At 33.4% G+C, this 288,358-nt stretch overlaps 28 protein-coding genes, 2 long non-coding RNA genes, 1 other non-coding gene and 3 pseudogenes across 50 annotated transcripts; 24 read left to right on the forward strand and 10 right to left on the reverse strand.

Annotated features, from left to right (window-relative positions):
- Positions 1-27,617: 27,617 nt before the first annotated feature.
- Positions 27,618-35,234, reverse strand: LOC107626695 (uncharacterized). Of its 4 annotated transcripts, none has more exons than XM_088504681.1 (8): positions 35,160-35,234; positions 32,800-34,303; positions 31,717-31,905; positions 31,115-31,210; positions 30,868-31,030; positions 30,606-30,735; positions 28,759-30,525; positions 27,618-28,645 (listed from the first exon to the last, which is right to left on the reverse strand). In XM_088504681.1, exons 2-8 carry the CDS (start codon positions 34,181-34,183, stop codon positions 28,217-28,219), a joined length of 4,158 nt encoding a protein of 1,385 aa, XP_088360807.1. In that variant the 5' UTR covers positions 34,184-34,303; positions 35,160-35,234; the 3' UTR covers positions 27,618-28,216. The 4 variants fall into 4 exon arrangements, with proteins under 4 accessions (XP_088360807.1, XP_088360804.1, XP_088360806.1 ...); XM_088504678.1 differs by having other exon boundaries at positions 30,868-31,045; XM_088504680.1 differs by having other exon boundaries at positions 30,868-31,045; positions 32,800-34,186; positions 35,160-35,221.
- Positions 35,235-55,378: 20,144 nt separating this feature from the next.
- Positions 55,379-56,154, forward strand: LOC148572908 (uncharacterized). Its single transcript, XM_088505574.1, has 2 exons — positions 55,379-55,477; positions 55,603-56,154. The coding sequence occupies exons 1-2, from the start codon at positions 55,379-55,381 to the stop codon at positions 56,152-56,154; spliced, it is 651 nt and encodes a 216-aa protein (XP_088361700.1).
- Positions 56,155-56,473: 319 nt separating this feature from the next.
- Positions 56,474-57,070, reverse strand: LOC148572909 (uncharacterized). The gene is made up of 2 exons (XM_088503457.1): positions 57,020-57,070; positions 56,474-56,941 (listed from the first exon to the last, which is right to left on the reverse strand). Exons 1-2 carry the CDS (start codon positions 57,068-57,070, stop codon positions 56,474-56,476), a joined length of 519 nt encoding a protein of 172 aa, XP_088359583.1.
- A 19,111-nt stretch (positions 57,071-76,181) lies between these two features.
- Positions 76,182-84,887, reverse strand: LOC107626698 (uncharacterized). Of its 5 annotated transcripts, none has more exons than XM_088504684.1 (9): positions 84,565-84,887; positions 82,211-82,841; positions 81,338-82,117; positions 80,264-80,452; positions 79,664-79,759; positions 79,414-79,576; positions 79,160-79,289; positions 77,313-79,079; positions 76,182-77,199 (listed from the first exon to the last, which is right to left on the reverse strand). In XM_088504684.1, exons 2-9 carry the CDS (start codon positions 82,719-82,721, stop codon positions 76,771-76,773), a joined length of 4,065 nt encoding a protein of 1,354 aa, XP_088360810.1. In that variant the 5' UTR covers positions 82,722-82,841; positions 84,565-84,887; the 3' UTR covers positions 76,182-76,770. The 5 variants fall into 5 exon arrangements, with proteins under 5 accessions (XP_088360810.1, XP_088360812.1, XP_088360808.1 ...); XM_088504686.1 differs by having other exon boundaries at positions 82,211-82,468; positions 84,565-84,886; XM_088504682.1 differs by having other exon boundaries at positions 81,338-82,841.
- A 1,716-nt stretch (positions 84,888-86,603) lies between these two features.
- LOC107624269 (uncharacterized) lies at positions 86,604-92,270 on the forward strand. Of its 6 annotated transcripts, none has more exons than XR_015904977.1 (6): positions 86,604-86,846; positions 87,152-87,195; positions 87,420-87,540; positions 90,067-90,161; positions 90,347-90,445; positions 91,177-92,270. It is a non-coding gene; the product is annotated as an uncharacterized LOC107624269 (long non-coding RNA). The 6 variants fall into 6 exon arrangements; XR_015904978.1 differs by having other exon boundaries at positions 87,157-87,195; XR_015904980.1 differs by lacking the exon at positions 87,152-87,195 and having other exon boundaries at positions 91,177-92,019; positions 92,108-92,270.
- A 5,439-nt stretch (positions 92,271-97,709) lies between these two features.
- Positions 97,710-98,374, reverse strand: LOC148572910 (uncharacterized). The gene is made up of 3 exons (XR_015905060.1): positions 98,155-98,374; positions 97,992-98,044; positions 97,710-97,888 (listed from the first exon to the last, which is right to left on the reverse strand). It is a non-coding gene; the product is annotated as an uncharacterized LOC148572910 (long non-coding RNA).
- Positions 98,375-104,609: 6,235 nt separating this feature from the next.
- Positions 104,610-169,631, reverse strand: LOC107624276 (subtilisin-like protease SBT3). Its single transcript, XM_088505251.1, has 4 exons — positions 169,408-169,631; positions 107,899-108,647; positions 106,025-107,060; positions 104,610-105,392 (listed from the first exon to the last, which is right to left on the reverse strand). The coding sequence occupies exons 2-4, from the start codon at positions 108,542-108,544 to the stop codon at positions 104,792-104,794; spliced, it is 2,283 nt and encodes a 760-aa protein (XP_088361377.1). The 5' UTR covers positions 108,545-108,647; positions 169,408-169,631; the 3' UTR covers positions 104,610-104,791.
- LOC148572911 (uncharacterized) lies at positions 112,670-113,452 on the reverse strand. The gene has a single exon (XM_088505575.1). The coding sequence runs from the start codon at positions 113,450-113,452 to the stop codon at positions 112,670-112,672; it is 783 nt and encodes a 260-aa protein (XP_088361701.1).
- On the forward strand, positions 126,896-128,534 carry LOC148572912 (uncharacterized). The gene is made up of 3 exons (XM_088505428.1): positions 126,896-127,756; positions 127,946-128,092; positions 128,304-128,534. The coding sequence occupies exons 1-3, from the start codon at positions 126,896-126,898 to the stop codon at positions 128,532-128,534; spliced, it is 1,239 nt and encodes a 412-aa protein (XP_088361554.1).
- On the forward strand, positions 129,004-130,566 carry LOC148572913 (uncharacterized; annotated as a pseudogene).
- Positions 131,290-132,129, forward strand: LOC148572914 (uncharacterized). The gene is made up of 4 exons (XM_088504435.1): positions 131,290-131,378; positions 131,468-131,603; positions 131,788-131,848; positions 131,953-132,129. The coding sequence occupies exons 1-4, from the start codon at positions 131,290-131,292 to the stop codon at positions 132,108-132,110; spliced, it is 444 nt and encodes a 147-aa protein (XP_088360561.1). The 3' UTR covers positions 132,111-132,129.
- On the forward strand, positions 132,397-133,120 carry LOC148572915 (protein STRUBBELIG-like). Its single transcript, XM_088504478.1, has 3 exons — positions 132,397-132,451; positions 132,740-132,869; positions 133,048-133,120. Exons 1-3 carry the CDS (start codon positions 132,397-132,399, stop codon positions 133,118-133,120), a joined length of 258 nt encoding a protein of 85 aa, XP_088360604.1.
- On the forward strand, positions 140,644-142,282 carry LOC148572916 (uncharacterized). The gene is made up of 3 exons (XM_088505439.1): positions 140,644-141,504; positions 141,694-141,840; positions 142,052-142,282. The coding sequence occupies exons 1-3, from the start codon at positions 140,644-140,646 to the stop codon at positions 142,280-142,282; spliced, it is 1,239 nt and encodes a 412-aa protein (XP_088361565.1).
- Positions 142,752-144,315, forward strand: LOC148572917 (uncharacterized; annotated as a pseudogene).
- LOC148572918 (uncharacterized) lies at positions 145,039-145,878 on the forward strand. The gene is made up of 4 exons (XM_088504436.1): positions 145,039-145,127; positions 145,217-145,352; positions 145,537-145,597; positions 145,702-145,878. The coding sequence occupies exons 1-4, from the start codon at positions 145,039-145,041 to the stop codon at positions 145,857-145,859; spliced, it is 444 nt and encodes a 147-aa protein (XP_088360562.1). The 3' UTR covers positions 145,860-145,878.
- On the forward strand, positions 146,146-146,869 carry LOC148572919 (protein STRUBBELIG-like). The gene is made up of 3 exons (XM_088504480.1): positions 146,146-146,200; positions 146,489-146,618; positions 146,797-146,869. Exons 1-3 carry the CDS (start codon positions 146,146-146,148, stop codon positions 146,867-146,869), a joined length of 258 nt encoding a protein of 85 aa, XP_088360606.1.
- LOC148572920 (uncharacterized) lies at positions 161,314-162,952 on the forward strand. Its single transcript, XM_088505438.1, has 3 exons — positions 161,314-162,174; positions 162,364-162,510; positions 162,722-162,952. Exons 1-3 carry the CDS (start codon positions 161,314-161,316, stop codon positions 162,950-162,952), a joined length of 1,239 nt encoding a protein of 412 aa, XP_088361564.1.
- On the forward strand, positions 163,422-164,986 carry LOC148572921 (uncharacterized; annotated as a pseudogene).
- LOC148572922 (uncharacterized) lies at positions 165,710-166,549 on the forward strand. Its single transcript, XM_088504437.1, has 4 exons — positions 165,710-165,798; positions 165,888-166,023; positions 166,208-166,268; positions 166,373-166,549. Exons 1-4 carry the CDS (start codon positions 165,710-165,712, stop codon positions 166,528-166,530), a joined length of 444 nt encoding a protein of 147 aa, XP_088360563.1. The 3' UTR covers positions 166,531-166,549.
- LOC148572923 (protein STRUBBELIG-like) lies at positions 166,817-167,540 on the forward strand. The gene is made up of 3 exons (XM_088504479.1): positions 166,817-166,871; positions 167,160-167,289; positions 167,468-167,540. The coding sequence occupies exons 1-3, from the start codon at positions 166,817-166,819 to the stop codon at positions 167,538-167,540; spliced, it is 258 nt and encodes an 85-aa protein (XP_088360605.1).
- Positions 169,632-181,983: 12,352 nt separating the features above from the next.
- LOC107626699 (uncharacterized) lies at positions 181,984-183,618 on the forward strand. Its single transcript, XM_016329597.2, has 3 exons — positions 181,984-182,844; positions 183,032-183,178; positions 183,388-183,618. Exons 1-3 carry the CDS (start codon positions 181,984-181,986, stop codon positions 183,616-183,618), a joined length of 1,239 nt encoding a protein of 412 aa, XP_016185083.2.
- Positions 183,619-198,363: 14,745 nt separating this feature from the next.
- Positions 198,364-200,895, forward strand: LOC107624285 (uncharacterized). The gene is made up of 4 exons (XM_021115280.2): positions 198,364-198,509; positions 200,006-200,111; positions 200,209-200,316; positions 200,386-200,895. Exons 1-4 carry the CDS (start codon positions 198,364-198,366, stop codon positions 200,893-200,895), a joined length of 870 nt encoding a protein of 289 aa, XP_020970939.1.
- A 4,425-nt stretch (positions 200,896-205,320) lies between these two features.
- LOC148572924 (uncharacterized) lies at positions 205,321-205,918 on the reverse strand. The gene is made up of 2 exons (XM_088505101.1): positions 205,639-205,918; positions 205,321-205,478 (listed from the first exon to the last, which is right to left on the reverse strand). Exons 1-2 carry the CDS (start codon positions 205,916-205,918, stop codon positions 205,321-205,323), a joined length of 438 nt encoding a protein of 145 aa, XP_088361227.1.
- Positions 205,919-213,438: 7,520 nt separating this feature from the next.
- On the reverse strand, positions 213,439-214,465 carry LOC107628143 (uncharacterized). The gene has a single exon (XM_016330941.3). It carries the CDS (start codon positions 214,245-214,247, stop codon positions 213,630-213,632), a length of 618 nt encoding a protein of 205 aa, XP_016186427.1. The 5' UTR covers positions 214,248-214,465; the 3' UTR covers positions 213,439-213,629.
- Positions 214,466-220,337: 5,872 nt separating this feature from the next.
- LOC107626700 (uncharacterized) lies at positions 220,338-224,576 on the forward strand. The gene is made up of 7 exons (XM_021115291.2): positions 220,338-220,584; positions 221,072-221,257; positions 222,196-222,328; positions 223,050-223,167; positions 223,323-223,359; positions 223,871-224,138; positions 224,299-224,576. Exons 2-7 carry the CDS (start codon positions 221,072-221,074, stop codon positions 224,382-224,384), a joined length of 828 nt encoding a protein of 275 aa, XP_020970950.1. The 5' UTR covers positions 220,338-220,584; the 3' UTR covers positions 224,385-224,576.
- A 274-nt stretch (positions 224,577-224,850) lies between these two features.
- LOC107624325 (granule-bound starch synthase 1, chloroplastic/amyloplastic) lies at positions 224,851-231,841 on the reverse strand. 2 transcript variants are annotated; one of them, XM_016326837.3, is made up of 14 exons: positions 231,693-231,841; positions 230,280-230,656; positions 229,888-229,968; positions 229,691-229,789; positions 229,510-229,599; positions 229,041-229,104; positions 228,859-228,959; positions 228,656-228,765; positions 228,214-228,457; positions 227,937-228,113; positions 227,130-227,321; positions 226,925-227,011; positions 226,001-226,129; positions 224,851-225,161 (listed from the first exon to the last, which is right to left on the reverse strand). In XM_016326837.3, the coding sequence occupies exons 2-14, from the start codon at positions 230,628-230,630 to the stop codon at positions 225,045-225,047; spliced, it is 1,842 nt and encodes a 613-aa protein (XP_016182323.1). In that variant the 5' UTR covers positions 230,631-230,656; positions 231,693-231,841; the 3' UTR covers positions 224,851-225,044. The 2 variants fall into 2 exon arrangements, with proteins under 2 accessions (XP_016182323.1, XP_016182316.1); XM_016326830.3 differs by having other exon boundaries at positions 231,619-231,772.
- A 6,390-nt stretch (positions 231,842-238,231) lies between these two features.
- On the forward strand, positions 238,232-247,812 carry SETH5 (transducin family protein / WD-40 repeat family protein). 3 transcript variants are annotated; one of them, XM_016326847.3, is made up of 20 exons: positions 238,232-238,348; positions 238,441-239,881; positions 240,316-240,627; positions 240,754-240,993; positions 241,111-241,228; positions 241,289-241,446; positions 241,545-242,184; positions 242,398-242,462; positions 242,595-242,696; positions 242,797-242,939; positions 243,521-243,576; positions 243,686-244,341; positions 244,468-244,658; positions 244,756-245,053; positions 245,157-245,444; positions 245,553-245,662; positions 245,800-246,130; positions 246,519-246,926; positions 247,005-247,251; positions 247,464-247,812. In XM_016326847.3, the coding sequence occupies exons 2-20, from the start codon at positions 238,463-238,465 to the stop codon at positions 247,487-247,489; spliced, it is 5,808 nt and encodes a 1,935-aa protein (XP_016182333.1). In that variant the 5' UTR covers positions 238,232-238,348; positions 238,441-238,462; the 3' UTR covers positions 247,490-247,812. The 3 variants fall into 3 exon arrangements, with proteins under 3 accessions (XP_016182333.1, XP_088360813.1, XP_088360814.1); XM_088504687.1 differs by having other exon boundaries at positions 238,291-238,317; XM_088504688.1 differs by having other exon boundaries at positions 238,326-239,881; positions 247,005-247,270; positions 247,448-247,812.
- Positions 247,813-248,394: 582 nt separating this feature from the next.
- Positions 248,395-248,466, reverse strand: TRNAC-GCA (transfer RNA cysteine (anticodon GCA)). The gene has a single exon. It is a non-coding gene; the product is annotated as a tRNA-Cys (tRNA).
- Positions 248,467-249,980: 1,514 nt separating this feature from the next.
- On the forward strand, positions 249,981-252,751 carry LOC107624360 (pyruvate dehydrogenase E1 component subunit alpha-3, chloroplastic). The gene is made up of 3 exons (XM_016326861.3): positions 249,981-250,441; positions 250,984-251,764; positions 252,169-252,751. Exons 1-3 carry the CDS (start codon positions 250,208-250,210, stop codon positions 252,444-252,446), a joined length of 1,293 nt encoding a protein of 430 aa, XP_016182347.1. The 5' UTR covers positions 249,981-250,207; the 3' UTR covers positions 252,447-252,751.
- Positions 252,752-253,848: 1,097 nt separating this feature from the next.
- LOC107624379 (vacuolar-sorting protein BRO1-like) lies at positions 253,849-256,018 on the forward strand. Its single transcript, XM_088504694.1, has 2 exons — positions 253,849-255,009; positions 255,375-256,018. The coding sequence occupies exons 1-2, from the start codon at positions 254,314-254,316 to the stop codon at positions 255,675-255,677; spliced, it is 999 nt and encodes a 332-aa protein (XP_088360820.1). The 5' UTR covers positions 253,849-254,313; the 3' UTR covers positions 255,678-256,018.
- Positions 255,562-260,402, forward strand: LOC107621443 (uncharacterized). 2 transcript variants are annotated; one of them, XM_088504693.1, is made up of 4 exons: positions 255,562-255,688; positions 256,805-257,531; positions 257,637-258,647; positions 259,924-260,402. In XM_088504693.1, the coding sequence occupies exons 2-4, from the start codon at positions 256,818-256,820 to the stop codon at positions 260,251-260,253; spliced, it is 2,055 nt and encodes a 684-aa protein (XP_088360819.1). In that variant the 5' UTR covers positions 255,562-255,688; positions 256,805-256,817; the 3' UTR covers positions 260,254-260,402. The 2 variants fall into 2 exon arrangements, with proteins under 2 accessions (XP_088360819.1, XP_088360818.1); XM_088504692.1 differs by lacking the exon at positions 255,562-255,688 and having other exon boundaries at positions 256,664-257,531.
- On the forward strand, positions 260,185-264,483 carry LOC107624370 (uncharacterized). Of its 3 annotated transcripts, XM_088504690.1 has the most exons (4): positions 260,185-260,275; positions 261,427-262,159; positions 262,265-263,296; positions 263,901-264,372. In XM_088504690.1, the coding sequence occupies exons 2-4, from the start codon at positions 261,440-261,442 to the stop codon at positions 264,228-264,230; spliced, it is 2,082 nt and encodes a 693-aa protein (XP_088360816.1). In that variant the 5' UTR covers positions 260,185-260,275; positions 261,427-261,439; the 3' UTR covers positions 264,231-264,372. The 3 variants fall into 3 exon arrangements, with proteins under 3 accessions (XP_088360816.1, XP_016182357.2, XP_088360817.1); XM_016326871.3 differs by lacking the exon at positions 260,185-260,275 and having other exon boundaries at positions 261,296-262,159; positions 263,901-264,483; XM_088504691.1 differs by lacking the exons at positions 260,185-260,275; positions 263,901-264,372 and adding an exon at positions 263,416-263,614 and having other exon boundaries at positions 261,299-262,159.
- A 6,831-nt stretch (positions 264,484-271,314) lies between these two features.
- On the forward strand, positions 271,315-275,264 carry LOC107624399 (two-component response regulator-like APRR9). 2 transcript variants are annotated; one of them, XM_016326899.3, is made up of 9 exons: positions 271,315-271,484; positions 271,569-271,847; positions 272,502-272,663; positions 272,750-272,880; positions 272,988-273,134; positions 273,350-273,503; positions 273,593-274,010; positions 274,150-274,702; positions 274,872-275,264. In XM_016326899.3, the coding sequence occupies exons 2-9, from the start codon at positions 271,604-271,606 to the stop codon at positions 274,983-274,985; spliced, it is 1,923 nt and encodes a 640-aa protein (XP_016182385.1). In that variant the 5' UTR covers positions 271,315-271,484; positions 271,569-271,603; the 3' UTR covers positions 274,986-275,264. The 2 variants fall into 2 exon arrangements, with proteins under 2 accessions (XP_016182385.1, XP_016182402.1); XM_016326916.3 differs by having other exon boundaries at positions 271,318-271,484; positions 271,646-271,847.
- Positions 275,265-275,613: 349 nt separating this feature from the next.
- Positions 275,614-276,617, forward strand: LOC107624430 (NDR1/HIN1-like protein 12). The gene has a single exon (XM_016326924.3). It carries the CDS (start codon positions 275,754-275,756, stop codon positions 276,498-276,500), a length of 747 nt encoding a protein of 248 aa, XP_016182410.1. The 5' UTR covers positions 275,614-275,753; the 3' UTR covers positions 276,501-276,617.
- The last annotated feature ends 11,741 nt before the right edge of the window (positions 276,618-288,358 follow it).

Consider the following 288,358-nt stretch of genomic DNA (forward strand, 5'->3'; position numbering starts at 1 on the left):
TACTTTTCATGATTAATAAAAATGTATAAATAGTTATTCTATTAACATTTTTCAAATATGCACGCCTGAGTCGAAAAAAAAATATATTTTTTTGGCCATATATATAGAGTTTTTCCGCATGGAATTACGTAGGGACATTATTGGAACTGTCATATCTTTCAACAAGAATCTTGTTGAATTTTTTTACAACCTTATGGTATACGTGAGTTATAATAACAATAATATAACCTCTATGATTGTTAATTTTTACCATCACAATCAATCGCACTAAATAGTATACCAGAAAAAATGCATAAATATATATATATATCATCGCCGTTACTTGACCATATTGCATCAGCATATATGCCACCTTTTTTTCTTCATTGTCACCCATAAATACAACCAACCACCATTACCTATTATTGTCTCTCTTGCTCAATCATATATATATTCTTAGTATTTCGATTATTAGATATAATATATAGAGAAATTGAGCTGTCTATATATGACACCCATATATACCTTTCTACTATTAGAAGTTTGTAATTTGGCCACACTAATGTTTATGGTTAAGAAATAAATGCAACCATTGATTATGGACTACATTGTCAATCACTATAACCTGGAGTGTGTTTGGAAAGCTTTCAAAATAGAGAAAAAAAATCTATTTCAATTAAAAATTAATTTTAATTCTATTTTAAATTTAAATTTATATTTTGAAACAATTAATTACATTATAAAATAAATTATGTGTTTTTTATTATTTTATTCTTATGATTCCCTTATTTGTCTTTTTTTATGATGGAATTAAAATTTATTTGGTAGGGTCAATTTTAAAATTTTAATGTTTAATATATATAATAGAATTACAATCAATTCTATTTTAGTTTGATTTAATTTTAATTTTAATGTGAAAATTAAAAATTATATACTTTTATCGTATTTCAAACTAAAAAAAGAATTCACTTCTTGTGAGAATTATATTCTCGAAGTGTTTCAAACACATTTTTAGTTCTTCTGATTTAAAATAGGTATAAAAAAAATAACACACATATAAAATAATAAATTTCATAATGTTTAAAAATAACAGTACAATAATATTATATCTACAAGCTTTTTTAGTAACTAACTCTAAGTAAATTAATTTAATAATTAATGGTCCAAACAAAATTCACTCGTACAAACATGAACGTAAATTTTGCAATACAATTTCATGTTTTTTCATCTTTTTCTTATTACACTTTCTTCTTTTTTATTGTTGATGTGTTGTTTTTTATTCTTTCTTTTTTTTCTTCAAGTTGCTCTTGCTTCTATTTTTCTTTTCTTTTTCATTCTTTTAAAAAAAAAAGAGAAACAAAAAAATAATACTTATAACAAAATCTAATCAAACATCTCTAATAGTATGCCCCTTTTATTTATTTATCCGCTCCTAATTTTAATTTTTACTCTTTTGCTTTTTATTCTATTTCTTTTAATTATTTTTATCTACATCATCGTTGTCTTTTTCTCCTTCTTTTTCTTCTTCTTTTTCTTTTTTTCCTCCTTCTCACATGCCTTATTCTTTTTCTATGTTTTCTTTCTTTCTTTCTTTCTTTCTTTTTTCATTAAGACGTTTTAAAAATTTTATGAAAGAAGAACAATAATAAAATTTTCATTTTCTTGGTCCTTTTTCTCTTTTTTTCTATAAAACACATAAATTTTTTATAGTAAACATAGAAATATGATAACGATAAAAATAAAAACTTTTTAAAAATAATGTAACAATCATTTCTCCACTCTAATCTTTTATGGTTCTCTATCCTTTTTACTTTTATTTTTTTGTTTCCTTCAATATTTGAGCACTCAACATTTTTATAAAATTAAATAATGGATATAAAAAATTATATTTAAATAAATGAAATTGCGTATTTATGCTAATGCTTATTTGTACAACTAATTTAATTTATCTAAAACTAAAATATTTTTCATCATTTTCTTAATCTATATACATGATAAATTTTCAAAACTTGTTTATATTTAAGAGGGGGTGGTATACTACTGGTATAGTATCTATATGCGAATTAATAATAACAAATGTAATCTCATTTAATATGTGTAATTATTATTGTTGATTACCTCATGGTTTTCTTTGTTCTCTCTTCTTATTTTTAGCTTATTATTATACCTCATAGGTTGAACTACCGAATTAGGTGAACAATCCTAATCTTAATCTTTTTCCAGAGGTATTTGAAGACTACATGATAAAAAAAAAATTATTTAATTAAATATTAATGCTGGAAAATGTGAAATTTAAACTATTGCTTTTTAGATTTTAAATTCTTCAAATTGCAAATAAGTTATTTTATTTGATTTGAAATGGAAGCTTACAAAAGATCTTCGAGCTATGGTGCCATAAATTTATTCCTTGGCCAACATTATTTCTTATTTAAAAGTATTATACTATATATCGTACAGCTAATTTACAATATATTTTTTTAGAAACTACCTATATCATTTTTGTTTTATTAAAAGTAATTATTACTGATACAAAATACAGAAACAATAAAGTCTTATTTCACTAGGTGGGGTCGGTTACATGAAACAAATAACACTATTGAACTCTATCATGTATTATGTCAATAGAGAGACCGTTTACATGTAGATTTCGTTTGACCACCTCATAGATGATCTCCCTCTGCCTTTCATCCCTTGTCCATCTTCCATCTCATCCACCATTCTAACTAGGTGCTCAAGGGGTGACAAATGGGTAGGGTATGGTAGGGTTTGGAGTTAACCCTAACTCTACCCGCGAGTTGAAATTTTTACATAAATTCAACTCTATTCTATCAGCGGATTGAGAATATCTCAACCCTAACCCTACCCGTTCTTAATTCGTGGGTATCCAATCCTACCTGCGGGTTACAAAAAGATGCAACATTATTATATAACTTGATGATAATTTAAAATAGAACAGACTTTCATATAAAGAAAAATATTAAATTATTAATTAATAATCTTCTTTTAGTGGCTAATGATGTTTTGTATTTATTGAAAGGTCTTTAATTTAACATCCACTTGAAACATATTTTTATATAAGTATATAATATATACATATATAGAGTGTGAGTTGGCCGGGTAGGATTGAGACTCAACGCGCACCATGACCGACCCGCACCCTACCTTACTCGCTGCGGATTAGGTTGGCAACCCTATCCAACCGGATGAGATCGGGTTAGGTACCCGCGATTAGAGTGTATGTTATCACCACCTAAATATTCTATTAGTCTTCTTCTCATATGTCCAACTCTCTCTTATATTTTTCAAGATTTTTTTAAAAAGAAAATAATTTGTGCTGTTTTCTTTATTTCGAAAAAATGACGGTATATATATGAAATCCTTCTAGAGAATCATCATCTACATACATACTTGATTAGGTATTTGGATTTGGATCGGAGTGTTTAAACAAGGGTATACCGATCCGTATTGTACAGTAATATAATCATGCATATATATAAATTAGATAATGTATATGTCAACATATCTTGTTTATTTATATAATACTACATAATTGTATGCAATATTATTATTTTTTAAAAACCTTGGTACCTAACAAATTCCGACAAAGGTTTCATTTGGCAGTTATAGGCTGAGGAAGACATTGATTGGGATCAAACAAACCTAAGCATTATCTTAAACAAAATCTAGATTAAATTCCCTACTGTTTCAAGCATTTAGTGTTTATTTAATTGTATTTTGTATTGTACGTTTATACCAAACTTGATTAAAAATAAGATCATGTGAAACTCATCAAAAGTTGCCCTTTCAGATCTGTTATTTAAAAATACTTCCAAAACATGTGTTTGTTTAGATACTCTAATTTATGTTAGGAATTGAAAGGTCAGTCAACATTATTATACTAGGAAATGAATCCTCTCCAGTTTTTTTAACACTTGACAGAATTTAGTGTGATCTCTCACCTTTGATTTTATAAGTGAGACTAGAAATAAATAAGAGAGAGAGTAATGAATGGTTAGATTAAACACTGCATACTATTCAATTTTTTTCACTGGAGAGGATCCACTTCCATTATACTATAACAAATTATGGACAATTTCAACAGTAATACAGAAACATAAAATAATTTACTGACAGTTTATCATCACTAAAACTGCATTTATTTATAAAGATAGAGACACAGAGATATAAAATTATGTTTAAAAAATAAGTTATAAATAAAAATGTTGTGTTCAGCGAGACTGAATTAGTATATTTTGTGTTTATCTTGACAAAAAAGACACAGAGATACTAACAAAGGATATAACTTATTTTTTATTTTTTTATTATTCTTGTTAATTTTTTATAATTATATTTTTTATTATTATATTTTTCTTCTCAAATTCTTTAAAAAAAATAAGAATAAATTAGATTTTTATAATTTATTTTATTTTATTACTAAACAAAATATGAAAACATTATACTCTGTTTCTCTATTCTTTATATCTTATTTTCAGTATCTTATCTTATACTGTTCTCAGACACAAACACAACGTAATGTCTTTGATTTGACGCCGATAAAATAAGTAAAAATTTAATTTTGTTTTAGAAGTATGTTTACCGATGATCTGATCGTCAAAAAATTTTGGCGCCAAATTACATCAACTACATTTGTGACGTATATACAATAATTCTATCATCGCTAAATTTACCTGTCGGTTACAATTTAATATAAAAAATACGTTGTGTTATCAACGACTAAAATGTTGATAACAGAATTTAATTTAATTTTTATTTTTCAAAAACTTAAGTTAACATACCAATGGTCTACCCGTTAGTAACAATTTAATAATTGACCATTAACAATTAATATGACAAATATGTTATCAATACCTTAACCATTGATAATGGAAATTAATTAAATTTTTAAATTTTAGAGTTTAAATATAATACCAGAAGTCTGACCGTTGGTAATAGTAAATTAATTTAAAGTTAAATTTTGCTTATTTTTTTGTTTTACCGATGGCGTACATTAATGAAACGCATCGTTTTTGCTAACATTTAATATCTTTTTATGAAAATAATGTTCCACCTTTTTAATTTATACAAATATAAAAGAGAAAAAAAAAGATAAAGAGTTAATCGTGAACTTTTCATGTCACAGGCCATTTTAATTTGAGTGAATTATACCCAGTAAAAAAACAGTAATAGACATATCTAATTATCTATAAGTAAAAAAAAAGTGTAACAATGCAAAAATAATTATTTAATAGTTTTTTTAAAAGATTGATTCTATCAGGAATTTATTAATTTATTATGTACAAATAATGTTAATCTTTTTGTTTGACCAATTCATATGATAATTAATGGAAATTACTCACATAAAGATATTTTTATAAAAATAAATTATAATAGTAAAAAATGGTTAGATAGTTAAATATATTTTATTAAAGAAAAAATTTCACTTTTCTCTTTTACGAGATGTTAAAATGATATTTTTTTCTCCTCTATTTATAAAATGTACATTCCCTTCTCTTATAATTTTTAAAAAACCTTTTTTTTAATCCATTTTAATTTTTTGTGTTAACTAATTTTGACTTTATCTATTTTTTAAGAAAAAATAAATTATTTTTTTACAAAAATATCCTTTAACAAAAATTTTATTTTTTGTCATTAATTTTACTTACCAAAATACCCTTTAATAAATTATTTTTTTATTAATTAAATTATTTTTTATAAGATACCCTTCATGCAACTTTAAAATTAAAGTCATGCAACTTTAGTAGAATACTCTTGAAAATAATTTGAATAGTATAACTAAATTGTCAATACCAATTTTTATATATGTAAATAAATAATTTCACAACAATATATGATAGTAATATATGATAATAACTAGTAAAATATTCCACAACAATATATAAATGGAAAAGAAAAAGGAAAATAAAATAAAATAAAAGATTTAATTAGGTGGGATACGGTATATAAGGTCAAAAGGTTTTGTTTGATGTAAGGCATCTTATCTTAAAGATCTTACTTAGCTCTATTCTCTCATAAAGCAGATTTCACATGTCAAAAAGTTTATCAATGCAAGCTTACAAAGGTTGAGACGTTATTCCACTTTTTCCCAGTAGTTCCATAGTATAAAACAAATATTGCTTTTAATAACAATATTTTATGATTGACTACTATAATTAATTGAAGAACTTAATTTATATAATGGATTTTATTAGTATAAAGAAAATCTATAAACACATATATGGACGAGTTACTCAATCATTAACTAAATTTGATATTTCATTTGTAGTTATTAACAAAGTCAAATATATTAATTAAAGAGATAACAAAGATAACATTTGTTAAAGATAATTATCAACTAATTAAAAATCCGTTAAAATTAAAAATAAACCGTAATACATGAAATGCAATGGAATAATAAAAATTTTACAATGGCTTAAGAGAAGGCATTTTATTAAGCATCAGTTTAGATAACAGCTTATTAAACTCATTTTAAAAAAATAGTTTAAATAATAAATATTTATATTAAAAAAATAGTTTATAAATAAGTGATTTTGTGTTTAATTTTTTAGTTCTAAAATTACTTATTTTAAAAAAAATGTGATAAAAAAAATTTATTATGAAAAAAATTATTTTTTTAACTTTTTCATAAATACTTAAATAGCTTCTTAAAAAATTATAATTTAATTTAAAAATTACACTAAATATTAATAGTTTAATACTACTACTTTTCATAAGTCAAAAATTTAAAAAAATAATTCTTGAAATTTTTTAAACGGCCCCTAAAACTAGTAAGGTCTTTTGTTAGTGCACTCTTATTAAGGTCATCACTAGAAGATGGAAAAAAAAATATTAAATGAGTTAAATTTTTTTAGTCAATATCAGTTAATATATTTTATTCTTAAACTAAAAATTTTAATTTTAAATTTTATATATTAAATTTTAAATTTTAATTCTAAATTTCAAACTCTCTAAAAAAAGAGACCTAAAAATTAATTTTATAACAAAAAAATGACTAATTTTGACTAATTAAAAATTAATTTCTTATGCTTTTTTTATATTAAATTTCAGCTTATTTAATACATAAAAAATTAAATATTCTAATTTAAAAAATACAAAACATTTTTTCCCTTTTTTTTTCCGTTTTTTTTTCTTACTTTTGATGATTGTTAATTAAGTATCTTCAACAAAATCCCTAGACACCAAATAAAAAAATCTTTTAACAAAATCCCAAGTAATTGAGATATGTGGAAGTTTAAATGGGTTTAGTTATTTTGACATTATACGAAGACACATATTAATTAGCATATATACTAAGTCACTATTAGTTGTAGTTCAATTTCTCAAAAACGTCATCAATGGTGAAAGAAGTGTATTTAGTTAGGAAAAGTCCACAGGTCACAGCACTAATCATTTTCATCCTTCGCTAAATTCCCTGACCCTAATCATTAATTCTTAGCTGATAGACGATGGAGCAACCACTTTTAGTTACTAACCGGCACTAATATTGGTCATCATATTTGATATGTCCATATCTTTTAGCATGTTTTCTTATATATTTATTCTTGTTTAATTTTTTGTGGAAATTCAGATCCAATCGACTTTACGTGAAGTTGATACCTGAGAGCCGTTAGATGATTTGACTGATTTGACTAAATTTTCATCTAACGGCTCTCAGATATCAACTTCATGTAAAATCAACTTCACCTGAGTTTTCACCTTAATTTTTGCTTTCTCTTATGGCATCAATTCATTTTTTTTCATATTGAGTAATATTTTTTATTTTTTATTTGTTAGTTGTTGCATAGGAATTGGTCTTGCAACCTTCAGAATAGGAAAAAAAACAGAAAAGAAGCAAATTTATTAATTATCAATAAACTCACGGCATCTAATATAATAGACCACACGACAAATATTGATTATGTGTCACGGTTGAGTTGTGATCACATAATTAAGTTTCTGAATTTAATTAGTATATATCTAATTTTAATCAAAATCGTTACTATTACTCCACCAACACTTTTATATATCTTATAATATTAATGGTAAATTCTATATTTATGCTTCTATTCTATCTCATATTTTTTTAATTATATATATATATATATATATATATATATATATATATATATATATAAGTTTTAAATTAATTTAGATTGATCGAACGGTTAATTAAGTTCACACAGAAATTTATTAATTCTTAACCTGTTGAATTAAAAGATACAGTAAAAAATAAAAAAATATGTTCTTATTGCACTATAAATAATCTACGGATATTAACATATTGTAATTTATATCTCATATCTTGTTCAATTTTTTACCTTGAAAAATAATCTTAATTATTAAATTATAATTTTTTCATATCATCCTTGATTTTTTTCTGAGTCCCATCAACAGCTTTCCAAACCGTGTTAGTAGTTTATCAAATTACAGTAGAGAAACATGATTCCAACTAGGTATATTTGGGTTTGAACTTTGTGTAATCATTACATAGATGATATGATTTTGCATAAAAAAATTTATTTCAACCACTAATAGTTCTTATCAGCTATGCATGACAACAATATATGACAGATCACCAATATTCACAGAACCTAAAATATAATTTTTAATTTTATCTAAACCATGAAATATAATAATAACTATAATCAATTTCTACAAAAATAATACCCTTTGATATCTGAACTATAATTTTTTTTTCCTTGAATTATTTTAAATGGTTCATTTTCTCCCTTTCCTTTCTTTTCTTTTAATTTCTTTATGAATAATGTAAATCATACACTCTATAACTGAAAGTCATTTGTTGTTTTTTTTAGTGCAAAGAATTAAATACTTATGAAAGTATTAAATATGTATTTAAAGTCTATAATAAATTTAATTTTCATGCATTGACAGTATAAAATTTATTTATATAAATATTTAATCGTATATTGTCACAACAGTAAAAAAATTAATTTTCAAATTTACTATTTAAACAATCGTTTAAATTCATGAATATAATTAAAATATTGTATAAAACTCTTCACATGATCACTATATTAGAATTAAAATATTTTATAGTTTGTAGAAATGTTTGAAAATTTTAATATTGTCAATATATTTTTCTGTCAAATAAAAGCTTCTAGCTAGTTTTAAAACTCTAAGAAAAAACTAGTTAAAAAAATCCTTAAAATAAATTATTTGTATTAGAAAAAAAAAGTTAAGTCTCAATTATTATTTATGATTAAAATTATTTATTAACCAGTCACCTAATAAAATCTTTAAAGTTAGAAGACCCAATTAAGGACAACAGAAACGTGGTAAAAGCTTTAGGGCATTGCATTATTAATACTATAGTTAATTCAAGAAAGCAAATTCCTGTCCTACACAAGAAGTCCAATTAAGCAATAAGAAAGCATGCATAAAAATATGGTGCACCTAGCTTTAGGTATGGTGTGGGAACGAAATAGAATGACATAAACTCTTTACTTTCAATTTTGCAAAGGTAGAACAGATATCAATAATAATAATATTAATTAATTTTTGGGGACTTTTTATTATGTATCGAGTTAATAGTTAAATTACTCTTTAAAAAATAGTCTATTTTCTAAATTCGTCTTTAAAAAATTTTATCGATGAAATTAGTCCTTAAAAAATTACAAATGAATCATTTTTGTCGTAACATCACTCAATTAATAGTTTCTATCCACGATTGATGATATAAAATATTAACTGATAACATACATGACACCTGATATGTTTAATTGAATAATGTATAATTATATTTATGAAAATATATCAATTTATTCTATTTTTTCAATTATATAAACCCTAATCTATCTTAATATAATCTAATGACTTTAAATTGATAAATTTTCATAAATATATTTGTTTAACGTCTAATTAGATATACTAGATATTATATATGATGTGAGTTAACATTTTATATCATTAATTATTTATGAAAATTATTAATTGAGTGATCGAAAGACGAAAATAATTAATTTATAATATTTAAAAGATTAATTTAATTAATAAAAATTTTTAAAGACGAATTTAAAAAATAATAATTTTTTGAAAATTAATTTAACTATTAACCTATTATAAGCATCTTTAATTTAATTTTAACTAGATTTTTAATGTGAAAAGTAAAAGAAATTAAAAGGGTCATAATTGATCTCCGACAACCTAGAAGTGATAAAGCTAGACGACAAAAACAGCATCAACCACAAGTGGTTGTAGTGAAGATATGTTGCAATCGTAATTCTAATACCATTAATTTTGAGGAAGAATATGTGTAATACTGCCGCCAGCACTTAATTGCACTTTCGACCCTCTAAAAAAATTATTACTCCAATTGACAAATTGAAACCCCCTTTGCTGTTAGGGTAGTTAGTAATGTGACACAGTGCCCAAATGACAGTGAAAGAATGAAGAAAGAGAGAAAGTTTGTTAGAGTTTCCATAGCTTCCACACATTTATCATATTTCATGCACCTATCTTCATATACTTGAATGGGTTTCACTTAAAAGGGTTAATACTTAATAATAAAATAAATAAAACCATCTAAAACTTAAGCAAATTAAATTATCATATATAATTATTGTGTTACCTTTTTTCCATTTCATTATATGTAATGCAAGTCACCGATACCTATCTTGGAATTTCGTTTTAGTCTTTTTTTTTTCTGGTATTTGGTGTCATAAATAAGGTTTTTCCTGTTCACTTCTTAAAAAAGAAAAACTTAAATTAATAAGGGTTATATATATTGTTAATATATTTTTTTTACGTAAGAGTCTCTTTTAAATTTATATAAATTTTATATAAGGTTTTTTTGGTTATATTATACTATTTTTTTTTGGATCAACATATATAGATCAAAATCTAGATCTTTTAATTATAAAATTTTTGATTTTATGTTATAAAATTATTTTTTTTAAAATTTAAATTAATAAAAAAATATACGAATAGTGATATCTTTAATAAATATTAATATTTGTTAGATAATTAAAAATGAAACCGTCTAATTATACTTAGTGAAAAAAGTAGAGGAGGAACATTTTTTTTCCTTCTAGTTAGAAAAATATTTACTCTATGGTAATATTTTTTTTATATATTTTGTTGGGGGAGAATATTCCATAGATAAACTCCATATATATAATTGTATACGTTAGCTGTATTCATAAATAAATTCATCACACTTTTATCTCCACCAATCAAATATATACTGGAAAATTAAAAATCAATAACAATGAAAAAGACAAATCAATTCATCACATTTTTATCTCTATCAATCTAAAGTTTGATTCTTCTTGATCCTCAAACGAATCTTTTTAGTAAAAGAAAATAAAAAGTGTACAAATTTTATGCAAGTCTAAAAGAAGTTTTTATGTGAGAAGACATATTAAAAATATAACTATTTATATATTTTTTATATTAATTTAAATTTTTGAGATAAATGATTTTATGACATAGTTTAAAACTTTTATAACAAAAATATTAAAAGTTCAATCTTTGTTAATAGAAAAAAAAATTGTGTAAAGAAAAAAAAATCCCATAAAAAATTATACAAACTCAAAAAAAAATCTTGTATGAAAATATGTATTAGAGATATAACTATTTACTCATTTTTTCATATCTACTTAAAATTTCATTTCTTCAGGTATCTACTTAAAATTTTAGGACAAGTAGTTTTATATTTAGACTAACGTACATGACAAAATTAGAATCCTAAAAGTGCTATATTATATTATAGAATTAAATAAATGCTATGTATATAAATTAAGGTTTCCCATATATGATCAATAATAATGTATCCGCCAAAAGAGGAAAAAGAGAATTAATGAATATAAAACTCAGAGAAGGTAGTGGTGGTGGTGTATAGTGATTTTGTCAAGGTATTTTGCATGGGAAGCAACATTTCAATTTTGTGTTTCTTTTATGGTTGGGAAGGTCGTACTCAAGGTGAGATGTCAACATATAGCACAGAGCTGAGGGAGGATCGTTTTAATTGTCATTAAAATCCAACAATATTAGCCTTAATATATACTTACTATACATATGGTTTTCTTAATTAGATACCCAATTAGAAAGGTATATCCCATATTTTACTATAGGAAAATGCTATTTGTACACCAAAATCAACCACTAAAATCAGCCACTAATATATTTGTATATAAATATATGTGTGATTTAATTTATTTTTAATGTGTATTTATATTTCAACATATATTTTATATTAGTAGCTGATTTTAGTTGCTGATTTTGGTGTATACGTAGTATAACCCATATGTATGTATACACTATAGTGTTTATCAAGAAGGTTCAATAATAATAATAATAATAATAATAATAATAATAATAATAATAATAATAATAATAATAATAGGAACGACATTCATTAATAATCATTATGATCCCTAATAATAGGAACAGAATGAAATTCCTCAAGATTCCTTATCAATTATGTAATAATGCGACATATTGGATGTATTGAAGATAATATAATTTTCATTTAATTTGTTTTTCTATAAAACACATCTGAGTATGACTTAACCATTTGATTATTGGAGAGAGGAATTGGTGCATTTTTTTTCAATCCAACATGTGAAAAATTAAGTATTATTTTTTCATTTTGTAAAATTTAAATTAATGTTATTTTCAATCAACTACACTACTCCTGCGGCAGCTAGTTAGATAAACTGTTCTCGATAATAGATCTATTTTTAATTAATTAAAAAATAAATAGTTTGATTTCAATATAACAGTGACATGAAAGAGTCATTGGCTCGTACAAATTAGTAACTTAACCCTGTTCGTAGTAGTTTAAAAAGTATATACCAAAGTTTTAATTTAAAATATACAAATCATTCAATTTCCGATCAATTGGAATTCATAATGTTATCTCGTATTCTTATTCTCATGAAATTTCATCTTTGGCACCATCATCTAAAATGGGCAAATATAAGTGGTCTACTCCTTATAATTCAAAGAGCGTTGATGCAGCTACAATTGATACGATTGAAAAATCTGCCGTCGATAAAAAAATGCCGCTAGAATGATCTTGCTTTAACCACATGGCTCCTTGCCTCAATGAGTATGTAAACCAGATAAATGATAAATAATTAACTAATAATTAATAATTAATAAATAAATTAAATGAGAGTAAAAGAAATTATGAATTTAATATTTATAATTCAGAAAAAATCTCGGTGAGAATTTAATTTAGAAAATAAAATTGAGTGTAAAAATATATTCAATTTTGGAAAAAATGACAAATGTACCTCGGCGTTAAAATTTACTGTATTGAATTAAGTTTGTCTGGTACTGCAAGTGAGGAAAATTGAATATATAAAAATAATAAGAAAAATATTTAGAATAAAAGTCCGAGCACTTATCTTAAAGATTTTGGTCAAAATTTGGCCAAAGGGCTAAGAACTTGAGTTGAGCCATATTTGGGCCAAGGCCATGATATATAAGCCTTTTCATTAACCAATTTAGCTCATTCACTCTCATTTTAGCTTTGAGAGTGAGAAAGAGCATGTTGAGAGAGAAGAGAGAAAAGGGAGAAGAAAAATCCTAGCTCCATCATCTTCATTTGGTTATAACTTTTGTTCCGAAACTCCGATTAACGAAAAGTTTCGATTGACGAGTCGTTTACGACCACGCGAAATTTATCTCATCCTTTTCAATTCTATCGATTAGTTTGATGAGTAACTCGAAATTTCAACTCCAGTTTCTCATTCAAATCTAATTTCATGTTTTGAGCTTAGGTATTGAGGATTTTTGGTGATTTTGATGTTATATGAGTTCTCTAACTTGTATTCTTGGTGATTTTTCTCATTAAATTCAGTGGGTTAATGTAAAAAAGCCTAATCCCTTCATTATCTCTAATTTTAATTAATAATCCTAGATTGAGAAAATTGTAAATTTTGTTGTGAATAGCTTAATTGTTGAGAGCTTGGATGCTTGGTTGATATTGGTGTGAATTTAGACACTTGGGTTGATTGCGGAGCGCTTGGCAGAAGTTAGTGAATTGGTTATAGCTTGGATCCATCCGGAGCAAAAATCTAAGTGTTGAAAAATCGCCGTCATTAAGATACGGGTCTTAATTTTGAATAGGCACTGTGTAACACTATATGAACACCTAGGTTAATTACCCTAGGATAGCGTTAAATGATGTATGTTGATGATGAATTGTGATTTAATATGATTATGAGAATTGTGTGCTTGTTGAGCAATATATGGTCATGTGGATGAAATTGGATATGAATGTTGTGGTATGATTGAATATGATGCTTGAATTGTTGTGGAAATTGGGCCGGAGGCCGTGATAGGCCGTGAATATCAAGCCTTTTAGACCTGGTACCTTTCATGGTATCAGAGCCATCGACAACCATGGTTGAAGAACAAGCTGCACAATCAAATTTCTCTTCCTCTCCGATTTCGATGAAGCTTGACAAAAATAATTTTCTGCAATGAAAAGATCAGACTAAATCCACCATTGAAAGACATAATTTGCTGCATCACATCACAGGCAAAGGAATACCGATAAGATTCAAAGAAAATGGAGAAGTGAATCCAAAGTTTTCAGTGTGGAAAAGACAAGACGCCTTGCTGAAATCATGGCTTCTCGCATCAATGATAAAACCTTTCACAACTAGAATGGTAGGGTGTATATATGCATATGAGGTGTGGAAGCATTTAATGATCATTTCACCTCTCAAATCAAGGAAAAAATCATACGATTGAGGAACAAACTCAGCTGCATCAAAATTGGGAACTCAGTGAACGAGTATGTACTTGCTCTAAAGGGAACTATAGATGCACTAGCATCAGATGGAGAATCAATGAGAGAAAGCAATCATGTGAATGCGATATTGAACGGATTAACAGAAGAATATGGACCTCTAATCTCTACAGTGGTTGCAAGGCCAAGGAGCATCACAGTTGGTGAACTTGAGGCAGTGCTCTTAACACATGAGAGCATGCTGAAAAAGTTTAGGAAACCAGAGGCATTTATTCAAGCTAACATGGCACAACACGCACAGGAATTTAGAGGAGGTCATAGAGGAGGTGATTTTTGAAATCGAAGTGGCAGATCAAGTAGAGGAGGAAGATTTTTATACAATGATGGCAACATATTTGATTCGGGATAGTTTCACAACAAAAAAGATTTTCAGAGTGAAAGATTTATGAGTGATCAATTTCAAAATAGTGGAAGGTTTGATGGAATATTCTACAACAATCAATACAATGGAGGCCATCAAAATGGCTATCCTCAACAAAATTTAAGATTTGGTTTCTACAACAATGCAGCAAGGAATGGTGACAATTCAAGATAGAATGATAATCAAAGTTTTGTGCAAAGAAGCTATGGTGACAATTCAAGATTCATGCAAAATGGTGAAACTAATAATAGAAGAATGATAAACAATGAAAGATCTATTTGTCAAGTGTGTGACAAGGTTGGTCATATAGCCAAGAATTACTGGCACAGGTATGAGAGAAGCAACAACTTTAGACCGAGAGCTAGTTCACAATTGGATGTGCAAAAATCACAAAATCACAAAGTTCACAAATGTCTCAACCATCTCAAGCTCTACTTGCAACTCCATCCACCATTCATGACCCAAATTGGTACTTGGACTTAGGAGCAATGCACCATATGACCTCAGATCAGCAGAATCTAATGAAAGGAAAGGCTTATGAAGGACCAAACCAAGTGATAATTGGAAACGGCTCAGGTTTGCATATCAATGTTGTTGGAAAATCCAATTTTAAATCTGATTTGAGCAATGGAGAGTTTATCCTACAAAAGTTACTTCATGTGCCTGATATCACCAAAAATCTGCTGAGTGTCTATCAGTTCTGCTGTGATAATACAGTCTTTTTTTAATTTTATGCTGATAAATATTGTGTAAAATTCCAGAAAACCAGTGAAGTCGTTATACATGGAGAAGTTGAAAAAGAGATGTATAAATTTCTCAATTTCACACCCTCAATAAAGTCAACTGCATATGTCACAACATTGTGTAGAAAAGATAAGTTCTTGCTTTGGCATAATAGGCTAGGGCACCCAGTAAATAGTATAGTGTCTGTAGTACTACAATCCTGTAATGTTCAATTTGAATCAAATAAGTCAGTGTGTGAAGCATGCTGTATAGAAAAATCTCATCAGTTACCCTTTTCTGCATCAAATTTTGTTTATACTGAACCACTATAGTTAGTGTATTCTGACATTTGGGATTCTGCCCTCACCCCTGATAATAATGGAAACTATTATTTTGTTCTGTTCATTGATGCCTATTCAAAATTTACTTGGTTATACTTAATTAAAGCAAAGTCTCATCTCAAATCATTTTTTAACTCTTTTCAACAAATAGTTGAATTGCATTTGAATACTGAATTGAAAACACTCTAAACTGATAATGCTAATAAATATACAAGCTTATCTAAAGATTTGCAGATTCAGAGAATCATACACAGGTTTTCATCCCCTCACTTTCGTCAACAAAATGGAAACGTTGAAAGGAAGAACAGACATGTTGTTGAGAAAGGATTAGTAATGTTGGCAGGTGCTGGTATGTCTACAAACTATTAGGGAGAAACTTTTTTTGCAGTATTAAATCTGATCAATCAACTACCTACACCTATTCTTGACAACAAATCCCTTTTAGAGAAGCTTTTTGGAAGAAAACCGAATTACAATAGCCTCAAAGTGTTTGGCTGCCTTTGTTACTCTCATTTAAGATCCTACAACAAGCACAAGTTAGATTTTTGTTCAGCTCCTTTTGTGTTCATTGGCTACAGCTCGTTGCATAAAGGATACAAGTGTCTCACAAGCAGTGGCAAGGTGATCATAACCGAAAATGTCATATTTGATGAAGAAAGATTTCCATTCAAAGAGGGCAAGTTCCTAACTTGCTCAACCAAAGAAGACTCTTCAAATAGTGTCAATTCTATTACACCCACTATACCTCTCCTACCAAGGCTTCTGATCTAACCTCAACAATATCCTACACAACCAGCACAACCAGCCACTAAGCAACCTTTTTGTCCAAATAAGTCAAGCATGCCTCTCTCAAATTCACTTCAACAGCAAGCATCTCAAATGAATGAGTCAATGATGTCTTTTTCAAATTCACAAGCAGACCTCAATAGTAGCAAACCTCTCAACTACTATCATAAACTCTCATAGGCACTTCTACATCTCAGATATTATAGCCAGCTATGAACTTCTCTCAACCAAATCAGTCAAGGATGTCTATTTCAAATTCATAAGCAAGACCTCAGCAGCAACAAACCTTTTAACTAATATCACAAACTCTCATAGGTACTCATACATCTCAGACATTAAAACCAGCTATGAATTCCATATCACAACAACATTCACTATCACATCTATCCCTATCTGCTATATCAGTAAATGCACCTCATATACCTATAGCCTCCTCCAGTATTCCATTTCTAATTCCCATCTTAGATCTAGAGATTGTTTCGCCAGCAGTACCAAATGAAGTTTCAAGACACACAAGCACTACCAATACTCACCCAATGATGACCAGAAGCAAGCATGGGATTTTCAAGCCAAGGGCTATGCAAGTAGCAGTTGAGCTAAGAAATGTTAGGGAAGCTTTGGTTCATCCCGAATGGAGGCAAGCCATGAATGCTAAGTACGAAGCACTAATGAGAAACCAAACATGGAGATTGGTGCCACCGCCACCAAAAAAGAAAGTTATTGGAAGCAAATGGGTCTTCAGAGTGAAATACAATGCTGATGGTTCTCTACAAAAGCATAAAGCACAATTAGTGGCTCAGGGATTCTCTTAAAAACCAGGGTCTAATTACACTGAAACCTACAGTACAGTAGTAAAACCAACCTTAATGACAATCAGAGTGATTCTAACAGTAGCACTCGCAATGGAATGGAGTATTAGGCAGTTGGATGTTAACAATGCATTTTTGCATGGTGATTTGAGTGAAGATGTGTACATGAAATAACCACAAGGGTTTGAGATTGGTAATCACAACTTGGTATGCAAGCTCACAGAGGGTCTATATGGGTTAAAGCAAACACCTAAGGCTTGGTATCAAAAACTCTCCACTGCTCTGCATCATTTAGGATTCACTACCAAAAAATCTGATGTTTCAGTATTCTCAAAATTCTCAAATGGATCAAGAACCTTTATCCTGGTGTATGTGGATGATATCATCATTACGGGGAGTTCTAAAATTGAAATTGATCAAGTAATTCAGCGGCTCAACATTGGATTTGCTCTCAAAGATATAGGGCATTTGCACTATTTTTTGGGAATTCAAGTCTCAAAACTCAGTGGTGGTGGATTCCTCCTCACACAAGAAAAATATGTAAGAGACTTACCTGTCAAAGCAGGAATGGTTGGGTGTAAACCACACCAAACTCCTTTTCCTTCTTCCACAAATTTCTCTGTCTTTGGAGGTCCAAGCTTCGATAATTCCAAACTATATAGGTCAGTGGTGGGTAGCTTGCAGTATTTAACTATCACCAGACCTGAATTAGCATATGCAGTAAGCAAAGTGTCACAATTTCTTCAAAATCCTCTGATTGAGCACAATAAGCTAGTAAAAAGGATTTTGAGATATGTGTGATGCGTGAGCATTTTTTCCTTATTTTTCTATTATTTTAGATATGAATTTATTGAGTTTTATTTAGATTTTAGTATTTGAAGCCGATTTGGATGCTACTTTGAGTCGCATTGTGGTTTTATTGATTTCAGGCCAGGAAAGATTCGGGCGAGTTTGACAGAGTTTGTGTAGAAGAAAAAAGAAGAAAGTGGATACTGTCAGTCTTGACAGAGTTCAATTACTACTCGTTGTTTGATTGCTTAGATTAGGCGTTCTTAATTTTAATTTTTAGTTATTCTTGTTCTCTAAATTTTCGAAAAGTTAGGTTTATTTTATTTAAAATTTTTCTCTTAATTTCTGAAATTAAGTTTGTGTCCCCTTAGTTATTTTATTTTTTCTAGTTATTTTACTTATTGAGTTCGAATTTTATACTCCTTTTGCTTATTAGTTGTTTTATTTTCTTAATTATTCAGTTTATTCTCTTTATTTTATTTTTATTTTCCTATATCTTTTATTTTATTTTTATTTATTATTATTATTATTTTTATTTTATTTCTTTTGAAAAAAATATATATTTAAAAATAAAATAAAATAAAAATTTTTTCTGTTCTTTCTTCTTTATTTTTCTGTTTACCACATGGTGCGTTTAATTCTGTTTGGTATTTTGTGCTAAGGAAAAATAATGGAGAGAGATCACATGGGTTACTACTCACACCCAAGGAGTGATTCATATTATTGTGGATGGAGAAACTATCCGAATTTTGGTTGGCAAGATCAAGAGCAAAGAAATTTCAATGTCCCATATCCTATCCATCACGAGCCATTATCTCTAGACACATTTATGCAAAATTACCCAACCACACCTCCTAATTTTTCATATAAAAATTCTTCACCATTTGAGTATGGCTCAATACAAAATTCATTTCAAAATCCACAAAATTCATTTCATAACCCACAAAATCCATATCAATTCCCTCAAAATAATTTCACCGCAACCTATGCACCTCTACAATCTCATCAAAAACTCTCTCTGGCATTTGCACTAGAACAAATCTCCCAGACATTCGCCTTAACTGGCCAACTCATTGAGTTCTTAAGGAGAAAAGGCCAGAGAAAGGATTGAAAATATGGAAGCCTCAAGAAGAAATCTAGAAGTGCAAATGAGTCCAATGGCACAATATTCTACTGAAAAATATACCAATGTCTTTCCTAGGCTAGGGGAAGAATACAACGCCATAAGCTTGAGGAGTGGAGTAGTGTTTAGCAAGAAGGATAAATACCAAATTATGGGTAAAAATGAGAAATTGAAAGAGCAAGAAAAAGAGGTCCTTGTACCAAGTGAAACCTTGAAGAAGGAGGTTACAAGGGAGAAAAACAATTATGGAAATTTATACTCCAATGAAGTAGAGAGTGGCATAGAGGGTGAGTTCATTGAACCACCAATTCAAGAAGTTCTTGATGAAGGATACACTCCATGCATCACACAACACCAAAGTCTTGAAATCAGAGAGGTGAAGGCCAACAAGGAAAGCACTGAAAAGGGGGATTGTGACCAAGAAATAAAAGACAATATCCATGAAAAAGAGAAGGTTAGCAAAAAGTAATCCAACCCCTACCCCAACAAGCAAGGTGAATCAAGCTACTAATAATAAAAGAAAGCTTGTTAGGAGGAATTCCAATCCGAGGGCACTAATTTTCTCCTCTCCTTCCTTGGAGTCATTTCTTTTAACCAACTAAAAGAAGAAGAAGAAAATTCAAGAATAACCATCAAGTTATTGACGTTGAAAGAAGTGCTTGTTGGAAGGCAACCCAACCCTTAGTATCCTTTGATTTTGTGTTTATTTTGTTTTCCTTGGTTTATTTATGTTTGTGGTCATGCAAAGTGTATTTGAAGGAAGAACAGAACACCCGGGAAAGGAGTTCATTCGGGTGCTCTGGCGCTAAACGCCAGGCTGGGCTTTCAGCGCCAAAAATGGCACAAATTTCAAAAAACTCTCTGTTTGGGTGGTGTTAAACGCCAGGCTGGGCGTTTAGCGCCAGAAATGGCATGAAAAGTGGAGTTGCTTCTATTTGCTTGGCGCTAAATTCCAAGAGTGGCGTTTAGTGCCCAAGATGGCACAATTTACAAAAAGCACTATGTTTGGCCGGCACTAAATGCGGACCTGGGCGTTTAGAGCCGAGCCCTCGTCTCTAAAAAAAATTAAAATTATTTTACTTCTTCTTGCCTTATATCACTCCCTTCTTTCTTTTGCAATATTTTTTATTTTTACTCATCCGTTCGCTTTTTATGTTCTTCCCCATTTTCAGTTTTTCTTTGCTTGGGGACAAGCAAACTTTTAAGTTTGGTGTTGCAGAGCGAGCTCTCTATTTATATTATCATCAATGACACCAAAGGGAGGTGAATCATTTTCACAGAGGAGCACAGCCTGAGGAGTAAGATGGCCACCAGGATAACTGAGGTGGTTGAGTTTCTTTCATGCTATTTACCTATTTCAGTTCTTATATTACTTATCTCCTATTTTCTAGTGTTTATTAGTGTTTCTTTTGCATGATTCTATTTAGAGTCAATAGTTCTATTGATATTTAGTAGTTTTAATTATCTTTAAAAATTTTATGCTTATTTTGAAAAGAGATCTCATGTATTGCTCACTGAACTTGAAAAAAAAAAGAGAGAAGGAAAGAAGTAGTATAATGCATGAGACTTGAGTTATATATTCTGCATTGTCTTATTTACTTTGATGTGGTGGTATTATCTGTGATTTTGAATGCATGAATTGAATAGTGCATAATTGATATTGAATTTAAGAGTGTTGACTCTTGAGGTACAGGAATTTAGAGAAGTATTGTAGATTTTCTAAAATAAACAAGAAGTTAATCCTTAAAGCAAAACAAACAGCAAAAAGAAAAAAAAAGCAACGTCCAAAGCTCTGAGAATCAATGGCTAGGAAGGTCAAATATGATTAAAAGTTCAAAGAGTTGTTTTCCTATCCATATGCTTGTGGTGTGAATGTGTGAAGGAATTCTTGAGACATTGCACTAAGAGTTGAGACTAAGTGCAATTATAGAGTATGCCAAAGGCTCTGAGCACCACTGACTGGGAGAAATTAAAAGAAAAATTAGAACTCAAAGAGTTCTCCAATCAAGTTCTTGTGGTATTTTTGTGTCAAGTTAAGCTTGAGATAAAATATTTAGAGTCGCGGCTAGGCTCAAGGTGCAAAGCACCAAAGAAAAGATAAGAAAAAGTTGTGTTCAAAGATTAATCAAAGGTTAAAAAAGAAGAGAATTCATAATATTATTCGAGTTCTAGTTCTGAAGGACATTGACATTTTCTGAGTTTCAAAGAATTGTGAGATGTCGAAACTATTCAGGATCACAGTCTCATTTTCTGACCTTAAATGAACACTCAAGTTTTAGGCAATTTCTCTTCTCATTCTTATATTGTTTATAGTTGCTGGAGGACAAGCAACAATTCAAGATTGGTGTTGTGATGCGTGAGCATCTTTTTCTTATTTTCCTATTATTTTAGATATAAATTTATTGAGTTTTATTTAGATTTTAGTGTTTGAAGCTTATTTGGTTGCTACTTTGAATCGCATTGTGGTTTTATTGATTTCAGGAAAGATTCGGGCGAGTTTGACAGAATTCGTGCAGAAGAAAAAAGAAGAAAGTGGATGGTGTCAACCCTGACCTCCTCGCACTCCAACGAGCATAACTTGAGCTACAGAAGTCCAATTGATACAATTCCAGTGACATTAGAAAGAACTTTTAGATCTTTCCAACAATATATAATAGTCTATACTTTTCTTCTGGCATCACAGTGCTAAACACAACAACTTGGCGTTTAACGCTAGGAACCTCGTGGGGCGCTAAACGCCGAGCCTGGTGTTTAGTGCCAAGAAGACAACAACAAGTGAAAGCTTTCTGCCTCTAGGGGAGCTAAACGCTGATTCTGGCGTTTAACGCCAGTAGTGCGGATCCAAATTCAAGGAAAGGGTTTCATTAGCTAGATTTCGGTCGTAATTACTTTATTTTATTTCGTTTTAGTTATTTTCTATTCCCAAACACAATCTTTTGGGTTTTAGTAGTTATTATTCTATTTTATTTTTAAATCAAATTTGGTTAGATATAAAAGGGAAAAGATTTAGCCCTTCATGGGGGATCTCTTCTCTCATCATCTTCTCACTTCTGCACTTTCACATTGTCTATCTGAATCCTAGTTTTCTCTCTAAATCATGAGCCACTAAACCTCATCAGTTAAGGTTAGGAGCTATGTTTATTTCTATGGATTAAGACTATTATTGTTCTATTTTAATTAATGTGTTAATTCAGTTTCAAGGATTACTTTCATTCTTTATCTTATGAATCTGGGTAGATCGGAAGAATAACCCTTATTCTATATGCGTTCTTATGATTTTTGGAAGAGTTATCTCACTTGAATACCAGCTTGAAATTAAATTTCTCCTAAATTGCTAATTACTTGGACTTAATGGGATAGTGACATATAATCCTCTTATATCTGGGTAATTAGAATTTTTGCGGCCTATAAACTAGAATTATACCTAATCCTCTAATCGAAATTAAGTGACCAAGACATTGGCGGTTAACTAGGTTAGAGGAGACTAAATCACTAAGACATTAGTGTTTAGCCACTGATAGTTTTCCATGAAATGAATCTTGCATGATTAATTTAGTTGGTAAGAAAACTTAATCTGAAAGAATAAATATCTCCGATACCTTAACTGTTTTCTCATATATATTTCACACAAATTTCACTGTTTGCTTCCTTAAACTCTGAATTTCTATTTAATGCTATTTACAACCCTCAAAACACCACTTTCTGCTTGCATGACTAAATGAGTCATTCAACCATTGCTGCTCAATCCATCAATACTCGTGGAATTGACCCTCACTCATCTGAGGTATTACTTGGTACGACCCGGTATACTTGCCGGTTAGTTTGTGGACTTTGAATTCCGCACCAATGTTAGCGGCACAAGCAACTATGGCTTACAATTGCATAGAAGTAGTTCTATGGAGATCACTACCTATAGAGACTCGGACTGGGGTGGTGATTCTGATGATAAAAAGTCCCACAGGAGGATTCTGTGTTTTGTTAGGGAAAAATTTCATATCTCTGAGTGCTAAGAAGCAATCACTGATGGCAAGATCCAGCATTGAAGCTGAGTATAGAACAATAACAAATTTGGTGGCTGAACTAATTTGGATTAAAAACCTTATGATTGAGCTGAAATTCGACACCCCAACTCCTCCCTTGATATACAGTAATAATCTGAGCGCTGTCTTATTGGCAGCAAATCTAATTCTACATTCCAAGTCAAAGCACTTTGAAATTGACTTACACTTTGTTAGATATTATGTCACAAAGAAGACAGTGACAATTGGTCATATTCCAGTATCAATACAAATAGTTGATGTGTTGACCAAAGTCCTTCCAGCTGCAGCATTTCTAAATTTTTATGTGATGTTGAATGTAAACATAGATCACAGCAAGAATATTAAAGTACTAAGTTCAGCAGTAAAAAAGCAAAAGGAGAAATAGAAGAGTAAGAGAATAAGATGCATGAAGCAGCATTAGAGTGTAAAAAAGAAAATTTAAAAATAGCAAAACCAATAAGACAAAGTAAAATTAAAGTAGGGAGCATGATAGAGTATGAGTAACTAATAAAAATAGGCCAAATTAGCTGAACAGAGTTAGAAGGTAGTTAAAAGATTATTAGATTGTTAGTGTAGTTAAAAAATTATTAGCCTTCAGTTAGCTTTCAGTTATGAATATGCCATCTGTCACAAGTAATTCTACAAATAGTAAAATGTGGAACTCATTTAAGTGAGGTAACTATTTCACAATTTCAATAACAGAATTACTTCATTTCTCTTTTCTCTCTCTTTCTCACTTTCTCTTCTCAAACTTTTTAGACTCTTTTATTCTTCCATTTCTCTGCTTAGAGTCTGGTACTTTTTATATATGAGGAGTACTAGGGGACAGCAATTTTTGTGTTTTGTAACTATCAATTAGCCATCAATAATGTTTTTAATGGTGTGAGATTACATTCAATAGTGGGAGATCACTCACTTTTCTTTTGATGGTTAAGTGCTGGCCACAAAACACAAAAGTTGCTGAGCCCTAAACTTTCTCTTTATATATATATAAAAGAAAGTTAAAAAAAAAAAAAAGAAAGAAACATTGCTTTTGTTTCACTTTATACAAACAGGAGATAATCATCTCGTTTTGTTTATAGATCTATACATAATTCAGCTATCTGGAAGAAAAATATTATCAAAATTTGAGCATTGAGATGTCTATCTCATACTTTTTTGCATGTTCCTATGTAAGCTCGGTCACATTTAAATTAAATAAAATTGATTTTCAGTTCATTATATATATATATATATATATATATATATATATATATATATATATATATATATATATATATATATATATATATATATATATATATATATATATATATACTTGTTACTGTTGTTAGTTGTGAGTTTACACCGCCCAAAATAAATGAAAGTTTATTTTATTAGACATATAATTATTTGTTATTTTTTGAAAAAGTCTAGGGAACCAGCAGTTTTATTGAAATCTGTCCAGCACTTAACTAGCAAAAGTAAAGTGAGTAATCTCACACCCTTCGATGAAATCTCACACCATTAAAATCACCAATAATAACTAATTGATGGTTACAAATCACAAAACTTGCTAACCTCTAGCACTTCTCTTTTATAATTTACGTTTAAAATGTTCAAAATTTAATTTTGATAAATTTTTAAAAAAAAAATATAAGATAAATAAAAGAATTATACAAATATCAAATAAATTCAAAAAAACTTTTATTCGAAGAGACTTAAATTTTTTTAAAAAAATTCCATCATGATAGATTCTTTAATTTTAAGATTATGCTAAACTATGATATCATTTGCTTTTGAAATAAAACAACATAAAATAATAAATATATTTTTTATTATCTATGTATGTATCTATAGCCATTAATATTATTGATAGAAATTTAATTTGTTCATAAAACAGATCCAACGACCAACATTCCAATTTTCAAGTAGATTCCAAATGTATGTAGCTCATTCTGCTTATGTAAATTGCAAAACTTTTTTTTTATATATCCAGTGGTAGGAACTGAGTAGCACGCAAACTACTTATGATTATGACAATTAAAGTGTTATATTTTAGTTCTGCATGCATGCAGAATCCTTGGATGCATCTAATTAAAGATTGGTTCTTCTATAATTAATTTTTTAAAGTTGACACTGTCTTCTTGCTACCTCTATACTAAACCGAGTCATTTGCAAGAAATTGATTAAAAAATATAAGGGAAAAAAAAAAAAAGCAAAATGAGACACCTATAAGTTGGAATAATTTGTCGCTGATATAGTAAAGAAATCAAGGGTTGAGATATGGAAATAAAGCGACAAACTTTTGTTAATAAAATTAAATATGCATGGTACTGTTAATTAATAATATAACAAATAAGCTTTATTTTCTTTGTTAATCATTATGGATCCTTTCCTCAAAACAACATTCACTTTGTCACGGCAATTATCATCACGAGTCATCACTATATTCTTAAAAAAAGGTTTGTCACTTAAGAAATTTTATTTCTAAGATGGATAAAGTTATGAGAACATTTAATTTTAAAATAAAAAACCTTAATTAAGAGACTTTTTAACCAGAGATTTTATTATCATCATCACAAAAAGACAGATAGCGACGGTTTAAAAAACCGCCGTTAAATGAATAATGGCGGCGATTGATGCGACAAAAAAGAGAAATACTGCTAAATTTAAGGATTTTACGGTGATGAATTAAGTACCTATAAAGACAAATATCCTTTTTCTTCTACCTTCATTTTCATTTAAGAAAATACCTCACGTCTCCACCTCATTTTTGTCATGAGTCTCCGTTTAATTCAATAAAAAATTAAAAAATTCATGAATATTATTTTTAAAAATTAAAAAAATCAATACAAAATCATAATATAATTCAATACAATTCAATAAAATGTAACACAAGAGACGTGATGAGTATAATTTTTTTGATATTTTCAATTCATGAAGGTATATATATATCAAGTGAAAAAAAATGATTCAATCATGCATTAAAAAATGAGGCTGCTGTCCAAAAAAAAAGTTCCTAAAAGGCTGGACATAGAAGAAAAATAAAACCTATAAGATATGGTTTTGAATAAACAGCAATGCACCTTTAAATAATAAAAAAAAAAAAGCCATCGTGATGGTGCTTCTCACTGAACCCTTGTTTTTTTCTTAATTGTTGTCTGTTCGCTATGTCACCATCATTGTGGAGTGAAAATTAAATGCAAAAATCAGAATAAAAAGGAATAAAAGAAGAAAGCAACTATTTGTGGTCGATGATTATTAAGTAAAGTATAAAAATGTCTCAAAAGATTTATGTGCTAAGAAATTATTTTTGAAAATTAAAACAATAAAAGTATACTTAAAATTTTAAAATTAAGATCAAATAAATAAAAAAAAAAATTTTAAGAGCCAATCGATTTGTATATTTGATTCGAAGTTTTGTGAATATATTTAGACCAGGGATGACAAGAAACCTCATAATGCAAGGGCAAAAATTGAAATTCACCAAATTCTTCGGGGAATAGGAATCCATTTTTGTAAATAAATAGAGATAGATGCATGAAAAAAGTGTCATAGAGACTCGCTAAATCTTCATGAGATGAAATTACAATATAATTCTCGATTCTATTTATGTAAAAATTTAAAGTTAGAATTTTATTTAATTATTGGTTTTGTTTATATGAAATCTAAACAATATTTTTATAGAAGATGATAGAGACAATACATGAATAATCCTATATAATAGTATGTAATAAATAAATAATTGAATCTATCTTAAAAACCATTAAAATGGTTGTAGCTTCATTTTATAAAATATTTAGTAATATTCATTAAAATAAATTATACCTTTGAATTAGTATGTGATTTGAACTCCAGCATTCAATTCTCCCGAACATTAAACTAGTATATATCCAAACCTAATATCCCAGCCATTTAAAAAAATTAATTAAATAATGAAAATGTCATACAAGCAAACCTTTTGGGTATTGAGGTAACAAGAAAAGAAGGGTAAACTTTTCTTCCTCCTTTGGAAGTGAAACACTTCCGTTTAACATAAATGAAACACAAAACAATTTGTCAAAAACAATGTTGTGAATCCATGTTATGTACAGAGTCAGTTGACAGCAAACTACTACCTTAGATCCCTAAAATTCCCTGTAGCAGTTTTCCTTTAATATTTGGCACTGACACAAAAATGAGTACTCCGCCTCCAACCAGCTTGGTCTCCGTTCACGTTCATACATTGTTGGCGGACTAAAGTCTGCAGTCTTCGGCACAGCACGTCAATCTGCTGCACAAAATTGCATGAACCAACGCGTGTCTGACGTAACAATGTAGGCCTTATCCGCACTGGATGCTGGTCTGTCCTCCAAGGCTGTGCATATCTTTGTCTCGGGCTCATACAGCTCCGGCCGATCCAGTCTGCGAGCTTTCCATGGTGAGAGATCACAGAATTAGGAAGTCAGATAGCCCCATAAATCCCCCCCAAGATGGACAATAATGTGCATATAAGCCATGGTTACACATCTCTCTTTCCCCCATTTCCAGCAGAGTTCTGCTTCTTCTGTGCACCATACTGCCAGGAATCTCTGGATTTATCGCCCATATGGTCAAAATCGTCTAAAGAATTCTCCATTGGATATCTTGATGATCGATGATTCCCATTTCTGAAGCTTGCTGGTGCACCCATCTTTTCATCATCTTCACATGGTGCGCCCATCCTGGGATCCCCATACGCCTCCATTCCTCTAAACCTTTGTCCACCTGATCTCATGCCCCTCATATTTGAGGAAGCCTTACCAGGCAGTGGCGTGTAAGTAGGTCCCTTCGATACCATAAAGTCCTTCGGAAGGGAGTCCATCTCCATATAGCAATTTCGGGATTTTGCATCAGCAATCAACGCAGCCCAATCATCAGATTGTACCAGAGCATTTGCATTTCCCATGACCTGTCAATGATAACAAACACTTTTAATACCAACCAAAAAGTGTGCCAGTCATTAGGTAAACAAACATGAATTCATCATAAAAGATTAAGGACGCATTAGAAAGAGATACATACCCAAAGGGCCCTCCTTGCACGTGTAAGTGCAACATTCATCCGTCTAATATCTGCAACAAAGCCAACACCATGACTAGAAGCACGCACACACGACATTATAATGACATCTCGTTCTTGACCTTGGAAAGCATCTACAGTATTAATATATAGGTCCTTCCCTTCTTCTGAATTTAAGACTTCCTCAAATTCACGCTGGAGGCATTTCAGCTGCAGCTTGTAAGGAGTAATTATGCCAACACTAATCTTTCCCATACCCAAAGATTTCAAAGTTTTCTGAAGATGCTCATACAATCGGAGACAAAATTGTGCTTCATGTATGTTTTGATAAGAGACTGATCCACCCCTGTGAGACTCCCGTCCATGTTTGATATCATAGAATATATAAGGTCTAAGTAAAGGGTCCTTGTGGTATACCTCATCAGGCAATTTAACCACGCTTTCACTATCAGTAAGGCGCCCCTGATAGAAGTATCTAGAAGGGAAATCTCGAATTTGGGGATGCATTCTATACTGCACAGACAACAACATTGTCGGGCAACCGGCTTGTTGGAATCTCTCAAAAAGACTCCTACTGTACATCAATGTTCCAGCAGCCTTGCTAATAACTGTAGCAGGAAGCTGCTGAGGATCTCCGACCAGAACACATCGAGCTGCACCAAGAGAGAGGGGAGGCAGAACTCCCACCTCACTGGCTTGAGCTGCCTCGTCAATGACCACCATATCAAAGCCATGGGAAAGACGAGAGAACAACTTGCGACCACTGCTGGAAACTGTAGTGAAAACTATCTCTGCTTCATTGGCAAAACTGGCCTCCAAACTGGCACGGGCCTCATCCAAATTGAAAGCACTACCATGTCGGTACCTACTTTCCAAAAGCGCAAGGCGAGACATCTCAACTAAAACCTTGTCCCTTCCTTCAACTACAGCTGCAAGATTTTGCAGTAGAGCATCCCGACTCTGATCCCTGGCCATGAGAACATCAGGGTCTACACCAACAGATCCTTGGGAACGAACTGCAGCGGCAGTAGCATTAAGTTCTCTATGAAGACAATGTAACTGCTGAGTCAACTGAGCCTCGCGATTCTTTAACTGATGCATCCATCCAAGAACTTCATCCTCACTCTTGAGCAAAAGCTGTTCAGTTCTACGCTCAACAGAAACTGCTTGGGCAGCACGTGTCTGAGAATCAACCCCAACTCGAGCCACATCGGGTCGATATACTTTCATCTCACCATCAATAAATCCACGATCAAGGACACGAGCAAGAAGCTCATCAGTGGCAGCATTAGATGGAGCACAAACCAACATTCTAGGTTTGGGGACCAACTTGGGCAAAGTTCGCAAGAGATTCTGGTTCATGTTTTGAAGAACTTCATCAATAGATCCCATGGGTGCATTATCTGAACTGATCTCATTAGCTTGCTTGTAGCTTTCCGGGGCTACATGCTTAAGCAAGGAGGTGTAGTAATGCTGATACTGCACAAGGTGAATGACATTCAACATTCCCCATACAGTATGCGTCTTCCCTGTTCCTGGAGGTCCCTGAACAAGGGTAAAGGGCCACGGTTCTTGCCTTTTTGTTGTTCCACTACTTGTACCAGCAGCTGTATGCGTGGCAGCCCATTGGATTGCTGCCAACTGGGGTTCATTAAAGGTCCTACGAAGATGATCAACAAAGTTTGGTGTAAAGCATTCAGGCATGGCTGGGGTCTGCTGCTCATATTTAGGGAAGTGTTCAGGACTAGGCTGAAGGATAGCAGTTTGCATCTGTATAGTGAGAGAGAGAAATCATCAGTTAGAACTGTAATACCACAACACAATTAGAAACTGTGTGTTTCATCATATACCTGTGAATTTAAGCGACGAAATGCATGTAGGGCAACATACTCCCTCTGTGTGGTAGCAAGAGAGCCAAGTATTGTGAGGTACCAAATGCTTCCAATTTGAAGTTTTCTTATGATATGATCATCATCAACCCTACAAGAATGAACCATCTTTTATAAGTAATATTATGGAAATATTGAAGTACATAAATAAAATAAAATAAAATAAAATAAATGAAAACTCAATATTAGAATCTTTAATGGCAAGTTTAGAGTAACCAATTGCCTGATAGGATCATAAGAGTCCCCAACATAATAATGGAGAATCGCAACACGAGGATCACGGGTATCAATAGGTATGTGTCGCCTAACTGTTCCAACCACTCGTCCAGTGATTTCCGCTTCCCCATCATCCTGAGCTAAAGATGCACTGCTCTGCTTGGACCTGACTGCTTGACATGAAACTGTCAATTGAAGAACATTAAAGAATTATCGGAACAAAACAATCTTATATTAGATATTCCACAACAAACCTGATCCAGGCCTAGGAGATGATAGGACTGCAACATCTCCCTCCTTAAATGACCATTTGAAATCAGGTAATGGAAGTAGTTTCACATCATACCATCCTAAATAGAAGACAAAAAATAACAAAAGCGAAGTTAAGTAGTTAACCCATAGAGAACCAACCTATAGGATTCAATGCTTTAAGTTTCAGCAACAAAGCAAAAATCACACTCGTTATAAGGCTAAATATAAAAAATTACAAGCAATCAAGCACAAGAGGATATTAAATTTATTGAACATGAGACCATAGTCACACAGAACGCAACATGTTCCAGTCTAGGAACATGTATATGGTCCGCCACATATAAAATACGTTATGTGGGAAGTATACCCATGACGTTCTGGTACGGAGATGAATTGGGAATTAGTATGGGCAAACTAGTATGCGGTATGTCACCTAATTGGTGAATTCATTTAACTACGGCTGAGACAACGAAACTCTCAGCACACAGTAGGAAAATTTAAGTTTATATAAAGAAAGAGCTGTCTATACAGCATAACCAAATTGTTCACTAAAAGAAATAAAACATCAACATGAAACAAAACAAGCAAAGAATGGTATGAGTACCTCTTTCTCTTGATTCATTTGCTTTTACTCTCACCATAAAATGAGTATCCCTTGATACTGTCTCCATTGATTCTTCCCATGTACTGTATAATTGAGCCCGACATTCCTCAAAGAGTAAAGGTTCAAATACTCTGACATACTCTTCAACCGACTCAAACCGTCCAGGAACACATTGTAGCTCAGTTTCCTCTGGACCACAGGAACTTGAATCAGTTACCAATAAATGAATAATAAGAAAAATTTCTAAAGGAAATAAAGGATATCATACCAACTAATTATTTAGAGAGACAGAAAGACAGAAAGAGGAGGAGAGGGGGGGGGGGGATTAACCAAAGAAGAAATCACAGAGCAATTTACCAGCAACAAGTCCATTCAAGTTTTACATTTGTCAGTAATAGTATATACTACACCATAAAAGCCTTAGCAAAAAATTATTAGGAGCCGGCTACATGAAATCAGGATTTTAACACAAATGGATATGTTTAACCAAGCAATCCAATCAACAGCTGCATTATACTCTATTCTATCCATTTCTATCATCATTATTCTATCCATCTTATTTGCTCATGCTCTGATACCCACACCTTCAACATGATGATTCTCAACCTATCTTGCACGTCCATTTATAAGACACAAATAACACTCTGGAATCTTCACTAAGCTACTAAATGATTATTATAATAATAAATAATCATAAATAACAGACAGAATTAACGTTAAATTCCAAGTCGCCCTTCCACCTGTTATCTTCTCTTCTTTATAAAAGAAACAAGCCAACTTGAGAATCATAACGCAAAAGAGGCATATGATGGTGACTGGATTACACAAATAATTCATGTAAACCAGTGGAAGCTATCAAATCAATATCAAATTTCATTCCAAAAACAACTGTCATCACCTTTGCATATGTCTCCAGTGTTATGACTCTCACAGTGTGACAACTGGAGGAAGGGAGCAACAATACGAGAAAATCAGAAACAACATAAGGGCAAAACACAAAAGAAAATTTCTAATAGAAAGCAAAAAAGCTAATCAATCACTGTAAAGATTTGCAGTAGTAGTGACAATAAAACTATTTGATACCTGGGTGGTGCCAAAATTTTTCACTGGTAACCTCCCGTATAAGGCGTTCAACAGATGTGTCTTGGGGCTGGATGCTGACAGGAGTCTGCTTCTTCATAGGAGCATGTTTTTTGTTTCCCACCTTGACATCATTGGAGTTGGAGCTTTGACCAGTCTGTCCCAACTTCCTACTTGAACCAAGTACATTCTTCTGCTGTCTTGAATCTGTTGGTTGTTTCCATGAACCCTTTCTTGGAATGGGTGGTAAATTAACCTCTGCCGGAGGTTCCGTCTCACTGTTTAGCCTCCTAGACCTACCAAGTGGTCCAGAATTATCACCATTAGAATCAGATTTAGGTTCATGTAAGTCAGCATGGATGCCACCTTCAGCAAAAGATGTCTCAACCTGTTTCTGATCCTTAGCTGCTCCAACACGCTCAACCTGTGCAGGAACATTACGGACCTCCTTTATGGTACGAGTTATAATAGGCGATGAAAAATTCTGCCTTCTTGGTGTTGAAGATTTCATAGGACCTGCCTGCTTGACATCTTCCAAGTTAAGAAACATAGTCTGTCTATTTCGTTTCTTTCCCAACATTTCCTCTTTGCGCTGGTCAATCTTTCTCTTCCCAGGATTATTTGCACACCTAAGAGCATGACTAGCTTCAATACCTTTCACTTCTTTTTGCTTAGGAATCAAACTGGGCTCCTCTGGAGCATCATTAGAAGCTTCACTTTTTATACTGCCTTCTGAATTTGGGACAATGTTGCTCTTCTGTTCAGTAGAATTTGACTCTAGACCTACAGAGGCACGGCTACTCTTTTCATCAATTGTACTATCAGGACCTTTAGTATTACCAGACTTGCTTTCAGAAGTAATATTGCTAGACTTCCATTCAGAAGCCACTCCACCCCCATCCACCATTCCAGATGTTGTTTGCTCTTGTGACACTTGAATTTGTTGGAACAAATTATGAGATCCATTTACATCGGCAGAGACCTCGTCATCAGACCATTCCCCTTCTTCCCTCTCTGTGGATTGAGCAGCTGCTGAACTTAGTATCCGTGAATCCATAACTTTCAAATCGTCCTCTTTGCCAGACTTAGAACTAGCATTTGTATCTTGTTCTTCTGCTCCCTTCGATACAGCATCTACATCAGGGATACAAGAGGAGGATTTAGGCCGAACAAAAGGTTGAAATCCAGAGACAGATGATGCGTGTGAAAAAGCATGATTATTTATTATTCCTTGGGCAGCAGATGATGCTGCAAATAAATCAGAAGAGTTAGGATTTGTTGATGGCTGAGTCTTTTGGGGCTGGAGACAAATAATACCATCCCTCTCATCATTATCTTCTGCAGGTGGCTCATTGAGATCAAATAATGGCCTTCCTCTAGAACCCATCTCCTATGCATATGGATACAAACTAAATTCGGATTATATTCAAGTTGAACGGGCACTATACTTCTATTCTTTTTAACAGACAATGTCCATGACATACCCACAATGAGGAAATAAATGGATCTGCAAATCAAGCACAAAAAAAAATACTAGTCTATAAATGCCTTAATCAGACCAAACACATGATCATCAATTATAATCATCTCACAGTTAAGTACCATGTAGCAACATATACAAATGCATAGAACATTTAGAACACTTTAAGCACATATTATTTGGATGAAATACATAGAGGTCTCGCACCCTGCCTAAATGCAACTACACCATTATAACAACAAACACAATAACACCATAATTTACCAACCCAAACCGCTATAAGATACAATCAAATGTCAACCATTATCCAGTTATCCACCACACGCAAATTCCTGATTAAGATTTAAACAAATCAGAATATCAAGACACAAAACAAGCAAGAGGATAGAAATCCTAAACAGCACATCAAAAAACTATTAAGAAAAACAACTTTCAGCACTACTAAATCCTAACTGCATCGTAAAGCTAAACTTAACTCAATTTTCCAATCCCACTCTTCTCCAACAACAAATAACTCCCTTCAACTGCCAGAGAACATGAGACATAGCCCCAATCGAACGTAGCTGAATCAAATACAGATACTCCAAGAGCTCAATAGCAATCCTCAACTCCTATAATCCCGGATCAAAAAATCCTCTAAATTTATCTGGAAGCCATCAAAACACTGAGAGTGGCCTAACTTATACATCTAGGGTTTCAATACCAACCAACTCATCGAAAACCCTTCTATCAGAACCATTCCCTTACAAGTAGGATCTTATCCTCAAACTCACCCTCCATAACAAAGATCAAACCAGTTTGTTCATTCCCCCAATCAAAAACCACATCAGAAATAATGGCACAAATAAAAGTGGTCAACCCTCTCTATTCATTCACTTCTTACCAAGGTTGCGAGAGGAAGGGGCAGAGAGAAAGGGGCGAGGGTGGGTAACTCCGTACTGGGCAGATCTGATTCTCTCTTTTTTTTTTTTTTTCCTTAAATATATACCACTGAACCAAAAAAATCCGTCCGGTTCTGACGGTTCACCAATTAATCGACGGTTCGGACGGTTTATAAGTTGTTTTTTTGTAGAACGGTTCTCTTTATTAACCGAACTAGACATGTGACCGATTTTTAATTAAGCCGGTTAAACTGATTGGTCCGATTCGATTTTTAGATCATTGTTTTTTTTTTTTTTAGTTTGTCTAAAATTGTATGTACTTTACTTCTTATATCTATATTATGCTAATACAAAAATCCATTTATTCTTGATAAAGATTGAGATTATTGTATCTAAATTATTACAATTTTTCCTCCATCACTCTTAATTTTTTTAGTGAAACCTCATTTCGACCCATAATAATTTCACGAAATTTCTATCCTCCCTTTAACGAAAGCATAATCACATCATGATTCCTGACGATTAACTCTGTGAGACCTTCTGCCTTCTCCATTAATGTCTCTATTTAGAGTTAACGGATCTTGCCTATATGGACCGTTAAGTCAACAATTTAATGGACAAATTGCCCCCTCTTCTTCTTTTCTTTTCTCTTCTCCTCCTCAATGCGAACCAAAACACCACCAGGCCAACTCTCCTCTCTCCTTCTCCTCAACATCATTTTCGGCTACCATCATTACCATCCACTATCATTCTCTGTTCTCGCTATACCAACCCACTATTGTAACACCCCGTTACCCTAAGCCTTATCTCTAGCCGTAAAACGAAGGATACCAAAGTGTCACGACAGTTCTAAAGCTCATACAATAGTAAATATGAAAGGAAATACTAATACTAGAAGCTTGATGAAGAAATATAGCCCAAAGACATAGAACAAAGATACAATGCGTGAAACGTTCCTCACGATGACAAAACGCATAAAGGCACAAGATACATCATAGAACATAATACCATAAAGATCAATAAATATATATATATATATATATATATATATATATATATATATATATAAGTATGATAGTCAAAAGAACTCTAGTCGTAGACCGTGGAGTTTAGGCCGATTAGTTACAAATTGACAATACAGAGTTTTTAAGTTAAAATAATTTATACAACTTATCTCTTAAGTAAGCCTCTAAGGCAATAAAGTATAAAATATAAAAGATGAGAGAAAACTACAATAAAGGTAAACCAGAATAGAACAAAAGAGAAACCATTCTCCGCTCTGTCACCATGTCTGCAAACTCACCGAGGTGGGTTGCGACCTGTATCTGAAAAACAACAACAATATATGGTATGAGAACCGGAGGTTCTCAATATGGTAACAATGCCCAATATGTAAGATATAAGGTTTCGGGACGCCAAAGGCAATCCTAGAACTTCACATCGATACAGAATATTCAAGCTTAATGAAATAAATAACTTAAACCATAAACCATAAACAAGGTAATCTAAACTTAGGGGATTTTAACTAATACCAAATCACACCGCTGTCCCACAGCCTTCGCCAACTTACCCTCCACGCGATCCCATCGCCACCGCCTACCTAACCTCCTTAGCACCAAACAATCACAGATAATGCAAGCAAGTAGAACACAAGTAATATACATGTATAGCAAGTAGAACAACTAGCAAATAAGCAAAGCAATCAAAACACTTAGAAGATGCACATGATGAATGTCGGTCCTATTGGTTCGTGATATCACTTGTCAGTTCAAAATGCTAACCCGACACATCCCTGGGATGCCGCCTTTCTACCACGACCAGGGTTATAGTGCCATGCTCACTCTTTCTAGTGTCCAGCATTTTATCTTGTGCCTCGTGAGTTATAGTGCCCGGCACACTCTTTCGGGTTATAGTGCCTGAATTCACTCTGGCGGCAGAAAGATTATGTGAGCGGGAGACTGCTTCAGTCCTCACATCTCAACGTAGGCAAGAGACTACCTTGATCCCTACGCTGGCACCACTACCTCGACAAGCGGGAGACTGCCACAGACCTTGTTCGAGGTGCATAGCGACTTACCAAATCAATGCATGTCATGTGAGCGGGAGACTGCCACAGCCCTCACATCCGAATATAGACGGGAGACTGCCACAGTCCCTACGATGGAGAAGAATACATATCATAATCACATACTCAATCTCATCATCCAACCTCAATATCACAAATTCATCATCAACCCGGCTCTCCATCAGTTCACATGATAACTCCATCCAACTGACATACCAGACCTAAGTCATCGTCTACTAAACTCATGCATAATTTACCAATTTAAGTCACCAACCCATCTCTATTAGTCTTAGGGTCTAATTACTAGGTAGTAATCTCAAACAGTAGTTTAAAGAAGTTTAGAAAAATAGTGAACCCTTGAAAAATGAAGAAAAAATATTTTTTAACAAAATAGGGGCTGTGCGTACGCACACCCCTGCCGTGTGTACGCACGCATTGAAAAAGTGAGGGTCGCGTACGTGACTCCTCTCTCGCGTACGCGAGACTCCTAACCTGAGAGGAATCCTCACGTCGCGTGTTAAAACTCGCGTACGCATAGCCAAAATTCACAGGCTCGCATACGCAACACAGTGCCCACGTAGGCAAGATCCCCAGGCAGTGGAGAATGCCCGCGTTGCGTGCACATGTTCGCGTACGCATGCTGCATCAGACTCAGAAAAATTTTAATGCTGCAGAATTTCAGTTTTAAACACCATACTTTAAACGCTCATAACTTTCTCTACAAAACTCCATTTTTCTCAAACTTTATATCATTTTAAAGCTATTTAAACCATCTTCAATTTAAAATAAAATCCAACCAATTTCAAAAATCGAGGCTCAAGTTATGATCCGCCAAATTTCACTAAAAATATGTTTTTACCAAAAGAGACAATTCTCTAGTTTTCCAAAACTTCAACACCAAACCAACTCAAAACTTACTCCTCAATTATTTATCATTTACCTAACTATCAAAACCATTTAATACTCACCTCATCCAACTTCAAGTTCAACCTAAATTCACACCAAAGTTCCTCAATACCACCATTCAATATTTCCAACAATCATCAATGTTACATAGATAAAATCTTTCATCCAATTAGTCCCATTATCATCAATCAATTCATTTAATTCATCAAATCTCTTAAATCATTTGTTTTTAACATGAACCACAATAACCAATAATCAATATCATCATCAACATTCGTCTTCAACATCAACACCCACCACCATAACTCATCAAAGTCATCATACTCATCAATAATAATAATATCATTATTATTCTATTTCTGATTTTATTATTCATCATTTAATGAATCGATTCAATACATTTCTTATGTACCCATAGGTGCTATATTGGATTTGAATCATCCTACTGAGAGGTCTACTAGAGATCAGAAATTGCTGAAGAAAGAACAAGATGTTTCTTTTGTTCTTTCCGGGCGATCGGAAAGTAAAGAAATGGTTAATATATTCAAGATAATTATGTATTTACAAAATACTGTCTCAATTCATCCTATTTCATCATGTAGTGGTTCAGGTAAATCCATTATATGTAACAAAGAGAAGATGTGTACGAACGAGATATAAGTGAAAAGTTAGAAGAAAAAATGGAATAATATCTACAAATACTAATATATAATAAACAAATTACTAAAAATATAATCAAATTCGATTTATATTAATATTTCATTTTTTTTTTCGAATTTGAATTCATTTGTTTTTCGCGATTCTATGTTTTCAACCGCTAGAACTACTACTACCGGCTAAAAAAAAACTTTTTTTTTCTTCTTCTAGAAATTATTACAGGTCTCAGTTTATTCAACAACTCGATCAAATCAGATGGTTCTATTTCTCAATCTTTTCGACCTCGGTTCCGTAGGAGCAAGTCATAAAGATTGAGAAAAATCGGTCATTCACAACCACTGATGAAGGATTCCTCGAAAAGTTAAGGATTAGTATAGTAATCCTTTTGAAAATTCTAAATCGAATGGATTCGGTCTTATACATACGCGAGGAAGGTAATCAAAAAAGAAAGAAGATGAGTATATATATATATATATATCTTCACATGCAAACTCATTCAACCTCCATCCAAACCATCATCAAGCATAAAATGTACATACAAATAATCATACAACCACATCATTCAAACCTATCTTAAAGGCCACTAGCCTAAGTGTCCAGAAATATTACATATTATATAAAGGAAACCGAAATCATATCTTGGCCGATTATCCTACACGCACAAAATCACTTCACCACAAGCTTTCAAGCCTTCACTCAACACCAAACAACACCAAGAACACTCTATATCATGAAAAACAACAAGAATCAAAGCTATGAATTATGACATACAACTAAACACAAGGATTTAGTGATATCTTATCTTGTCCAATGAGTTTTGGGTTAAAACCCACTACTCACCCAAGCTAGATTACACTTAAACAATAAGAACACAAAGAAACTCAACAACCCAAAAGCCATTTTCAAAAATGACATAGGGCGGAGAAATGGAGCTTGAAAAAAGAGTTTTTTACCAACTTTGATCTGTTAGAAAGGAAGAGCTCGGCGAGAGCTTTGCGTGACCGCAAACCGTTCGTCAATCCGAGCACCGTATGTAGCTTAAGATATGGCCAAGAGAAGGAGATGATAAATAGTGTCAATGGTGGACACTTTTCTCTCTCAATCTCACGTTCTTCTCTCCCTCTTATGCTGAAAATGAGCTTTCTTGGCTCATTTATGACTTTATATATGTTGGGCTTGGGCCCGTTTCAATCGCGTAGCGTTTTTGGTCCGTTTGGCCTAACTTTGGACTAAAACTTTTAGAATTAGCGTCTGGTTTGCTATTCCAAATATTTTTCCTAAGATTTCTACTATTTTATTCTCTCTCACGCAGTACCAGATAGACTTAAGCCGGTACTGTCGGCTAATCTACTGGTACACATTTTTTATGCAAAATTTTTCTCAAAAGATACATTTTCCTACTCAAAAAAATCTATTGAATCCAAATCTCACCTTTATATTAAAAAAATATTTTTATATTTTCGAACCTATTCTGGACAATTAAATTATTATTTTATTCTAATTAACCGGTTTATTATTTTATTCTAAAATCCGATTCTTACAACTGTCACCTTCTTCTTCTTCTTCTTCGCTACACCAACCCACTGACACCTCTTTCAATTGAGTAATTTTTTCTATTTAAATATTTGAATTTGGTTTGGGATATGGTCTTATGAGTTGTCCTTTTCTGGATTTTGATGATTGAGTATAGATATTTACTTAAAGTATCGATTTTTATTTGAAAGAGTGATTTGGTGATTATGGGGTGCGTCGGTGTTTTAATTTGTTCAAGGTAAAGTTCTTTACTTGGAATGCAGACTTGGAATTTAGTGTGAAACCAAATAGAGACAAAGTTATCTACTTGGAATGTGGACATGGAATTTAGTATAAAACCAAATAGAGACCGAGACAAGCTAGTGAGAGAGGGATTGTGAGGATAAGGAGAAGAAAAAGGGAAGGGATATGACTTCGTGGTTTTGGTTCGATCAAAAAGAAGAAGAATGATGGCAGTTAAGTGGTACAGCAAAAATAGAAAATAGTGACGATGGTGGCAAAAAATGGTGGAGAGGAGAAAGAAAGAATGCAGAGAATGGTGGTAGATGCTGGTGATGATTAGAGGCTGGGTTGGAGTTATACTCCTCTTATTGACGGAGACTTTGATGGAAGGGTCAGAATGTCTAACGGAAGTAATGGATAAGGTTCGCGATGGAATTATGCTTTTGTTAAGGGGGGAAAGAGATTTTGTGAAATTGTTAGGGGTTGAGGTAAGATTTCACTCTAATTTTTTAGAATATTAAAATCCTAAATAGCTAATGGTTTATCACTCAAATGTATACCCATTTATCTCACCTGTTAGTTCAATGCAACAAAAATGTAAATTAGATCCACACTTCTCTTTTCATTTATTATCTCTCTAAAATCCAGAATTGTAGAGTTGTTGTTATGTTGTTAGTTGGTTGTGCATGGTGAATGATTTGCGTCTCTCGGTTTTTTCTCTGTTCAATCTACTCATCATACCCATTTTTTTTCCTTGCATCTTCCGCGATGCCTATATTTTCTTCGCAACCGCCCCTTATTCACCTTTTTACTCCGTGTCTCTTGGTATGTGCCATGATATGTTTGGTAATTTTGCTGTTTGTTGCAAATTATCATTGATTAATTTTTTCCTTTTCTTTATTTGGAGATTTTTTTGTCTGCATCATTTTCTATTATTAGACTCTTAGTTTTATGTCCTTTGTTTTAGGACTTTTCATGGCAAATTTACTTTGTGCATTCTTTTTCAACGGTTTAAATTTTAACATTTTATTTTTTATTGATAATTTTTTTCAACCTTGCCTCCTTTTCCTCTTTCTCTCACCAACAGTAGCCTTATTTTTTCCTCAAATGATAGCTTTTATTTTTGTCCTCAAGGAGCAATTAATTTAAAATAGAGTCCTATATTTTGCTAAAATTATGGTAATTTATTTTCATTTGTTAAGTCTTTACATTTTTTACCAGTGTTTATGTACATGTATTCTTATTAAACTGTGTATATATGTTCTTATTAATCTTCATATTTTATTGTTCATAGCAGCGAACAAAGCATAGAGCATCGTTGAAAGAAATTGCTTTCATGGACTTCTATATTTGTCATTATTTGATATTTTTTACAAAGCTAAATAATTTTTGTCCTTTTTTAGAGTAAATAAAAAGGAAATATGTTTTAATAGCTATGTTGAGTTCAGCTGTTTCTTAAACTTCATGTCTTCTTGCAGAAAGAAAAAATAGTCGGCCAAGGCAGAAGAATAATGAATCCTTGGTAGGTATATTTTTCCTTGGATCACAATTAGATTGGAGGAGACAGAAAGTGAATTGTAGAATTAGAGTTAAATTGAGACTTGGATACCTTAGAGAGTTTTACCAAATTTATGGTTTAGTTTATTCCTTTAAGTTTATATATGAGTGTTGGAGTTCTAGGATTGCCTCTGACTTTTTCGGGACCTTATATCTTATATATGTAGGCACCGTTACCATGTTGAGAACTTCTGGTTCTCACCCCATATATATGTTATTTTTTTAGATGTAGGTCAAGAGGCACCTCGCTGGGCGTCTGGAGTTCTTGTCACAGCGGAGTTGGGACTTTGTATTTTGGATTATTTTGATGTATATGTATATATATATATGTATTGTGTAGACTTCTCCCTTATTTTGTTTAGCTTTTGTGCCTCATAGAAGTCTTATGGAGAACTAGGTTTTCCTTTTGAGTATTTTGGGACTTGGATTGTATATGTATGTATATATATATATATATATATATATATATACTCTGACCGGCCTTTACTTCACAGGTCGAGTTCAGAGCTTGATATCTGTATTTTGGAACTCCGATCTGTATATTATGTTTTTAGCCTTCTTTGATCTTACCTATCCATTTTACGATTATCCATGCCAGTGTGATACGATTTTCTGTTTTTTGCTTTTGTTTAACTTATTCTCCAAGGCTTCTAGATATGAGTTCTTTCAATTATATTTATGTACGAATTTTACTTTTAGATGTCGTAATACCTTGCCATCTCTGCTTTACGACTTAAGCGTAAGGCTCTGTGTGGTAGGATGTTACATTATGGTATCAGAATAGTTCGTTCTCGTAGAGCCTGAAGAATGGTCTGACTATACTTTTGAGCATACTCTGGGTGTGTGTACATGCTATTTAGGATGTTTGCTTGACATATATAGCATGAATATTTATGAGCATACTTTTGGAGATTCGAAGCACTAGACTTGAGATATTAAGACTGATCACCTTAATATCAATTATTCAGTGTGGACAAGACCCAAAGGGCGTCTCGTGGATGCGAGCGAGGTGTTATGGAAATAACGAGGAGCTGTTCTTGCTTACTTTTCGTAAAGTGAATCGAAATTTTCGAGGGCGAGAATTTTTATTAGGGGGTAGGATGTAAACCCCGGATAATTAGTAACTAATTAACCAATAAATTAATTATTATTTAAAGAAATTAAAAATTATATTTTATAGTTTAATGAAGTAAAAGTAATTAGAAATGAGTTTTGACACTAATTTTAAATATTTTAGCCCAAAAACAGATCAATGAGCCGAACCGGTTGGACCAGGCCAAGGCCTAACCTATATAAACTCCCAAATGAAGCTTTCTTCCCCATTTTTCACCCTGGATACGCTGAAGAAGAGAAAAATCACGTTAAAAACCCCAACCTCACCTCCGAAAATTCAATTATCCATAACTTTCAATCCGGAGCTCCGATTGACGAGCCGTCAATGGCCACGCGTTCGTCTCGGAATTTTCTAGAAAACTCACCCAATAATTTGGTAAGAAATTTTATATTTCATTGTCAGTTCTTCCCTTTTATTTTTGTTATTTAGTTTTTAGAAATTGAGAGATTTTGTGATTTTGATGGTTTAGGGGTACTCTAGCGGTGGATAATCACTGGGTTCTCTCTAATTGATCCGTGGATAAGGTAAGAAACTATTTGACCCTTGTGAATCATTGAATTAGTGAATCCTATGATGATTATAGTGATATTGTGTGAATTTGATTGTGTTCTTGTTGATTTGGAATTCAATTAGGCGGTTTGGAACGAAATCTGGATGATTAAGCTTGAGAAATTGATGTTTGGAAGCTTGGAGCTTGTGAAAGGAGAGGTTTTTGAGGTGTTTCAAGCTTAAGAAGGAATCGACCAAGGTATGATTTTGGTTTCTCGTAGTTAATGTTTAATGTCACGTGAAAACTTAGGTTAGATGACCTTAAGATAGGAATGAATTGAATGAATTATTGATGGATTGTGAATATGGTTTATGATGTGTGTATAAAGGATCAATGAATTTGTATGTGTTGGATTATGACTTTGATGGGTATAAAATAATGACGATGGTTGATGTGTTGAGGATTGATGGTGAGTATGTAAAATTGAATTGAATAGATTGATTGAGAGATGTGAGTGTCAATTTTATAAGCGATTTGCTGTTGAAGTTGGTTAGGTTTTTTGAAAAAGATTTAATATTGGAATTGGTTTGATTTTGAAATAATTTGATACTATGAATGATTTGAATGACTGAGAGGTATTTGGTTTGGTGGTTAGGACCCTTGAAGGGTGGCAAAAGTCCACGTTTTAGAGAAGATGCAGCCAAAATTTTTATGAAAATAGGAGGTTTTTGTTTGAAGTGGTTGTTTAGAAAAATTTATATTTTTAAGGATTTTATAATTTGATTTTGAGTTATTAAGAAAAGAATTACGTTTTGAGTTTTCTTTATTTAGAAAAAAATGAATTGTGTTTTGAGTATGAATTGTTGATGAATGAAATGGGAGGTGTGATAATAAGGAATGAAGGATGATGAGAATTGATTTTTAAGTCTAATTTTAAATGAATATGAATGAGAATTATAATAATAATGAGATATGTGTGACCGGGTAACAGGCAGTGGCGTTGTCCACTTGCTCCGGGAAAGGGATGAGGAAGAAGAATGATGAGAACTGAGGTTGATCATGAAATTAAATGAATATGAATGAATTATAATGATAATGAGAATGAATTTCTGAATGTGACTTCGGGTAAGATGCAATGGTATTATCCACTTATTTCGGATAAGTCAATAAGTCGGGTAAGATGCAGAGGTGTTATCCACTTGCTCCGGAGAAGAGTTTGAGACTTCGGGTAAGATGCAAGGGTTGAGTTATGTTGCTGCTTGCTGCGGGTTGAGAACTGTAACACCACCTGGGTAAGAGGTAAGGATGAAGTTGTCTGCTGCTCCGGATACGTGGGTAAGATGCAAGGGTTGCAGCGTTGTCCCACTTGCTCCGTGTTGGGTGTTCTGTCCAGGGTTAGCTACCGAACATGTCGGGTTTGGCTTTATAACCGACAGATGAGACTCATCGGCCATAGGATAGGCATACATCATATGCATATGTGTGTTTTGGTTGATTGGCATTAATTGGGCTTGCCAATGTGATTATTATACTTACCTGCTATATTTGCTACCTGCTGTATCTGTATCCTACTTGTATTTGTTTTGTCTGTATTGTTTATTTGTGCACCGAAGATTTGGAGGAATGGAAGAGACGTAAAGTGAAGGATTGGATCACAATTAGATTGGAGGAGACAAAAAGTGAATTGTAAAATTAGAGTTAGATTGAGACTTGGAAACCTTAAAGAGTTTTACCAAATTTATGGTTAGTTTATTCCTTTAAGTTTATATATGAGTGTCGGAGTTCTAGGATTGCCTCTGGTTTTTCCGAGATCTTATATCTTATATATGTAGGCACTGTTACCATGTTGAGAACCTCTGGTTCTCACCCCATACATATGTTGTTGTTTTCAGATGCAGGTCAAGAGGCATCTCGCTAGGCGTCTGGAGTTCCTGTCACAACAGAGTTGAGACTTTGTATTTTTGATTATTTTGATATATATGTACATATATACGTATTGTGTAGACTTCTCCCTTATTTTGTTTAGCTTTTGTGCCTCATAGAGGTCTTATGGAGAACTAGGTTTCCCTTTTGAGTATTTTGGGACTTGGATTGTATATGTATGTTTATATATATATATACTCTGGTCGGCCTTTACTTCGCAGGTCGAGTTCGGAGCTTGATATCTATATTTTGGAACTCCAATCTGTATATTATGTTTTTAGCAATGTTATGAAAACCAGACCGGATCGACCGGTCTAACTGGTTCAACCACGAACCGGAGACATAAACGGTTTGGTCTGATGCCTAAAACCGGAAATTATAAAACCGGATGTAAACTGTTAAATCGGTCGAAAATTGGCCGGTCAAACCGGAATCAGAACCGCCCGATTTGAATAAAACGGCGCAGTTTTGCGCTTAAGGGGAGAAACAAAACGCGCTTCACCATCTCCTTCCTTATTCCTTCGAGCAGAACATGCTCGGCCTCAACCAGGGAAAAACCCTAGCCGCCACCACCGCCGCAGGGAGGAGCCGTGTTTGTGATGCGTGAGCATCTTTCCTATTTTTCCTAGTAAATTTGCATGTAATTTGTTGAGTTTAATTAAGAATTAATTATATTTTAGCCACTATGGATGCTATTTTGAGTTTTGTGCAATACTGTTTATTTTAGGTAGCATTCGGTTGGATTTGATGGAGTTTCTGCAGCACAAGAATCAAAGGAGATGGCAGCGAGGAGCGACGCGTACGTGTGACTGACGCGTACGCGTGATTTGAAGATTTGCAAAGCGACGTGTCCGTGTGACCGACGCGTCCGCGTGACTCGCGAAAAAGACCATCGATGCGTGCGCGTGACCGACGCGTACGCGTGACATGCGCAACGTGCAAAAAACGCAGAAAGACGCTGGGGCGATTTCTGGACTGTTTTGACCCAGTTTTCAGCCCAGAAAACACAGATTAGAAGCTGCAGAATGGACAAATCAAGTGGTCCCCACCCATCAGCTGAAGACTTGTTAATTAATTTGAATTTAAATTCAAATTTGATTTTTAAATAGGAAAAGATATTATTTTAATTTTAATTTTAATAAATTGATTTTTAAATTATTAGGATTAGTTATAAAAGGGGATTCAGATCCATCAGATTAAAAAGGCAGTACATTTTACCTGAAACCTTATTTTTCTCTTTACCATGAGCAACTAAACCTCCATTGTTAAGGTTAGGAGCTCTGTCTATTTGTATGGATTGATTTTATTATTTTTCTATTTTAATTTATGTATGGATTTATATTTAAGAATTGTTTTCGTTCTTTATTTTATGAATTTGGGTGGAACGGAAGTATGACCATCTTTCTAAATGCGTTCTTGTATAACTTGAAAAAGCTCTTTACTTGAACAACAGCTTAAAAACATATTCTCCTAAATTTCTAATTTATCTGGATTTAATAGGATGCGTGACATATAATCCTTTTATGTTTGGATAATTAGGATTTCTGTGGCATATAAACTAGAATTGATCATCACCCTCTAATTGGAGTTAATTGACCAAGGAATTGGCAGTTGATAAATTTTAGAGGAGACTAGGAAGGTCTAAGGAATTAGGGTCTAGTCACAAATAGTTTGCCATGAATTAGATCTTACATGATTAAAAGTAGTTAATAAGAAAAGTTAATCCAAAAAATAGATAACTCTGAAACCTTAACTGTTTTTCCATATATATTTCACAACTCATTTGCTGCTTGCTTTCTGAAATTCTTAATTTACTGTTTAATGCTTTTTGAACTTCCAAACACTATTTTCTGTTTGTCTAACTAATCCTATCAAACACTATTGTTACTTAATCCATCAATCCTCGTGGGATCGACCCTTACTCACGTAAGGTATTACTTAGTACGACCCGGTGTACTTGCCGGTAAGTTTGTGGGTTATAAATTCCGCATCAGTTTGCCGCCGTCCATCGCAGTCAGGGGCTTGTCTCCTCGAGTCTTCGTGCGTCACAGTCAGGGGAGTTCTCCAAGTCTTCGATCTTTTCACCGTTGTTTGTCGCTGTTGTTTGTCGCCATCTGTAGCAGTCAGGGGTTTGTCACCAAGGAGTCTCTCTTCGTACTGTTGGCGTTATAACCCCCTGTTTGCTGTCTTCTTCCTCGCTCGGCACCCATCCTCCATCGGATTCTTCCTGCTCGCTGTCGTCTTGTCGCCGTCACCCTCTCGAAGGTCAGTGGCTTTGGTGTGCCTTTGTTCTTCGTTTTTCGGTTTATTATGTGACTCTCTGTTCTAGAATCAACAAATCATTCAATGATGATAGGTTTTTGTGTTTTTGTTGAAATCATTGATTTTCTCTGGCTTTGGCTTTCTGTTGTGGCTTCTGGCTTCTAGCTTTTGGTGTGCTGTTGTGTGTTTTGTGGCTCCACTGTGCTACTGCTGCTGCGTTGTGTTTTTGTTGAAATCATAAACAATTAATAGCAAAATTTCCAATATACAATAGAAACCATAAACGATTTTCTATTCTGTTTTTGTTGCTGTAACTTGAATTTGTTGCTTTCCAGTCACATAATCATAACAGAATGCTCATTCAGTGCTTGGTTGATTGGCTTTGCTTTCTGATTATATTTGATGATAAATTTTAAATTGATAGGTTTAAATTTTAAATTTGCACTGCCTATATTACTGATTCATTGTCCCTTCAATGCTTTTATTGTTGTTAATGATTGTGATGAGCTTTGTTAAAATTGGGTTGAAAACTGTTGAATCTTTCTCCATTTTTCATTGTTCTTAACTTCTGTTCTTATTAAAAAATTTGTAATTGGTGATCTTTTGATTTATTATATGCTTCATGTTTTTAATTTCACTCTGCTTCTAGGCTTTGAAATCAGTTTATGATAACTGTGATGCAATTATTTAGTTGGATAACTAAAGTAATTATTGAGTTCAAGAGATTGAGTTTTTCTGTTCTCATTATTAGTAAGACATGGATAGTTTTTTCACTACTTTTACACATTTATTTGTGGGTTTGGTGTGGGATTTGGTACTGTGTGGCAATTAGCACTGGTCACTCTTGTTGTAGTTCCTTTGATAGCTGTCATTGGAGCCATTCACACAACCACTTTGGCCAAGCTCTCTGCTAAAAGCCAAGCAGCTTTTTCTCTGCTAGAAAACTATTTTTGTTTAGTATGTAGTTTACTTGCTTGTTAAAAAATCTAAAACTGAAGTTATGCATATTAATTAAAGACCATATGATATGGTATGGTATGTTATGTGACATTAATTAATTGAAGAAATTTTGTGTAGGACAAGTTTTGCTAGATAGGAATGATAAGAGTTTGAGTCTAAAATGGTTAAGGCAGCAAATAGGACTAGTGAGCCAAAAACTGGCTTTGTTTACGACAACAATTAGAGAAAACATACTTTTAGAAAGATCTGATGCTGACCAAGTTGAGATTGAATAAGCTGCAAGAGTAGCCAATGCTCATTCTTTCATTATGAAACTTCTAGAGGGTTATGAGACATAGTTTAGCCAATATAGAGTTTCAATTTCTATTCCGATTCATTGGAATTAGAATTGTTTAATATTTTGTATTATTGAAAATCTAGATGATGACTTGTAATCCTATGCTTAATTTTAGTTTTATTAGTATATTTTGATAAGATCATATTGCTTTGGTTGATGATATTTTTAGATTTGGAAGATATTTTAAAATTTATGTTAAACTATAATTATATTTTAAGATGTTTATTTATAATTTATTTATTATTTTATTTTGAAACGGTTTTTCCGGTTGAACCACGGTTGGACCGATTGGATCAGTAAACCAGTGAACCAGTGACTAGAGTGGTTCAATGACCGGTCCGATTCTCAGAACCTTGGTTTTTAGCATTCTTTTATCTTACCTATCCATTTTACGATTATCCATGCGAGTGTAATACGATTTTCTGTTTTTGCTTTTATTTAGCTTATTCTCCAAGACTCCTAGATATGAGTTCTTTCAATTATATTTATGTACATATTTTATTTATAGAGGTCGTAATACCTCGCCACTTTTAATTTACGACTTAAGCATAAGATTCTGTATAGTAGGGTATTACAATAAAAATGTGTGTGTGGTGCGAATTATTTGTATATAATCTAATAATTTTGTCTTTGAATGAATAAATGTTAGCTTCTTGGTTTGATGTAATGATTTTATTGAAGAGTTTAAGACACATCCAATTCTAGTTATGTCTCTAACTTGAGTCATTCTCTAATTTCTTCTTATAACCACCTTCATCTCTTTAAATTTAAATTGTAGACAAAAAAAACATATATAACTGCAAAGCAGATAGAAAGATGGACATATGAGGAGTACATTCTGTTTCTAGGAGCCCTAATGCTATATGGGCAAGAATGGCAATACATGGAAGGTAATATTTTACTCTTTATCAACACTTATTTTTTAAAATTTTTATTCTTATGACATTTTATCTATTGCATATTCAGTTTAGATTGTCAATTAATCTAGAAATGTATTCAGATACAATTTTAAAATTGATGTCACTGTTTTTTTATCTATTGATATTTGATATGGTAAAAATATTTTACTTCAATTATTATTTGTCTTTTGAAATTGAGTGGTTCAGACATTTATAAGTTTGGCAATTTGAATATTAACTATTTATGAAAGTGTACAAAGTTATGTTGTAATATCTATTATGTTATATACTCTTCCATATCTTTCATTAGCATCAATTTTCACAAATTTAGCGTACTCTACCTCAGCACTTGCACTATCATCTATCCTAATTCTACTCGCGAGTTGAAAATTTTTTTAAAATTCTATCATATTTTATTCGTAGGTTAAGAATCTCTCAATCCTAACCCTATCCGCATCCTAAAGTTCTAAATCCTACCCTATCTGACCCTACCCGTAGAAAAATAAAAAATTTTCAAGCAAATATAAAATTCAACCATTCCAAATTTCATACATATTAATAAAATAAAAAATAAAAAACTAAGTTCAAATTAAAAATAATAAAATCTTAAAGAAATCCAACATAAAATTACAAATAATTTGACCATCAACTAGCTTAGTGATTATTTCAAATTTTTCTAAGAGAAAGATTGTGAGTTCAACACTCACTTTTTTTTTTATTACATACATAACTTTTACATATATATTATATAATATATTAGGGGTGCAGATAGGATAGAGTAGGGTAAATCTTGAACCCGTACCCTACCCTGCCCGTAGACAAATTCACACCATACTCTACCTTATCCACAGCTAATCGATTAAACAACTCTACTCAAACAGATTGATTCGAGTTGAATATCCGCGGATAGAGTATATATTGCCAGCCCTAACCATTCATACTTTGCTTCTTTTGTTTTTTATTGCTTTTTCCTTTAGAAGGCCTTTTATTTGCTATTATGAGAGCAACAATGAGAAAGAATAACAAAAGTAAATAAATAAATAAATGAATTTAACTATATAAATATTGTTATAGTAGTCATGTAATTTAAGAATACGTGAAGATTTTGTCAAAGGTAGTAATGTTATTTTGGTTGTATATAATCATCTTTCATCTCTGAGGACATACACTTCCGAGGTTAGGTTTGTTTGTTTTTTTTTTTTCAATACATCACATTTGTTTTGTCAAGGTTAATATTTATATAGTCTGAATTAATGAAAACTCATGAAGGAATGATTGTACTTTTTGGATTTTAATTTTTATTCCTACAACTTATAAGAGTAAGCATATGCTTTAGTAATTAGTACTATTGCATATAAGTTTAGAATCACAGTATCCATTTAGTAGTTACTATGCCAATACTTAATAGTGATCTTGATCTCTCATCTTAAAAAAAGGGTCCCACATTTTGCCGAAAACATAGTAATTAGTTTTTTTATTTTTTGAATCTTTATGTTTTTTTTTTTGTTTTAACAATATTTATTACTGTACATGTATAATTGCTTAAATAATTGAACTCTATCAATCGTTATACAGATCTATCAATTCTATATATTACTAAGTTACGGCTCTGTGTTTTGTATTGCAACTTATTAGAAGCAACTGAAGGCTTACAGAATTCGGATTCGATTTCTAATTAAAATATTTTCTCATCTGATATTTTTTCTGTTTTTTGGTTGTTTAGTCTTTTTTTTTTTTTAAGTTAACCTGGTACGTATGATCCACAAAAGTTGTTAATTTTTTTGGATTATAGATATAATTAAATTTTTTTATCATTTTAAAAACTATTTATATCGAATATACATACGTTAGTTTACTAATTAAATTTGACAACACAATTACAAATTTGTTTCATTTAATAATTGTCAAAAAATTTTGCGCATCCATGTGAATACATTATTATAATAATTTAATAATTCAATTTATATCTATAATATCTTAATATTAGTTTTCAGATAGGTAACAGTTAATAGAGTTTGTAATTTTAGCCAATGAGTAATAGCTCAAATGGCATAGACTCTCAATACTCAATTAAGAGGTTGCGGATTCGAGTCTCCTATCTTTCTAAATTTGCCAATGAGTAATAGCTCAAATGGCATAGACTCCTCATACTCAATTAAGAGGTTGCGGGTTCGAGTCTCCTATCTTCCAAATTTTTAGCCAATGAGTAATAGCTCAAATGGCATAGACTCCCCATACTCAATTAAGAGGTTGCGGGTTCGAGTCTCCTATCTTTCTAAATTTTTGCCAATGAGTAATAGCTCAAATGGCATAGACTCCCCATACTCAATTAAGAGGTTGCGGGTTCGAGTCTCCTATCTTTCCAAATTTTTTGCCAATGAGTAATAGCTCAAATGGCATAGTCTCCCCATACTCAATTAAGAGGTTGCGGGTTCGAGTCTCCTATCTTTGGTAAAAAAAAAAATAGAGTTTGTAATTTTATTGTCGCTGTTAACTTTATATACATTAGTTAGTGACGTGTACTCCTAAAATCTCGGCGATTACCCTTTTACCGTAATCGACCAAATATTTCGGAACTAAAGGCAGACTCCAAACGTAATTTGGTCATAGTCACACACAAGTCAGGTATTATCTTCAGCCCGTTATTAACAACGGAGCTCGTCAGGAATATCGGAACAAACACAAGAACGTAAGCCCTCCACTCGTCTATAAAAACAAATCAAGCAACTCATATGGGACCAGGTCACAAAATACACTCTCATTTATTTATTCGTATTAGTTTCTTGAATACTCTTCTGACTTGAGCGTCGGAGTGTTTTTTGCAGGTGCTCCCGTCGCCGTGTTTCGCAGCGCCGAGGTTAGTCCCGAAGGCTGTCCCCCGGACGACGTATAGCTCACCCCAAAGCTAAGCGGTCTTGTTGGGAGCCATATACCTCGGCTGAATCAGAACGGAACATCTGGCGTCCACCGTGGGCCCAAGATTCAATCTAACCCCACAATTTCTTCTATATTGCACTTTGTGTATTGTGTTTCTCTTTTGTGTAGGGTTTCTCAACCTTCCGACATGGCCGATAACGAAGTTCACCAACTCACTCAGGCCGAGCTTGTGGCCTAGATAACCGAACTACAAGCAGAAGTTCGAAGACTCGCTGAACTGTCCACCAAAAACAGCGCCAGTAAACATGAGGAAAATAATTCCAAAGGCCCAACCCAAGGCAACACAGACCTGTTAAGTGTCAACCCGCCAAAGGAGAAGCTGACCTTAGACAACCCGTTTTCCGAGGAAATCACCAACTACCAGATGCCAAAGAATTTTACACTGCCTTCCTCGCTCGAGCCATATAAGGGGATTGGGCTTTCCCTACTTACCTCGACGGCGCTGCATTACTTTGGTTTTCAAAATTACCTGCAGGATCAATCTCTTCATTCGAAGAGCTGGCGAAGTCCTTTATCGACTATTTTGCAGCAGCACGGATATACGTGCACGGATCAGATTACCTCGGCACCATCCGCCAAGGCCCACAAGAAAGCTTGAAAGACTACATGACCAGATTTGCAGAAGCAACCATGGAGATACCAGATTTGGACCTTGATGTCCACCTGCATGCCCTGAAGGCCGGCCTCCGACCCGGAAAGTTCAGGGAAACAATCGCGGTCACTAAACCAAAGACGTTAGAGGAATTTTGGGAAAGGGCGGCCGGACAGATGGAAATTGAGGAGCTCTGTGAAGCCGAACGAACAGAAAGAAAACAACCTAGGAGGGAGGAAGACAATAAATGGTCAAACAACACTCCACCAAAAGGGATCATAAACTACATATCCGGAGGATTCGCCAGGGGAGGCGAAACAACCTCGGCGTGAAAACGGAGCTACCGCGCAATGCTGGCAATCGAAGGAGCAGCACCCCAGAACAACAAGAACGCTCCTGACCACGAAATCACTTTCAGTCAGGCAGATATATGCTCGGCCGCTCCAAATTTAGACGATCCAGTGGTAATCTCCATCCAAACAGGCGAACTATTGGTAAGAAAAGTCCTTTTAGACCCAGGTAGTAGTGCAAATGTCCTTTTTTACTCTACTTTTCTAAAAATGAAATTATCTGAAAAACTCATGCAACCCTCATCTGGAGAACTAGTAGGATTCTCTGGAGAAAGGGTCCCGATCAAAGGCTACGTATGGCTAAAGACGATGATAGGAAATGACTCATTATCACGAACCGTTGATATACAATATCTGATAGTTGATTGCCCAGGTCCTTACAATATTATTCTCGGAAGGCCTGCTCTGAACATGTTTAGGGCAGTAGTATCTACTTTTTATCTATGTGTTAAATTTCAGGCACAGGACGGCAAGATAACCACACTCCACTCAGACCGCCAACAAGCTCGGCAATGCTACATTGCAAATCTAAAGAAATCAGCCGCTGGACAGGAATTCCAACAAGAAGTCAAAGAAATTCACAACACGAACGAGGTACTATCCCTAGCAGAGCTTGACCTTAGAAGGGACACCCAAGAAAGGCCTCAACCAGCGGACGAGCTCCAGAAAGTTCTACTGACGTCAAAACCGGAGCAGGTCACATACATCGGCCAAGCACTCCAAGGACAAGAAAGATCAGAACTCATAAAAGTATTACAAGCCAACGCCGACCTATTTGCCTGGACCTCAGCAGACATGCCAAGCATAAACCCAAACGTCATTTGCCACAAACTCGCCCTCAACCTCCAAGTGTATAACCTAACAGTACACTGTGATTTCCTCATGGTGGTTCAACAAATCCGAGGAGAATTTCAGATAAAAGATCCCTTGCTAGAGCGGTATTGGCTCATAGCAAAGGATCTCATTTCAAAATTTAGTTCATTCACCATATTACATGTGCATAGAGAAAAGAACGTTAGAGCAGACATATTATCTAAACTTGCTGCCACTAGGGTGGATACACAAACATCAACATTATCACAACTTACACTTAAAAAGCCCAGCATTGAACTATTATCTATAACGAACATTAACCACCTCAACGATTGGAGAACACCTTTCCTTGAGTACATTAATGCAGGTATCATACCTAAAGACGAACTTAACCCGCAACACTTCAGACAAAAAGCAAGTCTCTACACAACACATAGCAGGGGAACTATACAAGCGTGGTATCTCACAACCATTGTTAAAATGCCTAAACAAAGATGAAGCAAAAGAAGTAATAGACGAAATTCATAAGGGCGTGTGTGGAAAACACATCGGGGGACGAGCTCTGGCCACGAAAATCATCCGAACAGGACACTATTGGCCGACCATGAAGAGGGATTTCATAACAAAAGTCAAGATATGCGACAACTGTCAAAAGCACGCCACCATCTCTATAAAGTTGGCCGAAGTATTACACAGTATGGAGGTAAGCTGGCCTTTCCACAGATGGGGATCGATATCCTCGGCCCATTTCCAGTAGCATCATTTCTAAAAAATTTTAGCATACAATATCATTTTAGCTCAGTCGAACACCCACAAACCAATGGGTAGGCCGAAGCTGCTAACCGAGTTATATTGCAGGCAATAAAGAAAAAGATCAATAACGCAAAAGGAGAATGGACGGAGCTAATCTCAGAAATATTATGGAGCTACAACACAACAGTACAATCCACCACGGGTGAAACACCCTTCAAAGTAGTTTATGGGTCGGAAGCATTAATCCCTGTCGAGGTCGGCATTTCCATATTGCGAACCGAGCTATACGACGAACAATACAATATAAACACGAGAAACGCCGAGCTTGATCTGGTTGAAGAAGACAGAGAAATCGCTGCCATCAGACAAAGAGCTAAGAAACAATTAGCAGAAAGAAAGCACAATAAGAGAGTCATGCCGAGGACATTCATCGAGGGTGATTTAGTCCTCGGACGAACAGAGGAAGCTAGACGACCTCCTTCACACGGAAAGCTCGCTGCAAACTGGGAGGGACCATTCCGAGTAGTCAAAGTACTCGAAATGGGGGATTACCAGCTCCAAACACTACAAGGCAGTCCAGTATCAGGAAACTGGAATATCTCATCCTTAAAGTTGTATAGATCGTAAATTGTAAATTTTGCGAATGAAGGTACTCTTTTTCCCCCTTAGAGGTTTTTTTCCCTAAACAAGGGTTTTACCTAAGGAGGGTTTTAACGAGGCCGGACGCCCAAAATATCTATCAAAGTCAATTGACCACGGTCGGTTCTTTACTTCCTATTTCTATCCTATTCTAACCTCGGTTAAACATAAACAAAAGTCACTTGAGTTCAAAACGAACACCAAACATTCACAACTACAGTCAAACTGACCACAACTCGGTCAGCACAAAAACAAAAGGAGTTTTCATTACAAGGACAAACATGTCCAAAACAAACAAGAAAGCAAATCAAGAAGGAGGCACATTCTCATCATGCTCCTCCACAGTACCATCCACCATCAGTTTTCCATCGATCACGATCTTAGTCATGTCAAGTCGGTCACAGTCAAAATCAGGAGCTAACAATGCAATCTGACTAACAGTCCGATCAAAGCCGGAAGAGAACATCTCCATCCCATCTTCCTCCAACTCATGAATCCTTGAAGTCAGTTTCCCTTTAGAAACATCACTTTCCTTAATTTCAGCCTGCAGCAACCGAATCTGATCCCTTAAATGAACCACCTCTTCTTCAGATTCCTTCATTTTAGCTGTGGCATTGACAATAACATCATCTTTTTCTTTGGATGACTTCCCTAGTTTAGCAACCCTCACCTTATATGACTTTTCTAGATCGGCAATCTTATCCACAGCCGCCTGTTGCTCGGCACCAATAAGCTCGGTAGTACGGCCAGCACACATCAAATGAGATGCGACAATCTACAGAATAAACACCAAAGTAAGAAACCAAGTGGCAAAAGGAAAACAAAAGAGGAACCAAAAGAGACATAAAGCAACCTGAATAAACTTCCCAAGTCCTTCCATACCAACCCGACGTGTCATGAGCATGTCACCAGGATACTGAGACACTTTGTCAGACAGCTCGGCAAAAGGAAATTGGTTGCTCCACAAGGAATGAGAACTAGTACCAGGAATGAAACCATGAAACTTCTTCTGACGATCAAATACAGGCTTATTGTCACCCATAGCCTCCTGATCGGCTTCCGATATAACCTCCAAAGAATTATCAGTCTCATCCCTTTTCCTCTTGTACGAAGATGCTGGTTAAGCAGTAGACTGAGCAGCCTGCCCACCATCCTCCTTCGGAGCCCATGAACCACCAACATTCTTCTCTTTTTCTTTTTTCAAAAATGACTGGAACTGAGAAGGATCAAGATGAGGGACTCGTCCACCTACAGATACACAACAAATATTAGAAAACTCAACAACATTAACACAAACAATAATGGGCAAAACATTACCTATATAAGCTTTCAAGCCCTCATTATCACCAGAATCATACAAATGCAAAAGCTTAGGGATAGACAAGCACACCCCGTCAGCAAAACACTCAATCAAGTAATCTAAAAAAGAATCTTCTTTCTCACTCCGCTCAGTAGCCTCAAGGACTTGAGTCGGTTCGGAACACCAATAAAGAGGAAATTTTTCGATAAGTTCATCATCCAAATAAAATGGATACTCAGCTTCCACAGAACAAATCTTAACAAAAAGGGATTTGAAGTTTTTAATAGAAGACCTGTAAAGCAGAAAAAGGGAGCGACCAGGGAAACTGCTAAGACAAACCCACAAACCCTTACGAACCCCCTTCGACTGAAATAAAGAAAAAAATAGCGATAAAGAACACTGAAAAGAAAGGAAGTCCATCAGACACTGAAAGGCACGAAGAAATGCCCAGGAATTTGGATGTAACTGCAAGGACGCACAGTTAAGCTGGGTCAACACATCACACTCGAAAGCGGAGAAAGAAAAATGAACATGCAACTCGATTAGACAGGGCGTGTACATATAAAAGTACTGCCAGTCACCCCTCCTCTCACAAACCCTATCTTCACCGGAACAGGGAAGGAGCTCAATCGACACACCAGAACCACCTTTCACAAACTTCAACCCATCCAGTTCTCGCATTGAGTCAACACTAGTATAGGACGAAGAACGGGTCCTAACATCATCATGCACCTAATGATAGGGGTCATCCTCCTTAACCTCAACAGCTTTCAGTTTTTCTTTCTCTTTTTCTCTCGCCATTACAGGGAAAAGAAACAAGGATAATCAAGAAAAGAAAACTAACCTTTAGAAGTCATGGTAGGTCAAACAAGAAGGAAGAATTCGAAAGAATAGGACGTCGAAAATGCAGCAGAAATTATTACAACCCACTGACTTAGTGGAAAAATAAGTACGATAACCGCCCCAAACCTTGAAAACCCAAACTCCAAAAAAGGGGTAATTAATGAAAGCACGATTCACAAAACACTTTCAAACTTCCCACCAATACTGCCCATATCTCTTCCACAACCCTTTTTATTTTTTAGAAATAAAATAAAAAGCCCAAGTCACAAATACCCAGGCCGAGAACAACCAAACAGTATCCACAATAAGCTTGCCCGTCACCCAAAACATGGAGACAAACAAGCTTGGGGCTATGACGTGTACCCCTAAAATCTCGGCGATTATCCTTTCACCGTAACCGACCAAATACTTCGGAACTAAGGGCAGACTCTAAACGTAACTTGGTCATAGTCACACACAAGTCAGGTATTATCTTCAACCCGTTACTAACAACGGAGCTCGCCAGGAATATCGAAACAAACACAAGAACATAAGCCCTCCACTCGTCTATAAAAACAAATCAAGCAACTCATATGGGACTAGGTCACAAAATACACTCTCATTTATTTATTAGTATTAGTTTCTTGAATACTCTTTTGACTTGAGCGTCGGAGTGCTTTTTGCAGGTGCTCCCGCCGTCGTGTTTCGCAACGTCGAGGTTAGTCCTGAAGGCTGTCCCCCGGACGATGTATAGCTCACCCCAAAGCTAAGCGGTCTCGTTGGGAGCCATATACCTCAGCTGAATCAGAACGGAACAGTTAGTGAAAAAATACAACTTTTAAATATTATTTTATATAACCAATCTTTATTTGCATTTGTATTTCAAAATATATGATATCTTCTTTGTTTATATAATTTGTTAAAGGGTGTTCATGCTTAGTCATGATTATTTTTATTTGAAATTTCAATTTATATATTTCTATTGTTTATTAATTATGTCTGTCAATTCTTTATTATAATATTAAGGGTATTATATACTATTTTGATAGAAACTTAAGTATTCGTGGGATGAGATTAGAATGTTATAATTTTTTTTTTCGTTCTTATAATGACTATTGATATATATATTTTTTAACAATATTATTGTTATATTTTTTTTATGGTCTTGTGCTTCTTATATATACAATACAATTTGTTTTACATTTACAAATTTAGAAAAGTATAAGTAGACAATGAAAATATTAAATAATGTGAACAATTGATATGTTGGACGATGTTCAATTCAATAGGTACATATAATTATGTTCATTATTTTTAATTGGATAGGTATTCTTTTTTATTCGGTTTACTCATATATAGTTAATAATGGATGGATGTTCGTTTAGAGAATAATTTGAGAATGGAGTATTTTTTACTTTATTAGATCAATTCTAGAACCCATTATTTATATTATTCACAAAAATTATTGTTTACCTAACAAAATCCTACGAATTTATAGTGGTTAATATTTCCCTCTCCATTTCTTCGTTTCGTTACATCGTCTTAGACTCTTAGGTAACCGTCTACGAGTAGTGAAATAAAGTATCATGTCCTCTATATTGATTCAACTTCTCGGTAAGTATAAAAATCTACAAGTTAAGATTTCTAAATTTCTGTTGCTTTTTTCCTCTTCTTTTTACGTACTTGGTTTAGTTTGTTCTTTCTCATTTCTTTTCAGTTAGTTCAGTACTTCAGTGTGATTTAATCAATTTTACACGATGACGCATAATGAATGGTTTAAAAATGTGAGTCCTTCGTTCTCAACTCTTACTACAATAAATTCAGATTGAGATCATCTTTAAAAAAACGTTGTCTATAATAAAAAAAATAATACCTTTAATCAAAAGCAATATTTTTTGACAAAACATAACGTTTTTTGGGAGATTGACTATTCGGCCGTTACTTTTGGTCTAAGACAATACTTTTTTGCATCAAAGAAAATCTTTTTTGTAGTAACATTTAAAAAATATTGTCTTTTTGACTAAAAAAACAACTTCATACAAGGATTGTTTTAGAGGACCCAAACATAACACATAAAAAATTACTTTATTGCAACACTTTTCATGAGTTATATTTTCTAATATATAAAGTAGCACTTTTATAAATTTTTTTAAGTTACTTTTTCATATACCTAAAGCAACACTTATATAAATTTTTTTGATTATTTTTCTGTGTTGCCTTTTTAGATATCTATAGCAACACTTATCTAAAATTATTTAGAATTGTCTTTTGAAAAGATATATAGAACACTTTAATAAAATTTAACTATTTAAACTAAATTTAATAGATAGAAAAAAAATAAACTAATAAACTAATATATTGCATATATATTAAATTAAAAAGTTATTTCAAATTCAACTAAATAAATTTTAAATACATATACAGTTGCCAATTCAAATCAAAATACACATAACTAAACAAAAAGATCTTTTATTATTAGTGTGTGCTATATATCCTTTAAATGTCATAAAAATTTAACAAAGATAAAAAATATATTGCTTTAGATATAAAAAAGAGAGAACCTAAGAAAAACTCAATAAGGTGTTGCTTTAGGTATTAGAAAAAGACAACTGCAAATAAACTTAGATAAGTGTTGCTTTAGGTCTATGAAAAAGGCAATTTAAAAAATTTTGGACAAGTGTTGTTTTAAGTATACGAAAAAACAACCAGAAAAAATTTATACAAGTGTTGCCTTAAATATATGAAAGGCAACTTAAAAAAAATTTGGACAAGTGTTGCTTTATGTATTAGAAAATACAACTCGTAAAAAGGGTTGCCATAAAGTCTTATCTAAAGCGTTGTCTTTGGGTGCTCTAAGGCAACCCTTTCGTAGAGTTTTTTTTTTTTTTTTTTTTTGTAGAAAAGGTAACATTTTTTGAAGGTTGCCATAAAAAGGGTTCCCTTTGATACACAAAAGCGTTGCCTTAGACCAAAGATAACGGCTGTATAGTCAACCCCCAAAAAGCGTTAGATTTTGTCGGAAACTGTTGCCTTTCATCAAAAGCAACACTTTTTCTTATTATAGGCAACGTTTTTAAAAGATTGTCTCAGCCTGAATTTGTTGTAGTGTCAACTTCTTGGAGATCATCAAGTTTATCCTATACACACAAATATATGATATGCTTATTTTTAGTGATAAAAATTCAACGAAAAATTCCAACAACCTATTATAACTAATAGGAGTAGCAATCTAACACCATTAAAATAACCAAAATATTATAGCCATAAACACAAAATAGCAACCAAATTAGACATAAGAACAAAATAACCATACTTGTGTTTCTAAAATAATTAGAGTTACAACCATAAGCATAAAATAGCCTCAAAGAGGAAAAAATATAGACTAATTTACAATGATAGTCTTGCATTATTGTCACTTTTTTATGCATCTTAACCTTCCTTTCATTTTTAATTATTTCTATTATTATTCTTATAAAGGAGGAAGAAGAAAAGTCATTGATATATCAAGTGTGATCCTTCTCCCAACTAAAACAGCCATAAATATCAACTATGACAGCCATAAAACAACAATCAAAACAGCATATTATGCATGAAACAGCAACCAAAACAGCCATAAAATAGCAATAGAAATATTACAGCCATAAAACAACAACAAAGACAAGAAAATTATAAACTAACTTAAAATGACAGCTTGTATTTCTACATCAAGTATTTTTTCTTTTAGTCCATTCCGAGTTACAACAAACATTTCAGCTTGATTTGGTTTCTCTTTGTTCTCTTTTTTTCTCACATTACAGACTAAAATGGCAATTATAAAGTTATAACATACTAAAATTAGGTAAAAATCACGAGTAGAGAATTTTAACATAAATGTGACCATACCAAATCAACACGCACTCTTGCAAAATTGATTGGCCCCATTTTTGCTTCCATTGTTGCTTCTTGCGATTTTTAGAATTTATAACACATGTTTAACATAAACAATAATGAAATAAAATATAAAAATTGAAAGAGTTATACTTAGTCATATCAAATAATAATAATTAAAATCCTCTAACTCACTTTGACAGTCGGAATACTCCAATATACGATTAGTTTTTGAAATTGTACTTCTGAAATTTTTAAAGGACAATTCACCAACATATATATCCTCAATATTTCCAGAATATGGTTTAAAGTGTTTCTTCTTGATTCTTGTCTTGTAACACTTCCATACTCTTTGAACACCAGTCATTACCCATAGCTGTGAGAATTTTAGAAGAATGAACTTTGACTACAAACACATTGATTTCATCATATCATATGAATAAAAAAATTATAAATATAAGGCATAAACATAAAGATAAATGAAGCTTACATTAATATACTTCCATATGCGCTTTTTGATTTGCTTAGGCACATCTTTCTAATTAGTGTACATCAAGATAATAAAATCATTATTCCTTCTCATTGTTCCAATAAAATTGGTTAAATCTTTCACTCTTTGAGGAGTTGGCCCCACTGATGCTCCACGATCAAAAGTTACTTTCTTCCTTTCTTCCCAAATTCTTGCATAAATCTTTAGGCATCTTGTTTTTTCATGAGTCTTTCTAACCTTTGAAGTATCTAAATTAAAAAATTAACAAGTTATACGAATCTATCTATCTATTCTTAATATATAAAAGTAGATGGATAAGTTTACCCACATTACTTGTAAGACATTTCTTTCCTTCTACTAATACCATGTTAGCAATATCGCTTACTTAGCAAAATTTTAGAATCAACCACTTAATTCTTGCCAAATCAACTATTATTTCCAAATCAACAAAAAAATAAAATATACAAATAAAAAATTAAAAAATACAATACAATAAATTTGTAACTTACAAATATATTGAATTCATATTCCTATATTTATTATATCTTACCGTTATAAACAATACAATAAATTTATAACTCCAACAATTAATTTGTTAATTTTAATAAATAACTCACTAAAGATAATAAACATCCATATTACAAATGTCATAATAATATTATTAATTATAATAAATTTTACGTTACAATTATTCAAATTTCATACTATTTAAACTATTTATATAAGTCTCTTATCATTATTCCTTTAAATAACATCAAATTTAGCACAAGAAATTTATTTTCGAACTACACATCTCAAACTTACTCAATAGAGCATCATTCTTTTAGAACAGAATGATTAGAAATCGAATATCTATCCAAGATCTAATGGCCATTCAATGAGAATCTGATGATCAGGTATGACAAAAAAAACTCACAACATGCATCATACATTCATACTTACTCAAATACCATATACCTAATGATAACATAAATTGAATATTGGAATAGGAAAAGATCTTCCCAATTTTAACAACTATAAACGAAATTGATGACAAATTTGGATGGAACTATGTTGAATGTGAAAAGTGTCAGAAGAAAGCATATAAAAAAAAGAAACAACGACATTTATGGCACATGTAATCAAATACCATAATATCCAACAATAAAGTAACTCTATATACTTTTCATAATCTCATCTATCAAATTATTAGTTACTAACCCAATATTTATTTTAGGTTTAGAATTCAATTAAAGGTTTCAGGTCAAAGTGTTACAACAACTTTTGTACTATTTGATGACGAAGCAAAAAATTGTTGGGCATAACTGCTTCAAACTAGGGGTGGCAACGGGGCGGGTAGGGGTGGGTTTTTGTTCTACCCGATCCCGTCCCACTCTACAATAACCCACATAAAACCCGCCCCACTCCTACTCGCGGGTAGTAAAAGGTTGAACCCTAACCCGCCCCTGCGGGTACCTGCTCCGCCTCTACCCGCCCCTATAATTATTAAAATCTAATAAATTAAATTAAATTTTAAAATTTATATAACAATCATCACATACATAACATAAATTAAAGTAAAATTTTAAATATATACAATATTATCAATTATTTTACTAATTATTTTACATATATTACACATATTATATATTAAAATTATATATTATATATATACCAGGGCGAGTAGGGGCGGGTAACACCTAAACCCAAACCCGGCCCCGCCCCACCCCGCCTAAGAACCTGCCCCGCTAAAAACCCACCCCGCACCGTGGCGGGTAATTATCCGCCCTGAGCGGGTAGGGGCGGGGTGGGTACCCGTGGGTTTGAGTGTTATTGCTATCCCTACTTCAAACCACCAACTAAAACAAATGTAAAAATCAAACCATCAAATAAAAATGTCACTCTTTACAACTCCAATATCCAAATTTTTTGTACTACAAATTATTTTAAATAAAACACCTTTTAAATTTATCCTTAATTTACATATATTTAATTTATTTCTACAAAATATAATAATTTTTAATATTTATTATATATCATCATTAATTTACTACCCCGCGCATTGCGCGGGTCTCATTCTAGTTAAAACAAAAAACAGCAACTATAACTTGGTCAAAAAACAAATAGCAACAAACAAAATTATATCACTTTTTACATGAGCATTTTTTATAATTTGGTCTCCTTTCACATCAAAATTGTCATTTTCATGTTCATCAACATAATCTTTCTCATGGGGATATGAGCATTTCCTCCATCATTCGGAGATGGCCTAGATCTAACATCCTCAGTAATTGGAACTTCAATATGTTCTTCTTCTCTTTCCATATGAATTTTTTGTTCACCCAAAAAAGCCTCAAGAGTCATTACTGGACGCTTTAAGTTATTTTTTGAGTTTGTCAAGTTAGCTGGTTTCTTTTCAGTAGCTCTAGCATCCTTACTAATTGACTCAAAGTCATCTTCCTCTTCTCTTTCCACTTCTACTCCTTCTGTATGCAAAAAAGTATCAAAAGCCATTGCTAGATACTTTGCCTTGCTCTTCATCTTGTTAGGGATTTGTTATTCTTCTAGTTGAACATTACTCCTAACTTGGTTATAGGAAGACCTTAAATGCCGGTTCATAACATTGTCCACAAGTATCTTATTTCTCTTTTCCATTGAATTTTCTCTACTTTGTTTCTCTCTAATTTCTGAAATTTTTCTCTTAGGATGTTGTGCTATCTTCACTTGATTACTTCCTTTATCACCTTTGGATATAAAATTTTGGACTAATTTTGCAGCAGAAGATACTTTCTTCATTTCAGTTTTTTTAACTTTTACATGAGCTTGATACTTTTTTACTAACTTTTTTCTCTTTGAAGTTGCTCCGTTTTTCATTAAGTTGCTGAAAAAAAAAAACATTAAATACTATCAAACACAATTGCATACGCATCTAATAAGAAAAAAAAGTTACAAGAGAATAACAAATATGCAAAACAAAATATTCAGGAAATCAGATTTAAAACTGTAAAAATAAAGCATGAAATGTGACTTATATATCATAAATGTGGGAACAAGTCACTCAAAAGTCTTCGAAATCATATTCTTCATCTGATCCTGTGTAATACTCTTAAAAAAATATACTTCTTTTGCGACATCAACAAGAATTTTATTCAAATCATTCCTTACCAAGTCTACTTCACCATCATCATTAGGTATAAAATGAACCGTTAAATTATCAAATGACTCATTTTCATAAGTAATTTCAGCATCAATATCAACTTGATCACTTATGTTAAATAAATTTCTTGAAACAATCATCATAACATAATATTTATTTTTTATCAAATACATTTTACACATAGAAACATTAGTATACTTGACATGCCAATACAAAAACTCTTCTTCATAGTATTTTTTGTTAAAATGTACGATATGTCAAACCATAAACATCCTACCTAGTTTCATATCAATCATATTTAAACAATGTAACCTTAAAATTTTTATAATTGTCCTTAAAATTTTACATAATGACACGTAATGAATGGTTCAAAAATGTGAGTCCTTCGTTCTCAACTCTTTTATTATTCCCAGGTCATTGTCTTTTTACTGGTTCCTTTTTATGTTTACCTTTGTTTTTTGGTTTCTTTTTTTTACTCTCTTTCATTTACGTTTGGATGATTCTTTTTGTAACTGAACTCTTATTTATTTTCTGCTTATCTTTTGTGAGCCTTCTTTACGGGATCTGGCTATTTGTTTATTTTTTACTAGAGTGATAGGCCTTAATTATTGTTAGTGAGTAGTAGGACAAAAGAGTAAATAGATTGACCAAAATAATGTGGGCCTTTGTTTTGAAGGAAAAAAATTTGTTAGTATTTTTTAAATAGATAATTTCAAAACTTTAAGGTAGCGTTTGTTTTGAGGTACTGAGACAGAGACTGAAAGACTGAAACTCAGTATCGTGTTTGTTAGTTCAGAGACTGGTATTAAAATTTCTGTCTCTGTCTCTAAAATTTCAGTATTTCAGTACTTTTAAAAAGTAGGGACATAGAGGACTGAAATTTTTAGAGATATAGACTGAAACTTTAATAATATTTTATACCTAAAATACTTTCATTTCAATTAATTAATTCCAATTTTATCCTTTGTGCAAATTAAATTAGAGTTTCATTCTTGTTTCAATTTCTGTCTCCTATTTTACACCAAACAGAATACTGAGATTTATTTCAATCCCTGTCTCTTAGTCTCTGTCTCTCAGTCTCTGTCTTTCTGTCTCTGTCTCTCCACCAAACGCTACCTAATGGTTGGACTTTAGTATGAAAATCTATTATAATGTTAGATCAATAAAAAGTCATGAATTATTAATAATGAGAGTAATAAAAAAAATAAGAACTAAATCATGTAATATTTATGTGAATTCTTACTATTAATGTATTTATGGCATAAATTATATGAGAGTATAAATTTATAAAGTATTAAAATTTTATAAAAAAAATATTTTTTTTGAATAAAAATAACTATTAAACAGTATTATTGATATTATCATGGTTATTATTATTATTATTATTATTATTATTATTATTATTATTATTAAAAGAGAAATTTTTGAAAATTAGTAATTTTTAGTAGTTTTGTTCATATTTTGGTGAATATAAATACTAAATTATTTTTAACAGATAAATTTTATTAATTTATATGTTCAAATTCTAAAAATTTTGAGTGCAAATGGTAATGATTCATGTGTATATGCAAAACTGTAATAAACATATGTGTAAAGTGTATGTTTATTGTGTTCAAAAATTCTATAAATATGAGTACAAATTATTATCGACTAAATGCTGACAAAAAATGATAATACTTGTTAATCATATAACACTGCTCTTATTAAAAATTTCATAATAGTTTTATTAATAAGATTTGCTTTTTTACTTTGTGAATCCACTAAAACTGGCATCCGTAAATCTTGAATTCATAATGTCATACCTTCTATAATTTACTTAAATAAACTAGTGAAAAATCAATTATACTAGATTGTCTTAAAACTGAATTCACTATTAATTTTGTTTTTTCTCTTAATATTTATATAAAACGTGGTCTTTGTTTAAAATTTTAAAGAAACAAATATAAAATTTGCAAAATCATCACGATTTGTGAAGTAAATTTGTTAGTTTTTATCAACGTTTATATTTTTTTAAGATATTAATTTGTTAATTTTTATTTAACTAAAAATTATTTGTTTTTTAATTTGTATATTCACGATTATACATATTATTTGTTAATTCTATGATATAAGTTTTAAAACTAAGGAAGAAATGACATTGAAAAGCAGAAAATGTAAAAATATAAAACAAAAAGAGTCACTCGTGTTTTTTTTTATATTCATGTAAAATTACGGTAAAAGATATTTTAATCATAATAATGTATAAAATATTTTTGTATTAGATTACCAATGACGGATCTAGGATTTTTAATATGGAGGGGTCGAAATATAGACAAATTTTTTAACTTTTTTTTTATATTTTTTCATTACATAAAAGTAATTTAGGAATAATATATAGTTATTGAATTAATTTTATCCAAATATAAAGTAAAAATCTTATAAATTATTTTTTATAATATCATTTTTGATATGACAATTACATAAAAGAGACAACAATATCGATAATATATTATAAAATTATAATGGACCAAAAATTTATAATGTATTTAGTTACAAAAACTATTAATTAAAATTACTTGAAAAAATCATAAATTATTAATTACTTAAAAGGTATAATACTGTTATTAAATATAAGATACGAATATCAAAATAAAATGATAGTTAGAATTAAATAAGTTAAGATAAAAAAAGTTAGGTAATTTTTTTTTTTAAAATGTAAAATTAAACGAAAAACTGAGTATTTTTTTTACAAAAAATAACATCTAAGATACACAATATAATTATCAGAACATAATTCTGTAAGTCATTACTAATATTTTATATAATAATATAAATGTTAAATATGTTATTATTAAAAGAACAAACAATTTTTCTTAAAAATAGATATAGAGATAAATATATAAAAATTAATTTGATAAGTATAAAAACTTGAGTGTATAATCTTAAATTGGTTAAGTAAAAAATATTAGAGAGCTAAATAATTAAGATATATATAAATCTATTATATAATAAAAAATTAATATATAAAGTTATTAAATTACATAATATTTTTTATTTTCTTAGACATATATCTCATATGTAGACATAGTTTTTTAAAATTTTTGGATGGCCAAGGCCACAACTATCTCTTACATATTACAATAAAAGATAAAAATAGAATAAAAATAAATAAAAACTGAAATTCACATTTTGTATTTGACTGGAACTCAAATAAAATTACATATCTACAAACATATAAATTTAAATCATAAATTTTGTTTTCGAAAAAAGTAACTTATATATAACCTTCTAATGTGGTATTTCAGTATAATTTTTTTATATTTTAAATTTTAAAATAACAAATAATTATAATAAAAAAATTTATAAAAGTCTAACCAGATTTATACAGTGTGATTCTAAAAATATTAGGGCATAGCATTAGTAAAATTATTATTTCTCTTTTAATAATAATAATAATAATAATAATATAAATAATAACAAGAACAAAAATAATAATAACTATGATAAAATCAACAATACTATTTAATAGTTATTTTTATTTAAAATAAAAATATTTTATTATAAAATTTTAATATTTTATAAATTTATATTTTCGTATAATTCATGTCACAAATATATTAATAATAAGAGCTCACATAAATATTACATGATTTAGTTTTTATTTTTTTAGATTATTCTTATCATTAATAGTTCATGATCTTTTATTAATCCAACATTATAATAGATTTTCACACTAAGGTCCAACCATTAAAGTTTTGGAATTATTTACTCAAAAAACACTAATAGATTTTTTTCTTCAAAAAAAAGTCCACATGATATGTACATTATTTTTGTCAGTTTGTTTACTTTTTTGTCCTGTAATAATCACTAACAATAGACTCATCACTCTAACTAACAACTTTCACCAAACTCTCCACATGTCATGTGTTCATTAGTCAGTCAAAACTTAGTCACTCTTAGCCACTATAACTTTGGCCACCAAAGACCTACCCTTATATATATATGTTCTTGTATAAAAGCGATCTCCGAGATATAACTCGTTCTATTGGTGCTTGAACTTGCTATTCCTTAAAGGGGAAGGAAGAAACGTTGTCTTCTTCTTGGGAAGGCGGCGTTGGATACCTGCAAAGAAATTCCAACGCTCAAGTAAGTAAGTGTGTGGGAGTATTCAAAGTAGAATGGGATGAATTGCGTACCTGTGACTTAGTTGATCACTAGTATATATGGAGTGATTCTTAAGCGGTTATTCGTATCTTGTTTGTTTGGTTTGACGAAGTCTCTTAGCTATTATTCCGATCGTCGGAGTAATAGTGGTTTGGTGGGAGAAATATTTGGGGAGTTTTATCTCCATGTGTAGAATCCAGTTCTGAGATTGTTGTGGTGGGCCAGGTTTTGAGTAACGGATCAATATATATATATATATTTTCTATCTTTGTAAGAAGATACACCGCTTCTAGGGACGGATTCAGAAATATTATTATGGGGAGCCAATAATATATATAATATTAAAAAATTATGTAAAAAATTATATAATGTAAGATGTATTACAAAAATATACTGATAGAGAATATATTTTAAAGTACAAAAAATATGTGTGTACTTTTACTAATGAAATAGTCGATTCTTCGTATAATAAAATTCATCGATAATAAAATTTGTGTCAAATTTTTTAGTAATTTTCTTTTCAATATAATTAAAAGACAAATTAGTAAGAAATTCATCTTTCATTTTGTTTCTGAATCATTCTTCACAATATTTATATGTAAAAAAAATTTTTCAATTATAACAATTGAAACAGATAGAATTAATACCAAATAAATAAAAAAAGATAGTCACAAGCACTTTATGAGATTTGAAATATTTTATTTAATTAAAAAATATTAGTAATAATATTTTTTTAGATTTTTTAATATTATTACTTATTTTTAGATATTAAAAATTATTAATATTTAAATTGGAATAGACTTTTATTTATATTAAACTAAATACTAAATAAATTTTTTAAAAAATTAAATTATATTTAATAATTTATTACTATTAATTTTTTTTTAAAAAAAATTAGAGAATTGAGGCCTCCACTCGTCTCTCATATATCCGTCCCTAAGACCCTGACCGCTTCCACCTCATATTGTGAGGAAATTTGAATATTTCACTACCAATGATATATATCTTATTGACAACATAAAAAATACAATTATTACTCTAAAACTAACCAAGACAACGGACAAGTATTTTTTTATAATTAAATTATCCATTTTTTTTTTCTTCTTAATTAATTAGCTACTTCTTGGTTGAATATCTTTATTTTACTTTTATATATAAAACTGCATGAAAATATATTTAAAAAAAATGAAAATATGAAGTTTGAATCTTTTAAAGTGAATTTTTTATGGATATTCAATATATATGAAATTTTAATTTATATGTGAATCAATTTAAAAGATACTTAAAATTAGAGATTTCTCAATAGATAATGTTACTTCAATACCCAATTAAAATTATGTGAAAAATCGTATTTGATGAAAGTCGTATGTACAGTTTGGGAAGAGATCTTTCATATTTTTCGAGATCCATTCTATAATATGAGACCAAAAAGCTAAAATAAATCATTTTAATCCTTAAAAATTATAAAAACAAAAGAAAAAAACAGATTATCCCTTCCACGCTCATGTCACCGCGAAGTACCATACAAAAATCACAAAATTCGATCCAATTTATCATAATCGATTAATATTGCATTATCAATTGCGACATCAGTGGCAAAGAAACAATAATAGGCTAATAGCAGCAACAAGCAACAGTAGGTAGTCTAGCAAAAAGACTTGCAAGGACTAATATAAAGAGAATATATCGGAGTCGCAAGTGAAAAAGTTCGTTATTCCAATTATTAATATATTAAAAAATACTCATTAAAAATATTTATTATTGTACAATTTCATTGTTAATTCTCACTTAAAAAGATATACATATTTTTCATCAGGTATTTCTTATAACTAAACTATCCATTTTCCATTCTCCGTAATTAATTTGCTACTTTTTTGTTGAATATCTTTGTTTTACTTTTATATATAACACTGCATCGAAATATATAATAGTCTTGAATTATCAATTTCGACACCAACGACAAAGAAACAGCAATAGCAGCAACAAGCAATAATAAGTAGTCTAGCAAGAAAAGTTGCAGGAACTTATGTAAAGAGAATATTTCGGAGTAACAAGTGAGAAAGTTCATTGTTCTAACTATTAATATATTAAAAAACACTCATAAAAATATTTATTATTGTACAATTCCACTATTAATTCTTCACTTAAAAGGATATAGATATTTTTTATTAATTTATAATATATTTTATGATTTTGTAAATTTTTTGAGTTATATAATTTAAAAAAGCACTCAATATTTTTTAGATAAATCATTTGCTTCATCAATATTATTTAACTAATTTTTTAACTAAGTCACCAAATTCAATTTTCATCGTACACTTAATATTTATATTTTTTTTTACAAGCATTTTACAGATTAATGTTTACGGTATATTAACTTAATATATAAATATATAATGTTAATTTTTTACCATTAGAACAATTAATAATTAAATATACTAAAATAGGTGGGGTCGGCTACATGGATCAAACGACGCTATTGAATTTTATCATGTATCATGTTTACAGAGAGACTATTTACATGTACATCTCGTTTGACCACCTCATGGATGATATTCTTAGATCTTTCTCTGCCTTTCACCCTTTATCCATCTTTCATCTCATCCACCCTCCTGACTGGGTATTCTGTCGGTCTTCTTTTCATATCCTCTTTTTCACAATAGGTGTTACTTCAACTCTCCCTCTTATATCTTCATTCCTTATTCTATCGAATCGCGTATGACCACTCATCCATCTTAACATCTTCATCTCTGTCACACTCAGCTTATGTTCGTGTTCTCCTTTGACCGCCCAATACTCTGTACCATAAAACATAGTCGGTTTGATAACAGTGCGATAGAATTTACCTTTAAGTTTTAAAGACACTTTTTTGTCACATATAAAACCAAATGCACTTCGCCATTTTGACCAATCTGCTTGGATCCTGCTATGATTTACATCATGTTCAATCTCTCCATTATCCTATATGATGCACTAAAAATACTTAAAACTTTTAATTTTTCGTAGGATGTTTTCTCCAATCTTCACCTTTGTATTGGGGTTTTTCCTTCGGCAGCCAAACTTACATTCCATATATTCCGTCTTGCTACGGCTCCATAAATCAAATTTCTTATTTAGGTCTTCTCTTGACTCTCTCATAAGAACGATATCATCGACAAAAAGCATGCACCATGGCACAGGCTCTTGGATATGCTCTGTGAGTACTTCCAACACTAATGTGAAAATATATGGACTTAAGGACGATCCCTGGTGTAATCCTATACTACTAGAAAATTCCTCTGTCACACCATCTTGAGTCTTTACACTAGTTGTAATCCTATCATACATGTCTTTAATGGCACGAATATAGGCGATCCTTACTCTTTTCCTTTCCAAAACCTTCCATAAGACCTCTCTTGACACCCTATCGTACGCTTTTTCTAAATCAATAAACACCACATGTAGATCCCTTTTATTACTATGATACTTCTCCATCATTCTTCTTTATAAGTATATCGCTTTAATGGTGAATTTGACTGACATAAAATCAAATTGGTTCTCTATTACGTGTCTCTTGTCTCAACCTCCGTTCTATCACCATTTTTCATAACTTCATGGTATGGCTCATAAGTTTGATCTCTCTATAGTTTCCGCAACTTTATATATCCCTTTTATTCTTGTAAATAGGTACCAAGGTGCTCTTTCTCCACTCATTCGATCTTTGACTTTAAAATCTCATTAAAAAGTTTGGTTAACCAACTAATATCTTTTTCTCTCCAAGGTCTTTCCAAACTTCAATCAGAATATTATCAGGTCCTACTGCCCTGTCATTTTTCATCTGCTTTAAAGCCTCTTTTACCTCGAAGTCTCGAATCCTTTGATAGTAGTCAAAGTTTTCATCTTCTTTCCTCATGCATAACCGACCAAGACTCAGAAGAGTCTTCTTTCCTTCATTAAATAACTTGTAGAAGTAGCTCTTCCACCTTTCATTAATCTTCTCCTCTTGAATCAAAACTTCTCCATCTTTATCCTTTATGCACTTAACCTTATTCAAGTCTCTCATTCTTCTTTCACGGCTCTTTGTGATTCTATATATACATTTTTCTCTTTCTTTCGTGGCTAAAGACTAGTAAAGACCTTCATATGTTCTTGTTCTTACTTCACTTACAGCCACTTTTGTCTCTTTCTTAGTCACCTTATATTTTTCCCAATTATCTGCATTGCGACACAAAGACCACTCCTTAAAGCACTTCTTTAATTTTTTGCCTTTATCTTTTCTTGTACACTCGCATTCCACCACCAGGACTACTCCTTATCTCTTGGTCCTATCCCTCTAAATTCACCAAAACTTTCTTTTGTTGTTCTTCTAATAACTTCTGCCATCTCCCTCAACATCTCCTCCGCGCTTCCATCCCCATCCCACTTTGCCTCTTCTCCTACCCGTCTTAGGAAACTTCTTTGTTCCTCACCGTTCATCCACCACCACTTCGTCCTTGGGTTCTTCGTATGATGTCTTTTCCTCAACGTTTGCTCAACGCGAAAATCTATACCAAGCATCCTATATTGTGTTGTTAAACTTTTTTCCGAAATAATTTTAATTTACAATTAATGCAGAATTTTCGATCGACTTTTCTCAATAAGAAGAAGTTGACTTGAGAGCTTGTCATGCCACTCCTATAGGTTATAAGATATTTGTCTCTCTTTTTAAAATATATATTTGCGATGAGAAGGTCAAATGTTGAGAAAAAGTCTAAAATATTTAGGATTTAGGATTTGGTATTTATAGTTTAAGATTTATTGTCTATGATTTATATAGTAAAATATATAACTATCTTTCAATAATTTTCAAAGCAAATTAGCTGAAATTAAATATTGCTAATCTAAAGTTTTTTGTTATTTTTATCTCAAATTAGGTAGTTATTTTTAAATTCCCATCTATATTTAAATTTAAATTATGTTCCATATATTTTTAATATCAGTTTCATAAAAAAAATTTCATTATCCATATAAATCAATTTTCTATTACGTTAATCGGTTAATTATATTGATTTTTTATGTTAATCCATTTTAAATTTTTATGTCATATATATTTGAAGGCAGAATTAAAATTGTAATCAAATAACAAATTTTTATAACTTAAACAAATAAAATTCAATAGACAAAATTGAAATAAAGTAAAATAGTTGAATGTTTTCTATGTTGATTCATTTAATAAATATGACAAGTTAAATATGTATAATTTATAAGTCGTGAATTATTTCGTTAAATTTTTTGTTTTTTCTTTTTTATTATATTATTAGGATTTAAGTTCATTTTTTTATTTTACATAAAAATATTACTTTAGTATTTAAGTTTTTAAGGTTTAGTGTTTATGTTTATGGTTTAGGTTTTAGGTTTAGGTTCTCGGTTTATATTTTTATAATTTTAGGTTTTATGGTTTAGTGTTTAGGTTTTTGGATTTTATACTTTAGTATTTTAGGGTTTTAGTCATATGATTTTTAATTTAGGGGTTTGGATTTATGTTTATCGTTTATTATTTATGAGTTTATTGTTTTTTTTTTGTTTTTTTAATTTAGAGTTTAGGATTTCATGGTTTAGAATTGTGATATTTGTATTTTGGAATTAGAGTTTTCGCTTTAATTTTTAAAAAATTTTTTTGTTAGGTTTTAGGGTATGCGAATATGGGTTTAGATTTTATGTTCAGAATTTGGCGATTAAAATTTAGGATTTAGTATTTAGGGTTTAGAGTTTGAGTTTATGATTAGGATTTAGCGTTTAGGGTTTAGAGTTTTAGTTTATGTTTAGTTTTTACTAGTGAGGGTTTTTGTATTTCGTTTTTCAGTTAATCTGGTTTGTGATTAATGTGTTATATTTTTATTTCTGATACAAACTTTATGGTTTATTAGTTTTATTAAATAGTTTGAATTATTTTTATTGCCGCAGAGAGTCATTATCGTTCAATTTTTTTAGGTATTAAGAGTATTAATCATTTGATATAAAAAATTATTGGTTTAAATGTAACTTTTTGTAAAGTGAATATGAATTTAAAAACAAGTTATGTAGGTAAACAGCATGTAATAAATTAATAATTGAATCTATCTTAGAAATCATTAAAATTGTTGTAGTTTTATTTTATAAAATATTAAGTAATATTCATTAAAATCAATTATACCTTTGAATTACAGAATTAGTATGTGATCTGAACTCCGGAATTCAATTCTTCCGTGCGTTGCACGGGACATTAAACTAGTATATATCCAAACCTAATATCCCAGCCATTTAAAAAAAATTAATTAAATAATGAAAATGTTCATACAAGCACACCTTTTGGGTATTGAAGTAACAAGAAAAGAAGGGTAACCTTTTCTTCCTCCTTTGGAAGTGAAACGCTTCCGTTTAACATAAATGAAACACAAAACAATTTGTCAAAAACAATGTTGTGAATCCATGTTATGTACAGAGTCAGTTGACAGCAAACTACTACCTTAGATCCCTAAAATTCCCTGTAGCAGTTTTCCTTTAATATTTGGCAGTGACACAAAAATGAGTACTCCGCCTCCAACCAGCTTGGTCCCCGTTCACTTCCATACATTGTTGGCGGACTAAAGTCTGCAGTCTTCGGCGCAGCACATCAATCTGCTGCACAAAATTGCATGAACCAATGCGTGTCTGACGTAACAATGTAGGCCTTATCCGCACTGGATGCTGGTCTGTCCTCCAAGGCTGTGCATATCTTTGTCTCGGGCTCATACAGCTCCGGCCGATCCAGTCTGCGAGCTTTCCATGGTGAGAGATCACAGAATTAGGAAGTCAGATAGCCCCATAAATCCCCCCCAAGATGGACAATAATGTGCAGATAAGCCATGGTTACACATCTCTCTTTCCCCCATTTCCAGCAGAGTTCTGCTTCTTCTGTGCACCATACTGCCAGGAATCTCTGGATTTATCGCCCATATGGTCAAAATCGTCTAAAGAATTCTCCATTGGATATCTTGATGATCGATGATTTCCATTTCTGAAGCTTGCTGGTGCACCCATCTTTTCATCATCTTCACATGGTGGGCCCATCCTGGGATCCCCATGCGCCTCCATTCCTCTAAACCTTTGTCCACCTGATCTCATGCCCCTCATATTTGAGGAAGCCTTACCAGGCAGTGGCGTGTAAGTAGGTCCCTTCGATACCATAAAGTCCTTCGGAAGGGAGTCCATCTCCATATAGCAATTTCGGGATTTTGCATCAGTAATCAACGCAGCCCAATCATCAGATTGTACCAGAGCATTTGCATTTCCCATGACCTGTCAATGATAACAAACACTTTTAATACCAACCAAAAAGTGTGCCAGTCATTAGGTAAACAAACATGAATCCATCATTAAAGATTAAGGATGCATTAGAAAGAGATACATACCCAAAGTGCCCTCCTTGCACGTGTAAGTGCAACATTCATCCGTCTAATATCTGCAACAAAGCCAACACCATGACTAGAAGCACGCACACACGACATTATAATGACATCTCGTTCTTGACCTTGGAAAGCATCTACAGTATTAATATATAGGTCCTTCCCTTCTTCTGAATTTAAGACTTCCTCAAATTCACGCTGGAGGCATTTCAGCTGCAGCTTGTAAGGAGTAATTATGCCAACACTAATCTTTCCCATACCCAAAGATTTCAAAGTTTTCTGAAGATGCTCATACAATCGGAGACAAAATTGTGCTTCATGTATGTTTTGATAAGAGACTGATCCACCCCTGTGAGACTCCCGTCCATGTCTGATATCATAGAATATATAAGGTCTAAGTAAAGGGTCCTTGTGGTATACCTCATCAGGCAATTTAACCACGCTTTCACTGTCAGTAAGGCGCCCCTGATAGAAGTACCTAGAAGGGAAATCTCGAATTTGGGGATGCATTCTATACTGCACAGACAACAACATTGTCGGGCAACCTGCTTGTTGGAATCTCTCAAAAAGACTCCTACTGTACATCAATGTTCCAGCAGCCTTGCTAATAACTGTAGCAGGAAGCTGCTGAGGATCCCCGACCAGAACACATCGAGCTGCACCAAGAGAGAGGGGAGGCAGAACTCCCACCTCACTGGCTTGAGCTGCCTCGTCAATGACCACCATATCAAAGCCATGGGAAAGACGAGAGAACAACTTGCGACCACTGCTGGAAACTGTAGTGAAAACTATCTCTGCTTCATTGGCAAAACTGGCCTCCAAACTGGCACGGGCCTCTTCCAAATTGAAACCACTACCAGGTCGGAACCTACTTTCCAAAAGGGCAAGGCGAGACATCTCAACTAAAACCTTGTCCCTTCCTTCAACTACAGCAGCAAGATTTTGCAGTAGAGCATCCCGACTCTGATCCCTGGCCATGAGAACATCAGGGTCTACACCAACAGATCCTTGGGAACGAACTGCAGCGGCAGTAGCATTAAGTTCTCTATGAAGACAATGTAACTGCTGAGTCAACTGAGCCTCGCGATTCTTTAACTGATGCATCCATCCAAGAACTTCCTCCCGACTCTTGACCAAAAGCTGTTCAGTTCTACGTTCAACAGAAACTGCTTGGGCAGCACGTGTCTGAGAATCAACCCCAACTCGAGCCACATCAGGTCGATATACTTTCATCTCACCATCAATAAATCCACGATCAAGGACACGAGCAAGAAGCTCATCAGTGGCAGCATTAGATGGAGCACAAACCAACATTCTAGGTTTGGGGACCAACTTAGGCAAAGTACGCAAGAGATTCTGGTTCATGTTTTGAAGAACTTCATCAATAGATCCCATGGGTGCATTATCTGAACTGATCTCATTAGCTTGCTTGTAGCTTTCCGGGGCTACATGCTTAAGCAAGGAAGTGTAGTAATGCTGATACTGCACAAGGTGAATCACATTCAACATTCCCCATACAGTATGCGTCTTTCCTGTTCCTGGAGGTCCCTGAACAAGGGTAAAGGGCCACGGTTCTTGCCTTTTTGTTGTTCCACTACTTGTACCAGCAGCTGTATGCGTAGCAGCCCATTGGATTGCTGCCAACTGGGGTTCATTAAAGGTCCTACGAAGATAATCAACAAAGTTTGGTGTAAAGCATTCAGGCATGGCTGGGGTCTGCTGCTCATATTTAGGGAAGTGTTCAGGACTAGGCCGAAGGATAGCAGTTTGCATCTGCATAGTGAGAGGGAGAAATCATCAGTTAGAACTGTAAGACCACAACACAATTAGAAATTGTGTGTTTCATCATATACCTGTGAATTTAAGCGACGAAATGCATGTAGAGCAACATACTCCCTCTGTGTGGTAGCAAGGGAGCCAAGTATCGTGAGATACCAAATGCTTCCGATTTGAAGTTTTCGTATGATATGATCATCATCAACCCTACAAGAATGAACCATCTTTTATAAGTAATATTATGGAAATATTGAAGTACATAAATAAAATAAAATAAATGAAAACTCAATAAAAAAGAATCTTTAATGGCAAGCTTAGAGTAATCAATTGCCTGATAGGATCATAAGAGTCCCCAACATAATAATGGAGAATTGCACCAGGAGGATCACGGGTATCAATTGGTATGTGTCGCCTAACTGTTCCAACCACTCGTCCAGTGATTTCCACTTCCCCATCATCCTGAGCTAAAGATGCACTGCTCTGCTTGGACCTGACTGCTTAACATAATGAAACTGTCAATTGAAGAACATTAAAGAATTATCAGAACAAAACAATCCTATATTAGATATTCCACAACAAACCTGATCCAGGCCTAGGAGATGATAGGACTGCAACATCTCCCTCCTTAAATGACCATTTGAAATCATGTAATGGAAGTAGTTTCACATCATACCATCCTAAATAGAAGACAAAAAATAACAAAAGCGAAGTTTAGTAGTTAACCAATAGAGAACCAAACTATAGGATTCAATGCTTTAAGTCTCAGCAACAAAGCAAAAATCACACTCATTATAAGGCTAAATATAAAAAATTACAATCAATCAAGCACAAGAGGATATTAAATCTATTGAACATGAGACCATAGTCACACAGACCGCAACATGTTCCAGTCTACGAACATGTACATGGTCCGCCACATATAAAATATGTTATGTGGGAAGTAAACCCATGACGTTCTGGTACGGAGATGAATTGGGAATTAGTATGCGCAAACTGGTATGCGGTATGTCACCTAATTGGTGAATTCATTTAACTATGGCCGAGACAACGAAACTCTCAGCACAGTAGGAAAATTTAAGTTTATATAAAGAAAGAGCTGTCTATACAGCATAACCAAATTGTTCACTAAAAGAAATAAAACATCAACATGAAACAAAACAAGCAAAGAATGGTATGAGTACCTCTTTCTCTTGATTCATTTGCTTTTACTCTCATCATAATATGAGTATCCCTTGATACTGTCTCCATTGATTCTTCCCATGTACTGTATAATTGAGCCCGACATTCCTCAAAGAGTAAAGGTTCAAATACTCTGACATACTCTTCGACTGACTCAAACCGTCCAGGGACACATTGTAGCTCAGTTTCCTCTGGACCACAGGAACTTGAATCAGTTACCAATAAATGAATAATAAGAAAACTTTCTAAAGGAAATAAAGGATATCATACCAACTAATTATTTAGAGAGACAGAGAGAGAGAGAGAGGGGGGGGGGGGATTAAGCAAAGAAGAAATCACAGAGCAATTTACCAGCAACAAGTCCATTCAAGTTTTACATTTGCCAGTAATAGTATATACTACACCATAAGGCCTTAGCAAAAAATTATTAGGAGCCAGCTACATTAAATCAGGATTTTAACACAAATGGATATGTTTAACCATGCAATCCAATCAACAGCTGCATTATACTCTATTCTATCCATTTCTATCATCATTATTCTATCCATCTTATTTGCTCATGCTCTGATACCCACACCATGGACACGATGATTCTCAACCTATCTTGCACGTCCATTTATAAGACACAAATAACCCTCTGGAATCTTCACTAAGCTACTAAATGATTATTATAATAATAAATAATCATAAATAACAGACAGAATTAACATAAAATTCCAGATTGCCCTTCCACCTGTTATCTTTTCTTCTTTATAAAAGAAACAAGCCAACTTGAGAATCATAACGCAAAAGAGGCATATGATGGTGACTGGATTACACAAATAATTCATGTAAACCAGTGGAAGCTATCAAACCAATATCAAATTTCATTCCAAAAACAACTGTCATCACCTTTGCATATGTCTCCAGTGTTATGACTCTCACAGTGTGACAACTGGAGGAAGGGAGCAACAATACGAGAAAATCAGAAACAACATAAGGGCAAAACACAAGAGAAAAATTCTAATAGAAAGCAAAAAAGCTTATCAATCACTGTAAAGATTTGCAGTAGTAGTGATAATAAAACTATTTGATACCTGGGTGGTGCCAAAATTTTTCACTGGTAACCTCCCGTATAAGGCGTTCAACAGATGTGTCTTGGGGCTGGATGCTGACAGGAGTCTGCTTCTTCATAGGAGCATGTTTTTTGTTTCCCACCTTGACATCATTGGAGTTGGAGCTTTGACCAGTCTGTCCCAACTTCCTACTTGAACCAAGTACATTCTTCTGCTGTCTTGAATCTGTTGGTTGTTTCCATGAACCCTGTCTTGGAATGGGTGGTAAATTAACCTCTGCCGGAGGTTCCGTCTCACTGTTTAGCCTCCTAGACCTACCAAGTGGTCCAGAATTATCACCATTAGAATCAGCTTTAGGTTCATGTAAGTCAGCATGGATGCCACCTTCAGCAAAAGATGTCTCAACCTGTTTCTGATCCTTAGCTGCTCCAACACGCTCAACTTGTGCAGGAACATTACGGACCTCCTTTACGGTACGAGTTATAATAGGGGATGAAAAATTCTGCCTTCTTGGTGTTGAAGATTTCATAGGACCTGCCTGCTTGACATCTTCCAAGTTAAGAAACATAGTCTGTCTATTTCGTTTCTTTCCCAACATTTCCTCTTTGCGCTGGTCAATCTTTCTTTTCCCAGGATTATTTGCACACCTAAGAGCATGACTAGCTTCAATACCTTTCACTTCTTTTTGCTTAGGAATTAAACTGGGCTCCTCTTGAGCATCATTAGAAGCTTCACTTTTTATACTGCCATCTGAATTTGGGACAATGTTGCTCTTCTGTTCAGTAGAATTTGACTCTAGACCTACAGAGGCACGGCTACTCTTTTCATCAATTGTACTATCAGGACCTTTAGTATTACCAGACTTGCTTTCAGAAGTAATATTGCTAGACTTACTTTCAGAAGCCACTCCACCCCCATCCACCATTCCAGATGTTGTTTGCTCTTGGGACACTTGACTTTGTTGGAGCAAATTATGAGATCCATTTACATCAGCAGAGACCTCGTCATCAGACCATTCCCCTTCTTCCCTCTCTGTGGATTGAGCAGCTGCTGAACTTAGTATCCGTGAATCCATAACTTTCAAATCGTCCTCTTTGCCAGACTTAGAACTAGCATTTGTATCTTGTTCTTCTGCTCCCTTCGATACAGCATCTACATCAGGGATACAAGAGGAGGATTTAGGCCGAACAAAAGGTTGAAATCCAGAGACAGATGATGCGTGTGAAAAAGCATGATTATTTATTATTCCTTGGGCAGCAGATGATGCTGCAAATAAATCAGAAGAGTTAGGATTTGTTGATGGCTGAGTCTTTTGGGGCTGGAGACAAATAATACCATCCCTCTCATCATTATCTTCTGCAGGTGGCTCATTGAGATCAAATAATGGCCTTCCTCGAGAACCCATCTCCTATGCATATGGATACAAACTAAATTCGGATTATATTCAAGTTGAACGGGCACTATACTTCTATTCTTTTTAACAGACAATGTCCATGACATGCCCACAATGAGGAAATAAATGGATCTGCAAATCAAGCACAAAAAAATACTAGTCTATAAATGCCTTAATCAGACCAAACACATGATCATCAATTATAATCATCTCACAGTTGACTAGTTGAGTACCATGTAGCAACATGTATAAATGCATATAACATTTAGAACACTTTAAGCACATACTATTTGGATGAAATACATAGCACTCTCGCACCCTGCCTAAATGCAACTACACCATTATAACAACAAACACACTAACACCATAATTTACCAACCCAAACCACTATAAGATACAATCAAATGTCAACCATTATCCAGTTATCCACCACATGCAAATTCCTGATTAAGATTCAAACAAATCAGAATATCAAGACACAAAACAAGCAAGAGGAGAGAAATCCCAAACAGCACATCAAAAAACTAGAAAAACAACTTGCAGCACTACTAAATCCTAACTGCATCGTAAAGCTAAACTTAACTCAATTTTCCAATCCCACTCTTCTCCAACAAAAAATAACTCCCTTCAAATGCTAGAGAACACGAGACATAGCCCCAATCAAACGTAGCTGAATCAAATACAGATACTCCAAGAGCTCAATAGCAATCCTCAACTCTTATAATCACGGATAAAAAAATCCTCTAAATTTATCTGGAAGCCATCAAAACACTGAGTGGGGCCTAACTTATACATCTAGGGTTTCAATACCAACCAACTCATCAAAAACCCTTCTATCAGAACCATTATTCCCTTACAAGTAGGATCTTATCCTCAAACTCACCCTCCATAACAAAGATCAAACCAGTTTGTTCATTCCCCCAATCAAAAACCACACCAGAAATAATGGCACAAATAAAAGTGGTCAACCCTCTCTATTCATTCACTTCTTACCGTTGTGAGAACCGAACCGGTCAGTAAACCGGTCAAGGGACAGATATTTGTCTATAATTTATTATTAAAATTCACAAACAAATTCAAACATCAAAGTTTATAATTAAAAAAAAAAACACACATGAATGATAAGCACATAATATCCACCACAAAAAAAAAAAAAAAACAATAACAAACAAGTTTTCAAGTTTAATTGATATGAAACTAGTCTAATTTGGCTGTATAGTTCATAAAAGATTTCAAGACATTATTTTTTTTCCAGAACACAAGATTTGAACCAATTCAACCAACCAAAACATTAGCACACCTTTAATTTGTATTGTATCAAAATTCAGATAATTATTTACTACAACTATCCAAAAAAGTCAAAGAAATAAAAAAGAACAAAATCCCAAGTTGAGAATGAGGGAGTCAGAGACAGAAAGATAAGCCACACATAAGAATCATAAGCATAGGCCAAACAAGAACAATTGGCCTAACAATTCGTCTGTACTTGTTATCAAATCTCTCAGCAAAATCCAACACTTTCATATTGTTAAACATCTTAAACCCATATTGTTAACCATTAGTCAGGTGCATCAACGCCCAACAGAAACATAGAAAAAAGCTTTCACCAATAGTCTGGCGGTAGAGATTTTGAAATCAATTCCAAAATGTACCTGGCATGTTTTGAACCAACAATAAACATCACAAATCTGATTATTAATTTTATTTTATCAGCAATCAAATGAACAGTATCATAAAATCAGATTACAAATTTATTTGAGTTTAGTTTAACCTATAATTTTAGAAATAAAATAAATGAAATCATAAAAAAAGGGGGAAAAAACAGTGGCAAAGAACAGAGTGAAGCAAGCAGAACCTTAGCAGAGAGGCGAGCAGAACGGCGACGTCACTCGAAGAAGCAAGCAAACGTCACTCGCGGTGGAGAACGGCGAGGCAAGCAGAGGCGACGACGGAGCAGCCCTTCGGGGCGGCGACACAACAGCTCCGAGCAGGCCTTCGTGCGACGTCGAGAAGAGGATCGAGGAGAAGCGAGCAGACCTTCCACGGCGTCGATGGCACCCGCGGTCTGTCTCCGCCGGAGGAAAAGAGTTCCGCGATGGGATGGTGACTGGGTTCGTTAGGGATGGATTCGTCGCAGTGAGAGAGAAAGGGGCGTGGGTGGGTACCCCGTACTGGGTAGATCTGATACTCTTGTTTATTTTTATAGATACCATTGAACCGGAAAAACTCGGCCGGATAAGTGGTTCACCGGTTAACTGCCGGTTCGAACGATTCTTAAGTCGGTTTTTTATAAGACGGTTCTCCTATCAATCGAACCGGACAGGTAACCGATTTTCAGTTAATCTGGTTGGATTGGGCGATCCGGTTTGATTTTGTAACATTAATCTTTTTTTAAGAGTAATTATCCAAATTAGCCCAAAGATTTTAAAAGCTGACATTTTAGTTCCCAAGAAAAATTAATACACAAAAACATCCTCAAAGTTTTATTCCGGCAGATAAATCAGTTCCAGTTCATTTTTCGGCAGAATAATTACCCAGATCAGTCCCAAAGAATTTTAAAAGCAGACATTTTAGTTCTCAAGAAAAATTAATACACAGATCAATCTCAACGTTTTTCTCCGTCAGACAAAACAGTCCTTCGTCTAAAAAAAAGTAAAATAAGATTATTATTATTATTTGTACAATAATATTGTACCATAATTTTTTGTATTTTTCGAACAAAAATAATGATAAATTTATTCATTAGATTCTTATATATGTATTTATAATATAAAAAGTATATATATATGGTCACTCAATAATAATAATAATAATAATAATAATGTTCAATAAAATTTTAGAGATTATCTACAACAAATTTAAGATTGAAATCATTTGATATTTTTGTATTTAATATAATTAGAAAGATGTCCTATTTTAAAAAACATATTTGTATTAAAAGAAAATGCTTTAATTTGAATTTCAAAACATCATTATTCACCTTACTTGTTTCTAACGAAAAGAGTATATTAATATGTTTGTGTCATCATCGACATACACAACGCTAAGTTAATAATAATAAAGGTTGACGTATAGTAAAAGTAAAATGAACGAAAAACTATGATGTCTGACCAAAAAATCCGTTGGAAATTAATCTATATATTACTTTTTTTTTAAGACTAAAATGTTTGCTTTTAAAATTCTTAGAGACTAATTTAGATAATTATTTTATCAAAAAATAAACTGAAGACTAATTTATCTAAATTAATTTGTATATTAATTTTTTTAGAACTAAAATATCTACTTCTAAACTCGTTGAAAATTAATTTGGGTAATTACCTTTTTTTTAGTTTGTCTAAAATTGTGTGTACTTTACTTCATATATCTATAGTTATGCTAATACAGAATGTAATAGAAGGATTGATCAAGATGAGTGAAAACATTTATGTCTACCCATTTATTTTTGATAAAGATTGAGACTATTGTATCTAAATTATTATAATCTTTCCTCCATCATTCTTAACTTTTTAAAATATACAAAAATCCCAACGGCTAATGGTTCATCACTTAAATGTCTACCTATTTATCTCATTTATTAGTACTTCTTTGGGTATCATTATTAAAAAAATATTTTTTTATTTTTTAGTGTGTTTAATAAATTTCTAATAGTAAAAATAACAACATTAAAAAATAAAAAAAATATTTTTTTTGAGAAGCTATAATTTATATTTTTTTAAAAAATATATTTTTTATGTAATAAATAAACAAAAAATTACTTTTATATTATTATACCCAAACATAATTAATAGATAAAAAAATCTTTTTACATGAGATATCCAAACATAAAATTACTTCAACACAAAAATGTAAATTAAATGCTCCCCAAACAAGCCCTTACTTCAGGGCAACAAAAATGTAAATTAGATTCACGCTTCTCTCTTCATTTTTTAGTCTCAGTTATTATCTCTCTGAAATCCAGAATTGTAGAGTTGTTGTTCTAGTGTTGGCTGGTTGTCCAGATGAATGATTTGCGTCTCTCGGTTTTTTCTCTGTTCAACCTACTCATCATATCCGTTTCTTTCCCTCGCATCTTTCGCGATGCATATCTTCTCTTCTTCGCAACCACCTCTTATTCGCCCTTTTACTCCGCGCCTCTTGGTATGTACCGTGATATGTTTGCTAATTTTGTTGTTTGTTGCAAATTTTCTTTGATTAATTTTTTTTTTTATTATTCGGGGATTTTCTTCCCTGCATCATTCTCTGTTATTAAGCTCTTAGTTTCGTGTCCTTTGTTTTGAGACTTTTCATAGCAAATCTACTTTGTGCATTTTTTTTAAGCGGTTTGAATTTTAACATTTTTTTTTTTGGTAAATTTTTTCAACTTTGCCTCTTTTTCCTCTTTCTCTCACCAATAGTAACCTTATTTTTTCCTCAACTGATAACTTTCATTTTTTTCCTCAAAGAACAGTTAATCGAAAACAGAATCCTACATCTTGCTAAAATCATGGTAATTTTTTTTAATTTTTTAAGTCTTTACATTTTTTACCAGTATTTATGTACATGTATTCTTATTAAACTGTGTATTTATGTTTTTATTAAGCTTCATATTTTGTTGTTCATAGCAGGGAACAAAGCACAAAGCATCATTGAAAGAAATTGTTTTCATAGACTTCTATATTTGTCCATATTTGATCTTTTTTGCAAAGCTAAATCATTTTTGTCCTTTTTCAGCGTAAAGAAAAAGGAAACATGTTTTAATAGCTATGCTGAGTTCAACTGCTTCTTAAACTTCATGTCTTCTTGCGGAAGGGAAAAATAGTCGGCCAAGGTAGAAGAATAATGGAGACCCTCGGTAAGTATACTTTTCCTTTAACAAATCATTTTTCACAAAAGAATGTATTATTTCTTTTACAAATGGTATAAATACCAACGTTTTAAAAACCGGTCATCGAATTGCTCTAGTTACTGATTTATTGGTTTATTAATTCAACCGATTCAACTGTAGTTCAACCAAAATAACCGTTTTATAATAAAATAATAAATAAAATATAAATAAATACACTAAAACATAATTATAGTCTAATATACATTTTAAAATATCATCTAAATTAAAAATACTAAGTTATCCACGATATTATAATCTTATCCAACATATAAACTCAAAATTTAAATAACAAAAAAAAAACAAACAAAATATCAACATCAAAATCTGTTATCAATCATTAAAATCAACGAAAACTTACTATTGATTTGCTTCGCTTTATTTCCATCACTTTGGACCAGAAGAAATGAAGAATCACGAATCAAGTGATTCAGCAAAAACTTACTAGCAGTGCCACCATCACCACTTTGATAAAAAAAAAAAAAAAACACACCAATCACAAACTATTTACTCACATACAAAGTTTAGTTATCAGCAACCAATGAACAATTTATTAAATCAACAACAACAAAACACAATATAACAATCAAAAGGTCAAGAACAACACAACAGTATAACAATCCAAAGGTCAAGAACAACACCAAAACAACAATTTATCAAATTAATAAGGAGTGAAGTACCAACCCGACCCCTGTCCATTTTCAAGAATGACAACGCGACCCCTCAAAATAAAATCGATCTACTTCGGTCCTTGTCCCCTGATTCCGTCACACAACGCGGTCCCTGTGGTTATTTTTCCGTCAACTCTCACCGGAAAATGCTGACGTGTCAGGTTCAGAAATGGACAGGAGTTTAATTGTCTCTAAATTTAAATTGGTTAGGGGTTTATTTGTCCTTATAATTTTTTAAACAATATTTTTTTAGATTATTTTTTTTATTTATTATATTAATATTCTTTTTCCAATAAATTATTAAATATATGGTATAATAAGTACAAAATAATTAATAAATTATTCAAATTTAAAAATATCATTTATTATCAAACTAAATAAATCATTCTCAAATATAATTTTTAAATACATAAATAATAAACATTAAAATTCAGTTAATACATTAATAATAATAACCCTATGATATACTATTAGTATTATGATCTAGATAATTTTTCACAATAAAGTAAAAACTAATGAACACATTACTTGATATATAGTAAAATATTTGAGTAATAAAAAATTTAATTTTTTATCTCTGTAAACTAAATTAATAATTTTATTTGATAACTTTATACTAAAATACGTACGTGTGTGTGTGATGAAGACCATTTATAAACTCAACAAATTTAAAGTATCAATAATATTATTAATCTATTAATAATATATATATGATCATAAGGTTATAGATTGATAAAGATTTATCAATATAAGAATAATATAGATTAATTAAAATTTTAAGTATATTGAAATTCAATTAAAGAGATAAAAAATAGAATTATTTCAATTAGTATTTAATTATTTCATTAAAGATTATATATTTTAATTACTTCATTTAGTATTAGTAGCTTGCTCATAGTGTATTTTAATACAAAGATATTAAATAGAATTATTAATTTAGTTTAAAGAGATAAAAAATTAAATTTTTTATTACTCAAAAATATTATTTTACTATATATCAAGTAATGTGTTCATTAGTTTTTACTTTATTGTGAAAAATTATCTAGATCATAATACTAATAGTATATCATAGGGTTATTATTATTAATGTATTAACTGAATTTTAATATTTATTATTTATGTATTTAAAAATTATATTTGAGAATGATTTATTTAATTTGATAATAAATGATATTTTTAAATTTGAATAATTTATTAATTAGTTTGTACTTATTATACCATATATTTAATAATTTATTGGAAAAAGAATATTAATATAATAAATAAAAAAATAATCTAAAAAAATATTGTTTAAAAAATTATAAGGACAAATAAACCCCTAACCAATTTAAATTTAGAGACAATTAGACCCCTGTCCATTTCTAAACCTGACACGTCAGCATTTTCCGGTCAGAGTTGACGGAAAAATACCCACAGGGACCGTGTTGTGTGACGGAATCAGGGGACAAGGACCAAAGTGGATCGATTTTATTTTGAGGGGTCGCGTTGTCATTCTTGGAAATGGACAGGGACCGGGTTAGTACTTCACTCAATTAATAAGTTAATAAGATCAATTAAAACTGAAAATCAAAATAACAAGAACAATTAAAATTTTAAACTACAGCAAACCAACAACAAAATAAGAACTTGAACAACATACTAATCATGAAAACAACAATCAAATAAAACAAAACACAATTACTATAATATTCTTTTTCTAGAATGGTATGTATGCTCATACCCATTTTATTCTTTTTGTTTTGGAATTTAGTGAGAAAATTGAAGCTTTTTTTTAAATATTTAGATATGTATTCTTTTTTGTGCATTTTAAATCTTGGAACGTCAGGTAGACAGATGGGACTTTAGACAAATGGACTACTTGGTGAAGGAGAATGCTTTGCTTTCCAACACTGTCAGAAGCTCAGTAAAGATGTCTCTGTGGTGCGAATTATTAGTATATAATCTAATAATTTTGTCTTTGAATAAATAATTGTTAGCTTCTTGGTTTGATTTAACGATTTTATTGAAGAGTTTAAGACACATTCAATTCTAATTATGTCTCTCACTTGAGTCTCTCTCTATTTTCTTCTTATAACCACCTTCTTCTCTTTGAATTCAAATTGCAGATCATATATAATTGCAAAGCAGATAGAACAATAGACATAAGAGGAGCATACTTTGTTTCTAGAGCCCTAATGCTATATGGGCAAGAATGGCAGTGCATGGTAGGTAATATTTTACTCCCATTAACACTTATTTTTTAAAATTTTTATTCTTATGGCATTTTATCTGATGCATATTCGGTTTGGATTGTCAATTAATCTGGAAATGTATCCAGGCTCAAAATTTTGAAATTGATGTCACTGTTTGTTTTCTTTTATCTATTGATATTTGATATGGTAAAAAAAATTTCGTTTCAGTTACTATTTGTCCTTTGAAATTAAGTGGCTTAGGCATTTACAAGTTTGGCAATTTGAATATAACTATTTATGAAAGTGTACGAGGCTATGTTGTAATATCTATTGTGTTATATACTCTTCCATATCTTTCACTAGGATCAACTTCTACAAATTCAGCGTACTCTGCCTCTGCCTCAGCACTTGCACCACTATTCATGCTTTGCTTCTTGTTAAAAATATCACCTATTTTCTTTTGTTTTTTTTTTATTGATTTTCCCTCCACAAGGTCTTTTATTTGCTATTATGAGAGCAACAATGAAGAAGAACAACAAAAAAAGATTTTAAAATGAATTTAACTATATAAATATTGTTATAGTAGGCATGTGATTTAAGAATACGTGAAGAATTGTCAAAGGTAGTGTTAAAAAAGGTGATGAAAAAAGTGATATTATTAGTTCTAATAGTGGTTGATAGTGTCTTATTTGAATTAATTTGACTGCATTTTAGTTTATTAATGCTTAGTTGTGTTGTTAACTTGGTTGAGGGACTCATTCCAGCCTTACAAGAAGTTATGTTTGGTGTTCCTCATAAGTTCTGCACAATGCACATATGGAGGAATTTGACTAAGCAATGAAAGGATAAAGAATTGAAAGGCACAATGTGTCAATGTGCAAGGGCATTGATGAATCAAGAATTCAATAGTGCAACGGCTAATATGAGAAGGATCAATCCAGCAGCATAGGAGTGTTTGAATAAGTTTGAGCAACCATCATGGTCAAGGTCCGGACTCTCTGATTGGTGCAAGGTAGTTACCAACAAATGTGGGCCTTTCAATGCAACAATAATTGGTATGAGAGGTGAAGGTATCCTGACTATGCTAGAAGATATGAGATATTATATCACGAGAGTGATGACATTGCACAAGGATGATCTTATAGCATACATAGGAAATTTGACACCTATCCAATTGAGTTGGTTAGAGAAAGAGAAAAAAGAAGGTAATTATCAGGAGGCACAATGGGATGAAGATGATTATCATAACATGTTTGAGATTAAGAGAGCTAGATACAAGGTTGTAAAAAATGGCAACTAACTGGACTTTCTTGCGTGCTGCCACAGAGTTGCTGCAATCTAGAGGAAGAATGGAAGACAAGAGAATTATATGCATCACTGACTACTTATAGAATCCTATAATTGGGAATACCAATTTCACATCAACTCCGTTCCAAGTGAGAAATATTAGAAACAACATGAGGGACATCTAGTGCTACCTCCACCATAAAAAGACCGTTAGGCAGGGAACTAAGAAATAAAAACGTGACGAGTCCGAGCGTGATAGTGGCAGCCAGTACAATACAAGGAGAAAGTATGGCCAAACCACTTGCAAGTGGTGCAAGAAGGTAATTGTAGTGATGTTTATTTCTTAGCATATGTATGTTGTTTACTAAACCCATGGATGTTATTCTCTGTTGTAAATGATACTTGTAGGAAGGTTATCATTCAAGTACATGTATGGAGAAAAAGAAAGCCCAAGCTGGAATTTCCATTTGCCACATCATTCTTTTTTATTAACCTTCAACATTGTAGTTTATGTTTGTGCATTTTTGTTAAAAATTTAAATTATTTGAGGATAATTTTTTCAATAACAAAATTCGGGTACAGTTTATCAGCGACAAAATTATTCAATTGTATTTTTTTGTGGTAACATCCATCTAACAAAATGGAAGGTAGAATAGCAACTTTTGAAGCTACAAATGTAACACTCTACCACACAGAGCCTTACGCTTAAGTCGTAAAGCAGAGGTGGTGAGGTATTACGACCTCTAAAAGTAAAATACGTACAAAAATTTAGTTGAAAAAAATCATATCTAGAAGTCTTGAAGAATAAGCCAAACAAAAACAAAAATAGAAAAAATAGTGTCACACTCGCATGGATAAGCATAAAACGGATAGGCAAGATCAAAAGAATGTTAAAAACATAATATACAGATCAGAGTTCCAAAACACATATATCAAGCTCCAGACTCGACCTGCGAAGCTAAGGCCGACCAGAGTATATATATAACCCAAAATATAACTCAAACTACAGAATAAATACCTGTTTCTCCAAATCAACCTCTAGGAGGGACAAACATAAAATTTATACAGAGGAGAATCTATATACATATATACATAACATAAATACAAAATATAGCATCCAAAAAAAAAAAAAACAAACTTCGCTTGCACAGGAAACTCCAGACACTCAGCGAGATGCCTCTTAACCTACATCTGAAAAATAATAAAAATATATATGAAATGAGAACCAGAAGTTTCCAACATGGTAAAGGTGCCCCCATAGTTAATCTAAAAGGTACTGGGAAAGCCAGAGGCATTCCTAAACCTTCGACACTCATATTAATTTTAAAATTTATTCTAAACCAATAATATTGGTAATCTAACTAAAGGATCCTAGCCCTATTCTAACTCTGTACCTTCTGTCAACTCTAAACCTTCAAATCACCGGTAGAACAACCCTCATTCACTCCTCTGCCAAGAGAGGGTCTCAGAAGCATACACATACAAATCAAACAAAGAAAACAGAGATAGACGTACAAGTACAGCAAGTAGAACAAGTAGTAGATAAGCAGAATTAAGCAATTAAGCAAACCGAAACAATGCTTACTCAAGCAAAACATACAAATGCATATGATGTATGCATGTCCTATGGCTTATAAGTCTCATCTGTCGGTTATATAGCCAACCCAACATGTCCTGGTAGTTAACCATTGGACAGTCCCTCTGTGCGCGCATCTCCAAGTTCAAAATTAATATCCATGGAGTCAAACTCCAAACTCAAATTATATATATATATACCCATGGGAGAACCCAAGGAGTTAAAGTGTCCAATCACATCTTGCAGCAGAAGGTCAACAGTTAGTCTCAATGTCATCATCATTCATCAAAAATTCATACTCAAAACTTAATTCATTCTTTTCTAAATAAATCAAACTTAAAATGTAATCGTTTCTTAATAACTCAAAATCAAATCATAAAATCCTTAAACCCAAATCTTTCTAAATAACCACTTCAAACAAAACCTCCAATTTCCATAAAAAAAATTTCGACAGTATCTTCTCTAAAACTCATACTTTTGCCACCCCTTAAGGGTCTCAACCACCAAACCAAACACCTCTCAGTCATTTAAATCATTTCTAGTATCAAATTATTTCAAAATCGAACTAATTCCAATATTAAATCTTTTTCCAAAATCAACCAACTCCAATAACAAATTATTTACAAAAACCGAATCACACATCGTATACCATATAAACAATCCATCAGTAATTCATTCAGTCAATTCCTATCTTAAGGTCTTATAGTCTAAGTTTTCACGTGACATTAAATATTAACTACGAGAAAGCAAAATCATACCTTGACCGATTCCTTTCGAAGCTCGAAACACCTCAAAAACCCCTCCTTTCACAAGCTCCAACCTTTCAAACGTCAATCCTCAAGCCTAATTACCTGGATTTTGTTCCAAATCGCCCAATTAAACTCCAAATTAACCAGAACACAGTCTATTTCACACAATATCACTATAATCATCATAGGGTTCACTCACTCAATGATTCACAACGGTTCAACAGTTTCTTATCTTACCCACAGATTCAATTGGGCAAAACTCAATGATTATCCGCTACTAGAGTTCACCTAAACCATCAAAATTATTTAATTTCTCAGTATCGAAACTCAAAAATCTCGAAATTGAGGAGGAAAAGAATTGGGTGAGATATAAAATTTTTTTACCACTTTATTCGAATAGAATTAAAGAGAATTCTGAGACGAACACATGGCCGCTGACAGCTCGTCAATTGAAACTCCATATTGAAAGTTTCGACGATTGAATTTTTGGAAAGGGGTTAGATTTTCTCAACGTGATTTCTCTCTTCTTTGCGTGCCCAAGAGTGAAACGAGGGAAAAATAAAGCTTGCTGCTTAGTTTATAAGGTAGGTCAGTTTGGGATCGGTCCAACTGATTCGGTTTGATTTTAGATCAAAATCTTTAAAATTAGTGTCAAAATTCATTTTTTTAATATTTCTACTTCTCTAAATTATAAAAATTGATTATTTTAATTTTTTTAAATAATAATTTATTTATTGACTAATATATTTTATTAATTTTGTAGAGTTTACAACAAACAGGAGAGTAGAAATTTGAAAATAGGTATTTAAATTTTAAATTATAAGACTCGACACATGTTAAACTAGTAAATAACATGAGTAGAACATTTGCTTTTTAACAAATTTCTTTTACATATAATAAATATATAACTATTGTTTGATCTCTAACTGAAACTTTTAATATATATATATATATATATATATATATATATATATATATAATTTTAATGTATATTTTTAAAGACATAATAAATTAGTATTACTGTATTAGGCTGCCTCCAAAACTAGAGGCTGTCTCCAACTATGTTGTAACTTTCTACGTTCCAAATTTGGGTCAAAGTGAAAATCCATTGGGCCCATAGTCCTATGAACTAACAGAAAAGGTTTTCACGTTTGTAGAAGAAATAGCCTAAACTAATTGTATCCAATAAAAGATAGCCCAAAAGAATAAAATTAGTTTATGCTGATAAATATGTAAAGAAAAAACATTTTGATTCTTTAAACTCTGAATTCAAAACCCAACAGCCAGTCCGAAAAGAACCCCAACAGAAACATTCGATAACCGGTGGCCTCAAAATCAACGTCAGATGCATGTACACCAAAAAAAAAAAAAAAATCAAGGTCAGATGCAATTGAAGCTTTGATTGAGTAGCAAAATATGATACATCTTAATATATTGCACTTAGGTTTGAACTTTGACAATAGTCAAATAGTTGATAAAATCCATAAGAATTCTGCCAGGGAACTAAGAGGAGTATAACTAATAATAAATCAATAAGTATATTTGTCGGATTGGGGGATACAGTGGAAACCAAAAAAAAATCAACAAGTATATTTAAACTATATTTTATATTAATTAATTGTCATTAATTATTAATTATTTAAATTTTATTTTTTTTAAATACAAAATTAATGATTATTAATTATCTTTTTTTACTTTAATTCATCTTTTATTATTTATTACGTAAATCCTAATTTTTCTTTAAAAAAAACGTTCAAACTCCAAAAAAAAAAACACCAAAATATAAGATAAAGAATTATCCAAATCCTAAAAAAAAAAGACATACAAAACATAGGAAAAAGAATTATCCAAATCCTAAGAAAAAAATACAGAACATAGGAAAAAGAATCATCCGAAATTTAAGAAAAAAAACATAAAAAACTAGTTAAAAGAATCATTCAAAACCAAATAGGAGAGGAGAAGAAGAAGAGCTGTAGAGTGACCGGCGACGACATTTTGGACGGGGTTGCGTGTGCGGTGGGAGACTCGTGGTAGCGCGTTGCGAAGAGGAAGCCAAGGAGGCCGCGCATCGCGAGTGGAGGAGTCGCCATGGATCAGAGTAGTTGATCGCGCGTCGTGAATGGGAGACTGGCCGTGGCTACGTCGCAACAGATGGGGGCCGTGGCGGTGCAGATGCGTCGGGACGGTGGACGACGGCGTCGACGAAAGAAGGATGGTGACGGGACGCGTGAAAGAGGCCGCGCAGCGCGACGAAAGACACGACGGTAGTCGGTGGGCGACGTCGTCAAAATTGCGTGGACACGGTAGGTTTAAGGAGGGAGAGATTCGACTGTTTTCAAATGAATAGAAAAGGATTAGATTTTTTATGGATTGTTTTTATTGTGTATTATAAATGTGATTAAAATAAATATAGAAAGAATCTTTTTTGAATTTTGAATTTTAATTTTTAAATTTTTATTTATTTATAAAATTTAAATTATAATAGAGTTGACTTATGTTAGTTTATACGAGGATTGTTTCTTATAATTTTTCAATCCTTAAATGTATCTATCAATTTGTGATGTTTAAAATTAGAAACTGTCTATTCCATAATAATAATAATAATAAAATCAAATTCAGACATTCTCGACCAAAAAAATAGTCAAGATCAAATTCAGATATTAAGATTGAATCTGAAATGTTCCAATTAAAATTTTGTACATCGTGTTTTACTCATGTGGACCACTAAGATTAGATCTAAAGACTTATATTGAAATAGATATACAAAAATAAACTTATAGATAATGTTAAAAGGTGTTTGCTATATTATTATGGTAAATTTATACGTATCGATACGTTTAAAATATAGATAAGTAGTAATAAGTTACATGAAATTTATTTTTTATATCAGTATTTAATTTTTTTTAAATATATATTATATCACCATTTTTACTAATACACCACTTTAATTAAATAAAAATAAAAATATATTTTTTATTTAATTTTATAAAAAGTCTTAAACATTCTTACTTTATTTAATTAGACAAAAATACTCTTTTAAATTAATCAAATTTTAGAATTTAATTAATCCTAATTTTATAGTTTCAATTAATTTAAACAACAAAACAAAAACATATAAAAAAACAAAAATCAATCGTTCTTCATCTTCTACAATTTTCCTAATCATTCGGCCCCCTCTGAAGCAAAGTAAAACATATCAAAAAAACAAAAAAATCAATCGTTCTTCATCTTCTCCAATTCCCCTAATCATTCGTGCCCCCTCTGAAGTAAAGCAGTGAAAGTCTCAAACCAAAACGACAAAATCCTAGCCCTAGGTTCTTTGCTGTTTACTATTTTTCTGAAAGGAGAGGAAAACATCACTAAAAAACCAAAAAAGATTATATCTAGATGTCTCCCCTGTAAAGGATTGTTTAAAATTATAACTAATTCATTTGGATTACAGCAAACTGCATTTTTTATGTGAATGCATCAACCATTTAATTAATCTTAGATCACTATTTACTCACAGGAAGAATATAGATTCTTTTAAAAGCAAAAATAAAATTCTCCTTGGAATACTCACATCAAGAATAAAATACAAGCTCATCCAGATATGAGTACAAGAGCAGACATGTATATTAAGTGACAGAATGCCTAATCCCTAAAACAATAACAAATGCAATACACAACAAAGAACCCTAAAAATGTTCAAAGTGTCTATGAACATAATAACAGTGTAAAGTACATCTAACTAGCCATTAAACCTATTACAAGCACAATGAAGTATTTCCATAATCCATCTTAAGAACAATGTCGTTTGAAATAAGATCATTACCTTAGTAATAGACTTTCGAGCACTCAAGTAAGCCGCAGCATCTTTCACCTCTGCAATAACACCAAGGATTGGATGCAGTTAAAATATATGGACAGTTTTAGTATGTAATAATTCAATATTTGAAAGAAACAGAAAAATTGATTCGAAACTTACTAGAGTAAAATTGAACCTTTTTATCTAACTTGCGATTGGACTTCGATTCCGCCCTGCAAAAGCGAGAGAAGAACATAAATAACTGCAAACTCCAGCTCAAGTCGCAAAGTAGATTTTAAACTTTGGAAACTAGGAAAACAGGGAAGGAGGGGAAGATATTAACTTTTTCCCTGGCCACGGACAGAAAAGCCAGTGAGGATGGGGACGACGTGCCGAACTACCTGGGTTCCGGACAGAGGGAATAAGAAGAAGCGGAAGCGCTGAGCCTGGGGACGCCTGTGGCAAAGAACCTAGGGTTAGGGTTTTGCCGTTTTGGTTTGGGACTTTCACTACTTTACTTCAGAGGGGGCACAAATGATTAGGAGAATTGGAGAAGATGAAGAACGATTGATTTTTTTGTTTTTTTTTATATGTTTTGCTTTGCTTGAGGGGCCGAATGATTAGGGGAATTGTAGAAGATGAAGAACGATTGATTTTTATTTTTTTTATATATGTTTTTGTTTTGTTGTTTAAATTAATTGAAACTATAAAATTAAGATTAATTGAATTCTAAAATTTGATTAATCTAAAAGGATATTTTTGTCTAATCAAATAAAGTAAGGATGTTTAAGACTTTTTATAAAATTAAATAAAAAATATATTTTTATTTTTATTTAATTAAAGAGGTGTATTAGTAAAAGTGGTGATATAACATATATTTAAAAAAGAAAAAAATTAAATGCTGATGTGAAAAATAAATTCCACGTGACTTGTTACTACTTGTCCATATTTTAAACGTATCGGTACGTATAAATTTATCATCGTACCGTAGCAAACACCATATTAAAATACAAAGATATAGTAAATGACTAATTAGACACCTTGTTTTCAATAAATATTAACAAAACATATATTAAACAATTAATTTAAATAAATTATTTATTTAAATAATAGTTGAATTATATTACAAATATGTATAGCATAACAATTATTTAGTAACAATAATATTTTAAATAAATAATATATAATTTAAAAAATTGATTATTATGGTGTACAATTAATATAAATAAGTTTTCAAACAAATAATTATAATAAATAATAAATAACTTGTAGTATATGAGAATAAAATTTGTAATTAAAACGGGCCGAACCCTAGTGAAGAAGATGGTAAAATTCAAGCCATGAGTCGGTCCAAAACAACAATAACTTCAAATTGTAGAATCCATTAACTACTTATTGACCGTGTGTTAAAAGGATTCTAAGGTATTTGGCTGGTACATCAATTTAGGAGCTAATTTTCATTTTAGTACTGATTTAAAATTGTTTGATTTTGCAAATTTGACTAGAGTTCAGATGTATGTAGATGATAGATGATTAGGATTCAGATTAACCACTTTTCTTTTTCTATTTTCTATTACCTTCTCATACTATATATATATATATATAGTGCTTAAGTTGGTTATGAGAGGGCTGGGCTAATATTCCAAAATCACAACAATAATACACAATTACATTTTCAGTTTTTATTTTCACAATTCTCTTCACTCTTCAACTGTACGATCTCATCCTTGAATCTCTTCAATTTTGAAGTTACTACAATGTATAGTATTATTCTATAATAATATATCATACTATATCCCACCATATCAAGAGGATACTAAAAGCCATAGCAGGTAAACAGTTTGGTCCACAGAAAATCTAAATGTATGGATCAACCGTTAATTAACTGATCTAATAACGGTTATAGATAGATATATGGATATACCCTCATCAACACATCCTTCAATGAAAATCTTTTGGACTGTCTAACATAATTATTTGGCAACTAGCCAACTACCAACTAGCCTCTGCATGTGCATTATTTGGCAACTAGACCCTCACCAAATTTCATCCACAAATCCGCTATCATTGTCTTACCCTAAAGTAGTGAAAAGTATATTGAAAGCCCAAGTTCTTATATAACTGTATCGATATAAAGATATCACTTTATTATTGTCATTAAATTTTATATGATTCTAATATAACATTATTCAAATGTTTATAATAAGAAATTAATTTTGATGCAAACATGATGTAAAATATTTTATATAATAATTTTATATGATTTATAAAAAATAGTTATTTTTGTTGATGTGACGTTATGTAATTAAATGTACATATAAAATTATTTTGTACTAACATACAGTGATAATGATAAAAAAATGGGAGTAGATCTTCTTCAATGGAAAAAAATCTGGATGGTATCCAGTGTTTAATCTAACCATTCAATACTCTCTCTCTTATTTATTTCTGATCCCACTTATAAAATCAAAGGTGAGAAATCACACTGTATCTTGTCAAATGTTAAAAAAACTGGAGAGGATCCATTTCCTAAAAAAATTTGTTAAAAGTTTTACATTATTTGGATAAGTGGTAATGATGATACTCTTTATTAATAATTTAGAAATACAGTCTTGCTAGTAGGGTTAGAAGTGAGTCGAGCTTAGTCGAGCTAGACCAAGCTCAAGTTTGGCTCACAAAAATTGAGCTTGGCTCACAGCTTGACTTATTAACAATCGGGTCTATTTTTTAACCTCAAGCTCGGTTCACCGAAAGTTTACAAACTGGCTCGAGCTCACGAGTTGGCTCAAATAATAGGAACATAATCTATAATTCTATATCAATAAATTATAACTTATGTATTTTAAAAAATATTTAAAAAGATCAATTTTATATATTATTTATCTATCAATAAATTATAAATTTTTTATATGTCCTACATCAAAATTATATGTAAAAAATAAATATAAAATTTTAAATAATTAAGATGATTAATATATATATATAATCGAGTCAGCTCACGAGATAATGAGATGAGCTTATCCAAGCTCAAGCTCGACTCATTTAATTTATGAGTTCAATTCGATACTCAAGCTTGGCTCACCAACTCACGAGTTTAGCTTATTGAGTTATTAACGAGTCGAGCTTGAGCTGCCTCATGAGCTAACTTGACTCACTTCCAACCCTACCTGCTAGACATACAAGTTTTTTTGACAAACAAGTCCAAACAAGTTAACCCTAACCCAACAAAACCCACTTACATAACGCGCACCTGAAATCACGTCGTACTTCTTCATGTTTCTTCTTCTTTTTTTCTTTGCGTTCCTCCTCCAATGTTTGTTTCCCATGTTCCTCCTCCTCTTCCTTCTTCCCCTTCTTCTTTGCGTTTCTCCTCCTTTTTTCTTCGCGTTCCTTCTTCTTCTTCACGTGTTTTATCCTCTTCGTCGTTTTTTTATTGCTGCTGTTGTTGCTGCATTTTTTTACTCATCCTCTTTCTATTGGTTTTGCAACATTATGTATTTTTTTCTTCTTTGTTTGAATTTTTTTTCCAAAAAGAATTATGAGAAAATAAAATAAGAAGATGAAGAAAAAGAAGAAGAAGCAACAGTAGAAGATGAGAAGGAGAAAGAGGAAGAGTTTTGAATTATGCAAAACTTATCAGAATAAAAATACACCGAAATTTTTTAACAATAACACATAAATTTTTTAGTTTTTACACCGAAATTTTGCTACAAATTAAATGCACAAAAATATTTTTTAATGCATTTTTTCCTTTTTTTTTTCTTATTTCTTTCTTTCTTTTAGTTGAATGAATGTAGGTTCATCCTCTTCCAAGTAATTTTTCAGCATTATGTGTTTCTTCTTCTTCTTTGTTTAATTTTTTTATTTTTATTCTTGTTAAGAGAGCAAAACAATGTGAGTTAAAAAAGACATGCATAAAATGATACCAGTAGGGGTGGCAACACTACCCGAACTCACGAATACCCACTCCACCCCTACCCGCTTGGGGCGGGTAATTACTTGCTCCGGTGCAGGGCGGGTTTTCTGCAGGGTGGGCTAGGGTCGGGTTTAGGTAATACCCGCTCCTACCCGCCTCGGCCCTGATATATATAATATAACTCATTTTAATATATAATATATGTAATATATGTAAAATAATTAATAATATTGTATCATATTTAAATTTTTACCTTAATTTATGTTATGTATTTGATGATGGTTATATAAATTTTAAAATTTTTAATTTTATTTGTTAGATTTTAATAATTATAGGGAAGGATAGGAGACGGGCGGGGCGGGTACCTGCGGGGCAGGTTACGGTTCAACTTTTTACTACCTGTGGGTAGAAGTGGGATGAATTCTATGCGAGTTATTATAGGGCGGGGCAGGGTCGGATAGAGTAAAAATCCGTTCCTACCCGCCGCATTGCCACTCCTAGATAGCAGAAGCACTCAACAACAAAATTCTATGGTATGTTACAAGAAATCGATGAACAAAATTCCTGATAAATGAACAAAAACAGTTATAAATCACTCAAATATGTACAAAATAATATCAAAAGAATAATAACAATAGTCTGTTATCCAATTACAGTATAAAAAAGACAACAGTACTAAGTACACCTCAATTCTCACGAAATATACCGAAAGACAAACAAAATATACTGAAATACAAACCAAAATATATCGCTATTATTTTTTGATTGCATCATACAATGTGAGTTTAAAAAGACATGCAACTTAATGAAACATACATAAAATCTTTTCTTTTTTTTTTATTTCTTTTTTGTTTAATTGAATGAATAACGTAAGTTCATCCTCTTTCAAGTAATTTTGTAGCATTATATGTGTTTGTTCTTCTTCTTCTTTGTTTGATTTTTTTTATTCTTGTTAAGATAGTAAAATAAGAAAAAACTTGAGAATGTAAAACAAGAAGAAAAAGATGAATAAAAAAAAGAAGAAGAAGAAGATGATGATGATGAAAAAGAAGAAGAAGAAACAGCAAAAGATAAGGAGAAGGAAGATGAAGACTTTTAAATTATGCAGAACTTATCAAAATACAAATACATCAATTTTTTTTAACAATAACATATAAATGTCTTAGTTTTTATACCGAAATTTCGTACAAATACACAAAAATATTTTTTTTAATGCTATAAATTTTTTCTTCTTTTTTTTCCTTATTTCTTTCTTTCTTTTAGTTGAATGAATGTAGGTTCATCCTCTTCCTAGTAAAGTAGTAATTTTACAGCATTATGTATTTTCTCTTATGTTTTGTTTGATTTTTTTTATTCTTATTAAGAGAGTAAAATAAGAAGAAGAAGATGAACAAGAAGAAGACGACGACAACGATGAACACATAAATTTTTCAATTTTGACGCCAAAATTTGTTAATTGTGACACAAGTTTTTAAGAGGGTTATCATAATTAATTTCGGTGCATTGAGGGTATCATTAAGTAATTTTGGTGCATTTTAGATTTAATTTTGGTGCATTCTGGATTTAAATAAGGTGTATTTTTTGTTTGAGTTTGTTTTCAGAATGAACCTCAATTAACTCTGAAATTAGAATAAAAATATACCAAAATTTCTTAACAATAACACATAAATTTCTTAGTTTTTACACCGAAATTTTGCTACAAATACAAAAAATATTTTCTTTAATGCTGTATTTTTTTTCTTCTTCTTTTCCTTATTTCTTTCTTTCTTTTAGTTGAATAAGTGTAAGTTCATCTTCTTCCAAGTAATTTTGCAACGTTATGTGTTTCTTCTTCTTTGTTTAATTTTTTTGTTTTCATTATTATTAAGAGAGTAAAACAAAAAGAAACTTGAGAAGGTAAAATAAGAAGGAAAAGATGAATAAGAAAAAAAAAGATGATGGTGATGATGAAAAAAAAGAAGAAACAGTAAAAGATGAGGAGGAGGAGGAAGAGGAAAAATTTTTAATTATGCAGAACTTATCAGAATAAAAATACACCAAAATTTCTTAATAATAACACATAAATTTCTTAGTTTTCACTCTGAAATTTAGCTACAAACCGCAATTAACTCAGAAATACACCAGAATGACTTAATGATTGCGATATACAAACTCAGTTTAAAAATAACACACAAAAATGACTAAATTATCAACAAAAACACATTCAAATCAATTTTGAATCAGGCAACGTCATCAATATGGCAAAAATTCTACGATAATGATAACAATAACGATGATACGTATAAGAAAAAAATGACTATGACTACAACGATGATGATCGTGATGATGAAGATGATGGAGGAGAAGGAGGAAAAGGAAAGAGAAGAAGAAATTTTAATGAGAAAAGAAGGAGAAAGAAGAGGAAGAGGAGTAGGAGGTGGTGATGGTAACAACAATAATAATAAAAAAATAACGAAAAAAAAGAAAAAAAACGTGTAGCAAGAGCGCAAAAAATAATGTACGTGCGTGAGTGTAACTGTAAATAACCTTATTGGGCTTGTTTGATTAATGACTTGTACGTAGATTAATTTTTAGAAATAAGCTTTCATCTTCTAAATTAGTTTAAGTGTGGATTGCAATAAATTAAATTGATTAAGACAAATCATATATTTAAAAATAGGGCCTAATAATAATAACAACACAAGTATAAGAAACCAAGTTTTAATTAGTCAACTTTTTATTATTATTTAGGATTTATAAAAGATTTAGATTTTAAAATTTAAGTTTAAAAAAATTTAAAAATTAACTAATATTAGCTGAAAAATAGCTAATTTTCTAGTTGAACTCTTTAAAATAAAGATTTTCTGAAAAACTGATATTACGGCAATTAAAATCAATACTACTGAACAAAAATACATTCATAATTATTAATTACCGAATTAGTCATCAGATAACAAGAATTGGGAAGTGGTTATTATTTATCAATTTTATGCATAATAGTAATATATATAAATACTAATTGCAATTGATTCATAGATAGTAATAACCACTACTTTCTTTGGTAAAACTTAAATATGTTGATGATCTAAGTGGAGGGCAGGCTTGTGACCACAATAGGACTTCTCACAACATGCTTCAAATCGGTCCAACTTAGATACCCAAAATCAATTTGCTTCTTCATCAATTTTGGACCTTCAATCCTCAACTTGTAACTTTGCTTCTCATTCTTCATCTTGAACACCAACTTTTCTGGGACCACGCTGACGTGGAACCCTTTTATTGGTGTAACACTAGCAACATAGATAGCATGTCCCTCCCCAACATTGGTAACTGTTCTATGAAATTCATGAACTAATGTCTTTGACTCATTATTAGAAGAAGGTTTCTTTCCATTATAGAAAGCAATGAAAGAAGGGTAATTAAGATCCAATTTAGGGTTTTTAGGGCAATTGTATGAAGATCTTCTTGTGATTGCTTTGATCTCTTTTTGTGTCATCTTCATTGCACAAAGAAGGTTCACATAATCTTGCACCTCAAGATTGTAAACTAGGCCAGGGTCAAGTGCTTTATTTGGGTTGACATGACCAGCTCCTAAGGCTAGAGGAGTTGCTTTCTTACCATTGCCAAGGTCTTTGATGTGTTTCATTGTGTTGTCCAATATATCCGAAGTTGTCATTATTGCCGACCTATATATGTTGCACAAATATAAATACAAAACAGACAACCGAACAAAACATAATAAAATTAGATATATAATTATTTTTATATATATATTTTTTAATAATTTAAATTTTTAAGATAATTATTATAATATAATATCAAAGTTTTTATAACTAAAAATGTAGATATTTATTTTGAGCAATGCTATATGATCTGTAAATAACATTATTTTTTGTCAACATTAATTTGCACTCAAATTTACAGAATTTTTCATATAAAAAACATATAATTTGTATCTATATTTACCAGAATTCGTATACATAAATTATAATACAATTTATATTCATATTTTTTAAAATTTACACATATAAATTAATAAAATTTATTTAATAAAAATAATTTAGTATTTATGTTAGTTAAATAATGGTCAAATATATTAAAAATGGCTGACCCAAAAATTTTTCATTGATTTTTATTACTCTTAGAAAGAAAGAAACTCAACCTAAGAGGAAAAAAAAAATCTATGTAAGATTTATATGTTATTCATACATCTTTAACTAAAATAATTAATAGTTTAAATTTTTGAGATAAGTAATTTTATGATGTAATTAATTAAAATATAATTATAAATAAAAAATATGAAATAATTTTAGCTAACCTTATTGCTGAATGGTCCCATTGAGGGTATGCACCCTTAAGAAGGGCAGCTATGCCGGCAACATGAGGACATGCCATTGATGTTCCAGTTAACAGATTAAAATTGCTCAGAAGGTTTTTGGATCCCAATTGCGCAACCGGAGTCGCATACGGCCACGCCGCCAAGATCAACGTTCCGGGAGCCGCTATGTCCGGTTTCAGAACATTTGGACAACTATACGATGGCCCTCTAGAACTATAACTATCAACACTAGGGTTTGGTTTTGTACCATAAATTGTTTCCTTAAAAGACATGCTAGCTTTTGAACCATTGCCACCAACCTTAATGTAATCCTTAATAATCTTACCATTCATGGGATTAACAAAAAGTGTTGGGAAACTGCTTTGTAAGTAGAACAAGATGTCACTACTATTTGTTATGAACACAGCACCAAACACTTTCGAATTTTCAACCTTGAAAAATTGATCATCAAGAGAGACTAATCCATTTTCCTCACACACAACAATCTTGTCCTTAACTTTGTGTAGCTCATTAGTGTCGTTGCAAAACGCCATGTCGTACACTATTGAAGTGTGGCTAATTACATCAGGACCCGGATAGAGGGACAATCCGGTAATTTCAACACCGTTGCCTAATGTTATTGTTCCGTGAAACTCACGGTCCACAGTGCTAGCAGCAACGGTTATAACCCAAGGTGTTCCATTGTGAAGTGTTCCAAGGAAAGGTCCATCGTTCCCTGAAGAAGTGGTAACAAATATGCCTTTCTCCACGGCTGCAAACGTGGCTATTGCAACAGGGTCAGTGTACAAAGGCGTACGATCAAAACCAAATGAGAGTGAAAGAACATCAACACCATCTTCAATTGCACTATCAATGGCTGCAATTATGTCTGAAGAGACAGCACCTTCTTCCCATAAGGCCTTGTACACAGCCAAACGTGCCATTGGTGCTGTTCCTGTGGCTGTTCCAGTTGCATACCCAAAGTATGATGCATTATAAACTCTGCTACCGGCAGCAGTCGATGCGGTATGAGTACCTACGTGGCACAAATACGTGTTAGAAATATGGAAAAGTCTTCGACTCAAAGATTCTACAAATAATGATATATAGAAAGTATTTTTATGAATTAAGTTGAATCAAGTTAAATAATAAAATTTAAAATAATATTAATTATAATTAATTTTTGTTATATTAAACTAATTTGATTAGACTTGATTAATAAAATAATTTAGATGTATAACATTATTCAAACTGAAATATTCGAAACTCAATTGAAAAAAACATTTAAAATTCAAACAAGACAAAAGTTTACGTTTAATGGGTTTTGTACCGAACTTATTTAGCAACTTACTATAATATTTTAGTATTATTCTAGAGATATATTTTTTTTTCAAATTAAAAATTTTTAGAAATAACTTTATAATATGGTATAAAAATTTTTATGACTTAAAAATTTAGAATTCAATCTTTATTAATTTTAAAAGAAAAATTTATAGTATAAGACAAATAAAAATAAAAAAGTTTCATGAACAAAAATGAATATAAGTATTAAATATCTTAAGTACTTAAGATAAACAAATGTAAAAATGATGAATGTGGCTATATATATAAAATGTTTATTTAAATAATATTAAACATTTATAATAATTTTAATATTTTTTAAAGTATACTTTTCTTAATAGTTATTTTGTAAAGAGAGATTATTCAGTAATTATTTAAAATTAGAAAATACAAAGATATTACATGATAAAAATATAAATTTATTTCAGTTATTATTGTTGGACGGAAAATTGGATAAAATGTATCCTAGGATAATAGTATTTCAATATGTATAAGTGAAATAATTAAATTATTTATGCATCATAGATGAGTACCATGGCCTTCAATGTCACGGGTAGAGTTCATGGATATCTTCTTGATCTTAGGGTTCTTTGCAATCAACCCTTTGTTAAAGAACTTAGCACCAATGAGTTTCTTGTTGCAATTTGATGAGTTGAAATGGATGCTATTCTCACATTGACCTTTCCATCTTGAAGGGACATTGGTGAATCCACCATTATCTTTGAAGCTCTCACTTTCTGGCCAAACCCCAGTGTCCACCAAACCAATAATTACATCTTTGCCATATTGTGAATTAGGCCATGCACCAAAACTTGGATTAAGGCCAAGGAATTTTGGAGTGTGTGTTGTGTGGAGTTTGACTTGGGCATCAAGAATTGAAGAAATGTAACCTGGTGAGGCTTTGATGAGTTCATGCTCTTGAGGTGTCAAACTTGCACTAAAACCATTCATGACATTTTTGTAGGAATAGATTAGCTTATTAGAGGGAAGAGGGGTATTATGGTCATTTTTCATTGCCAGTGAAAGGGTAGCTTTGTACCAATTATGGTGGCTAGAGAAGGCTTTAGGCATGGCTAATAAATCCATATGGATGATGTAGTTATCAATAGTAGCCTTTGTTGAAAGGAAATATGTGATCATAGAGAAGAACCACAAAGGGAGAAAAACTTGTGTAGCCATGGTTAAATTTTTTATTTTTAAATATTAGTGTGTATGCCTATGAATAGAGTAAAGTGAGGACAATTATATAGAGGAGTTTTTGCTAGGGATATTCCAAAAATAACTCCTCCAATAAAAATATTTTGCAAGTTATCCCAAAGGAATCTTCCTAGTTCTTATTAGGGGACCCCATATGATTAAATGAGGTATGCGTCCATATATATATGACCATGATTTTTCTTTGCATTTTGGGACACCTTTAATTTTTTGGTTTGAAAGTAGGCTTCTTCATCAAGAAATATAAATGTTGACGTTATTGCTTGATTGGTCCATCGCCATCGAGTAATTATATATAAATTGGCTCGGGTCCCTGTCCAAAAAAAAAAAAAGAGTATGCATTTGTTGATAAACGTATGATTCTTGAATTTAGGCGAAGAATAGAAACCTAAATTATTGATGATATTTGACAAAAATATATAATCATTCACATATATTTTTTTAGATAAATAATTTCATCATGATATGTAATAGTATAGTTTTATTGGTTAATTAAGGATTGAGAATTTGATATTTGTTAATTTAAAAAAAAATTAACATAGGTCAAATAAAAAAATTATCGATATATAAAATTTACACAAACCAAAACATAAGGCTCTTATGTGAGGATACTATTTGTATTCATATATCTTTTAATATCTGCTTAAATTTTTGGAATCAACAACATCATTATAATACTATTCACACTTTTGTGACTTACCTTAGTAAAAAAAATTAATTTTAATGTAATATAAGTAATTTTATACGTATATCTAATTACGTAACATTACATTAGTAAAAATAAGGGCAATTTTCACAATTAAATTATTTGGAGTTCAAAATTATCCATTTACAACTTTTTAAACTCTGATACATATTTACATTTTTAAACATTTCTATAGAAACCATTACTGGCAGTAGAGGTTTACAGATGCACAGAATCTGCTACTGGCAGCCGCGGATTACATGAAGAAAAGGCAACACAGAAACTGCTAGTGGCTGTCGCGGTTTCTGTTGAGGTTTGGTTGGGCATAAACCGCTACTGGCAGTAGCGAGCGGTTTATGTGTATTGGGTGGCGTGTGTAAACCGCTATAGGCAGTAGCGGTTTACGTTGAGTTTGGTTGTCTATATAAACCGTGGTAGGCAGCTAAGGATTCCTCATTTGGAGTGGGTGTTGGGCAAGTTAGAGAGAGAAAATTCTAGAGAGAGGTCAGAGCATCTGGAGAGCAGGTCCGAGGTATCTGAGTGCGACCTCTAGCTGGGTATCATGGCAGAAGAGCAGACCTTGTACCGACTGAACGGTGTTGCCCATGTTGGCGGTGCCATTGCTGATGAGGTCAGTTATATTTTAATTTTTTTTAGCATTAGCATTTATTAATTAGAAAAATGGGATGTAAGGTAGAGGAATTATAATTTATAATCTAACTGTTATAGTTTGTAATTAGGCCTTGCATGTTAGGATATAGACTATATTGAGGTTGCGATTTTTGTTCAGTTAATTTCCGAATGCGTTATTTTGTAAGAAAAAAAATTTATTATCGTTTTAAATGCATTTTGATTTGATGATTGACTAATAGTTTAATTGTTTCGTTGTTTAATTTGTTTCCTTGTTTTGCGATCGTATAAGCGATTTGTTATTATTAGATAGGGTGATTGTTGTAGATATTAGAATGTAATTGTTTTGGGTATATGTTTCATGTTTTGTGCAGCCAACTAGGTGTATCTATAGTGTGAGGTGACAACAAAATATGCCCATGCATGACAGGATCATCCCGTATTTAGAGAGGGCTGGATTGTACCACTTGGCCAGGTTAAACACCCACTGGTTCTGGTTGGATGAGTCCTTGGTCAGTGCGTTCATTGAGAGGTGGCGTCCTGAGACGCACATGTTCCATATGCCCTTCGGAGAGTGCACAATAACGTTACAAGATGTGGCGTTTCAGCTTGAGTTGCCGGTCGATGGGGAGGCCATGAGTGGTTGCCTTGGTGAGTTTGAGAAATTCATGGAGGGTGGCTGACCAGCTTGGGAGTAGTTTCAGGATCTTTTCAGTGAGCTGCCACCATCGAATAAGGTGAAGCAGATGACAGTCCACTTTACATGGTTCCACGAGAGGTTTAGGGTATTACCAGCAGATGCGACCGAGAACACTGTTCGCATTTACGCATGTGCCTACATCATGATGCTGTTATCCACTCAGTTATTTGGAGAAAAGAGTGCGAACCGAGTACATATACGGTGGTTGCCATTTGTGGTGAATCTTGATGAGATGGGGAGGTATAGCTGGGGGTCGGCCGCTTTGGCATGGTTGTATCGATGCATGTGTCGGGTTGCGAACAGAAATGTGACCAACCTTGCGGGTCCTCTCCATTTGCTACAGAGTTGAATATTCTGGCAGTTTCTGTCACTTAGGCCGTCTGGGTTTGAGGTTTTCTCGTTTCCGCTGGCATCCAGGTATTCCTTATGTTTTGACATTTTAAAAATGTGATATGTCGTGTTATTACTACTTTGTTCTACATATTTTTTCCGTTTAGGTGGTCTGCTTACTTACCTCCGAACGATGGCAAGAAACAGAGGGTCATAAATTATCGCCTTGCGTTGGATCGGTTGACCGCTCGCGATGTAAGTCTGATGAGTGTGTTTGTTTCATTTGTTGTATGCTTTAGGGTCATGCCTATGTATATAATTGTTGTGGTAATGTTTGATTGGTTTTGAATTTTCAGATTGTATGGGAGCCCTACTCCGCCCTTGACGTACATGCTGTGGTCTATTCGGAGATACTTACAGAGGAGCATTGTCAATTATGGCGAGTGGTCACTAGCTTGATATACTTTGCAGTCATCGAGTGGCACCAGGTTGATAGGGTTGTCCCACAGCTTGGGGGCGTGCAGCATCTCCCTGAGGCGGCTTTGAACATAGACTGGCTGCATGCTAAGGATGGGAGGGGAGGAGGTAGGTGGTTCCCACATTACTATCAGGTCTGGCATTTATACTGGGGGAACAGACTTGATGCAGTCATTGCTATCGATCGAGTGGCAGATCCTGGTCCCTCCTCTGATTACTTAGATTGGTGGCACTGCGCAGCGCATAGGTTCCTTTCCTCAGGGGCAGCATTCGCGGATCTTAAGGGCACCAAGATACCGGCAGAGGCCTTTCATAGAGGGTCATCTTAGGTGCCACGCAGATCACAGCTACCTGACATGCTGGACAATCGGCGTGTTGAGAGACGCCGTCGTGTTGGTACCCGGGACACAGGTCGAGAGTGGCGATGGCTAGATGATATGATGCAGGAGGATGATGCAGGTGGGGATGCCAGAGATGGTGGCGATGACGACGATGGATTTTGATTATCAGATGGGTAGTTCACAGTTTTATGCAGACTTCGCTGCGATTATCCGAGAGGATGCTGGCCCGTCCCAGGTGCATTTTGATGCCCTGCATTACCACCCGCAGATGCCGGATGTGCAGTTTAATACCCCGGCTTACCACTCACATATGACAGAGATGCAGGCCCAGGCACCAGAGTTCCAGCCACCGGACTACCAGGGACAGTACGTGGTGGACCTTAACGATCCTGCAGGTAGTCCATTGGATACTTGGTTCACCATGGGGGGGACGCCCCACTCTGCATTTGGGTTAGACCCTCCGGTTGATGACGCTGCACAGGAGGCGGGCCGACTGACTAGGGTGAGGCGTCCTCCTCGATGTGGGACGGGATCTCATCTGCTTGGTCCTTTTGATGCCGCCGCACAGGATTATGGTAATGATTAGTTTGTTGTGTTGTATTTTTTTTTCGTTTGTGATATTAGAACTTCGTAGTGGATTTATGTTTACATATTATCGATAATTGTACGATGATATCTTCATTTATCATCCATATGGCTAATGTTAACTACATATTGATGACTATATGAAATTTTGTATAATGGAAGTTGATTTTATGTTAATTCATCGACTTGCTTTAGTTTTTTGTACATTAATACAAAATAACAAAGTCACAAAGAACTACTTGACTTAAACGTAACAATTACAAGATAATAAGTACCAACAAATGACTGATAACTATTAAATTGGACCGTAACCTAATACACAGTCACTAAACCATCTAAACCTATGTGCCGCTGGTTGAACCTCGTTGTGGGCAACCCCTACGAGTGTGACCAGGCTGCCTGCACAGGCCACACCGCTTCGGTAAACTAGTGTCTGCTTCGTCCATGTTGTTGCGGATGTGGGTGGACCGTGGGCGTCCTTCTCTTGCCCGTCTCATGTTGGGGTCAGGGATGATAGTCGAACCGTCATATGGCGGCCAAAGCCCCTCTGGAATACACGGTGCAAAGGACATCTGGTAGACCTTGAATACCTCAGACATGCTGGAAACTTCATCGACGTAAGTGGTCCAATCTAGTCGTGACTGCGCACAGCATGCGATGGCATGGCAACACGGGTAGTGCAGTGCCTGGAAGTAACCACAGTCGTAGGTGCGATCCCTTAGGAAAACCCGGTAGGTACCCAACGAGAATTTACCTGTAGGGGTAGTCTCTGCCACGGTAAACTCAGCTTGATGCCTGTCGAATAGGGTCACCGTGAAGCACCTTGAATCCCTCAAGTTCCGCTCAATGGCCTTAACAAGTGCCTGAGAAAACCGGTGTCTGGACCCTAACTGTGCCTCTGCCATCTGCCCCTGGACAACAAACAACTCAGCTAGCCATAGATAGGTCGACTTCGCCAACGACGTCACCGCTAGATTTCTTGTGCCCTTCAAAACAGAGTTGACGCACTCCGATATGTTGGTCGTCAAGCAACCATATCGTCTCCCTCCATCCTTATGCTGTGTCCACCTCTCATACTCCATCCTGTTTGCCCAATCACACATGGCCGGGTTCTCTGTCCTCATGATGTCAAACCAATAGTCAAATTAAACTTCCGTCTTCGCATAAGCGGCATTAGCCAGTTGTATGAGGGTGCTTGAAAATATTTTTAAGTGTTGTCGCATCGTTTATTTTTTAGAATAAGTATAGGAAATTAATTTTTAATTAATTAATATTAGCCAATATTTATTATAAAATTATTAATTTAATTCTTATTTTTAGAGATTGAGATTTTAGAATTAAGGTTTATGAATAAAATTTAGAATTTTTTAGAATTAAAAATTTTAAATTTAAGATAAAAAATAATTTATAAAATTTTTATTGATATTGATTAAAAAATTGACTTCTAATATAATTAAATTTTTATTTTATTTTTAGCAAACAATTAAAAGAAATTTAAATTGAATGGTTTTGTAAAGTTGCACTACCACAAATATGGGCTTTAGCAATGCCAAAATTTGTAACGCCTTAAAACCGTTCTCTTAGATGATTTTAGACAACGGTTTTTTAAAGTGTTATCGTTAAAGTTCAATTTTACACTACTTTATAGCAACAAAATAAAACCGTTCTCTTTGATTATTTTAAAGAACGGTTTTATTACCGTTACAATAATTTGTTTTTAGGCAACAGTTTTTTATTGTTGTTTAAATATTTGTACAAAGGATACGCATAAAAATCGTTGCCAAAATGGTAACACTTTAAAACCGTTCTATTAGATAGTTTTATAGAACGATTTTTATGACGTTGCTGTTCAAGTTCAATTTTTCACTATGTTATAGCAACAAAATAAAACCGTTCTCTTTGACTATTTTAAAGAACGATTTTATAACTATGACATCAATTTTTTTAATATTTTTTATTAAAAAATAATTTTATTATAAATCAATTATAGTTTATTTTAAGCTCTTAGAGATTAATTTATTAGGAATGATTAAATTAATTTTTTTTATAAATACTTTAAGTTTAAGTTAATTAATGTTTATGTACAATTTTTATTATAATTAGTTATTTTATATAAATTGAAATTAAAATTTTAGTAATAGAAAAATAATAAAAAATTATATCAATAATTTGAATAATTGATATTTTCGGATTTAAACTATATTTTATAAAATATGATTAATACGTTCATTTTATAATTTAAATTAAAAATAATTATTTCTGATAAATTAATAAATAAATTATATATGTTCTGAAATTAATTTTTATAATATTATATTTAAATTCTAAATTATTATTTTATCTCAAATATTTTGTAAAATTATTATATCACTGGTATATATTTTATCCTAACTCTAAATTCCCAAATTACAACCAAATTTTCACCTAATATAACAAATTTCCTATTTTCTTACCCTAACTTAAACACGCACACACAGAAGAACGAGGAAAAAAGAGAGAAAGGGTAATGGAGAGGGGGAAAACGGAAAATCATAGAATAAAGGAACCAAGGAGGAAGAACGAAACGGAGAGGAGAGGGAAAAAAAAAGGAGGCAACGACGGTGGGTGTCACTGTCACCGTCGCCGTCACCGTCGCGGAGAGGAGAGATGGAGAGAGAACGACGCCGCGAGAACCAGAGGCGCGCGAGAGAGAAGACGATATCGACGAGGGGAAGGAAGAAGGTTCCACCGTGTCCTGCTGCTGCCGCAGTCAGTGGGGGTGATCCGGCGCCACGTCCTTGTCGCTCTGAGTCACCAGCGCCGCTGCTACTCCTCCAACTTCACCTCTGTTCCATTAAGGTTTGCCCTGTTTCTATTATGGGTTTTCCACCTTGAAGTTGCCACCATGATCACCACTCTGTTTCTGCTGCAACTCGCCACTGTCTTGGTGAGCTTTACCCTATTTCTGATTTTTCTTTGCTTGCCTAAGTTATCCTGTTGTTGCTGTGAGGGTCATTGTTAGTGTGTTTATGTTAACTGACGCTGTCACCGCCACTGGAGGTAGCTGCCGGAGCTGCTGCTGGTTCTGTTTGAAGGAATAAAGCTATTGCGTTGTTGGTTGCGGTTCAGCAAGTGTTCACGCTGCAACTCTGCCTTCAGTTCGGTTTTTCTTAATTTCGACATCGAGGTAAAGGGCTTAATTTAAACGGTTTTAATTTAAGAATGCCCACAGAGTTTATTGAATAATTGCAAATAGGTTTAATTGTTGTGAGTAATTGATTGATTATATATGGATGTTGAATTGTGGCTGTGAATTGATTGAATTTGTGGATTCTGTGATATTGATTGATTATGTGTGGGTTATGAAATTGTTTGATGAGAGATTGTTGTGAATTCTGAATTTTGATAGTTTATATTGAATTTGTTGCTATTGAGCTGGTTATTTGATTATTGTAATGGTGGTGAACTTAGTTAGTGATTGATTGGACTTGGGTTTAGAGAAAATTTGAAGGATTGAATCTTGAAATGTTGAACTATTTGTTAAAAATATGAGTTTTGAAGTTAAACAGCAACTTTGAAAGTGAACCAGTAACTTAATAGTGATTGGAATGACATGAGACTAAAAGCTAAGTGAACTACAACAAGTATAGTTATTAAGATTCAATTTTGAAAGATTCGTATTAATTGAAGAATTAGTTATGATTTTTCTAAGTTAAATTATGAAATTTGATATTCTGCATTACTTTTAAACGAAGTTAGAAACTTTGAAAAGCTATAACTAATTCTGTAATGATCAAAATTGCATGAAACTAAGTCTGGGTTAAACTTGGGAATATATGGAACTGGACTGAAAAATTTGAGGTCTTTTCGTTAAATATACAATTTATGACGAATTTTTAAAGTCAAGTTGTTAAATCTGTCCTGCTGCAGAAAAATTAGAATAGGGCAGCAACTTGATTGTCTTGCTACGACTCCTACGAGCATAGTTATGGAGCGAAACTAATTTTATTTTAAAATTTAATCAACTTGGTTTATTTCTCTAAAAATTCAGAAGTTTAGGAGTTAAGGATTGGGAGTTGTGAATTTTTGAAAATTGGTGGTCAAAGCTGAAAAGAATCAGTTTTCAGCAAGTTATGCATCAACTTCCAATGCTTGTAACCAGGGACGGATCCACTCCTTAGGGTGTGGGGGCAAGCACCCCCACTACAATTTGAAATTTTATTGAGTAGTATATAATAATAATATTTATTTGCCCCCACTAAATTATTAAATTTGACCCCACAATAATTTTTTATTCAACTTTCGACACTTGATAGCCAATTTGAGAATTTCATATTAGATGTCCATTATAATGATCAAGTTTCAAATTTAAATAAGATTGATGTTCTTTCTTAGAAATCGATTCGAAAGAATATTATCTATCCATTTGTATTTCTTCTTTTAAAATTAGCTTTAGTTTTTTTTTTCATAATAACTACACTACTTAAATGAACTTTTTCAACTATGAACATTATTATCAAGAGCTAATTGTATGAAAGTTAAATTTTAAATGATTGTTTAACGACATATACAAAAAAAAAAAGACATTTTAATTATATTGTCAAGGTTTTAAAATATGAAATATAAAAAATTAAATTTTAAATTATATGTTATTATTTAAATTACTATTTTAGTATTTTAATTTATAATTAGATATTTTAAAATCTAATCATATTTTACAATAACAAAATATAATTATAACAATAATTATGCTACATATACATAAAATAATCACTTGTACAGAATAAATCTTAAAATACAAATTTTGAAATACAAAATACACATTAAAAATAAGTTAGATGATGTATGTATTTATACACAAATTTATAGTAGATAATTTGATAGCTAATTTTTTATGTAAACGTAATATTTTTATTATAAAAATTATTATCATGTTATATATATTTCGCCCCCACTATCAAAATTTTTTGGATCCGTCACTGCTTGTAACTCTTAGAATTGAATAGCAATTGGGTTGCAACCAAGACACACTTGTTGCTAGATAAGTTAGGAGTCTCCAAACCAAAATTTAGCTTAATTGAAATTTTGTAGTAAAAGTTGTGCAAGTTGAAAGATACTAAGCTTGCTGATTTTTAAAACAGGTTTTGACTTATTTCTACCTAACTTCCAAGCTATGTAACTTTTTCATTAAAAATGGTATTGACTTTTTAATATGGTTGACTATTACAAAATTTGTATTGATTTTCTAATAGCTTGTTTGAAAAGTTTCCAATGAGAAAATGTTAACATTCACTAATCACTAATATTGATCATTTAGACATGAAATTGTTAGTTAGACGAAAACTTTTAAAATAACGATTGGAGGGTTTAAATATATGAGGTTTGCATGAAATTGCAATCTAGCTAACTAGTTTCGGTAACTGATAAGTATGGTTAGTATTAGGTATTGTTGTTGCATAGCATGGTCAAAGTTATCCATTCACTCTCATGTTGTGAGATCTTTCAGAAGGACCTCTCTTTTATTATTCTCCTTAAACAAATGCGGTTTTGGAATTGGTATAAGTATGCATAATATATAGTTCAACTTGAAAGTTAATTATATTTTTATAAATAACATATATCCAGTAGTTGCAAAGCTTCATCATGTTGTTAGGAAGTTAGCACAATTTTTAGTTGCTTTGGTGGAATAAAACTAAGGAATATCAAATCTGAATACTAACTAGCTTGATTTAATGGTAGGGAGATGATTATGAAGTTTAAAGAATTTAGCTTTAAAGGCTATAAAATTTTACTTTATGGATATATGTATAACTTTATGGAGCTACTAAGGAAACCTTCCCTAATGACATTGGCACTGGTACAACCGAATTAGGAGCATACGTATTCTTAATGCCAAACTAGATTTGGTTTTCAAAACATGGCACAATTAGTTTTCTAATTTGATGTTTTCTTATATTAGTGTACTTTTTCTCTTTTGGTTTTCAAAACATGGCACAAATAGCTACCAAGGAAACCTTCCATTTTTTGGCTGTTGTTGTAGTTTGTCTTTTTAAAATAAGAGTATTGCAATCAAATAGTGACAAAATTAATTCACAAAATTAGAAGATTGAAAGCAGGAAGTGTTTGCATATATCCTTTAATTTGTATGATATTTATACATATAAAATGAATAATAAGATAAGGACTTATATTTCTATCTTTAGATCCTTTAATTTGTATGATATTTATACATATAAAATGAATAATAAGATAAGGACTTATATTTCTATCTTTAGATCCACTCCTTCCGGACAAGTTTAATTTATATATCTATAGAAATTGGAAAGTGCAAACTAAAAATGTTGTTTGTGATTTTTCTCCTTTTCCAATTATACTTTTTTTTCACTTTTATCTTAATCTTTTTATCTTTATTAGATACTTCTTTGCATACTTTGTTAGATACGAATTGTTAGTTTCATAATTGCTTGAGATGTTTCTTTTGATTATCAGTGGTTGACTTCTAGGAATTCTTTAGAATTAATAAGCTCTTGATGAGAAAAATCACTTATTGTTAGTCTAAACATTATTAGTATTAGAAATGTGTAGTTTTATATTTGATTTACTATTTTTTGTTTTGTTTACAGGAAAACCATGTTTCAGGGGAAAACGAACTTAATTAAAGTCACAAATTTTGAAGAGTAAATGTTAGAGAGTAAAAGTCATGTACTTGTGGACATGATGATGATAAACTTGTTACTTAGCTATTTCAATTCTCTTTTGTTATTGTATTTTTTGTAAAATTAGATGATGTAGTTCAAGGTTGTTTAGATTAGTATTATGGTATTTTGAAAAATGATGATGATATAATTAGAAGTAGTTATGACTTAGACTAGTATTATGGTATTTTGCAATGATGATATAATGTAATTGTAGATCTTACATAATACTTTATAAATCAAATTTGATGGTATATGTTCAATTAGTTTTCTTTAGTAATTTGATTCAAATAGTTAAGGTTATTTATTGACAATAAATTAAAAAAATAGTTGGAACTAATTTCAATGCAATATGAAAAAATTATTGTCAATAAAGAATTATATAATTACAAAAAACCGTTGTCAAAAGTTACAAAGGGCGATGGTGTTAAAACCGTTGCCAACGGCAACTATAAAATGGCAATGGTATTTAAACCGTTGCAAAAAAAATTGAAGGCAACGCTTTTAAACCGTTGGCTTTGTAAATAACAAAATTACAACAGCTTAAAACCGTTGCCTATCTAGTTATGATTTTAAACCTTTTTGTCATGGAAGAGAACGGTTCTAAACCGTTGTCTATCTAGTAACGGTGCTAAACCGTTGTTTAAAAATGGTTGTCAAAACCGTTGCCTATGCCAGTCACTATGGCAACGGTTTTTTTGGTTGTCGTTGCCTTAGGTAAAAAACCGTTGCCTATGAGTATTGGCAACGGCCGCATATACCACAGATCAAAAACCGTTGCCAAACCGTTGCCAAAGGTTTTAGGAACGGTTTTTTTATCTATGGCAACGGTTTTTAACTGTTGCGAAAATCCTTATTTGTTGTAGTGTTATTTTTTTCTTTTATTTTTTATTTTGAGAAAAAGAAAATAGTTTCCTAGGTCCTCTTATCTTGTCAGAAGGAAAAAATGTTTAACTAAAGAAATTGTTGCCTCTTATTAACATGCGTTATTGGAGTTAAATTTTAAAATAATTCTAAAAATTTATAAAATATACTGATTTAATACCTAATTTATTAATTATACTGCTTAGGTCTTTGATATTTGTAAAAGTTCAGATCACCCGCTAGCACGATATTGTCTGCTTTGACACACAAGGCCTCACAGTTTTGCCTTTGATGATAGCCAAAGCCCCTCACACTCACTCGTCAAAACGCGTCATGCTAGGGAGAGGTATCCACCTCTCCAACCGATGTGGGACCTTACAATCCACCCCCTTAAGGGAGCCCAGCACCCTCGCTGGCACATCGATCCGGGCTCCAGCTCTGATACCATCTGTAACAGCCCAGACCACCCGCTAGCATGATATTGTCCGCTTTGGCACACAAGGTCTCACGGTTTTGCCTTTGATGATAGGGATGATAGCCAAAGCTCCCCACACTCACTCGTCAAAACGCGTCATGCTAGGGAGAGGTATCCAGACCCTTATAAGGCATGCTTCGTTCCCCTCCCCAACCGATGTGGGACCTTACAATATTTAGAAAAAATGCATTTAATTAGTTTTTTATTTTATTTTTAGTCAGTTAGCTTTTTGTCGAAAATAATATGGCACTGACATGACAAATGAGTGTCACACTGTATACTACGGAACGGTGTTATATGGTTTTTTGTGCTAAAATACTTCTAAAAGGAGGTCGTTTAACAAATAAGAGTAAAAACTTTGTAGACCTAAACATTTGTGATCACTTATTCTTCTTCTTGTTAAACAACATCCTTTGCAGGAGTTTTAAGAGTGTTTTAGCGCTAGTTTTTGAGATATGTAAAATATAATAATATGTAAATATAAAATTGTGGAAGAATGGATAAAAGTATACATAATTTTTACATAATGAATAAATGTATATTTTATTTTTTTAATAAATCATGTATATACATCAATATCAAATCTGCTGATCATTTCTATCTTTTTGTTGCCTGAATAATTTTTCTGGCAATAATCGTTGCCAGGTGATACCTTATTTGTTATGGTGGCACTGTCCATTTTGTGACGTGACTCCTTTGATGGCATAGCAAATAATAATTATTAAAATAAAATAAAAAATTACAAGTTACCACATCTGTTCATTCTCTTTTCTTTCCTCTCAATCTTATACACACTAAACCCAACTTTTAATACTCTTCAATTCTTGATTAATCCCATCAATTATCTACAATATCTTTTTCATCTCTTCTCTCACCTTTAATTTGCTTTTTTTCCTCTGTTCCAGGATTTTCTAATCTTTTTCGACATCAATATAATAGCTTTATCAGCCCAAACAAAATATTCACACCTTAATTCAACCTTATGCATTTATAAATTCGAAGACAATTTCAATCTTTTCACATAAGATGCATAGCATTTATCATTATAAACATAACAAAAAAAACACATACCCCACATAACGGACAATGAAAAAATAATCTCCTTGAGTTTCACTCTGTCACAGACTCAAGCATCACTGTGTCAAGTAGTCCATATAGTCATGTAGACACTTGTCATTGTTGTAGTCGAACTTCTTCTTTCTATTTTTCGGCGCAAAAAAGAAACCACCACAACCACTCGCACAAGCATAAGGTATGTTCTTCCTTCATTGAGATTGTAATATTTTAGTACTTTAGGATTTACAAATCCCTATCATGATAAACGCAAAAAAAGTTTAGAGAGTGGAGTTCGTTTTAATTTCATAGAACGAAAACCACAAAAGAAAAGAATGAAGAGAAAGAAAGATTTTTTGAGAGGGAAGGGAAGATAATAAAAAACGATAAAATTTTTTATTCTAATTTAATAAATTTAATAATTTGACAATTATTTTCTACTGTGTTATTAAAAGGACCACATCACACATAATATATAGTGCCATTATGATAAATAAGGTACCACCTAATAATAATAATTACTGCTAAAACATTCTTCACACAACAAAACAATAGAAATAATTAACAAACTTAATATTAATAATATATATATATATATATAATTCATTAAAAAAATAAAATATATATCTATTTATCGTATAAAAATTTATGTATACTTTTGTCCATTCTTTCTAAAATTGTTTGTCAATATGTAATATACTTTATAGTTTATATAACATACTAAAAAATGCACGCATTTCTCTATGAAATTGACCGTTTGCTATGTTTGCCTCTCTTATCCTGGCTTTTTCTTGGTCCCTTTTCTCCAATGACCAGTGTCCTCTCTCCCTCTCCTATCCTCTTATCTACTCATTCAATCCATAATGTTTATATAAAAGTGCCCTCTCTCCTCTCCAAGATGTCGTCAATTCTGATTTGAATTCATCTTAAATTTTTAAAAAATTTAATTATTAAAAATATAATTAAAATAAATTAAAAATTTTAAAATAAAATTATAATTTATAAATATTTCACAAATTTTTAACAAATTTTATAAAAATATATTTTATTCTGATTTTTATATACACCTCAATGGTTGATTATCTCATGCAAATAGTTTTATACAATTTGGTCATCATATATGATATTTAACTAATTAGTTCTAAAAGTATAGACACCAATCAAATTTCACCACTAAATAGAGTTGATTATATATGAACGTTGGATAAGTTTCTTTAAAAAGAATTTAAATGATTTTTTAAGAATTTTTTAAAATGTAAAAATAATTCAACTTTTGAATATTTTATGTAAAAATATTTTTAATTTATTAACTACATTTGAATACATAATATAAAAATAATTTATTTATCTATTATATTAAAATATCTTTATCTAAAACTTTCTTAAAAAAAAGTACAAGCCGAAACTTATAGCTTTTTAAAAAATATATGTTTTTTAATTTTTCATTACCTTTATTTTTATTTAAAAAAATTGTCAAATATACTAATATTAACAAATTATTAAAAATAATTTTTTTATTATTTAATGGCATTCAAACACACGTGATATACATTAAATAATGTCATTGATTACAAATCATATATATAGAGTTAATCCATCTATAAACAAAAGGTGAAAACTCAGGTGTAATTAACTTCACGTGAAGTTGATAAATGACTCTCAACTATCAACTTCACGTGAAGTCGACTGTAACTAAATTTTTACCATAAACAAAACACATAAATTAATATAAATAAAAATATACATAAACCAAAATTTCACATAATAAAATTAATTAATTATACGCACACACAAAGGAAAGGCAATATAACAATGCATTATATGCATGTGCCCACTATCGCAAAGATATATACATTGTTCGGAGATAACATGAAAAAGGTTTTGAAGAGGTCGACACCACGCGTGAGACTTAAAGTATACATTAAGAATTCATAGAGCATGAGAATCTTAAAAGAAAAATACATTTCTATAGAAATTCTCGCTTTTTTTTTTATGAAACTATTATTTTTACATTCACCATTTTTTCCTTCTACATAAAGTTATGACTTTATTTATATTTAATTTTTTGATCATTCAAAATAAATACGGAGATAAATTTTCCTATGTTAACATCTTCATATTTAGTATATATCTTAAAACAATCCTCAAATAGTAGTAGCGTAATAGAATTATTATTTTTTTATTAGAGATATAATTATTTATGTTACTTTTTATTATTAGTTTAAATTTTTAAGAGAAATAGTATCTGATTAGAGCTCTTTATCCGAAAAATCTAAAGTTCAATCCTTAGTAAATCTCAAAAGAAAAAAAATTAGCATAAGATAAATAAAAGAAAAAAAGAAAGTATATGCAAAAAATCAAGCAAATTCAAAAAAAAAATTTGTTTGAAAATGAATGTTAAAGATATAACTATTTATATTATTTTTTTATTAGTTTAAACTTTGAAAAAGATAATATCATGACAAGTTGGTTTTAGTACTCAATTATGTAAAGAGAAGACAAGAAAGTACCCAAGTATGAAATAGTTCTAATTCTAATGAGTCCTTATTGTGAAAAGGGTGAGCGAAACAAAGAGAGAGAACACACACGAACAGAGAGAATTGAGAGAAGAAACGGAATTGACATAAACTCAATCTACAGTGAAAGAACTCAACTAACTATCACTATGACAACAAGCTTATATAGTGCTAATTCAATTCTAACAAACTACTTCTAAATGGCAATAATAATAACAAACTCAGTAACTAATCTACTTAAGTTATATTTTATTGTGTTGCTATATTATATGTATGTGAGTTTGCATAAGGTTCTCTATCAAGTAACATTCTCTCTCAAGTTAGGAGTGTAGATGTCCAACAGTAGTCCCAACTTGCAGTGAAGTGTTGAGAAAACAGCAGGGGATCGGACAATGGCTTTGTCAACAAGTCAGGCACTTGTTCTTTAGTCGAGAAAGGCAGCAAATGAATAAATCCTTCCATGAACTTGTCACGTACCACATGGCAATCCACCTCAATATGCTTGGTTCTCTCGTGAAAAACTGGGTTGGATGCAATGTGAATGGTTGATTGGCTATCACAAAAGATGCTTATGGGTTTAGGCTTGGTTTGGTAAAGCTTTTCGAAGAGGTGCTTGTGCTTTTTAAAAGCTCAAGCTCCTCATTTTGTGTTTGGTAAATAAAAAAGATCATGTGCTTGTGCTTGCAGCTTTTAAAAGATCGGGGTACTTTTGAAAGCACCTAAGATAAAACTTTTCAAAGTTGGCTTGTGCTTTTCAAAATTTAAAAGTCTAATATAACCTCATATGTTAACTAATTTTCAAATTTAATACTTGTATTTATGTCTATTATAGTATTTTTAAATTTTAAAAGCTATTTTACCAAATGCAATTGTTATTGCTTGTGATTATTAAAAATAATTTTTAATTTCATTTACCAAACATAAATGCTACAACTTTTAAGAAGCCATCTTTTAAAAGTTAGCTTTTATAAGCTACTTTTGAAAAGTAAAAGCTTTACCAAACTAAGCCTTAGTTAGAGGCACTCCACCAAGGCCCTTCATCAAGTATCCCAGCCAGATAGCCTCTTTGAATTGGTGGCTGTAGCTAAGGCTCTATATTCAACCTCAGAGAAGCTACATGAAGCAGTATTCTGCTTCTTGCTTTTCCAAAAGATCAAAGTTGGTTCAAGGTAAAAACAATAGGTAGAAGTTGAACGTCGTGTGTCTGGAAAACTGCCCAGTCAAAATCAGAGAAGCATGTGATGCATAAATCAGTAGAAGTGGGAAAGAACAATCCATGAGCAGGTGTAGATTTCAGGTATCGCAAGATGAGCAGCGTGTAGATGCAAGCTTGTCGGTTTGTCTAAAAGGTACTGGCTGAGACGACTAATGACATAGCTAATGTCTGGTCGTGTGTTGGTAAAATATAACAATTTGCCAACTATCTTTCGATATTCAGTTGAATCGGGCGGAGATCCACTATCCTTGCTCAACTTCACACTATAATCCATAGGTATAGAGATTAGTTTGCAATCGACAAAGCCATAGTCAGTAAGCATATCCACAATATACTTCCTCTGGTACAACGTGATCTCTTTATCTGAACGTGCTACTTCTAATCCAAAGAAGAATTTCAAGTCTCCAATACCCTTGATTTTGAACCGATCATCCAAAACACTTTTGATTTTGTTGATCTCAAGAATGTCATCTCCGGCCAAAATATCCAATTAGAACATATTATTATTAAACCGATTAGAACAATAATATCCAAGATATATGGGTTGGGTAAGCAATAAAATCTATGGATTAAGCCTTAAACTTGGTAGGCCAGCCACAGCCATAGAATCATCCATTCTTGGTTTGAATTGTTTTGGATATAATTATTTATGTGTCTTTTTTTATTAGTTTAAATTTTTAAAAGAAATAGTTTTTTGATATAATATCAAAATTTTGATTCTATGACCTAAAGATCTAAAGTTCAAAGTTTATTGACCCCAAAAAAACCCATTTTAATATAACGTCAATAAAAAGAGAAAGAAAATCTATAAAAAAATTTACACAAAATAAAAAGAGGTTATTGCATAAATTAAAAAATTAAAAATATAAATATTTATATGTCTCTTCTTATCAACTTAAGATTTTAAGACAAATAATATCTAATTTTTAACAGTTATTAATCATGTGAAATGATCTCATTAATAATCTCTAATGTCGTTTTCTAACAAGTGTTACGTTTGATTGATGTTTTTCTGCCTCTTCTTATACATACATATATCGAAAGTTTCAGATTTTTAAAGAACATCCAAAACAAATTTAATAAGTTAAGCAAGAAAACACAACAAAGTTTGTCATTGTGTAAAATCTAAAGCTAAAATTTAGGTGCTGTAACCTCAGTGTAGTTTAAAATATAACTTATATCAATGTGGATTTTAGCAAAAGAAAAAATCTAACAATGAAAAAACAACAATACGTAACAAATTAGATTACAATAACAAAAAATGTTACCTAAACTTTTTTTTCCATAAGATAAATTCTTAATTAGGATTGGATTGATACAAAAAAAAATTTTGTAAAACCAACACAGTTTTTGATTAGTTGAATATGCTCTCATGGTTGAAAATTCCACCAAAAATAGCATTTAACAGTAAAAATTCATTAAGAGTTGGTATTCAATTTGATGTACAAACTAGATCATTGCTCTACTATAAAAGCAGCAGGCAATGCAAGAACTCATATCCATAAATATTTATCTTCTATTTTTTTGAATATCAAAGACCCTTTTCTAATATGGTAGTTTCCCTTTTCTCTTGCTGTCATGTTATATTATTTTTTTTTCCGTTTTTTCTTGAATTCATGTTTTATTTCTTGAATGTTTAATTTGAGTTCCTCAAAACGATATGTGTTTACGTAGTTTTTATGAATATGTTAAACATATATAATATAAATCGCATTACAAACATTATTGTTCACTACTAATCATATAAGCATAATTATTTCCAGGTCAACATGAAGTTTATTTGCGAAGTGGTGATATTATCATTTTCAATTATAGTAATACAATCGAGCATCACATTCTCACGAGAACTTGAAGGTCCAAATCATATCAAGACAACTACTTTTTATACCAAAACGTTCGTACTAGAACCAGGAAAGGTTAGCAGAAAAACTTTTTTCGATGTTGAGTTTCCAAGAGGCCACATTGGAATCAAGAATTTACAAGCCGAACTAGTTGATGAACACGGAAACTCGATACCACTGTATGAGGCTTACCTGCACCATTATTTTGTTTTAAGATATTTTGAAAATATCACCATGTCACAACATGCTAATGAAAATCAACCTAATTACGGTAAGTATTTTAAGAGAAATGATGGTGCATGTCAAACTTTCGTTAATTCAATTTCTTGGGGTCTTGGAGTTGACGCACGAAGAACTAGCACAGAACTACCAGATCCATTTAGAGTAGAAGTAGGTACGCATCCTGAGGATGTTCCAAAGGAGTATGATGAAGAGAAATGGTTAATCAATATTTTGGTCATTGACACACGTGGTGCAGAAGACAAGAAAGGTTGCTCCCAATGCAGATGTGACCTTTTAAACGTCAAAAGTGAAGATTTGAGAAACACAACAGGCGTTGATGGAACACCATTATCTAGTGATTATAAAGGAGGAATTTTTTGTTGCGAGAAGAAGTCTCAATGCAAATTACAACAGGGATACAATGAAAAACAAAAGAGAAAAGTTGCTATTAAATATACAATATCATGGGTTGAATGGGATCAACAGCAAGTGCCTCTTAAGTTTTATATTCTTGATGTTACTGATCAAGTCACATATAATGGATCCGAACCAATTCATCATTGCGCGGTAAGTGACAATTATTTTGTTTTAACTAAATGCTAAGACTTATACTTCATATATTTCCTATAGCGATATATTATGATATGTATTCTATTAGTCAAGCAATATCTATTTTGAAATAAAATGAGTATTAATAATTGGTTCATTTATCTACTTATTTAGTAAATATCTAAAAAAAAATTTAATTTGCTGTAGGTAGAGTATTCTATAAATCCAGAAAAGACTGATGAAGGACATTACCATATTAAGAAAACAAATATTCCAATGAAAAAAGGTGGTAGTCTCATCTATATTACTGCTCATGTACATTCAGGAATTGTTAATGCAACATTATATGGAGAGGTAACGTTCAATATTTACCATAATTCTTATGCATAGTATTTACCATTAATTACTAATCGTAAACAGTTACATTTATTTAACTATGTACCTAAATTTGTTTCTTTAAAACAATAAGATTATTTTCTGATTCATCATCATCATCATCGTAGGAAGTTAAATTTTTAAAATACCGTCACCATTAAGATATATATGCCTTTTATTTTTAATTTAGGATGGAAGAAGATTATGTGAAATTAAGCCAATATATGGAACGGGAAAAGAGGCAAGCAATGAAGAAGGTTATGCTGTTGGAGCGTCTGGTTGCTATCCAAAACCGGATTCTATGAAGATTAAAGATGGTGAAAATTTAACTGCAGAATTTATACATGAAAACAAATATACCACTGGACTTATGGGGCATTTCTATGTCTATTTGGCAGAAGACTTACCAAAATCTTTGTAAAATTATTGAGAACTACTAATGTTAGTTTATCCCCTCTATGTTTTATAATTTAGTAAAAAAAGCAAAAAAATTCTCAAACAAAGATATAGGAGAAGTTTATAGAGTGCATGATTTATCTAGGTAATTAAGTAGCTTGTTTGTCATAAAAAAGTATCACAATAAAACACATTGACGTAGTTATTGTACATATGTAGTTTTTATTCAATAAGATATTAAAAAGTATGATCAAGAAGTATGTTATTACAACTGCAAAGGGGTTTATTGACGTGTTCATTGTTGTTCAATATGAGGCCACAATGCAACTCCAATCCCGTCTTTACCGGTAGTAGTTACTGTATAACTTTGTTTTCTAAACTTTAACTTCATTGATTAACAAAAAAAAAAGACAACAACATGCTAAGATACCATAAACAAAATTTCTTTTATTTAAATTTGAAATAAAGAAAAAAGTAATTAAAAGCTAATATTTATGATCTACAATTATAGTATACAATTGGACATCACATTCTTAGGAGAACTTAGGAGTTCAAATCATATCAAGACATTTATTTTTTATACTAAAAAGATCGTGCTGAAACCAGGGAAGTTTAGCAAAAAGTCTTTTTATGATGTTAAGTTTTCAAGAGGCCACATTGGAATCAAGAATTTACAAGCTGAACTAATTGATTAACACAGAAACTTTATGCCACTATATGAGGTTTACTTGCATCATTATTTTGTTTTAAGATATTTTAAAAATAACACCATGTCACACAGCATGATAATAAAAGTCAAATTATGTACAATAGGCATTTTAAGAGTAATGATGGTGCATATCAGACTTACGTTAATTCATTTTCTTGGGATTTTAGAGTTGACGTACGAGAACTAGCACAAAACTACCAGATCCATTTAAAGTGGAAGTAGGTATGCATCCTGTGGATGTTCCAAAGGAATACCATGAAGAGAAATAATTTATTAATATTTTGGTCATTACCACACAACATGCAAAAGATAAGAAAGATTGCTCCCAATGCAGATGTGATCTTTACAACATCAAAAGTAAAGATTTGAGAAACACAAAAAGCATCGATAGAAACCCATTATCTAGTGATTACAAAGGAGGAATTTTTTATTGCGAGAAGAAATCTCAATGCAAATTACAAAAGGAATACAATAAAAAACAAAAGAGAAAAGTTGCTATCAAATATCAATATCATGGGTTGAATGGGATCAACACCAAATAACTCTTAAGTTTTATATTCTTGATGTTACTGATCCAGTGACAAATATTTTGTTTTATTTGAATACTAAGACATACACTTCATATATTTCTTATAGTGATATATATTATGATATCTATTTTGATTAGTCAAGCAATATTTTCTATGAAATCAATTGAGTATTAATAACTGGTTCATTTATCTACTTACTTAATAAATATCTAAAAAAAAATCTTATATTTACTGTAGATAGAGGATTCTATCAATTCAGAAAATACTGATAAAGGACATTACCTTATTAAGAAAATAAATATTCCAATAAAAAAGGTAGTAATCTCATCTATATTAGTGCTCATGTACATTCAGGAACTGTTAATGCAACATTATATAGAGAGGTAACGTTCAATATTTACCATCACTCTCATACATAGTATTTACAATTAATTACTAATCGTAAACAATTACATTTATTTAACTATGTATCCTAAATTTGTTTTTTAAAAATAATAAGATTATTTTCTGATTCATCATAATCGTAGGAAGTTAATTTTCAAAATATTGTCACCATTAATATATATGCCTTTTTATTTTTAATTTAGGATGGAAGAATATTATGTGAAATTAAGCCGATATTTGGAACGGAAAAAGAGGCAGGAAACGAAGAAGGTTATGCTGTTGGAGTGTCTAGTTGCTTTCCAAAATCGAGCTCTATGAAGATTAAAGACGGTGAAAATTTAACCGTAGAATTTATACATGAAAACAAATATACCACTGGATTTATGGGGCATTTCTATATCTATTTGGCAGAACACTTACTACAATCTTTTTAAAATTATTGAGCACTATTAATATTAGTTTATTCCCTCCATGTTTTTACAATTTAATAAAAGTAGGGAAAAAAATCTCAAACAAAGATATAAGAGAAGCTTATAGAGTGCATGATTGGATCTGATCTATGTAATTAAGTAGCTTGTTTGTCATAAAAACTTATCGCATTAAAACATATTGACATAGTTATTGTGCATATATAATTTTTATTCAATAAGATATTAAAAAATATGATCGAGAAGTATGTCATTACAAATAAATGTTTATTGTTTTTCAAGGATGAGGCCTCCACACTACAAAAAAAGAGACATAAAATGGCATTAATATTACGGCGGTTTTGTAAGACTGCCGTAATATCAGGTTGCTATGGCGTTTTCTCTTGTTGCCACAATTGAGTTGCATTCAATGGCGGTTTTTGTTGATTCTGGAGGTTTTAAAATACCATTATCATTGCTATATAAAAAAGCCTAACCCTAATCCAATTCTCATTTTCCGTTGAAACGCAAAGGTTGAATCGCTGCCACAGTGATCTTCTCTGTGACGATCTTCTCTGACCGATCTCCTCCGGCGACGATCTTCTCTGACCGATCTCCTCCGGCGATGACCTCCTCCCACGACAACCTCATTCGGCGATGTCTTCCTCAACAGCGATCTTCCCTGGTGATCTCTCCTCCAATTACAATCTCCTGCTGCGACGGTCTACTCCAGCGACATCTCCTACTAAGATGATCTCCTCCGGTGGCATTTTCCTACGCCGGCAATCTCGTCCATCAAGCTACTGTCCTGTGAGATTCTCCTCCCACAAGCTCGCGAGGTAGGTTCTTCTCCCTCTTTTCCTTTGTTCCCTTGAAAATATTTTACTCTAATTTCTTCGATCTCTTAATTATTGATCCAAAATTTCAGAATACATGATAGATTTTGTGAAATGGCAACTACAACTACTAAAACTGCAGGAGCTAGGGTTTCTGAGGAAAGAATCGTTGAAACATTTCACAATGATGATGATGAAGTGCTCGATGCTGCAGAGAATGAAGTTGTGGTAATTTTGTTAGTGGCCTAAAGAGGCAAAAATGGTTGAAGCAAACATGGATAACTTGTTATTATGCATATTTATTGCATAATATGAATTAATTTATTTGTGGTTTTTGTGAACCTACATGAGCAAACAATTAATTTATTTACAATTTGATTGCACTCTCCTAACTAGTATACTTATCAAACAGGACAAGAAAAACAGATTTTATATCGTTTCTGCTTTAGCTGATACCAAGGTAGATCTTAAAGGTATATATGACTTTATAAATTTGAGAGGAAATGGTTCACTTGCTTTGCTTTTGCCTTACTTTGATGTGTATTCATGAGTTACTTGTTGCTTTAAAGCTGAGCAGTGCTATCTCAGCGGCTTGGTTTAGGAAAAGGGGGTCTTAGAATGACACCTGAAGAGGCTCTGAGTGAAATACTTCAGGTTTGTGTTATTGTTCCATTCTTTTTGTTGACATCATCTTCATTTTTCTTTTCTCTTTGTTTATCTTGTTTAGAAAGATGAGTCGATTATTACCAAAATAAAAACTATGCATTATATGGTCCATGAGGGAACCAATTCGTGTTAATTCATTCATTGATTGAGTTGGTGGGGGTCATTTGGTAAATACAGTTCATCTGTTCCATGGATCAATCCAATCTGTTATAAGAACTTTCTCTCATTCTAATGAATAATATATAGACTTAGAACTTAGAACCTTATTGTCGTTAAATGCTCTCTTTTTGCTTTTACTTTTGAGGAAATGGGATGTACGAATTTGGTGTTGCATGTTCAACTCTTTGTTACTCTGATGGTGATTCTTGCTGGAACTTTCTGTGCAGTTGGTGACACTGACATAGTTGATGGTAGATACTTTCCCTTTCCATAGTTTTATTTCTATTTTTGAAATAAGAAATAGCAGAATAATCTGTTGTTTCCCTTTGAAAAAAAAAGGAAGACGACAAAACTCATTTAGCTTTCAAGTGTTATTGTTTTGCTTCATTGCACTATATTATCATCAAAGAGTTGATGATAACTTGTTTGCAATTTGAAAGATGATGGTTATAAATTTAATTGGGAAGCTCACCTAATTAAGTAACAAGTACCATATAAGTGCAGAATTTGTCTAAACTCAATATGTGCTATGGTCACAGTTGCAGCAATCAGTAGTCTATATGTTGCTCTTGGCTCACCACCTCTTCTAGGGTGGAAGCCTGTTGGAGGAGATCCATGTTTTGAAATGTGGCAAGGTGTTGGCTGTGTATTTTCCAACATCACTTCCATGTATGTGAAGTTCTCTTTTTAAACTATTTTTGGTTAATATTGTGTTATTGTTTGCATGCTCTATATAATTGGTTGGAAATGATAATGTTATTATTTTCAATGTTTCATTAGTTGTTTGATTGATAGAGTTTAATTACGTGCAATAAGACTAAGTAAAACTTGTATTTTGGGTTGACAGAAGACTTGATGGCCTGAATTTGGGTGGAGAGCTTGGTAGTAATTTGAATTTTCCATCCATCTTAGAAATGTAAGTGTTGTTTCAATTTCAATATTGTGTTTACTGATGAGTGACACGTTAAACGTGGTTCTGTTTGATTAATCGAGAGAGTTTAGTACCTCTTAAGCACCAATTGTGTAATTGTTTGAACTAGAAATGAAGCTTTCTGTTTCTTGTGCAATGATCTTAGCCACAACCACATTGGAGGCCCATTCCATTCACTTTGCCCCCTACTATTACGAGCTTGTATGTTATCTTTTTCACATCTGAATTTGTTTTTTTTTTTTTTATCATGGACATAGTAATTAGTCATCTTTTTTCCATATGCATAACTACAAATGTACTTAAAGAAGTTTTTCTTTTGTTCTGATATTTTAGGTCTCTCTCAGGAAATCGGTTAAATGGAAGCATTCCAGATGCTTTATCATTACTAACTCAATTATCAGGAAACCTTATAACAATGTCAAAGCATTATTCCGGCAAGGAAAGGTTGATATCTGAATTGAGGAGGTTTTTTTACTGTATTTATTAAATCTATCCCACTTTCCTTTATGATAACTGTGTGGCTTTGGACTTACTAGGCACATATGGCACTCCATAACATAGATGCTGCAGTTGAAAGCTTTAAAAATGCACTGGTCTTAGAGCCAAATGATGGTAAGTTGTGATTTTGTGTAAGGCCTTAGTTAGACAAGAACTACTAGTGTACTTATTTTTTTTGTTCTTATTCAATGATTTATTTTTACCACGGAAGGTAGGCGAAAGGACAAAGTAATGGCATGCTTAGTTTATATAAATCAGGTTCAGGTATGTATCTTACTCTCTTTGGATTTATTAGCTGCAAAAATTTGTCATAGTTAACAATATATCGAGAGAAAAAAATGTTGGTATTAAAGAAAATCACATTGTTTGATGTTAAAAGGTTGAAAAAAAATCATTCTCTTGTGTCTAATTTTGTATACGTGGTTAAGCTGCAATCAGTTACTGTCGAGTGCCATGCCCTGAGTTTTTTACTGTACCTCACCACTCTCTTCTGAATTATTATCATGTTCTATTTTTTCTTCTGTGTTTCTTTCTCTCATTTGATCTTTGTTTATTATGTTTTCTGCCTTCTACTCAACTCAGTACAATTTTGAAGGAAGATATGATCTGGTCAGATTCATGAAGATAATACAGAAAGTTGATCTCTACAATTTAATTTATCATTTTTTAGTTGTATATAGATGATTTCCTGTTTGGCTGAAGTATGTTCCAGGAATAAGCTTGGTCTGCAAACCAGCTTCAGCCTCCTTACTGTGTACACGAGAGAGAATTTCAGTTCAGATTATAATCACACTTTATCCTTCTCTGTTATATATATTACTTATTCTATTATTTGTTTTTCATCATTAACAATATGCCGATCATTGGTATATGCCGCCCTATGCGTTCCCCTTAGGATCAACCCATGGATCGCTGCCTCAGATTCTTTCCATGCCTCATTGACCCTGGTGCGTTTGCTGCAATTCCTTTTTTTTTTGTTTAAATTAGCTTAGTTTTTGTTTTATCTGAATTTGTGTGCTGAATGGTGAATGCTATTGCTGAACTGTTCTGACTTTCGTTTATTTACGTGTCTTCCTAACCAAAATTATGCGAATTTTTTTATTTATTTATGCATTTTGGAATTTTGTCACTGAATTTCAGCTCGGAGGTCTGCGCTGTGGGTGAAGTTGGTCTTGGTGACTGTCCATTTGGTTTATATTGGCGTTCTCTTCTTAATCGATGGAGATTTGATAGAAAAGACTAAGAAGGAACCGATGTATGTTTTTTTCCCACTTTTAAGTCGTTGTATTCTATTTTTTGCATATTTTTTTTACCATACTGAAGCTTCAACTTAGTGGATAGTGCTGATTCGCTGACACTTTAATGGGTTTAGTGGAACATTATTTGTACTTGACAATTTGTTCAATAGACCATCTAATGAAATGAAATAGATTGAGATAGCTTTGAAAGAGAGGATAGCTTTGTTGATGAGTTGCACATAGTGAGCGTTTGTGACTGGCAAAGTAAAGTGATAAATGTGCATTTGGGTTAATAAATTTATATGGATATTATAATATTATGGAAGTATTCTTACTTTAGATTTGATGATACATTACAAATTCACAAGTTGATTGATATATATAGATTCTATTAACAAATGTGGAAGCTGAATCTAAATAGGACCATGGTAAAAAATTACTCCGGTCTGTGTGCAATAGCAGAATCTGCCAAAGGTAAAACTGTAAAATTATAAACATTTCTCAATTGGATACCACTTTTACATAGAAATATATCAATTGCATAACTTACATAGATTTGTTTAACCTTGATTTTACATAGAAATATATCAATTGCATAACTTACATTTTACTTTTGATACTTTATTTATGTATCTATTTTTATCTAAACCATGCCATGGTTTCTCACAATCAAGAATATCAACAATTTCTCAATACCATCAGTGTTCCCTAATTCCTATCAATGATGGAACCAACGAACGAAGAATTTATGTAAGTTCACATGTTTCTAGTAATTTAGATTTTAACATTTTAACTTAACTAATTTCCTCTTCTCTGCGCTTTCTGTGCCAAGCTATATTTTCATATTTTATTAATATTAGTTGCTTTCAATTCAATTATCTCTGGAGATTAGTTTATTTAGTCATCGATCAAACTAAATCAGCAAGCAAACATGAAGAAAGCTCCACTATACATTTTCTTCTTCCTATTACTCTTATCTGCCTTTTGCTTTTACTCTTCGGCTTTTGGACAGGCTTTGTCACAAGATGAAGGTAATTAAGCCCATAAATTCTTGCTAAGTAATGTTAAAGAAGCAGTTTTTTCGGTTAATATTAATTAATTTTTTTAAATTATTTTACCATATATTTAGTAGCAATACATCAAAAGTAGAAGTGTTCTGACTTGGCAATGCCCATTTGTTTTTGATGATTTCAGAATGAAGAGGGTCCTAAAGAAGATCCACGTTTGGAACTCTTGAGGAAGGAATGGTTTGAAGACAAGGAGTGTCTTGATATTTAATACTTTATTTCTATTTAATACTTTATTTAGAAATAAAAAATATTATATTGAATACTTTATTTGTATTGGAGTTATTATTTTTTATTTTCAATACTAAAAAATTATATATTATGTGTAATACTTTATTTATGAATTACGTAATATTTTGTTTTTGGGTTATGATTTCTTGTTATTGTGAACTTTTAAACAAAAAAATTATGTTTAACATGGTAAAAACGACGGTTAAAACTACTTTTTTAAACGATAAAATATCACTTTTAGTCGGTAAAAATGGCGGCTTGTAACTGCCATTTTAAAAGTGAAACACCATTTTAACTCGGTAAAAATGGCGGTTTTAAACGCCGTTTTAACCAATAAAAATGCCACTATCAGGGTAAAAACAGCGGTTCAAAATGCCGTATTAACCAACTAAAAATGCCGTTTTAACCCGGTAAAAACGGCGGTTTCAAATGCCATTTTAACCAACGAAAAATGCCACTCATTCAAGGTAAAAATGGCGGTTCAAACCGCCATTTTAACCAACAAAAAACGCTGTTTTATCCTAGAAATAATGGCGGTTTGAACCGCTGTTTTAACCAACCAAAAACCCGACGTTTTAACCTATCAAAAAACCGCCGTTTTAACCCAGGAAATTGTGGCGGTTTTTTGAAAACCGCCGTAATAATCATAATGGCGCCCAGAATTACGTCGTTTTCTAAAACCGCCGTTCTTGGTAATAATGACGGTTCAAACCGCCATAAATACAAAAAAAAACCGCCGTTTTAACCAGAATTTTTTGTAGTGCCACCGGAATCCCATCGCTACCGGTGATGGGTTGGAAGAAGGGGTATGCATAAAAAAGTTAGAAAAAATTAAAAACAAAATGTTGATCATTTATTGATCGTAAATAACTTTAATACAAAGGTAAAATTATAATTCTCTATAGACATTTGGGTCAAAGTTAATTTTTTTCAAACTTTGAAAGCACAATCAAAACTTTGAAGAAACGTCAAAGAAAAAAATGGGTGAGAGTATTTGGAATATAATAAAATTGAAATTGATTTTATTTTTAAACAAAATTCGTTCTTTGAAATGTATGGAAAATGAGAATTTTTATGTGATCCTTTATTTATTTAGAGGATTTTATTGTAGCTGAAATAATTTGGTGCATCAAAAATATAAATGTCATTTTTATCTTTTAGAAATTAATATAAAAGAGAAGGATTTCGAGAGGTGAATAAGTGGTTCAAGTGCGGCAGTATAACAATCTGGCAATCGGTAAGAATATCCAACTATTAGTATTGTTTGAAATGGTGGAAGTTGATGTTGTAAATAAAGTATCCAAAATTAATTAATAAAATAATCAATTCAAGTTAATTAAATTAATTCTCATTAAAGTTCATTTCAAATATAAATATTGATCTGTAAATGAATTTAATTTCTATTTTATTTAAAGGATTCCAAACATATTTTTTTAATATCTAGTTCAGTTCATTTCAATTTCATTAACTTAATTTAAAAGATATTTAGTTTTAAACACAAATTTAGTATATATATTTTTCTTTTTATTAACATAAGAATCACCTTCACAATGGAGACCTGTTAATTTTGTGGAGCTCTATAAACCATGTTTCTCATTTAGTTAGGGGCTACAAGGGTAATTTAAATTTTTCGTGTAATATAGCTTCTAAACTCTATTTAAATCCCACTAAAATTCTGACACAAAATAATTACACTAAGATGTTGACCAGAAACACCTATATTAAGAATTTAATACCGAGCAAAAAAAAGTTTAATTACTCTATTAGTCCCTATAATTTTACCAAATTTTTAATTAGGTTCTTATACGTTTTTCTTTTTAATTAGGTCTCTATGCTAATTTTTTTATTTTAATTTGGTCTCTAGTCACAATAGACATTAAAAAAAACATTCACATGTGTTGAATTTACTAAAGTACCCATGTCTCTAACTCTACATAATCGCATGGTTCTGAAAACTAGACTGGACCAGCCATGGACCGAACCAGAAGTTGGTCGGTTTACTCCAAATGACGCCATTTTTGTGTTTCATTAAAAAAAAAGAAAAAAGGGTTTCTGAATTGAGGAATGCAAAAACCAGTCAAACTACTCTCTCTCTCTCTCCCCTTTCACTCACATAGAATGACAGAAGTAGAAACCAGTCTCTTCCATCTCAACTCTTCCTTGAAAACCCTAGCATCTATAGCACCACTTGGTTCGTCATGGTCATTCACCAATCCTCATGGTTCATCGTGCTCGAAGGCCTTTCCTTGTTCGCCCAACATCAGCGTCTCTAGCTAGGTCATGCTCAGCAGCTCTTTGCCCGTCGTCCATCCATCATGTTCGTTGCCAGCTTGCTAGTGTTTATCACTAGCTTCTCGTTGTCTGTCGCTCTCCCTCAAATCTTTGCACACTGCCCTCGCCGAAGGTAATGCCTCCAATGCCTAGTCAGTGCTCAGTATTTGTTCTTGCTTGTTTTTGGACTCTTGATTGATGATTAACTTTGTTATTGGCTTACTACTTGATGATAATTTGATACTGATTCTTAATGATGAATTGATAATGGCTTGTTGAATTGATACTGGAGCTCCTTCAATGGCGAAGGTCATGATAGAAAAGAGCGGGCTTGGATCACACAATGATGGATTGAGATGCGTTAATGGCACCACATAATGCCAAATGGAGTAGGGAGGAAGAGAAAGGATTTTTTGCCCGAGGGAAAGAGGAAGGAGAGGGGATAAGGGTTATTTTGTCAATATAAAAAAAATTAGAGTGAATAATAACCCAAATATTTTAACTATAGTATATTCAATTTGAAAACAGAATGTTCTGTTGAACTAAATGTTTTTGTCATCGTAGAGACTAAATTAAAATAAAAATTTTAGTATAGGAACCTAATTAAAAGGAAAACAAGTATAGGAACCTAATTGTAAATTTGGTCAAATTATAGGACCAACAGAGTAATTAAACAAAAAAAAAACATAAATATTTTTTCATTTCATCCTTATCCATGTTGTTAAGAAAAATCAAATTAAAAGCCTAATGGGTTAAAAGGCAAATGAATTTGATTATTAAAATTTAATTTTTCTATATTTATAAAAAATTTACAACAAAATGTGTGTTGAGTAAACTCAAAGCTTTTTTTCCTAAAGGGGCGCATAATCATTCACCAACTTGTGAAATTTTTTGTCTTTTTTACTTTTTTTAATATTTCATTATTGATAAAATAATCACCAAATATGACCAAACAAATTAGATAAATATAATTATTATTCGTCAATATTCGGATTAAACACATATAAGTGAATAATAAAGCCCGCAGTAAATTATTTTAGCTAGCTTCCACTTACATCAAGTGGTTATATTGAATAAGATATATGGAATTGTTTTTAAAATCCAATTAAAAAAAAGAGACAACTACATACTTTATTCATGTGCTCAAAGAAGGAAATGGTTATGCGGATGAGTTATAGCTAAATTAAAAATACACTCAAATCCCTTACTTAATTGTTTATAATTCACTTTCTAGTGTGATTTCTCTTTAATTTTCTGCTGATGGTAGCTAGGGGTTATCTTTCCCTAGAATAGTTTTCTGTATAGCTTTGTTTTCTAAGCTTTAACTCTATTGATTATAAAAAAATAGACAACATTCTAAGATAACATAAACAAAAATTATTTTACCTAAAATAGAAATAAAGAAAAATAATTAAAAGCTAAAATATATGATCTACAAAAACAAATTCTCTGGACACACATATATAATTTTAGCTATTCAAGAAAACATGCAAAAAAATAATAATAATAAATTAAGCAAAAATTATCATAAAAAGTTTGGTATTGTATAATATTGTAAACCCTATTTAGGTATTATCCTCATTGTAGTTAAAAATATTACTTATATTTATTTGTGTTTTGTGATTTTAGTTAAAAGTATCTAGCTAACAATAAAAAAAAAAGAATACATAACAAACTAGATTACAATAACGAAAATGTTAACTAAACTTTTTTCTTTTTTCATAAGATAAATTCCTAATTAAGATTGGATTGACACAATTTTTTTTTTTTGTAAAACCAACACAGTTTTTGATTAGTTGAATATGCTCTAATGGTTGAAAATTCCACCAAAAATAGCATTCAACAGCAAAAATTCATCAGAGTTGGTATTCAGTTTGATGTACAACTTAGATCATTACTCTACTATAAAAGCAGCAGGCAATGCAAGAACTTTATATCCATAAATATTTATCTTCTATTTTTTTGAATATCAAAGACCCTTTTCTAATATGGTAGTTTCCCTTTTCTCTTGCTGGCATGTTATATTATTTTTTTTCCGTTTTTTTCTTGAATTCATGTTTTATTTCTTGAATGTTTAATTTGAGTTCCTCAAAGCTATATGTGTTTACGTAGTTTTTATGAATATGTTAAACATATATAATATAAATCTCATTACAAACATTATTGTTCACTACTAATCATATAAGCATAATTATTTCCAGGTCAACATGAAGTTTATTTGCGAAGTGGTGATATTATCATTTTCAATTATAGTAATACAATCGAGCATCACATTCTCACGAGAACTTGAAGGTCCAAATCATATCAAGACAACTACTTTTTATACCAAAACGTTCGTACTAGAACCAGGAAAGGTTAGCAGAAAAACTTTTTTCGATGTTGAGTTTCCAAGAGGCCACATTGGAATCAAGAATTTACAAGCCGAACTAGTTGATGAACACGGAAACTCGATACCACTGTATGAGGCTTACCTGCACCATTATTTTGTTTTAAGATATTTTGAAAATATCACCATGTCACAACATGCTAATGAAAATCAACCTAATTACGGTAAGTATTTTAAGAGAAATGATGGTGCATGTCAAACTTTCGTTAATTCAATTTCTTGGGGTCTTGGAGTTGACGCACGAAGAACTAGCACAGAACTACCAGATCCATTTAGAGTAGAAGTAGGTACGCATCCTGAGGATGTTCCAAAGGAGTATGATGAAGAGAAATGGTTAATCAATATTTTGGTCATTGACACACGTGGTGCAGAAGACAAGAAAGGTTGCTCCCAATGCAGATGTGACCTTTTAAACGTCAAAAGTGAAGATTTGAGAAACACAACAGGCGTTGATGGAACACCATTATCTAGTGATTATAAAGGAGGAATTTTTTGTTGCGAGAAGAAGTCTCAATGCAAATTACAACAGGGATACAATGAAAAACAAAAGAGAAAAGTTGCTATTAAATATACAATATCATGGGTTGAATGGGATCAACAGCAAGTGCCTCTTAAGTTTTATATTCTTGATGTTACTGATCAAGTCACATATAATGGATCCGAACCAATTCATCATTGCGCGGTAAGTGACAATTATTTTGTTTTAACTAAATGCTAAGACTTATACTTCATATATTTCCTATAGCGATATATTATGATATGTATTCTATTAGTCAAGCAATATCTATTTTGAAATAAAATGAGTATTAATAATTTGTTCATTTATCTACTTATTTAGTAAATATCTAAAAAAAAATTTAATTTGCTGTAGGTAGAGTATTCTATAAATCCAGAAAAGACTGATGAAGGACATTACCATATTAAGAAAACAAATATTCCAATGAAAAAAGGTGGTAGTCTCATCTATATTACTGCTCATGTACATTCAGGAATTGTTAATGCAACATTATATGGAGAGGTAACGTTCAATATTTACCATAATTCTTATGCATAGTATTTACCATTAATTACTAATCGTAAACAGTTACATTTATTTAACTATGTACCTAAATTTGTTTCTTTAAAACAATAAGATTATTTTCTGATTCATCATCATCATCATCGTAGGAAGTTAAATTTTTAAAATACCGTCACCATTAAGATATATATGCCTTTTATTTTTAATTTAGGATGGAAGAAGATTATGTGAAATTAAGCCAATATATGGAACGGGAAAAGAGGCAGGCAATGAAGAAGGTTATGCTGTTGGAGCGTCTGGTTGCTATCCAAAACCGGATTCTATGAAGATTAAAGATGGTGAAAATTTAACTGCAGAATTTATACATGAAAACAAATATACCACTGGACTTATGGGGCATTTCTATGTCTATTTGGCAGAAGACTTACCAAAATCTTTGTAAAATTATTGAGAACTACTAATGTTAGTTTATCCCCTCTATGTTTTATAATTTAGTAAAAAAAGCAAAAAAATTCTCAAACAAAGATATAGGAGAAGTTTATAGAGTGCATGATTTATCTAGGTAATTAAGTAGCTTGTTTGTCATAAAAAAGTATCACAATAAAACACATTGACGTAGTTATTGTACATATGTAGTTTTTATTCAATAAGATATTAAAAAGTATGATCAAGAAGTATGTTATTACAACTGCAAAGGGGTTTATTGACGTGTTCATTGTTGTTCAATATGAGGCCACAATGCAACTCCAATCCCGTCTTTACCGGTAGTAGTTACTGTATAACTTTGTTTTCTAAACTTTAACTTCATTGATTAACAAAAAAAAAAGACAACAACATGCTAAGATACCATAAACAAAATTTCTTTTATTTAAATTTGAAATAAAGAAAAAAGTAATTAAAAGCTAATATTTATGATCTACAATTATAGTATACAATTGGACATCACATTCTTAGGAGAACTTAGGAGTTCAAATCATATCAAGACATTTATTTTTTATACTAAAAAGATCGTGCTGAAACCAGGGAAGTTTAGCAAAAAGTCTTTTTATGATGTTAAGTTTTCAAGAGGCCACATTGGAATCAAGAATTTACAAGCTGAACTAATTGATTAACACAGAAACTTTATGCCACTATATGAGGTTTACTTGCATCATTATTTTGTTTTAAGATATTTTAAAAATAACACCATGTCACACAGCATGATAATAAAAGTCAAATTATGTACAATAGGCATTTTAAGAGTAATGATGGTGCATATCAGACTTACGTTAATTCATTTTCTTGGGATTTTAGAGTTGACGTACGAAGAACTAGCACAAAACTACCAGATCCATTTAAAGTGGAAGTAGGTATGCATCCTGTGGATGTTCCAAAGGAATACCATGAAGAGAAATAATTTATTAATATTTTGGTCATTACCACACAACATGCAAAAGATAAGAAAGATTGCTCCCAATGCAGATGTGATCTTTACAACATCAAAAGTAAAGATTTGAGAAACACAAAAAGCATCGATAGAAACCCATTATCTAGTGATTACAAAGGAGGAATTTTTTATTGCGAGAAGAAATCTCAATGCAAATTACAAAAGGAATACAATAAAAAACAAAAGAGAAAAGTTGCTATCAAATATCAATATCATGGGTTGAATGGGATCAACACCAAATAACTCTTAAGTTTTATATTCTTGATGTTACTGATCCAGTGACAAATATTTTGTTTTATTTGAATACTAAGACATACACTTCATATATTTCTTATAGTGATATATATTATGATATCTATTTTGATTAGTCAAGCAATATTTTCTATGAAATCAATTGAGTATTAATAACTGGTTCATTTATCTACTTACTTAATAAATATCTAAAAAAAAATCTTATATTTACTGTAGATAGAGGATTCTATCAATTCAGAAAATACTGATAAAGGACATTACCTTATTAAGAAAATAAATATTCCAATAAAAAAGGTAGTAATCTCATCTATATTAGTGCTCATGTACATTCAGGAACTGTTAATGCAACATTATATAGAGAGGTAACGTTCAATATTTACCATCACTCTCATACATAGTATTTACAATTAATTACTAATCGTAAACAATTACATTTATTTAACTATGTATCCTAAATTTGTTTTTTAAAAATAATAAGATTATTTTCTGATTCATCATAATCGTAGGAAGTTAATTTTCAAAATATTGTCACCATTAATATATATGCCTTTTTATTTTTAATTTAGGATGGAAGAATATTATGTGAAATTAAGCCGATATTTGGAACGGAAAAAGAGGCAGGAAACGAAGAAGGTTATGCTGTTGGAGTGTCTAGTTGCTTTCCAAAATCGAGCTCTATGAAGATTAAAGACGGTGAAAATTTAACCGTAGAATTTATACATGAAAACAAATATACCACTGGATTTATGGGGCATTTCTATATCTATTTGGCAGAACACTTACTACAATCTTTTTAAAATTATTGAGCACTATTAATATTAGTTTATTCCCTCCATGTTTTTACAATTTAATAAAAGTAGGGAAAAAAATCTCAAACAAAGATATAAGAGAAGCTTATAGAGTGCATGATTGGATCTGATCTATGTAATTAAGTAGCTTGTTTGTCATAAAAACTTATCGCATTAAAACATATTGACATAGTTATTGTGCATATATAATTTTTATTCAATAAGATATTAAAAAATATGATCGAGAAGTATGTCATTACAAATAAATGTTTATTGTTTTTCAAGGATGAGGCCTCCACACTACAAAAAAAGAGACATAAAATGGCATTAATATTACGGCGGTTTTGTAAGACTGCCGTAATATCAGGTTGCTATGGCGTTTTCTCTTGTTGCCACAATTGAGTTGCATTCAATGGCGGTTTTTGTTGATTCTGGAGGTTTTAAAATACCATTATCACTGCTATATAAAAAAGCCTAACCCTAATCCAATTCTCATTTTCCGTTGAAACGCAAAGGTTGAATCGCTGCCACAGTGATCTTCTCTGTGACGATCTTCTCTGACCGATCTCCTCCGGCGACGATCTTCTCTGACCGATCTCCTCCGGCGATGACCTCCTCCCACGACAACCTCATTCGGCGATGTCTTCCTCAACAGCGATCTTCCCTGGTGATCTCTCCTCCAATTACAATCTCCTGCTGCGACGGTCTACTCCAGCGACATCTCCTACTAAGATGATCTCCTCCGGTGGCATTTTCCTACGCCGGCAATCTCGTCCATCAAGCTACTGTCCTGTGAGATTCTCCTCCCACAAGCTCGCGAGGTAGGTTCTTCTCCCTCTTTTCCTTTGTTCCCTTGAAAATATTTTACTCTAATTTCTTCGATCTCTTAATTATTGATCCAAAATTTCAGAATACATGATAGATTTTGTGAAATGGCAACTACAACTACTAAAACTGCAGGAGCTAGGGTTTCTGAGGAAAGAATCGTTGAAACATTTCACAATGATGATGATGAAGTGCTCGATGCTGCAGAGAATGAAGTTGTGGTAATTTTGTTAGTGGCCTAAAGAGGCAAAAATGGTTGAAGCAAACATGGATAACTTGTTATTATGCATATTTATTGCATAATATGAATTAATTTATTTGTGGTTTTTGTGAACCTACATGAGCAAACAATTAATTTATTTACAATTTGATTGCACTCTCCTAACTAGTATACTTATCAAACAGGACAAGAAAAACAGATTTTATATCGTTTCTGCTTTAGCTGATACCAAGGTAGATCTTAAAGGTATATATGACTTTATAAATTTGAGAGGAAATGGTTCACTTGCTTTGCTTTTGCCTTACTTTGATGTGTATTCATGAGTTACTTGTTGCTTTAAAGCTGAGCAGTGCTATCTCAGCGGCTTGGTTTAGGAAAAGGGGGTCTTAGAATGACACCTGAAGAGGCTCTGAGTGAAATACTTCAGGTTTGTGTTATTGTTCCATTCTTTTTGTTGACATCATCTTCATTTTTCTTTTCTCTTTGTTTATCTTGTTTAGAAAGATGAGTCGATTATTACCAAAATAAAAACTATGCATTATATGGTCCATGAGGGAACCAATTCGTGTTAATTCATTCATTGATTGAGTTGGTGGGGGTCATTTGGTAAATACAGTTCATCTGTTCCATGGATCAATCCAATCTGTTATAAGAACTTTCTCTCATTCTAATGAATAATATATAGACTTAGAACTTAGAACCTTATTGTCGTTAAATGCTCTCTTTTTGCTTTTACTTTTGAGGAAATGGGATGTACGAATTTGGTGTTGCATGTTCAACTCTTTGTTACTCTGATGGTGATTCTTGCTGGAACTTTCTGTGCAGTTGGTGACACTGACATAGTTGATGGTAGATACTTTCCCTTTCCATAGTTTTATTTCTATTTTTGAAATAAGAAATAGCAGAATAATCTGTTGTTTCCCTTTGAAAAAAAAAGGAAGACGACAAAACTCATTTAGCTTTCAAGTGTTATTGTTTTGCTTCATTGCACTATATTATCATCAAAGAGTTGATGATAACTTGTTTGCAATTTGAAAGATGATGGTTATAAATTTAATTGGGAAGCTCACCTAATTAAGTAACAAGTACCATATAAGTGCAGAATTTGTCTAAACTCAATATGTGCTATGGTCACAGTTGCAGCAATCAGTAGTCTATATGTTGCTCTTGGCTCACCACCTCTTCTAGGGTGGAAGCCTGTTGGAGGAGATCCATGTTTTGAAATGTGGCAAGGTGTTGGCTGTGTATTTTCCAACATCACTTCCATGTATGTGAAGTTCTCTTTTTAAACTATTTTTGGTTAATATTGTGTTATTGTTTGCATGCTCTATATAATTGGTTGGAAATGATAATGTTATTATTTTCAATGTTTCATTAGTTGTTTGATTGATAGAGTTTAATTACGTGCAATAAGACTAAGTAAAACTTGTATTTTGGGTTGACAGAAGACTTGATGGCCTGAATTTGGGTGGAGAGCTTGGTAGTAATTTGAATTTTCCATCCATCTTAGAAATGTAAGTGTTGTTTCAATTTCAATATTGTGTTTACTGATGAGTGACATGTTAAACGTGGTTCTGTTTGATTAATCGAGAGAGTTTAGTACCTCTTAAGCACCAATTGTGTAATTGTTTGAACTAGAAATGAAGCTTTCTGTTTCTTGTGCAATGATCTTAGCCACAACCACATTGGAGGCCCATTCCATTCACTTTGCCCCCTACTATTACGAGCTTGTATGTTATCTTTTTCACATCTGAATTTGTTTTTTTTTTTTTATCATGGACATAGTAATTAGTCATCTTTTTTCCATATGCATAACTACAAATGTACTTAAAGAAGTTTTTCTTTTGTTCTGATATTTTAGGTCTCTCTCAGGAAATCGGTTAAATGGAAGCATTCCAGATGCTTTATCATTACTAACTCAATTATCAGGAAACCTTATAACAATGTCAAAGCATTATTCCGGCAAGGAAAGGTTGATATCTGAATTGAGGAGGTTTTTTTACTGTATTTATTAAATCTATCCCACTTTCCTTTATGATAACTGTGTGGCTTTGGACTTACTAGGCACATATGGCACTCCATAACATAGATGCTGCAGTTGAAAGCTTTAAAAATGCACTGGTCTTAGAGCCAAATGATGGTAAGTTGTGATTTTGTGTAAGGCCTTAGTTAGACAAGAACTACTAGTGTACTTATTTTTTTTGGTTCTTATTCAATGATTTATTTTTACCACGGAAGGTAGGCGAAAGGACAAAGTAATGGCATGCTTAGTTTATATAAATCAGGTTCAGGTATGTATCTTACTCTCTTTGGATTTATTAGCTGCAAAAATTTGTCATAGTTAACAATATATCGAGAGAAAAAAATGTTGGTATTAAAGAAAATCACATTGTTTGATGTTAAAAGGTTGAAAAAAAATCATTCTCTTGTGTCTAATTTTGTATACGTGGTTAAGCTGCAATCAGTTACTGTCGAGTGCCATGCCCTGAGTTTTTTACTGTACCTCACCACTCTCTTCTGAATTATTATCATGTTCTATTTTTTCTTCTGTGTTTCTTTCTCTCATTTGATCTTTGTTTATTATGTTTTCTGCCTTCTACTCAACTCAGTACAATTTTGAAGGAAGATATGATCTGGTCAGATTCATGAAGATAATACAGAAAGTTGATCTCTACAATTTAATTTATCATTTTTTAGTTGTATATAGATGATTTCCTGTTTGGCTGAAGTATGTTCCAGGAATAAGCTTGGTCTGCAAACCAGCTTCAGCCTCCTTACTGTGTACACGAGAGAGAATTTCAGTTCAGATTATAATCACACTTTATCCTTCTCTGTTATATATATTACTTATTCTATTATTTGTTTTTCATCATTAACAATATGCCGATCATTGGTATATGCCGCCCTATGCGTTCCCCTTGGGATCAACCCATGGATCGCTGCCTCAGATTCTTTCCATGCCTCATTGACCCTGGTGCGTTTGCTGCAATTCCTTTTTTTTTTGTTTAAATTAGCTTAGTTTTTGTTTTATCTGAATTTGTGTGCTGAATGGTGAATGCTATTGCTGAACTGTTCTGACTTTCGTTTATTTACGTGTCTTCCTAACCAAAATTATGCGAATTTTTTTATTTATTTATGCATTTTGGAATTTTGTCACTGAATTTCAGCTCGGAGGTCTGCGCTGTGGGTGAAGTTGGTCTTGGTGACTGTCCATTTGGTTTATATTGGCGTTCTCTTCTTAATCGATGGAGATTTGATAGAAAAGACTAAGAAGGAACCGATGTATGTTTTTTTCCCACTTTTAAGTCGTTGTATTCTATTTTTTGCATATTTTTTTTACCATACTGAAGCTTCAACTTAGTGGATAGTGCTGATTCGCTGACACTTTAATGGGTTTAGTGGAACATTATTTGTGTAACAGCCCAGACCACCCGCTAGCACGATATTGTCCGCTTTGGCACACAAGGCCTCACGGTTTTGCCTTTGACGATAGGGATGATGGCCAAAGCCCCCCACACTCACTCGTCAAAACGCGTCATGCTAGGGAGAGGTATCCACACCCTTATAAGGCATGCTTCGTTCCCCTCTCCAACCGATGTGGGCCTTACAATCCACCCCCTTAAGGGAGCCCAGCGCCCTCGCTGGCACATCGATCCGGGTTCTGGCTCTGATACCATCTGTAACAGCCCAGACCACCCGCTAGCACGATATTGTCCACTTTGGCACACAAGGCCTCACGGTTTTGCCTTTGACGATAGGGATGCTAGCCGAAGCCCCCACACTCACTCGTCAAAACGCGTCATGCTAGGGAGAGGTATCCACACCCTTATAAGGCATGCTTCGTTCCTCTCCCCAACCGATGTGGGCCTTACAATCCACCCCCCTAAGGGAGCCCAGCGCCCTCGCTGGCACATCGATCCGGGTTCTGGCTCTGATACCATAATGTAACACCCTACCATACAGAGTCTTATGCTTAAGTCATAATTCAGAGATGGCAAGGTATTACGACCTCTAAAACAAAAATTTAGTACGTATAGTAGTATGAATAATTGATTATAACTAGGAGCCTTTGTAGAAAAAGGGGTAAACAAAAACCGTAACTCGAAAGCGCAACACTCCGATCGATAACGTAACGAGTAAAGGATAAGCGAACGCGAGATCATATATATAAAGGAGTGTCAAAAACAGGAATATCAAGACTCAAAATCCGGCTGCGAAGAGAACCGGTCCGAGCATAGCAATATATACATATGATAAAATAAGGGAAACCCCAAAGGAAACCCAAAGGGACACAAATACAGAAAACCTATCCTCCAAAAATCTCCTCTAGAAGGAGTCATCACAGTTTGTATTATTTAATGGAGATAAAAGTATCTAAACAAGATATATGAACCAAAACAGAGTCCCGAGAACAAAGGATCTTCGCTAATCCAGAAGTCTCCAGCATGCCTCAACGAGAAACCTCACGCCCTGCATCTGAAAACCACAAAATCCGCATGGGTGAGAACCAGAGGTCCCCAGCACGGTAACAGCTTCCACATATATAATACATAATAATAGAGGAAAGCCGAAGGCAATCCTAGAACTTCCTCCAGATAATATCAAAGCTTATAAACAAGCTAAACCGTAAGTGGCAACTGACTAAAGATTCTTCAGTCTAACTAATACTTCCCTTTCCAATTCCTTCAGACCTCCCAACCACCAGCAAGAGTATAATATAGCAAACACAGTTATATCAGACAGGAGATATACAAATAAGAACAATTAAGGCATTTAGACAAATAGCAAGTAATATGCAGTCAAATAGGCAATCTCAAACAATTCATGTAGTATGCTTATGATGCATGCCTGTCCCTAGTGGCTGATGATATCATCTGTCGGTTATAGAGCCAACCCGACAAGTCCTGGTAGCTAACCATTGGACTGTCCCTCTGTCGTGCATCCCCAACTCGAGTTATACTCATCATAAACTTGATCATAATCATGATCCATATCCATCACCCTCACTGGTGAATATTTATCCATCACCATCACTGGTGAATATTTACGGGGGCGAGCTCATCCGGGCCTTTCACAGTGCCCGGCCACACTTACGACATAGGGTCAAAAGAGCTTCAAGTCTCAACCTGGAGCACGTGGTGGCTAGCCACTGCTACTACCCAGGGAAACCCTCATCTCCGATGGTGGAAGTGCAAACATTCACAATTCATTCAACAGCATATATGCATTTATACTTAGCCATAAACATGGCTCCGCCGTCACACGGCATAATCCAGCCATCCGGCTTACAGTTAAATCCATAACCAGCCAATTCATTAACAATTATGGCCCTTCAGCCCATGGCATAACAAGCACTTCCACCGCCATTCTCCGCATCTCACATAATCATCTTTGATCATCAATGATCATTCATTTTTCCCCTTGCTTCACTCGCAAGTTACCACATTCACTAGCCCTCTTTCTCATGCTAGGCATATCATAATGATTTAAGACATAAGTGGTGAGATCGGAGGCTTAGAAGTATGAAATTTGGCTTTTAAAACTCAAAAATCAACTTTGGGATGAAATCAGGGCCACGCGTACGCGCACTCCACGCGCACGTGTGGATGGCCTTAAAACTCATCGACGCGCAAGCGTCATACGCGCAAACGCGTGAGTTGAAAATTAGCCAAACGACGCGCACGCGTCCGCCACGCATACGCGCGAATACATTGTGCCCCAGGCACAAAACTGGCACAACTCTGGCACAACTCTCTGGAAAATGGCTGGGCATTTGATGCAGCGCATCAACGCGCCCGCGCATACCACGCGCACGCGTGGATGATGCTTTCTCGAAGAACGGCGCGTACGCGCCAAGTGCGCCTACGCGCGAGGGGTCATTCTGCTAAAATTTTTCTAAGTTAAAAGCTGCAGAATTCACAGATTCAACCCCCAATCTTCCGACGGTCATAACTCTCTCATTTTAAATCATTTTTCACCCGTTCTTCGAACGGCATGGACATCCCGGATCCAATTTCATTTCTAAACAGATTTGGCACAAATCAAAGATCCGTAGTCCAAGTTATGTCCCATCAAAGTATGCCCAAAAACCATATTTTCATTCAAAACCACAAAGTGCCATTTTCAAAACATGCCAATTTCAACCCTTCTCTTTGAAATCATTCAAAATGTACCAAAATCAACAACAAGCCATCCTCAACTCACACATTGACATTTTACCAAAATTTCCAAAACTACCTCCAACCATTTTAACACTTCTCAATCAATGGCTAAAGGACAAACACAATCTCATGTCATACATCCTTCTCATCCCAATTTCCAATAATATCAATTTCCAAATCAACCATCATTATACATGATCAACATCATACTCACCATCAACATGATACCACCCATCAATTCAACCTCAATCATCCATCAAGCATATATCACAACATGCATTTCTCATATATCACACAATCAAGGCATCAATATTCATAATCACATATATGAACACATCATATATCTCAACCATTCAACAACACCAACAATTCAATGCCTATCTTGGGGCCTCTAGCCTAAGTATTTCCTACCACATTACATATTAGATACAGGAAACCGAAACCATACCTTAGCCGATTTCTCAAGCTCAACCGGAGCACTTCCAAACCACTTGTCCACAAGCTCTCAAGGTATCAACACTTCCAAGAACAGATTTTATCACACAAAACCCTCTTCCAAGCTTTCCAAAATCACCAATCAAGCTCCAATATTCACATATACACAACCTAAGCCACAATCATTATATCCATACACAACATCTCAATACCCAAACATCATAGAACAACAATTTACACTAGGGTTGAGAATCTTACCACACCCAAGGTCCAAGGAGACAAGATTAACCTTCTCCTTCAAGAGAGTTGGGTCCTATAACATCAAAGAACCCAAAATCTCAACATTTTTGCTCATGAAACTCGAAATCAAGGGCTGGAATTTCGAACAGTAAAACGTGGCTTACCTCAAGATTAATTGTATGGGTTTTGTAGAGCTCTCCGCGGTGAACGCGTGGCCGCAAACGGAGCGACAATCGGAGCTCTAGATCAAAAGTTATGGTGGTTTGAAGATCAAGTGAGAGATAGAACTTGAGAGAGTGTTCTTCTCCTCCCTCACTCCATTTCAGCGTGTGTGTGTGTTTAATGAGGAGAGAGAATGTTGAAAACTAGGGTTTTGGTTTAGTTATGTTGGGCCAAGGGCCCACTTTGGGTCCGGTTGGCCCGGTTTGGCCCGTTCGGTCCAATCTTGGTCCGATTTCTATAAAATTGGTACCGAAATTCTCGTCTCAATCTCCTCTATCACATTTAGCCATAAAAATAACATTTTTGGCTTTCTAGAATAAATTCTCATTTATGGGTTAATTAGCCGTTAATTAACCGGGTCTTACATTCTACCCACCTAATTGGGAATTTTGCCCACAAAATTCAAATCAAATTACCTGAGAATAAGTGCGGATAATCCGTACGCATCTCCGACTCAAGTTCCCAAGTGTGTTCCTCAATACCGCCTCGACTCCATGCCACTTTGACTAATGAAACCTCTTTTCCACGCAACCGTTTGATACTAGTATCATCGATTCTGACTGGAGCCACTGGAAGCGTCATATCTTCCCTTAACTGAACCGATTCGGGTTCTAACACATGGCTAGCATCAGGAGTGTACTTCCAAAGCTGCGACACGTGAAATACGTCGTGCAGGTTCGAAAGATGAGGTGGTAGAGCCACCCGATACGCCACCGGCCCAATCCTCTCCAGGATCTGAAATGGACCAATGTATCGAGGATTCAACTTCTTTGCTTTAATCGCTCTACCTACTCCTGTGGTCGGAGTAACCTTAAGGAAAACATGATCTCCTGCCTCAAATTCCAAGGGCTTCCGCCTCTGATCGGCGTAACTCTTCTAACGACTCTGCGCCGTAAGCATCCTATCTCGGATTTTCTTGACTTGTTCAGTGGTCTCAGCTATCATTTCCGGCCCCAACAAGCCTTTCTCTCCAACTTCATACCAACATAGCGGAGATTGACATTTCCTCCCATACAATGCCTCATACGGAGCCATTCCGATGTTCGCATGGTAACTATTATTGTATGCAAACTCCACTAACGCATATACCGATCCCAACTCGCCGGTTGGTCCAAAACACAAGCTCTCAACATATCCTCTAGTGTTTGGATCGTCCTCTCGGATTGACCATCTGTTTGAGGATGGTAAGCTGTACTCAAGCTTAATCGGGTTCCAAAAGCTTTCTGAAATGCACCCCAGAACCTCGAAGTGAAACGAGGATCTCTATCAGAGATTATAGTAGCAAGTACACCATGGAGTCTTACAATCTCCTTTATGTATAACCGAGCTAGATCCTCAAGGGTGTAAGTCATTCGAATGGGCAAAAAGTGAGCTGACTTCGTCAGTCGGTCCACAATCACCCAGATAGCATCAAAACCAGTCCTAATCCTTGGCAATCCCGACACAAAGTCCATTGCAATACTTTCCCACTTCCATTGCGGAACCTCTAAAGGTTGCAACATCCCGGAAGGTCTTTGATGTTCAATCTTTACCTTTTGACAAGTTAAGTACTTTGAAACATATTCCGCCACATCATTCTTCATACCCGGCCACCAAAACATCGCCTTTAAATCATGGTACATCTTAGTACTTCCCGGGTGAATGGAGAATCCACTTTTGTGTGCCTCCTTTAAGATATCTTGCCTCAAAGTGCCAACATCAGCGCCCTCGCTGGCACATCGATCCGGGCTCTGGCTCTGATACCATCTGTAACAGCGCAGACCACCCGCTAGCACGATATTGTCCGCTTTGGCACACAAGGCCTCACGGTTTTGCCTTTGACGATAGGGATGCTAGCCGAAGCCCCCCCACACTCACTCGTCAAAACGCGTCATGCTAGGGAGAGGTATCCACACCCTTATAAGGCATGCTTCGTTCCCCTCCCCAACCGATGTGGGACCTTACAATCTACCCCCCTAAGGGAGTCCAGCGCCCTCGCTGGCACATCGATCCGGGTTCTGGCTCTGATACCATCTGTAACAGCCCAGACCACCCGCTAGCACGATATTGTCCGCTTTGGCACACAAGGCCTCACGGTTTTGCCTTTGACGATAGGGATGATAGCCGAAACCCCCCACACTCACTCGTCAAAACGCGTCATGCTAGGGAGAGGTATCCACACCCTTATAAGGCATGCTTCGTTCCCCTCCCCAACCGATGTGGGTCTTACAATCCACCCCCTAAGGGAGTCCAGCGCCCTCGCTGGCACATCGATCCGGGCTCTGGCTCTGATACCATCTGTAACAGCCCAGACCACCCGCTAGCACGATATTGTCCGCTTTAGCACACAAGGCCTCACGGTTTTGCCTTTGACGATAGGGATGCTAGCCGAAGCCCCCCACACTCACTCGTCAAAACGCGTCATGCTAGGGAGAGGTATCCACACCCTTATAAGGCATGCTTCGTTCCCCTCTCCAACCGATGTGGGCCTTACAATCCACTCCCCTAAGGGAGCCCAGCGCCCTCGCTGGCACATCGATCCGGGTTCTGGCTCTGATACCATCTGTAACAGCCCAGACCACCCGCTAGCACGATATTGTCCGCTTTAGCACACAAGGCCTCACGGTTTTGCCTTTGACGATAGGGATGCTAGCCGAAGCCCCCCACACTCACTCGTCAAAACGCGTCATGCTAGGGAGAGGTATCCACACCCTTATAAGGCATGCTTCGTTCCCCTCCCCAACCGATGTGGGACCTTACAATCTACCCCCCTAAGGGAGTTCAGCGCCCTCGCTGGCACATCGATCCGGGTTCTGGCTCTGATACCATCTGTAACAGCCCAGACCACCCGCTAGCACGATATTGTCCGCTTTAGCACACAAGGCCTCACGGTTTTGCCTTTGACGATAGGGATGCTAGCCGAAGCCCCCCACACTCACTCGTCAAAACGCGTCATGCTAGGGAGAGGTATCCACACCCTTATAAGGCATGCTTCGTTCCCCTCTCCAACCGATGTGGGCTTTACAATCCACCCCCTAAGGGAGTCCAGCGCCCTCGCTGGCACATCGATCCGGGTTCTAGCTCTGATACCATCTGTAACAGCCCAGACCACCCGCTAGCACGATATTGTCCGCTTTGGCACACAAGGCCTCACGGTTTTGCCTTTGACGATAGGGATGATGGCCAAAGCCCCCCACACTCACTCGTCAAAACGCGTCATGCTAGGGAGAGGTATCCACACCCTTATAAGGCATGCTTCGTTCCTCTCCCCAACCGATGTGGGCCTTACAATTTGTACTTGACAATTTGTTCAATAGACCATCTAATGAAATGAAATAGATTGAGATAGCTTTGAAAGAGAGGATAGCTTTGTTGATGAGTTGCACATAGTGAGCGTTTGTGACTGGCAAAGTAAAGTGATAAATGTGCATTTGGGTTAATAAATTTATATGGATATTATAATATTATGGAAGTATTCTTACTTTAGATTTGATGATACATTACAAATTCACAAGTTGATTGATATATATAGATTCTATTAACAAATGTGGAAGCTGAATCTAAATAGGACCATGGTAAAAAATTACTCCGGTCTGTGTGCAATAGCAGAATCTGCCAAAGGTAAAACTGTAAAATTATAAACATTTCTCAATTGGATACCACTTTTACATAGAAATATATCAATTGCATAACTTACATAGATTTGTTTAACCTTGATTTTACATAGAAATATATCAATTGCATAACTTACATTTTACTTTTGATACTTTATTTATGTATCTATTTTTATCTAAACCATGCCATGGTTTCTCACAATCAAGAATATCAACAATTTCTCAATACCATCAGTGTTCCCTAATTCCTATCAATGATGGAACCAACGAACGAAGAATTTATGTAAGTTCACATGTTTCTAGTAATTTAGATTTTAACATTTTAACTTAACTAATTTCCTCTTCTCTGCGCTTTCTGTGCCAAGCTATATTTTCATATTTTATTAATATTAGTTGCTTTCAATTCAATTATCTCTGGAGATTAGTTTATTTAGTCATCGATCAAACTAAATCAGCAAGCAAACATGAAGAAAGCTCCACTATACATTTTCTTCTTCCTATTACTCTTATCTGCCTTTTGCTTTTACTCTTCGGCTTTTGGACAGGCTTTGTCACAAGATGAAGGTAATTAAGCCCATAAATTCTTGCTAAGTAATGTTAAAGAAGCAGTTTTTTCGGTTAATATTAATTAATTTTTTTAAATTATTTTACCATATATTTAGTAGCAATACATCAAAAGTAGAAGTGTTCTGACTTGGCAATGCCCATTTGTTTTTGATGATTTCAGAATGAAGAGGGTCCTAAAGAAGATCCACGTTTGGAACTCTTGAGGAAGGAATGGTTTGAAGACAAGGAGTGTCTTGATATTTAATACTTTATTTCTATTTAATACTTTATTTAGAAATAAAAAATATTATATTGAATACTTTATTTGTATTGGAGTTATTATTTTTTATTTTCAATACTAAAAAATTATATATTATGTGTAATACTTTATTTATGAATTACGTAATATTTTGTTTTTGGGTTATGATTTCTTGTTATTGTGAACTTTTAAACAAAAAAATTATGTTTAACATGGTAAAAACGACGGTTAAAACTACTTTTTTAAACGATAAAATATCACTTTTAGTCGGTAAAAATGGCGGCTTGTAACTGCCATTTTAAAAGTGAAACACCATTTTAACTCGGTAAAAATGGCGGTTTTAAACGCCGTTTTAACCAATAAAAATGCCACTATCAGGGTAAAAACAGCGGTTCAAAATGCCGTATTAACCAACTAAAAATGCCGTTTTAACCCGGTAAAAACGGCGGTTTCAAATGCCATTTTAACCAACGAAAAATGCCACTCATTCAAGGTAAAAATGGCGGTTCAAACCGCCATTTTAACCAACAAAAAACGCTGTTTTATCCTAGAAATAATGGCGGTTTGAACCGCTGTTTTAACCAACCAAAAACCCGACGTTTTAACCTATCAAAAAACCGCCGTTTTAACCCAGGAAATTGTGGCGGTTTTTTGAAAACCGCCGTAATAATCATAATGGCGCCCAGAATTACGTCGTTTTCTAAAACCGCCGTTCTTGGTAATAATGACGGTTCAAACCGCCATAAATACAAAAAAAAACCGCCGTTTTAACCAGAATTTTTTGTAGTGCCACCGGAATCCCATCGCTACCGGTGATGGGTTGGAAGAAGGGGTATGCATAAAAAAGTTAGAAAAAATTAAAAACAAAATGTTGATCATTTATTGATCGTAAATAACTTTAATACAAAGGTAAAATTATAATTCTCTATAGACATTTGGGTCAAAGTTAATTTTTTTCAAACTTTGAAAGCACAATCAAAACTTTGAAGAAACGTCAAAGAAAAAAATGGGTGAGAGTATTTGGAATATAATAAAATTGAAATTGATTTTATTTTTAAACAAAATTCGTTCTTTGAAATGTATGGAAAATGAGAATTTTTATGTGATCCTTTATTTATTTAGAGGATTTTATTGTAGCTGAAATAATTTGGTGCATCAAAAATATAAATGTCATTTTTATCTTTTAGAAATTAATATAAAAGAGAAGGATTTCGAGAGGTGAATAAGTGGTTCAAGTGCGGCAGTATAACAATCTGGCAATCGGTAAGAATATCCAACTATTAGTATTGTTTGAAATGGTGGAAGTTGATGTTGTAAATAAAGTATCCAAAATTAATTAATAAAATAATCAATTCAAGTTAATTAAATTAATTCTCATTAAAGTTCATTTCAAATATAAATATTGATCTGTAAATGAATTTAATTTCTATTTTATTTAAAGGATTCCAAACATATTTTTTTAATATCTAGTTCAGTTCATTTCAATTTCATTAACTTAATTTAAAAGATATTTAGTTTTAAACACAAATTTAGTATATATATTTTTCTTTTTATTAACATAAGAATCACCTTCACAATGGAGACCTGTTAATTTTGTGGAGCTCTATAAACCATGTTTCTCATTTAGTTAGGGGCTACAAGGGTAATTTAAATTTTTCGTGTAATATAGCTTCTAAACTCTATTTAAATCCCACTAAAATTCTGACACAAAATAATTACACTAAGATGTTGACCAGAAACACCTATATTAAGAATTTAATACCGAGCAAAAAAAAGTTTAATTACTCTATTAGTCCCTATAATTTTACCAAATTTTTAATTAGGTTCTTATACGTTTTTCTTTTTAATTAGGTCTCTATGCTAATTTTTTTATTTTAATTTGGTCTCTAGTCACAATAGACATTAAAAAAAACATTCACATGTGTTGAATTTACTAAAGTACCCATGTCTCTAACTCTACATAATCGCATGGTTCTGAAAACTAGACTGGACCAGCCATGGACCGAACCAGAAGTTGGTCGGTTTACTCCAAATGACGCCATTTTTGTGTTTCATTAAAAAAAAAAGAAAAAAGGGTTTCTGAATTGAGGAATGCAAAAACCAGTCAAACTACTCTCTCTCTCTCTCCCCTTTCACTCACATAGAATGACAGAAGTAGAAACCAGTCTCTTCCATCTCAACTCTTCCTTGAAAACCCTAGCATCTATAGCACCACTTGGTTCGTCATGGTCATTCACCAATCCTCATGGTTCATCGTGCTCGAAGGCCTTTCCTTGTTCGCCCAACATCAGCGTCTCTAGCTAGGTCATGCTCAGCAGCTCTTTGCCCGTCGTCCATCCATCATGTTCGTTGCCAGCTTGCTAGTGTTTATCACTAGCTTCTCGTTGTCTGTCGCTCTCCCTCAAATCTTTGCACACTGCCCTCGCCGAAGGTAATGCCTCCAATGCCTAGTCAGTGCTCAGTATTTGTTCTTGCTTGTTTTTGGACTCTTGATTGATGATTAACTTTGTTATTGGCTTACTACTTGATGATAATTTGATACTGATTCTTAATGATGAATTGATAATGGCTTGTTGAATTGATACTGGAGCTCCTTCAATGGCGAAGGTCATGATAGAAAAGAGCGGGCTTGGATCACACAATGATGGATTGAGATGCGTTAATGGCACCACATAATGCCAAATGGAGTAGGGAGGAAGAGAAAGGATTTTTTGCCCGAGGGAAAGAGGAAGGAGAGGGGATAAGGGTTATTTTGTCAATATAAAAAAAATTAGAGTGAATAATAACCCAAATATTTTAACTATAGTATATTCAATTTGAAAACAGAATGTTCTGTTGAACTAAATGTTTTTGTCATCGTAGAGACTAAATTAAAATAAAAATTTTAGTATAGGAACCTAATTAAAAGGAAAACAAGTATAGGAACCTAATTGTAAATTTGGTCAAATTATAGGACCAACAGAGTAATTAAACAAAAAAAAAACATAAATATTTTTTCATTTCATCCTTATCCATGTTGTTAAGAAAAATCAAATTAAAAGCCTAATGGGTTAAAAGGCAAATGAATTTGATTATTAAAATTTAATTTTTCTATATTTATAAAAAATTTACAACAAAATGTGTGTTGAGTAAACTCAAAGCTTTTTTTCCTAAAGGGGCGCATAATCATTCACCAACTTGTGAAATTTTTTGTCTTTTTTACTTTTTTTAATATTTCATTATTGATAAAATAATCACCAAATATGACCAAACAAATTAGATAAATATAATTATTATTCGTCAATATTCGGATTAAACACATATAAGTGAATAATAAAGCCCGCAGTAAATTATTTTAGCTAGCTTCCACTTACATCAAGTGGTTATATTGAATAAGATATATGGAATTGTTTTTAAAATCCAATTAAAAAAAAGAGACAACTACATACTTTATTCATGTGCTCAAAGAAGGAAATGGTTATGCGGATGAGTTATAGCTAAATTAAAAATACACTCAAATCCCTTACTTAATTGTTTATAATTCACTTTCTAGTGTGATTTCTCTTTAATTTTCTGCTGATGGTAGCTAGGGGTTATCTTTCCCTAGAATAGTTTTCTGTATAGCTTTGTTTTCTAAGCTTTAACTCTATTGATTATAAAAAAATAGACAACATTCTAAGATAACATAAACAAAAATTATTTTACCTAAAATAGAAATAAAGAAAAATAATTAAAAGCTAAAATATATGATCTACAAAAACAAATTCTCTGGACACACATATATAATTTTAGCTATTCAAGAAAACATGCAAAAAAATAATAATAATAAATTAAGCAAAAATTATCATAAAAAGTTTGGTATTGTATAATATTGTAAACCCTATTTAGGTATTATCCTCATTGTAGTTAAAAATATTACTTATATTTATTTGTGTTTTGTGATTTTAGTTAAAAGTATCTAGCTAACAATAAAAAAAAAAGAATACATAACAAACTAGATTACAATAACGAAAATGTTAACTAAACTTTTTTCTTTTTTCATAAGATAAATTCCTAATTAAGATTGGATTGACACAATTTTTTTTTTTTTGTAAAACCAACACAGTTTTTGATTAGTTGAATATGCTCTAATGGTTGAAAATTCCACCAAAAATAGCATTCAACAGCAAAAATTCATCAGAGTTGGTATTCAGTTTGATGTACAACTTAGATCATTACTCTACTATAAAAGCAGCAGGCAATGCAAGAACTTTATATCCATAAATATTTATCTTCTATTTTTTTGAATATCAAAGACCCTTTTCTAATATGGTAGTTTCCCTTTTCTCTTGCTGGCATGTTATATTATTTTTTTTCCGTTTTTTTCTTGAATTCATGTTTTATTTCTTGAATGTTTAATTTGAGTTCCTCAAAGCTATATGTGTTTACGTAGTTTTTATGAATATGTTAAACATATATAATATAAATCTCATTACAAACATTATTGTTCACTACTAATCATATAAGCATAATTATTTCCAGGTCAACATGAAGTTTATTTGCGAAGTGGTGATATTATCATTTTCAATTATAGTAATACAATCGAGCATCACATTCTCACGAGAACTTGAAGGTCCAAATCATATCAAGACAACTACTTTTTATACCAAAACGTTCGTACTAGAACCAGGAAAGGTTAGCAGAAAAACTTTTTTCGATGTTGAGTTTCCAAGAGGCCACATTGGAATCAAGAATTTACAAGCCGAACTAGTTGATGAACACGGAAACTCGATACCACTGTATGAGGCTTACCTGCACCATTATTTTGTTTTAAGATATTTTGAAAATATCACCATGTCACAACATGCTAATGAAAATCAACCTAATTACGGTAAGTATTTTAAGAGAAATGATGGTGCATGTCAAACTTTCGTTAATTCAATTTCTTGGGGTCTTGGAGTTGACGCACGAAGAACTAGCACAGAACTACCAGATCCATTTAGAGTAGAAGTAGGTACGCATCCTGAGGATGTTCCAAAGGAGTATGATGAAGAGAAATGGTTAATCAATATTTTGGTCATTGACACACGTGGTGCAGAAGACAAGAAAGGTTGCTCCCAATGCAGATGTGACCTTTTAAACGTCAAAAGTGAAGATTTGAGAAACACAACAGGCGTTGATGGAACACCATTATCTAGTGATTATAAAGGAGGAATTTTTTGTTGCGAGAAGAAGTCTCAATGCAAATTACAACAGGGATACAATGAAAAACAAAAGAGAAAAGTTGCTATTAAATATACAATATCATGGGTTGAATGGGATCAACAGCAAGTGCCTCTTAAGTTTTATATTCTTGATGTTACTGATCAAGTCACATATAATGGATCCGAACCAATTCATCATTGCGCGGTAAGTGACAATTATTTTGTTTTAACTAAATGCTAAGACTTATACTTCATATATTTCCTATAGCGATATATTATGATATGTATTCTATTAGTCAAGCAATATCTATTTTGAAATAAAATGAGTATTAATAATTTGTTCATTTATCTACTTATTTAGTAAATATCTAAAAAAAAATTTAATTTGCTGTAGGTAGAGTATTCTATAAATCCAGAAAAGACTGATGAAGGACATTACCATATTAAGAAAACAAATATTCCAATGAAAAAAGGTGGTAGTCTCATCTATATTACTGCTCATGTACATTCAGGAATTGTTAATGCAACATTATATGGAGAGGTAACGTTCAATATTTACCATAATTCTTATGCATAGTATTTACCATTAATTACTAATCGTAAACAGTTACATTTATTTAACTATGTACCTAAATTTGTTTCTTTAAAACAATAAGATTATTTTCTGATTCATCATCATCATCATCGTAGGAAGTTAAATTTTTAAAATACCGTCACCATTAAGATATATATGCCTTTTATTTTTAATTTAGGATGGAAGAAGATTATGTGAAATTAAGCCAATATATGGAACGGGAAAAGAGGCAGGCAATGAAGAAGGTTATGCTGTTGGAGCGTCTGGTTGCTATCCAAAACCGGATTCTATGAAGATTAAAGATGGTGAAAATTTAACTGCAGAATTTATACATGAAAACAAATATACCACTGGACTTATGGGGCATTTCTATGTCTATTTGGCAGAAGACTTACCAAAATCTTTGTAAAATTATTGAGAACTACTAATGTTAGTTTATCCCCTCTATGTTTTATAATTTAGTAAAAAAAGCAAAAAAATTCTCAAACAAAGATATAGGAGAAGTTTATAGAGTGCATGATTTATCTAGGTAATTAAGTAGCTTGTTTGTCATAAAAAAGTATCACAATAAAACACATTGACGTAGTTATTGTACATATGTAGTTTTTATTCAATAAGATATTAAAAAGTATGATCAAGAAGTATGTTATTACAACTGCAAAGGGGTTTATTGACGTGTTCATTGTTGTTCAATATGAGGCCACAATGCAACTCCAATCCCGTCTTTACCGGTAGTAGTTACTGTATAACTTTGTTTTCTAAACTTTAACTTCATTGATTAACAAAAAAAAAAGACAACAACATGCTAAGATACCATAAACAAAATTTCTTTTATTTAAATTTGAAATAAAGAAAAAAGTAATTAAAAGCTAATATTTATGATCTACAATTATAGTATACAATTGGACATCACATTCTTAGGAGAACTTAGGAGTTCAAATCATATCAAGACATTTATTTTTTATACTAAAAAGATCGTGCTGAAACCAGGGAAGTTTAGCAAAAAGTCTTTTTATGATGTTAAGTTTTCAAGAGGCCACATTGGAATCAAGAATTTACAAGCTGAACTAATTGATTAACACAGAAACTTTATGCCACTATATGAGGTTTACTTGCATCATTATTTTGTTTTAAGATATTTTAAAAATAACACCATGTCACACAGCATGATAATAAAAGTCAAATTATGTACAATAGGCATTTTAAGAGTAATGATGGTGCATATCAGACTTACGTTAATTCATTTTCTTGGGATTTTAGAGTTGACGTACGAAGAACTAGCACAAAACTACCAGATCCATTTAAAGTGGAAGTAGGTATGCATCCTGTGGATGTTCCAAAGGAATACCATGAAGAGAAATAATTTATTAATATTTTGGTCATTACCACACAACATGCAAAAGATAAGAAAGATTGCTCCCAATGCAGATGTGATCTTTACAACATCAAAAGTAAAGATTTGAGAAACACAAAAAGCATCGATAGAAACCCATTATCTAGTGATTACAAAGGAGGAATTTTTTATTGCGAGAAGAAATCTCAATGCAAATTACAAAAGGAATACAATAAAAAACAAAAGAGAAAAGTTGCTATCAAATATCAATATCATGGGTTGAATGGGATCAACACCAAATAACTCTTAAGTTTTATATTCTTGATGTTACTGATCCAGTGACAAATATTTTGTTTTATTTGAATACTAAGACATACACTTCATATATTTCTTATAGTGATATATATTATGATATCTATTTTGATTAGTCAAGCAATATTTTCTATGAAATCAATTGAGTATTAATAACTGGTTCATTTATCTACTTACTTAATAAATATCTAAAAAAAAATCTTATATTTACTGTAGATAGAGGATTCTATCAATTCAGAAAATACTGATAAAGGACATTACCTTATTAAGAAAATAAATATTCCAATAAAAAAGGTAGTAATCTCATCTATATTAGTGCTCATGTACATTCAGGAACTGTTAATGCAACATTATATAGAGAGGTAACGTTCAATATTTACCATCACTCTCATACATAGTATTTACAATTAATTACTAATCGTAAACAATTACATTTATTTAACTATGTATCCTAAATTTGTTTTTTAAAAAATAATAAGATTATTTTCTGATTCATCATAATCGTAGGAAGTTAATTTTCAAAATATTGTCACCATTAATATATATGCCTTTTTATTTTTAATTTAGGATGGAAGAATATTATGTGAAATTAAGCCGATATTTGGAACGGAAAAAGAGGCAGGAAACGAAGAAGGTTATGCTGTTGGAGTGTCTAGTTGCTTTCCAAAATCGAGCTCTATGAAGATTAAAGACGGTGAAAATTTAACCGTAGAATTTATACATGAAAACAAATATACCACTGGATTTATGGGGCATTTCTATATCTATTTGGCAGAACACTTACTACAATCTTTTTAAAATTATTGAGCACTATTAATATTAGTTTATTCCCTCCATGTTTTTACAATTTAATAAAAGTAGGGAAAAAAATCTCAAACAAAGATATAAGAGAAGCTTATAGAGTGCATGATTGGATCTGATCTATGTAATTAAGTAGCTTGTTTGTCATAAAAACTTATCGCATTAAAACATATTGACATAGTTATTGTGCATATATAATTTTTATTCAATAAGATATTAAAAAATATGATCGAGAAGTATGTCATTACAAATAAATGTTTATTGTTTTTCAAGGATGAGGCCTCCACACTACAAAAAAAGAGACATAAAATGGCATTAATATTACGGCGGTTTTGTAAGACTGCCGTAATATCAGGTTGCTATGGCGTTTTCTCTTGTTGCCACAATTGAGTTGCATTCAATGGCGGTTTTTGTTGATTCTGGAGGTTTTAAAATACCATTATCACTGCTATATAAAAAAGCCTAACCCTAATCCAATTCTCATTTTCCGTTGAAACGCAAAGGTTGAATCGCTGCCACAGTGATCTTCTCTGTGACGATCTTCTCTGACCGATCTCCTCCGGCGACGATCTTCTCTGACCGATCTCCTCCGGCGATGACCTCCTCCCACGACAACCTCATTCGGCGATGTCTTCCTCAACAGCGATCTTCCCTGGTGATCTCTCCTCCAATTACAATCTCCTGCTGCGACGGTCTACTCCAGCGACATCTCCTACTAAGATGATCTCCTCCGGTGGCATTTTCCTACGCCGGCAATCTCGTCCATCAAGCTACTGTCCTGTGAGATTCTCCTCCCACAAGCTCGCGAGGTAGGTTCTTCTCCCTCTTTTCCTTTGTTCCCTTGAAAATATTTTACTCTAATTTCTTCGATCTCTTAATTATTGATCCAAAATTTCAGAATACATGATAGATTTTGTGAAATGGCAACTACAACTACTAAAACTGCAGGAGCTAGGGTTTCTGAGGAAAGAATCGTTGAAACATTTCACAATGATGATGATGAAGTGCTCGATGCTGCAGAGAATGAAGTTGTGGTAATTTTGTTAGTGGCCTAAAGAGGCAAAAATGGTTGAAGCAAACATGGATAACTTGTTATTATGCATATTTATTGCATAATATGAATTAATTTATTTGTGGTTTTTGTGAACCTACATGAGCAAACAATTAATTTATTTACAATTTGATTGCACTCTCCTAACTAGTATACTTATCAAACAGGACAAGAAAAACAGATTTTATATCGTTTCTGCTTTAGCTGATACCAAGGTAGATCTTAAAGGTATATATGACTTTATAAATTTGAGAGGAAATGGTTCACTTGCTTTGCTTTTGCCTTACTTTGATGTGTATTCATGAGTTACTTGTTGCTTTAAAGCTGAGCAGTGCTATCTCAGCGGCTTGGTTTAGGAAAAGGGGGTCTTAGAATGACACCTGAAGAGGCTCTGAGTGAAATACTTCAGGTTTGTGTTATTGTTCCATTCTTTTTGTTGACATCATCTTCATTTTTCTTTTCTCTTTGTTTATCTTGTTTAGAAAGATGAGTCGATTATTACCAAAATAAAAACTATGCATTATATGGTCCATGAGGGAACCAATTCGTGTTAATTCATTCATTGATTGAGTTGGTGGGGGTCATTTGGTAAATACAGTTCATCTGTTCCATGGATCAATCCAATCTGTTATAAGAACTTTCTCTCATTCTAATGAATAATATATAGACTTAGAACTTAGAACCTTATTGTCGTTAAATGCTCTCTTTTTGCTTTTACTTTTGAGGAAATGGGATGTACGAATTTGGTGTTGCATGTTCAACTCTTTGTTACTCTGATGGTGATTCTTGCTGGAACTTTCTGTGCAGTTGGTGACACTGACATAGTTGATGGTAGATACTTTCCCTTTCCATAGTTTTATTTCTATTTTTGAAATAAGAAATAGCAGAATAATCTGTTGTTTCCCTTTGAAAAAAAAAGGAAGACGACAAAACTCATTTAGCTTTCAAGTGTTATTGTTTTGCTTCATTGCACTATATTATCATCAAAGAGTTGATGATAACTTGTTTGCAATTTGAAAGATGATGGTTATAAATTTAATTGGGAAGCTCACCTAATTAAGTAACAAGTACCATATAAGTGCAGAATTTGTCTAAACTCAATATGTGCTATGGTCACAGTTGCAGCAATCAGTAGTCTATATGTTGCTCTTGGCTCACCACCTCTTCTAGGGTGGAAGCCTGTTGGAGGAGATCCATGTTTTGAAATGTGGCAAGGTGTTGGCTGTGTATTTTCCAACATCACTTCCATGTATGTGAAGTTCTCTTTTTAAACTATTTTTGGTTAATATTGTGTTATTGTTTGCATGCTCTATATAATTGGTTGGAAATGATAATGTTATTATTTTCAATGTTTCATTAGTTGTTTGATTGATAGAGTTTAATTACGTGCAATAAGACTAAGTAAAACTTGTATTTTGGGTTGACAGAAGACTTGATGGCCTGAATTTGGGTGGAGAGCTTGGTAGTAATTTGAATTTTCCATCCATCTTAGAAATGTAAGTGTTGTTTCAATTTCAATATTGTGTTTACTGATGAGTGACATGTTAAACGTGGTTCTGTTTGATTAATCGAGAGAGTTTAGTACCTCTTAAGCACCAATTGTGTAATTGTTTGAACTAGAAATGAAGCTTTCTGTTTCTTGTGCAATGATCTTAGCCACAACCACATTGGAGGCCCATTCCATTCACTTTGCCCCCTACTATTACGAGCTTGTATGTTATCTTTTTCACATCTGAATTTGTTTTTTTTTTTTTATCATGGACATAGTAATTAGTCATCTTTTTTCCATATGCATAACTACAAATGTACTTAAAGAAGTTTTTCTTTTGTTCTGATATTTTAGGTCTCTCTCATGAAATCGGTTAAATGGAAGCATTCCAGATGCTTTATCATTACTAACTCAATTATCAGGAAACCTTATAACAATGTCAAAGCATTATTCCGGCAAGGAAAGGTTGATATCTGAATTGAGGAGGTTTTTTTACTGTATTTATTAAATCTATCCCACTTTCCTTTATGATAACTGTGTGGCTTTGGACTTACTAGGCACATATGGCACTCCATAACATAGATGCTGCAGTTGAAAGCTTTAAAAATGCACTGGTCTTAGAGCCAAATGATGGTAAGTTGTGATTTTGTGTAAGGCCTTAGTTAGACAAGAACTACTAGTGTACTTATTTTTTTTGGTTCTTATTCAATGATTTATTTTTACCACGGAAGGTAGGCGAAAGGACAAAGTAATGGCATGCTTAGTTTATATAAATCAGGTTCAGGTATGTATCTTACTCTCTTTGGATTTATTAGCTGCAAAAATTTGTCATAGTTAACAATATATCGAGAGAAAAAAATGTTGGTATTAAAGAAAATCACATTGTTTGATGTTAAAAGGTTGAAAAAAAATCATTCTCTTGTGTCTAATTTTGTATACGTGGTTAAGCTGCAATCAGTTACTGTCGAGTGCCATGCCCTGAGTTTTTTACTGTACCTCACCACTCTCTTCTGAATTATTATCATGTTCTATTTTTTCTTCTGTGTTTCTTTCTCTCATTTGATCTTTGTTTATTATGTTTTCTGCCTTCTACTCAACTCAGTACAATTTTGAAGGAAGATATGATCTGGTCAGATTCATGAAGATAATACAGAAAGTTGATCTCTACAATTTAATTTATCATTTTTTAGTTGTATATAGATGATTTCCTGTTTGGCTGAAGTATGTTCCAGGAATAAGCTTGGTCTGCAAACCAGCTTCAGCCTCCTTACTGTGTACACGAGAGAGAATTTCAGTTCAGATTATAATCACACTTTATCCTTCTCTGTTATATATATTACTTATTCTATTATTTGTTTTTCATCATTAACAATATGCCGATCATTGGTATATGCCGCCCTATGCGTTCCCCTTGGGATCAACCCATGGATCGCTGCCTCAGATTCTTTCCATGCCTCATTGACCCTGGTGCGTTTGCTGCAATTCCTTTTTTTTTTGTTTAAATTAGCTTAGTTTTTGTTTTATCTGAATTTGTGTGCTGAATGGTGAATGCTATTGCTGAACTGTTCTGACTTTCGTTTATTTACGTGTCTTCCTAACCAAAATTATGCGAATTTTTTTATTTATTTATGCATTTTGGAATTTTGTCACTGAATTTCAGCTCGGAGGTCTGCGCTGTGGGTGAAGTTGGTCTTGGTGACTGTCCATTTGGTTTATATTGGCGTTCTCTTCTTAATCGATGGAGATTTGATAGAAAAGACTAAGAAGGAACCGATGTATGTTTTTTTCCCACTTTTAAGTCGTTGTATTCTATTTTTTGCATATTTTTTTTACCATACTGAAGCTTCAACTTAGTGGATAGTGCTGATTCGCTGACACTTTAATGGGTTTAGTGGAACATTATTTGTGTAACAGCCCAGACCACCCGCTAGCACGATATTGTCCGCTTTGGCACACAAGGCCTCACGGTTTTGCCTTTGACGATAGGGATGATGGCCAAAGCCCCCCACACTCACTCGTCAAAATGCGTCATGCTAGGGAGAGGTATCCACACCCTTATAAGGCATGCTTCGTTCCCCTCTCCAACCGATGTGGGCCTTACAATCCACCCCCTTAAGGGAGCCCAGCGCCCTCGCTGGCACATCGATCCGGGTTCTGGCTCTGATACCATCTGTAACAGCCCAGACCACCCGCTAGCACGATATTGTCCACTTTGGCACACAAGGCCTCACGGTTTTGCCTTTGACGATAGGGATGCTAGCCGAAGCCCCCACACTCACTCGTCAAAACGCGTCATGCTAGGGAGAGGTATCCACACCCTTATAAGGCATGCTTCGTTCCTCTCCCCAACCGATGTGGGCCTTACAATCCACCCCCCTAAGGGAGCCCAGCGCCCTCGCTGGCACATCGATCCGGGTTCTGGCTCTGATACCATAATGTAACACCCTACCATACAGAGTCTTATGCTTAAGTCATAATTCAGAGATGGCAAGGTATTACGACCTCTAAAACAAAAATTTAGTACGTATAGTAGTATGAATAATTGATTATAACTAGGAGCCTTTGTAGAAAAAGGGGTAAACAAAAACCGTAACTCGAAAGCGCAACACTCCGATCGATAACGTAACGAGTAAAGGATAAGCGAACGCGAGATCATATATATAAAGGAGTGTCAAAAACAGGAATATCAAGACTCAAAATCCGGCTGCGAAGAGAACCGGTCCGAGCATAGCAATATATACATATGATAAAATAAGGGAAACCCCAAAGGAAACCCAAAGGGACACAAATACAGAAAACCTATCCTCCAAAAATCTCCTCTAGAAGGAGTCATCACAGTTTGTATTATTTAATGGAGATAAAAGTATCTAAACAAGATATATGAACCAAAACAGAGTCCCGAGAACAAAGGATCTTCGCTAATCCAGAAGTCTCCAGCATGCCTCAACGAGAAACCTCACGCCCTGCATCTGAAAACCACAAAATCCGCATGGGTGAGAACCAGAGGTCCCCAGCACGGTAACAGCTTCCACATATATAATACATAATAATAGAGGAAAGCCGAAGGCAATCCTAGAACTTCCTCCAGATAATATCAAAGCTTATAAACAAGCTAAACCGTAAGTGGCAACTGACTAAAGATTCTTCAGTCTAACTAATACTTCCCTTTCCAATTCCTTCAGACCTCCCAACCACCAGCAAGAGTATAATATAGCAAACACAGTTATATCAGACAGGAGATATACAAATAAGAACAATTAAGGCATTTAGACAAATAGCAAGTAATATGCAGTCAAATAGGCAATCTCAAACAATTCATGTAGTATGCTTATGATGCATGCCTGTCCCTAGTGGCTGATGATATCATCTGTCGGTTATAGAGCCAACCCGACAAGTCCTGGTAGCTAACCATTGGACTGTCCCTCTGTCGTGCATCCCCAACTCGAGTTATACTCATCATAAACTTGATCATAATCATGATCCATATCCATCACCCTCACTGGTGAATATTTATCCATCACCATCACTGGTGAATATTTACGGGGGCGAGCTCATCCGGGCCTTTCACAGTGCCCGGCCACACTTACGACATAGGGTCAAAAGAGCTTCAAGTCTCAACCTGGAGCACGTGGTGGCTAGCCACTGCTACTACCCAGGGAAACCCTCATCTCCGATGGTGGAAGTGCAAACATTCACAATTCATTCAACAGCATATATGCATTTATACTTAGCCATAAACATGGCTCCGCCGTCACACGGCATAATCCAGCCATCCGGCTTACAGTTAAATCCATAACCAGCCAATTCATTAACAATTATGGCCCTTCAGCCCATGGCATAACAAGCACTTCCACCGCCATTCTCCGCATCTCACATAATCATCTTTGATCATCAATGATCATTCATTTTTCCCCTTGCTTCACTCGCAAGTTACCACATTCACTAGCCCTCTTTCTCATGCTAGGCATATCATAATGATTTAAGACATAAGTGGTGAGATCGGAGGCTTAGAAGTATGAAATTTGGCTTTTAAAACTCAAAAATCAACTTTGGGATGAAATCAGGGCCACGCGTACGCGCACTCCACGCGCACGTGTGGATGGCCTTAAAACTCATCGACGCGCAAGCGTCATACGCGCAAACGCGTGAGTTGAAAATTAGCCAAACGACGCGCACGCGTCCGCCACGCATACGCGCGAATACATTGTGCCCCAGGCACAAAACTGGCACAACTCTGGCACAACTCTCTGGAAAATGGCTGGGCATTTGATGCAGCGCATCAACGCGCCCGCGCATACCACGCGCACGCGTGGATGATGCTTTCTCGAAGAACGGCGCGTACGCGCCAAGTGCGCCTACGCGCGAGGGGTCATTCTGCTAAAATTTTTCTAAGTTAAAAGCTGCAGAATTCACAGATTCAACCCCCAATCTTCCGACGGTCATAACTCTCTCATTTTAAATCATTTTTCACCCGTTCTTCGAACGGCATGGACATCCCGGATCCAATTTCATTTCTAAACAGATTTGGCACAAATCAAAGATCCGTAGTCCAAGTTATGTCCCATCAAAGTATGCCCAAAAACCATATTTTCATTCAAAACCACAAAGTGCCATTTTCAAAACATGCCAATTTCAACCCTTCTCTTTGAAATCATTCAAAATGTACCAAAATCAACAACAAGCCATCCTCAACTCACACATTGACATTTTACCAAAATTTCCAAAACTACCTCCAACCATTTTAACACTTCTCAATCAATGGCTAAAGGACAAACACAATCTCATGTCATACATCCTTCTCATCCCAATTTCCAATAATATCAATTTCCAAATCAACCATCATTATACATGATCAACATCATACTCACCATCAACATGATACCACCCATCAATTCAACCTCAATCATCCATCAAGCATATATCACAACATGCATTTCTCATATATCACACAATCAAGGCATCAATATTCATAATCACATATATGAACACATCATATATCTCAACCATTCAACAACACCAACAATTCAATGCCTATCTTGGGGCCTCTAGCCTAAGTATTTCCTACCACATTACATATTAGATACAGGAAACCGAAACCATACCTTAGCCGATTTCTCAAGCTCAACCGGAGCACTTCCAAACCACTTGTCCACAAGCTCTCAAGGTATCAACACTTCCAAGAACAGATTTTATCACACAAAACCCTCTTCCAAGCTTTCCAAAATCACCAATCAAGCTCCAATATTCACATATACACAACCTAAGCCATAATCATTATATCCATACACAACATCTCAATACCCAAACATCATAGAACAACAATTTACACTAGGGTTGAGAATCTTACCACACCCAAGGTCCAAGGAGACAAGATTAACCTTCTCCTTCAAGAGAGTTGGGTCCTATAACATCAAAGAACCCAAAATCTCAACATTTTTGCTCATGAAACTCGAAATCAAGGGCTGGAATTTCGAACAGTAAAACGTGGCTTACCTCAAGATTAATTGTATGGGTTTTGTAGAGCTCTCCGCGGTGAACGCGTGGCCGCAAACGGAGCGACAATCGGAGCTCTAGATCAAAAGTTATGGTGGTTTGAAGATCAAGTGAGAGATAGAACTTGAGAGAGTGTTCTTCTCCTCCCTCACTCCATTTCAGCGTGTGTGTGTGTTTAATGAGGAGAGAGAATGTTGAAAACTAGGGTTTTGGTTTAGTTATGTTGGGCCAAGGGCCCACTTTGGGTCCGGTTGGCCCGGTTTGGCCCGTTCGGTCCAATCTTGGTCCGATTTCTATAAAATTGGTACCGAAATTCTCGTCTCAATCTCCTCTATCACATTTAGCCATAAAAATAACATTTTTGGCTTTCTAGAATAAATTCTCATTTATGGGTTAATTAGCCGTTAATTAACCGGGTCTTACATTCTACCCACCTAATTGGGAATTTTGCCCACAAAATTCAAATCAAATTACCTGAGAATAAGTGCGGATAATCCGTACGCATCTCCGACTCAAGTTCCCAAGTGTGTTCCTCAACACCGCCTCGACTCCATGCCACTTTGACTAATGAAACCTCTTTTCCACGCAACCGTTTGATACTAGTATCATCGATTCTGACTGGAGCCACTGGAAGCGTCATATCTTCCCTTAACTGAACCGATTCGGGTTCTAACACATGGCTAGCATCAGGAGTGTACTTCCAAAGCTGCGACACGTGAAATACGTCGTGCAGGTTCGAAAGATGAGGTGGTAGAGCCACCCGATACGCCACCGGCCCAATCCTCTCCAGGATCTGAAATGGACCAATGTATCGAGGATTCAACTTCTTTGCTTTAATCGCTCTACCTACTCCTGTGGTCGGAGTAACCTTAAGGAAAACATGATCTCCTGCCTCAAATTCCAAGGGCTTCCGCCTCTGATCGGCGTAACTCTTCTAACGACTCTGCGCCGTAAGCATCCTATCTCGGATTTTCTTGACTTGTTCAGTGGTCTCAGCTATCATTTCCGGCCCCAACAAGCCTTTCTCTCCAACTTCATACCAACATAGCGGAGATTGACATTTCCTCCCATACAATGCCTCATACGGAGCCATTCCGATGTTCGCATGGTAACTATTATTGTATGCAAACTCCACTAACGCATATACCGATCCCAACTCGCCGGTTGGTCCAAAACACAAGCTCTCAACATATCCTCTAGTGTTTGGATCGTCCTCTCGGATTGACCATCTGTTTGAGGATGGTAAGCTGTACTCAAGCTTAATCGGGTTCCAAAAGCTTTCTGAAATGCACCCCAGAACCTCGAAGTGAAACGAGGATCTCTATCAGAGATTATAGTAGCAAGTACACCATGGAGTCTTACAATCTCCTTTATGTATAACCGAGCTAGATCCTCAAGGGTGTAAGTCATTCGAATGGGCAAAAAGTGAGCTGACTTCGTCAGTCGGTCCACAATCACCCAGATAGCATCAAAACCAGTCCTAATCCTTGGCAATCCCGACACAAAGTCCATTGCAATACTTTCCCACTTCCATTGCGGAACCTCTAAAGGTTGCAACATCCCGGAAGGTCTTTGATGTTCAATCTTTACCTTTTGACAAGTTAAGTACTTTGAAACATATTCCGCCACATCATTCTTCATACCCGGCCACCAAAACATCGCCTTTAAATCATGGTACATCTTAGTACTTCCCGGGTGAATGGAGAATCCACTTTTGTGTGCCTCCTTTAAGATATCTTGCCTCAAAGTGCCAACATCAGCGCCCTCGCTGGCACATCGATCCGGGCTCTGGCTCTGATACCATCTGTAACAGCGCAGACCACCCGCTAGCACGATATTGTCCGCTTTGGCACACAAGGCCTCACGGTTTTGCCTTTGACGATAGGGATGCTAGCCGAAGCCCCCCCACACTCACTCGTCAAAACGCGTCATGCTAGGGAGAGGTATCCACACCCTTATAAGGCATGCTTCGTTCCCCTCCCCAACCGATGTGGGACCTTACAATCTACCCCCCTAAGGGAGTCCAGCGCCCTCGCTGGCACATCGATCCGGGTTCTGGCTCTGATACCATCTGTAACAGCCCAGACCACCCGCTAGCACGATATTGTCCGCTTTGGCACACAAGGCCTCACGGTTTTGCCTTTGACGATAGGGATGATAGCCGAAACCCCCCACACTCACTCGTCAAAACGCGTCATGCTAGGGAGAGGTATCCACACCCTTATAAGGCATGCTTCGTTCCCCTCCCCAACCGATGTGGGTCTTACAATCCACCCCCTAAGGGAGTCCAGCGCCCTCGCTGGCACATCGATCCGGGCTCTGGCTCTGATACCATCTGTAACAGCCCAGACCACCCGCTAGCACGATATTGTCCGCTTTAGCACACAAGGCCTCACGGTTTTGCCTTTGACGATAGGGATGCTAGCCGAAGCCCCCCACACTCACTCGTCAAAACGCGTCATGCTAGGGAGAGGTATCCACACCCTTATAAGGCATGCTTCGTTCCCCTCTCCAACCGATGTGGGCCTTACAATCCACTCCCCTAAGGGAGCCCAGCGCCCTCGCTGGCACATCGATCCGGGTTCTGGCTCTGATACCATCTGTAACAGCCCAGACCACCCGCTAGCACGATATTGTCCGCTTTAGCACACAAGGCCTCACGGTTTTGCCTTTGACGATAGGGATGCTAGCCGAAGCCCCCCACACTCACTCGTCAAAACGCGTCATGCTAGGGAGAGGTATCCACACCCTTATAAGGCATGCTTCGTTCCCCTCCCCAACCGATGTGGGACCTTACAATCTACCCCCCTAAGGGAGTTCAGCGCCCTCGCTGGCACATCGATCCGGGTTCTGGCTCTGATACCATCTGTAACAGCCCAGACCACCCGCTAGCACGATATTGTCCGCTTTAGCACACAAGGCCTCACGGTTTTGCCTTTGACGATAGGGATGCTAGCCGAAGCCCCCCACACTCACTCGTCAAAACGCGTCATGCTAGGGAGAGGTATCCACACCCTTATAAGGCATGCTTCGTTCCCCTCTCCAACCGATGTGGGCTTTACAATCCACCCCCTAAGGGAGTCCAGCGCCCTCGCTGGCACATCGATCCGGGTTCTAGCTCTGATACCATCTGTAACAGCCCAGACCACCCGCTAGCACGATATTGTCCGCTTTGGCACACAAGGCCTCACGGTTTTGCCTTTGACGATAGGGATGATGGCCAAAGCCCCCCACACTCACTCGTCAAAACGCGTCATGCTAGGGAGAGGTATCCACACCCTTATAAGGCATGCTTCGTTCCTCTCCCCAACCGATGTGGGCCTTACAATTTGTACTTGACAATTTGTTCAATAGACCATCTAATGAAATGAAATAGATTGAGATAGCTTTGAAAGAGAGGATAGCTTTGTTGATGAGTTGCACATAGTGAGCGTTTGTGACTGGCAAAGTAAAGTGATAAATGTGCATTTGGGTTAATAAATTTATATGGATATTATAATATTATGGAAGTATTCTTACTTTAGATTTGATGATACATTACAAATTCACAAGTTGATTGATATATATAGATTCTATTAACAAATGTGGAAGCTGAATCTAAATAGGACCATGGTAAAAAATTACTTCGGTCTGTGTGCAATAGCAGAATCTGCCAAAGGTAAAACTGTAAAATTATAAACATTTCTCAATTGGATACCACTTTTACATAGAAATATATCAATTGCATAACTTACATAGATTTGTTTAACCTTGATTTTACATAGAAATATATCAATTGCATAACTTACATTTTACTTTTGATACTTTATTTATGTATCTATTTTTATCTAAACCATGCCATGGTTTCTCACAATCAAGAATATCAACAATTTCTCAATACCATCAGTGTTCCCTAATTCCTATCAATGATGGAACCAACGAACGAAGAATTTATGTAAGTTCACATGTTTCTAGTAATTTAGATTTTAACATTTTAACTTAACTAATTTCCTCTTCTCTGCGCTTTCTGTGCCAAGCTATATTTTCATATTTTATTAATATTAGTTGCTTTCAATTCAATTATCTCTGGAGATTAGTTTATTTAGTCATCGATCAAACTAAATCAGCAAGCAAACATGAAGAAAGCTCCACTATACATTTTCTTCTTCCTATTACTCTTATCTGCCTTTTGCTTTTACTCTTCGGCTTTTGGACAGGCTTTGTCACAAGATGAAGGTAATTAAGCCCATAAATTCTTGCTAAGTAATGTTAAAGAAGCAGTTTTTTCGGTTAATATTAATTAATTTTTTTAAATTATTTTACCATATATTTAGTAGCAATACATCAAAAGTAGAAGTGTTCTGACTTGGCAATGCCCATTTGTTTTTGATGATTTCAGAATGAAGAGGGTCCTAAAGAAGATCCACGTTTGGAACTCTTGAGGAAGGAATGGTTTGAAGACAAGGAGTGTCTTGATATTTAATACTTTATTTCTATTTAATACTTTATTTAGAAATAAAAAATATTATATTGAATACTTTATTTGTATTGGAGTTATTATTTTTTATTTTCAATACTAAAAAATTATATATTATGTGTAATACTTTATTTATGAATTACGTAATATTTTGTTTTTGGGTTATGATTTCTTGTTATTGTGAACTTTTAAACAAAAAAATTATGTTTAACATGGTAAAAACGACGGTTAAAACTACTTTTTTAAACGATAAAATATCACTTTTAGTCGGTAAAAATGGCGGCTTGTAACTGCCATTTTAAAAGTGAAACACCATTTTAACTCGGTAAAAATGGCGGTTTTAAACGCCGTTTTAACCAATAAAAATGCCACTATCAGGGTAAAAACAGCGGTTCAAAATGCCGTATTAACCAACTAAAAATGCCGTTTTAACCCGGTAAAAACGGCGGTTTCAAATGCCATTTTAACCAACGAAAAATGCCACTCATTCAAGGTAAAAATGGCGGTTCAAACCGCCATTTTAACCAACAAAAAACGCTGTTTTATCCTAGAAATAATGGCGGTTTGAACCGCTGTTTTAACCAACCAAAAACCCGACGTTTTAACCTATCAAAAAACCGCCGTTTTAACCCAGGAAATTGTGGCGGTTTTTTGAAAACCGCCGTAATAATCATAATGGCGCCCAGAATTACGTCGTTTTCTAAAACCGCCGTTCTTGGTAATAATGACGGTTCAAACCGCCATAAATACAAAAAAAAACCGCCGTTTTAACCAGAATTTTTTGTAGTGCCACCGGAATCCCATCGCTACCGGTGATGGGTTGGAAGAAGGGGTATGCATAAAAAAGTTAGAAAAAATTAAAAACAAAATGTTGATCATTTATTGATCGTAAATAACTTTAATACAAAGGTAAAATTATAATTCTCTATAGACATTTGGGTCAAAGTTAATTTTTTTCAAACTTTGAAAGCACAATCAAAACTTTGAAGAAACGTCAAAGAAAAAAATGGGTGAGAGTATTTGGAATATAATAAAATTGAAATTGATTTTATTTTTAAACAAAATTCGTTCTTTGAAATGTATGGAAAATGAGAATTTTTATGTGATCCTTTATTTATTTAGAGGATTTTATTGTAGCTGAAATAATTTGGTGCATCAAAAATATAAATGTCATTTTTATCTTTTAGAAATTAATATAAAAGAGAAGGATTTCGAGAGGTGAATAAGTGGTTCAAGTGCGGCAGTATAACAATCTGGCAATCGGTAAGAATATCCAACTATTAGTATTGTTTGAAATGGTGGAAGTTGATGTTGTAAATAAAGTATCCAAAATTAATTAATAAAATAATCAATTCAAGTTAATTAAATTAATTCTCATTAAAGTTCATTTCAAATATAAATATTGATCTGTAAATGAATTTAATTTCTATTTTATTTAAAGGATTCCAAACATATTTTTTTAATATCTAGTTCAGTTCATTTCAATTTCATTAACTTAATTTAAAAGATATTTAGTTTTAAACACAAATTTAGTATATATATTTTTCTTTTTATTAACATAAGAATCACCTTCACAATGGAGACCTGTTAATTTTGTGGAGCTCTATAAACCATGTTTCTCATTTAGTTAGGGGCTACAAGGGTAATTTAAATTTTTCGTGTAATATAGCTTCTAAACTCTATTTAAATCCCACTAAAATTCTGACACAAAATAATTACACTAAGATGTTGACCAGAAACACCTATATTAAGAATTTAATACCGAGCAAAAAAAAGTTTAATTACTCTATTAGTCCCTATAATTTTACCAAATTTTTAATTAGGTTCTTATACGTTTTTCTTTTTAATTAGGTCTCTATGCTAATTTTTTTATTTTAATTTGGTCTCTAGTCACAATAGACATTAAAAAAAACATTCACATGTGTTGAATTTACTAAAGTACCCATGTCTCTAACTCTACATAATCGCATGGTTCTGAAAACTAGACTGGACCAGCCATGGACCGAACCAGAAGTTGGTCGGTTTACTCCAAATGACGCCATTTTTGTGTTTCATTAAAAAAAAAAGAAAAAAGGGTTTCTGAATTGAGGAATGCAAAAACCAGTCAAACTACTCTCTCTCTCTCTCCCCTTTCACTCACATAGAATGACAGAAGTAGAAACCAGTCTCTTCCATCTCAACTCTTCCTTGAAAACCCTAGCATCTATAGCACCACTTGGTTCGTCATGGTCATTCACCAATCCTCATGGTTCATCGTGCTCGAAGGCCTTTCCTTGTTCGCCCAACATCAGCGTCTCTAGCTAGGTCATGCTCAGCAGCTCTTTGCCCGTCGTCCATCCATCATGTTCGTTGCCAGCTTGCTAGTGTTTATCACTAGCTTCTCGTTGTCTGTCGCTCTCCCTCAAATCTTTGCACACTGCCCTCGCCGAAGGTAATGCCTCCAATGCCTAGTCAGTGCTCAGTATTTGTTCTTGCTTGTTTTTGGACTCTTGATTGATGATTAACTTTGTTATTGGCTTACTACTTGATGATAATTTGATACTGATTCTTAATGATGAATTGATAATGGCTTGTTGAATTGATACTGGAGCTCCTTCAATGGCGAAGGTCATGATAGAAAAGAGCGGGCTTGGATCACACAATGATGGATTGAGATGCGTTAATGGCACCACATAATGCCAAATGGAGTAGGGAGGAAGAGAAAGGATTTTTTGCCCGAGGGAAAGAGGAAGGAGAGGGGATAAGGGTTATTTTGTCAATATAAAAAAAATTAGAGTGAATAATAACCCAAATATTTTAACTATAGTATATTCAATTTGAAAACAGAATGTTCTGTTGAACTAAATGTTTTTGTCATCGTAGAGACTAAATTAAAATAAAAATTTTAGTATAGGAACCTAATTAAAAGGAAAACAAGTATAGGAACCTAATTGTAAATTTGGTCAAATTATAGGACCAACAGAGTAATTAAACAAAAAAAAAACATAAATATTTTTTCATTTCATCCTTATCCATGTTGTTAAGAAAAATCAAATTAAAAGCCTAATGGGTTAAAAGGCAAATGAATTTGATTATTAAAATTTAATTTTTCTATATTTATAAAAAATTTACAACAAAATGTGTGTTGAGTAAACTCAAAGCTTTTTTTCCTAAAGGGGCGCATAATCATTCACCAACTTGTGAAATTTTTTGTCTTTTTTACTTTTTTTAATATTTCATTATTGATAAAATAATCACCAAATATGACCAAACAAATTAGATAAATATAATTATTATTCGTCAATATTCGGATTAAACACATATAAGTGAATAATAAAGCCCGCAGTAAATTATTTTAGCTAGCTTCCACTTACATCAAGTGGTTATATTGAATAAGATATATGGAATTGTTTTTAAAATCCAATTAAAAAAAAGAGACAACTACATACTTTATTCATGTGCTCAAAGAAGGAAATGGTTATGCGGATGAGTTATAGCTAAATTAAAAATACACTCAAATCCCTTACTTAATTGTTTATAATTCACTTTCTAGTGTGATTTCTCTTTAATTTTCTGCTGATGGTAGCTAGGGGTTATCTTTCCCTAGAATAGTTTTCTGTATAGCTTTGTTTTCTAAGCTTTAACTCTATTGATTATAAAAAAATAGACAACATTCTAAGATAACATAAACAAAAATTATTTTACCTAAAATAGAAATAAAGAAAAATAATTAAAAGCTAAAATATATGATCTACAAAAACAAATTCTCTGGACACACATATATAATTTTAGCTATTCAAGAAAACATGCAAAAAAATAATAATAATAAATTAAGCAAAAATTATCATAAAAAGTTTGGTATTGTATAATATTGTAAACCCTATTTAGGTATTATCCTCATTGTAGTTAAAAGTATTACTTATATTTATTTGTGTTTTGTGATTTTAGTTAAAAGTATCTAGCTAACAATAAAAAAAAAAGAATACATAACAAACTAGATTACAATAACGAAAATGTTAACTAAACTTTTTTCTTTTTTCATAAGATAAATTCCTAATTAAGATTGGATTGACACAATTTTTTTTTTTTGTAAAACCAACACAGTTTTTGATTAGTTGAATATGCTCTAATGGTTGAAAATTCCACCAAAAATAGCATTCAACAGCAAAAATTCATCAGAGTTGGTATTCAGTTTGATGTACAACTTAGATCATTACTCTACTATAAAAGCAGCAGGCAATGCAAGAACTTTATATCCATAAATATTTATCTTCTATTTTTTTGAATATCAAAGACCCTTTTCTAATATGGTAGTTTCCCTTTTCTCTTGCTGGCATGTTATATTATTTTTTTTCCGTTTTTTTCTTGAATTCATGTTTTATTTCTTGAATGTTTAATTTGAGTTCCTCAAAGCTATATGTGTTTACGTAGTTTTTATGAATATGTTAAACATATATAATATAAATCTCATTACAAACATTATTGTTCACTACTAATCATATAAGCATAATTATTTCCAGGTCAACATGAAGTTTATTTGCGAAGTGGTGATATTATCATTTTCAATTATAGTAATACAATCGAGCATCACATTCTCACGAGAACTTGAAGGTCCAAATCATATCAAGACAACTACTTTTTATACCAAAACGTTCGTACTAGAACCAGGAAAGGTTAGTAGAAAAACTTTTTTCGATGTTGAGTTTCCAAGAGGCCACATTGGAATCAAGAATTTACAAGCCGAACTAGTTGATGAACACGGAAACTCTATACCACTATATGAGGCTTACCTGCACCATTATTTTGTTTTAAGATATTTTGAAAATATCACCATGTCACAACATGCTAATGAAAGTCAACCTAATTACGGTAAGTATTTTAAGAGAAATGATGGTGCATGTCAAACTTTCGTTAATTCAATTTCTTGGGGTCTTGGAGTTGACGCACGAAGAACTAACACAGAACTACCAGATCCATTTAGAGTAGAAGTAGGTACGCATCCTGAGGATGTTCCAAAGGAGTATGATGAAGAGAAATGGTTAATCAATATTTTGGTCATTGACACACGTGGTGCAGAAGACAAGAAAGGTTGCTCCCAATGCAGATGTGACCTTTTAAACGTCAAAAGTGAAGATTTGAGAAACACAACAGGCGTTGATGGAACACCATTGTCTAGTGATTACAAAGGAGGAATCTTTTGTTGCGAGAAGAAGTCTCAATGCAAATTACAAAAGGGATACAATGAAAAACAAAAGAGAAAAGTTGCTATTAAATATACAATATCATGGGTTGAATGGGATCAACAGCAAGTGCCTCTTAAGTTTTATATTCTTGATGTTACTGATCAAGTCACATATAATGGATCCGAACCAATTCATCATTGCGCGGTAAGTGACAATTATTTTGTTTTAACTAAATGCTAAGACTTATACTTCATATATTTCCTATAGCGATATATTATGATATGTATTCGATTAGTCAAGCAATATTTATTTTGAAATAAAATGAGTATTAATAATTGGTTCATTTATCTACTTATCTAGTAAATATCTAAAAAAAATTAATTTGCTGTAGGTAGAGTATTCTATAAATCCAGAAAAGACTGATGAAGGACATTACCATATTAAGAAAACAAATATTCCAATGAAAAAAGGTGGTAGTCTCATCTATATTACTGCTCATGTACATTCAGGAATTGTTAATGCAACATTATATGGAGAGGTAACGTTCAATATTTACCATAATTCTCATGCATAGTATTTACTATTAATTACTAATCGTAAACAGTTACATTTATTTAACTATGTACCTAAATTTGTTTCTTAAAAACAATAAGATTATTTTCTGATTCATCATCATCATCGTAGGAAGTTAAATTTTCAAAATACCGTCACCATTAAGATATATATGCCTTTTTATTTTTAATTCAGGATGGAAGAAGATTATGTGAAATTAAGCCAATATATGGAACGGGAAAAGAGGCAGGCAATGAAGAAGGTTATGCTGTTGGAGCGTCTGGTTGCTATCCAAAACCGGGCTCTATGAAGATTAAAGATGGTGAAAATTTAACTGCAGAATTTATACATGAAAACAAATATACCACTGGACTTATGGGGCATTTCTATGTCTATTTGGCAGAAGACTTACCAAAATCTTTCTAAAATTATTGAGCACTACTAATGTTAGTTTATCCCCTTTATGTTTTATAATTTAATAAAAAAGCAAAAAAAATCTAAGTAGCTTGTTTGTCATAAAAAATTATCGCAATAAAACACATTGACGTAGTTATTGTACATATGTAATTTTCATTCAATAAGGTATGAAAAAGTATGATCAAGGAGTATGTTGTTACAAAAAAGTGTTTATTGTTTTTCAATATGAGGCCATAACTGCAATCCCGTCATTACCCATGGTGGTTGGAAGAAGGTATATGCATAAATAGGTCAAAAAAAGTTAAAAATAAAATGTTGATTATTTATTGATCGTAATGACTTCAGGATAGAGATAAAATTATAACTCTTTGAAAACATTTGGATAAAAGTTAATTCTTTTTCAAACTTTGAAAACACAATCAAAACATTGGAAAAATGTCCAAAAAATGAGTGAGAGTATATGGAATATAATAAAATTGAAACTGATTTGATTTTTAAATAAAATTCTTTCTTTGAAATATATGCAAAATGAGAATTTATTTTATCCTTTTTTTGTCTAGAGGATTTTGTTGTAGCTGAAATAATTTGGTGTATAAAAAATACAGAAGTCATTTTCATCTTTTAGAAATTAATATAAAAGAGAAGGATTTCGAGAGGTGAATAGGTGGTGGAGGTATGGCAGCACAACAACCTGGCAAATCGGTAGCAATATCCAATGATTAGTATTGTTCTAAAATGGTGGAAGATGATGTTGTAAATAAAGTATACAAAATTAATAAAATAATAAATTCAAATGAATGGTAAGTCACGGTAAGTGATGAATGTACTATGAATGGATTATTATTGAATTAATGAGGAATTGATTATATGAATGGCTTGATAGTTTGATTTGTTGAGGTAAACTTGGGAATTTGGATGGATTATATTGGAGTGGTTGGTTTAAATAAGTGTAGAATGGTTTGAAATTGGATTGAATGGAATTTTGGTAAAAGTTGGCAAATTGATAAAATTGGTAAAAACTAAATTTGACCAACTTTGATGCACTTTAACTTGGCGTTTGGAGTTTGGATTCGTTCGAAATTTTTCTTAAATCAAAGTTTGTTAAAAGATCTTTAAAATTATTTAAGAATGATGGAAAATCAAATTTTATAGAGAAAGATATGGACGATTGAAAATCGATATAAAAAACTGAATTATGAGATTATGCAAAAACCTAGAATTTCTGATATGCGTACCCACACACGGAACAAAAGCAAGGGAAGTATTCGTGCGTACGCACAACAAAGGAGTTTTACAAGTTGTGCATACGCACGATACTGTGCGCACGCAAAAGCTGGGAATTACTTTGGGTGCATGCGTACGCACAAGGGTGATGCATATGCACAAGTCCTGTTTTCACACTTAAACTCTGTTTTCAACTGTTTGGTTTTTTCAACAAGCTTGTAAACTTTTGTACCCCTAATTAAGGTCTGATACCTAGTTTTTGGACTCTGAAATGAGTATGAGTGTATGAAATGGATTGAATTAAAATATTCTCAAATAACGATTGGTTAAACTGGATGACATTATTGCAGAGATGGTGTTTCGTCCTACCCGCGGTGAGGACGGTGGTGTCATCCCGCTCACGGGTTAATTAGAGTGAGAAATTGATAAAAGACTGGGGTTAATGAACACAGGCTTGATGGATTAATAACGAATTGAGGTTAAACTATCTTAATAACAAAGTGGAGTTTTGGGATTATGATGAATCATGATACTGTTTGAGACTGTGGTCATGACTAACGTGAGTTTTGATTGTGATTATGGTTATTCTAATTAGAAATCAATTACTGATTAACGAATATCTGCTTGGGTAAGATGCAAGGATTGAGCTTGTCTCACTTGCTCCAGGTTAAGTGGAGATGGTGGCTTCGTCCTGCCCACAATGAGGACGATGGTGTTATCCCACTCACGAGAAAACATAATTGATTTCTTGATAAAAAAATTGAGATTAATGAGTCGATTATTTTATAAATTGATAAAGAGATGGGGTTAATGAGTTTAATGAAGTATAAAATTACTAAAAGACACTGATAATGACTAAATATGGCCAAATTGGCTGGATATGGCAAGGTATGGGTGATATCCCGCTTGCGTGAATTGGTATGACACCCGCCTGGGTGGATGAGTAATGCCTACTTCGAGTTGTGGTGGAGAAGCACATGTTTGAGTAGACGAGTAATACCTACTCCAGATTGTGGAGAAGTCCTTCTTGGGTAGATGAGTAATTCCTATCCGAGTTATGGTTTGAGGGTAGATGAGTAATTCCAATCCGGGTTATGGTTTGAGGCACCTGCCTGGGTGGATAAGTAATTCCTATCCGGATTGTGGTGAAAACACCGGCATGGGTAGATGAGTAATACCTGCTTTGTGTTGTGGTGTTCCATATCCGGGTTAGCTATCGAATATGTGTCAGATTTGGCATTATACCTAACAAGTGAGCTCATGGCCAATAGGACAGGCATGCATCATTTGCATTTGTGTGACTTGATTGGGTGTGCATCTTGTATCTGGATTGCCTTATTTGATTAATTGTATTTATATGCTATTTGATCTAATTTCTTTATCTATTCTCTCTACTTATGTATTTTTTGTATTGCTTTATATGTGTTTGAACAACTGAGAGGTCCCTTATGCTGGCGATGGTGACGCTGAGGGCTGTTTTTTATGAGATAATAAAAATTGAATGATTGGATGATGGAATTGAGAATTAGTCGAGATTGAAACTTCCTGGGTAGATGCAAGGGTCGTGGTTTGCCCCACTTACTTTGGGTTGAGAAATTAAGAGTACTAGTAAAATTGATAACTTATGTTGAGGCTGAATGTCGTTAATAATAATTGTTAGAGACTATAAAACTGGAAGGGTTTAATACTAAAATGAATAATAGTGATATTGAGAGAGTTAATAGCTTAGAGTTAGAAAGAATCGAGATTAGACATAGTTACCAAGGGCTAAGACTTAGTCTGTTTACCCTTTTTGGATTAAAAAGGACACTAGGCTTGAACCTTGAATGATTGGAGTTTAAGAATTAAGATTGTCATGGCTTTTTATATTATCTCTATTTGGAATTATTACCCTACTGGGAACCTTCGGGTTCTCACCCGTTGTCAGATTTTATTTTTAGATGCAGGACGTGGTGCACCTCGTTGAGCGTGCTGGTTTTCTCTCGAAAACGAAGACTGCCTTTCGGGTTTTCATTATTGCATTAGATGTTGTTATTTTTTCACTTTTGTATATGTATATGTATATCCCTCTTAGAGGTTAATTTATGGAGAAAACAGGTTGTATTTCGTTTAATTTTAGTTTGTATTATACTTTCTAGCCGGTCTTGTCTTTGCAAGTTGTGACTAGTAATTGTTATGTATTTCCTTTTGAATCATATATATATTTCTGTCGTTCTGTATATCGTTGGCATTTCAAGTGCGATGCAATTATTATTCTGTCATCTTTCTTCACATGCTCCTAGCTATATTATATTTCTTCAATTTATACATATGTACTTTATTTTTAGAGGTCGTAATGTCTCACTATCTTTGACTTACGACTGCAGCATAAGGTTTTGTGTGGTAGGGTGTTACACCCCAAATATGACCATACAAATAACTAGATAAATGTAATTTTTATTCACCAATATTCAAATTAAATACATATAAGTGAATGATAAATCCGGTAGTAAATTGTTTTAGCCTACATTTACATCAAATGATTATATTGAGTAAGATACATAAAACTATTTTTAAAATTCAATTAAGAAAAAGAGGCAACTACATGCTTTATTCATGTGCTCAAGGAAGGTAATGCTTTTTTAATTCCTTACTTATTTGTTTATGATTCACTTCCTAGTATGATTTCTCTTTTGATTTTTTGATGATGCTAGCTACGGGTTATCTTTTCCTAAAATAGTTTTTGTTAGAGGTGGCAAATGGGCTAACCTATTTTGTCTTACCAAAAGCCCCTACCCCGTTTAATGAGGCGGTCCTGAAATTCTACCCCGTCTACCTAACGGCAGGTTGGCAGCCAAAGCCCACCTATTCTTTTTTTTTAAACCATTAAATATTTAAACAATATATATAATTTCACAACCATTTCAATAAATTTATAATTTCTAAAGACATAAAAAAATTATAATTTCTAAATTCACAAATATTTAAATATTTATGATTCTAAATATCTAATAAACATAATCGTCAACCAAATCTTTTAAAACAAAATAATGAAACCAACAGTATCAAAAATATATAATTAAATATCGACAAGTCTCTAATCAATCAAATATAGAACAAAATTGAAACTATAACTTAAATAAAAAAGAATATTTTAAATTCAATTATCATCTTCATCTTCTTGTAGAAAGTTAAATAAAAACATGATGGGCCTGACAGGCAAGCCTGCTCCGCCCTGCCGAAACTTGTCAAAGCCCACGAATTAGGCAGTGCAGGTTAAGCGGATTTTTTATTATGGCGGTCTCAAATTTTTAGCCTGACCCGTCTTTTTTGGCGAGTTACGCGGGCCAGCCCAGCGGATTTCGGTTCATTTGCCACCTCTAGTTTCTGTATAACTATGTTTTCTAAACTTTAACTCCATTGATTATTAAAATAAGAGACAACATGTTAAGTTACCATAAAAAAAGTAATTAAAAGCTAATATTTTTTATCTACAATTATAATAACACAATCGGGCATCACATTCTCAGGATAACTTGGGAGTCCAAATCATATCAAGACATCTACTTTTTATACTAAAAAGATCGTAGTGAAACCAGGAAAGATTAGCAAAAGGTCTTTTTACGATGTTAAATTTCTAAGAAGCCACATTAGAATCAAGAATTTACAAGCCAAATTAGTTTATTAACATAGAAACTTTATGCCACTATATGAGGTTTACTTGCATCATTATTTTGTTTTAAGATATTTTGAAAATATCTACATGTCACAGCATGCTAATAAAAGTCAACTTGTACGGTAAGAATTTTAAGAGAAATGATGGTGTATATCAGGCTTATGTTAATTCATTTTCTTGGGGACTTGGAATTGACGCACAAAGAACTAGCACAGAACTACCAAATCCATTTAAAGTGGAAGTAGGTATGCATCCTGAAGATGTTCCAAAAGAGTACGATGAAGAGATTTTTGTTCATTAATATTTTAGTCATTACCATACGTGGTGCAAAAGATGAGAAAGATTGCTCCCAATGCAAACATGACCTTTACAACGTCAAAAGTGAAGATTTGAGAAATGCAACAAGCATTGATGGAATTTTGTGTTGAATACCATCGGATTTACCGTGAATTTAGCGTTGCAGAATAACGGCATCTTTACCGGTGAATTTACTAGTAGTTAATTTAGGCATCAAAGTCGTTATGTCAAAATATTAACAATGGATTTTTATTTTCGACGGTAAATTCACCGAAAATAATTGGAGAAAAACAGAAAAAAGGCGCGACATTTAGGGTCGGATTTACTGGTAGAAAAATTTGACAATAAACCCACTTAGTAGAATGATGTGTTTTGGTAACCCGCAATATATTATCTCGGATTTATCAGCCGATAAATTCGACGGTAATTATACTCAAAATTCGAACCGCGTACCCTCTTCTCCCTCATTTGAATTTATCTCTATCTCTCTAACCCTCTCGCCTCCCACTTTCTCTCTACCCCTCTCATCTCTCCGGCAGCCCTCTCCTTTCTGGAAGCCCCCTCTGATGCCGACAGCCCTTCCTTCTTCGACGTTGTTCGTCATTTTTATCGTCACCGTTGCTGATGTCATTACCTTTGCCATTGTTGCTGTCGCCGCTTCTGCCGCACCCTTCTTCTCGGTGCTGGCGCTCTTCTTCAAGTAATGCTGCTGAACTTCCCTTTTTTAAAATAGAAATAAGGTCTGATTTGTTATTATAATTTTAGTTCTAATTTGTTATTATAATTTTGTGTTCATTATTTTGGTTCTGATTTATTATTATAATTTTGTGTTTGTTATTTGGTTCTGATTCTAATTAAAATATGTTTTGAGGTATTGTTGATTAAGTTATTGGTTTGATGATGAACAAATTAAAACACCTAAGTAGTTAGGAACTCAACTAATTAGTTAACTGATTAAGTTATTTTTGATATGTTGTGGCTATTTTTAAGTTTTAATTTATGACTGAGGTTGGTTGAATTTGTGAAAATAGTAAAGGTGGATATATGTCCAACTTTAGGAGAAGTTATGCCAAAATTTTTTAAAATAATATAAATGTACACAAGATTTGTGTTGTATTTGTTAATTTATGTGATTTAAAGTGTCTATGAATTTTATCTTTGCTATTACATTGTTTTTGTGATTAGTGTTAATTAATATGTTCTTTGCAGACATGACGAGAGGTAGACGTGTCATAGATCGATCTCGTGGTTGTGGTAAAGGGAGGGGTTCTAGTGGTACCCTTGGGACTTCTCAGTCGTCCTCCTCCTCTACTCTAACTACCACTGTGACGTCACAAGAAATGGGTATAGCCGTTCATCATGGTCCCTAACCCCAACTACGTGGCTCCTACTACTGCGCCATCCCCACAACCAAGAAGTCATCCGTCTGCTTCATTAAAGTGGAATCCTCCACCACCTCCACTGCTCAGTAGCACACTATCTCGACGATGATGACTCCAGTGACAGACACTGCAGTGCCGGAATCCTCTCACGGATCCAAGCCAGATGCCTCTCCACCACCTTCCATCGTACGGATGATGATTTGACTTGATGGTTTGACGGCGTGAGTACTATTTTAAGTATTTTACATGCAACCATTTTAGTTAGTTTGATTAATTTAGTTACAGTCAATTTTCTGGTTTTAATGGATTTAGGTTATTAAGATAGGTTCGTTTTAGGTTAGTATCTTTGAACTGTTGAAAGTGTTTGAGAATTCTTGATTATTGATGGATGTTGCTGCTTAAGTCATATAACGCGATATAAATGAAACTACAAATCTTAATTAATTGAATTGCTTATTGTTGATTGACGGATGTTACTGCTTGATTCTTGATTATTATTTGTTGATTGTTCATAGATGTTGTTGTTTAAGTAAATTGTTGATGGATAGAGTTTTTGGCGCATTCTGGTCATAGATGAATCTCTACCAAAATTTCTAAAAAATATAAATATAATTGAAGTTTATAGATTACTTCAAATAACTTTTTAGTAAACTACTAATCTTATATTTTCCATTGATAGGTTTGCGCTAAAAAACAATGCATGTACACATGAGTGTACTAATGTCATCAAGCTTATATACGACCACTATGGTCGAGCTTCAAGAAGATCCTAACTGAGACTAGAGAGCAATGGTTTCAGAAGTGGGTGGTAAAAACTCAACATATTCAAGCCTTAGTTAGTTTATATCTTCTATTTTGTTTAATTATGTATTTAATTTTGATTAACTCATGCTTAATATTATTTCTTCAGGAGAAATTTATATAGGACAAGACTTACGATCTCATGATCGGGAAGATCTTCGACCATCGAATGGCTACATGGCTTTAGCAGATGCTGGAGGACGTACGTGAGCACCGCAACCATCTCATCATTTGGCCCTGTCCGGACATTAAGAAAGTAGTGTACGCCCATTAGGAGACTGATGATGGGTCACTACAAGACACACAGATATTAACGGCGGTAAATTGCCTGCTATTTCTCCATCTGCTATAATTTGCCAAGATAGCTGTGATTGTCATTCGAGCTCTTCAATGTGATGCAGAATCGAACGGATTGGCGTCGATCCATGAAGCATCACCACTGACCCCAATCCTTTATCATATACTTGATGGTTGTGTTACTAACATTAGAGAACCCAAAATCAAGGAAAAGCAAAAAACCCGCAAAAGGAGAGTGGAAGCGCTTAAACCCCTATTCTCTGCTCTACCACGTGCTACTGTGTCACCATGGAGTCGTGTGGCTACCGACTCATCCTTTTTTCACCGACGTCGACCTTTCCCCTCTACTCCACACTGCGTGGAACCCCTAATCCCTCCTTCACGGTTTGCGAAACCCATCTCCTATTCTCTGTTCCACCGTGGGCCTTTGTGTCATCGTGAAGTCGTGTGGCTGCCCATACATCCTCCTCTCACCGTCATCGTCCATTCCCCTCTCCTCCATTGTGTGTGAAACCCTTACTCCCTCCACTACCGTGCGCGATCTGAGCTATTGTGGCCTCCTCCTGTCACTGGTTCGTTCTTCCATCAAAATTTGAATCATATTTTCATCAAAATTTTCTATATTTTGTTGGTTCAGATTATGCTTTCAGGTTAATTTGATTTAGATTTTTTCTATATCTTCTATTAATTCAAGTTAATTATGGTTGTTTAGAGTTAAAGAATTTGAAGGTACTACTATTTTGATTTATTATGTGATTTGTATTGAGTTTTTAGTTTGAGTAAATAAATACAAATAGTTAATGATTATTTGATGGTTTGTTTATCTTTGTTGGGTCTTTGATTGATTTAGTTTCAACAATGTTTGATAATCAGTAGAGTAGTAAAAAAAAGTAATTCTTTGATTATTAGAGGAATGCTTGAGCTAGAACGAGGTTTATTGTTACTGATTGAATTTTGATTCTGTAATATGCTTTTGAGGATAATAAATGATGATAAGAGATTGAGTATTCTTGAACGTTAAAATTTGTTTTCTTGGTTGATAATGGTATAGGTTTGGGTTGCTAAATTTGATTTCTAGGATTTGGAATATGAGAATTTTAGAGTCAAACTATACTAGAGGTATATCCTGGACCAATAACACTGCTAGATGAGCTATATACATATATTAGGAAGTGATTAAAGAGTTAAACTGGTATTTGCGTGAGTGTTGGTGATTTAATAGCAGGAGTAACTTTAGAAGCCATTTGTTCAATGAGTTCAGCCGTCGATTCCATGCACCGCCACAGTCGGTTACCACCGTCGTTGCTGATTCATCGATGACACTGCTTTCACTCTTTGGTACTATCAGTTTTCTTCTTCCTCCATTTTCAAATTTTATTTTATTTCTTCATTTGTTTCTCGAGAAAAGTTGAAGGAAACCGGTACTATGAAATCTCACTTGTTAGTTGGTGCCTCTTAGAGTGTGGAATTTAACCAAGTAACCAAAATCATTATTTTCTTTGAGATTTATCTGAGTTCTATGCTTTGAGTTTTGTGTCTGTGTTTCTAATTTTGTTTTCTCTCTGTATTTACATTTAACTTTTGAATTCAATACTTTAACTTTTATAAATAAAAAAATTAATTTGATTATCTCTAATTTTATCTTAATTAGTGTTTATTTAAAAATAATTTATAAATTAATAAAAAATAATATTTTAAAAATAATTAATTTAATTTTATCTAATTCTTAAAATTAGTGTATTTATTTAAAAATACTTTAAAAATTTATAGTTAAATAATATCTTTATATAATTATTATTAGATTAAAATTAATTTTTAATTACTATACTACCATTATTTTTATTAAAAATATTTAAATTATCCAAACCTTAATCCTAATACAACTCATACTCACCCCACCCCCTAAACCTAGCCGCCAGCCCTCCCCTTTCCCAAAACACTTGGCCAGTGGAAAGAAAAGAAAGAAAGTAAGAGAAAGCAAACAGAAATAGGAGAAAGAGGAAGAAGAGAATGAGAGGGGGAGGAGGGGAGTACGACGCCGGCAGGCATCACTGCCGCCGCGCTGTCGTGTCACACCCAGAGGAGAGAGGGCGCCGTCGGGCAAGGGCTAAGGAGAGAGAGCGTGTCACGCCTACCATGAGCCTGTTGTCGGAGGAGTCGTCGTCGTGCCCAGCCACCATCATCGCTGCTTAAGCCGCCGGACTGCTGCATGCAAGGAGCTTCCCTTTTCGCCGCCTTCTTGTTGCGCCAGGGGAGAGAGCGCCGTTGAGAGAGGAGACACCGTGACAGAGAAACCACACCGTGAAGGATGAGACCGTTGTCACCGAGGCTCCGCCGCCGCCCAGTCGCTGTTGCCGAAGCCATGATGTCGTCTCTGCGCCAGCAGGAGGAAGCATCCTTTCAGTGTGTAAACCCCGATAACCCTTCCTTTCCCATTTTAATATCAAGTTTCTCATTGTTTTTAATTTTTGGGGACAATTTTTTTTTTTTGTGATTTAAAGATCCTAACTTTGATTTCTACTAAACTTTTTGGCTGCAAGCTCTAATTCATGTCATTCTGAAGAATTAGTTTATTACTGATTATGAGTAGTGAACATTATTAAAGATTATTGAAATGTTATTATTCTGAGTAATAATTTTCTTAGATTTCTCTGTTATGAGTAATTTAGATTATTTGGTTGTACAGTAATTATGAAATTGTTCTTGTTGTTCAGATGTTGTATTCTTTTATTTTATTATGGAACTGTTCTTGTTGTGTTTATTTAGTATTGTGTTTATTTAATTATTCAGTGTTGTGTTTAGCTTGATCTGATATGGCCTAGTGCATCTGTACGTGTAGAAAGTGAGCTATTATCTTGTTGTCAGAGTTTTTCTTTTTCTTCTGTCCTAATTCTGAAGATAGATGATCTGATATTAGCTTTGCACCAAGTGATAAAGAGTTTTTGTTTGAGGGAGGGGGATGATTTATGTAAGACCCAAAACTTTTGAAAAGCCTTATTATGAGTTAATTTCAATTTATTTATTTATTAAAGACTTTATTTTTTATTAAAAGTAATTAAATTAAGTTTTGATAATTAAATTAAAAACTTTACTTAATTTTACAATTATTGAATAATTTTTTATATTTAAATTATACAGCTTAACAGTTGTAAAAGAATAAGAATTTTATACGATTTAGTTAAATAATTGAGATTTTGGAATTTCATACTTTAATTTTTATAAACAAAGAAAATTAATTATATTATTTTTAATTTAAATTAGAATACATGATTAAATGCTAATCAGTAAGTTGATAATCAAATAATATTTTTCAATGTAATTTTAATGGATTAAATTAGATTTTTAAATGATACTCTATACTCTAATTTAATTAAAATTACCAAATTCTAATTTATCTAAAAATCCCTGATTTCACATTTGCCCCAAATTAAACCATAATCCTAAAATCAAGCACACTAATCCTAACCCCTTCTAACTCAACCCTAGCCGCCTTGTTTTCCTTGTTACTAAACACAGCGGCGGCAATAGGAAAAAGAAAAAAGAGAGAAAGGAAGAAAGAACAGGAGGCATAGGAGAGGGAAAAGAGGAAGGGGGTGTGCCAGCGTTGGTCAACTCCGCCGTCGCCGTTGCCGCGCCCTACCGATCGTTGCTGAGAAGGTCGAACAGAGGGGAGAGAAAGCTAGTGTTGAGAAAGGGAAGGGTCGCCGAGCTAGCACCGTCGCGTCAGCACGGCTGTGCCGCCACGGATGAGGAGAGATGCGTCGGAGGAAGAGAAGGACCGCGGTGGAGAAAGAGAGAGAGCACTCGCGAGGGTGTCGGAGCTACGTTCCGTCGCCGTGCTGTGCGAAGCCACCATTGTGCCTCGAGCCTCGCCGTTGTCATCCTCGGCGCGAGCCCTTACCATCGTCGATGGGGTTGAATCCGCCGCCGGTTTGAGCTGAGGGAATGGAAACGCGTATAGGAGAGAGAGCAGGGGGCTTCGTGGCAGCTCCACGCGCCGCTCCTGCCGAGCCGCCGCCAATCCTGCCGCCGATCGAAACCCTAGCCATCGCCGTCGAAGACGCCACTGCCGTCAATTAGGATCAAAATTGTTGCTGTGTTCCCAAAGCTATCATGGAAGTGGCTGATTCGGTCCCAATTCCCTCAATTGTTGAGACTGTAAGCTTTAATCATTGTCTTGGTTCCATCATGTTCCTCTGTCTTTCTCCTGTTCTAGCTAAGGAAACCTATGTCTTTGTTTAGTACTGCTACTCTGTTTTCCTGTTTGTTGTTAGGACCATTATGGTGGTGTTGAGGCCATCAGGAAACTGTTAGAGCTGCTGTTGATAAGTTTGATATTGCTACTTCAATTCTGGTTTGCTCTTCTCCTTGATTACGTTCCATTTGCACATTTTATTGTCATTCCCATGCTTGTTTTGATTTAATTCTAGTATATGCCCTGTTTTGAAATTCTCAGGGCTGTGTTCACTTTCGATACCTATTTAATTTGGATTCTCTATTCTGCTGTAACTACCATTATCGTCGTGGAATTGTTGCCGCTGCTGCCATGAAACAAAAAGGGAAGGGAGTTGTCACGTTTAATCTACGCGGGTTCAACTAAATTGAGGTAGGGGTTTATTTTAAATTAAAAATATCCTAGGCTTTGAATACCTGACAAGCTTAGTAAGTTAATGCAAATAGATGGATGTCTGTGTTGAAAATGATTTTCTGTTGTAACTGAAAGGTTAGGTTTGTTGGTTATTGGTTGATTTTTCTAAATGTATGGTAAAATTGATTGAACGCGCTGATTTTGGATTCTAAATAGAAATTGATAATAAATGGTCTTGAATAATGGATTTGAAATTGTTAAACTGAAAAGCTGCTTTTTATTGTGTTGAGGATTGAAAAGAGGGGACCCGTAATGGGTGGCATATTCCGGTTTTTAGGGGAGGTGCTGCCGGAAATTTTCTAAGAAATTTGAAGAAGTTCTAGTTTTGACTTGGTAAATGATTCTGATTTAAGTAATTTTAATAAAAGAAGTATGTTTTGAATATTTTTAAAGATAATTAAAGAGAATTGAATTCTTATAATTTTGTTAATTTGTGGTTTTAAATTTATTTGATTTCTTTTAGCGATGAAATGAGATTTGATTAACTAGTAGAATGCTTTAATATAGTAAACTGAGTATAAGATTAAGGGATTGGGAATAAGAGAGTAAGTTTATAGTTTTTTTAATGAAACTGATCATAACGGTTAAGAGGAAGAAAGTTAATTTAAGAAATATGATGGAGAATGTGTGGTATTGAGTTGGAGGTGAATTTAGTGAGTTGTTTGAGGGTTGTCCTTGAAATTATTAAGGTGGAATTTAGTGACAATTAGGTTGTTTGAGATCTGATGATGATTCTGGTTAATTATAGTGTTGTGGGGTGATGATTGAGGTTGATGACGTTGGTTATGATATTGATGACAAGATTTGTGATGAATGAAACATGATTGAGAATGATGTGGATCTTGATGAATTATGATTGAAATATTCATATGGCTTATTTATTTGAATTATCTGAGATACGAGTTTCTCTGGGTAAAGTACCGTGGCTTGCCACCACGTGTACCAAGTTGAGATTTGATACTCTGTTGACCCTACGACGTAAGTATAACCGGGCACTATATAAATTCCCAGGAATGTTACCCCCATTGAGCAATATTGATTATTTGAGAAAAAGCTATGCATAGACTCTTGGGGATGCACGTCGGGGGACAGTCTAAAGACAATTCAGACTTGTCGGGTTGACTGGATAACCGACAGATCAGACTCATCAGCCATAGGACAAGCATGCATCATATGCATTTGTATGTTTTGATTGAATGTATAGTTGTTTTGGTTTGTCTAACTGCTTAGCCATGTTTATATGCTACTTGTCTTACTTGCTGTACTTGAATCTTATCTGTGATTTTCTTGTTTGTCCTGTATGTGTATGTTCATCTGAGAGACCCTTTTTGGAGGAGATGTGATGAGGGTGGTTTCTTTTGTTTGTGGTAATGAAAGTTGAAGCAGGTGGACTAGGTGTTTCCTGAGTATTCTAATGTATGTATTATATGGATAGGAGTGAGCAAGGTAAGTTAGGTAGGAAGTCACTAGGCACGTCTTTGATCCTTTTGCTTCTTTAAACTATTCATCTTACTGATTTGTAAATTAAAGGGATTTCTTTAAACACCTTTCAAAAATAAGCTTTGTACCAAACTTTTCTAAAAGGTTATTTCAAGGATAAACTGCTTTATGATGAAACTAATTCTATTTGCAAGTATTTCTATGTTTTGATGGTATTCCTTCCCCTACTGAGAACGTGTGGTTTTGTTCTCACCCCAAAATCTTCCACCCTTTCAGTGATACGTTCGAAGACTCAGTTTGAAGCTGCGGACAATTATTGACTTTATCTATGCGTTGTGTTACCATCATAGAGTTCCCTCGCTTGTTGCTTAAGATTTTTATTTTATACAGAGGGATAGGTATTGTACCTGAGTTTTATTTTGACTTACTTGTATAAGATTTATTATTATTAGTAATTATGTAATTATTGTTAATTGGTGATATATGATATATGATTTTTAATGAGTTATAAACAACTTTCTAGCATTTTATTAAAGATTGAAATGCGAGTTCGAACTAAAGGCTCAATATTAAATGGTTAGTAAGGAAAACAGGTTAGTAACGCCTTACTTTTGGTACGATCATAACGTATTGAAGGTTGGGTTGTTACAATTTACATTATTTGTTTACCTGAAAGGACTTTTATATTGCAAACATGGAGAAATTATGCAACCGTTGGTCTGACACAAGTCAATGGTCTTAACTAAATGCAGGAAATTCCCTTTATGTTGGTGAGCTATCTATCTTCTTCCAAGTGCTTTCAGAATATGTTTTAGATCTGTTAGTTTTTGTTGATTCATTTTATTTTTCTCCACAGCATTGAAGTTGAGATGATTTATATGTGAAGTTGATTTTCTTGTCTCTTGCCAATTATTTTGGTTGCTTGAATAATTTGTATTTTATTGGTACTTGACATGCAAAACCACGAGTTGGAGGGCAAAATGATTTTGAGACTACCATAAAAGGGTATTATGATTCAATTCATCATGGAAAAAAGCCTGGTTTGCGAAGGAAAAGAAGGATTAAAGAAGTTGATTCAAATCACTTCCATCCGATTGATTCCCAAGAGGTTTTTGAGAAAGGAGGAGCTGCTTTACTTGGTGTTTGCCGTGGAAAGGTGCATTACAGTTTTACTCACCAAGTTATCAGTTATTTTGAATTGATATATTATCATGCTAAAATTATATAACGTCAATTATGTGCTTGTACTTTACAAGTATTATTGATATATCAGAATACGTAGGGCTTGTATGTGCCTGTGCTTGCATATGAATCTATTTTTCATTTCTTTACCTTTTTCATGAATGTCACACATAATAAGGTTTTTAAATTACTGTTAGCTAACTTATTTGTAAAAGAAGATATACTTTTTGATAAGAAATAGAACAGCAAAAATGAAATGATAGAAATTAATAGCGAAAAATAGAACTAATAGTAACTAACAGAAAAAAGGAATTTTCGAGTGTTTTTTTTAATACAGGTTCATTAGAGGTCTAGTAGGAAACTATCTTTTTATTTTCCGTTGTGTTTTTCATTCTTCGTCCTTCTTATTTCTTATCACTTTCATAGCGCGTTTTGACAATGAAAGAAACTAGACAATTAAAGGTACCTCTAAAATTGTTTATGGTTTTAATTGTATATAGATATATTTATTACATTTTACTTGTGTCACGGTTGAGAAATGACAAATGTCCTATTATTTGGTTTGATAAATTTGGTTGTGTAATTGCTAAGAAATAAGTAATGAATTAGTTGTTTATGATGGAACCGTAGGCGGTGAAAATATCCAAGTTTTAGGGGAGGTTTTGTCAAAATTTTTCTAAAAATTTTGGATAAAAGTTAATGGAAAAAATTATAATTGGTGTTATATCTTGTTTCTAATTTTTTGTTTCGATTTTTCTCGTTTACAGAAGTGCTAAAATGGTGACAACATGCTACCTAAAGGACTCAAGAATATTTTAATTCATAGAGACACTAATCTATGTTAGACTTTTAACTTTTGGTTGAACTTGTGTAAGAAATATAACTTATAGAACTAATCAATGTAGACACTAATGTTATTTTGTTTTAGAACAATTTTAGTTAAATGAAGTATGTTTGAATTATCTATGTTTTTACATATTATATAAATGTTGACTTGCTCAGTAAAGTAGTTAATATATTAGTTAATTAAAAAATTAATTTAGTAAATTATGCATGCAATTTGTATTAAAAAAATATTACAAAATAATATTGTGCTTTTGTAACTAAAGAAAAAAATGTTGCAAAATCAAGTTATATTTTATAACAAAATTTTATGATAGAAAAAATATATTGTTACCAAAAATATTTTGAAGATCAAAATTTGTTATCACTTTTGTAACGAATTTCGATTTTTGTATAAAAAAATTGTTACAAAATATTACTTTGAATTGTAACAATTCCATTTTTTGTTACAAAAACTTTTTGTAACGGGACATACTGCAACGGCCCTTCTTTTGTTACAAATTCCTTTTGTTTCAAAATTTCAGTTTTCTGTAACAAATTTTTTGTTACAAATATTACTTTTTCTTGTAGTGATTAAATTGCCGCAATTCCCCAAAAAACCACCTCTATTTCCTGGTTCCCTTGTAGTGGGTTCAAGCATTGCCGTCTCACAAACAGAACTAGCAGGACAACGGCCAGGTCGTCGAAATATATCGGTAGGCCAGCGACTTTCATGAAGACAAAGGCCAGGCTGGTATGTGACTTGTTTCATTAAGAATTAAGTTAAGTTCGTTTAGTCTCAATATAATGTTATTCTTACTTAACTTAACTTGTGGTTTCAAAATGTATAGTCTAAGTCGTTGGATCATGATGCGACGATGGCAGAGACCTTCAAGTATATTCATACCCTGAAGGAGAACATGGAGAGATTTGCTGATCAGCGGGCCACGGATCATTATGTGAGTAAACATCATGCGATAAAAAGTTTTCAATTAACTGCAACCCTAATCATAAAATGTGTTATGCAGGAGCTCTACACGCAAAGATTGGATCAATCTCAGCCTACTGGAGACGATGGTAATAACTCCGCTGCATCAGTCGTCGATCCTGACATGGTTAGGAACGAGGCTGCATCTGTGCCGTACAAAAATCGCGTTTACGGACTGGGATCATTCTTCGCTGACAACCTCAGCACATCCACATTGAGACATTTATCCTCCTCTGCTACCAGTGGGCTTGTCAATCACGAGTATATCGCCGATTTGAGGGAGCAGGTGCTGCTCCTCACCCAGAGCCTTCACCAACAGGCTCCGCAGCTGCGAGAGTCTGAAGAGAGGTTTCAGGCGATCCTCTCACACATGACAAACACAAATGACCTCAGGCTGGAGTGGAGGCAGGAGATAGAGCAGTTTCAGCGAATGGAACACCACATGGCGCCATACGAATATCAGATGCGCAATGGTAGTAGCGGCACTGCTAGTGGCAGCGACGCTGCTGGAGGCACACAAATATTACCGCCTTGGCCGCCGCCTCAGTAGTAGGACCAGTGGGACGATGACGACGATTATGACAATGACTATCAGGATTTTTATACACTATTTGATTGTATTATATCATCTATTATTTGACTTTTTATTTTATTTGTACACTTGATAATTTGATATATTTGGCTTCTACTATTTAGAATTTGACTACTAATTATGTAAAAAATAAATTTAAATAAAAATTTAGAATTTGACCACTAATTTCATAAAAAAAATAAGTTGATGAACTTGCTGTCGGATTTTCCAAGAAAAAAATCTGACAGTAATAATGCGGGAACAAAATAGTTTGACTTCAAAGTTATTATTAAAAAAAATCCATTAGTAAGTAACATTAAATATTCGTAACATAAAAAACTAATTTTGCCGTTAAATCTGCTGCAAGTTATCAACGGATAATAAAATCTGACGATAAATAGTTATTGATAAAATTTATACTATCATATTAGATTCCATGAAAAATCTAATGATAAATAATTTATGGTAGATTATTTTTGTTTTTCTATTAATAAATTTGATAATACACAACGTTTTTATTGCAATGTATGATATGTATTTCAATTAGTCAAGCAATAGTTTTTGTGAAATAAATTGAGTATTGATAACTGGTTCATTTATCAACATATCTAGTAAATATTCAAAAAAAATTCTTAATTTACTATAGGTAGAGTATTCTGTAATTTTAGAAAAGTCTGATGATGGACACTACCATATTAAAAAAAAAAAAATATTCCAATGAAAAAAGTGGTAGTCTCATCTATACTACAGCTCATATACATTCAAAAATCGTTAATACAACATACATTATATGAAGAGAAACGTTCAATATTTACCATCACTCTCATACATTATCTATAATTAATTATTAATAGTAAACAATTATATGTATTTATTTAACTATGCATGTATCCCAAATTTTTTTCTTAAAAACAATAAAATTATTTTCTGATTCATCACCATCATAGGAGAAGTTAAGTTTTTAAAATACTGTTACCATTAAGATATATATATATATATATATATATATATATATATATATATATATATATATATTGTTTTTTATTTTTAATTTAGAATGAAAGAATATTATGTGATGAAATCAAGTCAATATATAAAACGGAAAAGAGACGGAAAATAAAAAAGAGTTTTTTGTTAGAACGTCTGGTTGCTATTTAAAATCACATTCTAAAAAATAAAGATGGTGAAAAATTTAACTGCAGAATTTATTTATGAAAACAAATACGTCACTGAATTTATGGGGAATTTTTATGTTTATTTAGCATAAAACTTGCTAAAATCCTTTTAAAATTATTAAACACTACTAATGTTTGTTTGTTTTTTCCTGTCTACTAATGTTTGTTTATTTCCTCTGTTTTTTTCAATTTGAGAAAATAGCAAAAGATCTCAGACAAAGATATAAGAAAAGCTTATACAGACTTCTTGATTGGATCTAATCGATAGAATTAAGTAACTTGTTTGTCATTAAAAATAACGCATTGAGGTACTTATTATATTGTACTTATGTAAGTTTTATTTAATAAGATATTAAAAAATATAATAAAAGAATATACTTTTATAAAAATTATTTATTACAAAAAAGAATTTATTACTTTTCAAAAATGAGTATACGTGTTTAAATAATTTATAATAATATATAATATGGGAAAAGCTCTACATTCATATAAAAATTACATGGATGGTATCTAAGTAGAATCCACTCCACGCGTGTCTCCCACCCACATGTTCGTTTGTTTTACACGTGCCTCATATAACGTAATTCTTATTTTGCGCGATCAACCTTTCTCAACGTAAACCTTTCCATATCAACGTAAACCTTTTTCGCGTTCTTCTCTGCTCGCGTTCTTCTCTGCTCGCGTTCTTCCTTATTGATCTGCATTGCCTTCGTCGTTCTCCTCTGGTCGCGTTCATCTTCTCGTTTTCTTATTTCGATCTGGTTACGTTGCATTTATCTTCTTCCTATTCTTCTTCGTTTTCTTCTTCGATCTACACTTTTGAATCGAAACAATAAATGACTCAACTTCAAATCAGGAGAGCGATTTGGATTACTCTTCTGAAACGAATCAAACTGACAAAGTTTAGATTATTCAATTTTGAATCGAATTGAATGGAATGCAATTGCTAATTTGAATTGAATTAAATGGACGGATGTGTACTGAATTGAATTGAATTGAATTGATAATATGTAAACTATAGGCAGAGTTATTTGAATTTGATTTTATATAATGGATTATGTTTCGTTCACTATTCAGTACTATACAATTGTTTCACCATGAGTACTGTGTTCGGTTCATCATGAGTACTGTGTTTGGTTCATTCTGCAAAAACCTGTTTGAATTTGAATTTATATAATGGATTATGTTTCGTTCACTCAGTACATACAATTGTATTGTGTTCGGTTCACCATGAGTACTGTGTTCGGTTCATTCTGTAGAAAGCTGTTTGAATTTAATTTTATATAATGGATTATGTTTCGTTCACCATGGTTATAGCAGGTTTAATTTCTGAATGTTGATAGTCTTTAATGAATAGTCAATTTTTTTGTGAAATTCTATATTGATATATGTAGTTTTTCGATTCGTCTAGTATATTAATTTCTAAGTTGAATAATTAGAATTTGTTTTTTGGTTCATGGTTCAAAGTTTAGAGTTTAGGGTTTAGGATTTCAAGGTTTAGGGTTTAGGGTTTATGGGTTCAGGGTTAAGTGTACAGGGTTCAGTGTGTTTCAAACTTTTGATTCGCCCCGTGTATTAATTTCGATTCACCGTGTTCATGGTTGAGGGTTTAGGGTTTAGGGTTCAGGGTTCATGGTTTTAGGGGTTTAGGGTTTACGGTAGGGTTCAGGGTTTAGCATTCAGGGTTCAGGGTTCAGTGTTTAGGGTTCGGGTTCAAAGTTCAGGGTTTGGGTTTAGGGTTTAGGGTTTAGGATTTAGATTTTAGAGTGTAGGGTTTATGTTTCGTTCACTCAGTACTATACAATTATATTGTGTTCGGTTCACGATGAGTACTGTGTTCGGTTCATTCTACATTATTCAAAACTCTTCTTCCTCACCTTCTACTGCTTCTTCACCAGAGAGAGAAGGAGAAAAAGACAAAAAAATACAGCAGCAACAACAACAAAAGAATGACGATAAGGAGAAAACACGTGAAGAAAAAGGAACGCGAAAAAGGAGGAGAAGGAGGAATGCAAAGAAGAAGAAGAAGACGCTCCGTGCGTAAACAAGAAGAAGAAGAAGAAGAAGAAGTACGTTTTTGAGCGCGTATTTTCACTTTCATTAATGCGCGTGACTCAATTTACGATTTGGCCAACTTAATTATATGGTTATATGAATGTGTAGCAGCCATGATATAATATATATTGTGATACTAAACTTATTATCACTTTTGTGAAAGAAAAAAAAAGTTGCACCCAAGACGAGGCTCAATTTTATCGAAATGGAAACTATATGTGTGCTTTTCTTGGATATGGAAGCATGGCGTACTAGACGTATATGTGGGACAGCTTTTTGGCAGTGTCACAGAGAAGAACTTGGACCGTGGGTTTTCTTTGTTTCTGAATTTTGCATACGAAATCTCATGGTCCGATTTGTATGCTAATGGGAATTAAAATTTTGGGTGCACTAAATCGGACCCTCAGTATAGTAGAATCCGCATGGTCCGAGTTCCATGCTATAATTTTGAGAAAAACTCGGACCCTCCGTTTTGAGTGCATATCGAAATTGTTTTGGTGAACTGCGAGCTCAAATCGCATGGTCCGATTGCATTTCTTAAGATTATTTTAATCATGTTAACCTAGTCGAAGGGCCGGTCCGGTTAATCATGTTAACCTAATCATGTTAACAGGTTTTACGATTGAACCGGCCAGTCCGATTAACATGTTTTATGATTGAACCGGCCGGTCCGGTTCACATGTTTTCTATTAGAACCGGCTGGTCCGGTTCACAGGTTTTCTAATTGAACCGGCCAGTCTGGTTAACAGGTTTTCTGATTGAACTGGCCGGTCCGGTTCACAGGTTTTATGATTGAACCGGCCGGTCCGGTTAATAGGTTTTCTGATTGAACTGGCCGGTCCGGTTCATAGGTTTTCTAATTGAACCGGCCGGTCCGGTCCAATTTTTATAACACTACATATAGGATACCTGTAGCTTGTTATAATATGATCTCAATTGTCCAACTGAGGTATATTGACATGATATCTATAGCAATATACTCAGATTTTATGAAACCTTAATACATAGTCCAAATCAATAATACCTGAATAGTGTCATTAATGCATAAATACTCTAAACATACAGTAGAAATCTTAGCATAGTCCAGCTCAGTAATTCATAATGTCCAACAGATACAAATTAGTCTAAACATAGTCCACGTGATTAATACTTAAATAAATAATTTACACCACAACTACTTTTTGATGGCCCACTTCACATCCTTGACAAAATTCTTGCATTTCTTGGCCGCCTTTTTGAAGACAGATGGAGTGTAGCGACTAGTGCTGCGACGTGGTGGATCAATCCTCAGATTGTAACCTTTGGAGGTTTCATCCGGAGTGCGTGCCTGACCTGTAAACAATTTATAAAAAACAATTAAATGTAGTACATCAGGTAATCAAAGCAACACATATACCACGTATCATTTAGTAAAAATCAAACAGAGATGCCAATTATGAACAAAAAATAAATAAGTAATCGAACATGTAAAGTAAAATACACAACATAATACCATCATTACGAGATTCCTCATCCTCATCGAACTCCTCTATTTCATCATCCTCATGATCGTCCTCCTCATCCGGGTCATCTACTAGATACGCATTGGTCTCTTTCTCGAGTGTGTTAGCATTTTCCTCAATGAGTCCCATGGAAACACGGTTAGGGTTCTGACTAAAAAAAGCTCCGCGTCCACCGTCACTCCTACTAGAGTCAACCAACACAAACCCCCCAGAAGCAACAGATGAGGTATGGCCCGGGTACCTCGCATCCAATGAATACCTACCTGCCATGAACTCAGGCTGATGGCCATATTGTGATAGTCCAGGATCTGTAGACATCAATCCAAGCAACTGGCTAAAAGAACCTCCTTCTCCTGTTTCAAACTGTGAGGTTCCCCAATATTGTTGACTTATTGGAACTGATGGGGGGAACTGTGTCTGAGGTACATACTGGCTTGAGGACTGGGGTTGTTCTTCTGGAATCGGGTTTGGAGGTAATATATGCGGCGAATGTGGCTCTTGTCCTTCATTGTCATCATCCATATCCTGACTACCCTCATCGGTATCCTGATCACCCTCATCCATATCCTGATCACCTTCATCATTATCTTGACCCACAAGATTTGACAAGTTCAAGTGGTCCCCATATTTTGATCGGTACCAATGCATGTAACTATCTAGTAGATGATGTGAAGGCATGGGAAGCTCAGATAGAACGTAGTTATACCTGTTTGACCAATGCATCACCCAAATTGAATGACTTGGTGCTGTGGCCCAATTAAGATTCTTGGGACCAGTCAGGACTTCTCCATGCGCTTTGTCTAGATTCCGCTCCTGAGTAGGTAGTCCCTGAACAAAACCAAACTGTCGCCTAAACCTATCGGTAGCATGCCACTCGATACATTCAAATGATACCAACGGAACTGTAGCACTCCAGACAACCGACTGCATGTAGATTTCAGGAGGAATGATGTTCGGATCCACGCGATCCACAGCATAAGCAACCCAAACAAACTGGAAAAAAATAAAGGAACCTCATGATCACAATCCACAATGCCAATTACAATAACAATGCTTTATAATTATGTCTCAGACCCTAAACCGAAAACTAATACTTCTTTAATTAAAACACACCTGCCCTTCCTGAAGTTCGTCAAATGCCTTCCTAAAGTGAGCTAACTTCATATATCTATATCGTCGGTCACCACGCTCCCAGTTCCGCCACCTAATATGATATATTCAATTAGCTCAACTAGCATTAACTGAATCTTAAATATCAAGATACGGGCACATTGTAACAAATTATTATCTGTTTGCTAGCGGAAAACTTCGGGGTTCCCTAGGTAGCGGCGATAGATATGGCAGCCTGATCCAAGCCCAACAGAGTAGAAGTGTTAGTGGACCATCTATTTCCTTGCAGTTAAAACGAGATGCCCGGCATAATGTCCTGTAGAGGTGTGCTAGGCATGCCGCTCCCCAACTATACTGACCAATACTAACAAAATCATGTAGCAAGGGTAGAAATTTCTAATACACACCTGCCCCAGACTTATCCCCAAACAAGATCGTCCCGATCAGCAACATAATATGGCACCTGACATACCTCTGTATACTGATATCATCAGTCAACTCTAAATTTTCTTTTAGATCCCGCAGCCAGGTAAGTTTTATGCAACTATCTCTACAATCCGACTTACGCGGTGCAACTCCAAATTGAATCAAACACTCCGCCTCCAACGCTTCAAAACTGCTCATTGTCATCCCTGTGACTGGAAGACCATCCGTGGGAAGACCAAGAATTAGAGTGACATCTTCAAGAGTCATGGCACATTCACCAATGGGAAGGTGAAACGTATGTGTTTTCGGGTGCCAACGTTCAACCAGAGCATTCACCAATGCTTTCTGACACTGCACTACCCCAATCTGCGATGCATGATAGAAACCGGTAAGTCGTAAAAGGTCCTCCGCCCTATCGTTGTACCGATCCGGAGGAACTGGGTGATTACAAGTCAACATTCTTAATTTCTACAAAAAAGATAACAAATTCATAGTCAGCTCATTAACAATTACTATATGACTATCATGAATCATTTTACTAAATCCTTTTAACTCTAATTATTCTTACTTCTAAAAATTAATTATTAAGCCTTAATTTTATTCACAACTAACAACTAATGAAAATAATTATCAATGCAAAAATTCCTAATCAAAATTCTGAAGTTACAACATCTACCATAATATCTTATAGTAATTACTAATTTACTATCATTGAAACATTATTTTCTCAACTATCAAAAAATATTACTAACCGGTATCCTTCAGTTTTCTAACAACGATAAGAACAATTAACTTGCTAATAATGATGATTAGAACTAACAAAATTTAAATATCCTCATGATAAAACCTAACGTGCTTTAATAAAAATAATTCCACTAATCATTCAGTAAGCACTAACAATTTCTCACAATATTACCGTTCGGTTCTGTTTACATTTTTGTAATAACAACAAACCAGCAAGCATCATAATAGTAATAACAAATTTCCTAATAATAATATTTATAATAAAAAATAAGAAAAAAAATTCAGACAAATTTTTATAAATATCTAACAAATACGAAGATATCCTAATAATCATTCTATTTATATTTCTAACTTGCATTTCTAACAATAATCATAATAATTATAATAATTATAAATATAAAAAATTTATAAAATTTAAAAAAAAATCAGATATTAATAAAATTTAATAAAAAATTACAAAAAATGTTACATTCTCTCTTAAAAATTAACTACCGCGGTTCTATTTAAATTTTTGTAATAACAACCAACAAACCAGCAAGCATAATAGTAAAAACAAATTTCCTAATAATAATATTTATAATAAAAAATTAGAAAAAAAAATTCCAGACAAATTTTTAAAAATATCTAACAATTACGGAGATATCCTAATAATCATTCTATTTATATTTCTAACTTGCATTTCTAACAATAATCATAATAATTATATTTCTAACAATAATAATTATAAATATAAAAAATTTACAAAATTTAAAAATAACACTTACATAATCAGAATAACTAAGATAATGAATAATATGAAGCTCAGGTCGATCAACATCTTTAAATTTATTTTTTTTCGGCATGTTCTTCTTTCTTCAAGCAAGTTGCTTTCAGAACTATGGTGAAAGGAGAGGAAGAAGAAGGAGCTGGGAGTGAAGTTGAGAGTGAAATGTCACAATGAGTTAATTCGGATGGTGAGAGTAGGTAAGTTGACTTCGTTTGGTTTCAGGGCACCGCTTCTGCGAGCCAATCCTGCGCGACGCGTGTCCAGACAAGAGAAGAAATCGGACCGTGCGTTTGGTTACACGCAAATCGAACGGTCCGTGTGGGAGTCGCATATCGCAGGGTCCAAGTAGCTGCTCCTCCCCTACTCGCAGGGTCCGAGTAGCTCCTCCTAGCCAACTCGTATGGTCCGATTAGTTTTGTCACTGACACCACAAAAATGTTTAGCACACACCTCTTCCATATCAGCGTCCACCTCCATTTTTGCCACCATATGTAAATTAAAAAGCGCCAAGACGATTGCGGAGCAAACCCATTACTTTTTTTTCTTTTGCGCAATCATTCAGCAACGTGTGAAGATTATGTCTTTTAATTTTTTATACTTTATAATTGATGAGATAATTATTGAATGGGTCGCACTAGTGTACAGATCAAAGTTGTACAGATATACAGATTTTTTTTATTTTATTTCACGTAATGACACGTTTTGGTCCCATATTGCAGCTGCAGCTGGCTCAGAGGGGATGGTGGGAGCTGATGGGAGGTGTGACGGAACCGGCCTGGTGGGGTGAAGTTGAACGGGATTCTAAAGGTTACGCGTTCCGTTGTTTGGAGGCTCTCGTCATAGACCTTGTTTGGGCCGAAAAAAAAAAGGATGGAACCTATCACTTGGTTCTTCACTTCGATAGTGTGCTAACAGGGAACGAAATTCCTAGGTCACCGCCGTCCCTAACACTCACACACTAATAAGTAATAACTGCTATTCTTACATGCACTGCACGGCTAATATAAATAATATAGTAATATTATTTTTATAATAATAATTAATGACTTAAATAACTAATTAATTATATATCCAAAAATTAAAAATTATATAATATTCAACAACAATAACATTTATTTATTAATTAACACTACGACTAACTAATATGTATATTAATTATTTTAAATAGACTAAATATTTCTACACATTAACACATAACTAATGTAATTATAACAAAATTAACTCATTAATTACTCAAAATAGGTTAAATTTATTTAGAAAAAAATCTCACAATTAACCTTCACAATTATTAGTGATGTTTATTATATTTTATATTTATTATAGTCTATCAATATTTTTTTATAATAATTTTTAATTTATATCTAATAAAATTAAATCATTTATAAAAATATAGCATATTTAATAAGTATAAAATTGTTTTGCTTTTTTAATTTAGACATATCCGTAAACAACTGTGCCTACAAAGGCGCGAGCCAACTTCCTGTACATTTGGATACAAAAGTCATTTTTCATCTGTGTGTACTTACTAACTTTTTAACGAGAAAATCTAGGGCCCGTAATTTTTATATTTTATAATCAACACTTAACCATAAAAAAAAAAGTAAATAATCTCTCACTATTGAATGTAATCTCACACCATTAAAAATATTATTAATGACCAATTAATAGTTAAAAAATACAAAAATTACTAATCCCTAATACTCTTTTTTAACTCCGTAAATTTCTTTCTCATTATTTTCACTCAATGAAAATTTCCATATATCTCCACCGTATGAATAATTTATAATAAATCTTAATAGTTAGATTGAACGGAAGCACAAAGTTCTGCTTCTGTACGGCGGAATACCAGAACCGCTTTCAATAAATTATTTTTTCATTTCAACTAGATATTTTTCAAATGTAATATTTTTTAAAATTATTTTTAAATAAATTAAAAAATAATTGCAACAAAACATACATAATTTAATGCTTCATGCATTATCTTTTCGATATTTATATTCAAAAATTCTAAAAATCTTGTTTGTCTAAAACTAAATTCAACATTTAGAGTAACAACCCAAACAAATTTCAAATTACAAAAACATCATAATCAAATTTTAAATTACAAACACAACATTAAAATTGACCTTAAATAAACCTAAATTCTAGATTTTAAACTTTAAATCATAAACTCTAAACCTTAAATTTAATAAACTCAAAATTTTAAACTTTAAATACTAAATACTAAATACTAAATCCTAAGTCATGTGCTATAAACACTAAATCTTAAAATCTTAAATAGAAACAACTTATTATAGAGTGTGATATAATTTATTCTCTAAAATAAATCCAAATAACTTGTGAGTGTAGATGTACCATTTTTAATAAACCGTTAGATTCATTAAATAAAAATCAAAGAATGCTATAAAAAAAGTATTAATGGACTTCAATAAATATAAAAGATATCAATATATAAATAAATAAATATCTTTTGATATACAATATTTTACAAAGACAAGTGTAACTTTTTTTTTGAAATAAATAAAGATAAATCATATTACTACATAAGAATATAATTTTTTTCTTTATTGAGATCAATTATAATATAATTTTTAGTTACATATGTAAATTATAAAATATAAAATTATTTTATTTTATTTTATAATACTTTTGACAAATAATTAGATTGTTTCGTTCTTATATTGAGAAAGATAAAGAAAATTTATCACACAAAAATTATTTTAATCTATTGTTTGAGTTGGTTATTATCTTAGTTATTATCGTTCTTATATTTGGATTTAACATTCACATCTCATCCTCCATGGTTCAGGTTCACAGTTCAGCGTACATTGTTACAATGTCCTTCCACCAAAAGAGATAAACACATCAACTACGATTTACAATTTCGGGTATAGTGTTTACGAAATTTGGTTCTCCAGCTCCTGGACCACGGTTCACCGTTTTTACGGTTGCGAGTTTCTGGGTTCGGCTTGCAAGGTTCAGGTTCTAGAATTAATGTTGCTGTGTACTATCCCAAAAAGGAATAACCAAATCAACTGACTTTTTACGATTCAGGATTTGTCTTCTAGAAATTTGTCTATATCGTTTAATCTTTCGCGAGTATACGAATTGTGTTTTGTGAATTAGGGTTATGATTTTCGTTCTTTGGGTCTTCCAGGTTTGGGATTCAGGGTTCATGGTTCATGTTTCTTGGCTCAAGTTTAGGTTTCAGCGTTTACGCTTTCGTGTTTACGGTTATAATGTTACGGTTTAGTGTGACAATTTAATTTCAACACTACGAATTAACAACTCATTTACATTATTCATGAATCTCATCTTCATTTTGTCTCGTCCTTATCCTTATTTCTTCCACTGTTTCATAACTTCCACTTAGAGTACATTGAAGACCAACTGTTTTCTTATTTTACTCTACGCATCAACAATTCTATTTTCACATCAGAGGCGTATCTACATCCACTCTAGCCAAGGTAACTTTTTCTTTTTGCCTTCTTTTAATTAACAGTAAAATTTAGAAAAAAAATAAGTCACCAAAACACAACACATTGGACTAAAGGTTTTGCATTCAGTAATTATAGCGTCAATCAGTGATGGGCACCGAAAAATTTAGACTCCGAAATAAAAAGTAGTATATGAAAATATTAAAATAATTTATGTTTCTAAACCCTAAATTCCCAATCTTAACTTCTATTTCTTAGACCTTAAATCTCAAAATTCAAACTCTAAACTCTAAATTCTAAACTCTAAAATATATTACCTTTAAAAGAATTTTTCATTACAATTTTTTGACAATATAGACTGGTCATACCTCTATTATTAATAAAACCGTGTCTAATCACATATTAAATATTTGTTAAATCACATTTATCATATTAAATTAATAATATTTTTTTTGCCTCATATATATACATATTTGGTGAAAACTCAGGTGAAGTCGACTTTATGTGAAGTTGATACTTAAGAGCCGTTGGATGAAAATTTAGTCAAATTAATCAAATCATCTAATGATTCTCAAATATCAACTTCACGTGAAAGTCGACGTCATCCGAGTTTCCACCCACATATTTTGGTCCATTTGGTCATAAGCTCTTCAACTATATATTCTTCATAAAGCATCCTTTTTCCTGTCCATAAAACCGGATACATCACCCTAGGCCTTCATTTGATTACTTTTTTATTCTCGGGCCCATTCATTGCAAAGGTAATGGCATGCAGTGGTCCAAATATCTATTTGGGCATTGTCCAAAAAAAAATTTAAAACCAAACGGAGCCATATACCATTCCAGCTAAGAAGCTCTCGGCTCTCTGGTAGGTTTTGCATAATTTCACGCTGCTCCCACTCTCATGCCTCATAGACACGTGTTGCCACTACTTTCTTCTAATGAGAATATCTGTAAATCTTTAAATACTTGCATCTGTACATTATTATTTCCCTTATTGAATATATAAGACCTAATAAATTAAATAACTAGATAAATATAATTATGATTCACCAATAATATTCGAATTAAATACGAATAAGTGAATAACAGAGCACATACACGATAGTTTGTTTTGTTTACACCAAGTGATTATATTGAACAAGAAATGGGAATTATTTTTAATTTAAAAAAATCATAAAAAATCAATTAATACAGTCTAAATTTATTTTATTTAATATTTATTAATTTTTAAATTAATAAATATTAAATAAAATAAATTTGGTTAATTTTTTGTTATTAAATATTTTTATATTTTTAAAATCAAATTAATAATAAGAGTCCACTACATATTTAGATACTACAAACAAAAATTTTTTTACCTAAAAAAGAAATGAAGAAAAAAATCAAAAGCTAATATTTATCATCTACAGAAGCAAATAAAGTAGACAATAATTAGGGTTATTAAACAATAATAACAATAATTAAAAAAAAAAACTGAAAAAGGTAAAGCTAAATTTTAACTATCCACACCAAACGTAGAACCTTTACAACTGCTACTACACACGCTCCATTGATCGGAGTTAGTCATCGACGACGACGGCGCAACGCCGCTGCCGCACTTTGCCACCGTCCTCACACTCTCAATCAACGCCTCGGTCCTAGAATCTTGTGCAAGAATCTCCGACAGCTTCTCGGGGCTTATTACAAGCTTCACCTTCCACACACCCGTGTTGTTGTACCTAGGAAGAACCTCATGAGGTTCCCACCATGTGTTCTTGTTATTGTTAGGGTTAGGGTTTGTGTTCTTTTCACACGTGGACATTCTATATGGTGTTATGTTGGGATTATTGGTTTCGGTTATAGGTACCCTTTTGCTTGATGAAGATAATAATGTTGGGTTTAGAGGTAGGAGGTAGTAGATTTGGCCGCCATGGAGTTCTTCGCCGTTTGATAGAGGCTCTGATATCATGTTATGATACCTGCGAAAAATGCCATGGCCCGGAAACTCGTTTGTTATGCATTCAACTGTGATGGGAGAGTATAGCTCCATGATTCCACCATTTGAAGTCACTACTTTCACCTTCATGTCCTCCAATACACCATTTTGCAACCCTTTGAACACACAATTCCCCATTTTCTTTTTTTTTTTTGGGAGAAGATCAATTTTTTTTTTTTTTTTGAGATGGTGGATATTTGTTGATGTGATCTTAATATGAGGTTTTGATTAAATAAAGGATTTGGAATGGTGAGGGAGAGAAGGAATTGAACTATTGAAGGAGGTTTCTTGAGGGTTTCTTTCTTGTTTGACTAACCGACACAAAAAGGGATCAAATACTTTTCTTGTTTGTGATCAAGAACTAGATTACTTATATGAAGGAAATTGGATGTATATGGTGACAATAAGTTGGCTTTTATAGTGGGGTGGCCCCACTTGCATCATTAAGGAAGTAATTTATGGCAATTGTTTCTTTAGCACCATTGTTTATATTAGGAGTTAATTATTATATATGAGAAAAACATTCTTAGCTTGAAGATCATTGATGTCAAATAACTAAGATTTTTTAGATATGCTTTTGATGCAATTTTGTTAGATATTGTATGATAAAGTATGATATATTTTCATTACATTTATCTGTTAGATATAAGAGAAAATATAGGGAACAATATTTTTTTTTTGAATAACTTAAATGATTGGTTAAAAAAAATTAATTTTAATTTTAAAAATTAAATTTTGAATTAATTAGATATAATTTTTATTTTGAATGGTTAATGCGTCTGAAATACAATCTGTTGTTTACATTGTTCATATCTTATAATAATTTTATGTTTAAATACTAAGATAATTACTTTTAAAATTTTAAATAATTTTATTAATGATAAAATAATTTTTTAACTATTCATATGTATATGTGATTCTTTATGATGTCTCAATATTTTCTAAATAATAATATAATGTCTTAACTCTGAATATTAATAGCTCCTAATAAGTTATAGATCTTTTTAAATGATTTTGGACTGAGAAAACGCGTTATTGTATGTTATTTATAACTAACATGTCATTAATTATTTTGTTTAGTTATTATTGTATTTTTGTTACAGTAATATTAAGGAGATAATAATCTAAATTATTTTATTAAATTTAATATCTATAATTTTATATATTTATTATATCTGATATTATACATTTATTTTAGAAGTAATTAATAAATATAAAATAGACAAGTTTAGATTAATTTAGGCTGATTTTATTATTTTTTAAATATTTCTTCTGTTTTATTATATTCTTAGCATCTAATATTAAGGTGCTAATAAGATATAAATAAAATATTTGAGAGCACCTTTTTTCTTGATTGGGAGCATCTTAGCATTTGTCTTATAGCATGCATTATGATCATCCTTTATTTTGTGAAGGCAAATGGCAATTATAAGATACAAATTAATTAGATTTTGGTCAACGATGATATAGGGGGATCATGATTCACGGTCAACATGTCTCATTACGCTAATAATGCTGAACTTGTTTTCTATTCATTCATGGGGCGGGGTACTTGTATCCATTGTTTACCTTTGCTTTAGAAAGAGGACCCACTTTTCACCGACAGACAAAAAAACAAGATGAGTGAGGTGTTGCAAAAAGTAAAAGGTTTCAATATTTAAAAAAAAAAAAAGAAAAAGAAAAGTTTGGTTTTGATTTGGTAAACATTGTTCGTTTTAACCAAATTCTTTGATTAAATATTTAATTTTTTTTCAAGTAATTTATAAAAATTTATTTTTACAAGATGATTTTTTAAAATTATAAAATTTATAAATGGTAAATTAAATTAAAACTAATTTCTAATAAACATAAGCGATAATGAATATATTTAGTAAAATAATTTTTAAAATTTAAATAAACAATAATAGAAAATAATAATAATTTTGAATATTTATTAATATATAAAATTATATTAAATTTTTTTATTTTACTAAGCACAAGTTAACTTTAAAAAGTATTTTTTTAATTATTTTTAAAAGGTACAAGTATAATATTTTTAATTTATCATATACAAAATAAAGTGTTTATAATAATTTTAAAACGTACAAACACCTAAATTAGTCAAGATCAATATTGTGTTTTCGAGATAAAAATATAAGGACAGTAAATATAAAATGTTACTATAACTCTCTATAATAAAAAAATACTTTTAGAAAATAGAAATAAAAAATTATTCATATTTTGTTTAGATATTTTGAATTCCGCTAAGAAATCAATGGAATATTTGTATAATGTGTACAATGGGTTATGAGTTAAAAAATGAACATCACCCATACTATCCAGAATAACCATCCGATATCAGGGATAATAAACATCTCATGTCACCAAGGATCGAACTCTTAACCTTTCGGATCTAAAGCTCTGATACTATATCATGAAACCACTCATCCCAAAAATTTAAGCTGATAGAAAAAGGTAACACTAATAGTTATATCTCTAATACTGAATCGGATATCCCTAAACCTCAATTGTACACATTGTATAGATATTCCATTGGCTCCCTATATTTTCTCAGATATTTTGATGTCAGAGACAAAACATAAACATAACCTAAAACATATAATTGGACAAGATTGCTAGTTATATATATTTGATCCAACAAACATACATTATTGATTATTATTTCATGGTGCATGGTTTGCAAAGAGGAAGGTTGGTGAGGGTAGGGTCATGCATGGAGGTATGGTGGGATATGGAATCCTAATGATGGTGAGAGTTGAACATAAAAACAATAATATTGGTTTCCGGTAATTAAGTCAAAAAATAGAAGCATCTTATGGTGCATGAAATAGTATTTAATTTGTTTTATCAAATAATAATCAAGGCAACGATGTCGGTGATGATGATTTGTGCATTGTCATATATTATAAATGGTAAAAGAGTAATGTTAGAGAGTTAATTTGTTTAGTTAATATCGGTTAATTTTTTAAAAATTATTTTATTTATCTTAAATTTTAGATTATAATTATAAAATCTTAATTTTATATTCTAAATTATAAACATAAACTCTAAAATTGCTTAATATTTGACTAACTAAACATTTGTTCTCTATACTTTCTCACGATGAAATTAGCCTATGTTTAATTAAGTAATGTTACATGTATACTAAAATCAGCTATCAAAGTCAGCCACCAGTATAAAATACATATTGAAAATAAATTAAATCACACATGTATTTATACACAAATACATTGGTAGTTGATTTTAGTGGCTGATTTTAGTGTACAAATAGCATTTTTGTGTTTAATTACACCGTTTAACACAAAATATTGTTAAGTAGGTTAAGGGTGGTTGGATATAGTTAGTTTTCGAATTAATTATTTTTTATTACTTTCTGTTACACTTTCTATTATTATTATGCAACCACTTTCTGTTACACAAAAAATTGTGCTGTACTTCTCAATCTTCTAATGGGAATTATGCTTTCTTCTTTCACAAGTTACTGAACCTAGAAACTCTGTTCTTCTATGCACATATAGTTCATACACCAATACTGGTTTAACATTGAAGAACAAATAAGTTGTGCATTGTTGGAATTGAAATCTTATGAAGTTTGAAAGATCATCAACAAATACTTCACAACCTCATCTGCTGCTACTAGAATTTAGAGCATAAGATCACAACTTAAATCTATAAGATGAGTGGTTAAGCTTCAAATTGATGTTGACTCTTTACTACAGGAGTATCGGATTTAAATATTGAATATTCAAGGAGTCCAATTCCTAGTTTCTAAGCATAGAGAGAAGAGTGGACCTATAGAAAAAGGTTGTGAAAAGAAGAACTTAAATTGAGAATTTTAAATGAAGTTGAATATAGTATGAATGATGATAAAACTAATGTTGATTGATTGGGAAAGTGCAGAATGTCGAAATTTTTATGAATGAAGGATATATTGATAATGATTGATTGATATTGCATAATTAATGGCATATGCTATACTAATTAGACGTCAGAATGTGAGGAGAGATTTCAAGTTTTGAAGTAGAAATTGACTGTAATACCTGTGTTAGTATTGTCTGAACCTAATGAACTTTTTGAGGTGTATTGTGATGCATCGTTATTGAAAGATTTAGGGTGTGTGCTGATGCAACACCGAAATATTGTGACATATGTTTCACAACAGTTGAGACCACACGAAATAAATTACTCAACTCACGACCTGAAATTCGTTGTAGTTGTATTGGCGCTAAAAGTTTGGAGATATTATCTGTACGTAATTAAGTTTCAAGTTTTCTCTAACTACAAGAATTTGAGATATCACTTTGACCAAAAATTTAAAAATATATTAAGCATGTCATTCAATCATTTCAAAATTAGAATTATTTAGAATTGTTGGAGCATAATATTTTTTTTTCTCGCTTATGATGAAGATATATTAAAAAGGTTTTACTACCAAATATACAGCTGTTATCTGCCTATATTACCATTTTTATGAGAAAATCCGACAATCACAACAAAAATATAAACATTCAATTATTTATCGTTGGATATTACAATTTGTCGCTAAAATCAACACAAATATAATCTTGCATTTATCATCAAATTGTTCCAACAAAAATTTCAACAGTAATTCCTGTCCTAAATTCTAAAATGTGAACCCTAATAATATATCAAAACAACTTATTATTAGCCATATATGGCAGTAAACTCTTCTTTTCTCTTTCTCAGTTTCTCACTTTTTTCCCCTATGGCATTGAGTTATATATAGATAGCCCTACAACTTTCGGTGATACTTGATTACATTTTGAAACGGGGTGTTAATCATATAATGATGTAGTCTATTCTAATATAATAAAGAAAGAAAGAAAAAAAAAACTAAAATCATTTCAAATGAAATGCCTTTATTCTTTATAGCCCTAGCACAACAAGAAACAAACTTTGACCCTTTATTTTAGATTCACAACTTTAGGATTAACTTTCTCCATAAATGATGAAATGGATTGAAAGGCATTATACAAATATAACTTTTTTTGGGTTGCCCACATATCCTCCAACCTGACATGTCAAGGACTAATTTGTCGCGGATCGGACCTCCATTTAAGAGTCTGCCGTTGGCCAATAAATTGCTACATGCACAAGCCGGGATTCAAACTCCCGATACTTGCTTAAGTGAACAAGTGAACTGAGTACTCGACTAACCTATGTTGGTTGTTATACAAATATAACTACTATAGCACACTTTAAATTAAAAGGTGTACTTCGCTTCCTATGGGTTCTATCACTACATTTTCATTTCTGCATGAACTAATCAATTAATTATGATCATAGTTTAGTGACACATTCTAGTTTTCAAAAGCAATAAATCTAAGAAACAATTAAAAAAACATATAGTTAATAATCAGTTGATATAAATTTTGATATGTACTTTTCGGAATTTGAACATAAATATTTTGAATATTTAGATGTGCAATTTTTTTTAACTAGTTTTCATTATCCCCTAACAAGATTACTAGATTAGTTTCAAATTAAAACAAGGACTATTCACTTCACATTGATTGGTAAGGTTTACTCAAATCAATGGCCAATCAATTACAATGATAGAGACTTGAAAGAACCTAAATTCTGTAGTTTCTTTTCATTTTAGAATGTTCAAATTTGACATAAGCAAAATTGAAATAAAACTACTTGCAATCTCAAGTTAATGACATATTTTGAAATGTATAATGAGGCCAAATATATAACTCTATGAATATTTGAATAATAAGTTCTTATATTCCCTCAAAACTCTTTTCTTTATTATTATTATTATTATTATTATTATTATTATTATTATTATTATTATTATTATTATTATTATTATTATTATTATTATAAAACATTTTATGAACCCAAATTTCTAATAAATAAAAATGAAATTTTTTTCTAAACATATCTATGATCTAATTATGAGAAGTGATTAAATAAAGAAAGTGACAGCGAAAAGTGAGAAATTTGCTATTAACTTAGAAACTAAAGATCCCTATATTGATTTTCCAAAATGTATTTTTTTTTTCTGGAAAAAATAGAAAAAATAGCCTGTTTTAATATGATTATAATAATTTGATTCTCTGTAATACTCTCAGAAATAGAAATTTATCCTGTCATGACCCCATTTTCATTTTCACCACCTTCTGGGAAAAAAGTAGCTGAAGAAAGAACTATACACAAAGAAATAAATTTGCAAAGGAAAAGAAGAGTAAAAGGGGAACACATACACATTATAGAAAAGGATTATTATTTTATGTAATATCAAAATTATTATCATCATCATCATCTCCTCAAGTTCTACAACAACTTCAAATGAAGCAAGCATTTTGAAGATACATGCATATTTGGGAGAAGAAAGTTGAATAGAGGAACATGAATTTTAGAGCACAAGATAAATATGTCTAGTGCTCCTATACAAAAACAGCATAAATTATTATAGCACAAAGAAAGTGGTGTTATAGAAGAAAAGGTTTGGTCCTTTACAATTTTTTATTATTTTATTTTATTTTTATATATATTGTATTATTATATTCTCTTTTCTCCTTTGTGTTGCAATTGATTTATGTTAGAGATTTTATTATATATGATGCCTCATCTAATATGAACTCAAAAAAGAAAAATGATGAAGCCAATGAGTTTCTGAGAATGATGAAGGAAATAGCATTTAGTTTAAGCTTACTTTCATTTTTTATTATTTCTTGTTTCAGTTATACATATAATTATTCATGTGTCGTCTTCTTTTATTAATTTAAATTTTTAAAATAAATAATTTTATGATAATTTTATTTTGTAGATTTTTCTTGCCGCCTAATTCAATTTTGCTAATTTTTCATTTTAAATTATTGTTTGGACCTTATATTATTTTTAATTTTTTTTAAGCCTTTGTTTTCTTGCTGTGTATTATTAATCACATACATCATATCTCCCAAAAATTAAAAGAAAAAAAATTATTCCAGATGGTGGATTGTAACAACAATACAAGGAAACACAATGATTCAAGTTCTAACAAAATATTTGTTGGAGGGTTGGCTTGGGAGACTCAAAAGGAGACACTGAGAAGATATTTTGAGCAATTTGGAGATATTATAGAGGCTGTTGTCATAACAGACAAGAACACTGGAAGGTCCAAGGGTTATGGCTTTGTAAGATTAGTTTCTCCTATTTAAAGGGTTTTGCTCAATTTATAATTAGATTTTATATTTTTAAATTTTGTAATTTATTATATTTTATAAATTAATTAAAAAAACAGGTTTTATTAAGAATAAATATTCAAATTGATTTTTCTAAAATTTTGAATCAGACAATTTGATTTTTAATAAATTTTTATTTTTTATAAATTCTCAAAATTATTTTTCTCAGATAAATTGATCCTTTCGTTATTTTAAAAAAAGATTAATTTATTTTATAGTGATATTTTTTAATTTGGACCTAATTATTTTATAATACAATTTGTTACTAATTTGTAACATGCATATTAAAAATGAAATGAATGACCAAATTATTTGACGAGGATAATTTTGAAAAGATTTTTAATAAATAAAAATTTGTTAGAAACCAAATGTCTCATCTAAAATTTTTGGAGACCAATTTGATTTACTCTTTTATTAACTTAAATATTACTAATTAATTGTTTATATTTTACAAACTTTTTTCAACTGATTCTCTCTCATTTAAAATTTTTATGATCCAAGCTCCTACACTATTAAATTTGCTTTTAAAAAAAGTAATTAAATAATACAGGATTTTGATTAATAAAAATATAAATATGTGAAGTATAGAGATCTAATTAAAATATATATATATATATAATATGAAACTTTTAATTATCACAAACTTTTAAACTATGTAAAACTAATTAAAAATTGCCCTAAAGTAGAGGGACTCATTTAACCTTCTATTTTAAATCCTCACATATATCTTCTTTATATGGTATATTTGCTTTACTAATTGATTTCATTTAGCATATGATCATATATATAGTCAACAATTATTATTATTATTATTATTATTATTATTATTATTATTATTATTATTATTATTATTATTATTATTTGGTAATAATTCTCTGTTTTTGCAATAGGTCACATTCAAGGATCCAGAGGCAGCAAAGAAAGCATGCCAAAATCCATCTCCAATAATTGATGGGAGAAGGGCAAATTGTAATATTGCATCAACTGCTGCAAACAAGAAACACTCACAAACTCCTCAACATGGTCTCAATTTCCTTCCATTCTTTTTTTTTTCCCAACCTTATTTAATTGCTTTTTGTTTCTCTTTTTTCCTTTTCTGTTTTAATTTTGTGAAAAAATAATTGTTTCATTTATTTTTCACAATATTTTAAAAATAAATAACACTTCAAATAAAAACAAGAACAAAAAATCTTACTCTTTCTTTTCAATATAATGATGACATACCTTTCTTTTCTTCATTTTGAGTCCTTTCCATCAGTTTAATCTATTTATCTCATTCTAAGAGGTAATCTATTGCAGCCTTTAACATTGTTTATCATTTATCAATTAAATATTAATTAAATATTTATTATTTAAATTAATTTTCAGGGATATATTACTCTAGTTTGGATAAACAACTTAATTAAGCTCTTTTTGAAAAAATAATTTAAACAATAAATAACTATATTAAAAGTAACTTATAAATAAGTTATTTTATGTTTGGATTTTTGGTTTTAAAAGTGCTTATTTTATAAAAATGTGGTAAAAAGTAATAATATTATGAGAGAAGTTATTTTTTTTTACTTCTCTATAAGCTCATAAATAGCTTTTTAGAAAGTCGCAATTTAGTTTTGAAAATTGCACCTGACATTAATACTACTACTTTTCATAAGTCAAAAGCTCAAAAAAGTTACTTTTAAAGCTTCCCGAACAGCCCTAATAACAATAACAATGAAATTAACTTCTCATCTTCAATTTGATGCAGAAAGGTTTAAACCAGTGGCTGGAATATTGGCTTCCCCTTCTCATCATCATTTTGTTCCTTCATCAACATTTTTCCATCAACCTAATGAACAATTCAGAATTCCTTATCCAACTTATAGGTAACATATAAAAGCACCAGGCAATGTGTACTCTTTTTTTAATATATTATTAATAATAATAATGATTAGTTACAGGTTAATATTTTGCCTTCTTCCTATATTGTCTATATTTTCATTATTAATTTGCCTTTTTTTTTAATATCATCTATTACCAGATATAATGGATACTCACAAGAAACAATGGTCCCTATGGTAAGTATTCATGTGCAAGTGGATGCTTAAATAATAGAAAAAAAATACTAATCTTCTCGAAAAATTTTGCCCAAAATTTCTTTTTCTTTTTCCACTCCTATTTTTTCATATTTTTTACTCTAATATTTTATAATATATTGACATGCATGTGACTAGTTTGGTTTATGATTTAAGATTTAAAAGAAAATTTTAATTTTGATGCATTGTCGATATAAAATAATTTTACACGTATATCTAATTTTTATATCGTCATATCAACAAAAATAACTATTTTTTATATTGATCACGTGAATAATCATTCAAAAGAACGAATGTAATTGAATGATTGTGTAAAATATTTTACATTATCAGTCCATAAAAAAAAACCTTAAAAAAATAAAAATTATTATTACATAATATAAATTTAAATTACAATTCTTTATTTCATGGTGCATATTATTGACTATGCCTTATATATAGTGGGCAGATTTATTTCTTTTGATTTTTTTTTTTTTTTTTTTTTTGGTTTCAGAATTGTTATGCTATCTATGGAGGTCAACAATTCTCACCTTACTACCCTTCCAATAATGGGGCAATAGGGCCATTAGGGTTTATCCCTAATATTTACCCTTTGAATGCTCAATATGCACATAGATATCATAGTCATCAAGGTCATGGTTTTAGGGTTCAATATCCACAAATGATGCAAATTCCAGTTTTACCCCCTAGAAGACCATATGGCTCACCTGGTATCTTGACTTTTCCTCCTTCAATGCCACCACCACCAATTACTAATTCAGGTGAAAAAATATTTTGATCTTTTATGTGTATATTATGATTATTATTTTTTTAAATTTCTGTAATAAAAAATAAAATTGATTTTGAATTTTAATATTGAAAATTTTGAAATATCTTGCTTTAATAATTGACATTGGCTATTTCTATTATTAAATGTAACAGTGACAAGAACTGCTACTAAAAAAACAGAAGTGGCAACAAGAAAAGGTGCAAGTGCTTCAAGACCCAAAAGAACTTCTTCTATCTAAAATTCATCAACTTAATCTCCATATGGATAGAGAAATTATGTGTTGAAAATAATGATGAAGATGAGAGAAGGGTTCAAGGACAAGAAATTAAAGGGTTGATAATAGTGATATATACTTGAATACTTGGTGATATGATTCATCAAAAAAGAGGAGGGACATAGATTATTATTATTATCAGCAACATATATATCAATCAAGGGAATGATTCCAAGAATGATTCAACTTGGAAGAGTTAATTGCTCAAGGAATAGAAAAATGTACATTATTTTATATGAGAATTAATATTGTAATGTTGTGCATGCCACTAACTGACCTTATCCCAATAATACCCAATAATTAATGGATAATTTCAAATTGTTAATTACTAAAAGTTATTATAAAGGGGTAAGTATAGTAGCATCCAATGATACATATATAGTCCTACTTTTTGACAAAAAAATAATTAAAATATGTGAAGATTATATGATGGATAAACGCCGCTAATTGATTTGAAATTAATAAAATTAAACTACTTTTATCAAATATACAGAAAAACCAAAAATGGAAGGAGGAGTATATATAATTCATCAAACTCAGGCTATATATATAGAGTAGGAATTTTTTCCTCATTATATGAAGGAGAATTTTTTCCTCATATATCCTTGTTGATGTTCTTATAAATTATGGAGCTGCAACATTCTCCTTTGCTTGTGGAGCAATTTCTTCTCCATCAATTCCAGGTTCATTGCCAGGAACTCCCAAACTTAAAAGTACTTCCTCCCACTTCTTAGCAGGACCCTAAAAATCCCAAATAAATAAATAAATAAATAAAATAAAATGAAATATCATGTCCAGGTAAAAAATATAGCTTGGATTGTCTCTAATAAAAGCAATATTTATAATTTCAAAAGAAAATAGAATATCTCAAATTTAGACGTGCTCTTTTATAAAAGTAGATACTAGATAGAGCTCTAATTGAACAAGCGAAACCAATATAGGTTGACGTTGGTTTGGTCTTGTTCTATTGCGAGTGTACATTTAAATATGACCATGTTAAATTCGTATTATTTATATATATAGATGAGTTAAAATCCATTTTGGCCCCAAATTTTTGACCGGCTTTAATTTCGACCCTCAAATTTATAGTTATCCAATTAACACCCTCAAATATTAGATTGTATCCCAGGTTTACCCTGTAGCTATCTCCATTAATGGAGATCTGATGCGGCACGTTAAGTTGACAAAGTGTGTATTCACGTGGCACCCAACTTGCCAGAATGGATGTTGTGATGAGTGAATGACGTGGCAAAAGTTGAATGAACTCAATTTCTCCAGCAAAGTCTAGAGGGTTGCAAATTGAGTTTATTCAACTTTTGTCACATTATTCACTCATCACACATCCATTCTAGCAAGGCCACGTGGATATACACTCTGTCAACTTAACGTGCCACATCAGATCTCCGTTAACGGAGATAGCTACGGGGCAAGCGTGGAGCACAATCCAATATTTGAGAGTGTTAATTGGGTAATTATAAATTTGGGGGTCGAAATTGAAGCCGATCGAAAATTTCAGATGCTAAAATGGGTTTCAACTCAGAGATAGATGCTTTATTTTGGTTATTATTTTGATTAGTCACCTTCCATGAAAGATCTTGAGCCATGCAATTCTTGATCATTTCTGTAAAAGCTCCAGTCCCATACACCGCAAGAGCCCTTTTAACGGTCTTGGCAATTGCATCTACATCCGAAGGATCCACAGCTTCACACTAAAACAAAGCACTCAAAATTTATCAGAGGAATATTAGGAAACCAATATTTTTTAGACAATATCAGTTAATTTTTTTAAAATTATTTTGTTTATATTTTAAATTCTAGATCCTAAACTATAAATCTTTAATCTTAAATATTAAATTATAAATCCTAAATCTTCCAAAAGATAAAAATTTTAGAATTAAAAAAAATTAACTAATGTTAAATAACTAAAAATTAATTTCCTATATTTTCTTTAATAATAATAATAATAATAATAATAATAATAATAGTTTGTGCTAGTACTCAAGGACTTGTAATTTAGTCTTCTATTTAAAATTTTGTGAAGGAAAAATATGGAAAAAAATATTTTATTGTTTTCACTTTTTTTCCATGAAATTCTATAAATAATACTGAGAGTAACAGACTCTAAAATTACACTTAGAAACTAATTCATTGGATAGAAAAAAAGAAGATAAGAAACAAAAATAACATAGAGAAGTTATATATGTTTCTGTCCATGTATGTTGCATTGTCTAGAGGCCAGTTTTTTATATAGACTGAAAATTAGGAACAAAATGCACCTTATTAAATTGTGAAAACAATAAAGTTCTGTCTTTTATTTTCATCTCGTATTTTTATTTATTTTTTTCTTCATAAAATTCTGAAAACTGAAAATACAAACTACATGCATCTTAAATTTCCTATCCTAAGATATTGTCTCTAAGTCTAAATACCTGTGTCTCTGCTACCAAATGCAACCAAAGCTAGCATGGGAAATTTTCACATTATGAAATGATAAAAGGTGTTACCTCAACATTGAAGGGACCCATCTGAAATCCTGTGAAACCTTCTTGAACTGTGTCAACTAATCCACCAGTTGAGGCAACAATAGGTACCTAGCATATAATGAAAAATAATACAAAGTTTAAGAAATATATATATATATATATATATTACCTTAATGATTGGATTAATAATAAATATCATAGCAAGTAAAATTTAATTTAATCATACAGTTCCATAGCGCATAGCTTGTAGTTGAATAAGACCACAAGGCTCAAATCTGCTAGGAACCAATAGAAAATCAGCACCAGCAATGATCATATGAGCTAAAGGAACATTGAATTTTGCAACTCCTCTGGCCTTGTCTGGGTATAATGTTTCAAGTTGTTGAAGCTGTTTCTCCATTTGTTTCTTTCCTGTTCCCTAATAAGGCAATATAGGAATAACACTAATACACCATACGGATACGGAGATACGGTAATATTACAAGATATAATACGATTTTTTGTATAGCATATAAAGTTAAAGAAGTAATTATAGGGTGTTTATTATTCACATGAAGATATCTTTATACGAAGATAAAAGTTAAGATGTTGATACATGTTATGTTAAGCAGTTTAGTCAAACATGTCAAAACTATTTAATAATTTTTAGCTATCATCTTTATATGAAAATATTTTTACGTGAATAATAAAATCAAAACTTATTCAAGTACAAAATTTTTTAAAGTTAGCATGAAAAACAATCTAAAGGGTAAAAGCGTTTTTGATTTGTGTCAAAACTATCCCTGAAAATTTTTTATTTTGTCCCTAACATTTTACATTGAGGTAACATCTAGGGACGTTTTTGACACAAATCGAAGACGTTTAGGACAAAATTAAATGCAACTAAACATTAAGAGTATTTTAACAAAAATTCATAAATATTAAGGAGAAAAAATATAGTTTACCCTAATCAGAAGTATCAATGAAAAAGGGTTGCATATTATGTCACATTGATTTTTTTTTAAATAAAAAATAAGAAAAGAAAAGAACTTACAAGGGCTACTATCTGAACATTCTCCTCAATCAATTGGGGAATAGCAGCTACAAGAATATCAGAACCTTTTTGTTCTTCAAGCCTACCAATGAATCCAATGAGAGGAATGTTTCTATCTATTGGCAATCCAACTTCAGCTTGGAGAGCTTCTTTCAAAATATATTTTGCTTCCAACACCTAAATTACAAGACTTTGTAAAGGATTTTTCATATCTTTAGACAATCTTCTTATGATCCATACATAACAGAGTTTAAACACAACTATTTCCAGTTATTACCGTTGAAGTGTCGTATCGGACAGCAATATATTTATCGGTGGACGGATTCCACTCCTGCACATCCATGCCATTGACAATTCCAATGATGCCGGTTCGGCGAAGGATGTTGTCCAATTCAACTCCTTTGTCAGGACCTGAGACTAGTTCTTTAGCATAGTATGGACTAACAGTTAACACCATGGATGATTCTATGATTGCAGCTTTCATCCAATTAATTTTCCTTCCTATTACTGGTTTAACATGTCTGCATGATTAGATCAATATAAGTAGTTAGAATTTGTAATTGGATACAATGGTAACAACTCATAACTATTGAAAATCACTAAGGTTTTGACAGGTATTATGTTAAGTAATTTAGTCAAATATATGAAACTATTTAACGATTTTCAATTATGATCTTTACATGAAAACATTTTCGACTAATTACCAATATTAATCATACCCATCAATGAAGTCAAATGAGCTTTTAAATTGGTCAGGGAGATTGAGAAGCGAGAAGTCTTCGAATGCGAATCTTCCTTGGTAAGCAATGTTGTGGATACAAAAAATGACCTGATAAATTGTAGCATTCACTGAAAATGAGTTGATTATCAATGCATAATTAAGTATTAAGTAACTAATTAACCAATGTTATTTAGACCTTACTTTTGCATTCTTATAGATGCCTCTTGATTGGTACATGGATTTCAGGTAGCAAGCGAGAAGGGCCGTGTGCCAATCATTGGCGATAAAAATGACATCTTCGCCTACGTAAAATATAAAATAAAATAAAACAAAACATCATAATTAAGGATCTTATGCTGATTGATTAAGAACTTAATTCTTACCATATGGCCCAGAAAAGTATTTATTGCTCTTAAGATTCAGAACCCTTGGTGCTTCCAATGCTGCCTACAACATTGAAAATATGGGAAAAGTAGGAACATAAATTAAACTAAGACATTTGAATTCAGATTTAGATACAGAGACATTAGATTAATGTAAGATCTTTCATGTAAGGTAGCCTTGTTACACTTATAAACTGCTTATAACTGATAAAAATTGAGACAAAGAGTAGATTTTCCATGGCGAATAATGTGTATCTTTTTTTAAACCATCAATCTCATCCCAAATTAAAAGTATGTAGGATAAAGTTTAATAATGTTAATTTCGTCCCTAACGTTTTAAAACAGGTGACAGATTAGTCCTTTCATACAAATATCCATACATTTTGCGACGAAATTATGACTTTCAAATCTGAACGGACCCTTAATCTATAGTGTTTATTTTTTTGTCAGAAAAGAGATATAGAAGTACCTGGCAGAACAAGCTAAAACGTAGTTCATTGTCTTGGTAATCTTCCCCTGCATAAGGTCCATAAACTTTGGTTCCGGTTTTGCCCCAAACCTTCAAATTTAGTCCTTAATAAGTTCTTGAATTTCCCAACATATTCAGAGCAGAGTATAAGGGAAAAAAAAATCAAGGAATATTTTCCAACCTTCTCAAGAAACATAGGGTGATCGACGAAGACACGATCAACTCCTCTTTTATAGCAATGGAAGAACCGAACCTTTTCTGTTCTGTCTCCTACTTTTACCTGTAATAAGAAAAATCATAATGCATTTAGACATAGAAAGAACACAAACTTGGTGAAAAACATGATTCTTCATCATATTTTCAATTCTAGGATTATACCTCAACTTGAATACTTGTATCCCATGCATCTTTGTACTGATCATATCGCGGCGTGATTGTCATAACTCGATGTCCATTAGCCTAGACAAGGATTAATTAGAGGTAGTCTTGCACTCATTGAACCCCAAACATGCCAATCAGTGCAAAAAGCTAATGTTATAGGAAAGAATTAAAGCTTTTACTTTGGTTATTGACTTTGTAATCACGATTCATCTTAATCCTTGAATATTTCCAAATGAGATTCGTCTCGTCATTATAGATCAGTTGATGTATCACGTTAAATAACATGGTCAGACCACATGTCATTTCACGTGACACATCAATGAAGTATAATAATAAGACTACAATGACCTACAGAACATAATTCAAGTGACTAAAAACAAGAAGCTTACTGCCAATGCTGGTGGCAGACCTCCGATTACATCGCCTAAGCCGCCGGTTTTGCTCCAAGGAGCAACCTCAGTTCCCACAAAGATCAAAGTCATTCCACATATGATAACACCTTTAGGCTTACCTCTCTTGCTTTGAAGTCCCATCCTCTTTGATTTTGCTGCACTAACTTTAATTTGGGTTCTGTTCAGAATCTCATCCACTTGGTTCAAGACTCTTAGTCCATTATGATTGTTGGTGTGCTTTAGTTCCATGGGTGACACTTTAGACTCACATGAGAAAATTGGTCCATGGGAAACATATGATGAACTTCTTGAGACTAAGTTGCTTGAAGCAGTCATCATTGTTGCCATCTTTAATTCCTTTGATTCTCAAGAATCTGAAGGACATCAAAGATTCCATCAAAATTAGAATGAGTATCAAAAAGACGAGCCAACCCGTGTACGCTTGACTAAAAACCTTTTAACTCGCGAGTTATATGAGCCAAGCCAAATTGACCTCCTTCTAAACGAGTTGTGATTTTAGTGGCTCAACTCGTCCATTTTTACGAGCAATCCGAGCCGACTGCTTGTTTTGAGGGCTCTAAGCTGCGTTTGTTTATAGAGACAAGCACTGAGACAGGGACACAGAGACACAAAATCGTGTTTGATAGAGGAAACATGGAAAGAGACATTGTATCCAGAGAGACTGAATTCAGTGTATTTTGTGTCCATTCTAATAAGAATGACACGAAGACACTAACAATGACACAATTTATTTTTCATTTTTTCTTTTATTATTCTTGTTAATTTTTCATAATTATATTTTTTATTATTATATTTTTTATTTTTTCTTTTGTGTCCACTCTAAGAATAAATTGGATTTTTATAATTTTGTGTTTCTGTCTTTTATGTCTTGTTCTCAGTGTCTTGTCTTGTCATGTTCTCATAAACAAACGCAACCTAAGAAACATTCACCATCATAGTCACTCATTTTGAGTTGTAACATTTTCATGTTGTATGACAAATTAAGACTCAGGTCAAAAATGCTTATTAAAACACACATTCAATGCTAATCATTACATGTAAATATTTCTAATCATTACATGCAAACAATGCTAGCCATCATCCCAAAATCTCAACACTATTTCATTATCTCTGAACTCAAATTACTGTGTACTACTAAATCTTCACTAAGTTGTCATGATTTCAAAGTTCTTAGCTATTAGATATTCAAGAATGGAAGCTAATTGAGGAACCATTTGTTCCTCATAAAACTCTGTTCAATTGAATGAACATTGCCCATTAACAGAACTTGAACATATAATAATACTCAAACATGGAATTGGAAGTTAGCACTAACCAGAATATGAAGCACAAAGAGAATTTGAGGGAAGCAGAAGATAGAGGTAGTTGAACTCAGCTTCAAGGACTAACCTGAAGTTTCCACCATTAACGCAGAACAATTATTAATTAATATTATATTGTGTATTTTATTGCTTCTAAACGATTCACATGAGGCTGCAACATTATTTATAGTGTACTTCTTAGTACAGTAACATGCTTCTATATTCCACGTGGCAACCTTAGAATAATTGTGGTGTACTACATTGCTTTTGACGCCTCAAATATTACTAGAGGCTTAAATCATTTTGAAAAAAAAAAAGAAAAAAATTGGGGATGTTTCTAATTTTAGGGACCAATGAATAAAAATTGGAATATGCCCTCGTGTAGAGTAAGGTCAATTTTTCGTTTTGGGCTTTTTCTCTGTTTTGATAGCAACATTTTTCGGCTAATTTTTTTGGTAATGGATTGGAGAGGTGTATAATGTATAATTATGGAGAATTGGTGTATTTTTTATGGATATGGAAATAATTATTTTTTTTAATTAGAAATTATAAATCAGAGATTTAAATTTGGGTAAGGGTAGAAAACTGAGGGTCAGATTTTGGGTAGAGTAAAAAATTGAGTCTCGATTTTTGGGTAGAGATAGAAATTTGAGGATAAATTTTGAGTAAAAAAAAAAACATTCAAAATTTCCAAATCGAAGAGTCCGATTTGCATGTTTCAAAAATTTTTTAATGTTAAAGCACAAATTTAAAGGTTAAATTTGTAAAAAAAAAAAATTTAAAAATTAAAAATCACAAAAATATGCTAACTATCCACGTTATTTTTACCAACTACACTCCAATACAAAAAATAAAAAGCGACATTTTTCATTGGAAGTTTCTCTAATTATTTTTACTTTTTTAATTGTTATTCAACTGCTCGTATACTTGTCTGTCTGTGATTTTTTTAAACACAAATACAGAGACAAATACATGAAGTAAAATTATAAAAATGGGACCGAGGTAAGAAAAAATAAAATAATAATGTTATAATATACATCACTTTTGGTTAAGTAATTTTTTTTCTGCCATGATATTTTTTAACTTGCTAGATCAATTACTTATTTGTCACAAATTAAAATTTTATTTAAAAATTTGTAGTTAATTATTAAATTACTACATGTATAAAATAAAATTTAAATTTTTTATATTTATTTAAACAAATAAGTACAGTAACCCAGATGAGTTGGTTTTTCGGTTAAGTGTTTTTGATAGAGCTAGATAGATGTAGCATGTTATGAATGGTGATAATAGATAGAACTTAGAAGCACAAAAGAGGTAAGTTGGGTGGATAAGTTTGAAAAACTTTGGTTTTCCACAACAACTTGGTGGAGACATATCCATCTATGTATACCCAAAGCACCCAAATGTAACAGAATGGACTGGTCCCTAACTCAAACTGAAGAACTTGTTGGTAGCGTTTGTTTTGAGGTATTGAGACAGAGATTGAGAGACTGAGATTCAGTATCGTGTTTGTTAGTTCAGAGACTGGTACTAAAATTTCTGTTTCTGTCTCTAAAATTTCAGTATTTCAGTACCTCCAAAAAATAGGGACGCAGGGGACTGAAATTTTTAGAGATGGAGACTGAAACTTTAATAACATTTTATACCTAAAATACTTTCATTTCAATTAATTAATTCCAATTTTATCCTTTGTGCAAATTAAATTAGAGTTCTATTCTTGTTTCAATTCCTGTCTCCCATTTTGCACCAAACAGAATACTGAGATTTATTTCAATCACTGTCTCTTAGTCTCAGTCTTTCCGTCTCTGTCTCTCCACTAAATGCTACCGTTAAGTTTATGGTCCAAAAAATAAAATATTCTAATGACCAAAATAAAGAAAAAGATAATAAATGAAGTTGAATTGATCTAGTAGTTAATTCATTTATCTACTTAAATAAAGGGCAAAAAATAGAAATAAGCCAATAGGGGGGAATTTACACAAATCAGCCAAACTGAAAATTGCTTCACGAATGAGCCAAAGCACATTACTATATAATTCGAACTAGCATAGTTCGAACTACAATAACACATAATTCGAACCGAGTAAGCTCGAATTGCTTAGAAAAAATTCACACTAATTCGAACCAAGATGGTTCGAACTAAAAACACACATAATTCGAACTAGGTGAGTTCGAATTATACAAGGAGAAGCTTCCCAAAGTAATTCGAACCATGTTGGTTCGAATTACACAAACCATATTTCGAACTAGGCTGGTTCGAATTAGTGAGCACCAGACCTGTATATATATGGTTGTAAACGTGAGTTGCTCTCATTAGAGGGTGTAAGATGGCTAGTGAGGAGAGTTTCGTAGTGTTGGTTCACCACAAAGGATCGATTAAGAGGAAAACTCGTTCCGGTGTGAAGTTCACCGATAAGGATCCTCTCTGTATTATCGTGAGGCCTACGACGAGCTATGATGACCTTGTTAGGTCTGTACTGATGAAACTTGGTCTGGAAGGTGCGAAGCGGGTTAAGAAATTTTTCTATCGCATTCCAATCACGGTGCTCCAGGAAACCGTGAAGTATGATTGTTTCACGATCGGGAGTGATGAGGACTTGCAAGTCATGTTTCATTGTCGCCGGCAGTTTCTGGAAGTGAGGACACCAGAACTGTTGGCAAAGTTGGTTGATGTGGTATCCAGCTCAGGGGATTCGAACCGGAATACCACCACTTTAGCCACAGCAGCCAGTTCTAGCTCCAGACCTGTCGTTGCTTCTTCGTCCGTCCCTGCGTACGAGCCACCGGTCCAACCTGTCGCCTCCCCTTCTTTCGCTGTTGATCTCAATGGCAGCGTAGGCGACGAGGTCAGAACAGGAGAATTTCTGCCGACCTCTTTACAGTGCGCTGCACCGCTTGGGGTTGGAGATGGATTGTTGGGTGATGCAGAGGACGATGACGTCAAGTCGGATATGATTGATGATGACAGTGACGATGATATTGGAGCGAGTAAGCCTGCCGGGGCGGGAGGTAGTTCTAGCTCTGGCACACAGCAGTATCTACCACATTTTTCCTCTTTGGACTTGGATGCCATGAGGCAGGAGGGGGTTTCTGGGCAGCCTGTTGGATTTGGAGCTAGAGATGCGGAAGGGACTGCTAGTCTGACAGAGTTCCAGGTTGGTCAGTAATTTCAGGATAAAGATGAGGCCCTGTTAAGTGTGAAGACTTACAGCATCCGCCGAGGGATACAGTACAAGGTAGTGGAGTCTGACTATCGCCGGTATGTGGGCAAGTGTTCTAAGTTTGGGAATGGGTGCACATGGTTGATTCGGCTGAGTCTCCGGCAGCGCAAGGGCATTTGGGAGGTCAAACGGTACAATGGACCTCATACCTGTCTTGCCACCTCCATCTCGAGCGACCACAGGAGTTTGGATTATCATGTGATATCGGCGTTCATTATGCCAATGGTTAGGGCTGATGCATCCGTCAGCATCAAGGTGCTCCTAAATGCCACTCTATGATGGCAAAGTATATCAGTGACGTCACAGACCGCCACAACGCCGTATGCCGAGGCTCCAAAGCCTCTGGATGCACAACCTGAAGTACCTCGGGGCTACTATACGGCATCCAGATAAACTGCACAGAGAACTCAACATTGTCAGGCCAACTCATGCACCCAATTCATAAAGTTTGGTTAACTAAATAAACTTAGGCAGTAGCGTACTCACCTCCCTGTCCTGTAACATGTCTATCATCAGCCTCCACATCTGCACTCTAGGACCCTTCTCGCTACCGAAAGGGTTGTAACCTGACCACCTGCATCTCACATGTGTCTTATGGCTAATTAAATGTGTGAGAGATTTGTAATACATTATTAATAAACATGGAATTAGCTATGTTAAATTGAAATAGAGAAGCCAGAATAAAGTACCTCGAGGCCAACGGCCAGCTGAACGTGTCATACCCTGCAGGCCTAAACCTAGGAAAGCGCCAGAAGATCCAGGACTGAAGTAGCTATAGTGGGCCCGCTAACTTGACCACATGTCTGTTCGCCACTCGGCACATACACCAGTACAACCATGCCAGTGCTGCAGACCCCCAGCTGTAGGTACCCATCTCATCAAGCCTACCTACGTAGGGAAGCCATCTGATGTGAATGCGGTTACCGGACTTGTCGGCAAACAGCTGCGTGCCTAACAACATCATGATGTAGGCACGAGCAAATCGCCGCACAGTCTCCTCATCGGCTCCCTCGGGGCACTCTCCAAAAGTCTCCTGGAACCAGCTGCAGTTTACTGCGTACTTCTGAACCTGGCTCGGAGGAGGAATCACTCCAAGCAACTCCTGGAACCACACCCAAGCTGGACGGCCACCCTGGATGTATATCTGGAAATCTGAAAGGCAGCCGCTGACATAACGCCTGTCCACTGGCAACCCCAACTGGTATGCCACGTCCTGAAGTGTGATCGTGCACTCTTCGAACGGCATATGGAAGGTGTGCGTCTCCGGACGCCAGCGCTCGACGAAGGCACTGACAAGGGCCTCATCTAACCAGAACTATCTATCGTTCAGCCTCGCAAGATGGTATAATCCGGCCATCTGCAAGTACGGAACGTATCTCTCATCGAGTCGCATGCCCTGCTGCCGCCGCATGCTCCTGATGCATCGCTGTGGCTGCGCATTACATGCACCACATTATTAGAACCAACTTGATAACCAATGACAAAAATAACCAATATATCAAACCACTAAAGGAAACCGCTAACAGAATCTACATGCAAAACCAATATATCAAACCACTCTGAAAACCACATGCTCAAACTGCTAACATAAACCACAAAGAAATCCACTTATGTCAAACACATGCAAAACCACTATCACGAACCGCTTACAAAAGCACATGGTCAACCACTTCCAATACCACCAAAATAAACCGCCAAAGTAAATCATCAACAAAACCGCATACAAAAGTACTAACAAAACCAATACTAAAAACACCTTACCTAAACCGCCAACAAAAGCACATGAATAAACCACTATTATAAACCGCATAAAAATACATTAACGAAAACCACATGCAAAACAACTATCATAAACCACACAACTAAACCACTAACATAAAACCACTAACATAAAACAACTAACATAAACCACTAACATAAAACAACTAACATAAACCACCAACTAAATCACCAACTAACCCGCATGCAAAACCTCTCAACTAAACCACTTGCAATACCACTACGATTAACCGCTAACATAAACCGCCACTAAAATCGCATGCAAAACCACTAACTCGGATATACCGCTAGCACGAAGTTTTTTATGTACTAACCTCGTCGTTGATGACCCCGCCTATATGAGCAACTCCGTCCAACCAATATAACCTTGTCGGATCATCCCCCATTGGCTGAGTATTCCGTTCAAGTCTTTGTCGGATCGAACCCGGGTCGTTTTCTCTGGGATTTAGTGGGGTATGAGGATGGAAAAGTGATTCGAGTGGGGCTGATTCGAACTCCTTTTATAGCTGCAAAACGTGTAATTCGAACCAGCCCAGTTCGAATTACTACTCGACGAAAACTTTTACTAATTCGAACCATGTAGGTTCGAATTACTTTGTGAAGCGTGCAAGTACGTAATTCGAACAAGCCTAGTTCGAATTACTCTCAAATCTAGTTCGAACCATATTGGTTCGAATTACATTCATCAAGTGTTATATCCTAATTCGAGCTACCCTGGTTCGAATTATGTGTTATTGTAGTTCGAACCATGCTGGTTCGAATTATATATTAATGTGCTTTGACTCATTCGTGAAGCAATTTCAATTTTGGCTGATTTGTGTAAATTCTTTCCTCCCTTGGCTTAATTCCGTTTTTTGTCCTTAAAAAAATATTGGAGGTTTAAATCCCACTTTATACATATAACAATTTATTGACTAACTAAAAACTCTTAAATATAATACTACTTTAATTGGATAGCCAAATATATAATACTACTTTAATTGGATAGCCAAATATATTGTCTCGTAGAAAATCATCTCTATTATTATTATTATTATTATTATTATTATTATTATTATTATTATTATTAGTAATAGTAGTAGTAGTAGGCAAGAACAATGAAATTTTTTATATGATAAATTACTAAAATAATATACAAATAAGAATTTAATTTGAATGCATTAATAGTACAAACAATTTTATACAATTGTCTAATATATTTATGTATTTAAATGATCTTTTAATTAATAAATTTAAAAATTAATTATTTTTATTGATATAAAAATACATAAGTAATTATGTGTATAAAAATTTTATATTGATAATACATGAAAATTTTAAAATAAATTAATAAAATTTGGTAAATAAAGATTATAAAAAAAAGGGTTTAAAATAAAAAATGTTGCACAAAATATCAAATAATCTCATTTTTATTAACAGAAAATATTAACTAGACAAATGTAAATAATAATATGTCAATATTTTTTATCAACAAAAATGGTGATTTGAGGATTGATTTTGTTTTTTTATGTTTTTTCTCCAACATCATATTTGTAAAATGAAATCTAAATGTCAGTAGTTTTCGTAAATGTAAATAATAAATTATTTTTTTTGGTGGAAAATTTTTTTTATGACATATCTGAAAGAAATTTTTTACAAAAAATAATCTAAAAGTATTTTGGAATTTGGATACAAAGCTGAGGAGGTTGATCATTAACAAAGAAGGAAGCTGTGTAAGTTTCACTGAATTTGATTATGCTGTGTAAGTAATCATGTTCTTCTTCTTCTTCTTCACTATTTCAGTATATTGTGCTGAGAAATTTAAAAATTAAAAAAAAAAAAAATTGAAATCAGAATTGTGAAAGTTGCATTGCCAATGGAGCTCGACATCCACTCCTTCCTCCCTTCCGACGAAGAAGATGACGCCGCCGATCACCACCGCCGCACCGTCGACGACATCCTCAACGACTGTTCATCTTCCTCTTCTTCTCCCTCTCCTCCTTCTTCGCCTTCCACTTCTTCTTCTAAACCCTTCCACCCGCTGCAAAATTCCCAAACTACCCTTCCGATCCCTCAATCTCATCTTCATCAGTATAATTCAGCAAGACCCGCTTCCTTCTCTCGGGTCAAACCTCATGACCCGTTTTCCAACCGAGTCACGCGCCCGCCGCCGTTTTCCTCGCTGCTGGGCGGTGTTAGGTCTAATGCCAAGCCTGGAGCCGCGCTGGCGGCGGCTGCAGCAGCTTCTAGATCCGTCCCGACGCCGCATGCCGCGGCGATTAAGTCACGGAGGAGTTTGCAGAAGCTCGCGGCGTTGGGAAGTGGGGAATTGAGTAGTTCGATCGGTGGAATTGGCGATGATTCTGATGTTTCTTCTAGAAGTGAGTTGGGAGAGGGGACTAGTGACAGATTCGAGGGGTTTGAGTCTGGTGTGGTTGAGAAATTCGATGAGTTAGAAAGGAAAGTTGAGGATTTTAGGGATCATAGTGAGCGTAGCGATGGTGTTGGTGTTGTTGATACTGAGGTTGATGTTGGTGCTAACATTGGGGTGGAGAATGATTCTGAGAAGAGGGATTTAGATGAGGTTGACAATGAGAATGATGATTCTGAGAAGAATGTAGTTAGTTCTGCACCTTTTGACCATGATGATGATGATGTTGATAAAGAGAACGAGAAGAAAATTGATGCAACTATTATTACTAATGTTGTTGTTGATGATGATCTTGATGTTGGTGAGAAGAGGATAACTGAGGATGGATTGAAGAGTGAGATCATTATGGTAAGAGAAGAGGTAGTGAATGATGGTGCTTTTGTGGAAGAGAGTAAGAGTGAGGTGAATGATATTGTAGGTGATGGTGATGGTGATGATGGTGGTAGTTTGGTAAGTGATAATGTTAGTGAGTTGGTTGAGGAGAGGCTTGAGGAGCTGGAAAGTAAAACGGCTGCTAAGATAGCAGAGAAGAAACTAGAGTCTTTGAAGAAGCCGCTTGAATTGGCGGAAGAATTGGAGAAGAAGCATGCTTCCACTGGTATGCATTTGGAAGAGGGCGCTGCTGCGCAGCCTATGAGACTAGAGGGCATTAGGAGGGGCTCCACAACACTTGGATATTTCGATGTTGATGCAGATAATGCTGTCACTAGGGCCATCTCTTCCCAAGCATTCAGGCGGGAACATGGTTCTGCACAAGTGTTGGCAGCTCATGCCAATTACATTGCAGTAGGAATGGCCAAGGGACTCATTGTTGTAGTGCCAAGCAAGTATTCCATTCATCATGCTGACAGCATTGATGGAAAGGTTGGTTTCTAATCCGGTGATGCTTTATTTTATGCTACTTCAAGTTCATTGCTCAATGAATCATGGAGGTTTACATTTTTTTCTTGCAAATATCTAGTGTAATATGCTAAATGATCTATAACTTAGTTAACATTTCATTTCTGTATTTTAACATCTAAAATTTCTATATTGGATTTTATGTGAGAGCAGATTCTATCAGTTTTTGAGCTGAAATATTGGAGTTGCTTCCCATAATGAATGAAAAGTTAATATTGCAAGACAAAAGGTTTTATATGTATATTAAAAATAAGAATTAAACTAATGAAAACAAATTTTTCGTAAAGATTGAGAGATAAAAAAATACTGGTCATGCTTTCCTATACGCATTTGTTTTATGGTAAGATTTGAGTTCAGGCGATAATTCCATTTATCAATATATTTCATTTCCTTGTTAGATGTTGATGCTTGGTATGCAAGGTGATCGAACACATGCTCCTGTAACATCCATGTCTTTCAACCAGCAAGGAGACCTTCTTTTAGCTGGTTATGGGGATGGTCATGTCACAATTTGGGATGTACAGAAAGGTGTAGTGGCAAAAGTTATTAGTGGAGAGCATACATCACCGGTGGTACATGCATTTTTTCTTGGACAGGATCCTCAGAATACTCGTCAATTTAAAGCCGTCACTGGTGATTGTAAGGGTCTGGTTCTCTTACACAGTATCTCAGTGGTCCCTTTGCTTAATAGGTTCACCATTAAAACTCAGGTAAATGGAATTTGTTATCCATGTGTAATGTATATAGCGTAGTATTATCTAGAGGACTTGTGAGTTAATTTAATATTCAATAATCTCATGCTTCTGTTCTTTGTGGAACTTGTATTAATTCTTTAGTGTCTTCTTGATGGGCAAAAAACGGGCTTGGTACTGTCAGCTTCACCACTCCTTCCTGATGAATATAGTGGTAGTGCGTCACCTTATTCCCAGGGGAGCACCACAGCCGCAGCCAGCAGTATAAGTAGTATGATGGGAGGTGTTGTTGGAGGAGATGCTCCTTGGAAACTCTTCAACGAAGGCTCTTCTTTGGTTGAAGAAGGTGTCGTTGTATTTGTCACACATCAGACTGCTTTGGTGGTATGAAGCTCAGATGTTTGTGCTGATTCCATGTACTTTTTATACTTTAATTTTTCCTTCATCTTTGTGGAGATCCTTTGTGTATCGTCTACTGAATATGCTAAATCTTTGTTATAGGTACGACTAAGTCCTACATTGCAAGTTTATGCCCAACTTTCTAGGCCAGATGGAATTCGGGAGGGTTCCATGCCATATACCGCATGGAAATACATGGCACAAACATGTAGTTCTGCTGGTATGGATTCATTATGTTATATATCATGTTGACTTGTTTCTAAAGATTCCTCTCTTGCAGAAAATACGTCGGCTGATGCTGTTGAAAGAGTATCGTTGCTTGCAATTGCCTGGGAAAGGAAGGTTCAGGTTGCGAAATTGATAAAATCTGAATTGAAAGTATATGGAAAATGGTCTCTTGACAGTGCAGCCATAGGTCTGGCATGGTTAGATGATCAGGTACTAAATCATCAATTGTCTTCCCTTTTTCCCTTCCTTTATCTCTTTCCTTGATGTTTAGTCATAAGGGTATTTAAGAAGATTTTGATCTTCTTCAGATGCTGGTAGTTCTCACTTCAACTGGACAAATGTATCTATGTGCCAAGGATGGAACTGTGATTCACCAAACAAGCTTTGGTGTAGACGGTATTGGAGGCGATGATCTGATTTCTTATCATACTCACTTCATCAATATATTTGGAAACCCTGAGAAAGATTATCATAACTCTGTTGCTGTAAGAGGAGCTTCTATTTACATACTTGGTCCGATGCATCTTGTTGTTTCCCGTCTTCTTCCCTGGAAAGAACGTATTCTAGTTTTGCGGAAAGCGGGTGACTGGATGGGTGCCTTGAACATGGCAATGACTCTTTATGATGGCCATGCTCATGGGGTTGTTGACCTTCCTAGAACCTTGGACGCAGTGCATGAGGCCATAATGCCCTTCTTGTTGGAGTTGCTTACATCATATGTTGATGAAGTATTCTCCTATATTTCAGTGGCCTTCTGCAATCAAATTGGAAAACTGGATGAATCGAGTGATTCAAGTAGCAGAAGTAATTCGGTGCATTCTGAGATAAAGGAGCAATACACACGCGTTGGTGGAGTTGCTGTTGAATTCTGTTGTCATATCAAACGGACAGACATCCTTTTTGATAAAATTTTCTCGAAGTTTGTGGATGTTAATGTTCAACAGAGAGGTAACTTATTGTCTTAGTTTTGTCTGGTAAAATGGTAGGATATCTAATAAAGCTTCTATTTTCACTTCTTATTTCTCTCTTTTTGTGCACAAGCCTCAATAATTCTTTTGGTTAGTGAAAGATCAATAGTTTGTTGGCATGCTCTCACATTTCAAATACATTCTTTTCCTGTTCAAATGGATAATACTGCAAATATTTTTAATATTTTTCTAGAAACATTTTTGGAGCTTCTGGAGCCATATATTTTGAAGGACATGCTTGGATCTCTACCACCGGAGGTATTAGCTCATGTCAGGCTTTTTGGCACAGTTGGATATGATACAATAGCAAAACTAAGTTTTGGCTTTTGAATTTTCATTCTTAATTCTTCTAATACCTTTCTTCTTTGTATTTCTGTCCCTCTTCTCAAGATTATGCAAGAACTGGTAGAGCATTATAGTGCTAAAGGTTGGTTACAGCGGGTTGAGCAATGTGTACTTCACATGGATATTTCATCATTGGATTTTAATCAGGTTGTTGTTAGCTCTTCTAAAACCTCTTTCCTTGCCCTTTATTTCTTCTATTGGCCTAACTGTCTAACTGTTGAGTGCTTATATTTGATACATTGTTTAGGTGGTCAGATTATGCCGGGAGCATGGCCTGTATAGTGCCCTGGTGTATCTCTTTAATAAAGGACTAAATGACTATAGGGCACCTCTGGAGGAGCTCTTTGAAGTCTTACAAAATAGCCAAAAGGATAGTGCTGTTGCACTTGGGTATGTTACATCTGTCGTTTTTAATATATTATTCTTGTTTGCCTTCACTCTATCCATGTAAAACATGTTGATGCAGAACATTTGTGGACTTGAGAAATACAAAGATCTTGTCAATAGACTTATACATTTTCTTTCAAAAAAGACATATATAAAAAAAAAAGTTTTGAGAAATGTAATTATCATTTATGAGTTGTAAAGTTGTCTTGATGGCAATGTTAGGAACCTAATTAATCATGGAAATATCTCTTAAACATTACGATTGAAAATGTTCCTCCTCCTTGTCAAACATCCTGTGGCAGAATAACGTAACCATTTCAGTATTTCTTTTTCACTGGTTGTGCCATTAAATAAAAAGGATCTTCTATTGAAAAATGAAAATATGCCTTTCTTATTTGAGCCTAGTTCTGATATTCCATTGGCCTTCAAATGCTAATAAAGTGTCTAGGCTTACTTGGTGGCTGTCTCTACTCTCTAGTACGTACAAGTAAACTGACAGCAATTTATTTACTACATGTAGGTTTGTTTCTGCTTCTAGCAGGTGATTAAATATACTTTACTTCTTTTGCCTCTTGTTTTAACAGGTACAGGATGCTGGTTTACCTCAAGTACTGTTTTACAGGTCTTGCTTTTCCACCAGGTAATTATTTTCTCGGTTCTTTTATCTTATTTCATTTTATTTGTCGTCTCAATTAAATGTATTTCAATAGTTCTCGCTAAAGATTATCCCTCCCTTCATATATTTACAGGCCGTGGAACTATTCCTCCTACACGCTTGCAATCTCTTAGAAAGGAACTTGTAGAGTTTTTGTTAGAAGACTCTAATGCTTCGAAATCACAGGCAAAATCAAACTTAGTTGCAAAACAACCCTGTCTGAATGTATATCTTCTCTTAGAGTTGGACACTGAAGCTACATTAGATGTCCTTAGATGTGCGTTTGATGAAGATGAAATTTCAATTACTGGTTCATCTTCACTGAACTCGGTTGATCAATCCATTGAAGAAGCAAAAGAGGAAAATGGTGTTACTGAACATCAAAGTACTTTGGTTCAGAACACAGTAGATGCTCTTGTTAAATTAATTGATATGAAATCTGTTTCACCAGACACGACCTCTACCAGTGGTGATGATGGGTTGAAGTGGCCATTGAAGGACATGGGTTATCTGTTTGAGTTCATTGCCTATTATGTCGCTCTCCAAAGAGCTAAAATCTCAAAGGATGTACTGTGTCAAATATTTGAATATTTGACATCAGAGAGGTACTCTGCAACAAATGTCTTGGTTCATGGTTCAACTCCAAAAAATAGAGAGAAACAAGTGCTTGCACTTTTGGAAATACTGCCTGATTCAGACTGGGATTCATCATATGTACTAGAACTTTGTGAGAGAGCTCAATATCACCAAGTGAGTACATGGACCCTTTTGATCATATTAACCTCTTGTTGCCCCAGATGTTTAGGGGTACCAAATATTAACTTTTATCTGGCTAAGTAGTTATTATTTAACCATTTTATTTTTGATGGGTTTTAGGTTTGTGGATTTATTCATTCCATTAGACATGAGTATGTGGCTGCACTGGATAGTTACATGAAAGATTTTAATGAGCCTGTTCATGCTTTCTCCTTTATCAACACAATGCTCTCACGGTTGACTAACAACGACCATGCTACTATTCGATCAGACATCATATCTCGAATTCCTGAGTTGGTTGAACTAAGCAGGTGATCCTCCTTTATGCTACATTTATGATTTATTTATTTCTATTTATCTTGCCTAATATTCCTTGTTTACATTTATTCCTTTTTCAATTGCATGCAGGCAGGGCACATTTCATATGGTTATCAGTCATTTTAGTGATGAAAATTCTCGTATCATCACTGAACTTCACTCTCATCCAAGAAGTCTGTTCCTTTATTTAAAGACACTCATTGAGCTTCACTTGTTTGGTACCCTAGACTTGTCTAATTTGAGAAAGGGTAATCTTTCTAATGAAAAGCCAGTTAAGGATGACTCACAAGTACTAAGTGATTATATAGAAAATATATCTAATTTCCCCAAATACATTCGTGAAAATCCTATCCATGTACCGGATGATCTGATTGAGCTTTACCTAGAGGCGAGTACTTGTACCAATGTTTTTTCTTTGACAAGATAAAGTGATTTTTCTTATTTTATTATGATTAGTTGTGGTGGGAACTTACCTTAGTTTGGTTTTGCAGTTACTATGCCAGTATGAAGGTGGTTCAGTTCTCAAGTTTCTTGAAAAGTTTGATAGCTATCGCGTGGAACATTGTTTACGCCTATGCCAACAATATGGCATTATAGATGCTGCTGCATTCTTACTAGAAAGAGTTGGTGATGTGGGTAGCGCTCTTGTACTTACGCTCTCTGATTTGAATGATAAGTTTGTTGAAGTTGATGATGCTGTGGAAGCTGTAGTCTCAAAACGTTCCTTACGTGGTTCTTCCCATACAGAAGTTTTCAACGCTGTCTTAAGAATGAAAGAGGTTTGTATAGCTGTTTCTGGAATCTTTAAAGACGCAACTGTGTTGGTTTTGCTTATATATTTGAGGGGTTAAGTAATCTAACATGTTTTATGGTCATTAATCCGACAGGTAAATGACATGCTCAATTTACTACGTGCCTGTATTGGTCTGTGTCAGCGGAACACCCCTCGACTAAATCCTGAGGAGGCAGAAGCTCATTGGTTTAAACTACTTGACTCGTAAGATTAATATCAATATGTTTTTCCTTTTTGCTTATGTTTTTATTTATTAGTTGATTTGTAGCTTAGTTACAAAGTGCTTAATAAAATGAAAAGTTCTATTATTTGATATTAACTACCTTTCGGTTATCATTCAGATTTTGTGAGCCATTTATGGATTCAAATGTTGAAGAGAGAGCATATGAAAGAAAACATTATTTTGGGATGCTAGATGGACCGGAAAATTCACTACTGGATAATGAAAGCTATAAGAGCAGATGGAAAATCTCTAAGTCTCGTAATGGTCATATAATGAGAAAACTGCTAAGCCAGTTTATCAAAGAAATTGTTGAGGGAATGATCGGTTTTGTTCACCTTCCAACTATCATGTCTAAACTGCTTTCTGATAATGGAACTCAAGAATTTGGGGATTTCAAATTTACCATATTGGGCATGCTGGGAATATACGGCTTCGAAAGAAGAATTCTGGTAAGTTAAACATGTTTCATATTTTTAATTGGATCCTCTTATCAAACTCTACAAATGTATATGCGTCTCTCTGTGTTCACTGAAAATTCACTATTGAAGGTTCAAATAGAATTTTGTCAAAAGTTGCTTCAATAAACATGGCAATATGTCTTCAATATGTGTTTCAAAACTTCCATTCTTTCTTGTATTTGTGGGAAATTCATTTTGTACTGAAAAATTGTCTTAAACTTGAAGACCTACATCAGTTTTTTAATGGATTTGAATATTGCTGAGAAAGTTGCTTGTTGCATTTTATTATCACATTTGGAACTTCTCGTTACTTGCATTATGACCTTAAATCTTGAGGTAATTAATCAAAATCTCGTCTTTCTGTTTCTTCTGCCCTTAGGATGCCGCGAAATCCTTGATAGAGGATGATACATTTTATACTATGAGTTTACTCAAGAAAGGGGCCTCTCACGGATATGCTCCGAGGACTATACTGTGCTGTATTTGCAATGGCCTGCTTACGAAGAACTCCACTAGCTCTGGAATTCGAATTTTCAACTGCGGTCATGCAAGTCATCTACACTGCGAAGGTTTAGAAATCGAGTCATCAAGAAAAGGATCTATATCTGGATGCCCGGTATGCATGCCTAGCCAGAAACCCCAGCAGTCTAGAAACAAATCAGCCATCGTTGACAATGGCTTGATCAGCAGATTCTCTACAAGACGCCAACCCCCACGTGGAAGCCCCATTCCTCCGCATGAAAATGATTTAGCAGAGAATTCTTATGGACATCAACAGATATCACGGGTATTTACACACAGATCACTATATATCAAGGTCATGAACTTTCTGGAGATTTTATTAACCTTAGTGTTGGTTTTGCAGTTTGAGATCTTGAACAGCTTGCAGAAAAATGAGAGATTTATTCAGATAGAAAACTTGCCTCAATTGAGGCTTGCCCCACCTGCTGTATACCATGAAAAGGTAAATAAGGTGATAGATTTTCATGCCGGGGAAAGTAGCAGTAGTAGTTCTGCAGTTTTGGAGAAACAAAGTAGAAACAACAAGCAAAGCCGGGAGCTAAGAGTTAAGGGTTCATCAATCAGATTTCCCTTAAAATCAACTATATTTGGTAAGTATAATTTTATTCAAGAAAACCAGGGGCTGATTGGTGCCTATTTTTACTGTTTGGTTTAGTATAATTTTGTTTTTTGTTTTTTTTCACAAAATCTTAAAAATAGAAATTATTGAAAGTGAAAATAGAAAATAAAAATCGAAACCAAACGTGTTGATTTTACTTTTTGCTGGTGTTTTAAGATTTCTAACATGGGAACCTGTTTGCAGGCAAGGAGAAGAATAATAAGAGGTGATTTCTATTTTTTTCAAGGACAGAGGGAGCAGTGTTTTATGTGAGACAGAGGTTTAACACTAACCAACTAACTGTACAGGCTAACATTAGATACATCTTCCCTTTTAGTTTTGTCTATAAAGCTTTGGATTTCAGTAGTCGCTTCAGGAAGACAGGAACCATTATTATTCTTTTTGTATCTTATTCTACTTTATGTACATGCTACTAACTGTTGTAACCACACACACAAGGTTTTATGTGTATGCTGGAAAGGTCATTGTAGTAAGTGTGAGATATATTCTAATGTGATGAGGGAAACTTTTGATTCCTCTCCTTATTTTGTAACTTTCACACTTTCCTTCCTCCTTTTGCTTGGATAAAAAAAAAGAAAGGAAAAAAAATAAGAAGAAGAAGAAAGATTCATTATTGACATATATGTAAGGCTTTTGGTTGGGTTGATATACCCCTTTTTAATGTTCAAAGACCAATGTTCAGCCAGAAACTGAGTTTAACTAATTAAACTTTCCTCAAACAAACTAATTCATTAATGTTTTTCTTATGCGCCAGATATCAACATTTTGTAATTATAAAAGAGTGACCCCTTTTTATATTTATTTTTTCCTCTCATAATAATCATAGTTTTAGAAGAAAAATCAAAAGGAGGAAAACAGAAAGAGCAGTCATTTACAATATCATAATCAAACCGGGGAAAAGGGGGTAGGATAATCAACAAATTAATCAGACATTCTTAAACTTGTAATTGTCTACTTACAATGAGAGATGAGTGAATGTAGCAAAGAAAAATAAAGGCAGGCATCATCATAGAATACCATGGAAGAAGAACAAAATTGTAATAACTTAGAAGAAAAATAAAGGCAGGCATCATCATAGAATACCATGGAAGAAGAACAAAATTGTAATAATTTTAGGGCCCAACCGGGTTCGAACCGGTGACCTCTTGATCTGCAGTCAAATGCTCTACCACTGAGCTATGGACCCAATGTTGTTAAATAAAAAGACATTAAAATTCTTATAGGAAGTTAAGATCTTACAGAATTGTTGTGATTATGAAAAGGACTTGAAAGATCCATTTGCATTGCCAGGTCGACAGTTAACAAGGATCACATGATCATGCCATTGCACTCCATTAGCTTTATTAATTTAGTTCAAGCCACCCTCCCAATTTCTAACATTGCCTTTGTCTCTATCCTTAAAGTTCATGATCACACATCATTTTACAGCGACCCTTGAATAGTTGCAATTGCAAACCAGTCAAATATTTTATCCGTCAACATTAGTTTTCTCTTCCTAAAATATAAATGCATGTCCTCATATTGTCTATGTAGAATGAATAATGTTGGTCATTATAGGATTTAGGAATTTCCACAAGAAATTACCAAAATTTGAAGCAATCCCATATCATAATCAATTCCTTTACATTTTGCTCCAATGTTTTTGGATGTGTGATGTAATAAGAGAATTCATACTACACTAATATAGTAATATCTAAGTCCTTCCCTAGCTGAGAAAATAACAAAGGACGTTACATATTTGTATAAGAAATTTCACTTACATTCAAATGCCTTTTCCCAAGTTCATACCTCCTCAACCATAAGATTGCAAGTTTATTATTTTATTATTAACTTATTATGTATCAAATTTATATAAAATTAACTTACCAATAGGCTTATCCTCTTGGTAACTAGAAAAACAAAATAATTAATATAGGGTTGAGATTTATTAGAGTACTTTTTATAAAGTATCTTTTCTTTATTTTTTTATACAAAATCCAAATATTAAATTTTAATTAAAGAAAAGAAAAATGCAAAATCATTCATACATTTATGAATTCTTGTTGAGGAGTGGACTAAATTATAAGAGTATGCGAATAATTCTAGCAAATGTAGGAAAAGTTGGTTGGATTTTTGGTAGCATCGGCTTCCTCCTCTTTATTACATTATTTGTTGGCTACCACATGAAATTTGCACATTTTATCGTGAGTTTAATTTTAATATATTTATGTAATTGATATAAAAAATAATTATTTTTATTAAGATAATGTTATATAATAAAATATACATATAAAATTATTTTATATTAAAATTGTATTAAAATTAAATTGGTATATTATTTATACACTAATAAATTAATAATAAAAAAAAAATAAATATATTCTTAAATTTTTAGTTCGTAGATATTTAAGTTTTTAAAAATTTAAAAATACATTTATGTTTTTTATTTTTTCAAAATCTAAACACATCGATTCTTTCCTTCACTGGATCTGACATATCTAACAAAAAAATCAAACATAACTTTTGTTATACTAATTTGGCCAATATAAATGTACAAGTAAAAATTTTTTAAAATAAAACAAATTAAATTCAAAAATTAATGTGTCTAAATTTTAAAAAAATTAAAAATTTAAATATATTTTTAAATTTTCAAAAATTTAAATGTTTGCATTCGAAAAAAAATCACTGATCAATTTATTCTTTCCTCTTGACAATATTACATATCCAAATTCCAAAGCTTAATTCGATTATTGCTAAGTGGCATAGCTTCGTTTCCTCCGCCACCCCCTTTTAGGCTTTCAGTTCCCATTTTGGTTCTTGTGAATATAACTTCTCATTTTTCCCTTCCATTCATTCACATTTCTTCTCTCAGTTTCTCTCATTCCCAACATAAACATTGCAGTTGCAGACATTTTCCTCGTTCCCTTTTTCGTTGCAGTCTAGAAAGAATGTCTTTGTCTGCAACCAAGTTCGTGCACCCCATCACAGCTCCTCCCTCTACCAGATCCAGTGACAAGCCTCTCTTTTCCACTTTCTTTGGATCCAATCATACCAAGCTTCGCTTCAATAAACCTATTGTAGCTGCTCAACGCCGTTCTTCATCGGCAGCATCTACGTCTTCGCCTGTTGTTGCTGTCTCCGATGTTGTCAAGGAGAAGAAGCTCAAATCAGCCTCCAATCTGGTGCCCCTTTATCCTTGTTTCTTCATTTTGTCATTCAAAATATCTTCTTTTTGTGAATAGCATTATTTTTATGTGATGGGTTTTGGTTAAAAAACCGAACTTTTCACTCAATTCATGTCCTTTTGAATTGTACCCAGTTGGGTTTATATGCTGCATGATTCGAATCAACCTCCAATTTGGTCACCCTTTATTATTGTTTGCTCATTTCACGTTCAGAATCTCTAAATTACTGAACTTTGCACTCAATTCAGCTACTTTGAGTTGGTACCCAATTGGGTTTATAAGCTACATGAACTTCGCTCAATTTATAGAAAAAGGGAGATGTATAGTTTGGACTCAATTTACTTTTTACTATATTTGAGATGTATAGTTGCTTCACACTTTGCTGATGTAGATTTATTTGTTTTGTTTTTGTCTTGTTTTAGCTAACTGGCTTCTTAGTATTGAGAATAGTATTCTTATGATGTTTGGTATTGCAATATTGGTTTGGGAATATGATTTTTGATTATATAGAGATTTTTATTTTGACTTTTTGTGAGCAGCTAATTACTAAAGAGGAAGGCTTGGTGCTCTATGAAGACATGATATTAGGTAGGTTCTTTGAAGATATGTGTGCCCAGATGTATTATAGGGGCAAGATGTTTGGTTTTGTTCACTTGTACAATGGCCAAGAAGCTGTGTCAACTGGATTCATCAAGTTTCTTAAGAAGGAAGATTATGTGGTGAGTACGTACAGGGACCATGTTCATGCCCTTAGTAAGGGGGTCCCGGCTCGTGAAGTGATGAGTGAACTCTTTGGGAAGGCAACGGGTTGCTGCCGAGGTCAGGGCGGTTCGATGCATATGTTCTCAAAACAGCACAATTTGCTCGGTGGGTTTGCGTTCATTGGTGAAGGAATTCCAGTGGCCACTGGGGCAGCCTTCTCCAGTAAGTACAGAAGGGAGGTGTTGAAAGAACCAGGTGCTGATGAGGTGACATTGGCATTTTTCGGAGATGGGACTTGTAACAATGGACAGTTCTATGAATGCCTTAACATGGCAGCTTTATGGAAATTGCCAATTGTGTTTGTGGTGGAAAACAATTTGTGGGCTATTGGTATGTCACACCTCAGGGCAACTTCTGATCCGCAGATATGGAAGAAGGGACCGGCGTTTGGAATGCCCGGGATCCATGTCGATGGGATGGATGTCTTGAAGGTCAGAGAGGTCGCAAAGGAGGCAATTGAAAGAGCTAGAAGAGGAGAGGGACCTACTTTAGTGGAATGTGAGACTTATAGATTTAGAGGACATTCGTTGGCTGATCCTGATGAGCTTCGTGACCCTGGTGAGTATTTAGATTAAGATATATCTAGTTGCAATATGTTATTAATTTTGAAGTAAATATGTTGATCATGATCCTTTGCATTTATCTGCAGTTACATTATGCATGACTGCATTTGTTTAGGTCATATAGATTTTGATGTGTGCACCCCATCTTCAAGGTGGATAAATTTTTTGCATTTGTGCATACTAAAATTTGTTGATGATGGAAAGTCGTCTCACTTTTTCATTGGCTCTTTGTAAAGGCTTATAACTTTGTCTAAGAGTTCTCTTGACTAAGCAACCAGTTCTCTTGATCACTTAATATTTAATTGCTTCTTTGTTTGCCAAATTTTCGTACTCATAAACTATGGTGATGGCTTAATGCTCTGAATAATTGCTAATCAGAATCTGTTTCTTCTTTGGCAGCTGAGAAGGCACACTATGCAGGCAGGGATCCCATCACAGCACTGAAGAAATATCTTTTTGACAACAAGTTAGCCTCTGAACAAGAATTGAAGGCCATAGACAAGAAAATCGAGGAGCTACTTGACGAAGCGGTCGAGTTTGCCGATGAGAGCCCTCTCCCTCCCCGCAGCCAGCTTCTGGAGAACGTATTTGCCGATCCAAAAGGTTTTGGAATTGGACCGGATGGAAAGTATAGATGCGAGGATCCAAAATTCACCCAAGGCACTGCTCATGTCTAATCCTTTCAATTCTGACTATCTATCTGCTTGGTGGTTTCATTTTTGTATGCATGTTCTTATTTATATGCTTAGTAGTCATAAAAAAGTTACTTACAGAATGTATTATTGTTATTATTACCTTTTTCTAATATAAACAGGATTTGTTCTCTAGGTTGGTTTATTGTTGGTTGAACTAGTGTCAAGAATGATAATCCCCTATCGTTTGATTATCTTGCTTTGCAGCCTTTGTAGCTTTTATATTATCTGGACCATGTAAAATAACATTGTAGTTTTACATCATTTTGCTATTGCTGTTGGTTCATTCACCTTTTAAGTTGTCCCAAATTTGCTAATTATAGTTGGTGTTTGATTTGGTTTAGAGAAAGCTCAAACTATGATTTGGTGAGTGTAGACTTTGTTTTAACACATTTGAACACAAACATTGGTGTTCGGTGTTTCTGCATTCTGCAATACTTGAGTTGAATTTGTTGATGATTATTATCATTATTGAACCTTGAATTTATTGTTGTGTTGCTTAAAAAATCGGTTAGCTAAATATTTTGTTGCCGTAAATATTTTGTTTTTTTGGTTGCTGAGTTGAGTAACAATGCTAGGAAAGATATAGATGTAAATCAAAATAAGGAAAATGTTTATCAAATCCAAATTTGTTCTATAAAGATATAAATGAGGAAAATATTGATCAAATCCAAATTTGTCTTATAAAGATATAAACACTGACTTTGAAATCATCTTTTGGATTTGATTTACCAATTATGTTATATTTTTACTCGTTCTTGCTCATTTAAATTGAGAAATTATTTTGTTTTAGAGACTAGATTATTATCACTTTTTGCATCATTAGTTATGTTTAAGAATTGATATTTGATTATTATATTTGTAAAGACTTGCATTTTAAGTTTCAACACATTTTTTTTAATTTTATATATTTTTTAATTATGATCTTAACTAACCCTACTTTCCTGCCTATGATACTACACAGTCCTAACAACCAGAAAGCATTTCAAATTCAAGATAAACAATACCCACGTAAATAACAAACTGCACTTATTCAGGAACTGGATTTCTTTCAAACACCTCCCCCTTTACACGATCTATTTCTCCAATGAATAACGGTATTTCATCTCTTTCAACTTCAGTACCTTCGTATACCTTCGTATATATAGTCTGATTTTTATTAATAAAGTGACCATTATTATTATTATTATTATTATTATTATTATTATTATTATTATTATTATTATCATCTAGTTTACTAACAAATGGCCCATTTATTTATTATTCTGATATAAGGAAAATATATATTCGTTACCAAAAGAAGGAAAAATATAGTCACCAAAAAAAAAAGAAAAAAGAAAAATATATATTCCAAAATTTGCTGCTTGTTTTAGATTTGAAATTTGAAATAAATCACATACATAGTGGTTCCAATTTTCATCGATTTTCAACTTCCTGATCATAAACTGAATCGCCGTCACCATGGCCAAAAGCAACGACGTAGGATGATGTTGATGATGAATTGATGATGATGTAGGTTTCTAAGCATTACCGTAGAGCATATGATCTGATAATATGTGATTCGGCTGCATTCAAACATGTCTGCTCATTTGACCACACTTGGATACCTCATCTTCATCAGAAGCAGAAATTCTTTCGGGAAGAGGCTCGTCAGAGGAAATCATTCATCCTACCCAATTCCAAGCGACCTAAAACATCCTCATTGGTACAATCTTGTCCTCTTGATCATGATGCAGAATCCATCACGGAAAAATTAGTTAGAGGGATTTGCAGGCACTCGGACCTGTGGACACCCAAGCAACAACTAATATACCTTGACCTCCTCCTCTCCGAGTACAGCCCTTTCAAGATTATGGATGGTGGAAAGCTGCTGGCTAACCCATGGGACATGCCTCCTCCTTATCCAACAAATTTTGCAATCCTCTCTTCGTCGTCTTCGTCTTCGTCACATCTTATGGCATTCCCTTTGAAGAAATGTGAGCCCTTGGACCTCTATGAGTCCCTTCGGAGTTATGTTGCCCTTAAATACTCTGAGAGCGAGGCAGAGAGAGTAGAAGGCCTTTTCAAAATGGTAGACAAATTGCGCAGTGAAATGCAGCGTGATGACCTCTCTCTACCCATTCGCCGTGACTGCCTCATCCAGTATTTGAAATGCGTTTGCATGATTGAGCCTTTGTTCCCCATGACTACCTCACCCAATCCACCTATCTTTGTTTGGTACAATGCATTCAACCCACAACAGGACTCTTCTCAGCACAACATCCATTTCGAGAAGGCCTCTGTTCTCTTTAACCTGGGAGCCCTCTCCACCCAAGTTGCTCTCTCCTGCGATCTCACCACCATCCAAGGCCATCGCCTTGCCAAGGACGCCTTAAATGATGCTTCACATTGGTTCTCCAAACTGTCGCATGAGGCTGAGAAGGCATCTGCCACCATTGAATTGTCAGTAAACTGTGCCAAGATGCTGCGTGAGATAATATCCGCTCAGATTGCCGACTTGGACTGGAATTTTCCTCATTCCTGTTCTGTTCGATCATCATCATCTCCGGTAGGCGATAATATGAACTAGCACATGAATCTAAATTAAGTTCTTAAAATTTCAATTGTCTTTATTTAGTCCCTAATTGTCTCTATCTAATTTCCAAACTTTACTAACGAACTCATGTTAGTCCTTGAAACAATTTTCAATGCACCGGACAGCTAGATACCACATTGGACTCTGTGAAAATTGTCCCAACTACTAATCTAAGTCACGCTTGTAAAGTTTGGAAACTAAATAAAATCAATTGAAACTTCATAAACTAAATTAATTCTATCCTGTATATATAATCATCTAGTTCTTCAGCTGATTATTTTAATTGATATCATCATATCAATCTTGATTTGTTTAATTGTGTGATTGGGATGATGCAGGCTCTTCTGCTTTATCAGAAAGCTTTTGATCTGTCGACACTTGAGCCTTTAGCTGAGACTTTTGTTCAATCCTCGATACCTCAATATCTGAAGATGAAAACCTGCCCTGTTGTAACTGATCCAGGTGATATCACTGAACAATTTCTTTCAGGGTATGGTAAGGCTAAATCCCTGCTTGTAGAGGGATGTCAACCACCATGCTTGGATATTAAGGATGGGAATCTTGTGGCCAATGCAACCTTGGAGGCAGTAAGGTTGGCGTTGAAGGAGATGAACTTGCAGGAGTCCAAACCACCACAATAACATTACCATATGTAAGCTTTAGGAATCAACTTTTTTTTTTCTTTTAAACTAAATAAGCTTTAGGAACTAATTACTCTTGTTCAAAACTATTCCTTCAAAATTTATTGTTTCTATCTACACAATTTTTATGATGTGCTGCAAGGTCCATTGATGAGTTCTGCTTTGTTCACTGCGGTTTTCTTACTTAACCAGGTTGAAGGTTCACTAATCATTTTGTATTGTTGGTAAACTATTCATGATTAAATTAGTTTGATGTCATCTGGTACAAATTTCTTTTCTGGTGATATGTGTTTCTATAAGAACCTAGAAAATCCCAAATTCAAAGTAATAAAACAAAAAAATAATGAATTTCTTCTCTGGTATTGAATAATTTTGTACAAAATCCAATTTTACTGTTTGGATGAACAAAATTTCTTCTAATTTTTTGGGCTTGCCCACTTTGTATTTTGTAAAAACTTTGCCTCTGTCAACATTTGTTCTATGAAGGAGATGATGATCATGAGATTAATAATGATATTGATGTTACGTGGGATCAAGATTATTCATCCTGCTTTGTTCAAACCATTTTTTTTGGGCTTTAATTCATTTCAGAAAATTGTTCGGTTCATAGTTTAGTCTTTATGTATAATTGACATGAGTTTCTTTCTTTTGTTGGCTTTTCATTAGAATAGTTATTAACTACATATTTTCTTCTTTTACTCTTATTATTTATTATGTTTGTAAAGACTTACATTTTAAGTTTTAACTTTTAACACATGTTTTTAATTTTATTTATATAATTTTATATATTTTTTAATTATGATCTTAACTAACGCTACTTTCCTGCCTGTGATACTACACAGTCCTAACAACCAGAAAGCATTTCAAATTCAAGATAAACAATACTGACGTAAATAACAATACTGCCTATTATTATTAGCTCTACGTTAAAACTCAAATTTAGTCTACTAACAAATGACCCATGTTTTTTATTAATCTAATAAAAGAAAAATATATATTCCAAAATTTGCTTATTGTTTTAGATTTGAAATTTAAAATTTGAAATAATCACATACATTGTGGTTCCAATTTTCATCGATTTTCAACTTCCTGATCATAAACTGAATCGCCGTCACCATGGCCAAAAGCAACGACGTCACCATGGCCACGAGCAAGGAGGATGTGGGATTGCTGAACCCGAACCTGGACAAGATGCTATCAATCCCACTGAAAAAGAGTGATCCGGTGGAGCTGTACCAGCCGTTACGCAAGTTGGTAGCTACAAAATTCTCAGAGAGCGATGCAGAGAAAGTTGAAAGCGTTCTGGAAACCCTAAACAAATGTCGCAGTGACATGGTGGAGCGAGGGGACCTCTCCCTTCCCATGCAACGTGATTGCCTCATCCACTACTTCAAATGCCTCTGCATGGTTGAGCCACTCTTCACCGCTGACTCCGACGACTCCGACGGCATCATGTTTTTCTGGTACGACGCCTTCGACCCTGACTATATATGTGTGGATGGAGTCTCCTCCCATAAGAGTATCCAATTGGAGAAGGCTGCTGTTCTCTACAACCTTGGCGCCATATACAGCCAGATTGGAGCCTCTTGCGACCGCACCACCGCCCTTGGCCGTCACCTTGCAATGGATGCCTTCAATGCCGCCGCCAAATTCTTCTCGGAACTCTGGAAGGGTTTCGCCAAGGACATCTCCGCCACCTTCGACTTGACTCTCCTCTTCACCGAGACGCTGCACCAGCTCTTCTCCGCTCAGGCTTCCGAGCTCAAATTACAGCAACAACTCGACGACGACAAAAGCAACAACGACGCCAGTTCCGCTTTCCAAAAACATCGATGTGCCCATTTGTTTAAATCGGTCTGTCTTGACTCTTAACACTTACTGATTTTGCATTTATTTTTTCACTTTGGATTTTCAATAGGATGATGTTGATGATGAATTGATGATAATGATATGACGTAGGTTTCTAAGCATTATGGGAGAGCATATGATCTGATACTAAGTGATCCGGCTGCAACCAAACATGTCTGCTTATTTGACGAAACTTGGATACCTCATCTTCATCAGAAGCAGAAATTCTTTCGGGAAGAGGCTCGTCAGAGGAAATCATTCATCCTACCGAAAGCCAAGCGACCCAAAACATCCTCATTGGTCCAATCTTGTCATCTTGATCATGATGCAGAATCCATCACGGAAAAATTAGTTAGAGGGATTTGCAGCAACTCGGACCTGTGGACACCCAAGCAGCAACTAATATACCTTGACCTCCTCCTCTCCGAGAACAGCCCTTTCAAGATTATGGATGGTGGAAAGCTGCTGGCTAACCCATGGGACATGCCTCCTCCTTATCCAACAAATTTTGCAGTCCTCTCTTCTTCGTCTTCGTCTTCGTCACGTCTTATGGCATTCCCTTTGAAGAAATGTGAGCCCTTGAACCTCTACGAGTCCCTGCGCAATTACTTTGTCCTCAAATACTCTGAGAGCGAGGCAAACAGAGTAGAAGGCCTTTTCAAAATGGTAGACGAATTGTGCAGTGGAATGCAGCGTGATGACCTCTCTCTATCTGGTCGCCGCGACTGCCTCATCCTCTATTTGAAATGCCTTTGCATGATTGAGCCTTTGTTTCCCATGACTAACTCACCCAATCCACCTATCTTTGTTTGGTACAATGCATTCAACCCACAAGAAGACTCTTCTCAGCACAACATCCATTTTGAGAAGGCCTCTGTTCTCTTCAACCTGGCAGCCCTCTCCAAACAAGTTGCTCTCTCCTGCGATCTCACCACCATCCAAGGCCATCTCCTTGCCAAGGACGCCTTCAATGATGCTTCGCATTGGTTTTTGAAACAGTCACATGAGGCTGAGAAGGCATCTGCCACCATTGAATTGTCAGTAAACTGTGCCAAGGTGCTGCGTCAGATAATATACTGGAATTTTCCTCATTCCTGTTCTGTTCGATCATCATCATCTCCGGTAGGCGATAATATGAACTAGCACATGAATCTAAATTTAGTTCTTAAAATTTCAATTGTCTCTATTTAATTTCCAAACTTTACTAAGGAACTCATGTTAGTCCTTGAAACAATTTTGCTGTCTGACTTAGTTGTAATTAGAGCTTTTGGCTTAATTATGCCAGGCTTTGCTCTAGTAACCATAGGATGCTGATTTCTTGGTAAGGGATTAGTAGAAGTAGGGGGAAGGGGAGTTGTGTTTCAATTCTAGAATTTGGAATAGAATTTGGAGACACTGAACTAGATGTGGCCTCAGAAGATATGTCAGTAGTGTTAGTATTGAAATGAAGGTATGAGGCAGTGTGTGAGGCTTCATCAGAATTAATTGTAGAGTGAGGGTTATTGGAGACTAAATCTCTATTAATAAAAGGCATAGAGTTAGTAAAAGAGGGATAAGTGACATATTCATGAACATTTTGTTGAGATATTTGAGTTAGCATTAGTGCAAAATTTAGGAACGTTTTGATAAAAAAAACAATTGATAAATCATCATTAGAAGATGTATTAGGTAAAGAAAATAAAGTAATAAAGGAGAAAATATGTTCATCAAAAAGCACATTTCTAGATATATAAACTTTACCAAAAGGGGATAAGCACTTATATCCCTTATAATTTTGCCCATAACCAATAAAAATGCATTGATGTGATCTATAATTGAACTTATTTTTGTTATATGGTCTCAAGTGTGGATAACAGAAACTACCAAAGACCTTCAAATGATTATAATCTGGAGGTTGATTAAACAAATTCTCAAACGGTGACTTACCATCCAAGATAGTTGTAGGCAGTCTATTAATCAGAAAAGCTGAAGTTAAAACAGCCTCATTCTAGTAAATTAGAGGCATTTTAGCAGTAGAAAGCATAGCTAGAGCCATTTCTGTGAGGTGGCAATGCTTTCTCTTAGCCCTGCCATTCTGTTCATGAACATATGGGCAAGAGAATCTATGCTCTATGCCATGTTGTTGTAAAAAAGATGTAAAAGCATTTGATAGGTATTCCTTTCTATTATCTGCAAGTACTTCATAGTATATCTTGTAAGGTTCTTAATATATGCTTTATATTGCACAAAAGCGTGAAAAACTTCAGATTTGGTAAGGTTTGGGGACTACATAAAAGGAATTGAAACTTCATGAACTAAATTAATTCTATCCTGTATATATCATCATCTAGCTCTTCAGCTGATTATTTTAATTGATATTAATCTTGATTTGTTAAATTGTGTGATTGGGATGACGCAGGCTCCTTTGCTTTATCAGAAAGCTTATGATATGTCGACACTTGAGCCTTTAGCTGAGAATCTTGTTCATTCCTCGATACCTCAATATCTGAAGATGAAAACCTGCCCTGTTGTAACTGATCCTGGTGATATCACTCAACAATTTCTTTCAGGGTATGGTAAGGCTAAATCCCTGCTTGTAGGGGAATGTCAACCACCATGCTTGGACCTTCTCTCGGAGATCAGCCCGGTCAACATTAAGGATGGGAATCTTGTGGCCAATGCAACCTTAGAGGCAGTAAGGTTGGCATTGAAGGAGATGAACTTGCAGGAGTCCAAACCACCACAATAACATTACCATAGAGAAAAACTATGTAAGCTTTAGGAATCAACTTTTTTTTTTTTTCTTTTAAACTAAATAAGCTTTAGGAACTAATTACTCTTGTTCAAAACTATTCCTTCAAAATTTATTGTTTCTATCTACACAATTTTTATGATGTACTGCAAGGTCCATTGATGAGTTCTGCTTTGTTCACTGCGGTTTTCTTACTTAACCAGGTTGAAGGTTCACTAATCATTTTGTATTGTTGGTAAACTATTCATGATTAAATTAGTTTGATGTCATCTGGTATAAATTTCTTTTCTGATGATATGTGTTTCTATAATAACTTAGATAATCCCAAATTCAAAGTAATAAAACAAAAAAATAATGAATTTCTTCTCTGGTATTGAATAATTTTGTACAAAATCCAATTTTACTGTGCGGATGAACAAAATTTCTTCTAATTTTTTGGGCTTCACCACTTTGTATTTTGTAAAAACTTTGCCTGTGTCAACATTTTTTCTATGAAGGAGATGATGATCATGAGATTAATAATGATATTGATGTTACGTGGGATCAAGATTATTCATCCTGCTTTGTTCAAACCATTTTTTTTTTTTTTGCTTTAATTCATTTCAGAAAATTGTTCGGTTCATAGTTTAGTCTTTATGTATAATTGACATGAGTTTCTTTCTTTTGTTGGCTTTTCAATAGAATAGTTATTAACTACATATTTTCTTCTTTTACTCTTATTATTTATTATGTTTGTAAAGACTTGCATTTTAAGTTTTAACACATGTTTTTAATTTTATTTATATAATTTTATATATTTTTTAATTATGATCTTAACTAACCCTACTTTCCTGCCTATGATACTACACAGTCCTAACAACCAGAAAGCATTTCAAATTCAAGATAAACAATACTGACGTAAATAACAATACTGCCTATTATTATTATTATTATTATTATTATTATTATTATTATTATTATTATTATTAGCCCTACGTTAAAACTCAAATTTAGTTTACTAACAAATGACCCATGTTTTTTATTAATCTAATAAAAGAAAAATATATATTCCAAAATTTGCTTATTGTTTTAGATTTGAAATTTGAAATAATCACATACATAGTGGTTCCAATTTTCATCGATTTTCAACTTCCTGATCATAAACTGAATCGCCGTCACCATGGCCAAAAGCAACGACATCACCATGGCCACGAGCAAGGAGGATGTGGGATTGCTGAACCCGAACCCGAACCCGGACAAGATGCTATCAATCCCACTGAAGAAGAGTGATCCGGTGGAGCTGTACCAGCCGTTACGCAAGTTGGTAGCAACAAAATACTCAGAGAGCGATGCAGAGAAAGTTGAAAGCGTTCTGGAAACCCTAAACAAATGTCGCAGTGACATGGTGGAGCGAGGGGACCTCTCCCTTCCCATGCAACGTGATTGCCTCATCCACTACTTCAAATGCCTCTGCATGGTTGAGCCACTCTTCACCGCTGACTCCGACGACTCCGACGGCATCATGTTTTTCTGGTACGACGCCTTCGACCCTGACTATATATGTGTGGATGGAGTCTCCTCCCATAAGACTATCCAATTGGAGAAGGCTGCTGTTCTCTACAACCTTGGCGCCATATACAGCCAGATTGGAGCCTCTTGCGACCGCACCACCGCCCTTGGCCGTCACCTTGCAATGGATGCCTTCAATGCCGCCGCCAAATTCTTCTCGGAACTCTGGAAGGTTTTCGCCAAGGACATCTCCGCCACCTTCGACTTGACTCTCGTCTTCACCGAGACGCTGCACCAGCTGTTCTCCGCTCAGGCTTCGGAGCTCAAATTACAGCAACAACTCGACGACGACAAAAGCAACAACTACGCCAGTGCCGCTTTACAAAAACATCGATGTGCCCATTTGTTTAAATCGGTCTGTCTTGACTCTTCACACTTACTGATTTTTCATTTATTTTTTCATTTTGGATTTTCAATAGGATGATGTTGATGATGAATTGATGATAATGATATGACGTAGGTTTCTAAGCATTATTGGAGAGCATATGATCTGATACTAAGTGATTCGGCTGCAACCAAACATGTCTGCTTATTTGACGAAACTTGGATACCTCATCTTCATCAGAAGCAGAAATTCTTTCGGAAAGAGGCTCGTCAGAGGAAATCATTCATCCTACCCGAACCCAAGCGACCTAAAACATCCTCATCGGTCCAATCTTGTCCTCTTGATCATGATGCAGAATCCATCACGGAAATATTAGTTAGAGGGATTTGCATGCACTCGGACCTGTGGACACCCAAGCAACAACTAATATACCTTGACCTCCTCCTCTCCGAGTACAGCCCTTTCAAGATTATGGATGGTGGAAAGCTGCTGGCTAACCCATGGGACATGCCTCCTCCTTATCCAACAAATTTTTCAGTCCTCTCTTCTTCCTCTTCGTCTTCGTCACGTCTTATGGCATTCCCTTTGAAGAAATGTGAGCCCTTGGACCTCTACGAGTCCCTGCGCAATTACTTTGTCCTCAAATACTCCGAGAGCGAGGCAAACAGAGTAGAAGGCTTTTTGAAAACGGTAGACAAGTTGCGCAGTGAAATGCAGCGTGATGACCTGTCTCTACCCGTTCGCCGCAACTGCCTCATCCAATATTTGAAATGCATTTGCATGATTGAGCCTTTGTTCCCCATGACTACCTCACCCAATCCACCTATCTTTGTTTGGTACAATGCATTCAACTCACAACAGGACTCTTCTCAGCACAACATCCATTTCGAGAAGGCCTCTGTTCTCTTCAACCTGGGAGCCCTCTCCACCCAAGTTGCTCTCTCCTGCGATCTCACCACCATCCAAGGCCATCTCCTTGCCAAGGACGCCTTAAATGATGCTTCGCATTGGTTCTTGAAACTGTCGCATGAGGCTGAGAAGGCATCTGCCACCATTGAATTGTCAGTAAACTGTGCCAAGATGCTGCGTGAGATAATATCCGCTCAGATTGTCGACTTGGACTGGAATTTTCCTCATTCCTGTTCTGTTCGATCATCATCATCTCCGGTAGGCGATAATATGAACTAGCACATGAATCTAAATTTAGTTCTTAAAATTTCAATTGTCTCTATTTAGTCCCTAATTATCTCTATCGAATTTTCAAACTTTACTATTGAACTCATTAGTCCTTGAAACAATGGAAGCTCCTCAAGATGAAAAAGGGTGTGAACAATGAACAGTGTTCTGGATGAAAGGTACCCATGGAAGCTCCTTGATTGATTTGTTCTTTGTTCAAGCCCATGGTACCCATGCATTGATTGAACTACACTGGTACTGCAGGAAAAAATCCGTAATCTCCTGCCTTGACACTGCCGATACCAAATACCAACCAATGTTTAGTCCCTTCTTGAGTGTTTCAATTGCTGTTCCACAGCATGAATGTAATTTAAATATGATATTTTACAAAATTGTCATTTTGAACACTGATTTTCGATGCAGAGACTGTGAAAATTGTCCCAACCACTAATCTAAGTCACGTTCGTAAAGTTTGGGGACTAAATAAAAGGAATTTAAACTTCACAAACTAAATTAATTCTGTCTTGTATATATCATCATCTAGCTCTTCACAATTTAACTTGATTTGTTAAATTGTGTGATTGGGATGATGCAGGCTCCTCTGCTTTATCGGAAAGCTTATGATCTGTCGACACTTGAGCCTTTAGCTGAGAATCTTGTTCATTCCTCGATACCTCAATATCTGAAGATGAAAACCTGCCCTGTTGTAACTGATCCTGGTGATATCACTCAACAATTTCTTTCAGGGTATGGTAAGGCTAAATCCCTGCTTGTAGAGGAATGTCAACCACCATGCTTGGGCCTTCTCTCGGAGATCAGCCCGGTCAACATTAAGGATGGGAATCTTGTGGCCAATGCAACCTTAGAGGCAGTAAGGTTGGCATTGAAGGAGATGAACTTGCAGGAGTCCAAACCACCACAATAACATTACCATATGTAAGCTTTAGGAATCAACTTTTTTTTTTCTTTTAAACTAAATAAGCTTTAGGAATTAATTACTCTTGTTCAAAACTATTCCTTCAAAATTTATTGTTTCTATCTACACAATTTTTATGATGTGCTGCAAGATCCATTGATGAGTTCTGCTTTGTTCATTGCGGTTTTCTTACTTAACCAGGTTTAAGGTTCACTAATCATTTTGTACATGATTAAATTAGTTTGATGTCATCTGGTACAAATTTCTTTTCTGATGATATGTGTTTCTATAAAAACCTAGATAATCCAAATTCAAACAATACAACAAAAAAATAATGAATTTCTTTTCTGGTATTGAATAATTTTGTACAAAATCCAATTTTACTGTGTGGATGAACAAAATTTCTTCTAATTTTTTGGGCTTCCCACTTTGTATTTTGTAAAAACTTTGCCTGTGTCAACATTTGTTCTATGAAGGAGATGATGATCATGAGATTAATAATGATATTGATGTTAGTGGGATCAAGATTATTCATCCTGCTTTGTTCAAACTTTTTTTTGGCTTTAATTCATTTCAGTAAATTGTTCGGTTCATAGTTATAATTGACAAAAGTTTCTTTCTTTTGTTGGCTTTTCATTAGAGTAGTTATTAACTAACTACATATTTTCTTCTTTTACTCTTATTATTTATTATTTGCAACTCTATAAAAACTCGTTATGTCTATTTTATAATTCTATTTTGTAAATCTCTCTTTTATTATTGGCAATTTGCTAGATCCTCTAATGATTGACAATAAAATCTTAGTAAATCATTGTATTCTATCGCGATTTACATAAATTAGAAATCATTGTGCAACGATTTACATTCATATAAATAAGAAAATATATAACCGATTTTGGTTTAGGATATTTAAATAATATTGGTTTTTAAATATTTTATTTCAATTATTTATCCTAAATAAATCATGCATTTAAATAGCTAAAATTAAAGCCATGCAAGTATTCTTTCTCCTTCGTTCTTTTTCTTTTTTTTATAAATTTTTAAAAGGTGTTATTCAACCAAAAATTAATTAAAAAAACAAAAAAGTTCAGAAGAAAAGAAATCAAAAGGATAAGTATTGTTTTGGTTCCTTACGTCGGAGTCGAACTCGTTCCTGGTGTATATTTTGATTTAAAATCATTTTTAAAGTCGTATTTAAATTTAAAATCGTCCTTTCTAATAAAATTTTTTAATTTATTTCTAAACTACCCCTATAATAAAAAAATTATAAAATTAAAAAAAAAAAACACGTTGAGGGAGAAAGAGAAAAGGGTATTCGAAAGGGGGGGAGGAAAAGGGGGAAGGGGGGAAGGAGAAGGGGGAAGGGTGGGCATCACTGCCACGGTCGCCGCCACTGTGCCGTTAGGAGGGAGATCCGAGGGAAAGAGAGAGAGCGTGGAGTTGAGGGAGCAGAGAAGCGCGCCGCCACCTCCAGACGTCCTTGCCGCCGCCGAGGAGAAGGAGAGGAAGAGGAAGGGATGCTGTCCGCGCCCTGCCACCGCGTCAGTTCCCCGCCGCCGTGCTGCTTCGCCGTCTATGGGGAGTCACTGCCGATCCGCCACGAGCCGCCATCGCAAGTCAACAACGAAGAGAGAGAGAGCCGCGAGGAGGAGGATCGCGCCACCCAGTCGTCGTCGTCCTCGCCGCGCCGCCGTCGAGCCCACTGAGCAGAAGCCCATCACCGCCGTTTGCACCTCTATCGCCGTCCGAGAAGCTTCCATGGCCGTTGCTGTCGAGCCCACTGAGCAGAAGCCCATCACCGCCGTTCTGCTTTCTTGCTTTCTGTTTTCTTGCTTTCTATTTTTTGTGTTCTTGGTGGTGGTGTTGTTGTTGGTGTTGGTGTTGGTGTTGGTGGTAGTCTTGCTTTCTGTTTCTGCTTCTTGGTTTGGTGTGGTTTGGTGTTGTTTGGTGTTGTTGCTGTTGTTTGGTGGTGGTGGTGGTGGTGGTGGTGGTGAGGGTATATTTGTCCAAAAAAATTAAAAGGACGATTTTAATACGAAAAAAAAACGTTAAGTATGATTCTAAATCGGAAATTACGTTGGTTTCCATGGTATTCTTTATTTGATTAAGCCAATGAATTGCTGCATGCACAAAAAGAAATTTGAAACCATTACTAAACCCATCTCATCTAAATCTAACATAATTTTTGTTAAAAAAATATTCAAGCAGTAGTAAAATTTATTATTTTTAATTAGTATTTTTTGTTATTAATTTAATTTTTTTATAAATAATTTAATAATATATTTTTAATTTATATTTTTAAATATTAATAATCAATTACTAGTCAAAAATAAATTTTTGACTTTCTATCATTCGCCCTAAACTTTTTCTTTTTTTTATTATTATATTCCTCCTATAATTAATTAAACTAAGAGTCCATTTGAAAAGTAGCAGAAACTATTTTTTTTTTACTTTTGAATTATGAAAAGTCACAGTACGCGTGTTTGGTACTATTTTAAAAAGAGCTTTTAACTTTTCAAAAAGTTAATTCATAACTTTTTGAAAAAATAGAAATATATGACTTTTCCTCCTCGATAAGTCATTCCATCGTTTACGTAAAAAAAAATAACATCAAAACAAAAAAAATCTACTTTCATTCTTGGCTCTCTAAAAAAATACTGAAAATATTAGCCCTCCACCACTATTTTCACCCAAGGTTCCATCTGCTAGAAGCATTGGCCTTCCACCATTATTTTCACGTAATGATATCTGCTGAAAATATTGACCCTCCATTACCATTTTAAAACAATGTTCCATCTGACCACCTATTGTATATATTTTTCCAGTTTTTTTTTTATCATTTTACCCCTCTATTTTTATTATTAAATTTGTATTTAACATTGTGTGTGGTATAAAATCGACTAAATCCCCAAAATGATCCCTCAGATTGGGCCCCTGCACCAATTTCACCCCTGAGTTTCCAATTACACCATTTTGGTCCTCGAGATTGAACTCCGGGCACCATAAAAGTCCCCAAACCTATTTCCGGCCTGAGTCAACAAATCGGAGTGCTGATCTGGCAAGTAGCTGCCACGGTGGATGTAGAAACGGCTATATGACATGGACATTTGGTGAATTTGCTCCAATATAGTCCCTACTCCCATTTATAAACCCTAAACTCAATGTGAACCCTATCTTTTTCATCTTTTTCTTCCACTTCCACTTCTGTCTTCTTTCTTCTTCTTCTTCTTGTGACAAATGATGGGTAGTGCTAGTCACGTAGTAGGGAGTTCGAGCCGCTCCTCTTCAACCAGGAACTGGACAAGAACATCAAGTGCAAAGTCTTTTTCCCAAATCAACATGGTTTGTAGGATGACCATGCACTTCGAATTTCTCATAACCATTATCACCAGCCCAAATTAGATGTCAATTTTTAGACTCCTTCCTAACCTTCTCAAGCCTACTTTTGATAACTAGTGGTAGTGTTCCCACGTGATTTTCCATCTTCACTTTATTCTTAGCCATTATGCGCATTACAAACATTCTGATTTTCTCGAGCAGTGTGATGATTGGCTTTTCTCGTGCTTCCTTTATCTTTGAGTTAAATACTTCACATGCGTTGTTGCAAATAGAGTCCAACTTCAGCTTGTGACTGAACTTTAACCTTGTCCATGAATCCTCTGGCCATTTTTCTAGATATGCCCAGGCATCCTCGTTAAGCCTCTTAATCTTATCCATTAACTCCTTGAACTCCTGGTGCGTAGTGACCCGTGCACAATCCCACAACAATCCCCTTAGCTTCAAGTCTTTCCATTGTTTGTTGAAATTACACCACAAATGTCACACACAGAAACGGTGATGCACATTAGGCATCACCTCCCTCATGGCTAGAATCAGACCCTGCAACAGAAATTGAGATAACATAGCCATGTTGAGTGAGAACACATAATGATTCACCATAACAGTCCCTAACTTTTACCCCGTGCACTATAATAGACCCTGACTTTTAAAAAATGCACCATAACAATTCCTAACTTTCACACTGATTCACCATAATAGACCTTAACATTTATATCGTGCAAACAACATAGTCCCATTCCAATTTTGCAGAATCAGTTCATATTCAACCCAAATAAAATTCACCAAATTGATTTCAAGAACAACTCATAAACGGTTGCTTATGCTATTATGCAGACTTCCTGATTTCAAGAATCAATAATCAATATATCATCATTATTAACCAATGTTAGTCACACACATACAAAATCAAATAAATAATCATTATTTCAATAATCATTAAGCTTTTTGGTGAACAAGCCACCAACATTCCTTCATCTTGTCATACCCAAGCTTTTTATGGTAATTTCTAATATATAAAACATCTAATGTATCTTCATCAATATCAGCCAAACAACTTTTCTTATTAGGAGAATAAACCATTCTTCCTTCTTTATTTTTTTCAAAGCTACCCCATGATGGAACATAATGTCAATTAGATTTTTCATCTGCATCAGAAATAAAAGTTGTACACATTAACTCAATGACCATGGTCACAACCCAAAAATCAACAGATTGCATTTTATGGATGGTAAAAAAAAAACTTTCCCCTGTTTCATTAGGCAAAAGCAGAGCATGTTTAAAACCCATATCCTAACAGAACAATATATGAAACCCTAAACCTTTATCAACGATGAAAACACCCCACCACAAACAAACAGAAAGCCAACTAAACCCTTGAAAATCAAGCTATGATTTGTCGAAAAAAAATAAGGGCACTATGTACTCACCTCAATAACAACAACAATGATGTTTCCTCAATAACGGCACTGTGAATTCCACGGCGATACTAGCAGTCCCGCAAAATTGTTGAACTCGCAAACCCTAAATCACCACACAGCCTTCACCATTGTCAGAGGAAGAGGGAGTCTAAGTGTTTCAGTGTTGGAGAAAGGAAGGAGAAGATTGTGAGTGATCAAAACCCATATGGCTCTAACGTTTTGTTTTCTTCATTCATGTAAAACGGTGACGTTTTACTCTCCTTAGGCGCCAAAACCCTAAACGACACCGTATGGAACATCCACCGTGGCAGTCACTTGCCAGATCAGCACTCCGATTTGCTTACTCAGGCCGAAAATAGGTTTCGGGACTTTTATGGTGCCCGGAGTTCAATCTCGATGACCAAAATGGTGCAATTGGAAACTCATGGGTGAAATTGGTGCAGGGGCCCAATCTGAGGGACCATTTTGGGAATTTAGTCGTATAAAATCTTAGTTTTAATTTTTTTTCATGTGATTTTATTTTTATATAGCTGCTATTATTTTTATAGTTAGTTATAGCAAGTTCTTGACCCCAATAAAAGAGGAGGGAATTTAGTAGAAGTAAAAAAAATAAAAAACAGCAACAAAATATACATTGACACACATTTCACATTTATTTTTTATTTTTATCTATCATATCATACACAATAAAATAGCAAACACTAACTACACAATAAATTTTTTGGCATTGCCATCAAGATTATTGTGAATTAAAATTTTATTACTATTTACCACATACAAAAATACCATTATAGGTGAAGATGAAGTAAAAGAACCAGTTTCTACCTAAAAAATAAAACTAATAAAAGAGAAAATAAGGAATTAATTGTCTAAACAATTGTAATCTTAGTGATTAGGTTATAGAAAATCAACATTTAATATTAAAAGGTATTTATTATCATTGTTATTTTAATATTATTTTTTGTAAAAAAAATTATATTTTTTGAGTTATTTATTCAAATGCTACAACTTTAAAATAAATACTTCTATAACTAAAAATTCAAATACAAAATAACTTATTTATAAATTATTATTAATAAAAATTCTTATATTTTAATTTTTTTTAAAAAAATTATTTAAATTATTTACCTAAACTAAAACCTAAGTCAATCGCATTTTTAAATTCCATTTAGAATTTAGATTAACCGCTTTAGTGTAATCTATTTCTGCCTCCCATTAGCTGCGTCAAATATAAAAAGCAAAAAATAAATGTATTTAATAAAAAATTATAAATAATAAATAATAAATAATTTAAATGGCATAAACTCCCCATACTCAATTAAGAGGTTACGGGTTCGAGTCTCCTATTTTTCCAAATTTGTCAATGAGTAATAACTCAAATGGCATAGTCTCTCCATATTCAATTAAGAGATTGCGGATTCGAGTCTTCTATCTTTGGTAAAAAAAAAAAAAAAAAAAACATCCTATCCGAGATAGACTCCTCCACGTGTTATCCAAACTCACCAAGCACAAAATAAATGTCTTTAATAAAAAATTATAAATAATAAATAAAAAAAATAGATCAAACTAAATCCAAGGCATCCTATCCGAGATAGACTCCTCCACGTGTTATCCAAACTCACCACAAGACCAAGAGAAGCAGCTAAAGCCCAAACCCCAACGCCAACACGTGTTCATTGGTGGACCCTAAGAAAGAGAATCCAACTCCTACTCTTTTGCGTAGAAGTTAGAACGCAAGATTAATTTTAAAAAATTATTGTTTTATTTGTATCTGTAATTCTGTATCAATTAAATATTAACACACACTATGTTTTAAATTATTAATTACTTAATTAGTATGAATTAATTTCGATTTATCATAATTTTAAAAAGGAAATTTTTATTACATTCATTCATCTGTAACTTTTATTTGAAACATATACTTGTGATAATAGCTTGATAACCTCGAATGCATAAGGTTAAGAAATCAATTTTCACATTTTCAAAAAAAAATTGGAGATACTATGTGATAAGAAAATTTTAATGTGTAATAATTTATTAGTTAACAATAAATATTTAAAAAAATTAAAAATAAATAAAATTTATTATTTTTTATTAATAATTTTAATTATCAATTTAATTTAATTAGTGTAACAATTTATTTTTAATTCATATTTTTAGATATTATTGATTAATTATTAATTAAAAATAATAAATCCTGCTAAATGGCAAATTAGCTTTTTTTGTTGACATTAAAAAAATTATTATTATTATAAAAAGTAAAATAAAATTGATGGCTGGAATTGAGCCAGGTCAGCATGTCCAGTAGGCAATAGCATTGGACCTTCTGATCATCCATTGAGAATGAGAGAGAGAGAGAAGATATTTTCTGCGATTTTTGCGGTTCACAGAAGAGAGAGAATAGTCAGTGAATAGTAACGCATTGGAAGGCGATTTATTCTTGCGATATTTTCTTACTTGATTTTCTCTTCCCTCCACGCACCTATCTACCTTTTCTGTGAGCGAGGTTCGTTAATCGTTACCTTCCTTCCTTCCTTCCTTTCTACTTTCTCTGTAAAATTTCTCTATCAATGTTAATAATGTAATGTAGCATGTTGTTGTTGTTGTTGTTGTGGTATTTTGAGAATGGATGATGAGGTTCAAGCTTTTACCATTGCTGCTGCTCAGAACGATGACGGTGCAAGCACATCCAGAATGAAAGGGGAGCAAATCGCGAAAAACGAGGACTGTAACGGTAACGGTGGCGGTGAGGAAGTGATTAGGTGGGAGAAGATTCTGGCGCGGAGGGTGGTTAGGGTTTTGGTGGTTGAAGCTGATAACTCTACCCGCCACATCATCACTGCTATTCTTCGAAAATGCAGTTATTCAGGTTCTCTTCTTTTCTTATTTTTGTTATTCATACTCAATGATTCAGTAAAACAAGTTGAAAATTGAAAATTTATCCCCGGAATCATGAAAAATAAATAAACTTCATTAGATCGCAGTTATAAAATTTTATACTAATTATTTGACATTGTTTGATCTATAATGTTTTTTATTTAAATATGATAATTAATTATAATTCAGCTAGATTGATGAGATTAGAATTGCATTCGTATAGTATGATGATTAAAATGTATGCATGGTACTTTTTTTAATCCAAAATAATAATTATAGTAAATTGTGGCACTTTTGTTATTTATATGCTATCTTAAGATGATATTATTTATTATTGTTTTAGTAACTGAAATTAGTTGTGATATATGATATGATATTTTAAATACAGTGTCGATCCAAAATGAATAGCAAAATCACCAATTTAAGGGTCCCTTATCGGATGCCTTTCGAAAATGGACTTCTATTCAACCGTTTTTTATTCTAAAATTTATATATGATATTGATAATAATATTTGGAAGACAAGGGGAAAAAACAACTGATCTATATTAGTATAATTCTTTACATCATTTTGGTGGCTTTTTAGTATAATCTATATGCAGTTAATCTACCCAAAAAAAAAAAAATGCGGTAATTTTTTCCATGCAGTTATTGCTGTTTCTGATGGATTAAAGGCATGGGAAGTATTGAAGAAGAAAGCAACAGACCTAGATCTCATCTTAACAGAAGTGGATTTGCCCGCAATATCCGGATTTGCACTCATTACTTTAATCATGGAACATGATTTTTGTAAAAACATTCCTGTCATAAGTATGTTTTTTACTTGTCGTTGTGTGTTCTTAATTTTGCTATTAGATTTTAAATGGCTAATGGACTAAAGTTTATGTAATATGCAGTGATGTCTTCTCAAGATTCGGTTAACATGGTGTTGAAATGCATGCTAAAAGGTGCAGTCGATTTTCTTATAAAGCCTGTTCGGAGGAATGAGCTTAAGAACTTATGGCGGCATGTATGGAGAAGGCACGCTGTATGTACATCCTTCAACCTCTGTTTTTCTACATGTTTCTTTCTGTTAAAGAGTAGCTTGTTAGTTTAGCTTACAAGTGTCTCTCTCTTTGTATATTGTATATACAGATTGACAAGCCCCCTCAAAATACGACATTTCCAATGGAAAAACTTAAGACTGTTTCGCAAGACAATTCTACAAGCAATCAGTCTAGTGCTTTTGTGGCTTCTTTGCAAGAAAATAATGGATGTGGTGAAAATTTGAGTGAAGCTCATGTAAGTTCAATCCTCAAAATTTAGATTGAATTTGCCTTCTATATGTGTCAATTTTATCTGTTTCACTATGGATGTCACGCTTAATTTTTTATTTTCGTTATTCTATTTATTTACTTTATGGTAATTTGCCAGCACAATAGCACAACTATTTTTAGTTAAGGTTGCCTTTATGAGATTTCAACCATAAATTACATGTTTTGTCAACGATTTAACAGAGCACTTGCACTTCGTCATTTTTGGAAGCTGAGAACGCATGCATGGAAAAACGGCAAGATGCCTCTGAACTGAAATTGAATAATGTTGATGTCGTGCACCATGAGGTGTCCATCAACCATGAAAGTAAATCAAGTAAGCATAATGATGAAATAGGTATGTGTGAGTTCCTCTCATTTTCTATAATTGGTTAAAATATGGTATCCATGGTGTGTTGCTTATTGGCAATTATGTCTTGTATACAGAGAGATCAGTGGGACTTGTATCAGAGTCTGCAATCTGCAACAAATCTCTTAAATCGACAGATTTAATGATAGAAAGAGACCATTGTTTTGCTGAAATCAAAAGCCAAGATGAAGTTCTAAGAGCTGAATCAAGCAGAGCCAATCCTAATATTAATGTAGGGATTCATGGTTGTACCGGTTCAGTGGTGGAGCCCTCTAGAGGAGCTACTGACTGGATGATTGACACATTTGAGAATATCGAAAAACCTATCAATGAAAACTGTAGTTATAGTGGTGATAATACAACCAAGTCTGTTTCAGATACAAAAATGGAACTTTTGTTAAGAAGTGATCTTTCTGATGGCTCATGTAAACAAGCTAGTGAGATAACTGAGGAAAGACAAAGATTGAAACATTCGGACACGTCTGCTTTTTCTAGGTGAGTTCACTGTTTCTTGTTATTTTCTTTTTTATTCTTAATTGATATTGAAATACCAAAGGAATACATCTTGGTATAATGCCTTAATCGGAAAGGCGAAGTTCTTCGCTGAAGAGGGTGACTATATTTCTATATGCAGGTATAGCGGTCATAAATTGTTGCAGCCTTCTTTCCCGTTACCTTTGATTACCTCTTCCAAAGTAACCAACAATGATCAAAATTCTCAAGAATCTCATAAATCATCTGGAAATACTCTAGATACTTGTCAGTATGGAAGCACAGGCAAAAATGAAGAGAACAGGTCCACTCTGGTCATTGGTCAGTATGGACAATTCGAACCAAAATCATCAAGCAATGAATGTGGACTCTTCCCTTTCAGCAAGGCTACTTCTGATATTAAGTCTAAGGAACATTGTAACATTTTATCCTCTACCGGTCAGAGTTCGGGTAACAGTTTATCTTCTGATGCTGCAAAACATAAAAGTAGTATCGCCTATGAAAGCGTAGGCAGTGGAAGTGATGGAAATGATACTTCGAATGTGGTACCCAAGAACAATCCTGAAACTTTTAGCGAGTGTGTTCGCCAAAACTATGATGGATTTGGAGGAACAAACTTTCATCACTTTAGTCAAAGACAAGCGGCCCTAACAAAGTTTCGACTAAAGCGAAAACAGAGATCCTATGGGAAAAAGGTACTGCAACTAGTGTTAGTTACTAAAAAGAGCTTCTCTAACATTATGTATGATTTCTTGGTTTGGAAACTCAAAGAAAGATTCGGAGAACATTATTGGGTACAAGTTCGTTGGCTTGACCTATATTTTAAGATCTTTCAAATGTTTATTGGTTTGATTTCTTGTACAGGTTCGATACGAAACCAGGCAAAGATTGGCCGAGCAGCGCCCTCGAGTGAAAGGGCAGTTTGTCCGTAAAGTACTAGATGGTGATCTGGTACCTGACTCTGGTGGCAATTCGTAATCCTTCTCATTTCCTTAAACTTGCTTGCACTTATAGTTGATTCTAATACTTATTGTTTTAACCATGTGATTAGATGTAGGATTTAGTAGTGTCTCTGGTTGAATTTATTTTTCTTCAATCATCAGGCAACAAGTAGGGTGATAGCTTTAAGCATTCTTCTTGTTTTCATCTGGCTTGTTATTTTAACTATCATTGAACTTTGGAGTTCTGTTATTTATTCTTGTGTGTGTGTTGATTGTGTCCTCGTTTGAGTTGAATACCAATTTAAGGTTGTGAGTATATATATATCTGTGTGTGTGTGTGTGTGTGTGTAAATTCCTGTGCATAAAGAATGATAGCTTCTTGCTTTACATTACTCCACTTGTTATCTTCATTGTTAATTTACTGCATTCTTTTTTCCGTAGTTATATATCAAAAGCAAAGAAATTAAAGAAAAGATAAAAGAAGGTTGAACAAAATGAAAGCAAGGCACAAAACATAAAAAAGAGTAAAACACATAAACAGTATAATTGCACAATAGTGATCAATGTTCAACCATTGATCTTATACTCTAAAATGACATAGCATACACATTTTTAAGCTTTATACTTCGATTCCAAGTCTCCTTATTATTCCATCTCATCATGCTAGAGATTTCGTAATTCACTTTTTTTCACTTCTTAAGTAGCCTCCACAACTCAACACCAAGCCCTCTTTCTCATTTCAAGTTCTCTTCTATATCTATCTCTCTCTCTCTATCTTATCTATCGTAGAAGACATATTCGCATAATGGCAGAACATCGTCCTCATCATCAAATTCAAACTGATGATGATGATGAACCAACCCATCACCACCAACGCCAACATGGTCATCCCCATTTCCAACCAAAAATGAACCCTCATCAGAGGAACATGCACATGGAAAAGCCTAACATGGCTAATCCTCGCTACTATGCTCCCATGAATCGTCCGAAGCGTGAACATTACCTTTGCCTCATTATCACCCTCCTCTTACTTGGCATCATAATCCTCATCATCTGGCTTGCCTACCACCCAACCAAACCCCACTTCATGGTGGCCAGCGCAGCCATCTTTGGCCTCAATGCAACATCACCACCCCTCTTGGCCATCACCATGCAATTTTCAATCCTTATAAGGAACCCTAACCGTCGTGTCTCAATCTATTTTGACAATCTCAATGCATTTGTGTCCTACAGGGACCAACCAATCACACCACGTGTAATGCTACCACCACTTTACCTAGAGAAGCATAGCACAGTTGCATTATCCCCGGTTATCGGAGGGTCGCCAGTGCCAGTTTCGCCAGAGGTGTCAAACGGGTTAATCCAAGATGCAGGTTATGGTGTGGTTGGCCTTAAGCTTGCACTCCTTGGAAGATTGAAGTGGAAAGCTGGTGACATAAGGTCAGCACATTATAGTATCTATGTCAAGTGTGACATGTTGGTGGGTTTGAAGAAAGGTTTTGTGGGACAAGTTCCTCTTCTTGGATCTCCTATCTGTAATGTAGATATGTAATAGAGAATTATTTATATAATTCATTTTTTGTGTATTGATTTAAAATTTATCATCATAGGCTAGATGGAGTTTGACAGTTATTTTAAGTAAAAAATTGCACTCCATTCTCTAATAATAAGATGATAAGTTATAAGTAAATACACACAAAATGAATAATTCTATCAATATTTACTGTGATATATTGGTATATATCTAGGTGTGATAAGGTAAAATGTGTGAATGTTAATCTTGCTCCTCCATTTTGATTTGATTTTTTTTTTCAGAAGAGTCTTGCTTTTTGTAGTTGATTGCATGTGATCACCTAAGGAAGAGATGATAGAACTTTGAAAGTCACATTGATGTACAATATTTTATATTATCATTTTGTCATCATATATATTATAATAAATATTTTAATATTTGGTACTCATATTTTGATTGGTTCCAAATTGTTTCTGATAGGATTTGTAATAATGCTTTAGCCTAAATAGCATTACTTTTTTTTGGTTTTGTTTTTGGGGGGGGGGGGGGGGGGGAGGAGTGTTGCGGTTGGAAGTACATGTAACTTCATGTAGTGAATTTTTTTTATCGCATAAATACATACATCCAATTATATAAAGTGCTTGCTTTTATAAAGTGAAAGGAAACACATACTATGTGCCATTTTAGCTCTTTTTGTCTTTGCTTGTTGGCAGGAAAAGAGATAATTGAACTTATTCGGTAAGGAAGGAAGAAAGAGAGGTTAAATTAGTGTTGAATCTTTGTTAAACAAGACATATTATAAAGACAAGAAAATTAGTATTAGAGACAAGAAAATTCAATGTACTTTAGTTTTAATGGTAGAGGATACAAATCTTATTCATGAATAAGTGGGGGTTTCCGAAATTTGATTCATTACTTGCAAAAAAAAAAAAAAAAAAAACTAATAATTCATTTACAGCAATATACTCCTTAGCTTTGACATTTTTTGGGGTCTAAATTTTTGGAAGAAGTTGTAAATAATTTACTCTACATTGTTATATTAATAGTATATTAGGATTAGTAATTCACGAACTTTATCCTAGAATATAGTTTTTTCTTTTTTTTCACGTATCATCAGCATTTTCATAATAAACTTAATAGAATTTTGCTAATAAATGTTTTTATAAAATATTAGAATAGTTATTAGGCCTTTTTAATATAAAAAAGAATAATAACAAGCTAAAAGTTAAACATTTTCTATACATTTATTAGAAAAAAGAATATATTTTAAAAATTTTCAACTGAAATTACCTTGCCAAATATCCTAAAAAAATTCAATTAAAATTACAAGAATAATGTGGCGTAGAGATAATATTTAATTTGATTCTCGAATTTGTATGCGAATTTCAATTTAGTCCTTAAAATTTTAATTGTCTTTATTTAATTTTTAAATTTTGCAAACATGACTCATATTAGTCTTTGAAATCATTTTCAATGTACATAACTACATATATTAACGGAACACTAATATAGACAATCAAATGTTATGCTTGACCCTGTTAAAATGATGTGGTTTTGGTTTTAGGACTTAAATAGCAATAAAAAAAAATTGTAAGTGATGTTTATAGAAATTTTTTCTCCCAAAAAGCAAGTGGTGCAGTATTATTTTCTGACTATTTGAATACTAAAATTGTATTATTTTATAAGTTCTGTAGTATTTGACTGGCTATATTAATATTTTATTAATGTTTATGTGTATAAAATTCTCTCAAAAATTAATATGAATTATACTTATAAAGTTTAAAATTTAAATAAAGATAATTAAAATATTAGAGATTAAATTAAAATTTATGTATAAATTTAGAGGCAAAATTAAGTGTTATTTCATTTAAGGTGCCTGTCTTAAATTGCTGCGATATTGATGAGATGTTGATAGTACTCATATATATATATATATATATATTGTTAAGTGTGCATGGTTGATTTGTCCACGAATTAAATAAATTAGACTGCAACTTTGTTACTCATCAACTATTAATTGGGAAGTTCCTTGTACTCATCACTACATATAAGGCATTTATTAAAGCTCAATTTTTATGGACCAGTAAACAAAGCTTAGTAGTATATTTTTATGAATGCTGAACCAACGGAGATTGATTTAAGTGGTAAGCTGATCGAATTCGTTTAAACAAATTTCGATTTCAAAGTTTAGTGTATGTAATTATTTTGTTGGGAGACTTACTCACCACAGCAAGGTACGTCACTTGAGTCGGGTCCAAATTATATTTTATTTTCCTTCCTTACAACCCAAGAAAGGACAAAAAAAAATTATATATTTTATGAATGCTGAACTAAATTTTCAAAACTCATGATTTATACTTTATAGCACATGGAATGAATCTATGAAGGAGAAAATTAGTCCAGTATAGAATGCTCATAGTAATATTTAAATCATATATAAATATATTATGGGATTATCAGTTATTAACATATTTTTAACAAATTATTTTACACTTTTAAATTAGTGTTACAATATTTCAGAATATATAAAAATTCTCATAAGGTTAAAAAAAACCTTTGAATATATGAATTTTTTATAAGTCTCTACCAAAGAAAAAAATATAGAATAGTTTTAACAGTTCCGTTATATATACAAATTTTTTTGATAAACAAGTCTAAACAAATTAACTCTAACTCAACAAAACCTACTTACATAACGCACACGTGAAATTATGATATTTTTCTTCGCGTTTCTCCTCCAATATTTGTATCTCGTGTTCCTCCTTCTCCTCCTTTCTTCTTTGTCAACTTTTTTTTTTTCGTTCCTCCTCTTTTTTCTTTGCGTTCATTCTTCTTCGCGTGTTTAATCCTCATCGTTGTTCTTTTTATTGCTGCATTTTTTTCCTCCTCCTCTTTCTATTGATTTTGTAACATTATGTATTTTTTTCTTCTTTGTTTGATTTTTTCCTCACAAGAAGAATTATAAGAAAATAAATTAAGAAGATGAAGAAGAAGGAGCAGCAGAAGATGGGGAGGAGGAAGAGGAAGAGTTTTGAATTCTGCAGAATTTATCAGAATACAAATACATCGAAAGTTTTCCAAATACACCGAAACGAGAATGGAACAGATTTATCACAATGATAATTCAGATTTAGAACTCTTACACCGAAAGTTTGCTACAAATGCACAAAAATGTTTATTTTAATGCATTTTTTTTTTCTTTTTTCCCCTTATTTCTTTCTTTCTTTTAGTTTAATGAATGTAGGTTCATCATCTTTCAAGTAATTTTGAAGCATTATGTGTTTCTTCTTTCTTTGTTTGATTTTCTTGTTTTTATTCTTGTTAAGAGAGTAAAACAAAAAGAAACTTGAGAAGGTAAAACAAGAAAGAAAAGATAAATAAGAAAAAAAAGAGATAATGATGATGATGAAAAAGAAGAAAAAGTATCAGCAGAAGATGAAGAGGAGGAGGAGGAAGAGTTTTGAATTATGCAAAACTTATCAGAATATAAATACACCGAAAATTTTTCAAAATACATCGAAAGTTTTTTAAAATACACCGAAACGAGAATGGAACATGTTGAGTTTGGAAAACTTGAAATATGATGATGATCAAACATTGTTAAAAATAATAAATTACAAAATTATTAAATAAAATTTTAATTCAAAATTAGCTGATTAATAATTTTGTTAATATGCAGATTTCTGTTGGGCCAAAAATCACAACAAGCCCAATGTAATATTCAGTCTTGTACAAAATTCTATTTGATGAATGGTTGAATTATTACTATGTTAGTTGGGCCAGAAAATTACTGAGCAAGCCCAATTAAATCTTTGTTTCAAGACCAACAAGGCTTGGTCCGAATTAAAAAGAAAGAAGGAAGGAGTAGTGCATGTTTGGTTTGGTTACCCACTCTCCTCTTTGAATGGAATTCAAATTCATTTAACTTAGTTTAATTGCATTAGTAATAGGAGAGAGAAAATTCAAAATTGATTTGATTGCATTAAATGACTCCACGTTACTTTATGCATAGAAGAAAGGAAGTGGACTTTAATTGATTTTAATTCACTCATTACTTCCAAAGTTTTCTCTTTCTTCTCTCTCTTCTCTCTCTAGTTTTCGGTTACTTCACTGACAGGAAAGAAGCTTGTAGAAGCAAGCTAGCAGAGGAAGAAGAACAAAAGCTATGAAGAAGCAAGCGGCCATGGTGATGATGGCCCTTGCAGAAAGAAGATCTACAGTATGGTGTGGCTAGGATTTTTGCCAGTAAAAAAAAGAATTGGAAATAAAGTCTCAAGATCTCCATGCCTAAAATGGTTGCCATCTGATTCAGTCAAAGAGGAAGATCTCTGAAGTGAAGCTCGTCTCTACTTTTTGTTCATCCATCACAGAAAGTAGCTACTGTAGCTACGTGGAGAAGAAGCAAAAATAGAGCAGATGGAGCTGTCAAGCATAAAGGGTTCATCAAGAGTCAGAATTCTTTCTTGGAGACAAAGTCTAGATGGAAGACTCAGATTGATGACGCTTGATGAGAAGGGATGAGAGAGAGATAATTGCATGTTGATTTGCGTTCGGTTTCCCTCTCTCTTCTCTCTGTCCGAACCGATTTTGATGTTTGAAGAAGAAGAAGTTGGCTCGGTTGAACCGTTTCAACCTTGGAAGCTTTCCCTTCTATAATAAGGGTGAACGGCCAAGACTTGAGACAAGAAAAGTAAGCACAGAGTTCGCATAGCTACCCAAGCTAACAGAAGTTCTTCTCCTTCAATGTGTTTCATTTTGTATTTTCTTTAAGTTTTGTCTGTCTGAGTCTCATGGTGAAAAAGGCAAACTATGTGAGGTTTGTAAGAAAAAGCCAATGAGTGGAAAAAGGCAAAGGGTACAAAATTAAAGAAAAAGCCATAGATTTCTTAGAGGTCCTTTGTACATCTGTGTTATGTATCATGATTCTGTGGGAATTCCCTTGCAAGTTGGGTTAGCACTTAGCAATTGAAAGCTTGGTAGGTGACCAAGTCAAGTTCAGGATTGGGGATAGATTCTGGACTTGTCCCAGATAGGAAGGGTAGTTCCTAGGGAGAATTGGTGTTTGTAATCAAAGATGATTATAGTAAAATTCCATCATTGTTGTGATGGAGACTGAATGTAGGCTGTATTGCACTTAACAGCTGAACCAGGATACTTCTTGTTGTGATTCTCTCTCACTCTTCTACTCCATTTCTGTTTTTGTTGCGTAGGAGACAAAATTGAAAAATATCTCCTGACTGGTTATGAGACAAAAAAAATGTCTCTTGACTAGTTACGAGACAAAAATAAGAAAAATCTCCTGAAGCTATTTCAAAGGGCAGAAAGTAATACTCAGCAAAAAGGGGCTAAGATTCAACCCCCTCTTCTCTTAGCCACTGATTACCATCAATTGGTATCAGAGCTTGGTCTCAAAGAGATCAAGCTTTGTAGCTTGGAGAAAAGATCCTGATGGCAGAGAACAGTGGCTCAAACCTGGTGGTCTATACGTTGACAGAAGGACAGTCAAGCAACAGACCTCCACTCTTCAATGGAAAGAACTACACCTATTGGAAGGAAAGAATGAAGATTTTTGTTCAATCAGTAGATTACAGACTCTGGAAAATAATCCTGGAAGGTCTTCAATTTCCAACCACTACAGGAGCTAATGGTGTGGTTTCTCTGAAGAGTGAAGCCAGCTGGACAGAAGAAGACAGAAAAAAGGTGGAGCTCAACGCCAAAGCTATCAACTTGCTCAACTGTGCGATCAGCTTCGAGGAGTACCGACGGGTATCAAGATGCACAACGAGAAAGAAAATCTGGGACAATCTTCAAATCACTCATCAAGGTACAACCCTTGTAAAGAAGACCAGAATAGACATGCTGAACAGAGAATATGAAATATTCTCAATGAAGGAAAGAGAATCGATAGATGAACTATTTGAAAGATTCAACATCATCATCAATGGCTTGGATGCTATGGGGATCACATATCCTGAATCTGTGATTGTGAGAAAAATTTTGAGAAGTCTCACAAAATAGTGGGAAACTAAGGCAATAGTGATATCTGAGAGTAGCGGCCTTGATTCTATGACTTATGATGATTTGAGAGGGAATTTACTTGCCTTTGAAAACATATATTTGAAAAAAGATACAAAAAGGAAAGGAATAGCTCTCAAATCTGTTACTAACCCTCTGGATGATGAATCCAGTGATAACTCATATGAAAATGATTTTGTTTTGTTTGCTAAGAAATTCAGAAAAATGGTGAAACTGAAGGAAAGGTGCAAAGGAAGCGGCTCAAGAAAACCAAAGAAAGACTTCAGTAAAGTGATCTGCTACAACTGCAAAGAGGCTGGACACTTCAAATCTGATTACCCTAAACTAAAGAAGGAGGAGAAGCCAAAGAAGGGAAAGAAGAAAGGACTGATGGCCTCTTGGGAAGACTTGGAAAACGACTCTGATGAAGATGAAGAATCGAAAACCAAGTCTCAAACTTGCCTCATGGCAAATCACATAGAGCAGGTAGTTTTTCATAACCCTGACACTGAAGATCTTCATATCATGATCGATCATCTTTCTGAAAAAATCAGATGCTTCCTAAGTGAAAACCAAGATCTTGAGTCACAAATTTCTATTCTAAAAGCTGAAAATGGTTTTCTCAAAGATAAATTAAGGGAAGTTGAAACTGCTGTGGATCTTGTTGAAGAAAACAAGCAGTTGAAAGCTCAACTTAAAAGTTGTGAATACCACCATTCTGTGACTACTAATCTAAACTATTTTGAAGAAAATGAGTGGCTTTATAAAGAGATAAAGAGACTTAAAGAAGACTTAGCCAATTTTACTCAAAGTTCAGAAAATTTAAATCAACTCTTGACTAGTCAAAAACCTCTTTATGATAAAGCTGGGTTGGGATTTCATAAAACTGCCAAATTTTTTGAGAAACCTTCTTTTGCAAACATGGCATCATCTTCAAACGATGTAAGGTTTCAAAACCCAACAAGCTTTGTAAAAACAGCAACTCATAGATTTTGTAGATTATGCAACCAGAATGGACATTTTCCTATTCAGTGTTTCTTTGGTGAAAGAATGATTGGAAATAAAGTTTGTAAAATTGTTTGTGACTATAATGGCTTGGGACAAAGAAGATGGTTTAACGTCAAAGGATCCAAAAAGATGTGGATATCTAAGGTCACTTGAGCTTATTTTGTAGGTGTGCCTAACATCCAAGCGAAAGGACAACATGTGGTATATGGATAGTGGATGTTCTAGGCATATGACCAGAAAGACAACCTTCTTCATTAAGCTTGATGAGTATGATAGAGGGTTTGTCACTTTCGGTGATAATGGAAAAGGAAAGATAGTGGCCATAGGTAAAGTTGGTAAGAGTTTTTCCTTCATAAATGATGTTTTACTTGTTAATGGGCTGAAACACAATTTACTAAGCATTAGCCAATTATGTGATCTTAGATATGAAGTTATTTTTAGAAAATTGGATTGCTTAGTTATTTGTGAAAAATCTGGAGAAATTTTGTTTGAAGCTAAAAGGTGTAATAATGTGTATGAATTGACTCTTGAGGATTTAAAAGATCAAAAAGTAGTATGCTTTACATCACTTAAATTTGAAAAATGGCTTTGGCATAAGAAATTAGGTCATGCAAGCATGTACCAAATTTCTAAGCTTGTTAAGAAAAACTTGGTGAGAGGAATTCCTAACATTAAATTTGATAAGGATATTACTTGTGATGCGTGCTTGTCATTTAGGCAAACAAGTAAAATCATCTTTTAAACCAAAAGATGGAATCTCCACTAAAAGGCCATTAGAAATGTTGCACATTGATCTTTTTTGTCCCACTAGAACTCAAAGTTTAGGAGGAAAACATTATGGTTTGGTGGTGGTGGATGACTACTCTAGATTCGGTTGGGTACTCTTCCTAGCTCATAAGAATGATGCTTTCCATGCTTTTTCAACTCTTTGTAAAAGGATTCAAAATGAAAAAGATTTGAAAATTGCCCACTTGAGAAGTGATAATGGAAAAGAATTTGAAAATCAAGATTTTAAAAAATTCTGTGATGATTTTGAAATTGCACATAACTTTTCATGTTCTAGGACTCCTCAACAAAATGGGGTAGTTGAAAGAAGGAATAGAAGCCTTCAAGAAATGACTAGGGCTATGCTTTGTGAAAATGCTGTTCCAAATTTTTTGTGGGCTGAAGCTGTAAATACAGCTTGTTATATTTTGAATAGGACTATCATTCGAAAAGGATTAAAGAAAAATCCTTATGAGCTATGGAAAGGAACCCCACCTAATCTTAAGTATTTTCACATATTTGGATGCAAATGTTTTGTACTTAACAATAAAGAAAATCTTGGAAAATTTGATCTAAAATCCTATGAAGGAATGTTTGTTGGATACTCCACCACTAGCAAAGCATTTAGAATTTACCTCAAGGAACATAGAACCATAGAAGAATCCATACATGTGTCATTTTGTGATACTAATTCAATTTTCAGTGCCCTTTTAGATGATGATACAGGAAGTGAAGCTGATATGAACCATCAACCAAGTCAAGAAAGTCCTAATACTGTCCCAAGTGAAGAATCTGTCCGTCTAGAAATGTCTCATCAGGATGGAGGAGACATTTCAGTTTTGTCTCCTGAACCAGTCAGAGAATCCGGAACAGAACAATCTGCTGAAACTCATCAAGGCAGATCCTTACCTCACAGGCCAAGAGAATGGAAGTTTTTGAAGGGTTACCCCCATGATTTTATCATTGGTGATCCTTCCCAAGGCGTACACACTAGATCCTCAAGCAAGAAGCAATTGAAAGCTAGCAATGTTGTCTTCTTGTCCCAATTGGAACCTCTCAATGTGAAGCAAGCTCTTGAAGACCCCTCTTGGGTCAAAGCCATGGAAGAAGAGCTAGCTCAATTTGAAAATAATGAGGTTTGGACACCTGTACCAAATCCAAATAGTAAGAAGGTAACCGGTACAAAGTGGATCTTTAAAAATAAATTGGGTGAGGATGGTAGTGTTGTTCGTAACAAGGCTAGATTAGTGGCCCAATGTTACGATCAAGAGGAAGGTATTGATTTTGATGAGTCATTTGCCCCGGTAGCTAGAATGGAAGCAATTAGGTTGCTTCTTGCCTATGCTGCCCACAAGGGATTTAGAATGTTCCAAATGGATGTTAAACGTGTTTTCCTTAATGGTTTTATAGATAGGGAAGTATTTGTAGCTCAACTCTCTGGTTTTGAAAGTAAAGAATTTCTAAATCATGTTTTTAAACTATCAAAGGCTCTTTATGGCCTTAGGCAAGCTCCAAGAGCTTGGTATGAAAGGCTTATTGCCTTCTTGTTGGAAAATAAATTTCAAAGGGGCACCACCGACACTACTTTGTTTATAAAAGAATCTAATGATGATATTTTGCTTGTTCAAGTTTATGTGGATGACATAGTATTTGGTTCGGCCAATGAAACCTTGTGTGAAGAGTTTGGAAAACTTTTGACTAGTGAAGAGTTTAATGGGAGAACTAATATTCTTTCTTGGTCTCCAAATTAAACAAACTCCTAGTGGCATTTTTATTCACCAAGGTAAATATGCAAAAGAATTAATCAAGAAATTTGGCCTAGAAAGTTCCAAACCAATATACTAAACTTGAAAAGGATGAAAATGGCAAAGATGTGGATGAAATACGGTATAGAAGAATGATAGGCTCACTCAGGTATCTTACATCCTCTAGGCCGGATATTGTTCAAAGTATGGGTGTATGCTCAAGGTTTCAATCTCATCCAAAAGAATCACATCTTTCGGCTATCAAAAGAATCATTAGATACATTAAGGGAACATGTGACTTTGGCTTATGGTATCCTAGATCTAATGATTTTTGTGCAGTAGGGTTTTGTGATGCAGATTATGCGGGAGATTAGGTGGATAGAAGAAGCACATCCAGAATGTGTTGCTTCCATGGAAGCTCACTAAACATGTGGTCAAGTAAGAAACAAGCCACTGTTGCTCTATCCACAGCTGAAGCTGAATACATATCTGCCTCTGCGTGTTGTTCTCAATTAATTTGGTTAAAAACTCAGTTAGAGGATTATAAATTGAAAATCAATAGCATACCTTTATTCTGTGATAATATGAGTGAAATAAACATTTCAAAAAATCCTGTTCTGCACTCTAGAACTAAGCACATTGAAGTTAGATATCATTTTATTAGATAACCTGTGCAAAAAGGTACTTTGATATTCAATTTGTGAAATCTGAAGAACAACTTGCTGATATATTCACAAAACCATTGTGTGAAGATAGGTTCTGTTCATTAAGGAATAGTTTGGGTATGTTGGATTTAAGTTTTGTTGAAAAATTGTGATTTTGATAAATCTGTTTGTTTTTGTCTCGTAGGAAGCAAGGAGACAAATCTGGATAAGCAAGCCATGAAATAGGGGGAGACTAAACACTGCGTTTCTGAACATAAGGCCTACCAAACTCTCTTGGACCCACTCCATGACTCTGGCCCGTTTTCAGTTGTTCATCACATTTTCTTTAAAATAATTTTTTTTGGAGGTTATCACATCATATCTTGATAGGGGGAGTTCATGTCAAATCATAATCTTTTCCCTTATTCCCTCTCTTGATTCAAGGAAAAGATCTTTCAGTTACTTTTTAATTTTAAAAACTTCCTTGATGATAACCTCTCCATTAAATGCCCATTATTCTAATAAACCTCTCTCCACTTAGAATTTAATGCAGTTGCAACCTCTCTCCACATTCTAATCTATTCGGCCATCCCTTCATCTTCTCACTCTATACCTCTTCCACCATCATCATGAGAAAGAAGTTGGCTACAAGAAAAAGTAACCGAACCTGTTCTTCCAAAATTCTTCCATCCTCCTCTGCACCCCAAACTCACACCCATATTCACATACACTCTGCCTCATCCTCTTCACCATCCCCCTCTTCACATTCAACCGAAGCCTTGAAGAAGAAAGTCATTCATCAAAGAACTTCTTCATGAAAGAAGATTGGAAAGGAGAAAGGGCCTATGGCCAAAGAAGAAGAAATCTCTCAATCATCTCCACCCCCTTCACCTCCAAGGCAATCAACGCCTCATCCCTCTGGCCAAAGTTCTCAGAGATCAAAGAAATATATTCTCTGCAACACTAGAGAACCAACAAACCTGGATTCGCTAGACTTCAAAAATAAGTTCAACAAGAATCATTCTCACTTCGATCCGGCTCGGTTCAACTCTTGTGCTGCCTACGAGTTCTAGTCAACCGTCATTTGTGTGCATCTCACATAGTGAACCTGGAGACTCTGAGTGCAAAAGGAATTAATTTTTCTACTCTGTTTGACAATCTCAAGTGGACTCCACTGTTCAAGATTTAAAAGCCTGTTTATCCAAATCTGGTTCGCGAGTTTTACGCGAACATGATGTACCATGATGGAGCGATTCATTCTTATGTCAAGAAGGTGCATCTGACTTTAAACAGAGAGACTATCAGTGCTGCATTAGGGTATACAGATGAAGGAGCCACAGCATATATATCAGGGAAGTGGGACTCTCAAGTTGGGATTTCCTATTAGATTGCCCTAACTCAAGTTTGTGAAAATTTCTCTACACTAGATGGGACTGTTCTGACTCATAAGGCTCTTGGTCCAGTGAGAGCTCTGCTTCACCGAATTATCAACCACATTTTGATGCCCAGAGCGGCTCCTATCAGAGAGTAACAATTTGTGATATCCTAGTTCTCTTTGCTATTCTTACTTCATCATCTATTTCATTTTCTTATTTAATGGTGCGTCACATGTGGGACTGTGTACGCAGTGATAAAAAGGTGAATCTGCCTTATGGTATTTTTCTCACATGTATCTTTGAACATTTTCATGTTGATTTAATCAATGAGCCTGTAGAAAATA

This window comes from Arachis ipaensis, chromosome B2, assembly GCF_059453495.1.
Source record: "Arachis ipaensis isolate K30076 ecotype BB chromosome B2, ASM5945349v1, whole genome shotgun sequence".
In the NCBI taxonomy this organism is placed as follows: Eukaryota; Viridiplantae; Streptophyta; class Magnoliopsida; order Fabales; family Fabaceae; genus Arachis; species Arachis ipaensis.

Excerpts from the sequence above, each read along its gene's own strand:
- LOC107626695 (XM_088504678.1), bottom strand. The coding sequence starts at position 34,183 with ATGGGTTCTAGAGGAAGGCCATTATTTGATCTCAATGAGCCACCTGCA. Across the intron at positions 31,046-31,114 it reads ATCTCCTAGGCCTGGATCAG|TTTCATGTCAAGCAGTCAGG; the intron begins GTTTGTTGTGGA and ends TTCAATTGACAG. Across the intron at positions 30,736-30,867 it reads GACTCTTATGATCCTATCAG|GGTTGATGATGATCATATCA; the intron begins GCAATTGGTTAC and ends TCATTCTTGTAG.
- LOC148572908 (XM_088505574.1), top strand. The coding sequence starts at position 55,379 with ATGAAGAGGGATTTCATAACAAAAGTCAAGATATGCGACAACTGTCAA. Across the intron at positions 55,478-55,602 it reads AAGTATTACACAGTATGGAG|GCCGAAGCTGCTAACCGAGT; the intron begins GTAAGCTGGCCT and ends ACCAATGGGTAG.
- LOC148572909 (XM_088503457.1), bottom strand. The coding sequence starts at position 57,070 with ATGCTCATGACACGTCGGGTTGGTATGGAAGGACTTGGGAAGTTTATT. Across the intron at positions 56,942-57,019 it reads GACTTGGGAAGTTTATTCAG|ATTGTCGCATCTCATTTGAT; the intron begins GTTGCTTTATGT and ends TTTATTCTGTAG.
- LOC107626698 (XM_088504682.1), bottom strand. The coding sequence starts at position 82,721 with ATGGGTTCTCGAGGAAGGCCATTATTTGATCTCAATGAGCCACCTGCA. Across the intron at positions 80,453-81,337 it reads AAAATTTTGGCACCACCCAG|AGGAAACTGAGCTACAATGT; the intron begins GTATCAAATAGT and ends CCTGTGGTCCAG. Across the intron at positions 79,577-79,663 it reads ATCTCCTAGGCCTGGATCAG|TCAGGTCCAAGCAGAGCAGT; the intron begins GTTTGTTGTGGA and ends TATGTTAAGCAG.
- LOC107624276 (XM_088505251.1), bottom strand. The coding sequence starts at position 108,544 with ATGGCTACACAAGTTTTTCTCCCTTTGTGGTTCTTCTCTATGATCACA. Across the intron at positions 107,061-107,898 it reads CCGTGACATTGAAGGCCATG|GTACTCATACCGCATCGACT; the intron begins GTACTCATCTAT and ends TGTGCCACGTAG. Across the intron at positions 105,393-106,024 it reads TGGGACCATTCAGCAATAAG|GTCGGCAATAATGACAACTT; the intron begins GTTAGCTAAAAT and ends CAACATATATAG.
- LOC148572911 (XM_088505575.1), bottom strand. The coding sequence starts at position 113,452 with ATGAGGACAGAGAACCCGGCCATGTGTGATTGGGCAAACAGGATGGAG.
- LOC148572912 (XM_088505428.1), top strand. The coding sequence starts at position 126,896 with ATGAAGTTTATTTGCGAAGTGGTGATATTATCATTTTCAATTATAGTA. Across the intron at positions 127,757-127,945 it reads AACCAATTCATCATTGCGCG|GTAGAGTATTCTATAAATCC; the intron begins GTAAGTGACAAT and ends AATTTGCTGTAG. Across the intron at positions 128,093-128,303 it reads ATGCAACATTATATGGAGAG|GATGGAAGAAGATTATGTGA; the intron begins GTAACGTTCAAT and ends TTTTTAATTTAG.
- LOC148572914 (XM_088504435.1), top strand. The coding sequence starts at position 131,290 with ATGATCTCCTCCGGTGGCATTTTCCTACGCCGGCAATCTCGTCCATCA. Across the intron at positions 131,379-131,467 it reads TCCTCCCACAAGCTCGCGAG|AATACATGATAGATTTTGTG; the intron begins GTAGGTTCTTCT and ends CCAAAATTTCAG. Across the intron at positions 131,849-131,952 it reads TACCAAGGTAGATCTTAAAG|TGCTATCTCAGCGGCTTGGT; the intron begins GTATATATGACT and ends AAAGCTGAGCAG.
- LOC148572915 (XM_088504478.1), top strand. The coding sequence starts at position 132,397 with ATGGTGATTCTTGCTGGAACTTTCTGTGCAGTTGGTGACACTGACATA. Across the intron at positions 132,452-132,739 it reads TGACACTGACATAGTTGATG|TTGCAGCAATCAGTAGTCTA; the intron begins GTAGATACTTTC and ends CTATGGTCACAG. Across the intron at positions 132,870-133,047 it reads TTTTCCAACATCACTTCCAT|AAGACTTGATGGCCTGAATT; the intron begins GTATGTGAAGTT and ends TTGGGTTGACAG.
- LOC148572916 (XM_088505439.1), top strand. The coding sequence starts at position 140,644 with ATGAAGTTTATTTGCGAAGTGGTGATATTATCATTTTCAATTATAGTA. Across the intron at positions 141,505-141,693 it reads AACCAATTCATCATTGCGCG|GTAGAGTATTCTATAAATCC; the intron begins GTAAGTGACAAT and ends AATTTGCTGTAG. Across the intron at positions 141,841-142,051 it reads ATGCAACATTATATGGAGAG|GATGGAAGAAGATTATGTGA; the intron begins GTAACGTTCAAT and ends TTTTTAATTTAG.
- LOC148572918 (XM_088504436.1), top strand. The coding sequence starts at position 145,039 with ATGATCTCCTCCGGTGGCATTTTCCTACGCCGGCAATCTCGTCCATCA. Across the intron at positions 145,128-145,216 it reads TCCTCCCACAAGCTCGCGAG|AATACATGATAGATTTTGTG; the intron begins GTAGGTTCTTCT and ends CCAAAATTTCAG. Across the intron at positions 145,353-145,536 it reads CTGCAGAGAATGAAGTTGTG|GACAAGAAAAACAGATTTTA; the intron begins GTAATTTTGTTA and ends CTTATCAAACAG.
- LOC148572919 (XM_088504480.1), top strand. The coding sequence starts at position 146,146 with ATGGTGATTCTTGCTGGAACTTTCTGTGCAGTTGGTGACACTGACATA. Across the intron at positions 146,201-146,488 it reads TGACACTGACATAGTTGATG|TTGCAGCAATCAGTAGTCTA; the intron begins GTAGATACTTTC and ends CTATGGTCACAG. Across the intron at positions 146,619-146,796 it reads TTTTCCAACATCACTTCCAT|AAGACTTGATGGCCTGAATT; the intron begins GTATGTGAAGTT and ends TTGGGTTGACAG.
- LOC148572920 (XM_088505438.1), top strand. The coding sequence starts at position 161,314 with ATGAAGTTTATTTGCGAAGTGGTGATATTATCATTTTCAATTATAGTA. Across the intron at positions 162,175-162,363 it reads AACCAATTCATCATTGCGCG|GTAGAGTATTCTATAAATCC; the intron begins GTAAGTGACAAT and ends AATTTGCTGTAG. Across the intron at positions 162,511-162,721 it reads ATGCAACATTATATGGAGAG|GATGGAAGAAGATTATGTGA; the intron begins GTAACGTTCAAT and ends TTTTTAATTTAG.
- LOC148572922 (XM_088504437.1), top strand. The coding sequence starts at position 165,710 with ATGATCTCCTCCGGTGGCATTTTCCTACGCCGGCAATCTCGTCCATCA. Across the intron at positions 166,024-166,207 it reads CTGCAGAGAATGAAGTTGTG|GACAAGAAAAACAGATTTTA; the intron begins GTAATTTTGTTA and ends CTTATCAAACAG. Across the intron at positions 166,269-166,372 it reads TACCAAGGTAGATCTTAAAG|TGCTATCTCAGCGGCTTGGT; the intron begins GTATATATGACT and ends AAAGCTGAGCAG.
- LOC148572923 (XM_088504479.1), top strand. The coding sequence starts at position 166,817 with ATGGTGATTCTTGCTGGAACTTTCTGTGCAGTTGGTGACACTGACATA. Across the intron at positions 166,872-167,159 it reads TGACACTGACATAGTTGATG|TTGCAGCAATCAGTAGTCTA; the intron begins GTAGATACTTTC and ends CTATGGTCACAG. Across the intron at positions 167,290-167,467 it reads TTTTCCAACATCACTTCCAT|AAGACTTGATGGCCTGAATT; the intron begins GTATGTGAAGTT and ends TTGGGTTGACAG.
- LOC107626699 (XM_016329597.2), top strand. The coding sequence starts at position 181,984 with ATGAAGTTTATTTGCGAAGTGGTGATATTATCATTTTCAATTATAGTA. Across the intron at positions 182,845-183,031 it reads AACCAATTCATCATTGCGCG|GTAGAGTATTCTATAAATCC; the intron begins GTAAGTGACAAT and ends AATTTGCTGTAG. Across the intron at positions 183,179-183,387 it reads ATGCAACATTATATGGAGAG|GATGGAAGAAGATTATGTGA; the intron begins GTAACGTTCAAT and ends TTTTTAATTCAG.
- LOC107624285 (XM_021115280.2), top strand. The coding sequence starts at position 198,364 with ATGATTCAATTCATCATGGAAAAAAGCCTGGTTTGCGAAGGAAAAGAA. Across the intron at positions 200,112-200,208 it reads TGAAGACAAAGGCCAGGCTG|TCTAAGTCGTTGGATCATGA; the intron begins GTATGTGACTTG and ends CAAAATGTATAG. Across the intron at positions 200,317-200,385 it reads AGCGGGCCACGGATCATTAT|GAGCTCTACACGCAAAGATT; the intron begins GTGAGTAAACAT and ends TGTGTTATGCAG.
- LOC148572924 (XM_088505101.1), bottom strand. The coding sequence starts at position 205,918 with ATGGCAGGTAGGTATTCATTGGATGCGAGGTACCCGGGCCATACCTCA. Across the intron at positions 205,479-205,638 it reads TGAGGAATCTCGTAATGATG|GTCAGGCACGCACTCCGGAT; the intron begins GTATTATGTTGT and ends AATTGTTTACAG.
- LOC107628143 (XM_016330941.3), bottom strand. The coding sequence starts at position 214,247 with ATGGGGAATTGTGTGTTCAAAGGGTTGCAAAATGGTGTATTGGAGGAC.
- LOC107626700 (XM_021115291.2), top strand. The coding sequence starts at position 221,072 with ATGGTGGATTGTAACAACAATACAAGGAAACACAATGATTCAAGTTCT. Across the intron at positions 223,360-223,870 it reads AAGAAACAATGGTCCCTATG|AATTGTTATGCTATCTATGG; the intron begins GTAAGTATTCAT and ends TTTTGGTTTCAG. Across the intron at positions 224,139-224,298 it reads ACCACCAATTACTAATTCAG|TGACAAGAACTGCTACTAAA; the intron begins GTGAAAAAATAT and ends TAAATGTAACAG.
- LOC107624325 (XM_016326837.3), bottom strand. The coding sequence starts at position 230,630 with ATGGCAACAATGATGACTGCTTCAAGCAACTTAGTCTCAAGAAGTTCA. Across the intron at positions 229,969-230,279 it reads GTCTGCCACCAGCATTGGCA|GCTAATGGACATCGAGTTAT; the intron begins GTAAGCTTCTTG and ends ATCCTTGTCTAG. Across the intron at positions 227,322-227,936 it reads ATGTTCAGATAGTAGCCCTT|GGAACAGGAAAGAAACAAAT; the intron begins GTAAGTTCTTTT and ends TTGCCTTATTAG.
- SETH5 (XM_088504688.1), top strand. The coding sequence starts at position 238,463 with ATGGAGCTCGACATCCACTCCTTCCTCCCTTCCGACGAAGAAGATGAC. Across the intron at positions 242,185-242,397 it reads TGTTAATGTTCAACAGAGAG|AAACATTTTTGGAGCTTCTG; the intron begins GTAACTTATTGT and ends ATATTTTTCTAG. Across the intron at positions 242,463-242,594 it reads TTGGATCTCTACCACCGGAG|ATTATGCAAGAACTGGTAGA; the intron begins GTATTAGCTCAT and ends CCTCTTCTCAAG.
- LOC107624360 (XM_016326861.3), top strand. The coding sequence starts at position 250,208 with ATGTCTTTGTCTGCAACCAAGTTCGTGCACCCCATCACAGCTCCTCCC. Across the intron at positions 250,442-250,983 it reads TCAAATCAGCCTCCAATCTG|CTAATTACTAAAGAGGAAGG; the intron begins GTGCCCCTTTAT and ends TTTTGTGAGCAG. Across the intron at positions 251,765-252,168 it reads TGATGAGCTTCGTGACCCTG|CTGAGAAGGCACACTATGCA; the intron begins GTGAGTATTTAG and ends CTTCTTTGGCAG.
- LOC107624379 (XM_088504694.1), top strand. The coding sequence starts at position 254,314 with ATGGATGGTGGAAAGCTGCTGGCTAACCCATGGGACATGCCTCCTCCT. Across the intron at positions 255,010-255,374 it reads TTCGATCATCATCATCTCCG|GCTCTTCTGCTTTATCAGAA; the intron begins GTAGGCGATAAT and ends GGGATGATGCAG.
- LOC107621443 (XM_088504692.1), top strand. The coding sequence starts at position 256,794 with ATGGCCAAAAGCAACGACGTCACCATGGCCACGAGCAAGGAGGATGTG. Across the intron at positions 257,532-257,636 it reads GTGCCCATTTGTTTAAATCG|GTTTCTAAGCATTATGGGAG; the intron begins GTCTGTCTTGAC and ends GATATGACGTAG. Across the intron at positions 258,648-259,923 it reads TTCGATCATCATCATCTCCG|GCTCCTTTGCTTTATCAGAA; the intron begins GTAGGCGATAAT and ends GGGATGACGCAG.
- LOC107624370 (XM_016326871.3), top strand. The coding sequence starts at position 261,416 with ATGGCCAAAAGCAACGACATCACCATGGCCACGAGCAAGGAGGATGTG. Across the intron at positions 262,160-262,264 it reads GTGCCCATTTGTTTAAATCG|GTTTCTAAGCATTATTGGAG; the intron begins GTCTGTCTTGAC and ends GATATGACGTAG. Across the intron at positions 263,297-263,900 it reads TTCGATCATCATCATCTCCG|GCTCCTCTGCTTTATCGGAA; the intron begins GTAGGCGATAAT and ends GGGATGATGCAG.
- LOC107624399 (XM_016326899.3), top strand. The coding sequence starts at position 271,604 with ATGGATGATGAGGTTCAAGCTTTTACCATTGCTGCTGCTCAGAACGAT. Across the intron at positions 273,135-273,349 it reads AAAATTTGAGTGAAGCTCAT|AGCACTTGCACTTCGTCATT; the intron begins GTAAGTTCAATC and ends ACGATTTAACAG. Across the intron at positions 273,504-273,592 it reads TAAGCATAATGATGAAATAG|AGAGATCAGTGGGACTTGTA; the intron begins GTATGTGTGAGT and ends TCTTGTATACAG.
- LOC107624430 (XM_016326924.3), top strand. The coding sequence starts at position 275,754 with ATGGCAGAACATCGTCCTCATCATCAAATTCAAACTGATGATGATGAT.